The sequence below is a fragment of the Tursiops truncatus genome, chromosome 20 (genome assembly GCF_011762595.2).
Source record: "Tursiops truncatus isolate mTurTru1 chromosome 20, mTurTru1.mat.Y, whole genome shotgun sequence".
Lineage (NCBI taxonomy): Eukaryota > Metazoa > Chordata > Mammalia > Artiodactyla > Delphinidae > Tursiops > Tursiops truncatus.
The window spans coordinates 38,355,295-38,636,971 of NC_047053.1; the positions used below are offsets into that span (position 1 = coordinate 38,355,295).

General features: G+C 49.7%; 11 protein-coding genes, 6 long non-coding RNA genes, 1 other non-coding gene and 5 pseudogenes across 20 annotated transcripts; 3 read left to right on the top strand and 20 right to left on the bottom strand.

Annotated features, from left to right (window-relative positions):
* Positions 1-12,314: 12,314 nt before the first annotated feature.
* On the bottom strand, positions 12,315-21,861 carry LOC141277370 (uncharacterized). Of its 2 annotated transcripts, none has more exons than XR_012328674.1 (3): positions 18,157-21,861; positions 17,559-17,803; positions 12,315-13,387 (listed from the first exon to the last, which is right to left on the bottom strand). It is a non-coding gene; the product is annotated as an uncharacterized lncRNA (long non-coding RNA). The 2 variants fall into 2 exon arrangements; XR_012328673.1 differs by lacking the exon at positions 12,315-13,387 and adding an exon at positions 16,682-17,003.
* A 7,541-nt stretch (positions 21,862-29,402) lies between these two features.
* Positions 29,403-34,920, bottom strand: LOC101324642 (keratin, type I cytoskeletal 12). The gene is made up of 8 exons (XM_019939382.2): positions 34,369-34,920; positions 33,897-33,979; positions 32,780-32,936; positions 31,670-31,831; positions 31,443-31,568; positions 31,082-31,302; positions 30,355-30,425; positions 29,403-29,879 (listed from the first exon to the last, which is right to left on the bottom strand). Exons 1-8 carry the CDS (start codon positions 34,903-34,905, stop codon positions 29,782-29,784), a joined length of 1,455 nt encoding a protein of 484 aa, XP_019794941.1. The 5' UTR covers positions 34,906-34,920; the 3' UTR covers positions 29,403-29,781.
* On the top strand, positions 31,220-70,386 carry LOC109550600 (uncharacterized). The gene is made up of 10 exons (XR_012328672.1): positions 31,220-31,496; positions 33,097-33,222; positions 63,338-63,419; positions 65,267-65,679; positions 66,360-66,449; positions 66,934-67,089; positions 68,304-68,405; positions 68,536-68,675; positions 69,166-69,307; positions 70,209-70,386. It is a non-coding gene; the product is annotated as an uncharacterized lncRNA (long non-coding RNA).
* LOC101325224 (ribonuclease P protein subunit p30 pseudogene) lies at positions 40,828-41,481 on the bottom strand (annotated as a pseudogene).
* A 1,103-nt stretch (positions 70,387-71,489) lies between the features above and the next one.
* Positions 71,490-72,797, bottom strand: LOC141277369 (keratin, type I cuticular Ha3-I pseudogene; annotated as a pseudogene).
* An 11,641-nt stretch (positions 72,798-84,438) lies between these two features.
* LOC101337846 (keratin, type I microfibrillar 48 kDa, component 8C-1-like) lies at positions 84,439-88,204 on the bottom strand. The gene is made up of 7 exons (XM_033847694.2): positions 87,831-88,204; positions 87,544-87,626; positions 87,051-87,207; positions 85,859-86,020; positions 85,639-85,764; positions 85,247-85,467; positions 84,439-84,592 (listed from the first exon to the last, which is right to left on the bottom strand). The coding sequence occupies exons 1-7, from the start codon at positions 88,170-88,172 to the stop codon at positions 84,439-84,441; spliced, it is 1,245 nt and encodes a 414-aa protein (XP_033703585.1). The 5' UTR covers positions 88,173-88,204.
* A 5,343-nt stretch (positions 88,205-93,547) lies between these two features.
* On the bottom strand, positions 93,548-99,501 carry LOC109550599 (keratin, type I cuticular Ha6-like; annotated as a pseudogene).
* Positions 99,497-102,839, bottom strand: LOC117309804 (keratin, type I cuticular Ha8 pseudogene; annotated as a pseudogene).
* Positions 102,840-102,927: 88 nt separating this feature from the next.
* On the bottom strand, positions 102,928-109,379 carry LOC101329462 (keratin, type I cuticular Ha2). The gene is made up of 3 exons (XM_073798316.1): positions 108,443-109,379; positions 108,123-108,279; positions 102,928-106,813 (listed from the first exon to the last, which is right to left on the bottom strand). The coding sequence occupies exons 1-3, from the start codon at positions 108,613-108,615 to the stop codon at positions 106,796-106,798; spliced, it is 348 nt and encodes a 115-aa protein (XP_073654417.1). The 5' UTR covers positions 108,616-109,379; the 3' UTR covers positions 102,928-106,795.
* Positions 109,380-114,087: 4,708 nt separating this feature from the next.
* Positions 114,088-117,667, bottom strand: KRT35 (keratin 35). The gene is given in 6 exon segments (XM_033848636.2): positions 114,088-114,719; positions 115,347-115,812; positions 115,913-116,067; positions 116,251-116,336; positions 117,115-117,351; positions 117,354-117,667. Coding segments are annotated over 6 exon segments (1,236 nt in total). The 5' UTR covers positions 117,498-117,667; the 3' UTR covers positions 114,088-114,571.
* A 3,969-nt stretch (positions 117,668-121,636) lies between these two features.
* Positions 121,637-125,451, bottom strand: KRT36 (keratin 36). Its single transcript, XM_004323092.4, has 7 exons — positions 124,961-125,451; positions 124,184-124,266; positions 123,767-123,923; positions 123,045-123,206; positions 122,818-122,943; positions 122,429-122,650; positions 121,637-122,041 (listed from the first exon to the last, which is right to left on the bottom strand). The coding sequence occupies exons 1-7, from the start codon at positions 125,417-125,419 to the stop codon at positions 121,871-121,873; spliced, it is 1,380 nt and encodes a 459-aa protein (XP_004323140.1). The 5' UTR covers positions 125,420-125,451; the 3' UTR covers positions 121,637-121,870.
* Positions 125,452-135,516: 10,065 nt separating this feature from the next.
* LOC101329169 (keratin, type I cytoskeletal 14) lies at positions 135,517-205,102 on the bottom strand. Of its 2 annotated transcripts, none has more exons than XM_073797283.1 (8): positions 204,519-205,102; positions 203,178-203,260; positions 202,425-202,581; positions 202,109-202,270; positions 201,900-202,025; positions 201,579-201,799; positions 201,440-201,486; positions 135,517-135,800 (listed from the first exon to the last, which is right to left on the bottom strand). In XM_073797283.1, the coding sequence occupies exons 1-8, from the start codon at positions 205,047-205,049 to the stop codon at positions 135,532-135,534; spliced, it is 1,596 nt and encodes a 531-aa protein (XP_073653384.1). In that variant the 5' UTR covers positions 205,050-205,102; the 3' UTR covers positions 135,517-135,531. The 2 variants fall into 2 exon arrangements, with proteins under 2 accessions (XP_073653384.1, XP_033704330.1); XM_033848439.2 differs by lacking the exon at positions 135,517-135,800 and adding an exon at positions 200,642-200,907 and having other exon boundaries at positions 204,519-205,099.
* Positions 137,080-141,694, bottom strand: LOC117309452 (keratin, type I cytoskeletal 13-like). The gene is made up of 8 exons (XM_033847182.2): positions 141,138-141,694; positions 139,960-140,042; positions 139,253-139,409; positions 138,904-139,065; positions 138,689-138,814; positions 138,375-138,595; positions 137,749-137,771; positions 137,080-137,401 (listed from the first exon to the last, which is right to left on the bottom strand). The coding sequence occupies exons 1-8, from the start codon at positions 141,633-141,635 to the stop codon at positions 137,340-137,342; spliced, it is 1,332 nt and encodes a 443-aa protein (XP_033703073.1). The 5' UTR covers positions 141,636-141,694; the 3' UTR covers positions 137,080-137,339.
* LOC117309468 (keratin, type I cytoskeletal 15) lies at positions 148,837-153,725 on the bottom strand. The gene is made up of 8 exons (XM_033847287.2): positions 153,139-153,725; positions 152,236-152,318; positions 151,996-152,152; positions 151,359-151,520; positions 151,148-151,273; positions 150,750-150,970; positions 150,273-150,298; positions 148,837-149,570 (listed from the first exon to the last, which is right to left on the bottom strand). The coding sequence occupies exons 1-8, from the start codon at positions 153,598-153,600 to the stop codon at positions 149,476-149,478; spliced, it is 1,332 nt and encodes a 443-aa protein (XP_033703178.1). The 5' UTR covers positions 153,601-153,725; the 3' UTR covers positions 148,837-149,475.
* Positions 159,133-165,923, bottom strand: LOC117309469 (keratin, type I cytoskeletal 19). The gene is made up of 6 exons (XM_033847288.2): positions 162,318-165,923; positions 160,730-160,812; positions 160,346-160,502; positions 159,878-160,039; positions 159,640-159,765; positions 159,133-159,508 (listed from the first exon to the last, which is right to left on the bottom strand). The coding sequence occupies exons 1-6, from the start codon at positions 162,735-162,737 to the stop codon at positions 159,254-159,256; spliced, it is 1,203 nt and encodes a 400-aa protein (XP_033703179.1). The 5' UTR covers positions 162,738-165,923; the 3' UTR covers positions 159,133-159,253.
* On the top strand, positions 172,209-191,825 carry LOC141277316 (uncharacterized). Its single transcript, XR_012328473.1, has 3 exons — positions 172,209-172,452; positions 185,045-185,145; positions 191,495-191,825. It is a non-coding gene; the product is annotated as an uncharacterized lncRNA (long non-coding RNA).
* Positions 184,019-186,326, bottom strand: LOC117309752 (uncharacterized). Its single transcript, XR_004524056.2, has 3 exons — positions 186,210-186,326; positions 184,492-184,586; positions 184,019-184,355 (listed from the first exon to the last, which is right to left on the bottom strand). It is a non-coding gene; the product is annotated as an uncharacterized lncRNA (long non-coding RNA).
* Positions 205,103-205,252: 150 nt separating the features above from the next.
* Positions 205,253-209,098, top strand: LOC117309751 (uncharacterized). The gene is made up of 2 exons (XR_004524055.2): positions 205,253-206,722; positions 208,729-209,098. It is a non-coding gene; the product is annotated as an uncharacterized lncRNA (long non-coding RNA).
* Positions 209,099-220,896: 11,798 nt separating this feature from the next.
* Positions 220,897-226,502, bottom strand: LOC141277431 (uncharacterized). Its single transcript, XR_012328850.1, has 2 exons — positions 225,543-226,502; positions 220,897-221,450 (listed from the first exon to the last, which is right to left on the bottom strand). It is a non-coding gene; the product is annotated as an uncharacterized lncRNA (long non-coding RNA).
* Positions 226,503-231,108: 4,606 nt separating this feature from the next.
* On the bottom strand, positions 231,109-235,663 carry LOC117309563 (keratin, type I cytoskeletal 16-like; annotated as a pseudogene).
* Positions 235,664-241,942: 6,279 nt separating this feature from the next.
* On the bottom strand, positions 241,943-247,153 carry LOC101322615 (keratin, type I cytoskeletal 17). Its single transcript, XM_033848626.2, has 8 exons — positions 246,613-247,153; positions 245,472-245,554; positions 244,921-245,077; positions 244,142-244,303; positions 243,417-243,542; positions 243,094-243,314; positions 242,978-243,003; positions 241,943-242,155 (listed from the first exon to the last, which is right to left on the bottom strand). Exons 1-8 carry the CDS (start codon positions 247,087-247,089, stop codon positions 242,061-242,063), a joined length of 1,347 nt encoding a protein of 448 aa, XP_033704517.1. The 5' UTR covers positions 247,090-247,153; the 3' UTR covers positions 241,943-242,060.
* Positions 247,154-249,028: 1,875 nt separating this feature from the next.
* On the bottom strand, positions 249,029-259,762 carry LOC117309799 (keratin, type I cytoskeletal 42-like). The gene is given in 10 exon segments (XM_033848627.2): positions 249,029-249,337; positions 249,461-249,495; positions 250,483-250,703; positions 250,909-251,034; positions 251,595-251,753; positions 252,902-253,058; positions 253,180-253,262; positions 256,049-256,360; positions 256,363-257,157; positions 259,656-259,762. Coding segments are annotated over 9 exon segments (1,263 nt in total). The 5' UTR covers positions 256,435-257,157; positions 259,656-259,762; the 3' UTR covers positions 249,029-249,239.
* A 5,828-nt stretch (positions 259,763-265,590) lies between these two features.
* Positions 265,591-265,693, bottom strand: LOC117309834 (U6 spliceosomal RNA). Its single transcript, XR_004524124.1, has one exon. It is a non-coding gene; the product is annotated as a U6 spliceosomal RNA (small nuclear RNA).
* Positions 265,694-281,677: the final 15,984 nt, after the last annotated feature.

Here is a 281,677-nt window from a genome sequence, read left to right on the forward strand (position 1 = left end):
ATGGTAAATTTTTTTTAATTAATTTGTTTTTGGCTGCGCTGGGTCTTCGTTGCTGTGCGCAGGCTTTCTCTAGTTGCGGCGAGTGGGAGCTACTCTTCGTTGCCGTGTGCGATCTTCTCATCGCGGTGGCTTCTGTTGTTGCGGAGCACGGGCTCTAGGTGTGCAGGCTTCAGTAGTTGTGGCACGTGGGCTCAGCAGTTGTGGCTCGCAGGCTCTAGAGCACAGTCTCAGTAGTTGTGGTGCACGGGCTTAGTTGCTCCATGGCATGTGAGATCTTCCTGGTCCAGGGCTTGAACCCATGTCTCCTGCATTGGCAGGCAGATTTTTAACCACTGCACCACCAGGGAAGTCCCAGGATGGTAAATTTTATGTTATGTGCCTTTAACCACAATTTTTAAAAAGTGTTTTTGTTTTGTTTTGTTTTATTTTTAAAGTATAGATACTTCCAAAAATATTTCTTGGCCTTCTGAGCTTTAGCTCAAGTCGCTGACTTTTGTTTATTTACAACTTTCTTGCTTATCTTGGCAGGCTTGTTAAACTATGTGCTTGCTTGAATCTTTATATTCAATCATTTGTTATCCAGTGCTCTGCCTTCTTTTAATTTTCCTTAGACTGCCTTTGATGGGGACACCTTATGAAATAGTGATCATTCCTTTTACTGTGTAACTCTTTAAGTTCTTAGCTTTTAGGTTCTACCACATTGTTTTTGCAGTAGTGGTGTGTGACTGTTCTTACATTTAGCGTGCCACTGCTTCGAGGGGTACAAGGTGTTTCCCAAGCTTGAAATCGTTAAGCTGAGAGTAATTCTCATATCCTTCTAAGGTAGGTTACAAAATGCACCACCCATTACAGTATGTTGGTCATCTTGCCTCACCCCTCCCCAAAGCTATGAAACCAAAGAAGTCTAAACACTAATGGCTAAATTATATGCAAATATTAGAGATGGGAGGAAAAACATCTTTCTTTTCCTCCCTCTTAAAATAATGAAATGTAATCTTTCCACTTTCAAAAAAGTTGGCATTTGGCTAAAAGGTTTAAAGAAAGGAATAACTAAGTGAAAAATTTGATGAAACTTAGAAATTTGAGGTCCTGGGTAGAAAGAGCTTTAGGTGGAAAGAATGAGAAAAGACAAAATTTAGCAGTAGCTTTGGCCTCTGAATTTTGCTTGAGGTTTGTGGAATTTTTCTTGAGTTGTCTTCTGAGTTGTGGCAGTTTCAGTTTGGAAGCTTCATATACCTTATGTTTTGGGATATTTGGACATTTGGGTCACAACTGAGGAAGCTTGTGATGTCAGGTATTCTGTCTTGTTTCCTATTTTTTAGCTTTCTTCTTAATACAATTTTTAATGCTGGTATCTATGTCTTTTTGGTATTTAAAATTCAGCTTAAAAATTAAGTTATTCTGAGATACTTCTCTGACATTATTCTTTTAGTCTATACTTTGGAGATGACCGCTGGGAAGGGTATTTAATGAATAAAATAGCCATTACTGCCTCAAATTCTTTGCCTAATGAGGCAGTGTGTAAATAAATGTAGACATAAATTCATGGGAGTTCCTTCCGTGTGTATTTCCTTAAATGCATTTTTATGCTTTCTGTATCTATGTGCCTTTTCTTTTAAATGGTGAATCAATCCAACAGACTAATCTTGATTCTGTGATTTGCAAACTGTCTAGAATGTTGGCATTTTGTGGATTAAAGAATTTTAATCACATATGTAAATAAAGTCTTCTTCTTGCCTGAAGTGTTAGCAATTCTTGTATAAACATTAGTCTCCATTGTTCCGAGACATCCCCGAATTTAATACGTACTCTATTTGAAATAATGATTTGCCAAAGATCACAAATGAGTTCTCGGCATTTCTTTCATCTGTAAAATGAAAACTTCAGGAATCTGGTGAGGCTCCAGTGAAACAGAATGTTCAGAAATGCTGGCTTCAGTGCCTGGCATCCAGTGGTTGTTGAATACATAATCGTTTAGAAGCAATGGACTGAACCCCAGATGTCCAGGCTCCCAGTTCAATGCTCTGCCTTCAGTTACATGTAGTTTTGAATACTTTGTGATTAGCGGTTTATTTATTCATTTATTTTTACCTGTAAAGAATCATATAAACTACACTTCACTATAGAACATGATTTTTATAAGTGCAGAATGATTTGCAAATAGTAACCAACAGCATTTTTTTTGGTGAGATAGATTTGTATTTTAAAAGATTACAGAGGAATAAACTGCATGTTTTTAGATTAGGAGGAAAACCAAATAATGAAAGGTATGGCGTGTTGCCCCTGATGAGTCTTTCAAGTTAAGAATAGAATGAACTCAGGGCTTCTGCCTTCTGTTCACTCCAGAAAATATTCTGTTATGAGTCTTTCAAATAAAAACACAAGATCAGAATAGCTAAGGGAAGGAGGTGGGCACAGCGTATTTGTGGAGTGTAGGCAGAAATTTTTGTGGCAGACAGTACGGAAAAGGGAAAAGCTCCCAGCTGATGTGTGCACAGCCTCTTTGTCATATGCCACATATTGTAGAGAGAGAATAAATATTCACTGAATGAAAGGATGAAAAACAGCACGGCTTGACTTGCTTCATGAATACTTTGATCACTTTTGTCCTAAAGGACATGTGTTCTGCCTTCTAAGTCTTTATTCTCCACTTTCTGGGTTTGTAATTCAGGGTGTGTGTGTGTGTGTGTGTGTGTGTGTGTGTGTGTGTGTGTGTGTGTGTGTGTGTGTTGGTGGGGGGAGGTGTTGTTTGGGGAAAGGGCAGGGAAGGACCTGCCAGAATGAGCCGGGGCCTCCCCTGTAGGGAATCGTTGTTTAGGTCAGTGTCCTGGTGGTGGCCACTGTGAGCCCCCCCAGGCTCAACTACTTGGAAGAAACAAAAATTGCAACAATAAGTATCCTGAAAGGACACTCCAGCTGGATCTGGCACCATCCCTAAATCGATTTCAACCCAGTGTTCTTGTCAGACACCAAAGAAGTTACAAACACCTACAAAAATAGAGCAGAAATCCGCCCATGCTGTGACTGTTTCTCTTCCTTCACGCCTTCCTCTCCTTTCCTGAATTCGTTCCCTGTCACCTTTTCCAATCTTCCCTTAATAGCTTCCGTTAAGCGTGTCTGTTTGAAGCCTTCCTCTTCCCCACCTGCATCTGTTTGGCACCATTTTGCCAAATTTTGTTCTAAGAGGAAATGACTTAGCTTTGTGCTTGTCGTGCTTGAATGCTCTAGAATCCCTTTATGCAGCTCAGTTTTAAAATTTTCCTGAAGATCATTTAGCCAGTTTATGGAGAGTTAAGAGAACGGGCAAGTGACTTTGTAGGGTTGGAGAGTTAAGACAGATTGAAGTAAGCACAGGGACTTTTTTTTTGTGCTTGAGAGGTCCTTTTGGACCTTTCTTCATACCAGGTAGCCAATAGCTTCTATTCAGAGAACGCACAGACATCTATAACCCAGATGGTAATGTGAGCGGCAAGACCCAGCCTCCCGTGGCTCTTGTCACTGCTAAGTCAATCCTCTGGACATTCTCCCCTCTGTCTCTCTGAGGTTGACCCCTCAGATCTGACCTTCTGATCACAGAGAGGCTACAAACTTTTGGTCAAGGAGTCCCAGTGGTAAAAGAATAATTTTATAGGAAGGAATGGGATGGTATTTTATCTCATAGGCTCAGGGGAAACCTTCACCTGTTCATGTCCTCTGTCCTCAGCCATCAGGACTATGACAATTTATAAATATTGTTCTCAAATTCCAACATCTTGGGTGTCTCTAGATGAGGTCACTGTCTCCTGATCTGGAAAACTATTATATTGGACTCTATAATTTTCAGGTTCCCTTCGAGCTCTAATATGTAGCAATTTGATGACTAAGTGCATCACTTTCTGGTCAGATTTACGAAGTGTTTGATATTACAGTTAGGAGGGATTTCCTTTACTAGCCCGTAAGCTGCAGACTTACGGCAGCACTTGCACTTAAGAACGGGGTAGAGTGATGCTTATTTGGTAGAAATCGTGCCAAATTAGAGGTTAGAAGTTACAGGTCCTCCTTAACTGGCCTGTACATGTCCATTCCGAGAGGAAACCTGATAAAGATAGCTGACTGAGGAAGGGGGGCTTGCTTAGGAATTCTTCCAAGGCAACCTTCCAATCGGAGTTACAATTGACTAAGCACTCACAGTAGCCCGTTTCTTACTCTCTGCTTTGTCTTGACCTTGTTTGGTCCGGCTTCTCTCTTTTGCGCAGGCCCTTGATCTGCTTGCCCTCAGGCTTGAGCGAGTACACACAAAAGGTGGGACATGCCCCCCTTATCAACTTCTCCTGGGAATCATCTGACCACAGAGAGACCCTCTTCCTGTCAGACCTCAGTGGTAATTCCTCCTAGCTTGCCCTGCTTCCTCTCCAAAGATTCTGCTTATCTCTGCCTGCCTCCTCTTTTACTCTATAAAAGAAAACCCCTTGGGCTTCCCTGGTGGTGCAGTGGTTGAGAGTCCGCCTGCCGATGCAGGGGACACGGGTTCGTGCCCCGGTCCGGGAAGATCCCACATGCCGCGGAGCGGCTGGGCCCGTGAGCCATGGCCGCTGAGCCTGCGCGTCCGGAGCCTGTGCTCCGCAACGGGAGAGGCCACAACAGTGAGAGGCACGCGTACCGCACACACACACACACAAAAAAAACCCTTTTTCTGTATGATTTTGACACACTTGCAGATTTCTGAGATCACCAATCTCCCTATTGCAAGATTCTTTCTAACGAAAGTCCTCCTTATTTGTTTTTATTTGACACAATAAGAATTCAATAATAAAAAGACAACCGGAACAACCTTATTTTGTAAATGCAGATACATTCTCCTAAATAACTCTTGGACCAAAGGAAATCAAAGCTGATATTACAAACCAACTTGAAAGTAATGAAAAGAAGAAAACTTCGTACCTGGACTTTCGGGTTATAGCTGAAATTATAGAGGAAAATTTATAGCCTCACATGGCTGCATTATTAAAGAGAGATTAATAATGAAGAAACTTACTACAAATTTTTTAAAGAACAACAAGATCAAATGGATGAAAAATAAATTAATGAAAATAAGCGCTGACATCATTGAGATAGAAAGTAACAAATACATACAGACGCTCAAAAACCGGTTCTTTAAAGAGACCATTAAAATAGATGACCTCTTTGTGACCCTGTTTAAGGAAAAGAGAGAGAGATTCAAAATGTATAAGATTAGAAAAAAAATTAGAAAGATTAGAAATGGGAAAGGAGACATAACTATGCATACAGGAAAGGTTAAAATAATTGTAAAAGAATGCCATGTACAAGTTAATGGAACACACTTTGGAGATCTTTCTAGTACTTAGCCAAACTGTTATTTGCCCATGAGTGATCTCCGTGCTCATCAGACCCGTCCCACCAAGGCTCATCCCAGGCACAGAGACTGGGTAAGGCTCAGGTAGACAGTCTACCTGCACTGGCCCCAGGGCACAAGGCAGACCCCCTGAGAACAGAGCTGTTGAGAAACCGTTGCAGATCTGTGGCCTCGGATGGGAAGGGCTCACAGGACAAGTCTGAATAGAGAGGCTGTAGATCTGGGCCAGGCTTGGGAGGGTTGGCTGTGGGCTTAGGACCCAGGGGGCCAGCCTGTATGGTTACTGTTTTGTGGAGGGAACCCATGGGAATGCTGGCTCAGAAGCCAGAGCTTTTCAGGAAGGGAGAAAAGGGACAAGATTCAGCTTTGATGACTAGATGAGTGAGAAACAGTTCCCAGCAAGCAGTTGTTCTTCTTCGATGCCTGTGCCCTGGAGGGAGACAGAGAAACCAGGTGTCCGGGAATCCTTGGTTGAAGGGTACCTGGTAAGCCTAGCATCCTTCCCCAGTGGCGTCAACAGCAAGTCCAGGGCCTACCATTGCCCTTCTGGGTGCAGAGTGGACACAAGTATTTCTAAAAAGGGCAAATGGACGATGTTCATGTACTAACCCGTCACCTCTTCATGGTAGGTGACTGGGTATTTCTAGATGCCCTTTGACGTGATTAGTCCTGGAGCCAAGGACCCAAACCATGCCCTGTTCTCTTCTTTCCATGTATCCACATTTTACCACAGTTCAAACCCTGCTTCTTCTAGAATGCTTTTCTTGCCCCACCCACAAATTCCTAATTTACCAGCTTCTCTTACCCACGCACTTCTTCGTTCTTAATTGTTCTTAAAAGTTTCTACCACATTTCTTACCGCTTGGCTACTCTTTTAGTTTTTTTCTTAAAAATGAAAAAAAGGAACATGGAAAAAACATTTAAATATACAGATGGTTTTTCGTTGAAGATTTAAAAATTTTACCAGTAGTACATATTTATTTCAGAAAAATTAGAAAATGTATATAAACCTGTAGCTGGAATAAACATCACTCATATTTCCACTACCCATGAATAGTCACTGTTAACATTTATATGTATATTGTTTCAAATTTTAATAAGCATGTATATAATTTGCATACAATTATTTTTCTTGTACAAGTAGATGACACTGTATTTATTGTCTTGAAACTCTACTTTTCATTTCTCAATTGATGACTGACATCTTTTCAGGTCAATACATGAACCTGAACATTCTTAATGGCTGCATGAGACTCCTCTGATGGACTTTGATGGGTGTTTTCTAACAGTCTGTTGATTCTTCGTTGTTGGATATTTTATTATGTTTAATTTTTCACTATGATAAACACTGCTAGGAGGAATGGACATATAATAAATAACTGATTATTTAAGAATAAATTCCTAGAAATGGAGTTGCTGGTATATTCTTTTCTTAAAGGCTTTTGATACCTGTTGCTGAGTTGTTCTCATGAAGTTTTTGTTAATTTATTGATACATTCCATCCAGCAATGTCTTAGTGCCTTTTGTCTACACCCTTGCTAAAATGAATATTATCATTAAACAAACTGGACCCGTTTTGATGCCTTTCTTTGATTACTAGAGATGTTGGGCATTGGGCACTTTTTAATGTTTGTTGGCCATTCATACTTCATGAAGTACTTATGTGTATCATGTACCCATAGATCTGTTCATGAATTTATATACTGGGGACATCAGTCCTTGAACAGCCATATATAAGTACCGTGGAAACCCCTGGTACCATGTGGCATTGCTGAAAAAATTAGACATAAAGTGATTGGGTGTTGGCGCTCATTCTGCATCCAGCCCCCAAGAAGGTGGGCTAAAGCTTGTAATTTTCTGGGGTGAGGAGGGGCTATATGGCTGGTGGACAGGCAGGGCTAGGGGGTGGTGGTTAGGGAAGGGGAGTTTCAGGAATGGGGAAGTTGAGGATGAGTTAGGCCAGCTAAACAGGCTGCGGATTCCTGGAACTGCTGCTTTCTTGGAAGTCAGCTGGTCCCTGAATTCTCTCCTGGTTTTAGACATAGAAGACAGCCGCCAGCAGGTGGCGCCAAACTGCAGATGGTAGAGGATTTAAATTGCACAGCCCAAATCTGTAGTTGCCTGACTGGCTAGATGCTTGGATGCCCCTTTGCGTTGGGATGGATTTTTACCATATTCTATTAAGGTTTAAAAGGTTTTTAAACTAAGTTAAAACAGAGAAAAAACTGTACTTCTATTTTCTCTGATTCTTTTTGTTAAAATGAACCTAGAAGAAAATGATTGTTTTGAAAGTGAGGTAGAAAGGCATTGAGGCATGATGCTATTTTGTGATGTCTTTTTCTTCAATTTGGTTTTCATATTCATTTATAGATCAGCACTCGTCAAAGTTTTCAAAACATCAACCGGGCAATTGACCTCCATTCTGTTCTGTAGATAAAGCTTATTTTCATACCAATGCTTTGGGAAAGTGGTTAAAAATTGGTTCAAATAAGAATATTTCTAAAGTGTTTTCTATTAAATTATATGCACTTTCTGCTCTCTAGTCTAAAGACTTTAGGCAAGTTTTGAATAATTCTCTAGCACTTAGAAAGGGATGAAGAATGCATAATAATTTAGACCAATTTATTTCTTTTAAAATTAAAAAATTAAGACCCAGAGTGATGATTTAAGATTTAAAAGTAGTGAGTGGTATTGCTTAAATAAAGCTCCAAGGCATCTGCATTTTAATTTGCTTATTTATTCATAAGATAAAGAATATTCCCCATCACATTGCTTTGTAGATTTTGATGTTGTGTTCCAAAAGGAAGTGGGAGCAAAATGTCTGTCTGAATAAACTGGAGTCATGTCTTCCTGCTGCACCATAAGATTTTCAAAATTAGATTTGGGAATTTTGATAGCTTCAGAATAAGTTATTTTGGGGAAAGGATAAGTTTAATAACTGCTTTCTTAATTGCTCACATTATATATTGTATAACAAGGTAATATGATTATTTCAAATTCATTGCATTGTTTCTGATTAATATAATCAGAATATATATAGAATATATATATTCTGAATATATATATTCAGAATATAATATAATAGTTGGTGTTATTGCTTCATTCATTTACCATTCACCTATTACTCTATCCACTAATTAGTCTATTATTTATTATTCAATTTGTTATATTTATTTATCAATTATTCTGTTTGTTTATTCTATTACCTGATTTCTATTTATAATTCTATAATTTATCATTCTATTATTTATCTTATTATTTTATTTTATCATTTATCATTCTATGATTATATTATTAGCTTATATTTTATATACCAGTAATAAGTCAATTTTTATCAATTATTAATTAAACGTCTTGCAAAAAATACACTGCTAGATCTTGGGAATAAAACTGACAAGTCACAGTCCCTAATCTCAAAGAATTTGTGAATAATTTTTGTTGTGTTTTATATGATCACAGCAAGTCTTCTCTTATGTAACTTTCCCAATGTTGAGAAAGTGTCAGAAAAATAATTCACTTTTTTTTTCTTTTTTTTCCTAAGAAACAATAGAGATTATTTACTGTCTCCATAGTTGACCTAGTTGTAGACTCTAGGTTGCTGATGGCTTATTTATCATCTTCCCTTGCTTACAAACAGCTGCCCTAGTTAGAGACCCAGTTTCCGTGTAGCATGGTCCTTTCAGCTCACCTTGCCATCCCACTACGTACCTCACACCACCTTCTGTCACAGACTTCTATTATATCCTGCTACCCGGCAGAAACCAGATTCTCTCTCTAGTGTTGCTGCTGAAGTTTTGAGCTGCTGCCCTGCTGCTAAAACCAAGACCCCATCTGTCACCTGCTGCCAAAGACTTGGCCACCTCCATAAGGCCCATTAGTCCAAATTCCTTTCCACCATAAAGCTGTCGGGGCCAACGTGGGCAATGCTGGAGAGGAGAACACCTATGTTCCTGCTATTGGGCGCTCCAAGTCATTCTAGAGTGCCAATGTCATTAGTGGTATGTCCTTTCTAATCGAGCACTTACTCTGATTGATACTGTGCTGGGAACCAGGGATAGTACATCAACAGATCTGCAGAATTTCAGGTCAGCTACGTGTGGTTAAAATAAGCTAGTGTGGAACTTTATAGCTATTTATAACATTGTTTCTAAGAAAATATATTCAAGTTCCCAAAGGTCAGCATGGCATGGAGCCTAAAGAATCCTGGAGCCACATTTTTGCACTTCCACCTCCCCAGTTATTATCTGGCTACTTATCAGCTGCGTGATGTTGAGAAAATTACTTAACATCTATGTACCTTGGTGTTTCTTCATCTGTAAAATGAAGACATTAGTTCCTACTTCATAGAGTTGTCATAAGGATTAAACAAATTATATTCGTAAAGGACCAGGAATCATACGTGACATATGGTAAGTGTGAAATGTGTTTGTTACGTAGAAAAGTTTATAAACGACTCTTGGAATACAACCCCCTTTTGAACAGAAGACTGCTTTTGTTTTTAATGACAAGTTGAGGTAATCAATAACCACTATGTCATTGACCATTTAAAAATAGCTCCCAAATTTTGATCACTAGCAGCAGTTACCTAAAAAATAGAAGGCAAGATTATGTATATGTTGCGATGCATTAGGTTTTATTTTAAAAATCCCACAAAACTATTACCTTTAGGAAAGAGGTTGAGGAGTATAGGTTTCTTGCTTGACTCATGAATTCTTCAATTACTGAATATTCGCTGTAATCTCTGGCTGGACCAAATCTCTATGGATTTTGATTTTCGAATCAGCAGCTTGTTTATCCTGTATTCTGGTAACTGAGGTTCCAGATGGTATGTTTTTCACCTGAGAAAAGCCTGCTGTTGTAGATCCCAGTCATTACATCATGCCACTGCCTTAACTGTAGGAGTGTTTATCACCATGGAAACCTATTCTTACACCTACACCACTATCCCTAATTGGCATCGTGTCATTTTTCAAGTTTGTTCTAATGACTCATCAGATTCAAGACTTTTTGCCTCTTTAAAGAAGAAATCATTTTCTTGTCTAATCTCTTCTGCTATACATGCTTGCATTTCTACAACACTTCTGTGCTTTTCAAGCCTTCAGCCTACGTATTAGAGTGGAAGTAAATGCTTATGAGCGACGTGAGAGGCGGTCAGGAAATTTTTATTTATTTATTTATTTATTTATTTATTTATTTTTGGCCGTCTTGGGTTTTCGTTTCTGTGCGAGGGCTTTCTCTAGTTGCAGAGAGCGGGGGCCACTCTTCATCGCGGTGCGCGGGCCTCTCACTATCGCGGCCTCTCTTGTTGCGGAGCACAGGCTCCAGAGGCGCAGGCTCAGTAGTTGTGGCTCATGGGCCTAGTTGCTCCGCGGCATGTGGGATCCTCCCAGACCAGGGCTCGAACCCGTGTCCCCTGCATTAGCAGGCAGAGTCTCAACCACTGCGCCACCAGGGAAGCCCTCAAGGTAGACTTTTGATTGAGATCCACACAGTGGACTTGAGGAAGGAAATCAGATACCATAGGGAGGCACTCTGCAGGGCTCCTTACCTCCTCGTGACTTTTTTGGGAGTATGTCAATTCCTCATTGAGCGCTTCGCCCTGCATCTGCAGGTTGCTCGTACAAAGGGTCAGCTCATCCGTAACTCTGTGAAGACCGTTGATGTCAGTCTCAATGCTCTGGCGCAGAGTAAGCTCATTTTCATACCTGTGAGGTTGTTAAAGTGCTTGAGAATTACAATAGTTGGCAGGTCGAAAGCACAACTTTTTCAGACATTTCATATACTGGAAGATATCGATGTTCACTACACACTCCTGAAGCTTATGGGTGACAGCAAAGTGATGAAACACTTTGGAATACCTACTGATTTATGAATATTATTTTGGAGGAGTTGTTTCTTCAGAGCTGATTTTTGGCATCCAGTGTGCTTAACCGTTGAAGAAAAATACTGTTTAAAATGTATGATAGCTTTTTTATCAAGGCATATTTAATTTAATTTAATGTAGTGATCTAGTCTGACTTTATAAAAACATGTTGGTTTTTAAAGCAAAAGTTATGTTCTTTACTCCATAGTATTTTTACATTTATTATAATTAATTACTTTATGTCTACCTACTTCAGCCTGAAGTCATCAGTAGTCAGTTTGGCACTGTCATTTTGTAGAACAATGCTGGCATTACAGGTGGTCACAGGAATAATCTAAACAGCGTAGATGGTGTGAAATGTTAAGTCCCCAAAGTCAAGGGAGACTCCAGATTCCAGTGTGATTCTTATCTTCTTAACCCATCAAGCATCTATTTTAGTATCATTTTTTCCTACATTAAAGAAATCTGGATTTTCTGCAGAGCTTAAGAGCCAAAGTGTAAGATTTTCCAATCACAGACACTTTTATTACTCTTGATCAAAAAGTATGAGCTAAATATAAGATCAACGAAGCAATTATATCTATTTGGAAACAATTTCTTTTTCATTAATTAATTCTACAAATTTTTATTGCCAGGCAGTGCGCTAAGCACTGGGAATGTAGAGTGAGCAAATTCTACGCCACATAAATTTGCTAAGCACGTTTTCTATTATGTCATTTTTTAGGTTATGCACACCCAAAGTCTGTAGTAAAAGTATCCATCTTTCTTACCCGCCTTTTAAGATCTTCAATGACTGAGAAATATCTACTATAGTCATGAGCAAGTCCCTGGCCAGAACCAGGCCCATGTATCTCATACCAGCCCTCGATCTTCTGCTTGAGGTCGGCGTTGGCCTCCTCCAGGGCACACACATGGCGCAGGTAGGATGCCAGGCGGTCATTGAGGTTCTGCATGGTCACCTTTTCATTCCCAGAGAGGAGGCCAGGCTCATTTTCAAGAAAACCAGCACAGATGCCACTTTCCAACCCTCCACCACCATGAGAGAAACCTCCTCCAGAAGAAATGCTCCCAAGAGGACAAGAATGGCTGCTTCCTGCTCCTGGCCCACTGCACACATTTCCAGCCCCAAAGCCTGTTCTTCCACCAGACAGCTGACCAGCGCCAGCTTGCGAGCCGAGCCTCCTGGATCCACTAGAAAGTCGAAAAGACATGGTGACAGCACAGCCAAACGACCCTTTCTCAGAGAGGAGCAAAGCCAAAATACAACATCCATGGGAAGTTAACTCCATTGGCCTTTTATAGGATTCAATAGGTTATTTCAGCCTTAACTATGCCAATCTGTCATAAAATATTACCCGCATGCTAACTGTTGTTTTTCATAATTGGGTGATTTTTAATAGTGTCCAGTCTGTAGGTGGAAATCTGCCCCAAGGATATCTTTCTATATGAAAAAGGTGCCTGGTGGAGTAATACCAAATCATAGTTTCAAACGTCAAAATTATTTATGAGTAAATGTACATCTTTTTTGACCTCTGGAAAAGATTTTAGGTTTTTTTTTCCCTCTTATATAGCAAAGCATTCATAATTCTAATGGACAATTTCTACTGCTTTTGTCCTGAAAATACTTATGGAGTATCTTTATTCCATCTTCATGCATTATTGAGTGTTTTCTTTCTTATTAAAATCAGACACTCTCAATATATAGTGATCCTTTGGTAGTGGGAGTTCCCTAACTGATTTTTAAAATAGAAAACAAATAATAAAAGTCCTGCAGAATTTTGCTAATCAATTTAACTAAAATTAATGAGTATGTGGCAGTGACAGAAAATTACTTGTATTGAGGTTCCTTGGTTTCATTCAGGAACAGAATGTCGATTCAACTAACTTCTGAGTCTCTAAATTGTTCATTTTTCTACCTCAAAGATATTGTTTAATGTTTTTTAGTTTAAATGTATGTATTTAAAACATTATGAATTATTTTGAGAAGTGAGCTTCATATTGGTGAGGAGGGAGTAAAATATATGAAAAAGAGGGGTATATTCATCACTACCTAGAAAACCAATAATTATCGAACTCTAGAATGAAGATTAGTTGTCATTGGTAAGCAGACTCTTCCTTCTTTTGCTTTGATGCCCATGGGAAGTTATCCCATCTGGTTGTGCTTCTTCTTCCTGTTGGGCAAATGAAAATAACGTTGAATAGTCTCAAATAAATGTTGAGCAGTTCCAATAATTAATGACTATAACACAGTCTGAAGGGCATAAACATTTTGTAAATGTTAACTATTTAAATTATTATAATAAAGTGGACATGTCAGACCCGGTCAGTTCTCCATCACTTACAATGGTACAAGTTGATTGGTTAACAGATTATGGGTTCAGATAATTTTGAAGCAGTAGTTTTCCTTTATTAAATTAATTAATTAATTAATTAATTTTTGGCTGCGTTGGGTCTTCGTTGCTGTAGGCGGTCTTTCTCTAGTTGCAGCGAGTGGGGGGGCTACTCTTTGTTGTGGTGTGCGGGCTTCTCATTGCAGTGGCTTCTCCTGTGGCAGAGCACAGGCCCGCAGGCTTCAGTAGTTGTAGCACGCGGGCTTAGTTGCTCCGTGGCATGTGGAATCTTCCTGGACCAGGGCTCGAACCCGTGTCCCCTGCATTGGCAGGTGGATTCTTAACCACCGCGCTACCAGCGAATCCCTGAAACAGTAGTTTTTCTGAATAAGATTTCTCAGTGTAGTAGATAGTAAATACTTTGAAAAACATCCAACATTATTGTCTCTAAATGATATGGAATATTTGGTGTACCGGAACCCATAAAAATCCATATTTTTTGATCAAAAATATTTAAAGATAATTAACGTAAAATTGTAATTCAGACCATTGGTACATGTTTAGAACAATATGTGATAAGCGATTCAGGTTATATTCAGAGACTTGCTACTGAGTTTTGTAGTGACTTGGTCAAAATTTTAATCTTTTTGCCCATGTTTCCCACTAATAAAACAAGAAAAACAGAGTATGTTGTCAGTGTAATAGTTGGTAAGTCTTGAGTTTCTTGGATAAGAGGTATCATGAGACTGCAAAGTGTTATTGACATAATCTACTTATCTCTAGATCTTTTATAAATACTAATTAACTGATAATCTTTTGTGTAATAAGGTAAGCATATATTATTAAAACCATTTTGAAGATAAGTTGGCTGTGAAGTTAAGAGGCAACACAGATTACAAAGCATTTCTATATCAAAGCAGGACTGGAATGTATGATGCTAATATCAATGAAACATTGTTATTTATTTACTCATAAGGGTAAATCTCTTGAATTTTTTTCATCATAGATTTCCTCCAAACAATTACTACAAAAATTTGGCGTGCTTTGGTCCTTTTTGGAAGTGGGGATACAGTTAACAAATTCTCTAGCCATTTCTGTCTGTATATTTCTTCCCTGACAGTGATTATTTTATTCATGGTAAGAAACACGTAGTCAGCTGCATACCGTTATCATGTCTTGAGAATCTGTTGGGTATTAGAACATTCATTATATAACATGCACATTGTAGGTACTCAGAAATAATTGACTTGCAAACTTTGTTATGCAGTGTTGATGTCTGGTTATCTTAGGATGAAGTTTTTCCTTACATTATCTTATTCTAATGATTGGATGCTAATTTTTCCCCTGATAAATTTATTAATGTTTAGTTTCCAATGAGCTTTGATGTCTTTTGCTGTTGTTTAAAATTCACATTCTACATTTCTGTTAGCCAAGTTTAGAAAAGTGTATTTCTTGAACATGAATGAGGTTTGTTTTGTCACTAGATTCTTAGTTTTTTCTGAGAATCAGGTTCTGGTGTGCTAATACCTCTCACAAACTGGCTTCCCTGGTTTGTTTGGGAAGGAGACTCTGATGACTGCTTAATTTCAGACTGATTGGAGTTAGAATGCATTTAATAGTTTTTTTAAAAATTCCTTTTTTTGGGCTTCCCTGGTGGCGCAGTGGTTGAGAATCTGCCTGCTAATGCAGGGGACACGGGTTCGAGCCCTGGTCTGGGAAGATCCCACATGCCGCGGAGCAACTAGGCCCGTGAGCCACAACTACTGAGCCTGCGCGTCTGGAGCCTGTGCTCCGCAACAAGAGAGGCTGCAATAGTGAGAGGACCGCGCACCGCGATGAAGAGTGGCCCCCGCTTGCCACAACTACAGAAAGCCCTCGCACAGAAACAAAGACCCAACACAGCCAAAAATAAAATAAATAAATAAATAATATTTAAAAAAAAAAAAAAAAAAAAAATTCCTTTTTTTTTTTTTGCTGGAAGGTGGAAGCATGAGGTTCTCACCAGCATAGTATTATGTTGTGGTTAAGCGCACAGAATCTGAGCCAGACTGCCTGGATTCGGATTCCAGCAACTCCAGTTAGTAGCTGTGTGACCTTGGGCATATTACTCAACCACTCTCTGCCTCAGTGTTCTTATCTGTAAAAAGATGATAATAGTACCCACCTCACAGCATTGTTGTGAGAATTAAAAGATGCTTAGAACAGAGCCTAGCATGTAGTAAGTGCTCATTTTTCATTATTTTGATTTTTTTCCTGGAAGTTATGTTAAAAAGTCCTGGATATATGTTTAGCTTCATTGCCTGCTGCTTTTGGTGCCAAATCTGAGAAACCATTGCCAAGACCAATGTCAAGAAGTTTCCCCTGTTTTCTTTGAGGAGTTTTATAGTTTCAGGTCTTAATGTTGAGGTCTTTAATCCATGTTGAGTTGATTTTTGTGTATAGTGTATGATAGGGGTCCGACCACCTGGTCCTGGGCTTTTCTTTGCTGAGATTATAATTACCGATTCAATCTCCTTATTCATTATTGGTCTATTCAGATTTTCTATTTTTTCATGATTCAGTCTAGGTTAGTTGTATGTTTCTAGGAATTTATTTGTTTCTTCTAGATTATCCAGTTTGTTGGCATATTAAATGTTCTAGTATTTTCTTATGATCCTTTGTATTTCAGGCATCCATTGTAATGTCTCCTTTTTCATTTATAGCTTTATTTATTTGAGTCCTCTCTCTTTTTTCTTGGTTAGTCTAGTTAAAGTTTTGTCAATTTTATCTTTTCAAAAAACCAACTCTTAGTTTTGTTGACCTTTTCTATTGTCATTCTAGTCTCTATTTCATTTATTTCTGATTCTTCAATTCCTTATTTCCACTTCTATGAGTATGTTGCACTCAGTGATTGGATTTTATTAACTCTTTTATTGTTGGTGTGCAGTGTATGCTCAACAAGTATTTATTGAAGGAAGGAAGGAAGGAAGGTTTAAAATTTGACAAAGATGTGAAAAAGACACCAACTAGTTTTGCCTGTCAAACTTACTCCTAATTTGTGAAGAGCATTGCATTAAAGAGAAGAAATTAAAAACAAATTCAGCTTCTGTTGGGGGGTATATTTAAAATGCAAAGATTGACCAGAACCAGTGAGGATGACCTGCAACAGGAAGAACTTTTATTGAAATACCACCATAGAGAAAGCCAAAGAGATGTTACTATTCTAAAAATAACTTGTTTTAGTTCATTGGAAGAAAAGCAGAAAAATAAGAAGGCTCTTATTTAGGAACCTAGTTTCAATTTGATATTTTGATTTGGGGGCATCCTTTTTGGGCTCAGGAAGGCACCCTTTGTTCACTCTTCACATTGTTGACTTTGGTGGACTTCTTTCCCATAGCATGAACTCTAGATGAGAGAACTTTGCCACGAGGATCTATTTCTTCAACAATTGTTTTAACCATGGTGGCTTTAGATGAATCTAAAATGACATGCATACTGCAGCAATATGGATGCAACTAGAGTTTATCATACTAAGTGAAGTAAGTCAGAAAGAGAAAGACAAATACTATATGATATCACTTATATGTGGAATCTAAAAGATGATACAAATGAATCTACCTATGAAACAGAAACAGACTCATGGACTTGGAGAACAGACTCGTGGTCGCCAAGGGGGAGGGGGTTGGGGGAGGGATGGACTGGGAGGTTGGGGTTAGCAGATGTCAGCTGTTATATACAGAATGGATAAACAACAAGGTCCTATTGTATAGCACAGAGAACTATATTCAATATCCTATGATAAACCATAATGGAAAAGAATATAAAAAAAGAATGTATATATGTGTATAACTGAATCACTGCTGTACAGCAGAAATTAACACATTGGAAATCAACTATACTTCAATTAAAAAAAGAAAAAAGTAAAATGACACATATGAATTGTTAGAATTTATCAAATTCATAAAGAGGAAATAACTCATCACTTGAAACATATAGAAATAAACATTGAATGCTCAACACAGCTTTTGTTTACCTGATTTCCTGGTCCTCCATAGCCTTTTTTTTTTTTGTGTGGTACGCGTGCCTCTCACTGTTGTGGCCTCTCCCGTTGCGGAGCACAGGCTTCGGACGCGCAGGCTCAGCGGCCATGGCTCACAGGCCCAGCCGCTCCGCGGCATGTGGGATCTTCCCGGACCGGGGCACGAACCCGTGTCCCCTGCATTGGCAGGCGGACTCTCAACCACTGTGCCACCAGGGAAGCCCAACAGTTTTAAAATGCTGTATGGATTGTAAAATTATCTTTTAATCAAGTTATTGAATTATTAAAATTGAAATATCAAAGAATTAGGATATTAAAATACATTTAAAAACCTGACTCTCTTCAATGCTTGATCATTAACCGTAAATAACAATAATTAGACAGGTAATTGGTGTAACAGGTCTACATTCTGCATATGTAAAGAAAATATTTCCAAAGGAACACTGTGTGACAAAAAAGGAAAGAAGGTTTTTTTTTTTAAATGCGTAAGTTTAAGTGGTTTCTCCTTTCCAGGAGGCGTCACCCCGGGCGATCCCACGTGGTTAACCGCACCTGCCCCGCCTTTCTATTTCCACCAGGGGGCAGCGCTCACCTGCAAATGGGTGTTTCTTGGGGGTGACTTCGGTCTCCATCGCACAGGCCCTCAGCTGGAAATTATTACACCCCTGTTAAGAAGAAACCTTCCACATGCCGCGGAGCGGCTGGGCCCGTGGGCCATGACCGCGGAGCCTGCGCGTCCGGAGCCTGTGCTTCGCAATGGGAGAGGCCACAACAGTGAGAGGCCCGCGTACCGCAAAAAAAAAAAAGAAGAAGAAACCTCAACATTTATCTCTTCAAAGTCCAGAGCACAATGAATATAAAGACAAAATTTCCTTACATTTATATCAAGATTTACAACTTCCAAAGGGGTTTCTTGTATATTATCTTATTTGAACCTTACAATGAATCTGGGAATTAGGAAGAGAGGTTTCCTTCCTCTTATTTAAAGATGAGGAAACTGAAGAAAAGGACTGTTCAAGGATACACAGCATCGAACTGGTGAGTCAGGCCAGAATGAGCCTTGAGATTCAGTGTGGGTCCTTTCATTGTATATAGTTATCTTAAGGTCAGGTAGAAAAGTAAAACTCAAACAATGCAAAAATCCTTCTTTAATGAAAAGCACAAATGTATTTCTTACAGGAGTGTGGAGGTAAGGCCCTGGGTGAGGGGGTGTGGGTGGGGTTTAGGCCCAGTGTGGTTGGAGGGGGTCTCCGAGGGGGTCCCCGAGTGTAGGGGTGGGGCCCTGGGTAGGGGTGTAGGGGCGGGGCTTGGGCTCTGCACGGTAGGAGGGAGGCTCTGAGGATAGAGGATTAGGCCCGGGGGCCCAACAGTGCCTAAGTGGACAGGGAAAGCACTGGCTGTGTTCCTTTCCTTTCCTCTGTGCCCCCCCAAGGGTCTCCCCCAGGGTCTCCCCTGTCCCCGCAGGACCCCTAACCGTGGGTGGGTCCCGCTGAGTGTAGGAACTCCCCGCCTCCCCCAGCCACCCCTCAGGAGTGCCAGTCCCGTAGGTCCGGCCTTTACTTTTGCTCCCCCTTCCCTCCCTCCCACTCCCTCAGGACCTGCGCGGCTGGAGGAGGCCTAGGTGAGCACAGGATCAGGCCTGGGGTCTCAGCAGGCTTCTGCGCACCCACGTGGGTGGGGGAAACCTGGTCAAGCTCCCTTTTGATCCACTGCCCTCCCAATGGTCCCCCAATTTCCCCCTTTGGGAGTGGGATTCCTTCCCCTCCCCGAGCCGGCCTCAGGGGCACCGATCCCATCCCACCTCCACTTCTCCTCCCCCCTCACGGCCCCCCCACACGCCCCACGTCCTACTGGTCACTGGGGGTTCCCCCTGTCCCCTTAGGTGTTCGTGGTCCCCCACTGGTGCCTCGTGGGTGCCCTAGTTGTGCAGAGACGCGAATTCCGCATCCTCCTAGCCCCCCATCTTGACTCCGCCTGCCCCACCTCTCCCACCTCCCTTAGTAACCCTGTGCTCTGAAGTTGCTCCCCAGTACCCTAGAGCTGCATCCCAGTTGAGTTTGTCCTCCCCTGATAGGTTCCATTTCCCTAACTTCTCCTTCCCTTCTGAAACTTTTCAGCTTGTGTGGGAACAGGTGTTAAGAAGATAACTATCTGGTTAGTCTAATTCAGTCTAAGGTGTTACTTACCAACAAAGGTGGGTAGGGGTGGAGAAGTAGTCACCAAAACTATTTACATTAAAAATGTACCTTTTATCTAAGTGAAATTTCAGGCAGTGTGATGATGAAAGTTTTCGAGAAAAGACTTTTCTGTATTCTTTCAATAAATACAATTTGACTATTAGATCAGCTGAATCAGGAAAGAGGGTAACAAGGTTTTTTGTTTGTTTTTGTCTGTAGTCTTTTTTCCTCACCTGGAAGGAAGGGGAAGTGCCCTGGCTCCGATTTCCCCACTTTTGTGCATTGACCATGTTTTATATGCCAGAAATTTTACATGGGTCCTGAAGATGCAAAGATAGGTAAGATGTGGTCTTTGCTCTAAAGGAAGCCATATCTTGGGGGCAGAGGGTAGGGGGTAATACAAAAATAATTGCAAAATAGGATGAAAAGTTTAATAATACAGATTTATATAAAACATATGAAGCACCCCAAAAAGAGAAACCAGCCTCTGGAGGACTTAGGGAAATTCATTTGAATGGTGTCTTAAAAAAATGAGTGGGGAAAAAATTTTTCTAGGCAGAGGGACCAGCATATATAAAGGAGGTGTAAACATGCATGACATATTTGAACAACTGTGAAAAGTTTGGTTTGGCTAGGGCATAAAATTTGTATGAGTGAGTGCCAAGAGATAGCCTGGAAAAATAGGTTGGGGGCAGATGGGGAAGGATCTTTAATGTCATTCTAAGGAATTTGGACTTGGTCCCATAGTCAGGGGGTGGACCATTGAAGATTGCTAAGCAGCGGATGAACATACTCTTAATTTTTAGAAAGATAACATTATTGGCAGTGTACTGTATGGACTGGAGGGAAACTGGAGGCAGGGAGATGAGAAAGGAGAATTTGCAAGGGTCTGTGGGGAGTGTAAGAAACAATGACAACTTCAAGAAGGTTGCAGTGGGGTGGTAAGAAGGGGAAGTTAGAAGATAGAAATGGTGGCATTTGACTATTGACTAGTTACAGGTTGATGAAGGAGAGGGAGGAAACCTTAAATGACAAGAGGTTTCCAGTTTTGGACTGTGGGGAGTGCCATTAATTAATATGGGAAAGCCAAGGAGGAGCAGGTTTTGTAGGAAAGATAATGAGTCCAGGATAACAAAGATTAGGGATGAAACACCTGTCAACACCCAGGTATAGATACTCCATAGGCATGTGCAATGTGAGTTCTGGGATTCAGAAACTGTGGCTAGATTTGGAAGTTTTAGTGGCAAAGAGCAACTGTGGAATGGGATGAGATTTCCCAGGGAGAATGGGTAGAGATGAGGACCAAGAATAAAACCTTGAGGAACTATAACACTTAGGAGAAACAAAAGAGATTGAAAGGTAACAAAGAAAAAAAGAGAAAACCAAGAGACAGAAGTTTCAAGAAAGCCAAGGAGAGGAAGAGGAGAATTTCAAGAAGATGGAGTGGTCAACAACATCAAAGATATCGATGGTTCAGAGATGTCAACTAGGACGAGGGCTTTCAATATGGCTGTTATGGCTTCTGGAAAGACCGTATAAGTATTGGGGAGTGAGTTCTTTCAAAGCTACTAACTAAAATACATACAGATTCTCATTCTTTATAGTTTGTGAATTATATAACATGCCATGAATTTGCACAGATTAAAGGAAAATTTTAATTTCCTTTAAAGGAAATTGATATAAGAACTTAGGAGAGAGCTTAAGGCTTAGGGATCATCAATATTGAGGTGATAGTCAAAGTCTTGAGAACAACTGCATTTTTAATGTAGAGAAGAGCAGAAGGTTAAGACTGGAAGTTGAGGAAACCCTCAGAATTAGGCTTAGCACAGAGGAAAAGCAAGTACTTGGTAAAGGAAGTGAATAGGAGTCATCTGGAAGGCTGGAAAAGCCTTAGGGAATCACAGCACGGATTGAAGCAAGGGTGACTCACCTGGTGGAGTCTACAGAACCTCCTAGAAGTTCTTCCAGGTCTTGAGTTTCAACTTCTGCAGAGAGATCAAGGAAAATGAGGTCTAGAAAAATGTCTATGATATTGGCCACAAGATCCTTGAAGATCTGAAAGCAAGAATTTTCTGGACAGTTTAGGCCCAGAAGCCAAACCATCTGTCACTAGGGAAGGAGAGGATGGTGATGGAATGACGCCATCTGTGTCTTGTATTGCTACAGCATCCCGCATGGGCGTAAAAGACAAAAGGATGATGAAGAGGGAAGCAAGGGTGGAGTGAATGCAAGATTGTTGGATGTAGAATGCACTTGGAAACAGAAGCAAGTAGAATTTTGGAGCTCCTTAGAGCTTCTGGGAAACAAACAAACAAACAAAAAGGAGAAAATTTAGGGAGCCAAGAAGTGAGATAGCTGTTAGATACCTGGAAAGAAAGAGTAATCAGAAATAATAGTGATCCAAGAGACAGTGAAGCCTCAGTGATGTAGGAAACCACCTGTTGGATGACTAATTTAACCTTTATCATAGGGAACTTTTCATAAGGAACAGATATGTGGTATCATTAAAAAAATGACTGAAAAAAATTCTGTATTTTTTAGAAGAGTCATTGTGGTGAATGGGCATTGAGTTGGAAGGTGTGTATCATTCTCCCTTGTACTTTTAGAATAATAGACTTCATTTCCTTGTACCATGAACTCAGGGGCTGCCCTGTGATACTTGAAAGAGGTGGCTACAGCTATAAATGTGGATGTGACATTGAGGTATCCCCATGAACTTGGGAGAAAAGGAAAATATGGTTGCCTTCCTAACTGAACTAATAAAACCCAAATATAATCTATCCCCTGGAGTCAACACCTGGGTAAGGAGTGTGGTCATCAGGGAATATCAAAAGGGGAATTCAGAGAAGGTGCCTTTGGCTTCATCTTAGGCAGAGACATGCTAAATTTGGGCACATGGACAATGCAGCCACTAGAGAGGAATTGCCTAGTGTGGGGCAAGGATGTTTCACCTGGCCTCAGTAAGATCTGGGGGAAGTGTTCCTCAAACCTCTGCTTGAATCTGTGCTTATGCAGCAACTTTACGATCCCTAATTCATCCTACAAAGTAAGCCTTTAGCAGGAAAGTGAGTGATCAGGAAAGAACATCTTTCTGATGTTTATCTTGAACATCTGGAAAGAAATGTCCCTTAGTGTTAACTAATAAACTGGAATTCTAATCTATACATTAGTATTGTATGAATACAATCATTGTCAGTCTGTCGTCAAGTGCCAGGTCACCTTTGGGTATACTGGTAAAGTCAAGTTTCTGGACATGCAAGGCTGAGAGGGACCGATTCTAGGCTGTAGAAAGTTTTTCAAAGTCATTCTAATCTATATTTTTAAAAAACCCTCTTGATAATCAGTCTTGTGGGCAGCCTTCTGTCTGCCTCATGTATTCCCGTATCCTCCATTAGGAATACTGTCAGTAAGCATTACTTTCAACAGTTAGTTGGTAAAGAAGATAGAGCTTGTACAGGCTCAAGAACTGATGATGAAGAATAGTTTTAGGAAATGTGTAGATTAGAGATGACAAGCACAAAGCATGCTTGCTACCACTCTTCTGTAGTGGTAGTGACACTCTGTGCTGCTGAGCCTAGACTGACTCGAGGACTTTTCTTAATGACGTTAATGCAGGAAGTCACAACCCGTGGCCTAGACTGGATCCTTGTGAGGTAAAACGCTGCCCTATCTAGTTTAGATGGGTTGTTAGGGATTCTGGCCATCAAAATTACAGAAGTCAGCTGGAAAGGACCTAAAGGATGGTTTATCTTTTGAGCTTTTGAGCTGCTCTAATTACTAAAAAGTTTGTCTTTATATTGAACTGAAATCTGCCACACAATATAGCTTGCATTACGCCACATGGAACTTAGCTTTGGAGTCTTTTAGATATTTGAAGAGGGATACTTTGTCCTTCTAAATCTTTTATTTTCTAAGCAAAAGGGTCACCAGTTTATTCAGTTGTTCCTTAGATGACACTTCTGTTATGACCTAGGTTGCCATAACTTGGATCACTTCCAAATTTGCAGGATTTATCTGGCCTCTTTTTTTTCTGTCTCTAGTATTAGTTCAAGGAATATATATATATATATATATATATGTATTTACTCATTTAAGCAATGCATGCTAACTGTGTTTTATTCCAATGCATCACCCTCCAGCATAATATTACTTCTGGAGATATGATGCAGTGCAGAATTTCTTGTTTTCCTATTAATTCGATAGAAATTATTTAAACTTAATAACTAATCATTAGTAACAAAATTCTCCTCTTCTCTTGGTTTCAGGGCTTGCTTTCAGAATGGCTCAGGTGCCTTGAACATATTTTAATAGAAACTTGTTTTAGTCACTTTTTGGGTTCACCCTCTTGTCTTGGGTGTGGGACCAAAGGCTTGTCCCTCAGATAGTTGTGATTGTGGTGGTGATTAACGAGTTGGCTCCTAAGCTGTAATTATCTTCCTCCTTCAATTAAAATTACATTTTTATATTACAACATGAGCTATTGCAAAATCGAATAATACGCGTTGGATCTTTATTTCCCTCTAAGCAGCTTCCCCTGACAATAGATGCTTTTTTCTTCCGGATTGTTAGGTACTGAGGAGGACATTCTTCCTGATAAAGATCGATCAGTGGGCACTTTGCAGTATTGCTTTTTTCTGTTTTCCTGTGTCCTCACTTGCTGTTATATAGTGATTAAAATACACTCTATTATTATTTCCAGCTTAGAGAATTTCGAGAGACTCATGAACTAGGACCATACTGATATGACAGCATAACTGGTGCCAATGAAATATTCAATCAACATATGCTTTTATTTTAAACTGTGCCAAATGATGGGCTTGATTAATTGTTGTGGGGTTTTTTTGCGGTACGCGGGCCTCTCGCTGTTGTGGCCTCTCCCATTGCGGAGCACAGGCTCCGGACGCGCAGGCTCAGCGGCCATGGCTCACGGGCCCAGCCACTCCACGGCACGTGGGATCTTCCCGGACCAGGGCACGAACCCGTGTCCCCTGCATCGGCAGGCGGACTCTCAACCACTGCGCCACCAGGGAAGCCCTGATTAATAGTTTTAACTGGATTTTATCTAATACTTTCCCACGAATTTTTCAATCATTTTGACAATGTGTAAACTGAGTGTGATGTTTCCAAGCAGCACTTCAACCAACATGTATTTGGCATACCTACATTCTGCCAGACGCTGCATTAGTCCTGGGAATTTATTTCTGGTTGGCCAAAGATACATGGTCCAGCCTTTGAAGAGGAATCAGGCACATGAACTCATCCAAAAATAAAGTTCAGACCACCATGGCCAAAGAACATAGGGTTCTCAGAAGAAGGCCTCTTAGTCTTGTGGGGAAGCATCACAGGGGAGTTGCTCTTTGCTCCTGTTTCTGCCTACCCACTCCCACTTAACACCACACGTGGAGATGTTATGTACTCATCTAGGCTCTGCTCAAATGCTTCTTCCGCCAAAAGAGTGGCCCTGGTCCTCATGCCCCAGCCCTGTGTATTCTCTCCCTTTTCCAACCTTCTCTGGTCCCTCATCTGCACTTTCTCTCATAGGTACGTCTCTTTATACCTCAAGGTAAGTTTATTTGCATATATGTGTATGTTTGCTCACTGTTGTTTCCGTAATGCCCAATAAATATTAGTTCGATTGAAAGAAAAGACTATTTTAGATAGAACACCTTGGTTAAATAAGGGGGAACAAGTTCTATTTTGGTCTAGATTGCCAGGAGTATTAAGATTTTAGACTTAATTTTTTTTTTTCATGGAAAGCCAGTCTTCTATCAGTTGGTTCAAGAGAACTGCTTTGTATCCATAGTTAGTTGATTGCCTGCGCACAAACCACCCTCTAATGATGAATACGAGGATTCTGAGGTTGCTTCTACAAATAAACATTAACGGACTCATTTTTTTCCTTATAAAGACTGCACAGAAATCAAGTTACTCTATTTTGTGAAAACAACTCCTAGTACTCTTTAGATAGATGGGAAAAAGTCCTCAGGTTAATTTGCTTAAGAAAAAGTCATGTATTAAATGACTGCTTATTGAAACTGAAGATCACTTTTGACTGAGTCATCAGCAACAGTGTACTGAGCAATACGATTTGTATCAGTATGTCTTGCGAAATTGTCAAGTCAGGAGTTGCATATATATTTTTTAAACTTTAATAACTTTATTGAGATATAATTCACATACCATAAAACTCACCCATTTAATGTGTACAATTCAGTAGTTTTTAGTATATTCACAGAGTTGTGTGGGCTGGTTTATTTTATTTTAAAAAAGGAGATATATTTTAGATAAAAAATCCTTTTATAAATATGTTGCTGAATGTTGCAGCCACAGCTTTTATTAAAAAGTTGTAGTGATGGAGAGGATACATTTAATTAGGAAACTGATGGTTTTTAGTTTGATACTGAGTTTATGATACTAATATTAAACAATGACATTTTAATCTTAGATCCAGTACCAAGATTTAAGAAACATTTACTACCCCATTAAAAAGCCATTTACTTAGGTATATGAATACATTTTTTTCATTTGATGTTTGAGTATATTTTTAAAAGGCTAGGTAGTTCAGACTGTCTGTCTGGTTCTCTACACTGTAAATAACTACTAGCTTTCTTTTTTACTTTATGCCTTATAGAACTTGCCTCTTTACTGGTGGACTTTCTGGAAACTAATACCACTTATTTAAATAAGAAAGTGTTAATTTATTAAGTTGATACTTTTAAACAGGTTTGCTTTTTTCTTCTCTTTTCTTTCTCTCTTTCTTAAAACAAACAAACAAACAAACAAATCCCGAACCCATTTTGTAGTATCCAGCATATCTCAAGTGGCTTAAAAAGCAGGGTTAATTTTTTTTAAGGTTCGTATCCTGAGATTCCAGTAGGTGGCACTCTTACAAAGCCTGAAGATTTGACTGCTTTGGCAATGCGTGATCGTTTTCTAGATGGTTCCCTTTTTACTGTGACCTACTTGCAAACCCATTTGTTCTGGATAACTAAAGTTCATTTTCCCTCTAATTGTCAGAGTTGCATATAGTGTTTGTTAAGCATTTTAAAAATGTACAAAAGAAAAAATATTCTTCAAACACCTTGATTAATTTCCAAGAGATAACCACTCTAACAATTTAGTATATACAATATTTTCCAGAACTTTCTCTAGCCTACCCGCACAGTAAATGCAGATAAATGTTAAAATTTAAATTAATAAAATTTTAGATTTTAAAATAATCATAATGATATGCTTGTCTTTGTTTTCTGATCCTGTACCTGGGTTTTTTCTTATGAGTTATTTTCCTTCAAGACAGACCTCTCATTTCTGCAATTCATTAATTGCTGAGTCTGAAAGGACCTTTTACATCTGTGTTGAATTACGGCTTGTGGTGTAGTGAATGAGGCCTAGACTTTCATGACAAGGATTCTATGCTAACTGCATTTCCTGGCAGTGAGAGTAGGGTAAAGAGAACTTAAATAATAAGAAATCTAATGCTTCCTTTGCCAACTGAAGACTGTAGAATATTCTAAGATTTTATCAGAATAGGACTGTGATTTTTAACTTGCTGGCTATTCCAGGAGATGCTAGCTATTGGTTCTTCAGTGGGAAATTTTGTGAAATCACTGATTTTTTTAAAATACGTTTTTCTCCCACAGTATAACTTAAGGGCAGCCAATTTCCCCCAGAATGAGCAATCCAAGAGACCAAGCCAGACAGAAATGCTTTTGTGACCTAACCTTGGAATTCACACGCTGTCACTCCTTCAGTAGGTCTGCTTTACTCCTTGTGGAAGGGAACCATGCTCAGGGGCATGAGTACCAGGAGGTGAGGCTCATTGGACCATCTTGGAGGTTACCACAAGGAGTGGTTACTTTATCTATTTATTTCATTGAGGTATAATTGACATATACCATTATATTAGTAGTGTTGGGTATACAACGTAATGATTTAATATTTGTATGCATTGGGAAATGGTCACCACAATGAGTCTAGGTAACAGCCATCCATAGATGGTTACTTTAAAGCCATGGGATTAGATGAGGCCGCCTAGGGAGCGAGTGTAGAGAGAGAAGACAATAGGATTAAGTCAACATTTAGAAGTCACAAAGAAGAGTCTGAGAAAAAGCTTCCAGTGAGGTGATGCCTTTGGGAGACCAGTAGAGAAAATATTCCCAAAAGAAGGGAAGGCTGAGAAACTAGGATAATAGCTAAGAAATGACCACCGACTTTACACATGTGCAAAATTCCTTTCTCCTTGGAGTTTCACACAATTCAGATGTAAGGAAAACAGAGGCAGTTTAAAGCAGTAACTATTTGCAGCCACTTTTGAGTACCAGGAAGTGGCATCATTTATTACTTGGGGGCTGTGGAGCTTGTGCGGGAAAAGACCTTGATAATCTCTTTAGGTCTGAAAGGTAAGGTTCTCCTAGCATCAGTTCTGGAAGGTGAGGTCTAGACAGAGAGCTGAATTGCCGTGCATAATAAAGTAAGATGAATGGAGCATCTGAGATCACTAGCAAATTTAAAAAGAAGTGTGACTTCAGAAAGCTGCATACGGAAGCAAGTCAGCTGAAAATGACATAATAATCTTCTGTGGGCTTTTGCACCCAGTGCTGGAATGCCTCCAGGTTTGCCTGACTCTCTCCTCTCCATTCTGCTCCTTTGACGCTCCTTGCTCATCAGTTCCCCTGGTTTCTCCAAAACATTTTGGTTACACACAGTAAATAATAATAGGACACAAATATTGAGTACTTCTAAGTGCCAGGGACCGTTCCTACTGTTTTACGTATGTTACCTCACTTAAGCTTCACAAACTCACCCCACTTTAAAGATCAGGAAACAGAAGCAGGCAAGAGGTTGAGTTACTTGCTATTAAGTATTAGGGTCAGAATTTGAACCCAGTCTGGCTTCAGAGATCAGGCTCTTAATTGTTAAATCTTGCTTTCGTTTTCCTTTTAGGGTTTTGAATTTGGCAACCCAGATTGAACCACAGTCTACTCAGGCTTAGACTTTGGCCACCTTCTGCCCCAACCCAGAACATGACATCTGTTATCGACTTGTGGGTCTACCCCACCCCAATAGAAACCCCACCCTGGGCCTTGCTGGTGCCCAATAGGAGGAAGGCCGTCAAAGCAGTGTTTGTTTACGCCCCTGTGTCCTTTCTTATGTGCTTCCTCTGTTCCCTTTCTCCCTTCTCTGCCTGGTTGGTTTCTGTATGAAGCATTTGGTTGCCTCCTCACAAATTTTTCTTCCTCCAAGCGTCCTTTGAACTTCCATCCGCCCTATCTCACTGTATCACTGTTCCCAGTAGATGTCTATCTCTGCCCTCAATTGGGAACTCCTCCAGGCAAGGACCATATCTTTATTCACCTTCGAGGCTTGAGTTGGGCACACTATGGGAGTTCATTAGTGTTTCTTGATTGAATGAAAGAAAGTGCTAGAAAAAGAACAGGACAAATGTTATCCCGTGTAGTGCACAGTACAATTTTTTTTTGTAACCTTGATGGGCTGGTGTAAAAAGGAAAGAACTTCTAAAAGAATCTTCTTAACTTTATCTCCCACTTCAACATCTTTATCTCAGTGTTTATCTAATACTAATAATTAGTATTTCACAAACCTCTCTCTATGCCCTTGACACTATTGTTGGAGTCAAGGAGGTACACACTTCACATTATTACCATTCATCTTTTATTAAGATTAACTTTTTAAAAACATGCTACTTGATCAAAGTCCGGTGATTAAAAATATGTTCCAGGTCACTAGAAGAAAGTTTATTAAAAGACTACTCTAGGTCCAGGAAGAGGTAAGGCAATTTTGATTTGTTATAAAGACCAACATTTCCACAACTATTTGTAATTAAATTTTGTTTCAGAAGGCCAAAAAAGGCTCAAAGTGAATAGGGAATCCAAAGAAAATCAAACAAACAGAAATCGAGATTGAATGCTTTTGTGACCAGTATCATCTAGAGCAGTATCATCTTGCTCTAAAAGGAATAATTTCTACTTGTAAATTTCTTGTTCCTAAGGAAACAATCATGGGGCAGATCTTGTGAAATTTTATATTATTTCTTCAATTTCCTGAACTTGGGAGGAGACCACCTCACCATTCACCACTTCCTGCACGATTGTCTTGATTTTTCGGGCTCTGGTAGGGTCTAAAGATAAAAATGGAACAAAGAGGGCAAAAGTTAGTGTTTCAAATACTCATCTACAATTGGTTGTTTAACTTAAGCTTCTAAATTAGGTATTGACTGATACAGTCCATCAAATTTCAACTTTCAAAAGTGACTTTTGCATTCTAAACGAAATGCATTTTATTTAATAAAATGTATTCAGTGTTGTGCACAAATGAAAATATTTTTCTACTTAAAATTTAAAAAGTGTTTATGATTCTCATAATACTTTGTAGATTTTTTTTTCCTTCCTGAGCTTGCCAAAAGTTTTACCACAGAACAGACTACTCATTTTTCTGCAGGAATGCATAAATATTTTTTCTTTGCTCTGAATACAAATATACTTTAAGTTTAAATTAGTTAATAACACTGCAATATTCAATGAGATCTTACAGTTTTAGTCATTAACAGATGTGATTCTGACTTATTCCAAGTGCTTCTTAGGGAATCTGCCTACCTTTGGAGGAATCAGTTGACGGTGCTTGAGAGTTGGAGGCTGTCACAGAGGAACTTTCATCCAAACAGTCACTGTAAAGAAAACAAGGGAGTTGATATCACATGATGCTTTCTGGAACGAGAGGGAATAAGGAATTTGCTATTTGAGCTTAAAAAATGACCAACTGGAGAAAGTATTATACATTTCTTGATTAAGAATGATGGAACGATGCACCCTGAGAGTAATCAGCTGGTGCAGTGCACCTTTGCTTTCCAACCCTGCCTAAAATGGGCTCTTAAAGTGAAGCAAACTGGCCACTAATGGAAGATCTGGTTTCCTGATTTACAGTCCTGAATTCTTCCCACTAGTCCGGGCTGTTATTACTTTTGGAAAGTTCGCTACAGTAGGTCTGAGGTGATTGCGTGGCTGTGATTTGATGTCATTCTCAGCATCGGGGCATTAACATCAGAACTCAGACGGTTGATTTTTCTAATACTCATCTGCAGTATGCCTCTGTCTGCGATGCCATTGTCCATCCCAGCATTTTATTAACTTTTATCAGGGAAGATAACGGGTGACAACACTTTGCACAATGTAGAGCATTTAACAAATCTAAGGCATGTCTTTACTAGATGTGTTATTTTCTGTCAACTAAAGAACCCTTCCCACTTCTATTGCCCCCAGACTGCATCAGGGTCCACGGGCCGTCAGCCATTGAGGTTATTCTCAGCCTCAGTTATCTATTCACCTTTGGGCTTCTCCGTCCAGCAGGCGGCGGTAGGTCTCGATCTCCAGCTCCAGATGGGCCTTGATGTTCAGCAACAGCTGGTAGTCGGCGCTCTGGCGCTCGGCGTCACCGCGCACTTGCAGCAGCTGCTCCTCCACGTTGCCGATGAGCTGCCGCACCTGGGACAGCTGGCTGTAGTAGTCGCCCTCGGTTTCGGCCAGCGAGTCGTCCAGGGATTTCTTCTGCACGGGGGAGGGAAATGACACAGACGTAACAATGGAGGGGACCGAAATGCGGAAGGCAGCCAATGGCCTTACTAATTTGGATGCAACATTTCCTTTGCAAGGCGAAAGGAAGCCGCGTCTTTTGGCGCGCGCCGTACCGTGGCGAGCTGGGACTGGAGCTCGATCTCCAGGGTTTGAAGCACGCGCCGCAGGTCGGTGACCACGCTCTTGCTGGACTGAAGCTCCTCGGTGTTGCTGCTGATCTCCTTCCTGAGCTCGGCGCTCTGCCACAGCAAAGAGGGGGGAGGGGACGTGAGCCAGCCCTGCGCCTCTCCCCGGTCTTTAATGCAAGTGTATCAACGCCTTTTGTCTTTGTTAGTGGTACCTTTTCAATGAACCAGGCTTCCGCATCCTCCCGATTCTGCTGGGCTACGGCTTCATACTGCCCCCGCATGTCGTTAAGGAGGCTCGTGAGGTCCACTCCGGGGGCAGCGTCCATTTCTACGCTGACCTCGCCTGGGCCGCCGGCCCGGAAGCTTTGGAGCTCCTGGGGACAGCGAGTGAGAGAGAGGGGCACAGGGGCCCATTGTCACTTTCGTGGGCCTCTTCCTCCACAAAACATAGTTGGTATAAAGACAAACCTATCAATATAATATATTCAAACATTTTTAACCTAAAATTCGTATTTTTATTCTGATTTTGAAAGAACTTAAGACACTTTCACGGGCCCCTAAACTCACCATGGGTCCTGGGTGCCGTGCCTACCATGCCTGATGGATGAGTTGGCCCCGCTTCTTGGGGCTCCACAACCTTTACAAGAAGGGAAGGCCTGGTGGAAAGGTACCCGGGGTTTTCAACTACAGCTCCAAACCGAGGGCTGCAGACGGTCCCTGGGCTTGCCCACTGTTTGTACCATAGTCATTGCTTTACAGTGGAAAACTTTTTAGGAGCCTAGTGCCAGGGTCATGCATGATTACTTATATACATTGCGATATATCAGAGTTCCATGTGTGTATTACACTGGGTATAATTCATTTCTCTAACATATATAACAGTCTGTATTATTGGTAGACTTTTATTTTTGAACTTTAAAAATACTATATCTTTTTCTTGATAAGTATCTCCTTTTATTTTCTATGACTAAAAGATTAATTCTTCAATCCTTCCAGAGCGTTTTTCACTAGATAGCGCAAAGTCAGCCTTTTAACATTTTTTCCCCAGCTAATGAATAAAAATACTATATTTTAAGAAATCACTAAATCAGGACAATTAAAATTCTGATTGTCCTTACCAAATGATGAAAATGACAAAAAGTGCCTCTCACGTGTTAAACTTTAACAGAAACCACCACCACAACTTCAAAACAAATGGTCATCTTAACAGGGGGATAGTGTATCATGCATATCTCTTCTAACTCCAGGTTTATAAATTTGAAATTGTAATTTTTGAGTCTGGTAGAAAAAAGCAGCTTAGAGAACTGTGCTTTCTGGCTCACCTCTTCGTGATTCTTCTTCCGGTAGGCCAGCTCCTCATTCAGGGTCTCGATCTGCATCTCCAGGTCGGCTCTGGCCAGGGTCATCTCGTCCAGCACCTTGCGCAGACCGTTGATGTCAGCCTCCACGTTCTGGCACAGGGCCAGCTCATTTTCGTATCTGAAAACCAAGTGCAAAACAGTCCAGGGAATCAACACACCCATTTGAATAAGCCCCCTGCGATCTTCAGGGCTGTTTTGCATATAAATTTAGCAGCATTGTAATGCATGAGACTGTTTTTGCTTTTCTAACTTTTTCTTTTCCTTTTTTTAAATGACAGGTTGCTACTCAGTGGGAGAGAAGTGAAAAAATTAGGAAGTGATACTTTTCTACCAGCGATGAACCGCAGTAGCACCGCATCCCAGGCTACCTCTTCCCGTCTGGCTGGCTGCCTTGGCTATGAACAGTAAGTAGCAGCCCCTCTCTAGGTGGAGTTTCTGATGGAATCCTAAAAGCGGTTGAAAATTAGATAATAATTAGTCATCTTGCTTAACCTTTATTCATGGTTTAATTTAAAAACAGTGATACTTCTTTAGTGACTCGTACTAAGGTTCAGGATCATCACCACTGCAACATCCTGTGAGGAAATTTTGCAGAGCAAAAAGGACGTTAGTATTCTCTCCTTATGTCTGACGGTGGTGTATGGGAAAGGAGGAGGCAATATAAAAATAAATGCCTGGTTAATGCTTTAGTTGTATGTGTCATCGGGAAAAAGGTCACTTCATTTAGCGCCCAGGCAAAAACATTATTCATTCATTTGGATGCATGGAAGACTGAGGTTTAGGACTCTGGTGGAATTATCATGTCGCAACATGAGTCAATAACAAATGTCGAATATGAAAATCCGTAGCCTTGGGTTTAAGTACTTTACAACTAAGGACGTGTGATGTGAGTTGTGTTTGAATCTCGTTACTTTCTGATAGAATGCCCAATGTGACTTTACCAAAACATTAAATGCATGGAGCATGTGAACTGCAGAAGGTTGGAAATATTTGCCGTCAATGAAGGCAGGAAAATAGAGAAAAAGAAGAGATCCTGGGGCCTGTCAACCATCATCAGTCTTTCTTTTAGTCTACTCACTTCATTCTGAAGTCTTCGGCAGCCAGTCTCGCATTGTCGATCTGCAAGAGCAGCTGGGCGTTTGCAGTGCTCTCAGAAATGATCTGGCCAAACAGGGGAAGACACACAAAGTGAGGTCGTACAAGACAGTGTTCTGCAAATATATCTTTGACAGGAAAATTTTAGGTGATGTTATAATGCTATTTTATTAAGGGTTTAAGGCAGTTAACTTTTAAAAGAAAATATGTATAGAGAATATTATTTAAAAATTAAGAAACATACATTTCCCCCAGAAAAGGTAGTGTAAAAAACAATCACTTTATGGTAAATGATAAAATGAAACTAAATATCTTAAGATGAGAAATTATTCCAAATACAGTTGAATGGAAAGATATCTAAGTTTTAGGTGATTTATGACTGTAAAATATTGAAATAGCAAAAAAGAAAAGTAAAAAATAATTCCCAAAGCCCCTCTAAAAAGCCATTTTGTTACCTTATTCCTGAGGTCTTCAATCAACAGTTGATATTTACTATAATCATTCGGTGGGTCTCCAGATCCTCGTATTTCGTACCATTCTCGAATTTTGTTTTCAAGGTCAGCGTTAGCCTCTTCTAGAGCTCGAACCTTATCCAGGTAGGAAGCCAATCTGTCATTAAGATTTTGCATAGTTTCCTTTTCTGATCCAGAAAGAAGGCCTCCATCGTTGCCAGAGAGAATCCCTAGAGAGCCCCCTCCTGGGCTTCCCCCAAATCCAATCCCCAGGCTCCCAAAGCCACCTCCCCTGGCTCCTCCATAACCAGCGCCCAGTCCTCCTGCAAAGGAACTTCCAGAGCCACCACCAAAGCCGGAACTAGAAGCAAACATGGAAGCAGCTGTAAAGCCTCCCCCATAGCTGCCTCCAAAGCCAAAGGCACTTCCCCCGTAGCTGCTTCCAATGCTTGAGGCAGAAATGCCCCTGGCTCTGCCCAGTGTCACACTTTGGGAGGACAGCCACTGGGGCATCCCAGAGGTGTGCGCGGAGAGTGACATGGTGCTTCTCGAGAGACCCACAGCCAGGGATGGTGCAGTGTCAGCAAGACAGGAAGGCTAACCTTTTATAGGTCACCGAATGGGTGTTGCCGTTGAAAAGTTCACTCTCTCCATTCAAAATATGTCTCCCCTCCCCCCAACCTTTTTTGGCCAGCTCAACAAGAAAATGGTTTACGCACATTGACAATTCATTGGTATAGAACTAATTGAATAATTGTTCCCATTACATATTTGTGATAGAAAGAAGAAATCTGGGTGGAGTACAGATAGGTTGTCATAAGGAATTTTTCGTCTCCAAATTATTCCATTGCTTGTATTCTCAGCACTGCCCAGTGTCTTATGCACAGTAGGAAAGCAAAGAGTGACTGCTGAATGGATAAAGTAATGAATATTTCTTTCTAAGTCTTAAGCTTCTTAAAGTTCACTCATATTTCCTACCTGTTTCCTTTCGAAAACTCAATATAAACCATCTGATCATGATGTAGTGTATCTTCTGGCAGAATATCGTTTCAGAAACTGTTGTGAAACGCACTGGTGGGAGGTGGGGAACAAACACATTTTCCAGATTGATACCAGAATTTAAATTTTCAAAGATTTGAAAGTCTTGTCATTAGGTTGTTGCATGGTTTCTCTTTTTCTTTTTTTTTTCTGCGGTACGCGGGTCTCACTGTTGTGGCCTCTCCCGTTGCGGAGCGCAGGCTCCGGACGCGCAGGGTCCGGACGCGCAGGGTCCGGACGCGCAGGCTCAGCGGCCATGGCTCACGGGCCCAGCCGCTCCGGGCACGCGGCATCCTCCCGGACCGGGGCACGAACCCGTGTCCCCTGCATCGGCAGGCGGACTCTCAACCACTGCGCCACCAGGGAAGCCCGGTTTCTCTTTTTCTGATTCAGAAAGAAGACCTCTTAAACATTGAAAAATGCTATTTTTGAGTAGACTATGATGGTATTTCCAGCAGGTCTTCCTTTACATGAAGTTTGACCTTCCTAGTAAACTCCATGAAATCAGGAGCCTTGTCTGGTAGTTCATTACTCTACCGCCAACTTTGCTAGTGTATCAAAAAACAATTGATCTTTTTGTTTATGGAAATTGTATCAGTGCTCGTATCCTCAACCCCTTAACCCCCAAATATCCAGATATTATCTGCTCTGACTCCAGCCTCGCTGAAGGTGAGGTTCTTCAATTCTGTGGATAGTCCTATGAACAGCTAGAGCCAGCTGTGCCCACTGGTGATTTGGGGGCAAATGCAGAGAGGTTGCACTTGAAGCCCATGTCAGACCTCTAGAGTATCAGTTCTGGCAAATGGGATGATCTTGTGACCCCCTTTTTTTTTTTTTATCACTTTCCTAGGAACAGGAATGATGAACTCAGAGTGAAATCCAACTACAACTTCCTTTTACCTTTTCATAGAAGGGAGATAGGCCAAGGGACATATTTTCTCCTAACTTATACACTTCACAAAGAGCAAGCAAGTGGGATGTCTAAATAAAGGGGTTTTTAAGCAAGAAATTTGCAGAATTTACATATTCTCATTCACAAGAGATATAGAGAGGAAGCAGCCATCCCATGCAGGCTCAGCTTGAAGAGAGGGGCCATGATCCATCCATTTGTTCCATTCCTTGAGAGAATGGAAACTTGTTAAGTGGAAATGCCAGGGGCCCCAGCATTATACGGATTCCTTTAAACTATCACCGGCGTTACAAGCGTTTTTTTCTGATCTTGTCCTTGTTTGAATCATTAGTAGTTATTGTGTACTTAATATGTTCTAGACATTGGGCAGTTGAACTACAGACATTATTTTTAACCTTTGTGGCAACTTCTTAAAGTGAATATTTTTATCCCGTTTTACAGAAGAGCAATCGGAGGGTGAGGATGTTAAGTGACTTATTCAAGGCTACACAGCCAGGAGATGGCCAAGATAGGATCTGGGTCTGCAGTGCCTTCTATACACAACACAACCCTGCTGCTTACAGTGAAAACAAAAAGGACAGAGGGTCGCTCTGACCCCCAAATCATGAGACTGGGTTTCTGCCCTGCACATCAACCAGGAGTTTTAGCTCTTTCCTTTCCAAAAAAGCTTTCTCTTTGAATTTCATTTCTCAGTGTACAGCCTGAGACCCGGTGATCTACTCTTCATGGTTTATCAGAAATGGCATCACAAATGAAATCTTGGGAACCTATAGGCAAATGTGTTTTTAGTTATACTTTTTGACATGTAACCGCATCTCCAGAGATCTTATGAAGTACTAGTTAAACTTGCACTTCCCACCCAGCAACTTGACATTATGGGTGTAAATTATTAGTCACTCACAAGTAGCAACCCCCTGAGACAGGGTGAACCCATTTTATTGCCCTAGAAATGAAAACAGACTATTACTTGCTTACAGAGTCAGAAGGAATGTGCCAAATTCAGAATTGTAACTTCGTGATATCACATAATACGGGAATATGATTAACTTGAATTTTTGAACTTGGAATCAATTTAGTGCTGAAATGTATACTTTCCAACTCTAATGCTTCTATGTAAATTTTAAATAATCTTGTTCAATATCTATACATTATGTTTACACATTATACCTTCGTGTTTCTATACATATATATTATCGTAGACTGTAGGCTTCTCAGGCAAGGGCTATGTCTACTTCATTTTTTATCCTGAGTCTTAGCCTAGTATTTGGCTAAACTTCATTCTTGCACGCTTAGAGTTACTTCACTTGAAAGGACTTAATCCTTAATGTATTTGAATGTGTCATTTAAAATTCATTTCATTTGAAAATGACTTTGCTCTAATTTACTGGTATGCTTTGACCAAGATTTATTCTGAATCCAATTATGAATGGGGAGCAACTTCAGAAGTTGAAAAGAGAAATATTCCTTCTTCAGTGGCTTCTTTTTGTGGGGGGAGGGAAGGCTAAGCTAAATAATTAAGCCTCTATTTTAGAGTTTTTAGAAGTGAAAGTAAATTCCTTTGACAGCTGTAAAAATACAGGAAGGTGGGAATGTATAAAATGGGCTTGTTGGCAAAATGATTACGTAAGTTGAGGCACAGAGGAATACGACTACAACTTGGGTGACTGTTCAAAAGAATTACATCTTCCATTTCTGTAGAGTTTAGAGAATATTCAAAATGAGGATTATTATTTATATGGCATTTGTAAATCTTTAGATTTTTATTAAGTAAAACATGTGCTCATTTTCTCATGTCAGATTGGTTAGTTTCTTGGTCTTTGTTTGCAGGATTTTCCTCCAGAGTTCTGTCTCTTAAAGACAGACCTTTCACTGGAATTCCCTGGCGGTCCAGTGATTAGGACTAGGTGCTTTCACTGCTGGGGCCGGGTTCAATCCCTGGTTGGGGAACTAAGATCCTGCAAGCTGCCAGGTGCGGCAAAAAAACCTTCCACTCTGTGCAATTTACTGATTGCTTGGTAGATGATATCTTTCTTTTTTGCTTTGAATAACATTTTAAGATCCTGTGACTGAATGAAAGAATATTGAGTTACTGACTTTTATGCTGTGCTTTTTTTTTTTTTTTGGTGTACGCGGGCATCTCACTGTTGTGGCCTCTCCCGTTGCGGAGCACAGGCTCCGGACGCGCAGGCTCAGCGGCCATGGCTCACGGGCCCAACCACTCCGCAGCATGTGGGATCTTCCCGGAACGGGGCACGAACCCGTGTCCTCTGCATCAGCAGGCGGACTCTCAACCACTGCGCCACCAGGGAAGCCCTGAAGTGGGTCTCTTTTAGACTGCATATATATGGGTCTTGTTTTTGTATCCATTCAGTGAGCCTGTGTCTTTTGGTTGGAGCATTTAATCCATTCCCATTTAAGGTAATTATCGATACGTATGTTCCTATTACCATTTTCCTAATTGTTATGGGGGTTTTTTTGTACGTCCTTTTCTTCTCTTGTGTTTCCCACTTAGAGAAGTTCCTTTAGCATTTGTTGTAGAGCTGGTTTTGTTGGTGTTGAATTCTCTTAGCTTTTGCTTGTCTACAAAGCTTTTGATTTCTCCGTCGAAACTGAATGAGATCCTTCCCGGGTAGAGTAACCTTGGCTGTAGGTTCTTCCCTTTCATCTCTTTAAGTATACTGTGCCACCCCCTTCTGGCTCATAGAGTTTCTGCTGAGAAATCAGCTGTTAACCTTATGGGAGTTCCCTTGTATATTATTTGTCATTTTCCCCTCATTGCTTTCTATAATTTTTGTCTATAATTTTTGCCAATTTGATTACTTTGTGTCTCGGCGTGTTTCTCCTTGGGTTTATCCCGTATGGGACTCTCTGTGCTTCCTGGACTTTCCCATGATAGGGGTGTTTTCGACTATAATCTCTTCAAATATTTTCTCAGGTCCTTTCTCTCTCTCTTCTCCTTCTGGGACCCCTATAAATGCAAATGTTGTTGTGTTTCATGTTGTCCCAGAGGTCTCTTAGGCTGTCTTCATTTCTTTTCATTCTTTTTTCTTTATTCTGTTCCACAGCAGTGAATTCCACCATTCTGTCTTCCAGGTCACTTATCCGTTCTTCTGCCTCAGTTATTCTGCTATTGATTCCTTCTAGTGTATTTTTCATTTCAGTTATTGTATTGTTCATGTCTGTTTGTTTGTTATTTAATTCTTCTAGGTCTTCGTTAAACATTTCTTGCATCTTCTCTATCTTTGCCTCCATTCTTTTTCCAAGGTCCTGGATCATCTTCACTATCATTATTCTGAATTCTTTTTCTGGAAGGTTACCTATCTCCACTTTAGTTGTTTTTCTGGGGTTTTATCTTGTTCCTTCATCTGGTACATAGCCCTCTGCCTTTTCATCTTGTCTATCTTTCTGTCAATGTGGTTTTTGTTCCACAGGCTGCAGGATTGTAGTTCTTCTTGCTTCTGCTGTCTGCCCTCTGGTGGATGTGACTATCTAAGAGGCTTGTGCAAGTTTCCTGATGGGAGGGACTGGTGGTGGGTAGAGCTGGCTTTTACTCTGGTTAGCAGAGCTCAGTAAAGCTTTAACCCCCTTGTCTGCTGATGGTTGGGGCTGGGTTCCCTCCCTGTTGGTTGTTTGACCTGAGGCGACTCAACACTGGAGCCTACCCGGGCTCTTTGGTGGGGATAATGGCAGACTCTGGGAGGGCTCACGCCAAGGAGTACTTCCCAGAACTTCTGCTGCCTGTGTCCTTGTCCTCTTGGTGAGACACAGCCACCCCCCACCTCTGCGGGAGACCCTCCAACACCAGCAGGTAGGCCTGGTTCAGTCCTATGGGGTCACTGCTCCTTCCGCTGGGTCCCGACGCACACACTACTTTGTGTGTGCCCTCCAAGAGTGGAGTCTCTGTTTCCCCCAGTCCTGTCGAAGTCCTGCAGTTAAATCCCGCTAGCCTTCAAAGTCTAATTCTCTAGGAATTCCTCCTCCCATTGCTGTACCCCTGGGTTGGGAAGCCTGACGTGGGGCTCAGAGCCTTCACTCCAGTGGGTGGACTTCTGTGGTATAAGCGTTCTCCAGTTTGTGAGTCACCCACCCGGCAGTTATGAGATTTGATTCTATTGTGATTACGCTCCTCCTACCATCTCATTGTGGCTTCTCCTCTGTCTCTGGATGTGGGGTATCCTCCTTGGTGAGTTCCAGTGTCTTCCTGTCGATGACTACTCGGCAGTTAGTTGTGATTCCGGTGCTCTCGCAAGAGGGAGTGAGAGCACGTCCTTCTACTTCGCCATCTTAATCTCTCAGGTTTTGTTATTTTAATGGCTTAAATATAAGACTGCTTTTACAGACCACTGATATCTAAGTGAAAATAGTGAATCATAAGGAGGTTCCTATTCTGTTGTGGCTGATGGGTTCTCAGATGGCAGAAGGGAGTGCTGACAGAGAAGGGGGACTCGTTTCAGTCCTCACACTTGGCTTTCTTGCAGGCTGGAAGAGAATCATCATCTACTTCTTTTATTTATTTATTTATTATTATTATTTTTTTCATCATCTACTTCTGATGTCCGAGATTTCTTCACCGTGAAAATAATTCCAAAAGCAGTTTTTCTAGCTTCTCCCTCCATGCAGAAGCACCGCTTGGCAGTTGGTGGACACTGCAGCCTTGGTGTCACTTTCCAACAGCCCAAACAACAACTGTACGTTTGCCACATCGTATGGGCCTCTTATTTCTAAAGGCCTTTCAGCAGCACTAGATATAATTACATTCTTTCCTTTGCAGACCTGCATCAAATTGAGGGCGTTGGAAACTGTGTACCTTCTCATTGTGGAGTCTTTGACAGGGGGGCTATAGACAAGTTCAAAGCCCACACCTCACTCAATTGCCACTTTAATAGGGGGTCTTTTGAAGTAAAATGGTAGCTTCTGTGTTACAGTTATGCAGACTAAATCCACATCTAAATGTGTACAAGCAATATGAAAAAGGTTTTCTGTCTTCAAAAAACTGCAACGGTATCGTACAGCCGGACTCTTGAAGAAGTTGCTCTCAAAACATTGCAGTGGGGCTTCCCTGGTGGCGCAGTGGTTGAGAGTCCGCCTGCCGATGCTAGGGGACATGGGTTCGTGCCCCGGTCCGGGAAGATCCCACATGCCGTGGAGTGGCTGGGCCCGTGAGCCATGGCCGCTGAGCCTGCGTGTCCAGAGCCTGTGCTCCGCAACGGGAGAGGCCACAACAGTGAGAGGCCCACGTACCACCAAAAAAAACAAAACAAAAGCAAAAACAAAAACATTGCAGTGAGATGGATCTGAAATGATAATTGTCAGTCTAGTTAAAATCTTAATCGGTTTTGATTTTCCCTGTACAATTAGCAAAGTTGTAAAGAGTTCAGAAACAGCTACTGGTTTTTCAATTTCCTGTTTCGTTTCCTTAAATTCAACAACATGATTGATGGCAACAACTGAATAGCCCAGGTGAGCGGCATTCTCCACGAGCCCAGCGCCTTCAGGTTGGAACCCTCCCACAGGTCCAAATCCGCAAACGCCGCCATGCCTACAGAGCTTAATGTTGAATCAGACATTTCAGAAAGACAACATTTCTAACTTTGAAAGAAGCCATGGTACTCTGACTGATTTAACTCTTAGTTGAAATTTATGTTTATTTTTTAACTTTTATTTATTTATTTATTTATGGCTGCATTGGGTCCTTGTTGCTGCGTGTGGGCTTTCTCTAGTTGTGGCGAGCAGGGCCTACCCTTTGTTGCAGTGTGCCAGCTTTTCATTGTGGTGGTTTCTCTTGTTGTGGAGCATGGGCTCTAGGCATGCGGGGTTCAGTAGTTGTGGCTCGCGGGTTCTAGAGTGCAGGCTCAGTAGCTGCGGCGCACGGACTTAGTTGCTCCGTGGCATGTGGGATCTTGCCGGAGCAGGGCTTGATCCTGTGTCCCCTGCATTGGCAGGTGGATTCTTAACCACTGCACCACCAGGGAAACCCACGTTTTATTTTTATTTTTGATGGAGACTTGAGCAAGAAAAAGGAATAGAAAGAAGCGAAATGGTTGAAAAATGAAGTGAATGAAATGACCTGGCATTAGTTAGCCCTGGGAAGTGTATAGTGAGAGGAAAATCAGTTGATCATCACTTTATTTCTGTAAATAGTGAGAGTGTCTTGTCATAAGGGCTCCCCTGGGACAGGAAGTTGTTTCTCTCTTGCTTCAAAGTGGCAAGCAGGGCTGTGTGTCCTTCATTCAGAACTTCTTGAGAATCTATTACGATAGGTCTGATGCTGTGAAAGACAATGGGGCTCAGAGATGACCAAGACACTCCATGATGCCAAGGAGGCTGTAGCCTAGTTGGAGAAGCTGATTAATGTCAGTAATTATAAATCAGTCAGTGTAAGTGTTAATGAAAAGTTCAGGATATAGAGGAGAGATTCCCAAGTACAACTGGATGAAAGGGAGTTATTAGATGTTATCCGGTGGTGGCCACATGCCAGTGCAGTGCCCAACCAGCCAGGCAACCCAAAGGGACGTGGGGGACAGCCAGTGCATCCTGAGAATGCAGTAATGAGTGACTTGTGGGCAAGTCACATACTGTAAAGCTGAGAAATAATTCACTTATTCCACAAATATTTATTCAGTACCTACTACGAGTGTGACATTGTTCTAGGTCATAAGGATACTTCAGCGAGCAAAACAGACACAAATTTCTGTTTATGGAGCCTCATTCTAGCTAGAATTGTATCTAGAGGGATTGTATTGTATCAATCAATTGTATTGATACATCCAATTGTATCATTGCATCTAGAGGGATATAGACAAGAGCCATATAAGTAAATTATAAGATAATGTGATATAATTCTACTAGGAAGGTGAAGAAGTGGGGACTGGGGGTCTCGGGTTGTATAAGAATCCTGTATCATCTTACACAATAGGAATTTGGGTCTTTAATATCTTAAGTTGCATAATCAAGAAATAGCAGTACAAGCATGTTCTTTAGAAATGTACAAGTTAATACCAGAAATAGTTAAATGATTTTGGAGAGGAAGATTCAGGAGTGGGGAGACCAGGGACTGCTATTGTTTAGTATGAGTCTTGTAGGATATTTGATGTTCTACACATTCATTCATTCATTCACTCACTCATTCATTCATTTATTCACAATATTTATGAATACTTTAAGTGTGTGCCAGACCTTGTTGTAGGCACTGGGGATACAGCAGTAAGCACCCCCCCCAAAAAAACAGAAAAAAACCCCCTAAGTTTCTACCCTCATGGAAATTAAATTCAGAGGAGGGGGCCAGAGGTGAAGAGAGCATGTCAGAGGATGGTCCATGCTATGGAGACAAATGAAGGGGCCTGGATTTAGGGTTGGTGTTGGGGACGGTGCATTTGTGTATAGAGTAATTAGGACTGGCTTCACTGGAAGTGATAGTTGAATGGGGTGAGGGACCTTCCAAGGGCAAAGGTCCAGAGGTGTGAGAGTGGGTGGAGCAGCGGGTGACCCAGAGCTGGTGCTGAAGGATGGAAGGGAGAGTGGTAGGAAAGGAGGTCAGAGGTAAATGGCGATGCAGTGTAGACGGCTTTGTCTTGCAAAGACTCTGGCTTTTACTCTGTGTAATATGGGAAGCCATTGAACTTTGCAGAGTGATCCCCTATATAGTTAAAAAGAGATTTATAGACTACACATTATAAATACTGATTTTATTTTTTCCCAATTCTTTTCTTTATTGAATTATATTTGATTTACAACGTTGTGTTAATTTCTGCTGTACAGCAAAGTGATTCAGTTATACATTCTTTTTTTAAATATTCTTTTCCATTATGGTTTATCATAGGATATTGAATATAGTTCCCTGTGCTATACAGTAGGACCTTGTTGTTTATCCATTCTGTATATAATAGCTTACATCTGCTAACCCCAACCTCCCACTCCATCCCTCCCCCAACCATCTCCCCCTTGATAAATACTGACTTTAAATTAACAGAATAGATAATATACTACCTTTTCAAATGTATATTTTTCTTTATAATCATTATTTGAGAGGAGGAAAGTAGTATCAGTGGTAACAGACACACCCAGTTTTGAATGCAAAGAAATTAAATAAAAGCTAAAGAACAAATTAGTAATGATTCAGAGTGAGACCCTTAACATCTCCCAAATGGGGTCAGGAGCTTAGATTCTGGAAACCCAGGCAGAGCCTGAGCAACTGGAATTTCTTTTCATTCATGCATCCACCCAGTCCATCTATCCTTCCATCTGCCCCTCTGGTCACTAGAAATTACGAGACTTAGTGTCATCCAGGTACAAATATGAGTAAGCCTCTTCTCCCCTCGGGGATTCACAACCTAGGCAGAGAGGCTAGCTTAGGGCTCACAGGTGGATGTACATGGAAGCACCTGGCGAAAGTGGAAAATAGGTGGGGCATGGAACACACAACAGTATATTGTGCAACAGATGCCATCTGGCAGAGATGGTATTCTCATCACAACAGAGTGGTACTTGGTACTGGAGCAACTTTCACACTCCCTAGAAAAATGCCTTTCGAGGCTATTCACAGCCTTTGCCTTTATTCCATGATCACCAAACAATTTTCTGATATCTAGTTTAGTTTGTTGGCACACTGATCATGAGACAAAGGTGCAACGGATAATGGGAAAGCACCAACACCAACACCACTTCCACTGAAAATGAATAAGTTCAGATTTGATGGAGAAATCAAAAGCTTTGTAGACAAGCAAAAGCTAAGAGAATTCAGCACCACCAAACCAGCTCTACAACAAATGCTAAAGGAACTTCTCTCAGTGGGAAACACAAGAGAAGAAAAGGATGTACAAAAACAAACCCATAACAATTAAGAAAATGGTAATAGGAACATACATATCAATAATTACCTTAAACGTGAATGGATTAAATGCTCCAACCAAAAGACACAGCCTCGCTGAATGGATACAAAAACAAGACCCATGTATATGCTGTCTAAAAGAGACCCACTTCAGACCTAGGGACACATACAGACTGAAAGTGAGGGAATGGAAAAAGATTTTCCATGCAAATGGAAATCAAAAGAAAGCTGGAGTAGCAATACTCATATCAGATAAAATAAACTTTAAAATAAAGAATGTTACAAGAGACAAGGAAGGACACTACATAATGGTCAAGGGATCAATCCAAGAAGAAGATATAACAATTATAAATATATATGCACCCAACATAGGAGCACCTCAATATATAAGGCAACAGCTAACAGCTATAAAAGAGGAAATAGACAGTAACACGATAATAGTGGGGGACTTTATAACACCTCACTTACACCAATGGACAGATCATCCAAACAGAAAATTAATAAGGAAACACAAGCTTTAAATGACACAACAGAGCAGATAGATTTAATTGATATTTATAGGACATGCCATCCAAAAACAGCAGATTACACCATCTTCTCAAGTGTGCACAGAACGTTCTCCAGGATAGATCACATCTTGGGTCACAAATCAAACCTCAGTAAATTTAAGAAAATTGAAATCGTATCAAGCATCTTTTCTGACCACAGTGTTATGAGACTAGATATCAATTACAGGGGAAAAAACGTAAAAAACACAAACACATGGGGCTAAAGAATATGTTACTAAATAACAAAGAGATCACTGAAGAAATCAAAGAGGAAATCAAAAAATACCTAGAGACAAATGACAACAAAAACACGATGATCCAAAACCTATGGGATACAGCAAAAGCAGTTTTAGGAGGGAAATTTATAGCAATACAAGCCTACCTCAAGAAACAAGAAAAATCTCAAATAAATAGTCTAACCTTACACCTATAGGAACTAGAGAAAGAAGAACAAACAAAACCAAAGTTAGTAGAAGGAAAGAAATCATGAAGATCAGAGCAGAAATAAATGAAATAGAAACAAAGAAAACAATAGCAAAGATCAATAAAACTAAAAGCTGGTTCTTTGAGAAGATAAACAAAATTGATAAACCATTAGCCAGACTCATCAAGAAAAAGAGGGAGAGGACTCAAATCAATAAAATTAGAAGTGAAAAAGGAGAAGTTACAACAGACACCTCAGAAATACAAAGCATCATAAGAGACTACTACAAGCAACTCTATGACAATAAAATGGACAACCGGGAAGACATGGACAAATTCTTAGAAAGGTATAACTCTCCAACTTCCTGAACCAGGAAGAAATAGAAAATATGAACAGACCAATCACAAGTAATGAAATTGAAACTGTGATTTAAAATCTTCCAAAACTCAAAAGTCCAGGACCAGATGGCTTCACAGGTGAATTTTATCAAACATTTAGAGAAGAGCTAACACCGATCCTTCTCAAACTCTTCCCAAAAACTGCAGAGGAAGGACCACTCCCAAGCTCATTCTATGAGGCCACCATCACCCTGATACCAAAACCAGACAAATGTACTATAAAAAAAGAAAATTACAGACCAATATCACTGATGAATATAGATGCAAAAATCCTCAACAAAATATTAGCAACAGAATCTAACAACACATTAAAAGGATCATGCATCATGATCAAGTGGGATTTATCCCAGGAATGAAAGGATTCTTCAATATATGCAAATCAATCAATGTGATACACCATATTAACAAATTGAAGAATAAAAACAATATGATCGTCTCAATAGATGTAGAAAAAGCTTTTGACAAAGTTCAACACCCATTTATGATAAAAAGTCTCCAGAAAGTGGGCATAGAGGGAACCTACCTCAACGTAATAAAGGCCATATATGACAAACCCACAGCAAACATCATTCTCAATGATGAAAAACTGAAAGCATTTCCTCTAAGATCAGGAAAAAGACAAGGATGTCCACTCTCGCCACTATTATTCAACATAGTTTTGGAAGTCCTAGCCATGGCAATCAGAGAAGAAAAAGAAATAAAAGGAATACAAATTGGGAAAGAAGAAGTAAAACTGTCACTGTTTGCAGATGACATGATACTATACATAAAGAATCCTAAATATCCACCAGGAAACTACTAGAACTAATCAATGAATCTGGTAAAGTTGCAGGATACAAAATTAATGCACAGAAATCTCTTGTATTCCTATACACTAATGGTGAAAAATCAGAAAGAGAAATTAAGGTAACACTCTCATTTACCACTGCAATAAAAAGAATAAAATATCTAGGAATAAACCTACCTAAGGAGGCAGAAGACCTGTATGCAGAAACTATAAGACACTGATGAAAGAAATTAAAGATGATACAAACAGATGGAGAGATATACCATGTTCTTGGATTGGAAGAATCAACATTGTGAAAATGACTATACTACCCAAAGCAGTCTACAAATTCAATGCAATCCCTATCAAATTACCAATGGCATTTTTTACAGAACTAGAACAGAAAATCTTAAAATTTGCATGGAGACACAAAAGAACCCGAATAGCCAAAGCGGTCTTGAGGGAATAAAACAGAGCTGGAGGAATCAGACGCTCTGAATTCAGACTATACTACAAAGCTACAGTAATCAAGACAATATGGTACTGGCAGAAAAACAGAAATATACATGAATGGAACAGGATAGAAAGCCCAGAGATAAACCCATGTACCTGTGGTTAACTAATCTATGACAAAGGAGGAAAGGATATACAATGGAGAAAAGACAGCCTCTTCAATAAGTGGTGCTGGGAAAACTGGACAGCTACATGTAAAAGAATGAAATTAGAACACTCCCTAACACCATACACAATAAGTGGTTCTGGGAAAACTGGACAGCTACATGTAAAAGAATGAAATTAGAACACTCCCTAACACCATACACAAAGATAAACTCAAAATGGATTTAAGACCGGACACTATAAAACCCTTAGAGGAAAACATAGGAAGAACACTCTTTGACATAAATCACAGCAAGATCTTTTTTGACCCACCTCCTAGAGTAATGGAAATAAAAACAAAAATAAACAAATGGGACCGAATGAAACTTAAAAGCTTTTGCACCTCAAAGGAAACCATAAACAAGATGAAAAGACAACCCTCAGAATGGCAGAAAATATTTGCAAACGAATCAATGGACAAAGGATTAATCTCCAAAATATATAATCAGCCTCATGCAGCTCCATATTAAAAATCCAAACAACCCAATCTAAAAATGGGCAGAAGACCTAAATAGACATTTCTCCAAAGAAGACATACAGGTGACCAAGAAGCACATGAAAAGCTGCTCTACATCACTAATTGTTAGAGAAATGCAAATCAAAACTACAATGAGGTATCACCTCACACCAGTTAGAATGGGCATCATCAGAAAATGTACAAACAACAAATGCTGGAGAGGGTGTGGAGAAAAGGGAACCCTCTTGCACTGTTGGTGGAAATGTAAATGGATACAGCCACTATGGAGAACAGTATGGAGGTTCCTTAAAAAACCAAAAATACAATTACCATATGACCCAGCAATCCCACTACTGGGCATATACCCTGAGAAAACCATAATTCAAAAAGAGACATGTACCACAATGTTCATTGCAGCACTATTTACAATAGCCAGGTCATGGAAGCAACCTAAATGCCCACCGACAGACGAATGGATAAAGAAGATATGGTACATATATACAGTGGAATATTGCTCAGCCATAAAAAGGAACAAAATTGGGTCATGTGTAGAGACGTGGATGTATCTAGAGACTGTCATACAGAGTGAAGTAAGTCAGAAAGAGGACAACAAATATCATATATTAACACATATATGTGGAACCTAGAAAAATGGTACAGATGAACCGGTTTGCAGGGCAGAAATAGAGACACAGATGTAGAGAGCAAACATATAGACACCAAGGGGGGAACATGGCTGGGTGGGGGGGGGATGGTGTGATGAATTTGGAGATTGGGATTGCTATATATACACTAATAGTATAAATGAATAAGTAAAAAGAACCTGCTGTATAAAAAAAATAAATAAAATTCTTAAAAAAAAAGAAAAAATAGAAAATGCATAGGAATTGTTACTGAACTAAACTTGGGTCCGTTTGCCCATGGGCAGTAAAGCCAATCTTTTGACACTGGGTTGTGGTGAAGGAAAGTGCAGGCGCCAAGCAAGGAGTCAGGCAGCTAGAGCTCAAAAGACCCGGATTCCCTGATGGCTTTCAGGGAAAGCTTTTTAAAGACAGCGTGAGGGAGAGGGTTGTGGGGTGAGCGATCAGCTCATGGCCATTCTTCTGACTGGTTGGTGGTGAGGTACACAGGAATCAACATCATCAACCTTCTGGTTCCAACCGGTCTGGGATCTGTTTTTTGTGGTCAACATGGAGTTAACTTCTTCCACCCAGTGAGGGTTTCAGTGTCTGTAAAACAGATCAAGGATATGGCTCAGAATATTATCTGTCGCCCCTGAGGAGGAACTAAAGGTCCTTGACTTTAATGGCTAATGTATTATTTTGTCTTGCTTGCCTTCCTTTGTTTCTGTTTTTTCTCACTCTCTGGTTAAGTTTATTCTCTGGAATTTGGGAAAGGCCTAGGAGGCTAACGTTTTTCTACAAACAAGAGGTAGGTGGAAGACATGGGGGAATCTGTCCCAGGAAGGCCCCGTAGGGTCCTGCTTGGTTACAGGATCTCTTGTTAATGCGGTTTATATGACTCCATTCCCTTAACTCCTATCAACCAGACTATAAAGTCAAATTTCTGAACCTTGAAGTTTGAGGACTTTGCCAACAAATGTGTGGAATGAATAAGCCTATAAAGTGCAGTGACTCTGGAAAGCCCATCTGGAAATATTATCTCCTTCATATCTGCTGTAAATACAAGGGTACACCTACAGCCACAAGTGTGGAACACTGACAGCCACATAAGGAAACACAGCACAATAATACCCAGTATTGGATCCCACGAAATGGACTATCTTAAGAAGGGGCTAAAATATCCCAAACTTCAGTACAGGGCTATGGAGGGATCTTAGGTGAGGTCTGGATACAGTGTCTGACACAGCAAGTACACGGTTGATGGTTAATAAGTGCATGAATGAGTATGAGGGGTCCAATTTATCTGTTTTAAAGAGGAAGAAATTTCTTTGTATTTTTCTTAAAAATCCTTCCTGTTTGTATGGTGTCTACCGACAATTAAAATGTATTTTACTATGTTCCTTTCGCTACCCAAGGAATTTGATGGCATGTTTCTGTAGGTAAATGAGCATGAAAGAATCATTTCACGTCAGCTTCGTCCCGGGAAAGAACACAGGACGAGGAGTCAAGATTCGCAGGGTTTTATTCTCCGTGTTACTGTGACCAAGTTTCTTTATCTTTCAGGAAATAAGATCACTGCAGATAAAATGCATCATTTGGGCTCTTAAGTCTTAAGATCCCATTTTATGGCTTTGAAAGGTGTACCACATTTATTTACCTCTCGCTCACTCTGCTGGATGATTGGCTTTCTGCTTTGCTCTTACAATGATTTTTTCTCTTTTTGTAGTTAAAAACTTTTTTTCTCTTTTTGTAGTTAAAAATCCCCAAGCTTATATTGAATTATAATTAGACTCAAGAGAAACCCTTTGACCCAGTGGTTCCCTTCCTTCAGAGGCACCTTGGAATCCCCTGGGGGCTTGATGTTATAGGCTAAGGATATATTCAGGCTTTTACTGTGTTCAGTGTTCCTGTCCTGGAGGATGGCATTTGGCCAGTTTCTTCAAATCCAAGTACTCAGAAGCCATGGTTCTTTGTGTTTTTAACCTGGGGACCATTGCCTTAAGCCATCATGGACACGTTAAGGAATGTATCAAAGCATTGGACCGGCTCAGGATATGGGCACCCCTACTTTCTCCTGACTTGATCGTTCAAATAAGTCTACTTGGAATTTGCCTTCAAGGTCCTGCTAAGTTCTAAGACTGTTGTGTGACAGAGTTGCTGTCCTACCCTTCTACGTTCATTGTTAGTTTACTTCAAAGTCTTCCTATAACTCTTGCGGTTTTTGTGACTCTTCTAACTGACACTCCTGAAAAAGGAGCCCACAGGAGTACTTATTATCTAGGACATTGTGGTCATGAAATCCATATTCACATTGATTTTATTGCAAAACTCAGATGGCTTAACAAGTCTACGTGTTAATTTGCTTAGTATTCAGACTTTTAAAATGTTTTAGCTTCCCAGATTCTCCCACTTCAAATCAGAAGTCCCTGCCCTCGTAATACTTGGTCTGTGGCACTTGTCTGCATCTCTGCAAACCTCAACCACCCCTGGTCTCCATAGCATGGCCCCCCCTGCAGTCAGTGACAGTCGATAGGGGTTTTACTTCACCTCTTAGCAAACAAAGAATGAGGCAATGTGAGATCATGATGTCAAAACTCTCCTTTTCCCTGAAGCTCCTTTATTAGGATGTTTGCGTTAAAAAGAAAAAAAAAAACCTAATTAAAAAATGTTTATGTATCACGTGGAGCAGAGTTGCCTAAATGAGCAAAAATACTTAAAAATTCTAGCCTCTACTTTCATTGGTCAGAGGAATTCAGAGGCTGCCCTGGGGAAAAGTGTGAGGCCAGAAGGTTTATGTCCTGCATCCCCAGCCTCCCGTCAAGAAGGGAAGCCTGCCAGCTCTATACCGTCAGGCTGTCCTGTGTATCTTTGTCAATTGTCAATGAAGTCATTATATTCAGGCTGTTTGTGGGTCAAACAGCTGGAATATCGGCAATTTCATAGGGTTTGACCTATTTTGCTTGTTGTTTAATTAATTAATTAGGCTGCGACCGGTCTTTGCAGCACGCGGGATGTTTAGTTGCGGGCATGTGGTATCTTTTAATTGCCGCACGTGGGATCTAGTTCCCTGACCAAGGATGGAACCCGGGCCCCCTGCATTGGGAGCGCGGAGTCTTAACCACTGGACCACCAGGGAAGTCCTTGGTTCGACCTATTTTGAACAAAACCCTTGGTCAGTATTCTATTTCAAATGAGGATATAAGTTCTTTTGCTCATTGTTAAGGTAATTTGTGTCAATGAGCTGTTGTAGAAGGCTGCAGCTTAATTTTTATTTTTAGTGGGAAGAGAGTCTTACGGGAGAGAAGTGAAAACCTGGTGATTCCATTTTGGTGGTCCTTCTTTGCTACCGTACCAGTCATACAAATTACTGAGATTTCAAGTTGCTACCGCGCCTTGGGCGTGAACTGTGAAGGTTTGGTATTCTTTTACTCCCTCAAGAGGCCGTGTGAATATTGATTTCAGTTCAACCGGAGAGCCCTGATCAGGAAAAAGAATATTGAGTTCAGGCCTAAATCGACTCTCTGGGCAGCAGGGGGAGCACTTGCCCTTCCTATCTCATCACGGCTAAAGCAAGCACTCCAGCGCATCTAGGGAAACCCGTTTGTGAGTCACCATTACCACCCTTCCTACTCGGTTCAATTGGCACTTTGCAAACAGCAGCATTACTTCTCGGTGAGCAACAGTTGGCCAGTCATCTCGAAAAGCATTTGGCAAGCTAGACAATTTTAAAAGTAAAAAGCAAAATATATCCTTTATCTTATTTTTATTTTTTTGCCATAAGCGTGGATGACCCACAGGAAAAGCAGATTCTTTTCCGTCTTTTAGATTATTACACCAGCCTAAACAATCCAGGTGTTCTTTAAATTAGCCGCTTTTGTGTTTGGTTGTGTGCCAAAGAGTCAAAGGCCCTCTCAGCTGTAGGAAAGTTTTAATAGTCTGTCCCTTTCCCTGGCAGAGATGTTGGCATAGATGGGCCAGACCTTTCCTGCTGTAATTTCAACTCATTTTCCCCTGCTGTAATACCTATAGATGGGGTTCGCACTTTTTGTTTTGCAAAGGCTAAATGGTAATTATTTTAGGATTTGTGGGCCAGAGAGACTCTGCTGTAACTACTCAGTTCTCTTGTAGCTGTTGCCCAAAGCTGCAGACAGCATGTAAGTGAGTGGGCGTGGCTGTATTCTAATGAAACTTTATTTATAATTTGACCAACCTGTAGACATCTAAAATATTAAAAAGCCAATTAATATCTTACTTACATATCTGTTATTTTATGTTTCTTATAAACTCAAACTCTTTTATAGTTAATCAGAAAATAGTCAAATCGGAATGTCTATCTTGTTCCATTCCTATTTGGAATCGAAGCCTGGTCCCCCTTATGACATTCCTGACAAGCGTCATTGCCCTCTGCTTGCAAAGCTCAGGCTTTCTGTTTTCCCTGTAAGCAAAGTAGTGGCCCCAAAGAGCTGAGAGGATGATAGAAGTCCATGGAAGTTTTTAAGTAGATAACACAGCAGTTTAGAAACCAGTGCTGCTGGAATTGTGACCTTTTAATCTTTTCATTCATCACATTTAATCCATATGTTAAAAGAAAGATGCCACAGTATAAAGCAACAGGCACTGACTGGCCTGAAATATCCCAGGAAAATCTGGTTTAAGATTTTTCTGGGTGTTGATCCAAGAACATTTTTCTTTCTGCCTTTTGATCTGTTAAAAGATTCACAAGCTACTTGGATGCCTTGAAGACATAGATGCCAGTATGGAAATACTTTCTGACAAGTTGTCTTGCAAAGGGAACCAGCACTTAGAGCATGGATAATTGTAGAGGCGGGAACTGGAACTTTTTTTCCTGCTGCCTGGCCTCAAACTCATTTTTGTACTTGTTCTGTAAATGGATTTTGTCTCTTACAAGCCTGAGTGGGTTTAGGGGAGATCGAGGTAACACAATTGCTGCCTGCAGCTTTAATTCCTCTCTGCTTCCTCCTAACTTCCCCTCCCCGACTCCGCTTCTGATAAACAGAAAGTTACATGCTCCTGTCCCTGCCCTCAAAGAAACATTTAGCTGGAGCTGACCACAGAGGACAGGAAATGAGAAGTGACCAAGAGAAGGAGAACCTCTGGAGGTGCTTTTATATGGAGATGACTTTATGTAAATATGTAAATGTCAGAGGTTACTTGGAGGCACCGAAACAAAGCTGGTGCTGGGGAGAGCAGGGAGCAAATGTCTGCGAGCCCCAGGCCTCCCCTGCTCTGGGACTCAAACAAGCACGGGGATGCCTTCCAGACATCATTTGGATCCTTTAAGCGTAGCAGAGACGGCATAGAAAGTTTTATTTCTAAAGGGTTATGGGAGAAGGCTCTGAATTCTCCCCCTTACACATTCCTGGTTGGGGGGAAGTGAGGCAGATCTGATTCCAAGCACTACCAGGAAGATCCTGGAAGAGTGTATTTCTGTATCAAAGCCTTGAACTCCCAGCCCCAGACTCCACTGTTCCCCCACTTCAGGTGTCTGTGTGTCCCTCTCACCAGCTTCCCAGCGTCTGGGCCCCTAGAAGGGGCTCAGGCTGTGGTTTTAACCCTATGCCTGCTGTACAAATAGTTAGTGGACCTGAACTTGTCACAGCTGGGCTTTTTTCTTCCTTCTGCTTCCTGTGATGGGGGAGGGAACCGACTCTGGACACCTGCTATTTGAAGGCAGCACTAGGGTGGTCTGACACAGAGCCTGGTCCTGGTCACTCTGACCTCTGGTTGGTCCAGGGACGGTGTGGCTGGAGTGGAAGAGAGGAGACTTGAGTGCTTGGGCACTCAAGTCTCCTTGGGCCATATTGGCCTCAGGGGCATCCACACGGGAGGTGGGGGCAGAGGAGGAAGATAGATGATGCCTTGTCTCCTGTAGAGAGGCCTCTTCCAGAACCTTCCAACCACCTAGCATTGTCGAGGGAAGAAGAAAGGACAGGGTGAGAAATGGAATCACTCATGTCCCTACAAAAAGGTCTCTTACCAGTGGTCCAGCCCCTTGTATATGCAGGAAAGATGAAAGATGCTGTCTCCTTCCCCAGAGCTACCCATCCATAGGTGCGTTACCTCTCCCAACTCTTAGCACTGTAGCAAATGTTGTTCATAAACTTTTAAGTGACTATTGTCTTTGTGTGTATGTTAGACCTTCCTTTGAGAACCAAAAGTTAAATAAATTTAGATTTTCCATGGCTTCCCCAAACACTTGGATTAATGTTTTCTTGGAAAGCCCTTATTTGGCCTGCCAGCTGATTATAATTTTTGGAGGACACTAATGACAACCCAGGCGTGACGTCTACAAAGCCCCACATTAAGGCAGCTTGCATCGCAAACCTGCCATTAAGGTCATGACTGCCACCCTCTGGAAAAACAGGCTGGGGCTTCATGGGGGAAGTCCATGTGGTAATGCCCGGATGCTTGGGAAGGGTGTGAGGCCAGCTGTAGGACTTGACTTGGTGGAACTGGGCAGAAGGGTCAGGGATGGCTTTATAAAGTTTTTGTTGAGTGTAGGAGAAAATTTCAAGAGGGTGGAAAGACCTTTACTGAAGAGACATGCCTTCTTTTTTGTCTCTCAGCTCAAATTAATTTCCTTATCATGACACCAGCAAAGGTAATAATTATCATGACTACCTACCATGATTATGGGTGCCAGGAATTGCAGTGGGGCAGAGACTGTTTCGTATTTTGTTTGTTTGTGGTACGCGGGCCTCTCACTGTTGTGGCCTCTCTCGTTGCGGAGCACAGGCTCCGGACGCACAGGCTCAGCGGCCATGGCTCACGGGCCCAGCCGCTCCGCGGCACGTGGGATCTTCCTGGACCGGGGCACGAACCCGTGTCCCCTGCATCGGCAGGCGGACTCTCAACCACTGCGCTACCAGGGAAGCCCTGTTTTGTATATTTTAATTTCCTTCTCTGAAGTTCTGACTTCGTGAACTTCCTTGTTTTGTCTTCCTCATAGTGACTGACTCCATAGTAGACATATACTAGGAACATCATCAATACTTCTTGATTGGTCCTTAATGCCAACTCATATGTGAATTTCTTGAAAACAGAGATAATATCAGTAACAATAATAAAAGCAACCAGGCCAAGCTGGGTTAGTGTAGTGTGGAATAGGGCATAACTTCACAGAGCTATTGTTGTTTTCCTTAAAACTTCAGACATTGTTTAGTTCTCTGAATAAAGAAATGGCCCTTGAAGATAATTTAGGAAGAATTGTTTAAGTGGATACTCATATGTAAGTAGTGGCATACTTTTCGTGCTGTGTTCACTAATGCAGTAGTCAATGTTGGACGGGGCATTTTGCATCCTCTCCAATGAGTCTGGTTAGTGGTGAACTTTTCAGGTCTTGTGCTAATGCAATGAGGCCAGGAATAATTCGGGACAAAGTGATTGATCTCCTTAGTTTCCAGACTTTATTCTGTTTTCCGCTCTTAACCAGAAGCAAGAAACACCTCCTTTCAAGGCCCCACTTAGTCAGTGCTCCCGCAAGCTTCGCCCGCTTTGTGAAAGACAGCGCTAATGGGGTTTAATGGTGTCATTTTTCCTGCTGTATTTTTCACCCAGTTCAATCTAAGTTAAATCTATTGAGACGGCTTATAGGTAAGACTTTCAGTCTAGGGGCTATATCGAATGGATTGTATACGTCTGTAATCTTGCATCTTAAGGTGTGGTCCATAAGTCAGCAACCTCAGCATCATCTGGGAGCTTGTTAAACATGCAGAATCTTGGGCTTTCAACCCAGGCCCACTGGAAACCCAGAATCTGCATTTGTAACAAGATCCCCGTGTTGATGTATGAACATTAAGGTTTGAGAAGCACTGATATATATATATTATATACATCATTGTTATATATGTATGTTTTATATATAGATATGTTATATATGTATGTGTGTATATATATAACTTTGGATTAGATGTTGACCCCCAAACTACTGCTTCCTAGAGTGCTGAAAATGATAAATGGAAATCTTCACAATATGTTCTTGCAATGAGACTCTGGATAAAATATTTCCAACTGATGACTCTTGAACATATTCTGTGTAACTATGGCCCATCTTCTCTTCATCCTTCTTTTCTTGTTTTCAGAAAGTATGGGGAGAGATACTTTTGATCGAAGGTAGGAGGTGAATATAAGGTCAGACTAAGGGGTGAGGTCCTCTGGTTTTGGAACTTGCTAAGCTCCTCTCTGGTGTTGAGTGGTAGAGTTTTAGGCGAGTTAAGAGAACACCTCTGTGCACAGAGGATTGGATGCTTCAAGGTGTGGGTAATGGTCATAAAACTTTGTCCCTCCCTAGTCCTGGGTGTATATTGCTGACTCCTGTCTATTACTTTAGTACCATGCCCATTCAGATTTCTCATCCCTGGACTCTCACCTTAGACAAAAACCATCAGCAGGAGTTCATCAAAACATGTTGCCTGTGTTTCGGTTTTACATAACTCTTTAGCAAGCATTTTTGACTTTGTGTGACACCGTAGAAAGAACACTGGGTATGAATGATGGTTCCATCATTTTTAGCTATATGACCAATTAATTCACTCCATTTGAGCCCCAGTTTCCTCAACTCTAAAATAAAGATAATAATACCTTGCTGGGTTGTGATAAGTGTAAAATGAGATTATGGGTGCAAAGCTCAGTCAAGAAGAGTTGTTATTGTTAAAACTTCTTTGAGTATATGTGTGTGTGTAGGTTACATACGTGAGTGTTGTGTATGCATACTTTACCAATTAGTTGTTTTCATTAGATGACTCAGTTTTTTAGATGACTCCTAATTTAAATTTCAAAGAGAAGTTTTGGTGAGTAGGACAGTCCGTGTACTGGTATGACTAACACATACATACACACACACACAAATACAAACACACAAAGTTCTTTAGGAAAACTCCTAAGTATGGTTAGGTCATCAGATCATGAAGTATGTCAGAGGCATTTTCTTCTTTTCCTTTATGCCTGACCTCACTGCAAATATATTTTAGAAACCCTCTAATCCTCTTCAGAAATATGGTGACATGTAGCTGTTGTAATAGAATAAATGAGATGGGGAATGAGTCACACACGGGAATGATCTCAGGCATCTAGTAAGTCGGAGAACCAATGTTGTTACGGTACACAAATAACCAACAAAACACTTCAAGGTATATATGTGTCCATCTATATCTATCTATCTGTCTATCTATTATCTATGAATCTATCTACCAAAAACCTTACAAGTATTTATTGATTAAAGACCATATGAGAGTATCGTATTTAATGTACAGTATTGTGAAAAAACATGCCTAGAGTGAATGGACAATATTCAAGGGTCTTGATGACTTAAAGACTTAAACATTATAACTGCCTGATAATCATGATCATCTTAATCTGTATAGGCCTTATAGTTTCTTGGTGAAGGAGAACTTTGCTAACCTACACTGAAAACAGATCACCTTTCAGGGAAACTCTTGATCTGTTCGATACTTATTGTAAGCATAAGTATTTATAGAGAAGTTGTTAATGTCCCTGGAATGAGGAATGTAAACAGAGAGTCAAAAGGAATAGAAACCCTAAAGGTAAGAAGGAGAAGAATTTACTTGGGCATCCCAACATGCTCTAGTGAAGAGCAGGGGATACCCTCTTCTCTGGGTTGGACTTATACTGCTTGGTCCCCATTTGTGAAGAGACACAGAGGGGAGCTGTGAACATACATGAGCAATGGCTTTACTCTCTGCCATCTCTGAGGAGGGAAGACCTTGGCTTTTTTCCTTGGAAGCTTTGGTGCTTCACCTATGGTTATTGGACCAGCACTTTTGCAGAGATCCATTTCAATGTTAAAATGACTAAAAATCTTGGTGGAAAGTTGAGTGGAATGCTAATGGACTAGCTTTAAATCAGCTATTGTCACTGAGCAAATAATAGACTCTTCTATTTTAAATATCAATACTTTGTTTTGCTTATCCACCACTGCATGAAAAACTATCCCAACACTTACTGGGGTAAGTGGCAACAGCCATTTTATCTGTTCATAATTCCGTGGGTCAGAATTTCAGACTTAGAATAATGGAATGGCTTATCTCTGCTCCATGATATCTGGGCCCTCAGCTGGGTTGGCTTGAATGGCTGGGAACTAGCCGGAAAGGCTTGATCTGAGTTATACGTCTGGAGCTTCAGTTATGGCTGTTCGTTTGGTTCCTCAGTTTTCCTTCATTTGTCCTCTCAGGAGGCTAGCTTAGACCTATTCACAGCTTGGTAGTCTCAGGGTAAATGGACTTCTTCCGTGGTAGCTGGCTTCCTAGAGGGAGCAGTCCAGTAGGGTAAGCTTGATGTGTAATCATTAGCAAACCTCTGCTTTGTCATGCTTGCTGACGTTCCATTGACCAAATCAAGTCACATGACCCAGGACAAAGTAAATATGGGAGAAACTACAGAAAGGCATGAGTCCTAGAGGGTATAGATTCATTGGGGCCACCAATATCTACTGCATACTCAGAAAATAATACCATTATTTAGTATCCATTTTCTAGGGTGAAAGACTAGATAGGTGTATATGTAACTATAGTACAAGATTGCTTATTGTCCATAAAAGGTAATTTTGGAATTCTGTTATTTTTTTCCCAGAGAAGTGGTATGGTATATCATATAACACAATATAAGCTTAAAAAAACTCCATGCTACAAGTAGTTTCTGTTAAATAATTTATTTAAGACTATCTGTAAAGAAATCAAAAAAATTCAAACTCTAATACCTATCTTGGGCTTACTTTTTTCTTGCAGTTATTGGCATTTTGACAGATAGTTTCCAGCATAAGAGCTAATACCTTAAATTATATTGGCTTTTCAATAATTTGTGCATTTGCTATGAATTTTAAAAATTATGTGATGTTTTCTTCAGTTCTGATGTTTCCATATGTCAGAGGTGCTATATTGTAGGAAGGAATGAGATTTGAGTCCTAGGAGGGTTTGGCTAACCTTTCTAGACTTTACCTCCTTCATCTCTTAAACAAGTGCATTCAATCAGTTGCTTGCTATGTTTTCTTCTAATGCTACTATTTTTTGATTTGAACTTATGCATGATGCCTAATTAACTATTAGAGAAATATAAAATGTGCATTTGGGAAATACTAAAACAATCTGATATGTCATTAAGGAAAAATTTACTTAGGTGTTTCTGATATTAAATATTTTAGTCACTTGGCTTAGAGATGTTTTCTCTAAGGAGCCTCTTATTTGCATATGTTAATATTTTACTTTGCTGTGAAAAAATTCTAAGAGGTAAAAGAAATGAAGAGGCTAAAGTAACATGACAATTTTTTTGTCATAGAAACTCATTATAGGAGCTTAACACTTTGGGAAAATATTTGACTAGGCACCTGAAAGATATCTCACTAAACTTAGGTGGAAGTAAGTTTGCAACATTTCGTGAAATGTTTTTTAGTATTTATCTTTTTTTGTGTGTGTGTGGTACGCGGGCCTCTCACTGTTGTGGCCTCTCCCGTTGCGGAGCACAGGCTCCGGACGCGCAGGCTCCGGACGCGCAGGCTCAGTGTCCATGGCTCACGGGCCCAGCTGCTCCGCGGCACGTGGGATCTTCCCGGACCGGGGCACGAACCCGTGTCCCCTGCATCGGCAGGCAGACTCTCAACCACTGCGCCACCAGGGAAGCCCCTATCTTTCTTTTAAGTTTTTATTCAGCTGTCCTTCCTGGATGCAGCTCTCTACAATTCTGTAAAATGAAACTCTGTTCACAAGCAGTTGGGAGTGACATGAAGGAGGTCTTATTTTTCCATTAGTTAATTCTTATGGGATTAATAAGAATTAATTAATTCTTATGGGAGTATTAAAAAATTAATAATATGGGGAACATGCAAACAAATACAAAAGCGCTCACCTGAAGCTGCTAAAGCAGTAAGTTCCCAACGTTAGTTGTACGTTGTAATTACCTGGGAATCTTTAAAACATATGGATCCCTAGGTTCTAACCTTCAAAAACCTTGATTTAATTGATCTATAATGTAGCCTAGGCATCAGAGTTTTTTAATCTCCCCAGATGATCCTGAGGTGCGGCCAAGTTTGAGAACCCCTGTGCTAAAGTAACTTTCTCGGATCCCTTTCGCTTACCTACCTTTTCCCACTGTAACTTGTAATTCAAGTCCTTGCTCTCCTCTCAGCTTTATGACCTTTCCACCTATATACAATTGCTACATTCCTTAATAATGAATTTTTATGAAGTTTAGTTTCCAACTTCACACATCATTAACAGGGTAGGTGTATAAGAGTATTCATGGAAAAATGAACTTTTAGTAAAGGCATGCATTTGACTGGATTGAAAAATATTAAATGGATCTATCCATTCAACCATGTTATTATGGTACTATTGGAAAATATGTTGACATAGATATTCCAAAATAATACTTGATACCTCTCTGCATTAGCGAAGTATTTCTTTAATTGGATTTTGGGTAATGGAATAGCTATTATTTACTTAAAGTGTTTCTGTAATGGAAACAATAGAATTTGTTACCAACTCCTTTATGTGGGTCGGGTGTGTGGGGGTCAAAACCAAATACAAATGAAAACTTCTTTAGTTGGCAACTCGCCTGAACCTACAGGCACTAATCAGGTTGTAATGGGTATTTTGAAATATTTTTGGACTTATTTAGATGTGGGAGAGAGGTTATTCTATATAGCCTAGAGCCTAAACTCATGCAGTTGTCTCTTTATTCAGGAAAATGGTTTAATTTCTCTCTACTTGTCTGAAAAATGTATATGTTGAAATCTTAACCCCTAAAGGTGATGGTTGTAGGAGGTGAGGTCTTTGGGAGGGGCTTAGGTCACGGGGGTGGAGCCTTTATGAATGGGATTAATGCTCTTACAAAAGAGACCCCACAAAGTTCCCAAGCCCCTTCCATCATGCAAAGATACAGGCTATGTACCAGGAAGCAGGTCTTCACCAGAATGCAACTGTACTGGTGCCTTGGTCTTGGACATCCCAGCCTTCAGAACTGTGAGGAATAAATTTCTGTTGTTTTTATAAACCACTCAGTCTGTGGTATTCTATTGTAGCAGCCTGAACGGACTAAGACAAGAGCAATTCTTTATCAATAGGGTGACCAACCACTCCAGTTTGCCTGGGACTGAGGGGTTTCCTGTGCAAGCTGGGATGAGTTGATCACCTTAATTGGTACAGAGAAAATTAATACTTTAAGAATATTTTATTATAATTTTTTAACATCTTTATTGGTGTATAATTGCTTTACAATGGTGTGTTAGATTCTGCTTAGCTCCTTGAATGAAAAATTATTATGTTTTGATTTATGATTACCAATCCTATATAAATTATGATAGTAAATGGAAGGTTAGTGATTATTTTCTGGGTCTAGTATTATAACTTTCCCTTCAACTTGTTGTTTTTTGAATATTCTTCAAAAGATTTTGCTAGTAGTGCTCAAATTTCACCTTGAGAAAATATGTATATTTTATGTCTAATTTCTAGATTTTAAGAAAGAGATAATAATGTCTAAAATAGCAGAGTGAATTGATGCTAAAGTTGGGAAAAATATTAATTTAAAATCTGCTTTGAGACTGAAGTACCCTGTTAACATAAAGATGTTCTCCTAGTAGAATGAAATAGAAAAAGAGAACTAATAACGTTCTAATATGTATCTCTTCTTGCCCCTCAAATCATCAAAAGTTTGCACAGAGAAGTACTGCACAAAGAAAACTCATTGAAGATGTTATAAATTGGTTATTTTTGAAATTCTTGGAAGTGATCACACAGTAAAGATAAATATATAATTTTACCCCAGAGAATTAATGTATTTCACTTAAACCAGTAATACATTTTTGCAATGATGTGATTAACATGGGTTCCTCTTGCCTAATTTCAGATTGTTAGGGGTTGGTTTTCTATTCTTTATGCACTGAGAATCAGAAACACTAATTATTCCCTTAAAGGGAAGACTGATCCAGTTTTAACACATGGCCAGTTCAGAAAATATCAAAAGCAATCCTTTCCAAGAGAGTATTCAAACATAGAGGGAAAAAATATCTGAGGCATTGCCAATGTGTTAGATGACCATGGAACTAAATGACACCACTTTTAGGTTAACAACTGGAAATAGAGTCAAGAGTCCCATATCTAGACCCAGATGTGATAATCCAGTGACTGTTTGGGTCAATGCCTTTATTGTTCTGGGCCTCAGTTTATTAGTAAAGTGGGAGAGTTTGACTAGCCTGTGCCTATGGGCCATTAACTTGTTAATATCCTGTCATTCCATGTACAACATTCTGATGATGTCTTAGTGAATATGTGGATTTCTGTCTTCCTTTCCTCCAGCATTACTTCTCTGTACCAGCCTTGGAAAAACGGCTTGCATGGCTACAATCTGAGAAAAAGACATCTTCTTCAGAGGACAGAGGTGCATAGTCTCTGTGTTTTAGTCCCTACTATACCTCAACATAATACGATGGATCCTAACGTTTGCAGTTCAGATCTTAGATGAGTTGCTCCCCCTCTTAGGGTCTTAGTATCTATCTGTAAGGAGGATCTTTCTTTTCCTGAATTTCGTTTTCTAGCTTTAACTTTCTTTTAGGCCCTGAAGGTTATTTATTTATTTATCTATCTATCTATCTGTGAGATAGAATAGCTTTTGGTCATCTCGCATTCTCAGTGAGGCCTTTCTGGGTGTCCCTTTCTCTATCTCCACCCCGCCTTTCCTGCAGGCAGAAGTCTGGAGATCTGGAGAACTTTACGAACCACATCTTGTCCCTAGGTTGCATGGCTGCAGGTGACAATTCCGCCCAGTGTTTGGTTGCTGCAAACACATTCAAAGCATTAACTTCCCTCTGGCTCTTTTGTGGACCATGAATGCTCTGAGAATCCGTCAAGATGAGACCTTGAGGTCTTGTCTTGCCTTACGATATAAAATAAAAGACATGATTCAGCTCATGTGGAGTTTTACTGGCTACAAAACAGATGCAAAATAATGGGAATCTGACGATTGTATTCGGAAGGTAGAGCTTTAAGCTCATGAACTCATGCTCTGATTGAAAAAGTGCAGCCGTATATTAAGATCATTTTGGAACGTCTGGTGAGATTGTTACAGAGAAAAAAAAAGATTCTAAGTTTGATAACTCCAAGGGTACCTCTTAGAATTCACCCATTTGTGTCTGGGCAAGGACTTTCCATTGGGGGAGAATAGTTTTTACAATAGGCAGGAACTTTTATTGGCCTCACGCGTACTTTTAGATCTCATTCACTTGAGAAAGAATTATTCTTCCATTGATGCTCTCCTGTATGATGACCTTGATCTTTGGAGCTGTAGATGAAAAAAAAAAGAGGAACAAACAGGTCACTACCACGCTCTCCCCACCATCTGAACTGTACTCCTTTTCAGTTCCCTGTTCTCAGTACCCAGAGGCTCTCTGTGCCTTCCAACATGATCACTAAGCCATATGGTGGGCTCTGCTGGAGTGAAAAGGGATCTTACCAGGAAGATTTTTCCTCCTACCCTCCAGGAAATGACGGTGTCTGAACAGTGTTACCTTCTAGCAGTCAAGGCCTTCATCCTAGGTGTTCCTGATACAGAATCTAGTCTCTGATCACAAGTGCTGGAGGGGGCCTTTCTGCTTATATGGGCTTTGAACACTTGCACCACAGATCCTATGAGCTTATAGAGCACTAAATGCCGTTCTGGAGACCTCACTTTAAGATCTAGAAAGCATGCCTCGTGAGGGATGGGTGAGAAGCCAGGAATGTTTATCATGGTCTCAGTTTTCAAAGATATGATTTATTTGAATAAGTGCTTTGTTGATACATCAATAAACCGATTCTAGACCAAAGGGAAGACTTGAAACCATTAATAGAGATCCAGGGAGAACTTTGTTAAAGTCAAACCTCTCCAATAGTAGATTGGACCACCCCCTCCAGTAATGGGTTCCCCATCCCTGGACATGGCCAGAGAGAGGCTGAAGGACCATCTGTTGGGATCTTGCAGAGGAATGGCAATGAGACCAGCTGTTCTGTGATGGCTGCTTGGACGCCGAGTCCCTGAACCTCTAATGCCTTAGAACATTTTTATCATAAACAAATCAGAAAGTACCACCTGTCCCAAAATGTGGTTTCTTAGAACTTTTCTGTGAGATGTTCAAGGTAATCTGAGAAAATAGGGTTCCCAGGTCAAAGGTATTTGGGAACACTGGGTTAAACAAAGTAAAATTTTTGCTGTGGTTTCTTTCTTTTTCTTTTTCCTTTTCTTCCCTGCAGCAGTATTTGTTCCATCTTTAATACTGAAATACAGCCTGATTTTTCACAAAGAGGATAATAGTACACAGTATTCCCAGCCGTATCGGGCCGTAGAACAGTGGCGCAGTGGTTGAGAGTCCGCCTGCCGATGCAGGGGACACGGGTTCGTGCCCCGGTCCGGGAAGATCCCACATGCCGCGGAGCGGCTGGGCCCGTGAGCCATGGCTGCCGAGTCTGCGCGTCCGGAGCCTGTGCTCCGCAACGGGAGAGGACACAACAGTGAGAGGCCCGCGTACCGCAAAAAAAAAAAAAAAAAAAAAAAAAAAAAAGCTGCCTCCGAATGCTTCCGTGCATTTGCCAAGACTCTGGAACTATTATCCTGAGGTGAGAGAAGAGACTGAGCCCAAGAAGGAAGATGAGAAAGTGAAATTTTTGTAAGAATTGGACCAATTTCTCTCTCTCTTACCTGGGCTTTTGACTGCTCTGACCTCTTGTTGCTGTCCTCTTCTGGGTACCTAATTATCTTAACTTCATCGTCTTGACCTAGAGGCTTCTGGGCTTCTCATGGTGCACAGTGTCCAGTGAGGGCATAGAAGAGTTGGCTGAAATCAGAAGGAGTGGAAGCTACCTAGAAGAACATAGGACCAACCCATCCAGGATGGATGGGAGGGCGTGGCTCCATCCATGACTCTGCCCCCTCCAATTGCTAGCTGACATATTTATCTTCTCCACTGAATTGGAAGTTTTTTGTGGGCAGGATCTAGTGCTTACTCATTTTTGTATCTTTCGCTCCTGCTACCATGCCAGACATACAGTAGGTTTTTAAAGAGAAATGTTAGTTATTATTATTATCAGCTTCTCAGTATTGCTTACTAGGAAAGAAAAGGAAAAATTGTGTATCTATTGACACTTTTCTTGCATATGTCAGTGTTCTTTTTTTCCCCCAAGTTTGATTTCTTAAATATTTATTGAGCAACTATTGCACATGGACAGCATTTAATAATCTTATATAAGATCCACTGTGATTTCTCATTCTGTTCCCTCCAAGTAAGTGAATTAGTAGGGATTGGCTAAAAATAACCAAGCTTATTCTAGAATGTTTTGGGTCTTCTAGATCCTGTGCAGCGGTCTGACAACGCCAGGCTGGTGGTGCAGACTGACAACGCCAAGCTGGCCTCAGATGACTTTAGGACCAAGTGAATGGGTAAGGGGGCTGTTGTCTTCTCTCTTTCCTCTCCTTCCCCTTAGCCTGTCCTCTGTACCAACAAACATTGACAAAGTTTTCCCTAGACGGTTTCCCTAAGATCGACAGAGCCATTGCTAACCAGAGCTCAGAGAACCCTTCTCCAGAGTCAGACTCTGCCTGCTTTTCCTTTCCAGAGGACATCTCCGAATCCCATCCAGTGTAGAAGTCATGTTCCCCTGATGCTCCGCTAGGCACAGAGTCCAATCAGGAGAATGGAGGAAGTGTTTTAATTTTGGAAATCTCACGGTTTATGTGCTTTTATCCCATTAAATCCACTGGCTCTTCATTTATTAAAAAATAATTACCAGTGCCTTTTCCTCCAGGAGCTTCGGTAGCACGTTGAAAACCTATATGAACGAGATGGCTGTAAAAACCACAAGCCCCAACTCCCAGTTGTCTGACAAACTAAACCAGGCCTGCCTCTGATGCTCCTGTATCACAGGTATGAGACAGAGGTGTCCTTGAGGCAGCTGGTGGAGGCAGATCTGAAGAGTCTGAGCAGGATCCTGGATGAGCCGACCCTGTGCAAGTCTGACCTGGAGGCCCAGGTGGAGTCCCTGAAGGAGGAGCTGATCTGCTCAAGTAGAACCATGAGCAGGTGAAGTTCTCCAACAGGATCGAACTCGCCAAAGCCTGTTTCCAGGTGCCAAGGGGTGTGGGAGAGGCTCAACCAGCTGAGGAATCTGTTCTCCAAACAAAAAGGGATTTGTAGAGAATGAGTAATCTGTGATAGGAGACGAGGATTTTTCTGCCAGTGGCAGGAATGAGGGTGAAGGAGGTTGGCAAGCCCAGTAATGAGGAAAGGTCAACAGCCAGGCGGTGCCCACAGCCGCTTCCTCTCCCAGGCTGGAGCACACGGGCCTGCACAGATCTTTTATTCCAATTCTCCGTTTAGTAACAGGAGAAGCCAGCAGGACCACCCTGCAGAGAGGGCTGAGCTGGAAACACAACCCAACTCTCCCTTTTCTGGTCTGGAGCTCTTTCTGCTGTTCAGTGTTGCCTGGAGGAAACACTGTAAAGTGCTCACATCATTGCTAGATTAGTTGCACAATAAAGAAGACAGATATTTTGTGCAAACCTTAATGCCAGAACAATGTAAATGGTGATAGTTAATATTAATTGAGTGCTTACTGTGTGCCAAATGCTGTGCTAAGTGCTTTAGAACTTCATCTTACAGATGAAGCACTTGAGGCTTCTAGAAGCTTCTAGAAGCTTTCTAGTAAGTGGTAGACAAGAGACCCAATTCAAATCTGTCTGACATCCACCTAAGCCCAAGCACCTAAGCTATGTTGGGTGTGTGACGAGATTAGCTGATAGTTACCTCCTTTATCAATAGCTAAACTAGTGAAATCAACAAATCACCAGTTAACTCTATTCTATCCCAGGATGGCAGATTTTGAAGTAAACATTCTTTGTTTCCTCTCTAGCTGCGCTCTATCCTTCTTATTACGCATGGCTAAGAATCAAACCATAGTCTATATGGTATACTAACAAGAACACTGGATTGGGTGTTTGGGCTCCAGAGTTTAAATCAAGGTCTATTGCATCTCGGCTCTGAGTCCAAATCCCTGCACCTCTTTAAGTGAGGAGAGGTATACTGAGTACAAAGGCGGAAGGAGGTCATGGACTTGAAAGCACTCTGTAAAGTGGAATGTTCAGGTTAGTCATTGCATACAGAAGCCAGTTAATGAGAGGATCAGAGAGAATCGAACTTTCGAAAGCTTAAGAATAAGCACAAGTTGAATTGCACTCTCTCAGAGGAGAGCATTAGGATCCTTTGTGATACTTTGAATTGTTCCCTTCCTCCATCAGGAAGCCAACTCCCTGCGGAGACAGCTTGGAGACCGCCTCAACGAGGAGGGCTGACATGAGAGGAGGAACCATAGGGACTGGAATGTGATGGAGAGTCTTGGGGTGAGCGATGAAAGGATTATTGTCTATGGGGAAATGTGGGGAGACATGAGGGGAAGGGATGTGGGCCCACCTAGGTGGTCTGCCCCCTTTCTCCTCCTGGATGCACGTTTTAACCTCTTGTCTCTTATAGGCACCTGCATGAGCTCCCTCTTGAGGTTAGTTTTATGTGGGTGGCTCTGAGAAGGAGTCACTCACAGGATGGATTATCAAGAGGCTCAAGGGAGGGCCTTGAGCAGAAGCAAGTTGGAAACACCCAGGACCTACGCTCGGGTAAGAAGATGCAGGACATCCGCCCTGTGGGAAGTGCTGTTCACTCTGGGAAGTCCTATAGCTGCTAAAACCCAGAAGTCTGGCTCCCTTGTCCTGGAGGGGGTGTTACCAGAATTCCTCTCAGGAGACTTCTTTTTTCATCCAGGTCCTTCACTATTTCTAGAAGCCCATATTGTGTGGTTTTGTGTATCAAGGTGGGATCCACTCTGAGGTCCTTGAATGCAAAACACTCTTGATGTTGAAAGAGACTCAACCCCGACCTCTTCCTCAGGCCACCATTCATTCCTCGTCTGTCCGTTTCGAGGGCTGACCCCATGGCCATGCCTGGTGGGCGAGAGGGCCTTGATTACCCAACTCATGGAAGAGGAGACTGCCCACAGACCGGGTGGTCTGGCTCCAGAGCGCCCATTGCCAGCTGCACCTCCAGCCCGTGGGTCTCGTGTCTCTGAGGGCCCAGCTGCTGATGTGGGTATTTGTACTTCCTTCTCAGATGTCCTCATCCGTGACCACATCTGGGCTTGTTCAATGTGCCAGACAGGGATACATAAGCATCACTATTTCCATGAAAATAAAGCTTCATTGACGGATAATCGACATACAATAACCTGCACATATTTAAAGCACGCAGTTTGGTAAGTGTTGACTAATGTGTACCCTGCAGAATTATCACCACACATATCCACCAGCCCCCCAGATTTCCTCGTGCTGCTTTATAATCCTCCCCCTGCCACACTGGCCCCTTCTCCAGTTTACAGAAGGGCAAACTGAGTTTTCTGGGCGTCTGGAGCAAGAATACACACCGCCTGGCTCTTGCCTTTTTCCTACACATTGTGGCGCATAAGGCCAGCGAGGTGGCCAATGGCAGTAGTGTGGGGCTTCCAATGCTTGATAAGAGAGGAGCCGACATCTAGTTACTACTTGTGGGAGGCAGTCAGCCTTGGGAGCAGGCTGTGGACATGCCAGGCATGCCGCCACCGCTGCTCGAAGGGACCGTCCCTACTTGTTCCCCTCCTTGTTCCGTTCCATGGGAGATAAACCACCAGGGCCCAGGGATCAGAAAGAATGGAAACTGAGACGAGACGCTGTCTCCCCCCTGCACACGCAGGTTATTCTGCGTGATTCTGGGCTTATGGGTTTCCTCCCAGGGAAGTTAACCTTGAGCCGAGACAGTCTCTAGATGATGTAAACCACCATCTGGCAACCTTCCCTTTTCTAGTCTATATAATCTGTAACTGTAGCACAATAAAATTTGCCCTGCCAACCATCAGCTGTCTTGGTCCTTCTGACTCCATTCGTCGGTGCTACTTCTGACCCTGGGCGGTGAGATCCTCTTTCTCCAGCTGGTCCGTGGCAACTACTTACTGTGTTCTTTAAACCAAGGAGGGCAGTTTAAATTATGGCCATTCCGTAGATGGGGACCCGAGAGTAGATGCTTTAAGGAAACTTGGTCAAAACCTGCAGGTCAGTGGTGGAAGCAGGTTCTCCCCGTCCCCACCCCCCACCCCCAAATCTAGCTCTTCTCCCCTGTCCCAGCTTGGATTCGGTGTGGATGGCTTCACCTCCATCCATCCAACGGCGCTTTGACATTCTCTCTCCATTCATGCGGGAGCTGATACCATGGCTTTTCCTAGACGGACACTCACCTGTTCCACTGTACCAGGCCTCCCAGGTATGTGCATTTAAAGTCCCCCTGGAACCTGAGTCTTCCTTTCCTTGCAACAGAATGCCAGCTAACACCTTGGAGATGGTGGAGAGATTCTGGAGTTTGGAGATGGATAAAGTGGGGAAGAAGCTTCTTCCAGGCCAGGTATGTGCCTGTGGTCAGCCCAGAAGGTCTTTTTCCTCTAGAATCCTTGGTGTAGCTGGAGGAGAGGCAGCAGGGTCGCTTCTTCTCCCTGTCCTGCCTTCTATTCCCTTTATCTTAAAACACACCAAAGGGGATGCTATGGGACAGGCAACTTTTAAAAGAGCAACAGGATTCCTTTTCCAAATAAAAACGTAAACGGAACAGAGTATATAAAAGGGCAATGGTTTACTAGTGTATCTTTAATTTTAAGACATATTTACATTACTTAGAAATTCAACCAATGAGAGCAATAAGATCGTTTGGATTCATTTGTTTGCTCAATGAATCTTTATTAAGCACTTACTCTGGGCCTGTTCTTGTTCTCAGCACCAGGGGTGCCTCAATGGAGAAGACAGGCAAGATCGGGCTCACCCAGAGTTCACAGAGCAGTGGAAGAGACAGGCAGTAAATAGGAGGGATTGAGTAAACCAATACAGCAGGAAGAGGATTTTAAACAGTGGTAAGCACTGAGAAGAAAGGAAAGTATGGTGGTTGATAGGGGTCTGGGCAATAGTCTTTACCATGGTCAGGTCTGGTCTTTCCAGGAGGTGGCATTTGATCTGAGACTGGAAAATGAGAAGAAACAGACCAGAGGGAAGGAGCATTCCAGACAGAGGGAACAGCGCATCAAGGGAGGGAACGAGCTTGGTGTCTTTGAAGGAGGAAGGAAGGCCAGTGATGGAGTGACAAGCCAGGGAGGAGCCATAGGACCCGGGGCTGGCAGTGGTCTCCCTGCTCTGGGGAGCATCTGATTGTATTTTTTTTTTTTTTTTCAGTACGCAGGCCTCTCACTGTTGTGGCCTCTCCCATTGCGGAGCACAGGCTCCGGACGCGCAAGCTTAGGGTCCATGGCTCACGGGCCCAGCCTCTCCGTGGCATGTGGGATCCTCCCGGACCGGGGCACGAACCCGCATCCCCTGCATCGGCAGGTGGACTCTCAACCACTGCGCCACCAGGGAAGCCTGAGAAGTTTTTATGATTGTTGCTAATACTAAAACAAGCCTTTATCACCTTTATAGGACAATGGAAGAATCTAAGTCGAGTGTGAAAGGTAAAAAAAATTCTTGCATTGTTTGAATCTACTTTTTTAAAAAGAAATCAGCACATTTATCCATTCTGCAGTACTCATAACCCCTCGTGTACTCCTGAATGTTCTGTGTTCAATTTTCATTTTCTTCCCAAATTGCCAGGAATATTGAATTAACAAATTACATAAGACAGAACAAAGTGAGCTCTCAACATTGTCCTAAAGGATATATATAAAAGCTCTTTGCAAGCAGTAGAGTAGATAAAAATGATCATTAATATTATTATATCTCTATCAAGTTATGGGATCTGTTGACCAAACCCCTAGAAAAGTAAGAGGAAATGATTTCACGTAATTCCCCAAACTATATTCTGTTGAACACTAGAGTCCCATGAGATTTTAATTGTGTATTATAGAAGATGTGTATTATAGAAGATGTGTTCTACCAGGGAAGCCCCGGAGGCGGCTTTTAATTACAGTTTATTTATGCAAAGTGCTGCTACCTCCACACAGACTAACACTATGCAAATACTCAGATCTAACAGTCCTGGAACCAGAATAAGACCAGCCCTCAAGAAAACAGAATGGAAAAGCAAGACTTTAACCCATGTGTTTCAATCACACCGAGAGCTTATATTGTTTCTTAATCATATCTCGAATTCCCTCCCTACAACTTCCTGCTGGAGGTAGTGGGGTGCCCACCCCCTCACCTTCTGCTGGAGATCCTCGATGGTCCGGAAGCGGGACTGGTAGTCGGGGCACACAAGGGGATATTGTTGCTGGCTCTGCTCCCAGATGCGGCTCTCCAGCTCTGCGTTGTCCCGCTCCAGCTGGCGCACCTTCTCCTGGTAGTTGGCCAGCCGGCTGTTCAGGAACTGCATGGTCTCCTTCTCGTTGCCGTTGAAGGAGCCCTCACAGAAGCAGCCGCTGTTGCCCACGTTGGCAGGGATGTTGCAGGACCCGGGCAGGGTGGAGCCGTGGCAGCTGCGGGGCACGCAGGGCCGGGAGAAGCAACTGGAGCTGCAGCTCAGGCTGGGCAGGGAGCAGCTGTAAGGCATGGTGATGGAGGGAGTGAGGTGACCGGCGGAAGACAGAGTCCAAGTTGTCCAAGCCACAGAGCTGTGGGTCTCCTTCCTCTTGGGAGCGTTTATAGCCCCTCTGCAGAGGGTGTGGATGTGGAAGACAGCCCTTTTTTCTTACTCATTGGGTTGTCAAAAGCCTTTCCCCTTGGCGTGTTATGTTTCCTCAGAAGAGTCCCTCATCTCATAAAAGACTTTAGTTGGGCTTCTTGCTAAGTCAGAACTCCTCTTCCATGCTGTGCATCAGTGAAGTAAGAGCTTTATGGTGTGGTTTCAAAGGGCTGGACTCGTGAAAGCCCTGGCCTTCATTTGTGGGGTGTGGTAGGTCCAGGAACGCTATGGCTTCTTCGCTTCCTGGCTTGACAGCCCTGATTCTTCTTGCTGATATGGAAAAGTATAGCCCTTGCCCATGTATCACTCCCTTGGTCAAATTCCAAATTCATGGTTCTCAGAAAGAAGAATAGATCCCCTCTAGGATCATTAAAATAGCCTGGTTCCCAGTGGCCCTGTTACCTGATATGACAGGCGTCATCATATCCATAATAATGTCAATCAACGAAACAGCAGATAGTCACCAGGATCATGGTTTGTATAGGGCACCGTGAGGAATATGGAAGGTAGGATCAGGGCTGTGGTCAGAAGGAGCTCACACTTGTTGAGCACCTGTACAAGCCCAAGTTGGTACTAGACACTCTTCACAAACACGATCTTATTCACATCTCACCATGACCTTTCGAGGTACATGATAATATTCCCATTTTACAGACAGGCAAACAGAGGCATAGAGAGTAGGGGTTAATGTGTTGTGAATCCAGGATTTCAACACAGATCTCTGTTCTTTCCATCATACCATGCTGCTTCAATCAATGAACTAACTCCTTCCCTAACTTCTTCTGACAAGTCATCTCTCCCTCCTGTCTTAGCTTTCATTTCACTTTGAGCATAACATTGCATGACTTATATGCATATCTCTCTGTGTATTTGAGTTCCCAGAAGCAAAGACATGGTCTAGTTCATCTTTGAATCCTCTGCTCTAGGCACATGGTACACAGTAGGGACCCAATGGACATTTGTTGGGTGGATGAAGGAATGAGCATTGTATAATAATATGAGGCAAGAGATGATAAGGGAGAAGTTGAAAAAATGGGGAGAGAGAGCACAGCCAGAACTGGAAGTTCACAGGGATAGATTTGTGCCGGGACGGGGAGGCTTCTAAGAAGCAGAGAGGAGAAAAGCAGATACTGCAGGTGGAAGAATCCTGTGCACACAGAACGGTGCAGGAAAGCCCAAGGCATGGTCGAGTACGACTAGGTAACTGGGAGGGGAGAGAGTGAAGGGAAGTGGTGGAAAATAGAGCTGGATGGGGAGGTTGTGACCATATGGCAGAGGTCTTCAATGACAAAGCTAAGGAGCTTAGACTTCCCTGGAGGCAACATTTTAGCAAACATTTATCTGTTTTAGCAAAATGAAGATAAGGCTGGAAGCAGAGGAGCGGCAAGGTTATTGTAATAGTCTGGGTCCGCAGTAATAAAGAATTGAGTTTAGGTATCTGTAGGGGAAGTGTAAAAGAAGAAACTGGTGTAAGAACCATTTTCAAAGAAACATTTTTTTTTAATCAGCAATCTGAGAGAGGGTCAAGAATGAAACCAAAATTTGGCAAGCATAAGAATTCAGGAGAAAACTTTACCATTCACAGAAACACAGAGAGCAGGAGAAAGCACTGTTTTGCACATCAAGGATGAGTTAGCTCACTTCCTTTAACAAACATTTACTGAGTCCGTCCTATATGCCAGACACAGAGCTAGGCACTGGGGATGCAACAATGAGCAAGAGAGGCAAACCTACAACCTAGTGGAGAATGCACACCAGCCAGGTGGATGATACATCTGTCATGGGGGGAAGCCCCAGCTGCTGGAAGAACGTGCAGCCGGAGATCTAACCAGACTTAGCAGAGGTCAAGGAAGGCTTTCTTGAGGAATTGATGATATTGCTGAGAGCTGAAACTAAGTGAAGAGGAAGGAGATTGTTCTGGGTAGAGTTGGGGCAAACATGAGGGCCAGAAGTGAGCGAGCACATTGCATTTGGCCATATTTCCCATTTTTCACAAACAGCTTAAACAGAAAATGATATTTTTGTGGCTCACTGGGGAAAAGTGACTGGACTGCCTTGGCCAACTATTCTGAGGACTCAGAGCATCAGTACCATGACTCCCTCTAGCCCATTCACCTCAATAAGTTGGGAAGTTCTGCATTAGAGGAATTGGAAAAAGCTTAGTAAGGATGGTATGAGCCAGGGAGTAACAGATGATCATAGAGGAGAAGCAGACAACCTCAGCCAGCACCAGCATCCCTCCAAAGTGGTTCTTGCCCAGGGCCCAGCCCCACACATCAGACTGCCTGCAACTATTGCAGCTGGGTCTTACAGCCAGCTGCACTGGTGACAAGCCCCCACACTAGTGTGCCTACAGCAATAGTGACCCAGCCACAGACACACACAGATTACACAGCCCTGGAGCACCTGCCTCTGGTAACCAACTGGGACCCCACTGCTGGGCCCCACAAAACACCTTCTACACAAAGCCACTCCTTCAAGACAGGGAGACATAGATGGTCTACCTCATGTGTAGAAACAAACACAGAGAGTTAAGTAAAGTGAGGAGATAAAGAATATGTTCCAAGTGAAAGAAAGGAATATGTCCCTTAGAAAAATAAATAAATGAAATGGCAATAATCAATCTTCCAGATAAGGAGTTCAAAGTAATGGCCATAAAGACATTCAGCAAACTCAGAAGAATGGAGGAACACGGTGATAACATCAACAAAGGGATGAAAAATATGAAAAAGAACCAATCAGAGCTGGAGAATACAATAACAGAAATGAAAAATACACTAGAGGGAACCCTAACCCTGTCAGTCCAGTTGTAAAGACTCCATGCTCCCACTGCAGGGGACAAGGGTTTACTCTCTGGTCAGGGAACTAAGATCCCACATGCCATGCAGTGCAACCAAAAAAAATAAATAAATAAAAAGAAAGAAAGAAAAGAAAAGAAAAAGAAAAAATCAATAAGGAAATATTGGCATTAAATGATACATAAGATCAGATAGACTTAATAGCTATATACAGGACTTTCCACCCCAAAACAGCAGATTCATATTCTTTTCAAGTGCACATGGAGCATTTTCCAGGATAGATTACATGTTAGGCAACAAAACCAGTCTCAGTAAATTTAAGGAGATTGAAATCATATCAAGCACCTTTTCTGACCGTAATGATATGAGACTACAAATCAACTACAAGAGCAACACTGGAAAAAAACACAAATACATGGAGTCTAAACACCATGCTACTAAACAACCAATGTGTTATTGAAGAAATCATAAAGTACCTTGAGAAAAATGAAAATGGAAACACAACAATCCAAACTCTATGGGACACAGCAAATGCAGTTCTAAGAGGGAAGTGTATAGCAATACAGACCTGCCACAGGAAATAGGAAAAATCTCAAATAAACAACCTAACTTTATGCTTAAAGGAACTAGAAAAAGAACAAAGTCCAGAGGTAGTAGAAGGAAGAGAATAATAAAGATCAGAGTGAAAATAAGTGAAATAGAGGCTAAAGAAACAATAGAAAATATCAGTGAAACTAAAAGCTGGTTCTTTGAAAAGATAAACAATTCTATAAACCTTTAACCAAACAAATAAAGAAAAAGGAGAGGGCCCAAAAAAATCAGAAATGAAAGAGGAAAAGTTACAACCAACACCAAACACCAAATTATCATAAGAGTTTACAATGAAAAATTATACACCAACAAATTGGACAACCTAGAAGAAATGGATAAATTCCTACAAATGTAAAGTCTCCTAAGACTGACTCAGGAAGAAAAAGAAAATCTGAATAGACCAATTACTAGTCATGAAATCAAATCAGAAAAAAAAAAACACCCAACAAACAGAAGTCCAAGACCAAAAGTCTTCACAGGTCAATTCTACCAAGCATTTAAAGAAACTTAGTACCTGCTTCTGAAACTATTCCAAAATATTGAAGAGGAAGGAATGCTTCTAAACTCATTCTACTAGGCCAGAATTACCCTGATACCAAAACCAGACAAAGGCACTACAAAAAAATTTAATCACAGGCCAATAACCTTGATGATCATAGATGCAAAAATCCTCAACAAAAATCCTCAAAAAAAAAAAAAATCCTCAACAAAATATTAGCAGACCTAATTTAACAATACATTAAAATGACCATGCACCATAATTAAGTGGGATTTATCCCAGGGATGCAGGGATGTTTCAATATCCACAAATCAACCGATGTGTTACACCACATTAACAAAAGGGAGAATAAAAATCATATATCATCTCCATAGATGCAGAAATAACTTTTGACAAAATTCAACATCTATTTATGATACAAACTCTCAACAAAGCGGGCATAGAGGGAAAATATCTCAACAGAATAAAGTCCATATATGACAAACCCACAGTTAACCTCGTACTCAATGGTGAAAAGCTGAAAACATTTCCCCTAAGATCAGAAACAAGACAAGGATGCCTACTCTTGCCACTTTTATTCAACATATTATTGGAAGTCTTAGTCACAGCAATCAGACAAGACAAAAAGAAAAGAAAACAAATTCAACTTGGAAAGAAAGAAAGAAAACTGTCATGGTTTGCATTAGACATGATACTATATATAGAAAACCCTATAGATGACACCAAAAAAATTTAGAATAAATGAATTCAGTAAAGTTGCAGAATACAAAATTAATACACAGAGATCAGCTCGGTGCTTTGTGACTGCCTGGAGGGGTGGGATGGGGAAGGTGGGAGGGAGGGAGATGCAAGAGGGAGGAGATATGGGCACGTATGTGTATGTATAGCTGATTCACTTTGTTATAAAGCAGAAACTAACACACCATTGTAAAGCAATTATACTTCAATAAAGATGTTTTTAAAAAATCTATAATGTTTCTATACACTACTAATGATCAATTGGAAAGAGAAATTAAGAAAACAATCCCATTTACAGTTACATCAAAAAGAATAAAATATGTAGCAATAAATCTAATCAAAGTGGTGAAAGACCTGCACTCTGAAAACTATAAGACATTGATGAAAGAAACTGAAGATGACACAAATAAATGGAAAGATATACTGTGTTCATAGACTAGAAGAATTAATATTATTAAAATGTCCATACTGAAAGTGAGGAGATGAAAAAAGATATTCCATGCAAACGGAAATCAAAAGGAAGCTGGAGTAGCAATTCTCATATCAGACAAAACAGACTTCACTCTTCACTTTGACTTCACTCAAAATAGACAAATCAACAGAATTAAAAATGAAAAAGAAGTAACAACTGACACTGCAGAAATACAAAGGATCATGAGAGATTACTACAAGCAACTATATGCCAATAAAATGGACAACCTGAAGGAAATGGACAAATTCAAGGAAAGCACAACCTTCCAAAACTGAACCAGGAAGAAATAGAAAATATAAACAGACCAATCACAAACACTGAAATTGAAACTGTGATTAAAAATCTTCCAAAAAACAAAAGCCCAGAACCAGATGGATTCACAGGCAAATTCTATCAAACATTTAGAGAAGAGCTAACACCTATCCTTCTCAAACTCTTCCAAAATATAGCAGAGAGAGGAACACTCCCAAACTCATTCAATGAGGCCACCATCACCCTGATACCAAAACCAAAGATGTCAGAAAAAAAGGAAACTACAGGCCAATATCACTGATGAACATAGATGCAAAATTCCTCAACAAAATACTAGCAAACAGAATCCAACAGCACATTAAAAGGATCATACAGCATGATCAAGTGGGGTTTATCACAGGACTGAAAGGATTCTTCAATATATGCAAATCAATCAATATGATAAACCATATTAACAAATTGAAGGACAAAAAACATATGATAATCTCAATAAATGCAGAAAAAGCTTTGGACAAAATTAAACACCATTTATGATTAAAAAACTCTCCAGAAAGTAGACATAGAGGGAGCTTACCTCAACATAATAAAGGCCATATATGACAAACCCACAGCCAACATCATTCTCAATGGTGAAAAACTGAAGCCATTTCCTCTAAGATCAGGAACAAGACAAGGTTGTCCACTCTCGCCACTATTATTCAACATAGTTTTGGACGTTTTAGCCACAGCAATCAGAGAAGAAAAAGAAATAAAAGGAATCCAAATCAGAAAAGAAGAAGTAAAGCTGTCACTGTTTGCAGATGACATGATACTATACATAAAGAATCCTAAAGATGCTACCAGAAAACTACTAGAGCTAATCAATCAATTTGGTAGAGTAGCAGGATCCAAAATTAATGCACAGAAATCTCTTGCAATCCTATACACTAATGATGAAAAATCTGAAAGAGAAATTAAGGAAACACTCCCATTTACCACTGCACCAAAAAGAATAAAATACCTAGGAATAAACCTACCGAAGGAGACAAAGGACCTGTATGCAGAAAAACTATAAGACACTGATGAAAGAAATTAAAGATGATATAAACTGACGGAGAGATATACCATGTTCTTGGATTGGAGGAATCAACATTGTGAAAATGACCATACTACTCAAAGCAATCAACAGATTCAATGCAATCCTTATAAAACTACCAATGGAATTTTTCACAGAACTAGAACAAAAAAAAATGCACAATTTGTATGGAAACACAAAAGACCCTAAATAGCCAAAGCAATCTTGAGAAAGAAAAACGGAGCTAGAGGAATCAGGCTCCTGGACTTCAGACTATACTACAAAGCTACAATAATCAAGACAGTATGGTACTGGCACAAAAACAGATATATAGATCAATGGAACAAGATGGAAAGCCCAGAGATAAACCCATGCACCTATGGTCACCATATTTTTGATAAAAGAGGTAAGAATATACACTGGAGAAAAGACAGTCTCTTCAATAAGTGGTGCTGGGAAAACTGGACAGCTACATGTAAAAGAATGGAATTAGAACACTCCCTAACACCATACACAAAAATAAACTCAAAATGGATTAAAGACCTAAATGTAAGGCCAGACACTATCAAACTCTTAGAGGAAAACATAGGCAGAACACTCTATGACATAAATCACAGCAAGATCCTTTTTGATCCACCTCCTGGAGAAATGGAAATAAAAACAAAAATAAACAAATGGAACCTAATGAAACTTAAAAGCTTTTGCACAGCAAAGGAAACCATAAACAAGACGAAAAGACAACTCTCAGATTGGGAGAAAATATTTGCAAACAAAGCAACTGACAAAGTATTAATCTCCAAAATTTACAAGCAGCTCATGCAGCTCAATACCAAAACAACTCACAACCCAATCTAAAAATGGACAGAAGACCTAAATAGACATTTCTCCAAAGAAGATATACAGATTGTCAACAAATACATGAAAGGATGCTTAACATCACTAATTATTAGAGAAATGCAAATCAAAACTACAATGAGGTATCACCTCACACCAGTCAGAATGGCCATCCTCAAAAAGTTTACAAACAATAAATGCTGGAGAGGGTGTGGAGAAAAGGGAACCCTCTTGCACTGTTGGTGAGAATGTAAGTTGATATAGCCACTATGGAGAACAGTACGGAGGTTCCTCAAAAAACTAAAAATATAACTACCATATGACCCAGCAATCCCACTACTGGGTATATACCCTGAGAAAACCATAATTCAAAAAGAGTCATGTACCACAATGTTCATTGCAGTACTATTTACAATAGCCAGGACATGGAAGCAAATTAAGTGTCCATCGACAGATGAATGGATAAAGAAGATGTGGCACATATATACAATGGAATATTACTCAGCCATAAAAAGAGATGAAATTGAGTTATTTGTAGTGAGGTGGATGGACCTAGAGTCTGTCATACAGAGTGAAGTAAGTCAGAAAGAGAAAAACAAATACCATATGCTAACACATATATATGGAATCTGAAAAAAAAAAATGTTCTGAAGAACCTAAGGGCAGGACAGGAATAAAGACGCAGACGTAGAAAATGGACTTGAGGACACAGGGAGGGGGAAGGGTAAGCTGGGACGAAGTGAGGGAGTGGCATGGACTTATATATACTACCAAATGTAAAATAGATAGCTAGTGGGAAGCAGCCGCATAGCACAGGGAGACCAGCTTGGTGCTTTGTGACCACCGAGAGGGGTAGGATAGAGAGGGTTGGAGGGAGACACAAGAGGGAGGAGATATAGGGATATATGTATTTGTATAGCTGATTCACTTTGGTATAAAGTAGAAACTAACACACTTTGTAAAGCAATTATACTCTAATAAAGATGTTAAAGAAACAAACAAAAAAAACACACTTCTATATGACTGCAACTCATAATTGACCGGAAAACCAAGTCCTAAAGAGATTTCCCAAAAATTAGCTGGAATCTGTGTGTAGAAGGCAACTTTGAAGCATGTCATTGTATCATCCTGCTCCAATTTTTTAAATATTCTCCATACTTTATAGTGATATCTTATGTATAACTATAGAGAGAACATGGTTCAAATCCCATAATTGCTAATAACCAACTATGATTTCAAGCATGTTTCTAAGGCTCAGTTTACTCATCTGTAAAATGGATTTAATTTGCAGCATTGTTAGTAAGATTAATTAAGATAAGCTCCTAGTATTTTGCTTAACCCATAGTTGAGTTCAGTAGATGTGAGCTATATTAGTTTCCCATTCCTGCTGTCACAAATGACCTCAAATTTAGTGGCGTAAAACAAAACTGTATTATTGTAAATTTCTATAAGTCAGAAGTCTGACACAGGTCTAAAATCAAGGGTTTACTCTCTCTGGGTTAAAATCAAGGTATGGAGTTGCATTTCTATGCACTAGGAATGAACAATCTGAAAAAGAAATTAGAAGGAAAATTATATTTACAACAGCATCAAAAGGAATAAAAAACTTAGGAATAAACATAACCAAGGAGGCAAAAGACTTGTACACTGAAAAACTGCAAAACATTGCCAAAAGAAACTAAGGAAGACGTATGTAAATGGAAAGACATCCCATGTTTACGGATTGGAAGATTTAATGTTGTTATGGTAACAATATTGCTCAAAGCAATCTACAGATTCAATGCAATCTCTATAAAAATCTCAGTGATGTTTTTCTGCAAAATGACTCATAGACCTAAACATCAGAGCTAAAATGATAAAACTCTTAGAAGAAAACATAGGAGAAAATCTTCGTGACGTTGGATTTGGCACTGATTTCTTGGTGATGACACCAAAAGCACAGATAACAAAAGGAAAAGAGTGAAAAGGCAACCCACAGAATGGGAGAATATTGTCAAATCATATACCTAATAAGGGATTCATATCCAGAATTTATAAAGAACTCCTACAACTTAAAGAATAAAAACCAGAAAATGAGTATTGGGGAGAGATTGCAATCCTTGAACATTGCTTGTGGGAATGTTAAGTGGTTCAGCCACAGTGGAAAACAGTATGGAGGTTACTCAAAAAATTAAACATAGAATTACCATATGATTCAGTAACTCCACATCTAGGTACATAAACACACACGCACACACACAAATTGAAAGCAGGGATTTGAACAGAAGATGTATGTACACCCATGTTGATAGCAGCATGTCACAATAACCAAAAGGTGGAGACGCCCCGAAATACCCATCAATGATGAATGAACAAGCAAAATGCATTACATACATACAATGGAATATTATTAAATCTTTAAAAGAACTAAATTCTGATACATGCTCCAACATGGATCAACCTGGAAAATGTTATACAATGAAAAAAGCCAGACCCTAAAGGACAAATAATACACAATTCCATTTCTTTTTTTTTTTTTTTTTTGGCTGGGTTGGGTCTTTGTTGCTGCACACAGACTTTCTCTAGTTGCGGCGAGCGTGGGCTACTCTTCGTTGTGGAGCGTGGGCTTCTCGTTGCGGTGGCTTCTCTTGTTGTGGAGCACGGGCTCTAGGCGCACGGGCTGCAGTAGTTGTGACTCGTGGGCTTAGTTGCTCCACGGCATGTGGGATCTTCCCGGACCAGGGCTTGAACCCGTGTCCCCTGCATTGGCAGGCGGATTCTTAACCACTGTGCCACCAGGGAAGTCCTACATTTCTTTATAGACAGAAAATAGACAGAAAATAGAATAGAGGTCATATAGACAGAAAATAGAATAGAGGTCACCAGGGGCTCAGGGCAGCGGGGGTTGGGGAGTTATTGTTTAATGAGTCCAGAGTTTCCGTTTGAGATGATGAAAAAGTTCTAGAGATGGGTAGAGGCGATAGTTGCACCACAATATGAATATACTTCATGCTACTGAATTGTACACTAAAAATGGATAAAATGGTCAATTTATGTTATATATATTTTACTCAAATTTTTAAAAATCAGGGTGTTGGCAAGACTGTGCTCCTTTCTGGAAACTCTTCATTAGAGTTAAAGAAAGATACCCATTCTTTTTTTTTTTTTTTTTTTTTTTTGCGGTACGCGGGCCTCTCACTGTTGTGTCCTCTCCTGCCACAGAGCACAGGCTCTGGACGCACAGGCCCAGCGGCCATGGCTCACAGGCCCAGCCGCTCCGCGGCATGTGGGATCTTCCCGGACCGGGGCACGAACTCGCGTCCCCTGCGTCGGCAGGCGGACTCCCAACCACTGCGCCACCAGGGAAGCCCAAGAGCCCCATTCTTGATGAACACTGATATCACTTTCAGCGCTCTGAGATTTCCTGCAGCACCAGCCTGAGTGTTCACAGTGCCAGGGACTAGGCTTATAATAGCCCTGCTTGGGGACTAGTTTCATCCCTTTTAAGAAATTATAAATAACTTGCAGCCAGGACCGTGTCTTTCATTATGTGCCTCTCCCCTCCCCACCATCCAGGGTCTGCACAGAGCAGGTAGCCAACAGACACTGGTTGGATTGAATAGAGGAAGGCGGAAGTATCAAAGGAAAAGTTGGTGGGTTCTCTGAGCCCCAGATGCGGGAAGGGGAAGTGAGCAGCTGTAGCCCAGGCTGCTAACGATCCCCAGGAAGGATATCAGAAGGAAGGAGGAAGTCCTGGACACAGTACGCAAGCCAGATGGGCCCTTTGCTGCACGGTCCTGAGGCTGCCTGAACGAGCAGTAACCCAGATAATACAGTGCTGGACCTAAAACTTCCTGCTGGGAAAAGATGAGCTTTCCAGAGCCTCTTTCCAGCCCCCAGCTCATGCCTCCTCACTTTAGATTTGGATAAAATCAGCTCTAGGAGATGTCCTGGTCAAGAGGGGTGAGGAAGAAGATCCAGGAATGGCCAAAGGGAGATGGAGCAACCCAGCAGCTGCCCTACCCTCTCTCCTACCTCCCTGCCTCACCTGTGGGGTCAGGATGCCAGGCCAGCCATCTGCCTGCCAGGCTCTCATATCCAAGAGTGAGGCTGTTATAGGGCTCTGCTTTCAAGTGGCCCTTTCATAAAGTGCTCAAGTGATGGTCATGGTGAGACAAATGAATACCAGTGAGAAGGGCATCTACTTTGCCAAGGAAATCAAGTTTATTAGGAGGTTACAAGGGAAGACTGCTGGCACGTGGGAGGGTTCTCTGGGCTAGCTAAGAAGAAACGGTCTCCGACGAAGGAAAGGGTAGGCAGGGAATTATCTGGGTGAGTTGGGTGAGTTTCTTGACCACCTCCCTGGGGCAGCTCCAGCCATGCAATTGTGTTTTCTGGCCCATTTGGTGGAATGGACCAGGGCCAGGTCAAAGCTCTGGAACACTGGGCCCTGCCTCCTTGCTCCTCCGGCAACCACTGGACTCTAGCACGTGTAGGAGTTGCAGGGCCCACAGTGGGGGCGGGGGACACAGGGCGAGAAGCGGGCAGTAGGAGCACAGGGGGTGCAGGCACTGGAGTCGCAGGGCATGATGGTCTTACCACATGCATTGGTCGTGGCGCAGGGGTTGCAGGGCAGCCTGGAGAAAAAGAATGATATGGAAAGCGAACTGAGGGCGGCTTGTAATATACACCAGAGAGACCCCAAGTGTGGACTGCTCTCTGGGACTTGGCCTGACCTGTAACAGAGAAGGTCACAGGCTCACGTGCTGCAAAGCTCACTCTCAATGCTAACGGTCTCCCTGTCATATCATGTCCGAAGTGCTGGACAGAGGCTCAGAAACTCCAGTCTCAGCTCCCAGCAACGTCCATTCCTAGCTGGTGACCTTAGATAAGTCACTTACCTTCTCCAGGCCCCAGTCCCTTCACCTATAGAATGAGGAGAATACTGATCCTGCCTGCCTGATGGTAACAGGGCAGATAAGGTAGCATGTGGAAATGTAACTTCTACACATTACGGTATTGTTAAGGTGTAAGAAATATCACTGATCACATATCAGTATCATCAGAGTAGAATGCAAAGAGTTGACTGTGCCATTTCAGTTTGTACATCACACAGTTCCTGCCACTTTATGTTTTAATAATAGCCACATTGTTTTCTGAGTTCCGTTTGAGCATGTCTGGTGTGAAGGCAGAATTTCCTCTCCAGGGTATGCAATCTTTGCCTGGAGTCCAACTGAGAAGTACGCCTATATGTGCATAGCTTCGCCAAACACCAGCAGCTGAGTACTCACTTGCAGTCCTCGCTCTCCAGCAGCCCCCGGTACGTGTTGATCTCACACTCCAGCCGGGCCCGGACATCCAGCAGCACCCGGTACTCCTGGTTCTGCCGCTCCAGGTCCCTCCTGATCTCCGCCAGCTGGGACTCCACGTTGCTGATCAGGCACTGCACCTGGGCCAGCTGGGCGCTGTAGCGGGCCTCCATCTCCGTCAGGGTGTTCTCCAGAGAGTCTCTCTGTCGTGCGGAAGGTAAGGAAGGTCACAGAGCTGCTCCTGAAAGGGCTTCTCCACAGGATGCAAAGAAGTCACAAGCTCCAAGAGTTAAGGAGAGGACGGCCCAAAGGCCAGCCTGGTGCCTCTGACTCCCCGACCTCCCCTTCTCACCAGGAGTCTGAACGATACCCACCAGGTTGTGCTGGGTCTGCAACTCCACCTCCAGGGCATGGACCGTGCGTCTCTGCTCAGTGATCTCCGCCTGGTAGGACTGCAGCTGCTCCAAGCTGGACACCACCTGCCCGTTCAGCTCCTCGGTCTGAAACACCAAAGGGGAGAAGGCAGGATCAGACCCTGTCTGAAGGGCCCTGAGGGGCCGAGGGGCCTGAGAGGCCACGTGCTGAGAGGCCCACCTGCCTGGTGAACCATTCCTGCACGTCCCTGTGGTTGCTCTCCACCAGGGCCTCGTAGTGAGACCTGGTCTCGTTGAGCACATTGTTCAGGTCCACGGTGGGGACGGCGTCCACCTCCACATTAAGGCGGTCTCCAAGCTGTCTCCGCAGGGAGTTGGCTTCCTGTGGATGTAGAAAATGCAAGAGTGACTATCCTCAATAAAAAGTGGACCCAAAGGAATGGCACTGCTTGTCAAAGTCCTGTTTGTCTATTTCCTCGGAAGAGCCTTTTAGTGGAGCGGCTATGACAACAGAAGGCAAAGTGGTCTGCGTTCCATGTGTTCAGCTCCTTCCCACCATGACTGTGTCATGGCACTTGGATTCAAAAAAAATTCCCGGGCTTCCCTGGTGGCGCAGTGGTTGAGAGTCCGCCTGACGATGCAGGGGACGCGGGTTCGTGCCCCGGTCCGGGAAGATCCCACATGCCGCGGAGCGGCTGCGCCCGTGAGCCATGGCTGATGAGCCTGCGCGTCCGGAGCCTGTGCTCTGCAACCGGAGAGGCCACAACAGTGAGAGGCCCGCGTACCGCAAAAAAAAAAAAATTCTCAAGGATTTGCTTGGGGGCCACTCAAGGATGGATGAATGCCCAACTTTCCCAGTTTGCAGACTGTCTGCAGATGACCTCATAAGAAAAAGAATTGGCTGTATAATTTCAGATTGTATGTCACAGCATTTTTGCCATCAAGTAAGATCTTGGCATGGCCCCTCCCAGGAGAGAGAAGGAACCCCAGATCATTCGTCATCAAGACTTTGAAAAAGTGGAGACTCCAGTTCACCAGGATTGATATTTTGGCTTTGAGGGGAAAGAGAAATGGCTTTGCATGGCATGATCAGAGCAATGCTGGGACTCCTCCCACAACTCAGTAACCAATCACAAGCAATGCTGGGACTCCTCCCACAACTCAGTAACCAATCACAAGCCCATGGAGGTGCCCTAGGAAACTCAAGCAAGGTACCAGTTCTGAGTGAAAGACAGCTTATCTGGGAACATGGATAGGTTTCATCTCTCAATGTTTTCCTTTATCCTGAAGTTTTGGTGTTTTTGAAGGAAATTTAAAAGAGTCTTATTCCTGATTCTGCCACCCCAAATCACTAAAGCCACCCTCAGCCTGAAGCTGAGTCAGGTTTCTTCATTTCTCATTTCTGGTCTCACCTCCTCGTGGTTGCTCTTGAGGCAGAGCAGCTCCTCCTTCAAGGACTCCACCTGGACCTCCAGGTCGGACTTGCACAGGGTCAGCTCATCCAGGATCCTACGCAGGTCATTTATGTCCGACTCCACCAGCTGCCGCAAGCCCAGCTCCATCTCATACCTGCACAAGGACAGGGTCAGAGCAGTACCTGGTAGACCTTGAAGACTGACAAGAATGATCTTGGATAAACCCATTCACCTCTTCTTCCCTCTTTCGGCAATGAGTGACCCAAGAGGCAGAGGGTTCTTGAGGTTCAGTCAAGACCCAATATTGATTCAAAAATTGATTTGAGTCCTCATCCACTTTTGTGGCTTCTTTCTTGGTTCCCCCCAATCCTCTGCAGAATCCTTCGCAACTGATGGATTGAACTGCTGTTCGGTAAGCTATGGAAACCCCTTTTCTTTCACTACAGATTGAACAAAAGAAGTGGACCCGTGTAAATTCTGAACAACTCACTTGGTCCTGAAGCCATCTGCGGCCAGCTTGGCATTGTCAATCTGCACTACCAGCCTAGTGTTCTCTGCCTTGGTGCAAAGGATCTGGGGAATGAGAGGTTGCTAAGTGAGGATTGAAAATAAATATGAAACCATCGACTTCTTTAAAAATGCTTAAAAAGCCCTTTTGAAGATAAAAGGAGGAAGAAAGAATCACGATGGCATAGATGCAAGAAACACAGTTCTCTCCCACAGATTGAGAATACTAGCAAACTTGCCCTGCTTAGAGATGACAACAAGGCCCCTCACCTTCTGCTGGAGCTCCTCGATGGTCCTTAAGTGGGACTGGTAGTCGGGGCACACAAGGGGATCTTGTTGCTGGCTCCGCTCCCGGATGCGGCTCTCCAGCTCTGCGTTGTCCCGCTCCAGCTGGCGCACCTTCTCCAGGTAGCTGGCCAGCCGGCTGTTCAGGAACTGCATGGTCTCCTTCTCGTTGCCGTTGAAGGAGCCCTCACAGAGGCAGCCGCTGTTGCCCACATTGACGGGGATGTTGCAGGACCAGGGCAGGGTGGAGCCGTGGCAGCTGCGGGGCACACAGGGCCAGGAGAAGCAGCTGCAGCTCAGGCTGGGCAGGGAGCAGCTGTAAGGCATGGTGATGGAGGGAGTGAGGTGACCGGCGGAAGACAGAGTCCAAGTTCTCCAAGGAGCTTTGGAGTTTCCTGCGTCTGGGGAGCATTTATACCCCATCCCCAGAGGGTGTGGACACAGTATGTAATGTCTTTTTTCTTTTTACTTCTTCACTGCTTTTCAAATGGGCTTCCCTTCAATCTGTTATTGGTCTTCCTCAGAAGAGTCCCTTGTCCCATAAATGTTTTTACTTGGCTTCTTGTTAAGTCAGGACTCCTCTTCAGGCTAGGAACCCCTGAAATCAGAGTCCTGCGGTAGACCTTCAAAGAGACCACACGGTCTAGCCCAAGTATCTGCCCTTGTTAATTGGGAGTTAGTCCATCTAATGACATTCTTTTGTGTCACGTGATCTGGTAAAACCATAATCAGACTCATCTCCTGACACACGTGGCATTTCCAGGGAGGGACCAAGATTGAATCAAGGAACAAGTTGCATTAAGGGGCAGCAGTAGACTCCCTTTCCGTCCGCTTTGAGAGAAGAATCCTTCAATGATTTAGCACCCGAAGCCTTGAAGACTTGAGCTGGATAAGGATTGACTTGGGCCATGGCCAAGAAGGATGGACAGCTGTTTGTATAATGTTACCTGCCTATCACTTAAAAGGACTGTAATGGGAAAAGAATGTAGAAAAAGAGTGGATATATATGTACGTATAACATACATGTGTATGTAGACGTATGAGAGTCACTTTGCTGTAGAGCAGAAACTAACACAACACTGTATATCAACTATACTCCAATAAAAACTAATTTTTTTAATAAATAAAAAGTTTTTAAAAGGACTGGAGAGGAATTTTAAAGATAGAGGCTTTGATAATTAGTTTGAGAACAAGGAAGATTCTGAAAGAAGAGATCATTTTAGAAAGAAGGCTGAAAAAAATGCAGGCTGAGAGATCCGGACAAATGCATTGAAACTATCTAAGGAAAGTATTCAGGAGGCAGGTGTGAGAAAGGAACAAGGCCGTGCTTGCCAAGCTTTTCCAATGAGGTAGCCATAGCATTAGAACAAAGTGAGCGGTAACTGGAAAAGTCAGGAGATAGCCCAAAGGAGCCTCCTCGAGCATGAAAACATCGTGTTGGCTTTAACATAAAATGTTTTAAAATTCCCGGTTAGACTTGCTAACGTTTTGCCCAATCCTCCAAGTATAATCGACACACCAGGAAGATGCCCCGTATCCTCTCCTAGGCTCCCACCATCAGCCTTACTGTGTTACATGCAATCTGGTTTAAGAACCAAAGGTTGAAAAATACCAAGGGGTGGGGCGGGGTGGTGGTCATATCATTGAATCCAAGGACCTGGGTGCCCTGGAGAGAAAATGAGGAGACACGGCTTAGGCAGGGGATTTTGCAAGGCAAGCTTGGAGTCGTTTAGGGTTGATTTGGGAGGTGAAGGAAGGCACCAGAAGGTCTGAGGAAGGGGTGACCAAAGTTCTGAACATACAGAAGTTGCATAATTATAGGCACCACCAGGTACCACCTGCACCCTGGGGAGCCGCACCCCAAACGCCACTGCGGCTTTGGCTGCCTGCCATAGACAGTTTTATTGACAACTTATTGGAGTCCTTCTCCCCATTAAGCTTTCATGATAGTATTCACGTGGTGCTCTGTTTAAGTCTTCGATGAAAGGTCCTTCATCCACCCTCTCCAACACCATTATCGCTGCTTATTATAACGCCATTCAGACCAAAAGCTCCAGGCTTAAAATAAAATCAAAGTCTCTTTGTTTTCCTCCAAGGCAGTTAAAGGGGGAGAAATAGGTGGGCAGGCATCACTGAGACGTCCCGGAGAAAGGACGCGAGGCTAGGAGCTCCTGTCTCACTCATCCGGGCTTGGGACAAATGGAAAAGACCCTGGGAATCAGACTGATGGGCATTCGCTCCTAGGGAACAGCACAGGCCTCCTGCTTCCCAGCTCTTGTCGGCCTGCTCCAAAGCACTGGCTTTCCAGCAAGTCGCGGTTTCCGCAGTCCTTCCTCCCCGCCCAGGGAGCACAGACTAAATACCAGCAGCGTCCTCCAAGCTCTTCGGTCTTATCTACTGATTGGCCAGTGTAGCAACATGGAGACTTTAAGCAAAGGAGAATGTTTAGGTTCTAAGTATGAGAAGATTCAAGGATTGGGTCGACAAAAAAGCAAAAAGAGACTTTGCGTACAATGCAGAGAGAGCAGAGAAATGGGGAGAGATGGAAACAGGGAGAGGTGTGTTTAATAAGAGAGATAATACGAAGAAGAGGCAAGGAAGAAGCCTGGACGGGATCCTCAGGAGCTCGCCAGGCCGTGCTGATCAGACGAAGCTGGCCCACCTTCAAGTGAGGGAAGCTGCAGGTGGAAAGCTGAGACGTAGCCAGGACACCCTGAATAGATGCACAGAAGAGCGGTTCCCCCTGCGGAGTGTTCTGCAGGATGCAAATGAAGACTCAGAAAAGATCTACAGACGTGGGACCACAGCTTCTGAGGCCTCAGACAGAAATGGCATTGTTCCAAGATGTCCAGACCAGAGCATTACCTCCACAATCCAGTCTGAGATTTGTTCGTGGCTGAGAAATGCACTGCTGTCTACATCCAGGATGCAAAACGTTACAAAGAGGCACTGCTACCTGTTCCTGAATGATAAGAGTGTGGGGAGGAGAGAGGAAGAAAGGAACAGGGGTAGTCTGGCCAGCACGGCTTCAGGTCACGGCCAATCGGCAACCACACAGAAGACGCAGCAAAGAACAGGTTACACTTGTCACCTGCCGGCTTCTCTGGAGATGCCTTTTTTCCCTGCAGAAGGTGAATGGCCCAAGAATTCAGGGGCAAGACAGCAGATGAAATGGCTTGTAAGTAAACATAATGCTACCATCCCTTGTAAATCTAGCTGCTTTCTTGCAATGTTTTCAGACGATCAATAGGCTTGAGTCAATTTGCTTCTTGAATTAGTGGGGAAGATGGGACCATGGGGTTATAAGGTCTCCATGTCCCCGCACATATTAGGAGTAGACTTCATGCACTCTCTTATTTCTTAATTGAAATACTTGCAAATTTGATTCATTCAGAGAGAAACTGAGCAAACAAGGGACTATCAAATCCACTTTTTTATTTAGTTCAGTTTTTTCAGAATACATCTAATGGGCAACTTCTCCATGCTGGGCATGGGACAAAATTGAAACAGAAGAATCACAGTTCCCTTAGTAGATTATATGTTTATGAATAACTCAGGCTAAAATGGGTCTCCAAAATATATGAGAAATACCAAGAAGATAAGGAAGTGAGATATTTAAAAGGTGTGAGATGGTTGTTTGGAAATACGTTTGTATTTAATGTAATTAGAAAACTGTATATATGACATTAAGGACAGCAATCATTTGTTGAATTTCTACCAAGCGCCTGGCATAGTTCCAGGACAGCAGGACGGGGCGGGGGGGGGGGGATGGGGGCGGGGGGGGATGCTGGTGGGGGAGAGGAAGATGACATGCTCTCAGTCTTGCTGAGCAGACAGCCTTGTGGACCAACTCTAACGCAAAGTAATATAATTGAGCCCTTCACCTCCCCTCTGAAGAAAAATAATTCCTTCCTTCCCCCCCTCCCATTTTTCCCACACCCATCCCTGCCCCAAACTCCAGTCAGGCCATTTCAACCCAGTTCATGATTCTCAGCCAGGAGGTGAGGAATGAGGCCATTTCAGATTATCTCCCTGTCCCCCAAAGGAGATTTATTCGTGATTCCACTCTCTAGGTGACTCAGAGGTAGGATTCAAACAACTGATCTCATTAGAGTCCTAATCCCTCTAAGAATCTTTTCTTCAACCAAACCTGGTAATGAGCTACTTTGATACTGGTTCTTGCTGCTTTGGAGTCCACAGGGTGGTGGCCCTGCAGGATCCCCGTAGGATCTGTGGTCGTTAAGGTGAGTTTCAAAGCAGGTGAAAGAGGCTTCCAGGGTTGGGGTGTGGGGCGGCAGAAAGAAAAGAGGCAATGCTAAGTCAAGCAAGTGAAAGAGTTTCCTCTTTCTAGAAAAGGGAATGAGACTAGTGGAGAGAAACGGAGGTGACATGTGACCCTGCTGGTGAGTAGACACAGTCCTCCACCCTCAGGATCAGAGAGAGCTAATGGGGGTAGAGGGATCTTGGTGGAGGGCCTTGGAGCCAATGTGAATGACCAAGACACATGTTTAGGATGTCCGAAAACCAGGGGTGGGAGAAGGGGTCAGGGAGATAAGGGAGATTTGGGTACAAAAACTAGGCTAAAGGGGGTGCCTCTGCTGAGGAAGGCCAAGAGATAACCAAAGGCCAGAAGCTCAGCCTGCTATGTGGTTGGATGGGGAGGACATTGCAGGGTGGGAGGAAACACCAGAAAGATTATCCTCGAGGAGATTCCCGGGCCCTGCAAAATCCGTCTCAATTACCTCACGCCAGCCTTGGAGAGCGGGTCTGAACAGGAAGTTTTATCCAGCAAAGTCCTTAGCAATTTGGTGCAGGTAAAGGGCAACGGGCCGGGAATGAGAAGACTTGGGCTTGAGTGAGACCAGCTGTAAGACTGGGGGGGCGGAGTTCATTTCACCTCCCTAACCTTGAACTTTTTCCGCTGCAAAATGGGGATTGTGAAGTCTGTTCTGTCTCTCTCAGGGTTTGGGGGTGAGGGGCTCAAATTGGATAACACATATGAAAGGGCTTTGTAAATGGTGAAATGATGAACACACGTAAGGGGTTCTGACTGTTTCTCTTCTTCTCTTCCTCAATGGACAAAGTGGTCATAGTAATGACAGAGGGTGGACTGGCCTTCTTTGATGATTCCCCACCATTAAAATTGCCAGGGTCCATTGACATATATACATTACCAAACGTAAAATAGCTAGCTAGTGGGAAGCAGCCGCATAGCACAGGAAGATCAGCTCGGTGCTCTGTGACCACCTAGAGGGGTGGGATAGGGAGGGTGGGAGGGAGGCTTAAGAGGGAGGGGATATGGGGATATACGTGCGCATATAGCTGATTCACTTTGTTATACAGCAGAAACTAAGACAACATTGTAAAGCAATTATACTCCAATAAAGATGTTAAAAAATATATATATATAATATTATTGAGATTTTTTTTTTTAATTGCCAGGGTCCTCATGCTATTTTCAGATACCATAGAACGTTCATTCTTTGCACCAGCCTTTATGGCGTAAATTCTCAGACATGAAAGAATTCTCTGGCATAAACACTCTCTTATTTCATGCAAGGAAAAAGAATCAAAACGTTGGGGTGATGATGGTTCTGTCATCCTACTGACACAGTCTGAGACTTGGCCTCTGTAAAGCACAGTGGTTGAAAGAACAGCTGCTAGAGGCAGACTACCTGGATCTGAACCCTGGCTTCCCCATCTAGTAGCTGTGTGAACTGGGCACGTTGCTTAACTTTTCTGAGCCTTGATTCCTCATCTGCAAAATGGAGATAACAATAACCTTGGCTTCATCAGATTGCTGTAAAGGTGAAATGACTATATGTATATAAACTTATCCCTAACTTAGATCAACGCCTGGCTCATAGTAAGAGCCCGGTGAATGGGAGCGTCCATGGCAATGATGATGAAGCTGTGTGGTGCTGATGGTGGTGATGATGACGATGATGGTGATGGTGATGATGATGAACAGGATAGTTGTGGTGGCGGTGACGGTAGTGATGATGGTCATGATGGTACCTCCCCAAGCATAATCATCCCCTTTACTCAGCATTTCTTCCCAGGAACCCAAACCACTTCACACATACACGCACACACACGCAAGCAATGTCTCATCAAAGCTAATGTTTTAATTATAGATGACGGTCAGGGCATTGGCTATGAACTTAAGAAGCATCGTCTTGGGGCCCCACTGACTCATTTCATGTCACGAGAAGAATCCCTGCATCACCGAATGACTCACCTTCTCTCCCTCTCCTTACATGGGAAGAACATGGTGGTGCAAGAATAAATGGCTTTATTTTGTTAGACAGCTTTGAACTTGTTGGATGAAAGGAGCTGTTTAAGTACAAAGGAAGAGGTGACGGTGTTTGGGCCAGGTGCTAAATTAGGACTGATCAAGATTGCTCTTTCTTATTGGGACCTACTCTTGGGTAGGTACCTTAGGGATGCATCACCTGTACCCAGACACCTTTACGCTTGGGAAAAAGAGCAGAGGCACAGTGGAAGGGAAGGGAGGAAAGGGTAGACAGCCTCTGACCTTCCAGAGCTTCCTATGATGGAAGAGCTTCCTCTTAAGCAAATCAGTCCTGTCTACACAGACGGTGGCCAACAGGTAGGATTCTGGGCTTGAGAGCAGCTGGAGGTACAGCAACCGAGGCCTGGCTTAAGCTCTCTCCACCCCTGGGACTTGGGACTGTTGTCACTCCCGCATCAGGACGGGCTGGACTCAACAACCATCAGCTGGACTTTGTAAATTTCTCAGCAAGCTACTCTGATTCAGAGAGTTCACGGAGTAGAGAAGGAAGACAAGAACGAGCTGCTGGAGTCAGTGTGTTAGCTCCACTTATAGTTTCACTGATTAATAAGACCTAGAAAGAAGGGAGTCATCGAATTTGGAGGCTAGAAGACCCCTACAACCATCTTATCCAGCTCCATCAGCTGCCTGAGCGACCTTCTCAACGTCCCCACCAGGTGGTTATAAAGGCCCTCCTTGAATGCCTCCAGTGATGGGGAACTCACTGCTTGGTCAGCTCTAATGCTGGGTTCTGAAGACCTGCTCTTCTCATCCGTGGCTGCCTAAACATGGAGCTTCTGGTTCACGTGGCTGTTGGCTGCAAGTTCCAAGCTGGGCGGCTGCTGAAGGACTTGCCAGAGGAGCCTGTGGGGGAGCTTGGGGTGGATGAGTTTGATTGACCTTTTCTAGACTGATGGTGTCACCGGCTCAGCAATTTAACACGTTCAGCACTATCTCAATGGGATAAAGAGTTCCTCACCCGTGAGATCAGGAGAGTGAGGCCCATCCCTTCTGCAGTGGGTCTGGCCAGTCGGGATCTTACTTCACAAATAAACCCCCCTTACACGGTGATTCTTCAACTTGAGCGTGCATGGAATCACCTGGAAGCCTCGATGAAACAGACTGCTTATTCAGAAAGTCTGGGGTGGGGCCCAAGAATCTGCATTTCCAGCATGTTCCCAGGGGATGTTGGTACTACTGGATGGAGGACCACACTTTTAGAACAACCACCCTAAACCTTCTCGTGTTTAATTTTTTGCCCCTTCAAAGCTTTCAAAGTATGGGCTTCGGATCTACTTCAGAGAAACTGGGGTTCGAGCCTTGATTCAGCCACCAGCTGAAAATAGTAACAGCCGCTCCCTCTCTGCAGGGCTTTTGTGGGACCCTGTGTCACCGTGTCTATAAAGCCCCGACACGGGGCCTTGCGATGGCTTCATCCAGATTAAAGGGGGACTTTATTTAGTCTGAACGAGTCTGTATTTTAAAAGCTCTGTGAATCTGGCTTAAACAGGCTTGGCCAGGTCCAGAGCTGGGTATCCCTCATCTGTGCCATCTTGCTGCAGTTCCACTTTTAACCACGGTCCTCACTGGCTTTGCCATCTTCCAGAACCACTCTGGTGAGTGAGCCACAGCCCCTGCTACTACAGGAACGGTTGCATCACGGTCTGGATGGAGAAACAGACCAGCAGGCACTGGACTCCTTATGCTGCAGAAGTAAAGTTTATTAGCGAAATAAAAGCGAGGTTACCCTCCCCATCTCAGAGAGATCAGGAGGCAGCAGAAGAGAGAAAATGGAGCAGTCAGGACATCCTGAAGAGAGGAAGCACAAATCCAGGGGCCAGGGCTGAGCTACCGGGCTGGAAAGCCCGTCAACAGAGAAGCACTGCCTGGCTTCAGTCTCCCCCAGGCTGGCTGGGGAAGAAAGGCCTCCGATGGCAGGACTGGGGGTTGGAGCCAAGGGACTACAGACATCTCCCATTTTCTGGCATCTCTGGCTGAGGAGTAATTCAGCATCGAGGCTCTGAGCAAGGCCCACAGGAGGCCCGAGAAGGCCCGAAAAGGCAGGGAGAGCAGTGGGTACAGGCTGCAGGGGCCGCACAGGTGCTGGAGGCTAGGGTCGCGCACATGTTGCAGGGGAGCCTGCAGAAGAAAAAAAGGTGCTTAAATATTGGCATGAGAAGTGTATGAAAATCCAAAATAAATAGGCACTTTAGAATTGGAAGAGAAAAGGGGGCTTAGACGGTACAGGTCCCTCTAGGCCTAGAGAGGGGAGTGACTTGCCCGGAATTTACAGTGAGGCTGCGGCCAGAGCTCAGAGCGCCTGTGTGCAAAGCCGGTGGCCGGCCACTCTCTTCATTTAAACACAGCCCCTGGTCCTCTTCCTTATTTCTCACAGGGGTGTACTATCTGTCCTACCTTTGTCACAGCGTTACTGAGGAACTAAAATGAGAGAATAGATACCACCACCCCATGCAATATTTTTAAAAGCTCCTGGAATATTCCAGAGAGAATTTAGCAAAACCTAAACGCACAGAGCCCTCAGTATTTTAGCCCCTGTGGGAGTGACTAGCACCTGGGAGCATAACATGGGCCACACAATGGACGGCATGAGCTGCAGAGGCCCTGCACACCCTCCTCCACGTCCAGGCAGCCCACCAGGCTTGCTGGGTAGCAAGTTTGTCCCCAGAGGTGGGGTCTGCAATGCCACGCCTCCTTTTGAGTCATTCCTAATAAGACGTCTCTGCTTTTACACATGATATTGACACAAACAACATCAGGCTACATACGTACAGTCCTCAGTCTCCAGAAAGTTCCAACATGTGGCGATCTCACCCTCCAGCCAGGCCTTGACGTCCAGTAGCACCTGGTACTCCTGGCTCTGCCGCTCCAGGTCAGCCCGGATCTCCGACAGCTGAGCCTCCACATCGCCGATGAGGCACTGCCTCTGGGCCAGCTCAGTGCCGAAGCGGGCCCCGGATTCACACAGCCAGTTCTGCAGACCAAAGAAAGAGGGAAAGAGGTTAACAGTCATCGACCCTGTCCTCAGTCTCTTCAGAAAGGCTATGACACCCCAAGCCATTGCCAGGCCCCAAGAAAAATCCAGTCCTCAGCTGTGACAACTAGCAACGCGCTGTGACTCTTCCTCGTAGACCTCAGGAGACGTTTGCAGAACCTCCCTCACCACATGAATGTTCTTGCGTCCCCATCTACGAGAGTGTTCTTGCAAAGGTGAGGAATCAGGTTAAAGCTGGGTCCCTGGTCTGTATCTAAGTGACGCATGTACCGAACCTGGGAATTGCCCATGGGAAGCGGGAGCCCAGCTGAGTCTTCCATGCCCACAAAGGAACACACCAGCGTGAGCTGAGCCTGCAGCTCTACCTCCAGGGCCTCGTACGGGCACCACATCTCCTCCAGCACCCCGCCCAGATCCACAGCGGGCACCACGTCCAGCTCAGTCCGGAGCTGGTCCCCCAGCTGACACTTCAGAGCGTGGACTCCCTGTGGACATAGGAGGATGTCCCATACATGGGGCCCCCACTGCCCTCTACTCAAAGCCTCACCTCCCACTTCCCATCCCCTCCAGCGATTTCCCTGCCCTCCTCTGAGGATGAGGTGCTGCCTGCGTCAGCATAGCAGCTTCCAGAGCCTTTCAGTGGGCAAGGTCCCACGGAAAGCCAGAGCTCCCCTTCAAGGCTTAACAGCGAGGCACGAGCTTCCACCCAAGCAGGAGGAAGAGCCTCACTGCTTCCTCCAAAGGAGCCTGAGTTCACCCCCAGGACGTCTCCACATGTCACACAAAGGGCCCCGCACCTGCTCGTGGTTCTTCTTGAGGCAGAGCAGCTCCTCCTTCAGGGACTCCAGCTGGGCCCCCAGGTCGGCCTTGGCGAGTGTGAGGTCGTCCAGCGCCCTGTGCAGACCACAGACGTCGGCCCCCTCCCCAGCTGGCAGAGCAAGTGCTCCGTCTGGTACCTTCACCAGGGCAGGCACAGGAGTTGGGGTTAGAGAGCAGAGGGGCCCCAGGACACAACCTACAGCATGCCTTGCTGGCCTTCCCTCTGCCCTCCAGTTGTGAGTTGGCGTTTCCTGTGTCGTGCACTCACAGAAACAGCAGGGTGATCCCCACTCATTCAATACTAAGCACCTAAGACAACCAGGCAGAGTGGCCGGTACTGAGGATACCAGGATGGACTGTGGTCAACGCTGCCCTCGTGGGCAGATGGCCAAAGGGGAGGCTACAGAGCAGCCAGGTAAACCGTCCTCTTCCACCCCCCCAGCTGAGATGGACCCTGGATTCTGTCCCAGATTAGAAGCCAAACTGGCAGAATGAGAGAAAGGAAACGGCTTCCTTAACTCTGGAGGAGTGAGGCGTCCACAGTGCCCAGAAAAGAGACAATAAAATATAATGTCCTGGGCTTCCCTGGTGGCGCAGTGGTTGAGAGTCCACCTGCCGATGCAGGGGACACGGGTTCGTGCCCCGGTCCGGGAAGATCCCACATGCTGCAGAGCGGCTGGGCCCGTGAGCCATGGCCGCTGAGCCTGCGCATCCGGGGTCTGTGCTCCACAACGGGAGAGGCCACAACAGTGAGAGGCCCGCGTACCGCAAAAAACAACAACAAGAACAACAAATATATATATATATAATGTCCTTCCCTGCTCCTACATTGGACCCTCTAGGGAGTATAAACCCTTTGACCTTCACATGCCTCCACTGTAGGCTGCGGACCATGATTTCTGTCATGAATAATTAGCGCTCACAAATTGGTCGAGCTGCAGTGTGGAAACACATCCTTTACCAAGGCAGCGGAGTTTCGCATGAAATGACCTCGGGGTAGGAAACGCGGGGCCAAGTTCTGGTTCTACCGCTCGACGCCGTGCAACTTCTGGCAAGTGCCATTAGGGCTCTGAGCCTCTGCGTCCTCACGAAGGAGATGCCATCACTGCCCTGCCCACTTCACCCGGTTCTTCTTACATAGAATCAAGTGGAGGATGCGTTCCAAATCAGATTGTAAATTATAAAAGTTAAACAACTGCAGGTCGCCAGGGGTGTTTTCTCAAGACCTTGGGCTTAATGCCCTCTGTTTACTCCTGCTGTAACTGTGGGTTTGGGATCTTGGTCGATTACATCTCCTATACCAAGTGCCTCACGAGAGAGAAGTCCAGGTAGACATCTGGCCCCTCCCCCAAGTGTGGTACCCCAACCCACTTGGTCCTATTGTCATCAGCAGTCAGCTTGGCATTGTCTATTTGCACGACCAGCTGCTTGTTCTCAGATTTGACGCACAGGATCTGGGAAAAGAAAGTACACTCAGGGATTTTCTCGTTCCCAGAGCCATCTATGGCCTCAGTCAAAGGAAGCACCATTGGCTGGGTTCAAACTACAACATCCTCTTGGACAACACGAACTCCCAAACATGTGAGCTATGCTGGTGTGGTACAGGAGGGGCACATGCAAGAGGATGCGTGGCAAAAGGTGAAGGTATAGAGCCAAAAGAAGCAAGAGATGGAAGGTAGTTGCAAACTGAACATATAGCAAAGACTTAATTTTATTTTGCTAGATATGATGCTTAACCTGGTATAAACAAGATGTGGAATCTAGGCCACAGAACAATGGGCTGGTTATTACGCTTTCAGGTAAGGTGGGATCCATTCTTAATAAGTCCCTTTCACTGGTTGGTCAACCTCCTCAAAGGTCTTCCCTGAATCTAGCCATAGCTCCATGGCCCTTAGTCTTTTTTTTTTTTTTTTTTTTTTTTTTTTTGCGGTACGCGGGCCTCTCACTGTTGTGATCTCTCCCGTTGCGGAGCACAGGCTCCGGATGCGCAGGCTCAGCGGCCATGGCTCACACGCCCAGCTCCTTCACGGCATGTGGGATCCTCCCGGACCGGGGCACGAACCTGCGTCCCTTGCATCAGCAGGTGGACTCTCAACAACTGCGCCACCAGGGAAGCCCAATTTAATTTTGTTTTTTGCCTTAGTCTTTTTTTTTTAAACATCTTTTTTGGAGTCATGGCCCTTATTCTGATATTCTTTGTCTTTCTGTCTCCAAAACTAAGATGAAGTCTCTTAAGAAGTATTGCATTATAACCAAAGGGGACAGCAGAGACCAATATTACTGAATAGATATATACTGGCTCATAAAGGACATTAGAACATACTCCCCTGACCCCTTTTGCTGCACCAGAACTTAGGTTGCCCTGTTTTTTGCAACTACAATTTAGGAATTGTAAGCACTGAAACTCAGAAAGCGTAAACTCAGAATCCTGGGGAATCAAATCCTACGTCTCATCCCTCTCACATTCACATTCACCTTCACTCAAGAGATTCTCTTCCCACAAGTTTGGGGTTAGCAGATACAAACTACTCTATATAGACTGGATAAACAAAACATGGTCCTACCGTATAGCACAGGAAACTGTATTCAATATCCTGGGATAAACCATAATGGAAAAGAATATAAAAAAGAATTTGCATACATATGTATAACTGAATCACTTTGCTGTTCCGCAGAAATTAACGCAACACTGTAAGTCAACTATACTTCAATTAAAAATAATTTTATCTGTGGCTGATTCCACTGCCAATCCAGGCCCTGAACATTTAGTGCAGGGTCAGTCAACTTTTTCTGTACAGGGCCGGATAGTAAATCTTTCAGGCTTTGCAGACCATGAATCTCTGTCATGACTACTCGACTCTGCCATTGTAGCACAAAAGCGGTCACAGACAATACGTCAGTGAGTGAGCGTGGCTGCGTACCAATACAACTTTAGTTACAAAGTCAGGCAGGAGGCTGAATTTGGCCTAGGGACTGTTGCTTGCCAACCTCTGATCGAGAGCATCGCAAACCTCACTTTCTGCTGCAGCTCCTCGATAGTGCAGAAGTGGCTCTGATAGTCCAGACACGCGGTGGCCTCATGGCATTCGCTCGACTCTTGGATCTGGGTCTCCAGCTCCATGTTGTCCCGCTCCAGGTGGCGCACTTTCTCCAGGTAGCTGGCCGGCTGGTCATTCGGGAACTGCATGGTCTCCTTCTCATGGCTGTTAAGGGAGCCTTCACCATAGGTCCTGCAGATTCCGATGTTGCCAGGAATGTGGCAGGTCCCCAGCAAGGGGCAGGCGGCATTGCAGCTGTGGGCAGACAGAGGCTGGGTCAGCCCAGAGGGGTTGTTCCCACTGGGATTCGGTTGGCGTGTGCCAGAGTGGCTGAGAGACATAGGGGGGCATTGTTGACCTCTGCCCCAGGCTAGTCTCTAATGTCAGTGGAGGAGACACAGATGTTTCTTGCTCCAGGAGTGTTGGTGCAGCCCAGGCAGTGGGATGAGCTGATGTAGGAGGAAGTTATGGTGGGCTGAGGATGCACAGGAGGTTCAGAGCCGCCGGGAAGGCTAAGCCACTGAATCTGACAACCCTCTTCCCTCCCGGCCCTTTTAAACCCCATCCCAGGTGGGTGTGGTCTCCATGCTTTGACCTCCCTGCTTGATTCTCTACCTCCTGTTGCACCATCATCCTGCTACTCAGCTGTTGAGTTTACCATTAGGAGTTCCTTATCTCATTAAAGGAATGTTGAAGAATCTGAGGTGCCTCTTGGCTCTCTGATATCAGGTTGGCTGTGGGTGGGAAGTCAGAAGCTTTTTATTATTTTAAAAGAACAGAAGTCCTTTCAGCCATCAGATGTTTGTGCTTTGACTGGGGTTGGCCTCCTTGTTGATGTGTCCACACAGAAGGCATGACTATTCCTGTTGGTCTTTGGAGCAGCAAGAGAGACAAACTTCTATGACTACAGTGGCATTGACCTGGGTGAAAACTCAACCAGCCTTCCCGACCCAGGGAAGAAATTGATTCTTAGTAGATGTTATAGGCTTCTTGATTAACAAGAAGTCCTGTATTTCTTCTTTCTTCAGTTGTTTGCCTTTTGGTCTCATTTTAAGGGGCAAAAAGACTATGAAGTCCATTCATTCAGCACATCTCCTGGCACATCCTATATGCCAGGCTCATACCTGACACACAGTTGGTTACGTTCCTGTCCATCAGGAAGCACAATAACTTGGGTAGCCATGGGTGTCTTAAATAGTGTCTAAGAAACTCATCAGTATGAGGGTGACTCTGAAGACCATGCCTGATCCAGACCAAAAACAGAGAGCTCAAGAAGCCAATAACAAACAACACTGAACAATAATCTTTTGGAATATCATCTAAGAACTTGACCAGGAAACTCAAAAGATTTGTGTTATCAGAGTCACTGCAACCCCTCTTCCTGCCTTACTTCCTTGATTCTAAAGTCTGTTATGATAGGAGCACCTATCATGTGTGTTAGGAGCACCTATCATGTGTATTAGGGGACTTATCAACCATATTGTCTATATCCTTCCTACGCCGTATAAAGTGGGTATTCTTATCTTAATTTTACAAAAATAAATAAATAAGGTTTTGAGGACCAGAGATGTGAAGTCATTTTTCTTGGCTCAAGCCAATTATAAAGTGTCAAAGCCGTTCTCAGTACCTGTTTCCTTCCACTCAAAAGCCTATTCTTATTCAACTTGACTTCCACCAAATCCCCTACCCTAGCCCCCAACAGAACAACTGTGTCATTGCCAGAATTAAGAAGAATTAAAAGGCTCAGAAACTGGGCAAGAAGTTGAAATTAAGAGATAAACAAGGGGCTTCCCTGGTGGCGCAGTGGTTGAAAGTCCACCTGCCAAAGCAGGGGACACGGGTTCGTGCCCAGGTCCGGGAAGATCCCACGTGCCGCGGAGCGGCTGGGCCCGTGAGCCATGGCCGCTGAGCCTGCGCGTCCGGAGCCTGTGTTCCGCAACGAGAGAGGCCACAACAGTGAGAGGCCCGCGTACCACAAAAAAAAAAAAAAAAAAAAATACAGTACTGGCCAGATGAAACACATTTCAGGCTGGATGTTGTCCTCAGGCTGCCTGTCCTGTCTCTGGGCTATTTGGCCTCCATCCAATGTTCAGTGTGTTGTTGCTGGGTTTTTTGGGTTTTTTTGCGGTACGCGGGCCTCTCACTGTTGTGGCCTCTCCCGTTGCGGAGCACAGGGCCCGGACGCGCAGGCTCAGCGGCCATGGCTCACGGGCCCAGCCGTTCCGCGGCATGTGGGATCTTCCCGGACCGGGGCACGAACCCGTGTCCCCTGCACCGGCAGGCAGACTCTCAACCACTGCGCCACCAGGGAAGCCCCTGTATTTTTTAAAATTTGTTGAAAAGGTTTAAAAATCAGGAGAACTTAAAACATTTGTTTTAACTTTTTTTTTTTTTTTTTTTTTTTTTTTTTTTTTTTTGCGGTACGCAGGCCTCTCACTGTTGTGGCCTCTCCCGTTGCGGAGCACAGGCTCCGGACGCGCAGGCTCAGCGGCCATGGCTCACGGGCCCAGCTGCTCCACGGCATGCGGGATCTTCCCGGACCGGGGCATGAACCCGTGTCCCCTGCATCGGCAGGCAGACTCTCAACCACTGCGCCACCAGGGAAGCCCCAAAACATTTGTTTTAAAAGAACCTAAACATTTAAAAGAAATGCAGCTTCCCAGCTTCCCTTGAATAATGAGAAGATCCAGCAGTACTGAATCTTCATCATATGTGGTAGAAATGGCCCTGAGGAGGCAGCACCACCTTCATTGGACAAGCCATAGCTCCCTGGTTATCCACTGTCCCACAGCAACACCCATGTCACTCACGTATGTTCATGGCCTAGTTCTTGAAAAATATTTGACTTTGCAACCCTTGCCCTGGAGGGCAAGATTCTAAATGGCAGAGAAGCAAGGCTGAATGTCTACCTACAATCATCAGCCCACCAGGTATCCAAGGCCCAGAGGTATCCTGCATCCAGGCAGCCACCAAGCCCTGCCAATTCTGCCTGTACCATGGCTGGGGGCGGATACTTCCACTGCCCAAATTCAGACCCTCTCCATTGTTTATTACCTAGACCACATCCAAGGCCTCCTGGATGGCTCCCGTGCCCAGCCCTTCCTCCCTCTCTCTACTCAGCCCTTCCTGTTGCCATCTGTGCCATCTTCCTGAAGAGCAGCTTTGAGCTCTCATTGACTTGGTCAAGAAACTTTTACTGAGCATCTACTATGCACCAGATGGAGGGGATAAAAATATTTTTTCTCTGAGTTCCAGTTGTTTACCATCTAGCAAGGAGCTAGGCAGTTAAGCAAATTCTATCATTTCCTCCTCAAAAAGAAGTTAAGGCCTCCCAACTGCCTATAAAATAAAGCCCTCCCTCCCCAGCATGGCCTTTGTGGTTCACCGTTGAATGGGGCCCAGCTGATCTTTCCTGTCCTCCTTTCCACCACAGCTCAACACATGAAGCTACATAATCCTTCCAAGTGCCCCAAACATCCACCCTTCCCCAGTATGATCTCCAGTGGCATGTCTGTCTCCCTGGAGATGGAAAAGGCTTGAGAACAGATGCTTTGTCATCTTCCGTCTCAGTATCCCCTGGCACACGCTGGCACACGCTGAGCACTTAGAAGGAGTCTGCCAACTTGGAATGGAGCAGAATGGTCCCAATGGGCCAGGTGTGGGATGGCAGCATGAAGACCTGCCTGACGTCTTTGGATCATCCCGGCTTCCTAATCCCTTATTAATCATGACAGGGCTGTACCTTATGGGTAGATCCAGTTGCTTCCTATAACCTCCTCCAAACCTCTCACACCCCAGGTACTTGCAGTCCTCGCTCTCCAGCAGCCCCCGGTACGTGTTGATCTCAAACTCCAGCCGGGCCTGGACATCCAGCAGCACCCGGTACTCCTGGCTCTGCCGCTCCAGGTCACAGTGGATGTCGGCCCGCTGGACCTCCAAGTTGGTGATCAGGCATTGCATCTGGGCCAGCTGGGAGCTGTAGCGGGCCTCCGTCTCTGCCAGGGTAGATTCCAGAGAGTCTCTCTAAGGCAAAAGGAAAGACAAAATAGCTGTGAGGAGAGGACCTATTTTCCATGACCTTAGAAAGAACCGAGAAACGGCCACTGTGGAAGACGGTATGGAGGTTTCTTAAAAAACTAAAACTAGAAATACCATATGACTCAGCAATTCCACTCCTGAGTATATATATGAAGAAAACAAAAACATTCAGAAGGATATATGCACCCCAGCGTTTATAGCAGCATTATTTACAATAGCCAAGACATGGAAGCTACCTAAGCGTCCATCAACAGATGAGTGTATAAAAAAGACGTGGAGTTTATGTACACAATGGAATATTACTCAGCTATAAAAGAGAATGAAAAAAAAAAGAGAATGAAATAATGCCATTTGCAGCAACATGGATGGACTTGGAGGGCATTATGCTAAGTGATATAAGTCAGAGAAAGACAAATACTGTATGATATCACTTATATGCGGATTCTAAAAATACAACAAACTAGTGAATAAAACAAAAAAGAAGCAGACTCACAGATATAGAGAGCAAACTAGTGGTTACCAGTGGGGAGAAGGAAAAGGTGAGGGGCAATATAAGGGTAGGGGAAAAAAGGGTTATTAGAGAATTATGTGAAATCACGCATGTGAAACTTCTGAAAATTGTAAAGCGCTATAGAATTTAAAGAATCTTCCATTCAATTTTTTAAAAAAAGAAAGAAAGAAAGAGCCGAGAAGAGACAAGTCTCTCCTTGGGTTTGGGAATGACCCCTCCCTACCTGAGTCACTGAGGAAACTGAAGCCCAGAAAGGTCAAGTGACTTGTTCAAGGTTAAACAGCTGGGAAGTGACAGGCCAGCATCTGAACCTCCGTTCACGTGACGCTGAATCCCTTATTCCTTCTTCAACCTTACTCAGGCTTCAGGCCTTGGACCTGCGGTTCTCCAGGCTCCCCCGCTACAAGCATCACTGAGATCAGTGGTCTTCAACCCTGGCTGCACTTTAGAGCCATGTGGGAGACGCTAAAAAAACGCCCATGCCCAGGCCCCACCTCCAGAGACTCTGCTATAATTCATCCGGGGAAGAACCTGGGCATGGAGACTTTTTAAATCTGCACAGGCGGGGTTGAGAAGCATGGGTCTGGAAGGGCAGGCTAAGCAGAGGACAAGCCTTCTTGGGAAGTGTTTGACAGGAGCCACCTAACCCACATCAGATTTGAAACATGGCCCTTTTATCTCTGAGCTGGGTCTTGGGAGAAACCTCCCTGCAGGAGAGGTCAGCCGGGCAAGCAATGGTGGTGGTTAAATCTGGACCTCCTCCCCCTCGCCGTCCCCCTCCTCCCGCCTCTTCCTCTTCCCCCTCCTCCTTCCTGGACGCCTGCCCCTACATTGGGTGCTGCCTGAGCTCCAGAGCTGGGAGACAGGCACCCACAGGCGCATTCACCAGGCTGTGTCGGGCCTGCAGCTCGATCTCCAGCGTGTTGACCGTTCGTCTCAGATCATTGATGTCTGACTGGTAGCTCTGAAGCTGCTCAGAGCTTGTGGCTACCTGCTGGTTAAGTGCTTCCATCTGCAGTGGGGGAGACAGGAGAAGGCTGGGGGTGCCTCTCAGGGATCCTGGGGAGGCCAGCCCCCTGCGAGAGGCCCGCCTGCCTGGTGAACCATTCCTCCATGTCCCTGTGATTAGTTCTCCACCAGGGCCCCGTACTGACACCACATCTCTTCCAGAACCCTGTTCAGGTCCACGGGGGTTGCGGCGTCCACGTCAACGTTAAGGCGGTCCCCAAGCTGGCATCAGAGGGCATCGACTTCCTGAAAAGACACAAGAACACCAGGCAAGTGTGAAGTCGTGAGATCCTAGATCACCTCCCCAAGGAGATGTGAGAAGATGGAGCAAAGGATGCTAAAGACCTCTGCCTTAGAGGGGCCCTGTGAGGACTGCAGCCACTCTGCAGCACCCCGAGGGTCTTTCAGCTCCACCTGGACACCCCGTGATGGGAGAGGCTTCCTACAGCTTTGGCAGAAGCCAGGAGCAACATCAGGGTTTGTTTGGTCCATTTGGACTAAAATGGGACAACTGTGCCCTGTCTCCCCGGCCCCCCTCCCAGCCTGCGTTCATCCGGGAAGGAGCACTACAGGAGCCTGGCTTTCCTTGGTTCAAGGCCCAAGTGAGAGCAGGCGCCTCCCAGGCTCCTGCCAAGAAGAGAAAGTTGCTGCTGAGGCTGCCGATACCAGCGATAACTCCTCATTAGTGGCCTCCTGGGGCAGTTCCCAGTTCTCTGATCCAGATGGGGTGAGTCAGGTGCTTTCGGGCGCTCATTGAGTATGTGGTAACATTGTTACTTTACACTTCAGCCTGAGGAAACCCAGCCAGGATTCAGAGGCACTTGTGCTTTCAAATCCCAAGTTGAGAGGTTGAGTGTCAACCCAGGGAAAGAGGTAAAAAACACCAGCGCTCGGGTGGGCTTTACAGCATACAGGTGCCCAGGGTGGAGGGGTTCCCCTCCAAGGACCTGCAGGAGATGAGGAAAAATCAGAAAGCAGGGGGTCGACCTGTGGCTTTTGGATTAAGTGTATTATATGCAAACAGAAGAGAGGAAGGGGAACAAGGATGGGGAGAGAAGAAAAGAAGAAAACCACTGCAGTTCACCTCTCCCTTAGACGAGATGGGGGCCACCCCCCGCAGTCCAGCCTAGCAGAGACGGACGGGCCATTCCGTGTTGGTTCTAGAAAACAGCCCCCTCCAGCCCTAGTGGGCCACTCTACCCCTGTTATGCAGCTCTCATGAGAAAAACAAGTCACCACAAGCCCTTGGCAGTCACGCCAGTCCAGGAAATGCAGAAGGGAAGGTCGTTAGCATTTCCAAGCACCAACCAAAGGACAGGTGTTTAAGACCTGTGACTTCATTGAATTCTCACAGCAGCCTTGTCGATAGAGTTAGCCCCATTTTACAGATGAGAACATAAAGGAAATGTTACAGAAGGGTTAAATAAATTGGGCAAAGTCACATATACAATCTGTGGCCGGCCTGGGAATTTCAGCCCATGACTACCCAACCCCAAATCCCACGTTCTTCTCACTGGGCCCCCCAGGACCACCTCAGCTGGACTTCAGGCCTCACCTCCTCGTGGTTCTTCTTGAGACACATCAGCTCCTCCTTCAGGGACTCCACCTGCATCTCCAGGTCGGCCTTGCACAGGGTCAGCTCATCCAGCACCCTGCACAGGCTACTGGTGTCGGCCTCCACCAGCTGCCACATGGCCAGCCCCATCTCATACCTATGTCAGGACAGGGTCAGCGACTGAGGGGTGAAACTGAGTGCCAACCCCAGGGAAGACCTTGAGCCACTGGCGCTTTTCCTACTGTCTATGAAACTGACAGAAAGCTGCCCCCAGGCATGTGCCGGGAGACAGGGTGCCTCCGTCCCCTGGCCGCACTCACTTGGTCCTGAAGACATCGGCAGCCACCCTGGCATTGTCGACGTGCACGATCATCCTGGCATTCTCTGCCTCGGTGTACAGAACCCGGGGGCCACAGCACACAGAGGGGGTCGGCCCAGGACAAGAAGAAGGAAAAAGAACCCAAGTGAGGAGAACCAGTAGCCCTGCAGCCATCCCTGCCGAAGCCTCTGGAACTCTGAGGGATATTCAGTGAACTGCAAGTCCTCAGAAAACGTGAGGTTTATTTTTCAAGCACCTGGGTCTTCATAAATCTGAATGCCCCATTTTGAATGCAATGAGCAACGTGGGAGGAAAAACTCTGTTAGACATGACAGTGAGAAGGGTCCTTAACGAGCACTCAGGTTTACTGAAAACTCACCACGTACCAAGGGCTGGGCTAAGCACTTTACCTGTATTAACCCATGGAAACGCTTTGACATAAGGACCCTTATTATCCCCATTTTCCCGATGAGGAAACTGAGGCCCAGGGAAGGGACCTCCTAGAGTCACGCAATGAATCCATGACAGAACTGAGACTAGATCCCAGGCCTCTTTCCACGTGAAGGGCTCCGGCTGAGCACTCGAATTAGGAAATAATCCTGCGCCCTAGGGAAGTTTCTTTTCCCTGAACGTAGCTTAAGAAACGAGTGAGATTCAGATCTGGAAGGCCAGCTCTTTGGGTCTCCTTCCCAGGGAGTCTGTTCACCGCTTGCCCTCACCTTCCGCTGGAGCTCCTCGATGGTCTTGAAATAAGACTGCTAGTCAGGACCCAAGGCAGGCGCTCGAGACCGGGAGGCGTCTCGAGTGCAGCTCTCCAGCTGCGCGTTGTCTCGTTCCAGCTGGCGCACCCTCTCCAGGTAGCTGGCCAGGTGGTTGTTCAGGAACTGCATGGTCTCCTTCTCATCGCCATTGAAGGAACCCTCGAAGTATCGGCTGTAGGAACCCGTGGAGCCGGAGCTTCTGCTGGTCGGGCGGCAGCTGCCGGGCTGGCAGGAGCTGGCTAGTGCGCCTTTGAGAGGCACGTGGCTGGCCGGTAGGGGGTGGGCGCACAGACAGAGGGCATGCACATCCCGGGCTGGCAGACGTAACCCAGGCACAGCTCCAGTCGGCAGCTCGTGCTGCTGGAGCAGACAGAGGGTGACGGGGGGCAGCTCTTGATGGAGGCTGGGGAGCAGTTAGACGTCATGTCGGAGAGGCTGCAGCTGCGTGAAGTGTCCGTGTCTGCCAACCCCATTCCGCTCGGGCCTTTTTATGTACCCTTGGAGTCAGGGGGCTTATGCTAGACCACCAGTCCCAGAGGAAGCTGCTCATTCATTTGTAATTTGGTTTCCAAGAAGGAGTTCCTTTCCTCATGAAAGAGGCCAAGCTTGTCATTTGGCTAAGGCAGGACTCTGGGCTCCCGTCATTGATGACCGGGCGAGAGCCTCAGGATACATCTTCAAAGGACCAGCTCCAGGCCCGGGCCCTCATCTCTAGGGGGGGGCTGCCAGGCCTGGCTCTGTGCTGCCAGTGGCATTGCCCCCTGCGGCCCCACCTGCTCTGTCCCTGAGAGAGGCCACAGTTCTGTGGGGCAGCGACCCCTCCTTTTAATGAGATCATTCCCTGCAGGAAGAGGAGGCCCGGCCCCTTACAGAGGAAATGTGTGGGTGACGGAAGCTGCACCGATGCTGGCAGTGGTGTGAATCCAGGGAGGAAAGAAAAAGAGCCTCTGAACCTCATGAATGTGCATCATCTTCCTCCCAGGGGAAGGAAATAATATTAGGGAGGAGAGAACAAACTCAGCACAGCCTAAGAATCAGGGGCCTCCTTTCAACTGGATGCTACTGAGAAAGAGAGAGGTAAGGACCCCAGTCTTGGGAAAGGAAGTCAATGCCATGAATATCTCTGTGAGCAGATGCTCTATCTCGACCATCTCTGGATCCTCCCCTTCGTTTCTCACTGCTCCACGTACAGAGAGTTCGATTATTGTTGTTGAACAAGCTGGAACTGGCTCTGACCTCGCTTTCTGCAATGGGGGGGCTCACTCTGGGACCCCAGAGACAGGAGCAGAGTGAATCAGCTCCCTTGAGAAGTGACACTGCAGCCCTGGGACGAGCAAAGCCAGGAGACCAGGAGCAAGTGTCTCTGATTCTAGAAGCCACTGGGCACTTCTTAAGAAAGCAGCAGGTGAGACCAGTGGTTTTTAGTCCTGCCTGTAATACTTGTGGGCTCACACACTTCGTGTTTACTATGGGTGTGTTATATAGCCACTTTTTATTTACGCATCTTCTCAATATAATATTGAAGTATAAGTACTTTTCTTCTTTTTCATATATTTCTAGAAGAGTTGGTGAAGGGGCATGGAAGGAAAAGTGCCGCCCAGCCCTATTCCCTGAAATGTGTTGCTTAAGAAAAGTCAAAATAGAGATGCTACCTTCTAACTAGCTGTGTGACCTTGGGAAAGTCACTCTACCTCTCTGGGCTTCAGTTCCCTCCTGCAAATTGAAAGCGTTAGATTAAATCATCTCTCAGTTTAATTTCCTGTAATAACCATAAATTCCAGTTCTTTTGTCTGTATTAACTGTTTAGAGAGGACAGAAGGACAGGTGATGCAAACACCAACCACATGGAGTGAGACCCATCAGACCAGCCTTCAGAATCATCACCAGCACTTTTTGAACGTGTACAAGTGCCAGGTGCTGTGCTGGATGCTTGGCATTAAATTGCCCATTTAATCCTTACCCTAAAAATATAAGATATAATTACACCTTGGAGATATTGCAGGTTCAGTTCCAGACCGTGGCAATCAAGCAAATATTGCACTAAAGCGAGTCACACAAATTTTTAGGTTTCCCAGTGCATATAAAAGTTATGTCTACACTGTGCTGTAGTCTATTAAGTATTCAGTAGCATTATGTCTTTTTAAAATGTACAGAATTTAAAATGTTCATTGCAGCTCTATTTACAATAGCCAGGACATGGAAGCAACCTAAGTGTCCATCAACAGATGAATGGATAAAGAAGATGTGGCACATATATACAATGGAATATTACTCAGCCATAAAAAGGAATGAAACTGAGTTATTTGTAGTGAGGTGGATGGACCTAGAGACTGTCATACAGAGTCAGAAAGAAAAAACAAATACCATATGCTAACACATATATATGGAATCTAAAAAAAAAAAGAAAAAAAGTGGTCAGAAGAACCTAGGGGCAAGACGGGAATAAAGATGCAGACCTACTAGAGAATGGACTTGAGGATACGGGGAGGGGGAAGGGTAAGCTGGGGCAAAGTGAGAGAGTGGCATGGACATATATACACTACCAAATGTAAAATAGATGGCTAGTGGGAAGCAGCCGCATAGCACAGGGAGATCAACTCGGTGCTTTGTGACCACCTAGAGGGGTGGGATGGGGAGGGTGGGAAGGAGGGAGACGCAAGAGGGAAGAGATATGGGGACATATGTATATGTATAACTGATTTACTTTGTTGTAAAGCAGAAACTAACACACCATTGTAAAGCAATTATACTCCAATAAAGATGTTAAAAAAATAAATAAGTAAATAAAATTTTTTTAAACATGTACAGAATTTAATTAAAAAATAATTTCTTGCTAAAAAATGCTAATCATCATCTGAGACTTCAGAAAGTCGTAGCAGTAACATCAAAGATCGCTGATCACAGATCACCGTCACGAATATAATAATCATGAGAACGTTTGTGAGAATTACCAGAATGTGACACAGAGATACGCAGTGAGCAAATGCTATTGGAAAAATGGCGTCAATAGACTTGTTCAATGCAGGGTTGCCACAAACCTTCAATTTGTAAAACACGCGGTGTCTGTGAAGCACAATAAAGAAAAGCACGAGAAAATGAGGTCTGCCTACACTCATTATTGTAATAACGTATAGTGGTGGTTCTCACAACGTGGCCTCCTGACCAACACTGTCAACATCACTCAGGAACACGTTAGAAAAGCGGTTTCTCAGGTCCATCCCAGACCAGCTGAATCAGGGACTCTGAGGGTGGGACCTAGCCATCCGTGTTTAACAAATCCTCCAGGTGGGTTTGAGAACCACTGGGTGATAGGAGCATATATATCTTTTTTCTAAGTGTAATTTCCAGATCATTGTTTTTTCAGAGGACAGGATCTCTTCAGTCTTTAAGGAATTAGCTCTGCGGGTCTAAATCAGAAGGAAGCCAGAAATGAAAGTGGGGCAAGGAAAAGGTGGACGCCCATCCTCAGAGCAATCCTGGCGTCCTGCTGGAATGGAGCTAATGATAGTTACCAGTTTTCAGATGCTGAGCATGTGCTCGGCAAAGCACCAGGGACCTTACAGCACGGCAAGTGTCCTGTTCTCTATTTCACTGATGAGGAAACTGAGACTCCCCAAGGGACTACCGCCTGTTAAAGCTCCCATAAGCAGTAAACGCTGGGGCTAGGATTTGAACCCAGGTCAGGCTGCCCACATGCGGAGCCCATGTTCGTCACACTAAGGCCAGACCCCCTTTAGCTGGCCTCCTTCCACCACTGAGGTAGGACAGGAGAGAGGCAGTGAGTGGACATCCTTCCTGTCCCATCCCAAGGCTTCCCTCAGACAAGGGTCAATCCCACCCCTGGCACCTGACACACTGCCTGGCCCAGGGAGGCACTTAGTAAAAGTTTGCTGAGTGAACTGAATGATCCTGAGACCCTCATCTTCTTTAGGACCAAGGGGTTCCAAGAAGATGGGAGCTGAGGTGGTGCCGGGCACCAGGAGTGAGGGTGCTGGGAGAAACCAAAACCCCAGGCCTTCCTTTACGGGGGGTGGGAAAGGGGAGGATTCTAAAATTGAATCAAGGTGAACTCTACTGGGTGCTCTTAAGGGTTGGGGGTCTCAGGACTACCTTGGTCAGCATCTTCCACCAATCTGTTCTCCACCTGGAGCCCTGTCACACTCTCTTGATGTCGCTGAAGCACCTTAGCTGTGCTCTTGGCATCTCATGAAGAGCGTATGGCCATCTAGGGACAACCTGTCTTCCTTTCTATCTCAGAGTTTTCCCTTCATCCTTCTCCATTTCCCATTGGGATTGGTGGGGCTTTTGTCATTTGCCTGGTCTGTCGAGGAGGGACATTCTGGGCACAAGTGAGTCTTTGGTCCGAGATGCTGGGAGCTCCCACTTCCATGCGGAAATGCCTTGGGACCCAAAGGCACCATGCACCTCATCAGAGGTCAAGAGCACAGGAGAACATGATGAGTCTCTTAAGAACAAGACTGTCTGGACTGTGGGTGGAAGTCACAGCGGCGGGCTCACTCTCCCATCTCCTGCTTTGGATGGGCTGTGGGTTTTAAGGGGGTTTGCTGAACTGGAAGGGCTGTGTGAAGGTTGAAGATATCACGCTTCTAAAAGCGTGGGACTTTTATGGAGTCCCCTGGGTGTGGGATTCCGTACTGTTTCTCGTACAAGGACCACAGGCATGAGGCTAATGAAGTGGCCTAAAATTCTTCACATTATACCGATCTCAGCGTTCATCATCCTCTCCTGGGGCCCCAGAGCGACCATATATACTAAGAGGGTAGTAGTAGGGGTCTGGTCACCTGTCACCTGTCACAACACTGGAATCTTGGAGAAGGGTCTTAATCAGGAAAGCTGAGCTAAATGCTACACTGTAGACCTCTAACCACCCCAACTAGGGGCACAGGGACCCTGTCATCCTCAGGGTCATACATGGTCCAACCTCCCCCATTCATCTGCCCAAGAGTCACCCCTCCTCACCCAGCAGAGACACAAACCAACAATATCAGAACAGAGCTGGTTAGGCATGGAGAACCAGAGCAAACGCTCTTTATTGTTCCTCCAACAGGAGCCTTCTGCTGCATTTCAGACCCCACCAAAACAGCACCCAGAAGGAAAACCTGGCCCGGGAGGCAGCCTGAGAACAGAGACCCTGACCTCCGTTGAAATGATGAGCAGCTGAGGGCTTCAGGGTTGGCCAGCCTTAGTGACAGGCTTTGAGAAAGGTGAAGGTGTGGAAGCCTTCTCAGGGCCAGGCCTAGGCCTGGGCTCTGCACAAAGACAGGGGATTGGGCTTTAGGATTACGGTTGATTTGAGGCCAAGTCCGAGCCCTGGAGATAATGGCCTTGGCTTACTGGACTAGCCACTCTCAGAACCGGCCCCGCAGGCAGGGCACACAAATGGGGCGGGGGCTACAGGTGGTGCGGGCTGCACCAGGCCCGCAGGAAGCCACAGGAAGACAGGGGACGCATGACTTGGAGGGCGAGTGCTCAGGGGCACACGGGTTACAGGGGAGCCTAGGAGAAAAAAAAGGCCAGAAGACTATAATTTTCCAGTTGCTGTTTTCAATAACCCGGAGCACCTTAAAAATCCCCCTCGTCCTGGAGTTCGGGGTTTGGGGGCATGGGCCACCCGTTCTCCTTGCTGGGCCCTGCAATAAGCCTTTCTCTGCTCCAGACGCCAATGTGTTGGTTTGTTTCGCCTCCCTGTGCGTCGGGCACACGCACTTGAGTTCAGTGACGGTTGTCAAAGAAAGAAGTAATTATGATAGATCATGTCGTTCGGCTGTGAAAAATACAATGAGGTCATAATGATGAAAACTCTAAATATTGATTTAACTAAACGTGAAATACATATGAATAATCAACTACATTCAAGAATTAATTTAATAAATTTTTTTTGTTAATGAATGAAGAAGAAAAGAAAAAATACCCTAGTCCTGCCCCCTCATTTTACCAACGGGGAAACACAGGCCCAGAGGGAAAAGGGACTTGCCAGGGTTGCACGATGAATGTACAACAAGACCTGAACTAAAACCCAAGGCTCCTGATTCCAAATGCTGGGCTCTTCCCAGGCACCATGCTGTATCCCCAGAACTTTGTAGATCGTATTCAGAAGATGAGAGAGCATGCAGGGATCCTCACTCGGAGTCCTCGCTCTCCAGCAGCCCCCGGTGTGTGTTGATCTCACACTCCAGCCAGGCCCGCACATCCAGAAGGACCCGGTACTCCTGGCTCTCCCGCTCCAGGTCACAGCGGATCTCCACCAGCTGGGCCTCCACGTTGGTGATCAGGCGCTGCATCTGGGCCAGCTGGGCGCTGTAGCGGGCCTCCATCTCTGCCAGGGTGGGTTCTAAAGCATCTCTCTGGGAGGGCAAGGACTGTATAGGGAGGAAAAAGGTTAGATGTCAGAGGAGGAGCGAGGAGGTCACGCCTGATCCATCTGAGTCTCAGTGAGGCCTCAGAATCCAGGAACGGGAGCTCAGAGAGTCACTCTGAGCCTGGATGAACCTCATCTCATCCAGAACACAGTTCAGGTCAACAGGTGGGGCAGCGTCCACCTCGACATTGAGTCTATCACCAAGCTGGCACCACAGCGAATTCAATTCCTGTGCCACAGACCAGGGTCAGCACTAACTTTCCCAGAGGACTGACTCACTCATCCCCCTCCCCCATGCTCACGTGATCCCATGTTTACCTGCCCCCCCCCCCCCCATGGTTCTTCTTGAGGCTAAGCAGCTCCTCCTTTAGGGACTCCATCTGGGCCTCCAGGTCAGCCTTGCACAGGGTCAGATCATCCAGGATCCTACACAGGCCATTCATGTCTGACTCCACCAGCTGCCGTATGGACACCTCCATCTCGTACCTGGCAGGCACATAACAGGGCGCCTAAAGCTGCTTTTCCTTTTTATATCTAAGTCAGATCCCACCCCAGACTGGCCTGGTGCTGTGTGTCCTGCCTTGTGCCTCAGGGACTCGATAACCAAAAGTCTGAGCACCACCCATGTCCAGCTCTACCAGCCCCCAACCAATGAGCGAGTGGGACAACTCACTTGGTCCTAAGTCATCTGCAGCCAGCTTGGCGTTGTCCATCTGCACCACCAGCCTGGCATTCTCTGCCTTGGTGCACAGGGTCTGGGGAAATAAAGAAGTGACTTCAGTGAGAGAAAGGGCATTCTTCTGGCAGGAGCTCCCCAAAGCTGGTGCAGGCTGCCTCTGAAGGAAGAGGGTCACCCATCCCTGGGCTCTTGGCACTGAGACTCCGTGGAGCCTTACGGGCATGCTGTAGGGATCAGAGCAGGTGACCCCTAAGGGCCCTACCAAGCAGAGCATCTCTCACCTGGGTTAGAGAGAGAGAAATGCTGCAGGAAAGGCCTGGCACGGCGGTTTCCTCCTGTCCTCCTATCTCCCAGGACTACAGGGGGTTCACGGCAGGTTATTACCAAGAGCATACTCTGTCATTCCCTGGACACAAATGGTCCCTCTCAGGAGTCAGCTAGGACTTTCTGGGCAAGAAGGAAACTGAGCAAGAAGGAAACTTCTGACAGGCTCTCCCTTCCCTGAGTTAGTTATAGGAGACCTGGTCTGCACCAAACACATCAACCCTGAGCCCCTCCCCTTAAAAAAAAAAAAAAAGAAAAAATTAAAACTCAGAGAGGTGGCTTGTGGTACTAAAGTTCTCACGACCGGTTGATTCATAGAGCCTGTATTCAAGCTCTGGCTCCACTAACGGCCCCCTGGGTCACCTTGAATAACCAGCCTGAGCCTCAGTGTTCTCATCTGTAAAATGGCCTCATGATACCTCCCTCATAAGATTATTGAGAGGAGCAAATGAGGCCACCCATGTGACCAGGCTTTGTGACCTCTGAAGTGTCCCGTGGGAGCAGGGTTGCCAGGCCAGTGCTGCTGGCACCAGGCTCCTACATCTGAGCTGGAGCTCCTCGATGGTCCGGAAGCGGGACTGGTAGTCGGGGCACACAAGGGGGTCTTGTTGCTGGCTCCGCTCCCGGATGCGGCTCTCCAGCTCCGTGCTGTCCCGCTTTGGCTGCCGCACCTTCTGCAGGTAGCTGGACAGCCGGTCGTTCGGGAACTGCATGGTCTCCTTCTCGTTGCCGGCAAGTATGCCCTCCCTGACCCAGCCCCCTCCCCCTCCATGCTGTAGCTGCTGGCAAAGCCTCCGGAGGGGAGACAGCTGGCAGCCCTGCAGCCGCTCCTGCCCAGCCCAGCTGAGCGGGCAGAGAGACTCCAGGCCCCCCGGGACGGGCCGGGGAGCTTGCAGGAGCTGCTGGAGTACATCGTGGACACGCGAACCGAGTCCCCACCGGCCCCTCCCGGGACCTTGAGAGGCCCCGACAAGAAGCTGGCCTTGAGGCATTTGGAAGCCACGGCTTCGGCGGCACAAGGGATCAATCTCCGAGACCAGATGCCCCCAGTGCAGAGAGGCAGCTCCTCACCCCGAGTTTATATCTCTGCCCCGGTGGGTGTTGGCCTTTACAAAGTGTTTTCTCCTCATCAAAGTTAATACCACTTTCTATCAGAGCCCCTCATTAACCTGTTACTTAGCTTCCCGTGAACATCTCCCGGCCTCGTAAAAACGGAACCCCGTTGGACCGGTGGCTACGTCGAGACTCATCTGCGCCCCTCTGTGTCTCCGGGAGGACCAAGTCCCCATCTGTGCTTCAAAGGGGCCTGTGGTCAGCACCCAGCCCTCAGCCGCCTGGCTAAGAAGTGTGGGAGTCCAGCCACCATCTTTTTTTTTTTTTTTAAATCAAGGGTGATATTATTATTATTATTATTATTTATGGCTGTGTTGGGTCTTCGTTTCTGTGCGAAGGCTTTCTCTAGTTGTGGCAAGCGGGGGCCACTCTTCATCGCGGTGCACGGGCTTCTCACTATCGCAGCCTCTCTTGTTGCGGAGCACAGGCTCCAGACGCGCAGGCTCAGTAGCTGTGGCTCACGGGCCCAGTTGCTCCGCGGCATGTGGGATCCTCCCAGACCAGGGCGCGAACCCGTGTCCCCTGCATTGGCAGGCAGACTCCCAACCACTGTGCCACCAGGGAAGCCCCCAGCCACCGTCTTGACTTTCTCCAGCATAGTCTCCTTTGATGAGCCCAAGGGAGTAGAGGAGGCCTCGGGCTGGCTCCTGGGAGATCGACGAGCAAGCCTGGTTGTTGCAGGAAGCTGGGGGCCTCCCACCTAGGGAGACACAGAAGACTCTAGAATGGCCAGGGAAATAGGGCCATGGTGACCAACTATCCCGGTTTCCCCATATTCTGGTTTCAGTGATAAAGCCCCATATACTGGGGAACCCCTCAGTCCTGGGCAAAATGGGACAGCTGGTCACCCCAGATACAGCAGAGCCTCGAGGGACACATCCCCGCTCCCTTTCTTGCCAGGAAATCTCCTCTAATGAAACTTCAAAGCTTTTGCACAGCAAAAGAAACCATAAAGAAGATGCAAAGACAACCCTCAGAATAGGAGAAAATATTTGCCAACGAAGCAACTGACAAAGGATTAATCTCCAAAATATACAGGCAGCTTGTGCAGCTCAATATCAAAAAAACTAACAACCCAAACCAAAATGGGCAGAAGACCTAAAGAGACATTTCTCCAAAGAAGATATACAGATGGCCAACAAACACATGAAAGGATGCTCAACATCACTATTCATTAGAGAAATGCAAATCAAAACTACAAGAGGTACCACCCCACACCGGTCAGAATGGCCATTATCAAAATATCTAGAAACAATAAATGTTGGAGAGGGTGTGGAGAAAAGGGAACCCTCTTGCACTGTTGGTGGGAATGTAAGTTGATACAGCCACTGTGGAGAACAGTATGGAGGTTCCTTTAAAAACTAAAAATAGAGCTACCATATGACCCAGCAATCCCACTACTGGGCATATACCCTGAGAAAACCATAATTCAAAAAGAGTCATGTACCACAATGCTCATTGCCGCTCTATTTACAATAGCCAGGACATGGAAGCAAACTAAGTGTCCATCGACAGATGAATGGATAAAGAAGATGTGGCACATATATACAATGGAATATTACTCAGCCACAAAAAGAAACGAAATTGAGTTATTTGTAGTGAGGTGGATGGACCTAGAGTCTGTCATACAGAGTAAAGTAAATCAGAAAGAGAAAAACAAATACCATATGCTGACATATATATATGGAATCTAAGAAAATAAAAATGGTTCTGATGAACCTACGGGCAGGACAGGAATAAAGACACAGACGTAGAGAATGGACTTGAGGACACAGGGGGGGAAGGGTAAGCTGGGTCGAAGAGAGAGAGTGACATTGACATATATACAATACCAAATGTGAAATGGTTAGCTAGTGGGAAGCAGCTGTATAGCACAGGGAGATCAGCTCAGTGCTTTGCAACCACCTAGAGGGGTGGGATAGGGATGGTGGGAGGGAGATGCAAAAGGGAGGGGATACGGGGATATACGTGTGCATATAGCTGATTCACTTTGTTATACAACAGAAACTAACACAAGATTGTAAAGCAATTATACTCCAATAAAGATGTTAAAAAAAAAAAAAGAGCAGGGGTTCCTTAGCCAACACAGATGCTCTGAACAACTGGATAAAAAGGTAGAGAAAGCTGCATAAATAAAGCACCTACCACACACAGGCTGTTTGAATGCATGTGCTGAGGCTGTGAGTGCACTCGGCAAGCTGTAGAACGCACATAAACAGGGAACACACCGCGTGGTTCGAGGAGCTGACAGCGTGATTGTCAGGTCACAAGCCCGCACCACCTGTCTGCTGTTTCCACGCAGGAGCCAGGCAGCTGGAACAGTGGCCAGAACAGAGGCTCAGCCCACTGCCCAGCCCCTAGCTATTTCTATGGAGAAGCACCCTGGGGTGTGGTGCGCTCTGCGCATGCCCGGCCTCCCACCTCTCGTCTGAACCTCTGCCAGAGCCGGAGCTGCAGACCTCAGACCCCAGAGCAGGAGTGCGGAGCACAGAGAGCGGCAGGGCAGGGCTGAGACCACGTGGGCTGGCCCTGCTGCCCGGCCTCTTGCCCCAAAGCCAAGCAGGTCTGAGGTTGAGCCCTTTGGGCTCAGCTCTGAGGGTGCTGCTGGAGGGCAGTATTGGCCCCGCCAGCGTCCTGCTGTGTAACCAAGCAAAGAGCTTGGGCCCGCCTGCTGGGCTTTCCCATTCCCCACTCTCCGCCCTGGGACTCTTCATTTAATACCAGCGCTCATAGCTACCACTTCCGGGCACTGTGCACGCATTGGAGCCTCCCCCACCCCCATTTTACAGATGCACCAGCTGGACCAGAGAGGTCACGTGATGTGGTTAGGGTGCACAGCCAGGCTCAGCACCAGCTGCTCCAGCCCGCCCGAGCGCTTCTTCCCCTGAGGTCCAAGATGTGTTTGCTGCACCTCTGGCTTGTCAAGCAGGTTGAAGATTCATGTTTAGCACCAACTACCTGGTGACATAGACAGAACCAGGTCTTTCCCATGGGTCTTGGACTCAAGTAAGAGCCCAGAGGTAGAGAAAAGAGGGAAGGGGGTTGGGGAGAGACAGAGACAGAGAATCTGTGCGCTGGGAAGAGTGCCCGAGTTAGAGTCAGAAGAGCTGAGCAATGGCCTCATCCCCACCACTCACCGCTGTGTGGCCTGGGGCAAGTCACTGCCCTCTCTGGGCCTATATTCTCAACTGAAGAATGAGGTAGGGGGACAAAGGAGGCATGGGGCCCTCAGACATCTCACAGGCCATGCTTCTGTGATCAGAGGGGCGTCCAGGCTGAGCCATGCCCAGATGAGCATGGCTCAGCCAGTGGAATCTGAGGCACTCTGAACTTTGCTCCACAGTGAGGTCTGGCTGTCCCCTCCCCCTTCCCCACTTCACTGTCCCTGCCGCCCTTCACTTCAGCCCTGTGTCCAGTGTTAGGGACGTGGGTTCACCCAACCTTCCCACCTGCATCTCCCAGCTCACACAACTCCCCTCCCTGGAGTGGTTGGCCCAGGCTGGCTGCTTGGAGTTTGCCTCTCTGGGTGGCATCCCCTCTCCTAAACTGTCCCCAGTGTCAGGCCTGGAGGTGGCCAGCGAGGTGACAGGAGCTAGACAAGGGAGGAGACACTGAAGGGAAGAGAGAACCACCAGACCAGGCAGGGCTACCGAGGAGGACGGCTTGGGAGCCTTTGCCTCTCCTGGGGCCGCCCCAGGTGGTCCCCATGGGCAGAGTCAAGCCTGTAGGCTATTGGCCAGCAGCCATCGGATTAGGTCAGCGTCTGTTCTCATGGTCCAGGCCCTAGGGTATCCCTGTTATGAAATAGTTTGAATCATTCTGTCACATCTTACCACTCAGAGCCAGAGGAGACAGACCTGAAACCAAAATCCACACCTTCACAGCAAGCCCAGATCAAACACCCCCAGTAACTAACCACAGAAGATCGACAGAGGCAAGTTTGCTTTACCAAGAGAACACACTTTATTGGGTAAATTTCCAGGGAAACCTAGTTTTACAAAGCATAGAAGCAGTAAAGGTCAGAAATACAGTCCAAGAAGTATTTTAGGTAGAAAAATCTGTTGAGCAGGGAGTGCCTCTAGGGAAGGGAGGGGGGGATCTTTTAGAGCCGGGACCCAGAGGGGTGTCCTCCTTCCTGTGGGCCAGGGCCTGCCCCTTGGGCTGGGCAGCTGGTTACAGCGGCTGCACGTGCTTCCTGCTGGAAATGACTTTCCCATCTCTGATCTCCTCCGTGATGGTGCAGATCTGCGTGCTGCTCTGGGGAGCCGGGGCGCAGGGCACACTTGGGATGTAAGGAACTATAACGGCAGGCTTGCATTCCGTGGCACAAGGGCGGGCAGGCAGCTTGAGGAAATGAGATCATACAAGGGTGTTTGGCATTGGCCATTGGACTGACATTTGCGTTAAACGTAAACAGGGGTCAAGTGAGACAGGTGGGTGACAATGACAAAGGGCTCAGACAGTGCCTCTGAAATCCCCAAGGGCTGCAGGGATGAAGACCAGAAACTCCCAGCCAAAAACAATGGTTGGAGAAGTACCATGAATGGGGCTGACTTGTCCCCCTGCAAAAGCCCAAAGCCCAGGGCTGGAAGGAATCTCTCTGAAGATGCTTTGATTAATCCCCCTTCATCTGTGCAATAACCACCCTAGGACTGATGCCCTCACCGCGGCACTGAGGGTTGGGTCCAAGCGAGCCCTTTCCACAAGCCGGGACCTCCGGAACCCACTCACCTGCACTCTTTCTCCCTCCAGCAGGCAGCGGTAGGTGGCGATCTCCGACTCCAGGCGGGCCTTGACGTCCAGGAGGACCTTGTACTCCTGACTCTGCCGCCCCAGGTCACAGCGGATCTCAGACAACTGAGCCTCCACGTTGCCGATCAGGCACTGCATCTGAGCCAGCTGGGAGCTGTAGCAGCCCTCGGTCTCCACCCGCGTGGATTCCAGGGAATTCCGCTGCAGTGGGAAAGAGGAAGCACTCCCAATGTGAGGGAATCCCACCCAGAGACCCACAGCCCTGCGCATCTGGGTACCACTTGCGATCACACCCCGTGATAACCGAGGCTGGTGGATCAGGGTACCTGCCACGAGCTTGGCCAGCCACTCAGGCAGGGGCCACTCACCATGTTGTACTGGGCCTGCAGCTCGATTTCCAGGGCATTGACGGTGCGTCCCAGCTCAATGATCTCTTTCTGGCAGCACTGCAGCTGCTCCGAGCCGGACACCACTTGCTGGTTCAGCTTGTCAGTCTGAAAAGCATGAGAGGACCCAGAGCATGGTCAGAGCAAGTGAAGCTACTGTCAAGGGTGACCCCTCCCCAGGAGCTTGTCCTGGGCTGGCCCAAACCCACCTGGGTGTTGAACCAGGCCTCCAAGTCTCTGCGGTTATTTTCCACCAGGGTCTCATACTGGCATCTTATCTCATCCAGGATCTTGTTGAGATCCACTGGCGGGGCAGCATCCACCTCCACATTCAGCCTGTCCCCAAGTTGGCATCGAAGTTTGTTGATTTCCTGCAGAAAGGAGGCAAGATGGCATAAGGCTGTGAAAAGGATGCTGGATGAGGGTTCGACTGACCTGGGTAAAAACCCTCCTCCTTCAGTTGCCAGCTGTGTGACATTAAGCAGGATACTTAACCTCTCTGAGCTTCAGCCTCCGCGTGCACCTCTACCTGCCTCCTCAGAGGATTTGGGAGAGTAAAGTGAGACAATGCAAACACCAGGCAAATAGAATCATTATCAGGCACTACCTTCCAAACGGAGATTTAGTGTCATGGGCAGGAGTCTGGGATCTGTGTGACATTAGGCAAGTGACTTAACCTCTCTGTGCCTCAGTTTTCTCATCTGCAAAATGGAGCTTGTAATAGTATATGACTCCTGGGATTATCGTGAGAATGACATGAAGTGAGAATGAAATGCAAAGTGCTTCGTATAGTTCCTGGCACACAGTGGGCCATCAGTAAATGTCAGCTGGGGTTACTGTGGAGGTGGTTGTCATAGTTTTACACCCAAGGGTCAGCAGTGGCTCCCTGCTGGATGGAAAACATCGAGGGGGTGCGTGGCATCAACCTCACCTCCTCATGGTTCTTCTTGAGACACATCAGCTCCTCCTTCAGGGACTCCACCTGCATCTCCAGGTCGGCCTTGCACAGAGCCAGTTCGTCCAGCGTACAGCACAGTCCCTTGGTGTCAGCCTCCACCAGCTGCCGCATGCCCAGCTCCGTCTCGTACCTGCACGCAGAGAGCCCTGCTGAGTCTACAGCAAAGCAGCCATGCACAGGCAGGGCCCACTGCCCTGCTGACCAGCTGCAGTGGCTGATTTGGGGTCAGCATCACTGCAGTCCTTTCCCTTGACCCGAAAGCGATCCAGGAGCGATGCCACATTTCCCACGTACGGCTCCATCTGGCCTCACTCCCACTCACCGGCTCTCAGAGGCGGGGGACAGAGGCAAGGGAGCAGCACAGAAACATTCCTAGATCAGGTCACTCACTTGGTTCGGAAGTCGTCAGCAGCCAGCTTGGCATTGTCAATTTGCAGGAACATCCTGGCATTGTCAGTCTTGCTCAGCAGGATCTGGGGAACAGGGGGTGTCCCATGAGCTGAGGAAGGCCCAGCAGTGTGGGGACAGGTGGGGAGGGGACAGCCCAACTTTCGGATGCCATGCTTCTAAGTACCACCGGCACCTTTGGCATTTCCAGCCCTGAACATCCTGAGCCCAGGTGTAGAAGGAGCATCATTCCTGGGAGGGGCATCAAAGGGATGTCAGTGGCCCTCAGTCCTGACATCCACAGCCCCAAAGTGGCCCAGTGGGTGAGTGGAGAGAACCAGGCCGACCTGGATTCAGGTTCTGCATCCAACAGCAACAGGCTATGGGATCTCGGGCAAGTTGCTGCACCTCCCTAAAATTCAACTTCCGCATCTGTTAGATGGGTCCAGTAATATCCATCTCTTTAAGATGAGGGATAAACAAGCGAAAGGATAGGAAGCTGTCAGGCACAGCGCTTGTGTCCAGTAGGGGCTCAGTGCATGTGACTGCCCTATCTATAGCTGAGACAGCGGAGGGAGGGGAGGAATGGCTGGATTGGAGGGGAGGTTACAAGCAGCAGAGAGGTCTGGGTCCCCCAAGAAACCAAGACCCTAGAGAGAAAAGCTGGCCCTGATAGGAGAGAGAATCCCCTAAGAGCTACAGTCCCATCTGTAGTGGGACGAGACAGACCCCTCCCAGGGTTTGGGCTGCTGGGCTGGAGAAGGGCCAGGTCCCAGTTACCTTCTGCTGGAGCTCCTCAATGGTCTTGAAGAAGCACTGGTAGTCTGGTCTGATGTACGGCATCTGAGACTTGTACCACTCCCGGATGCGGCACTCCAGCTCTGCGTTGTCCTGCTCCAGCTGGCGCACCTTCTCCAGGTAGCTGGCCAGCCGGCCGTTCAGGAGATGCATGGTCTCCTTCTCGTTGCCATTGAGGGAGCCCTCGCAGAACCAACCCCCGCTCCCAGTAAAGTCGGAGCAGGGGAACCCAGAGGACGGGCAGGAACGAGGCAAGCAACTCCCAAGGCCGGAGAGGCCCAGCCTGACGGAGGAGGCTGACCCCCCAACACCAGGAAGGCAAGAGACTCTGCAGGATCCCACAGGGCGGACACAGGACACCTGAGAGACACCACCTGTGGTGCCACAGAGGCCTTTGATGGATCCAGAGGAGAAGATCGGAGAGCAGAGCTGGGTGGCCATGGCGCTAGCAGAGGAGGTTGCAGCTTAGCAAGGAGCTCAGGTTCTGACTCTCATGGCCTCTCTGGGGCATTTATATACACTTTCCGTGGGGTGTTGCCATGTTACTCTTGGGAAAGCCTGTTCCCATTCCAGGAAGTTAGTCTCATTAAAATGTGATTTTTTGCTACCCATCCAAATTCCTTGCCTTATAAAAAAAAAAAAAAATTAGTTTGCTAAGTCAGGACTCTAAGCTGTTGTCATTTCCTAGCAGAATACGAATTTTATTGCCTCCTCAAAGTTCTTGCACCAGATCCCATGAATCAGAAGTGGCCTCACAAATGACATGTGGTACCTGCCCTGCCTGCACGCTTTTCCCGAGGAGCCAGGTATTTGTCACCTCTGTCCACTACCCCAACCCCCCTCGTAGCTGCTCACCTCTGCCTGGGCCCCTGGGATGGTGAGGAGGGAGCAAAGGGAACTAAAATTCATGGAGCAGTCATCATGTGCCAGGCTTGTAGTTATTTCATTCACACCTCACAACAGTCCTGCTGAGAATGGTAGAAAGAGAAAGAAAGAAAGAAAGAAAGAAAGAAAGAAAGAAAGAAAGAAAGAAAGAAAGAAAGAAAGAGGGAGGGGGGAGGGAGGGAGGGAGGAAGGAAGGAAGGAGGACGAGAGAGAGAAAGAAAGAAGGGAGGGAGGGGCAGGTAGAAAAAGAAAGAAAGAGGGAGGGAAAGCTTGCTTGAGATGAACAGGCAGTGAGTACAGATCTTGGATCTGAAACCAGGACTCTCGGACCCCAAATCCCATGCCCTTGTCCCACTGCTTCTGCCATACAACCAAGGTCAAGTGCAGGCACCCAGAATTTCGAGACAGGAGACCTAGGTTCAAACCCTGGCTCTGTGATGAGGTACCCTGTGATGCTGAGCACATCACTCCCTCCCAGGCATCCTCAGGGTCCTCACTGGGACAGTACAGATCATCAGCCTGCCCCGCCTGCTCCACACAGATGCGAGGAGAGTCAAACCAGGCCAGAAGTAAAAGTGTTTTAAAACCCATCGGGTGCCGTAGAAAAGTTGGTTGGGCTAAGAGGACTTAGCCTTTGATGATGGTTTACGGCTGTGGCTGGCAAAGGGTCGTGGCTGCTTTGGAGGGAAGTTTCCTTTGTGACCCCCAATTTCCTGAACCTAAGGGGGTAAAACCAGGACCCTGGACACCCCACGGGTGCCTAAACAGGTTACAGAAACAGTCAATGCAGCAGACCCTTTGGACAGGGAAGGGAGGAACAGATGACACACTGCCAGAGAGTTAAGCAAGCCAGGAGGAGAGCCTGAGAATTAAGGACCAAAGGTAAATTCTGTCTTCCACCCTCAAAGTGGGATTTCCCAAGGCTTGAGCAACCTGCTCACTCTTCGCCCACACAGACACACACAGCAAGGCTGGCATTTACAGAAGCATTTATGTGCTTCTGAAGTTGTAATTTACCAACCTCTTAAAACGCATTATAGGGCTTCCCCGCTGGCGCAGTGGTTGAGAATCCGCCTGCCAGTGCAGCGGACACGGGTTTGAGCCCTGGTCCGGGAAGATCCCACATGCTGCAGAGCAACTAAGCTCGTGTGCCACAACTACTGAGCCTGCGCTCTAGAGCCCATGAGCCACAACTACTGAGCCCACGTGCCGCAACTACTGAAGCCCGCGTGCCTAGAGCCCGTGCTCCACAATGAGAGAAGCCACTGCAATGAGAAGCCGGCGCACCGCAATGAAGAGCAGCCCCGGCTCGCCGCAACTAGAGAAAAGCCCGTGCGCAGCAGCAAAGACCCAACACAGCCAAAAATAAATAAATAAATAAAATTTAAAAAAACACACACACACACATTATAAGCTTCTCTCTGAAATTACTCAGGAGGGTTGGCTGTGGTGCACACACCTTGCCCAGTTCAGTGGACACCTCAACAGGAGGCCCGAGAGCCACCTGATGGGCTCCCCGGGGTGCACAAGCCGTGCGGCCCCTCTTAGGAGGGACAGCCGGGGCATCAGGCCTCCAGAGCTCCACTACTTCAGCAATGGTTCCTTATGGCTGCCCATCCTCCCTGCTCTCCCTGCAGGGCCTAGGATGGGGCTGTCTTGAGGCTTCTCAACCTCGGCCCTGTGGACATCGCAGACTATGTCATTCCCTGCGCGGCGGCTCCCTGTGCATCGTGAAGTGTCAGCAGCATCTCTGAACTTTACCGCCAGATGCCAGTAGCAACCTCCTCCCACAGGCGTGACAACCAAAAATGTCTCCAGAAGCTGCCACGTGTCCCCTGGGTGGCAAAGCTGCCCCCAGTTGAGACCCACTGGGCCATCAGGACAGGGAGATCTCCTGTAAGCGCCTCCTTTGTTTTCTAGGACAACTAGTGCAGAGTCTGGCTGTCACTGTAGGGCCCGTTCAGGCAAGTCCTTAATGCACCCATGATCCAACTCACTTCCTTTGTGACACAGCGTGCTCGCCCTGAGGGTACCACCTCCTAGGCCCCTGACACGGCTCTTCTCTCTTTGGGGTCTCTGGCTGCTGGAATCTGAAGTTAACGTTCTCATTTTCTTTTTTTCTTTTTTTTTTAATCCCTCCGCTGTGCAGTCTGAAGCTGATTCTAAGTTTCTCTCAGGGCAACTGAGTGAGCAGCTCTCTGCTGCTTCGGCTGTGTCCTGTCACTCAGTACGTACCTCCAGAGGGCCACTGTGGGCCAGAGTCCAGACAGGTGTCTCCAAGTCTGTGAAGAGAGGCACGTACCTCTTCTGGAGCGAGTGACAAGCTGGCCAGAGAAGGTCTTTCGGTCGCCCTTGGTCCCCTGCCTTTCTCCGTGGTGTAGACTTCAAGGCCACCTGGAGGGAAGTGTGGTAGGGGGGCCTCATGGAAGGAATTCCTCTGCTCTCTTTCACCTCAGAAGCCTGGACCACCACGGGATGAACTGAGGCCCGAGAGGAACAAACGCTCTTCCTGTATCAGAGGAGAGAACCCAGGTTTCATAGGGCTGCTCACCTCCCGAGGCAGCTCAGCCCACCCCCACCCATGGTGGCCCTGGAGAAAATCCACCTGCTCAGCGTTAAGTACGTCAGGGGTACCCAGGCATCAGGTTTTATTTCAAAATAGGGTCCTATTCTGAGACCATCCTTTCTAACATGAATCAAAAATACACTGGGCTAAGAGTCAGGGGACCTGGACTCCAGGCCGACCTCTGCCTCACTCTGTTTGAGCCTCAACTACTCTGGGCCCCAGAGCCCCATTCTGAACAGGAAGGGCCTGGACAGGGTGAGCTCAAGGCCCTTGCATCTCAGACATAGGATTTAAGGCCCAAATGTTTCCCATGGAGCCGGCCAGGAGTCACCTGGACGTGTCTGTGACTCACCCACCATCAGCCACTGTCCCTTCTCTGTCACTGACCACAGGACCAAGTGGAGTTATGGAGGTTCAGCCTGTGACACGGTTGGGTTTTCTCCTCTTTGCGGTCCCCATGGAACTCAGCCTCCCTTTGCCTCTAGGTCACTGTATGGCTGTTAGCATAACGTCATCTTGGGCCCTTCCCGTTCCTCCTGTCCTCCTGCTGACCCTACCCAGGACTGTACTGGGCAGTAAATCACTTCTCTATCATCAAGGACTTTGTAGTTAATAGCTATTGTCTAATAATCATTAGGACCGGGTGGCCTCTGTGATCTGTTAGTCCCCAAACAATGATGAAAACCTTCCATGACATATTCCCAGCATGTCCAGGCTGAAATGATATCTCTGGCCAACTGAGCCAACTAAGACTTGGCTTTGCAGAAGAAGGGCTTAGAAAGTATCGGGCAGGACAGCAGGGGCCCTGGGCCTGGACTCAGCCAGACCTTGCTTGGTTCGAGCTCCTTAATTCCTTCAAGTCTCCATTTTCCCAAAAGTTGAGTGGAGCCTATGATGCCATATTCACAGGATTGTGACAACTGAGTTGAAACGTGCTTGATAAACAGGAACCCACTTCACAGATTTAAGAGATCAAAACTCTTCTTAATGGAGTTCCCTGGTGGTTAGGATGCCCGGTTTTCACTGCTGTGGCCCGGGTTCAATCCCTGGTTGGGAAACAGAGATCCCATGAGTCGCATGGCGCAGCCAGAAAAAGAGTCTCCTTACAGCCCATGTAGTCTGAGCCCCAGCTGAATGCTATCTCCAGGGCACAGACTGCTCACCCAGGTTTCATGGGGTGCTGACTTGGAGGCCTAACCCAGCCGTGCAAGGAAAGACAGCTGCTCAAAGAGGTTGTAGCTGGGACTGTGTCCAGAACTGCAGGGGCCCTAGACTGTATCCAGGACTCTCTGGCCTCTGACCTTTACTGTAGAACCTTCTAAAAGCTCCCTGACCCCACCTATTGCAGACACAGGTGCCAGCTTGGGGGCTACAGAGCTGACAGGATGCTCTCTGACCACCATGACCTCAGCTTGGGGGGCAGGGGGAAGAGGGAGGATGCTGCTGCAGGAACAGAAAACACTCTTGCTTTCCCCAAGGCCACCTTGGAAAGCCACCAAGTTCAAAGTCAACGGCTGAGTTCGTGACTCCTTCTTTGGTAAAAATAGGTCTCCACCCTCAAATGAGCTTCCATTTGAAAGCCAAGGTTCTCCGTGGGCAAAGACCCAAGAAGTCAAGCCTGAGTCTTCTCTACCCAGCTCTGAGCTGTCTCCCTTCGATGTCGAAGGCTTCAGGCACTGCCTGTCACAGTGTGCCCAGGGAGCCCTGCTCTTCTGATCTGTGGTCAGAGTGTACCAGCACCCACAGTGCCCCAGTGGCACTGGCAGAAGCAGACAGTGGACCATGCGGCAGCCAGATCACCTACGACTGGACAGCAAGGGTAACAAGACCATTCAAAAAGCCCAATAGGGGATTTCCCTGGTGGCGCAGTGGTTGGGAGTCTGCCTGCCGATGCAGGGGACACGGGTTTGTGCCCCGGTCCGGGAAGATCCCACATGCCACGGAGCGACTGGGCCCATGAGATCTAAGAAGTGCTGACCCCATCTGTGTCTTAAACTTTTTAGACTCCTACCTACAACCCACCCAGAACAAGGGAGACACACTGATCTCATTCCCCTCAACACTCGTGCTTTTTCCTTGTAACAAAGAATTTGTTCAAGCAACAAATCACTCAGGGTTCCCGGCCCCTCCCTGAACAGCAGGGTTACTACATACTCCGTGTCAAACAACCACATCAAAACTCCTACCAGATCTCCTGCCAGCTGATGCTAGATTTTAGTACAGACAGGCAGGAACAGGTCCACAAAGTTGAAGGAAGCATTATGGCAGGGGAAAAAAAATCTTCAATTATGACATTTCGAGCCACCGATTTAACGTGTCCCAAGAATCAGAGAAAGGTCTTGCTTATTTGGTTTTGAGGGTGGAAAACTCAGGGCGGTCTGCAAACCTGCTGAGGGTAGGGTTGCCAGGTTTAGCAAATAAACATACACGCGACATTTGGGACATGTGTATACTAAAAGCTTATTCATGTGTATTTGCAACTCCAATTTAACTAGGCGTCCTGCATTTTCTCTGGTAATCCTCACTAAGGAGCATCACTGTTTGAGAACTTTGGCCAAACAAGACACAGCTGTTCCTTCCCTCCTTCCCCTGTGACTTGTCACCATGACTGGCTGGTCTCAGGAACAGGTATAATGGGCTTCCCTTGGGAAATCGCGACTTTCCATCCTTCGTCCCCTGATCTCAGTGGCTGCCGTTTTTTGCCCACACAGGCCCGGTGAGCAGTATTCAGAATAGTGCTAAGGTGTCCTTTCTGTCTCCTGGACACCTCAGTGACGTTCCACCCCGACGGTAGCTGCCTTCAGCGGGGTGACTCAGTCCTTCCTCGGCAAGATTTGGCAAGTCCCTCTCGCCTCCGTTTCCTGGTCCCCCGGCCTGTGCCCCCAGATTGCGCCTGCCCCCTGCTGTCGCCAGGCCTCACCAGCCTCAAGGCAGTCTGAGTGCACACACTAATTGACCGTGGAGGTCTTCCCCACGCCCTGGCTGCCCCCCTCCAGGGCCCAGAGCCAGTGCTAGGGGCCTCAGGAGAGCAGCAAGGTGACCACGGCCCTTGGCTTCTCCCAAGACCCTAGGGCTCTGCCAGGTTCCTAAGCACCCAGTTTCTCAATGTGCTGCTCCGTCGATGGTCCCGAATCCCCACTGGGCCAGGACCTGACTCGAATTAGGTCTCGAAACTCCCCCTTTACCAGGCCCAGAATCACCCTGGAACCCTCATCTCCCCCCAGATATAAAGGTACTTTCTCTCGCCCTGGGGTATGGTTTTGGCAATTGTCCAGGGCTGCAGGATTCTGCCCCAAACTGTTCTTGCCATTGGGGTGGCCCAGAGAGCTGCCCTGAGCCCAGTCTTAAGCCGTACCTCTCCAGTTCTCTCACACCAGGCTCCACCTTCTGCGTCCTAGGGCCACTTCTGTCTCGCCTACAGGCCAGCTCTTCCTGCACAGCTGCACTGGCTGACCGCTCCTGTCTGTCTGGAAGAGTCCAGGACCTCCTGCTCTGGTCCACTCGGTTGCTAACTTCCCCCCCACCCAGCTTTTATGGAGAATTCCAGAGCTGTCGCTGCTCTCCCTGATGTCCTTAGAGAACCTTTGGTTTGTGGGAGACGCACAGACCCGCTGGGAGAAGAAGCTGGTGCCTCAGTCTCCCGGGTCCCCTTGATTCAGGTACCACTTAACTGGACCACAGAACAAGTTCCCCAAACACCCTGTTTGATTGGATTCCATCGTCTGCATTTACAGGGGCTGGTGTTGCAGTCGACCTCACTCTCTTCCTGCTAACGACATTGTGTCTGCAAAACAGACTATGGGCTCCAGGCAGTAATTAACCAGGATTTATACTGGGGGTTCTACTTTCAAACTCATCTGAGTTGAGTTGGATGAAAGAAGCCACAGAGTTATTATGGCTGTTCATCAAAATGGGCCAGAAAGAGTGAATACCAGCTCCTTGCCAACTCGCCCAAATCCCCACCCCCTCCAACAGGTGCCCGCCCACCTGCTCCCTCCCAAGCGCTGCAGGAGAGTGGAGAGGCTGATGTGCCCAGCCCTTTGAGAGCCCCCCAGGACAAGCTGCTCAGAAGGATGTGGCCTGCATACCCTGCTCCTCTCCAGCCCCCAAGAGCTCCAGGAACACCATCTAACAGGGGGCAGGTCCCAGTCACCCCGAGATACACTGTCCCAGGCCAGGAGGGAAGAAGGGCACAGCCACTGACGTGGGGAAGCTGGGACAGTGTGTGGACCACAGCCCTCCTGTGACATCTCTTCCTCTCTTCCCTCAAGCGAAATTCCCCTTACTAGGAAGCCCCAGGCACCCTCATCATACTCAGGGTCTTCTGTGGACCCTCGAGGCTGCTCCCCAAAACAGAGGGACAACAGGCACCCGAGGGGTCTCGGGGCTGCAGCCCCGCCCTTAGCCATGGCCTGCTGCCCAGCCGCCCCACTCAAGGCTGGGGACTGGACAGGGTCTCATATCGGGACCAGGTTTAGTACCCTGTCCCTCCACTCCATGTCACAGCAAGTAGCTAAAGTGCCACTGACATGATTTCCGGAGTGAGCCCGCCCCCTACAGGGCCCAGGCAGGACACACAGCCCCATTAGGGAAAGCAGAGGTGCACTGGTCCATCCACCCAGGGCGGAGCCTTTGGGAGAGGGAAGCACCTCGTGCCGGGTGTGAGGAAGAGGCTGACTGTGCAGCCAGGAGTCACACAGCAATCAGCCACCTTCGTGCAGCACTGCCGGGAGGAGGCACATCCCTCCCAAGCCCTGAGGCACTGGGGTGCTATGGGCACATTCCACGGTGACGACATTGTCCCCTAAGCGTTGGGGCTTAAGTGAGAGCCCGCTTTTGCCACAGATTCCAGAGCTGAAACTTTGGCTTTGACCGAGGGCCAGCCACAGTCTTGGAAAGCGCGTTGGAATGTGGGTCCCGGCTCTCCTGCCAGGCAGATCTCTCAACCAGTCTGAGCCTCAATCTTCAGATGTGTAAAATGGGTGCAACAGTGCCAACTCGGGGTTGTTGTAAAGATGAAATGAAACAAAGAATAAAAAAGAGCCCTAGGGCTTCCCTGGTGGCGCAGTGGTTGAGAGTCCGCAGGGAACGTGGGTTCGTGCCCCAGTCCGGAAGGATCCCACATGCCACGGAGCGGCTGGGCCCGTGAGCCATGGCCGCTGAGCCTGCGCGTCCGGAGCCTGTGCTCCGCAACAGGAGAGGCCACAACAGTGACAGGCCCGCGTCCAGGAAAAAAAAAAGAAAAAAAAAAAAAGAGCCCTAGACAAATGCTGAACACGTTACTTTCCCCTTTATTAGCAAACCCTCTATTTTGGCATTTTTGCATTAACTGGCAACCATTGACATAGAGGTTAGTCAGCCTCCATGGACAGGGCTGTTTCTCTCAGCCCTGGGAAGCAGGGGTGTTGAGCCTGGGGGAGGGGTGGGGCACGTGGGCACCTGGCCAACCCCAGGGAGGGGCAGTATTGACCAAGCAGGACTGATAAAGCCGCCCTCCCTTGAATGGTCGCCCCATGCCGATGACTGAGGGGCTGAAAAGAGTCCTGGATAGAAAAAGCAGATTGCCCTCCCCTCCCCCAAGCCTCTCCCACATCTCAGACCAGAGCCCTGAGGTCACCACCCCTGTCCAGCTCAGGAAGTCTCCCGGATTAGCTTTGAGAGAAACACCCACCCCCACCCCCCACCCCAGGGTCCCCTCCAGGCCTCCTCGGGATTCCTGATAGGGCCACAGAGATCCTCGGGTGGAGCGCAGCTTCTCGGGTATCCTCCCCGGGGTCTGGGTGGAAGGGTCCCAGGCCAGAGCCCCTACCAGGCCCGGGGTGCAGCTCATTTCACTGCTCCACATGGGCAACTCACCCCACCCACCACCAAGCCCCCCGGCACTGGCTCAGAAAAGGAGGGGCCTGCTCCCTACACAGCCTTGGCCTGAGTCTCGGGAAGAGGGGCTCCAAGCCCAGAAAGGCCCGGGAGGGCCGTGCACCAGCCCCGGGGCTCAGCTCTCAGGACCTCCTCCAGCCCAGTCCCCTCCCTCGCGTCTGCAGGACAGTGTGCTTGTCCACCTCTTTCATTACTGAGTTTGTCTTCCTTGTCAGCTCTCATTGCTCCATCCAACACTTGTCCTGAGCTCCTTTAACAGCCTAGTTAGGAGGATGGTGAGGAGGACAAAACGATCCCTGCCCTGAAGGAAAAAGGACAACAAAGCTTAATTTACTGAGCACTTAATACGAGCCTGGACTGTTCTAAGCATTTGACTTTCATAACTTCCGAGGGCGGTGGTACTTAGCAGGTAGGAAAGTGAGCCCACAGGGTTCAGTGGTTTGGCCAGTGTTACAGATGGAATCAGTGGCAGAGATGGGACACACGCCAGGATAGCGCGGCTCCAGAGCCTGTGGCCATCGCGCCCTGCCCTCCGATAATGGCCATGACGGCCATCAGTACAGGGGGCCTTGAGGACAGACCGGGGAGGGTGGGAGTGGTAGGGAAAGAGCAGAGATCTGTAGCAGAATGTGAACCCTGAACTGAGCTTTGAAGATGGCAGTAAGTTATGGTTGCGGATGCCACCTCCTGCCGCCCGCCAGTCCGTGAACTCCCTAAAGAGAGAGGCTGAGTTTTGGCACATTTCTTTCTCTCCAGGATCCAATATAGTGTCTGATACACGGTGCGCTCAACTAACAGCTGCTGATGAAATAGATTAACAAAAAGGAAGCGGGTTTGGGAGTGGAGGTCATGTCCTCTTTGTCTTTGACCTCTGAGCTCCCAGCACAGCTCTGGGCATGTGGAGGACAACTGAGCCGCACCTCGTTCCTCAGTGGGGGTGGGATCTGGGATGAGTGGACGGTGACACCTTTCCCCTGGCTAAGCACGCTGGGCGGGTCACTTCTGAGCGACCACTGTGGACTAAACCAACTGCCCAGTGCCCAGGCAGGCTTGGGGTGGAGAAGGATGAAGGAGGGCAGCGACGATGCGGACAGGGGGGCGGGAGGGGGAGGGGAAATGAGGAAGGGGCAGGGAATGGGCAAGAGTGGCAGAACCCCCCTACCCTCTGGCCTACCACCCCGTGACAAAACTCAGATGGCATCCGAGGGGCACTCCCCCAGTTCATTCACTGGTGTCTCCTCTCAATAAGCACTGGCCGAGCCCCAGCAGTCGGCTGGACACAGCCCGGCTCCCTCGGCGCACGCGGTCTACGGTCAATACCCGGGCAGGAGGGCGCAGATGTGCCAACACCTGAGTGCACCCCATTCTCTCCGGGTGCCGCAGAGGAGGGGGTGTCCATCTCAGTCGGAGCGTTGAATAAAAATCTGGTGGTCTCCAATAAAACAAAGAGAACAGGAGAGGAAGCTAGAGGAAGCTCAGATAGAACGGAGGTCACTCATTGAACAAGGGCCGGAGGGGTCCAGCCATGTGGCTGGCTCACTGAGAACGGTTTGGAGTGGCAGGACCTCTGGGTGGGCGGGGAGAAGCCAGTGTAGAATTAGGGCCAGAGAGAGGCCGGAAGTAGCCGGACCCGGTGGCCTCTTGTCTGGCAAGGAGGCTGGACTTTCCTCAGTGGCCTGTGGGGAGCTTCTGCAGCATCTCTAAGCCGGGAGGGCTTTCCGTTTCCAGCAATGGCCCTGGCTGGCGTGTGAAGCACGGATAAAGGGGAAGCTCAAACTGGAGGCAGGGAGGCCAGGGAGGCCACGGAGGCCGTGGCAACCTGCCCAGCAAGTTAAGACATTGAGGACATGGGCATCCACGGATGGACTTGTGAGGAGGGTGAAGGAGAGACAGAACCAAGAGGAACCAAGGCTCCTGGCGTGGATTCCTGGGTCCTCTGGGATGGAGGACCAGGAAGGCCCAGATCTGGGAGAAGGAGGGATGCTCCTTCAGATGAGTGGATCTGAGGAGGCGATGGCCGGCTCATTTGGGCATGTGAGACTGGAACAGAGGAGAGCGACCTCGACGGAGAGTCATCAGGACATACTGGTAATTGTGACCATGGATATGTCCCAGATGGCCCAAGGAGGGGCGGGGGGAAGAAGCAAAAGAGAAGACTGCCTACGTCAGAATCCAGGGGACCCGTCCCCGTGAGGAGTAAGCAGAGCCAGAGGAGGCTGCACGTGTAAGCTGGGATGTCCAGAGAAGCAGGGGGAACAGGGGTCCAGAGGGGAGGCGGGGAGGAGGGTCACCGTCAGCCCAGGCTGAGGTCACTCCTTGAGTCATGCCTCTGGTCACTGAGTGGCTTGGAATGGCAGGACCTTGGGGCAAGCAGAGGGGTGGGGGGACTGAAGGTGAGGGTGCCCAAAGGAAGCTGTCTCCGCAGAAAGCAGAAAGGCAGTAGCTGGGGCTGGAGTAATTGTCCTAGGCCTCTTTCTCCCCACAGCAGCCCTGCACGAGCCCTTTGCATTCTGCCGCAAGCCCTCTGTACCTCTTTCCCGCATGTCCATGTTTGCAGGGCGCCATCACCCGTGAGCCACCTGTGGCCCTGTGTTTGTCATTATCGACCCCGTGGCTGACGGTCGGCCCGGGTGCCTTGTGTCCCTCCCATCTGGGAGCTCTCTGGGCCGGGCCTCGTCAGGGTGGGCCGTTCAGCCCGACCTCACCCACCCACCTCCCCCCACCGCCCCCAGTCAGGGGGTACCACCCTCAAAAACCAAGCCAGAATCAAAAATACATTTGCAAGAAAGTGGGAAACTTTATTGAATTGGCTTTTCTTTTTAGTAGAGAAGCTGAGGAATCAGAGGAGGCAGGTCAGGGGGAAGAGGAAGCAGACCCAGAGAGAAGGGCGGGGAGTGGCTGCCCTTGGGAGGGTGCGGGCCGAGAGCGGAGTGGCCGAGCCTCGGGTCCTGCAGCCCCTCCTTTGCTCCTGCAGGGAACCGTCAGCTCTCTCCTCTGGGCACTGAAGACAGAGCGAGGGGCTGCCCGGCAGATTTAAGGCCTAGTTTTTTCTGAAATGCGGCGAGTGGAGGTGGTGCTGCTAGTAGAGATGGTTCCTGGGCAGTGGAAGAGGCAAAAGAACTTCAGGCTGGAGAAGACCCAGCTCAGGCCAGCTCAGGCCCCCCAGGAGGGCCCCAAACCCCTAGTCAGTCTGGTGGCGTGGTGGGTAGTTGATGGGGACTCTGTGTTATTGTCTGGGGGACCCCCTCCGTGACAGCCCCGTCTGTGGGGCTGTGGGGACAGAGCCACCTATTTTGAAAGGAAAACAGAGGAGCAGGTGACCGCTTCTGCTCCAGTACCATTCCCCGCTCCCTACACTGGGGAACCCAGCACTGCCGCCCAGCCCGCCCACAGGGCCAGAAGCAGGAGCCGCATCACCTCTCCCACTAGGTTATTTCCTTACCTCCTGCGGGGAAGCCGGGAAGCCTGGGAGAAGGCAGAAAGGAGAGAGGCAGCCATGAGCGGAAGGCAACTGAGGACAGCCGCCTACCTGTCCCCAGATGGAGTCTCTCAGATCATCACTTTGAGCCCCTGAGTTGGGCTCTTTTCCCAGCTGTGTCACCAGCCCACAGAGCAGCAGCGTCAGGTGACTCCCAGGCCTGTGCTGTCTGTCTGGGAAGCCTCAGGAGGAGATATTGTTAGGCACTTGCTGGGTGTTTTGTCCTCCCTGTGCTGCACTCGACCCCTTACCCCTCCCTTGATCCCACAAGGATGGCCTGATCCCTGCAGGTAGTCTGAAGGCAGTTAAATCTCTATTTTAACAGCTCTGCTGGGCTGCCCTGAATCCAAGCTAATACTTTTCCAGTATGAGATATCTTCTCCGTAGTCCCTAGTCCTGCCAGTCTAACCTGGAGGCCCGAATTAAAAAGTTAACGGAAATGCCCCTACAGTCTGATGCCAGGAGACAAGAAGGAAGCGCTGGTCCTGGATCCTGGTCCAGGCTGTTGAAGCTCAGACAGGTGTCCTTTCCTCCCAGACACAAGGGCCTGACAGCCCAGGGTCCTGCAGTCAATTTCCCACATGACCTACTTGGCGTCCTGGCCCTCCAGCAGGCTGCGGTAGGTGGCGATCTCCTGCTCCAGCCGCGCCTTGATGTCCAGCAGCATCTTGTACTCCTGGCTCTGGCACTCCATCTCACTGCGCAGCTCGCTCAGCTGGGCCTCGATGCTGCTGATGAAGCCCTGGATCTGCTGCAGCTGCAGGGCGTAGCGGCACTCGGTCTCCGACACCGTGCTCTCCAGCCCGGCTTTCTGGTGGGGCAGCAGAGGAGAAGGTCAGAGGGGAGCCGGGCCAGGGGGAGGGGCCTAGAGGGGGCAGCCGCTGGGCAGGGGCAGCAGGTGTACCATGCTGAGCTGGGACTGCAGTTCAATCTCCAGACCCTGGAGCGTACGCCTGAGCTCCGTGATCTCCGTCTTACTGGTCTGGATACTGGCAGTGCTGGAAGACACCTCCTTGGCCAGCTCTTCACTCTGGAATTCAAGCAGGACCAAGGTGATGGAAGAGCCCAGCTGGAGGGCCCGAGCACCCCCTGGCTCAGCGAGGTTAGAGGGCCAGGTACCTTGCTGTTGAACCATTCCTCGGCATCCCGGCGGTTCTTCTCCGCCATGGCCTCGTACTGCTCCCTCATCTCTGCCAGCACGCGGCTTAGGTCAATGCCTGGGGTGGCGTCCATCTCCACATTGACCTGGCCGATCACCTGGTTTCTGAGCTCCTTCATCTCCTGTAGGGATGGAAAAGGAAGATGCATGAAGTTCCTCAGCCTGGCCCTCCTCGGCTCTGAAGGCTACTGGAATGTTCTGGAAAGTGCTTCCAGGTCCCACAGTGGAGGGCTGAGCCTGGCTGCAGCAGAGGGCTCCCCGTCATCCCTGAAGGTGACTCAGCCATGGCAAGCACAGCCCACCTCTCACCTCCTCGTGGTTCTTCTTCAGGTAGGCCAGCTCCTCGTTCAGGCTCTCGATCTGCATCTCCAGGTCAGTCTTCATCAGGGTCAGTTCGTCCAGCACCCTGCGGAGGCCGTTGATGTCGGCCTCCACGCTCTGGCGCAGGGCCAGTTCGTTCTCATACCTAAAGGATTTTTAAATTGAAAAAACAACATAGAGGGCTTCCCTGGTGGCGCAGTGGTTGAGAGTCTGCCTGCCGATGCAGGGGACACGGGTTCATGCCCCTGTCCGGGAAGATCCCACATGCCACGGAGCGGCTGGGCCCGTGAGCCATAGCCGCTGAGCCTGCACATCCGGAGCCTGTGCTCCGCAACGGGAGACGCCACAGCAGTGAGAGGCCCATGTACCGCGAAAAAACAAAAAACAAAAAACAAAAAACATAGAAATGGTAATAGGAGTTTGGGTTTTTGAGCACAAGTCACTCATTCTCCTTACTTAGCCCTGCAATAAACCTTTCTCTGCTCCAATAAAAAAAGGAAGGAAGGAAGGCAGGGAGGGAGGGAGGAAGGAAGGAAGGAAGGAAGAAATGGTATTAGACACTCCACTACCCCTGCACTGGACTCTGCTACTTCCGCAAGACCTTCACTCCTGGGATACTCTGGTTACATTGTTCAGAGGAGCATTTGTCTAAAACTATAACTGCTGGGAAAGGGGAATGAGGGAAATAAACTCACTTGAGCCTGAAGTCGTCGGCAGCCAGCCTGGAGTTGTCGATCTCCAGAATGATCCGGTTGTTGTCGATGGTGGCCGCCAAGATCTGCAAAACACAGAAGATAACCAACCGCTGGAGGGTCCACAAGCTTGGGGAGCAGGACTGAGAAAACACGGGCAGGACGGGTGGCCATCAGACCCTGCCTCTTCTCTGCCCCTGCGAGCTGGGACAGGACACTTCTCCCTGGGCCTCAGTTCCTCTTCTGTAAAGTGAGAGACAGGACGACAGGTCCCATTGGTTTGTTCTGTCACTCCATCATTCTATGTCTGGTCATGGTGGGAAAGATCGGGATGTACATTCCAGGGGAACGACCCCACCAAGAACATCTGTGGTTAGTCACGTCTCTGCAGCGTCAGACTGGCAACCTCTCGTGGCCGCTGTCTTGAGGGCCTTTCTTCTCCTTAAGATCAGGACAGAATCAGCCTGGCCCCCCACAGTTCATAATAACATCACCGGAGCTGGCCTCCCCTCTGAGCAGGGTGGAATTCCAACAAGTTTCCCCATCCATTTGAATTTCTCTTCTAAACTTTTGTTAGACATTTAAACAAAAGCATTTAAAATCCACCCCACATAGCTGGGACTGAGCCCAGGCAGATGGATTTCTGTTCCAACAAGCTGGCATCACAACGTGATGGACAGGCCTTAACGGAGAGAATCTCAGCTTAGCACTGCCTAAGCCTCTGCCTGCATCTCCCCTACCTGGTCGCTGCCAATTGAGAATGCCAGTTTAAAGGAGGCCCCTAGAAAATAGTGTTCCCAAACCAATGAATGAACATGCATTCCTTTCTCTGTTGGTTTTAGCCATTCTTAGTGGCTTTGAAAACTTCCAAATAACCCAGCACAGCTTCCAAATGACCCAGTGGGTTAGGATTATAGAGATCAAGTCAGTAATAACATAACTGGAAAGCAGTAAAAAATGTTGGCATGAGTAAGAACAATAAAAATGAATAATGGGAGAGAACGCATAGCCTGAGAAAACGCATCAGGAAGAGAGATGCAGTAAAAGACTAGATTTTCCCCCAAAGAAAGGGTAAGAATTCTGCCCATGCTGCATCTTCTGGTCCCTGGGGACCCTGCTTTTCCTGGCCAGTGCGTCTCTGCCCTGCTCAGAGGAAGCCTCCTCGACCTGCAAGGACTCACCTTGTCCCGGAGGTCCTCGATGGTCTTGAAGTAGGAGCTGTAGTCCCGCTCCGGGCTGGTTGGGCTCTTCTTCAGATGCCAGTCACGGATCTTCACCTCCAGGTCAGCGTTGGCCTCCTCCAGGGTGCGCACCTTCTCCAGGTAGGAGGCCAGGCGGCTGTTGAGGTTCTGCATGGTGATCTTCTCGTTGCCAGAGAGGAGGCCGCCATCGCCACCACCGAGGCTGCCGCCAAGGCCACCACCATATCCTCCACCGAAGTCACCAAAGCCACCACCAAAACACCCACCAAAGCTGCCACCTCCAAGGCCACCTCCAAAGCCTCCACCCAAACCACTACCAGCCCCTCCACCAAAGCCGCAGCTTATGCCACCCCCAAAGCCCCCAGCTGATCCCCCAGAGCAAAACCGGGTTGAGCTGCTAGAGATACTGCGACCTCCTCCCAGCTTGCAGGAACCACCCCCATAGCTAGCGGAGGAATTCTGCAGGAAACAGCTCATGGTGAGATCGAGATGGGCAGAGAGCGCTGGTGCGGTAGGATCTTGGCTTGGCCTGGCCGAGGACTGTGGCTCTTCCCCAGAGTGGATGCCTTTTATACACCTTCCAGGGGGTTGGACGGTTGCCCCATCTTCTCTCCTCCCTTCCCCACCCTCTGACTGGTGCCAACTGCACGTCTGTTTCCCACAAGCTCATTACCTCTGTTCTCCAGGGTGGGTTGTGCGATGGGGGGAGGGGGCATTTTTTTTTTCTTAATCCTTAACAAAAGTGATGATTCAGAGGGAACAGTGTTCTGCTTGAGACTACCCTTTGAAAACTGAATTCTGTCTCACCTCTCCACTTAGGGAACTCACTCCCATCGGCCCCACCCAATGTTAGAACCGGGACTGAGCTGCACCGGTCTGCCAGGGAGCTTCTGCAGAGGAAGGGTGGCTGCAAAGTTGTCACTTCAGCCCTCTGCCTCCCTTCTTCCTGTTTCTAAAAGGTCTGACTGGAATGTTCTGCGTCTTTCTCAGCATTTCATCTACTCCAGTGCTCCCAGCAACAAGGACGAACTTTGCTTGGTCCTATAGAATCAGCAACCTTGAAGGCTTTTAGGCTAAGAAAAAAATGGCTCCAAGACCATCAGGTAAAGTCATGGCGGCGAGAGACCTTAGGGACCATCCAACACAGTTCCCTCAGCTGGGGAAACTGAGGCATAGAAAGAGCAAGTGACCCTGCACATCATAATAGCTAACACCCTGAGATCCCTCACCATATGCAGGCACTGGGCTAAGAAATCTATATTGACTGCCTCATTTAATCTTTGCAACAGCCCAGTAAGGTGAGTACTCCTATTATCCCCATTTTACACAGGAGGAAACTGAGCCTCAAGGGCAGAGTCAGGACTGAAACCCAAGTCCGGTCCTGTCTACACTAGGCTCAATATTTTAGGCATTTTTTCCGACAGTAAAATGGACAAACCATTAGCATCCAGCTTAATGCATTTTTACCCACGTGTGAAAATTTAAGCACGTGTTTACTTGTGTAACCGCCACCCAGAACATTTCTAGCACCCCATAAAGCCCATTGCACCTTTTCCCAGTCAATCGCCCCCCATACACCCCATGCCCCTAACATACCCATAATTCCAACTCTGTCACCATAGATCAATTCGGATGTTCTCAGCCACGGGCTATTTTGCTCCCCAAGGGACGTTTGATAGTGTCTGGAGACATTCTGGTTGTCACAACTGGGGGATGCTACCGGGATCTGGAGGATAGACACCAGAGATGCGGCTAAATAGCCTACTGTGCACGGGACAGCCCCTGCCCCAGAGAATTCTCCAGCCCAGAAGGTAAGTAGTGTCGAGGTCAAAAAGCCCTAGGTCAGCCTGGCCCATGGGTTTAATTACTCCATTATTGCAGCCACAGAGCCATAGCCACGTCCAGAAAGGAAGCCTTGTAATACTGAGCAGGGCTCTTTCTAGCCCCCCAACCACATGGCACCTGCCTCAGCTTGTGCGTGTTTGAACAAGAGGCCACATAGAGGATGTGACCCAGAGCCTGGGGCCAGGGTCTCTGCCGAGGAGCCTGGGATGTGACTGAAACTCAGGGTCTGCTTAGGAAGCCAGCGGAGGAGGCCTCACCACTCAGGCTGAAAGAAGAAAGAAACGGGCCTTGAGCTGGCCTCTCAGAAGCCCGGGAGAGAAGGAGAGGTTCCAGGGCTGAGACTGCAGGACACTGGACTCGGGCTCAAAGCCTCCACTCACCAAGGGGGCCAAGGTTGCCGTGAATGGCCTCCTGGGAGCTGCCCGCCCACAGCAGCCTGAGGGGCTGGGTGGGACAGGCCAGGAGCTGGAGTGAGATGACACAGGCTTGAGGTTGTCCTGGAAGCCCCCTCGCTGATTCAGCAAGACCAGAAACGAGGGCTCGGAGTCAGGGCTTTCTTGGCCTCTGTTTTCTATGGGTAGGGAAGTGGGCCTGCGTCTCCCCCAGTGGGTGTCAGTGCCAAGGAGAGAGCCAGGCCGGGCTGCGGTGCTCTAAGACCACGGGGAGGCCAGGGACTCAGGCTGACCCCTGACCATGCCCTGCCCTCCTGCCCAAACTGATGGCTCAGCTCTCTCTCTCTGAAAACGTGTGATTCAGCCCAAAGCAGGAGCCCTCCAAGAAGGTAATTAATGGAACCTGCCAGACCTGGAATGACAATCCTCCTGGGGCTGAAGAGCAAGTTCAGCCAACGCCTCTTAGAGGAACAATAACCACAGATCCTCCAAAGCCCCGCGGTGGCCAGGACGTGCCGGCCCCTCTGCACCCGTCCCGAGCAGGGTATGTGAAGCCTTGGCACGGGAATGCCTTCCTCTGACCCAAAGTGAACCCCAGGGCCCATGGGGCGGAGGGACACATGCCAGTGCTACTGAAGGGAGCTAGGTAGAGACCCATCCTGGGGACCCCATTTCTCCTCTCCCAGCCCTTGTCCAAATGGGGCAGGACAGAGTGCTGGGGCTGAGGCACTGCCCACACGTCTAAAGCTTCCTTCTTTGCGTTCTGGCAAAATCACCTCTGCTATAACGTTTCCAGGGAAGGGGAGGGAAAGCCCCGGTATGAGTGGCCCCTGCAGAGGAAGCTGAGCTTAACAGGTTGTCACACAACAATAGGAGAGGGGTTTTATTCGCCCCATCTTATAGATGAGGCAGCTGAGGTTCAGGGAAGATAAGTCACTCATCCAAGGTCCCCATAAACTGGCATCTAGCTCTCTCTACCCCACCAGTTGGTGTCTTGGAGGCTTGCTGCAAACTCGGTGTCTGACCTCTGAGGGTTCCATTCTGTATGTGTTAAAAGATAATAAAATACCACTAGCTAACATTTGTGAATACTGTGTGAGACACTGTACATGCATGTAGAGCGGTCCTTGAAACGACTCTGCTATTGTTATTGTATCCTTTTTCCAGAATAGGAAACGAAGGCCCAGAGAGGTTAACTACATCGCCCAAACTTGAGTATGTCAGGGCCAAGATTCAAACCTCTGGCTCTAGGGTCTGCGCCCTTGACTACTGCCGGGTCAATCCCTTTCAGGCCAGTGTTGGCGCTGTCCCATCCAGAGGGCCTTCTCTCTTGCCCTCTCCATTCTCAGGCCTCCTGTCACCCAAGACCCAGCTGGTGGCTGGGCCTGCATCCCACAGTGGTTAGGCCTGTGCAGCTGTTGGTCTGATGGTCAGCCTGTCTGGCCTGATGTGAGCTCCAAAGCTCGGGGGCTTGTAAGGGTACTTACTCAACGCAAAATGTCAAAGCCTAAATTGTCCTAGGAAATTCCCCATCCAACTCCTTCATTTCTGAGACCCAGAATGCCAAGGCCCGGGGCAGCGGGAAGGGCAGAGTTTCGCATGGATCTCTAGCTCTACCACTGATTCACTGTACATGTGGTGTACATATGGGGGTACATATGGGGTACATGTGGGGGTACCTATGGTGATTCATCGTGGGCCTTACGTTGAAATGGCTTCTAAGTTTCCTTCAGCAATGCCCTCTGAGGCTCTAGTTCTCAAAAATTTATCCAGAGTCACCAGATTGTTCACCTGCAAAGTTGAGGCCTCGACCTCATCCCCCAGCTCCTAACCCAGCATTCCTTGCTTGAATCTTGGATCAGGCTCCTCCCTCCTTCCCTCTCTCCCTGGACAACGGGGGGCCTGGAGCCCAGGCTGGCTGACCACCTCCCAAAGGGTCCTAAGGCTCCCTCACAGGGGAGGGGTCTCGTGTGAAAGGCAGACCCACTCCAGACGGTGGACCCGGGCCCTCTGTCAGCCCTCCACCCTCAGAGACACCTGCTTGACACAGCAATCCCCAGAAGCCTTCTCCAGCCTAGCCTCAAGGCCTCAGGGCTTCACGTTTCTACGTAATCAGCTTTCTAAAATCCCTTTTATACCACCAGGGTTCCCCAGAAACGCCAGCAAAGGCTTTGAATTAGGTGGACCTGTTTCAACCCTACTTCTGCCACAGACTGGCTGTGTGACCTTGGGAAAGTTACTCAACCTTTCAGTGCCTCGGTGACTGCAACTGAAAAATAAGCATTAGAGGCGTTAATATTTGAGAAGCACCTGACCCACAGGAGCTCCCGGCAGGCGGAAGGTTACTCTTCCCTCCCTGTTACAAGTGAGGAAATGTGAGCTTCTCGTTGTTAGATGACCCGGCAGAGAATTCTTCTGGGTCTCCTCCATCCAGTGCCAGCCCATTGCTTTGCCTCCCTCTCTGGTTTCTGCAGCCAGCACGGCACCCACAGCAACCAGACAGGTGAAAGTTGGTGGCATTCCTGTCTTATTTCCCCCACTCAGTCTTACATTTCCTGAAGATAAGGGTTTTGTCCTCCAAATACTGCTCCTGGCACAGGGGAGCTCTGGCTAACCGTCCAAGAAGCTGTTTCAGAGACACGCTGTCTGCTGGCTTTAGGTGAGAAGGAATATCTAGCAGGAATGGTATCAAGTGGGGTCACCCCAGCTGCAAATCTCATGGGAAAAGCTGCCACCTCCTTATTTCCCCTCGTGTCACCAGCTGCCCACGGAGGGACAGGTGACCCCCAGGTGGGCACGTACCCAAGACATGAGCGAATGTCCAGAGCCATGTCTAAGGCAAGAAAGAGCAGAAGAGAAGAAAGTTCATGCATTCGTGCAACAGCTGTTTATTGAGCTACAAACTTGAGTATGACAGGGCCAAGATTCTACGCCTCTGAGGACTCAGCAGTGCAGGGAGAAGACACAGCCCCTGCTGTCACAGGCCAGGCTCTCAGGACACAGAGCAGCCCATAGACAACCTCGAGATCAGCTCGTCCAGTCAGACACCTCCATTTAAAGATGTGGAAACTGAGACCCGGAGGAGAACAGGGACCAAAGTCCTCAGGGAGAGAGGGGTGGGCATGCCCCACGCCTGCTCTGGGAAAGCCAGCCTGAACACAGCACACACCCCGGGGCCCTAATCCCTAGTCCCAAAGCTGCCCTCTCTGTGGGGAGGAGAGAGGCCTGCTGCCTGCTTCCCGGATTGGCTGGAAACCCAGCCCCACCTCCATCCAGGGGCAGGAAGTGGGCTGTCTCTGCCCCCCGAAGATGATTTAAGGGCTCAGCCAGGCATGAGCCATCCCTAGGTGTGGGCTTCTCACTCCACGGTCAGACAGGGGACGGGACTTGGCAAGTTCCAAGGGCTTCTCTGCTAGCCTGTCCCTGAATCCCAGCAGAGCAGGAATGGGAACTCAGGGGAGATAGAAGCAGCCTCCCCTTCCCACCCCCACAGCTCAGGGTCTGGCCCGGAGAGAAGGCTCACTGGATGAGGGCTGAGCCCCCATGCCACCCTGCACCTTTGCAGACGCGGTTATTTTTGCAAGCAAAGAAGGCTCTTCGGTGGCCGTTTAGGAGGCCTGAGACCTCCCAACAGAGGCCCGGAAGCCAGCGAGGCACGAGCAGCAGCCTGGCCACAGTGGGGTCGGAGAGTTCCCAGAAGGAGCCTGGCTGAGCCCAGCATGTTGGGGACGTGGAACCTGGTGCTCTGGGCTTGAACCACAGCGTGAGAGACCAAGGTGGCACGTGACGACAATCTTTCTGACTGTAATGGCTGTGTGACACTTGAACAGGCTGCCCCTAGAGGTTAAGAAATGGGGTTCAGACCATCACACCCTCTAAGGAAGAGGTTGTCAGCTTCTGTCACCCTTATGGCATCCAGGGAAAAAGCAAAGGTCTGGAATCAGAGAGACCGTCCCAAACCCAGTTTCACTGTTTCCTAGTTTATGGCTTCATTCAAGTGACTGAGCTTCCCTGGCCCTCGGTTTCCTCTTCTGACAACTGCCTCTGAAGTCTGACCCCACAGCTTCAAAAGCTGTCTGGAGAATAAATGAGATGCCATCCATTGAATGCCCTGCCCAGAGCCTGGCAGTGTGCAGACACTTAATAAATTCCGTTTCCTTCCTCCGGCCCCAGGGAAATCGGGCCTCAAAGTGTGTACTCAGGAGACACATTCTAGATTAAATCTCCCCCAGAAAGAACAGATGCCACCTTCTCTCCAGCCACGGCTGCTGGGTGAGGAGTTGTACCCAGCGAGACCTACGGGCTCCCTCTCAGAGGGCCTGGCCCTCCTCCCAAATGATCTGATTCTAAGGAGAACAGCGGCACGTCCTACCTGCTCTTCCCAGCAGAACAAAGAAACCGGTTCTCCCTCTCCCCACAATCCTCACCCGAGCCCAGCCCAGCCATGGCACCCAGAGTTCTCCACTTCCTCATTCCCTGCCCTCTATCAGGAGCTACGAATCCTAAAGGAAACAGCCCCAAACCAGAAGCGACAAATCAGGTGTGCGTGGATACCGCTGCTCTAATGAGCCCTCAGGTGGAGGCTGGTGACTGGAGAGCAGGAGCAGGATTTAGACAGAGAAGGGCAAATAGGGGTTGGTACTGCTTTGGACTTAAGCTTGGAGAAATCAGGGAGGACTTCCTGGAGCTGGTGTTTTTCCCTCTGGGCACTTTCAGTGCTTTGGGGGGGATGACAGCTTCGGGGGGGATGGGGGCCAGCTTTGCAGGGGGACAGAGAGGGGAACTGGCTCAGCCGCTCTGGAGGTCAGGTGTGCCTGGCTGGAAAAGAGGGGAGGTTCAGGGGTACATATGGTGAAGGCCAGAAGCAAGGAGGAAGGTCCTGTCAATGAGCTGTGAAGAACCAGGGCCTGGGGTCCCAGAACAAGCCCTGGTCTTGGAGTCATACAGGTGTGGGACCCAGCCCCAGCCCTGCTGCTTACTACCCATCCACGAGGCCTCTGGGCAAGTCATCAGCCTGACCTCCTCATCTGTAAGCTTCTCTAAGTTCCTTCATCTCTAAGATGGAATAATAAATCCTGACCACCGGCAGTTGGTTAAATGAGACCCATAGGCGGGTGTGCCTAGCACAGTGCCAACCACAGAGTGGTGAACCAGAGCCATCGATTCAGTCAACCATCCAGTAAGTGATCAGTCCGTGTGTCCAGCCCTGTGCTAAGTACAACACACTGCTCTAAGGAACCCCGCCTCCTGCTTCTGTGATCACTAAAGAGGGTAAGCAAGACAGCAAGTCGTCTGAGCCACCTGATTTGTCCCAGGCACCCCAGGGAACCCAAAGAGCGACCACGCAGGGACGAGTTCAAAGCCGGGGGGGATGGCAGCGTGTGGGCCCTGGGCTTCCTCAGAAGCCACCAACAAGAAAAACTGGACATACTCCCAGGAGATATTTGCAAAAGGAAAAGCAATTCTTTATTGCATGGACATGGTGCAAACCATGAGCTTGTTACACAAGACGGCTGCTTCCCGCACCTCCCTGCTGTAAGGGGTGGGAAAGCTGAAGCAGGGTCTGGGAAAGCATGTGAAGCACCCAACTAGGAGATGAGGGGCCCCTTGAGCTGGACCCTCTGAAGGCAGTGCCTGGAGTTTGCTTTTCGTTTATTTTTTTCTTTATTATTATTATTATTATTATTTTTTTGGCTGTGTTGGGTCTTCATTGTTGCACGAGGGCTTTCTCTAGTTGCGGCGAGTGGGGGGCTGCTCTTGGTTGCAGTGCGAGGGCTTCTGATTGCGGTGGCTTCTCTTGTCGCGGAGCACAGGTTCTAGGCACGCGGGCTTCGGTAGTTGTGGCTCGTGGGCTCTAGAGCACAGGCTCAGTAGTTGTGGCTCGCGGGCTTAGTTGCTTCACGGCATGTGGGATCTTCCTGGACCAGGGCTCGAACCCGTGTCCCCTGCACTGGCAGGTGGATTGTTAACCACTGTGCCACCAGGGAAGCCCGAGTTTGCTTTTCTGGTCCCTCCAGCCAGCTGTCCACTCAGCCTGGGGAGGGTGGGGATGACGGGGGTGTCTCTCCTGCGCTGGGCACTTAGATGTCTCTCTTTCGAGAAGAAACCACCTTCCCATCCGCTGACTCCTCAACATTGATGAGGACTTTGCCGCTGCCACCACCTCCCAAGGAGGCTGTAGGAAGAAGAGGCAAGCTTTGGAGTGGGAGACTCTCCCTGTCCTCCCTCCCAAGGCGCCAGGACCTTGGCTGAGCTCTGGAAGAACTGCACAGCACCCCTGATCATGGCCATTGGCCAATCCTCCCAGAGCTGCCAGGAGGACTGGTGCTAAATCACTCATCAAAGAGATTGGCGGCGGCAGCGGCAGGTGTGCTGTGCAGTGAGCAAGAATGTCGGGGCTTTTAAGCTGTACATAAACAGAAATTAATCACGGGCATCTCACCATAAGTGCATGAAGGTGGGGTGGGTGGGGGGGGAGGCGGGGAAGGGGGAGCCGGGGTCGGGGGCTATACCCTGGACAAAGCTTACTCGTCCTGGAAGGTTCTCAGTAAATCTTCAATCCCAACCCTACCTGGGGCTGATAGAGGGGTCCCACTGGGGAAGAGGTACCTACTGGAATGGGCATGTCCCCACCCTACTGGGATGCTTGGCCTCTTTCACCTTCCTCCCCATTCCAAGAAGAACTGTGGCTTCAATAGCTTCCCTCTCCCCTCAACTCAGGAAGAGTTAAGTCTCTTGGACTTCTCTGGCGGTTCAGTGGTTAAGTCTCCACACTTCCACTGCAGGGGGCACGGGTTCAATCCCTGGTCGGGGAACTAAGATCCCGCATGCCGCCCAGTGTGGCCAGAAAAAAGAAAAGAAGAGTGAAGCCTCTTACCTTCTCTGGTACCAATGCCAGCCATCCTGAAAGAGAGGGGGCAGCAGATGTAAGCAACAGACAAAAACTCAAGTCTGCCTACAGGAGGCGCCGGGAGACAGCTAAGCCGTCCTCTCCAGCCCCCACACCACCCTCACTCCCACATCTGACTTCTCTAAAGCCTGGGACATCCTGAGAGCCACCCCCAAGCACACAGATTCTGATCTGTGATAACACTCCATCTATTTCATGCTGGAAATGGAACCAGCATTAAATCCAAGACCACGAGCCCAACTGCTATCATTTACAGAAGGTACACAGGTCCAGAGAGGTGACAGGACCTGCCCAAGGTAGCGGCCAAAGACTAGAGCGCAGAGTCCAGAACCTCTTACTCCTTGTTCTGTTCTCTTTTCACTGTAGACGCTGCACTTAAGATGACTCTCCCCACTCAACCACAACCGGCCCCTCCCTCGCTGCCCCCTGCACCCGAGCCCCTGCCTGGCGTCCTGGCCCTCCAGCAGGCTGCGGTAGGTGGCGATCTCCTGCTCCAGCCGCGCCTTGGTGTCCAGCAGCATCTTGTACTCCTGGCTCTGGCACTCCATCTCACTGCGGAGCTCGCTCAGCCGGGCCTCGATGCTGCCGATGAAGCCCTGGATCTGCTGCAGCTGCAGGGCGTAGCGGCACTCGGTCTCCGCCAGCGTGCTCTCCAGCCCGGCTTTCTGGTGGGGCAGCAGACCGACAGACATCACATCAGGCTAGACAGGAAGCCGCCGAGGGCCTGGGGAGAGAGGCTGAATGGATGGCAAGGAACAGCCCCAAAGGGAGCTCGGGAACGCCAAGGCTTACACAGCCACGGAGGGTGGGAGAGGCTGGGGTGGGTGGGGTGGGAGCCAGACCTTGCTGAGCTGGGACTGCAGCTCCATCTCCAGCCCCTGCACCGTGCGTCTCAGGTCTACGATCTCCGTCTTGCTGGTCTGGATCATCTCTGTGTTGGAGGCCACCTCCTTATTCAGCTCCTCTGTCTGTAGGTCACGCAGAAGACAAGTGAGCTCCACGGGCCTCCCAGGAGCTCAGGGAGCTGGAGCGGGGCTGGCAGGTCAGGCCCACCTTGCTGAAGAACCAGGCCTCGGCATCCCGGCGGTTCTTCTCCGCCATGGCCTCGTACTGCTCCCTCATCTCCGCCAGCACGCGGGTCAGGTCCACGCCCGGCGCTGCGTCCATCTCCACGTTGACCTGGCCGGCCAGCTGGTTGCTGAACTCCTTCATCTCCTGCAGGGTGGGTGGGGTCCATTCAGAGACAGAGGGCGGAAGCCAGAGCTGAGTCTGGGGTCCCACGTGCCAATCCTGGCTCCATCCCTAACTCACCACGTGATGTTGGCTCTGCCCCATACCCATCCCGGGCCCCTGTTTCCCACTGCACGTGAAGACTTTTGATCGCACGAGCCCCTCAGCACTAAGGGTCCCTCCTCCTCCCTAGGTTCTGCCGAGGGAGGACCTCAAGACAGTAGGGCCTTTGTGTCAGTTCATGAAGCAGATCAGGACAGCAGTGCCCACTGGCCACCTGGCCTGGCTGTGGATCAGAGGAGAAAAGGGGTCTGGGTCGACAGTGCCCCTTCCTCTCCATGGAGACCCCTGTGTTGGGGGGTGTGCATATCTGAACCGCGAAGCCCTTCCCCCAACTATGAGGAGGCCCCAGAGGCCCCACTCTGCCTCCCATCGGCCCCAGCCACTGCCTGGCTCTCACTTCCTCGTGGTTCTTCCGGAGGTAGGCCAGCTCCTCGTTCAGGCTCTCAGTCTGCAGCTCCAGGTCGGCTCTGGCCAGGGTCAGCTCATCCAGCACCCTGCGGAGGCCGTTGATGTCGGCCTCCATGCTCTGGCGCAGGGCCAGCTCGTTCTCATACCTGGAAAGGAAGAGGGAACCCAAGTAAGGAAGGGTGAGGGGTCTGGGCCACTGGAGTTGGGAGAGGGGGCAGAGGGAACATACTTGAGTCTGAAGTCATCCGCAGCCAGCCTGGAGTTGTCGATCTCCAGGCTAACCCGGGAGTTGTCGATGGTGGCCGCCAGGATCTGCAAGATACAGGGAGCTGGTGTCTAGAGGACCCCTCCCTCTTCCCTGCTGCTCGCCCTGCCCTGCACCCCAGGCGGGACCCCTCACTAAACATCTCCCCTCTGACACCAGCAACGGAAGCCTGTAGGGCCCCGGGGCAGAGTCCAGGCCACCACTTGGTCTGTCCCAAGCCACCCTCCTCGTCTCCAGAACATGAAAGACCAAGGAACCAGGGTTGAGGAGAACCCCCTGTGGAAAGTGCCTGGCCTGGAGAGGGTGCCCTCTTGGCAGTACTCCACCAGCCTCCCCTGTAGACAGCTCACGGTCGCCGGCCTCCTGCACACCTTAACACAGCCATGCATCTACAGAACATTCCAGTCAGGGGGAAACTGGAGGGCAGCTGCGGAAACTGGTGCAGAAGGGTGAGTGAGTGGCTGGGAGAGCCCATACCCAGTTCCAGGTCTCCGAAGGTCCAACAGTGCTTTTGCCACCCAAGACATTCGAAGGGTGAGGCAGGCAGTCCTGGTGTTCTGGACTCCTAGAACCAGAGGTTCATCTCTACACCTCCGTTCTTGCAAAAAACCCAAAGGAATGCTCTAGGCAGAGCCCTGCAGGGTGTGAACACTGCTCTCACCTCGGCCCCTACTGGTCGAGACCCGCGTGCCAGGATCCCCAGCAATGCCAGGTTGAGCAGATGTTTGCGGGCATCCACACCTGGAACGCATTCCCTACGCTCCAAGTTTGCCGAGGTTACACATCATTACCTGGGAAGGCAAGGATTTCCCCCAGGCGGCTGGCACCAGCCACCTGCTCCCCTCTCCCTGACGCCCGAGGACTCACCTTGTCTCGGAGTTCTTCGATGGTCTTGAAGTAGGGGCTGTAGTCCCGCTCCGGGCTGGTTGGGCTCTGCTTCTGGTACCAGTCGCGGATCTTCACCTCCAGGTCAGCGTTGGCCTCCTCCAGGGCGCGCACCTTCTCCAGGTAGGAGGCCAGGCGGTCGTTGAGGTTCTGCATGGTGAGCTTCTCGTTGCCAGAGAGGAGACCGCCACCGCCGAAGTCACCAAAGCCACCACCAAAGCCTCCACCCAAACCACTACCAGCCCCTCCACTGAAGCCGCCCCCATAGCCCCCTGCTGACCCCGAGGAGAAAAACCTGGCAGAAGAAGCTGAGATACTGCGGCTCCCACCTCCCCCATAGAGACTCCCCCCACCAAAGCCTCCTCCCCCAGCCATGAGGGAACCCCCCCAGGTCGAGCCACCCCCAAAGGTGGAGGAAGAAGTCTGCAGAAATGTGGTGCTCATGGCCAGGCAGCAGCCCTGAGCTCTCAGCAGCACAAGCAAAGCTGGCAGGAGGCGTGAGCTGGGCTGAAACCCGAGGTCTGCACCTGTCACCCCCAGCCCCAGGCTCCTTATATACCCCTCCCAGGGTGTTGTGGGGCCATGTCTCCTCCCCCAAAGGGAAGCCAACTCCTTCTGCCTTCCTGACAAACACAGCCACCTGCACACCTCCACGTGGCTGGTTTGGGGTTTTTCTTTTCTTTCTATTTTTTTTTTTTTTTAATGCAACAAAAGAGATGATTCAGAATGAATGGTGTTTTGCCCCGGGCCATGGTTTTAACACTTGGATTACAGGTTCATCTCTACTCTCCAGGAGAAAACCGAAAGGAGCAAACTCGCATCACGTCTGCCAGGCCTCCGCCTGCACTCTTAGAGGCTCAGGCCAACTCCACTCTCCGCTGGACTTCTCTGCTGCCCGCAGGTGGCCGGCTCCCCGCTCTCAGTTCGAGAATCCACTTTTCATCGCTGCCCTGTGCGGTCCCTCTCACAGACCCCATGTGCGAGCCTGCGGGCTCTGGGGATTGGCGGGCAGAGGTACACAGAGGAATGCAGGGCCCACAGGGATAGGCTGAGGACAGGAGAGGGATCCTGAGTCAAGTTCCAGCTGAGGTGACCAGAGGGGCCAGCATCTGTCACTTCCCTGATGCTCCAACCCTCCACCCCTCTCCTCCTCTCCTCCCTCCCTCTCCTCCTCTCCTCCCCCCCTCTCCTCCTCTCCTCCCCCCCTCTCCTCCTCTCCTCCCCCCCTCTCCTCATCTCCTCCCCCCTCTCCTCCTCTCCTCCCCCCTCTCCTCCTCTCCCCCCCCCCTCTCCTCCTCTCCTCCACCCCTCTCCTCCCCCCTCTCCTCCTCTCCTCCACCCCTCTCCTCCTCTCCTCCCCCCCTCTCCTCCTCTCCTCCCCCCCTCCTCCTCTCCTCCACCCCTCTCCTCCTCTCCTCCCCCCCTCTCCTCCTCTCCTCCCCCACCCCCAGTCCCCCTCCTTCTTCTCCAGCTCCCCCACACCGGCCCTCAGCCCCATGGCACTGGCATTCTCACAAAAGCCAGCGGGCTCAGGGCTGACAAGGGGCTGATTGATAATCCCACCGCCTGCCAACTACATGTCACTGAACCTTTGCTTGCTCCTGGGACAAGTTGGGGCAAACCTCTGCAGATAAGACGGGAGCAAGTTCCAAAAAGCCCCTGCTTTCTTCAGGGAGAGGCAAGTCGCTGCACAGCGGCGCTAGATTAACCCTGTTTGTCCCGTCAAGCACCACGAAGCTGAGGAGGGATCCGATCCAGAAAGCTGTATGTGCCTGAGCACCGTGAGGAGGTGGGGGGATAGAGAGGCCCGCAGGGCGGGCTGGAAGACACCTCGGAGATCTTGAAGGTCGAGGCACCGCTTCAGAGAGCAGGATGCTGAGGCCGGAGAGGGGAGTCCAACACTCGGGAGAGCCCTTTTCTCCGCCGCCAGCTCAGGGGCCCGTGTTCCGGGGATACCTGATACCTGTGGGCAGTGCCACCGGAGGCGTGGCCTGGCCCTCTGGCTTTGGCTGCGGGGTTTAGAGAGAGCCAGGGGTGGGGAAGTGAGCAAGACCAGGCTGGAGGGTCAGGAGGAGGATTCCTGGACCACAGCTGCAGCACCATGAAGCTGACGGAGCTCTGGATTCCCTGGGACCTGGCTTCAAGCCTGGCTCTACCCATCACTGCTTGGAAAACCTTGGACACGGTACCATTCAAGTCTCAGTTTCCTTGTTGCAACGGGCACTCTCAGCTCCCACTTACGGGGAAGCCCTGAGGCCCAAGAGCCCCCATCCTGCCTCTTCCTTGCTCCCCGTCTTCTGAGGCACCGGATAGAGGGGTGCATGTCCAATACTTAGGACTCCCAAGTACCATCACCTGCGGGGACATTTTTTTTGTCCTCGGGCATCAGATCTGCCCTGTGAGTGACCGTCACACCCTGCCATATTCTTCCATAACCAGCACCTACTGGGCAATGCAGGTCATTGTTTTTATTGCTTTAATAACAGTAAATTCTTACTTCCACCGCATCCTTCACAGTTTACAGTGCACTTCTGCATCCACGCCGCCTCTATTCCTCACAGCTAAGAAGATGATCCCTGCCCCTATTTCAGAAGGAATGAAATTGCAGCTCAGAGAGGGAAGTGATTTGTATAAGGTGGCACAGCTAGTAAGAGGGCATCGCCGGGACTCACTGGGTCCTCTGACCGCCCCCCCCCACACTCAAACAGGAGACAGGAAAAGAAGGTGTTCCGCTCCCCAGACTCCAGATTCCTGCACCTGAGCTGGGGTAGTGGAGTATTCCTGGTACGTGGGGGTGGGCTTCTCCTCGCCCAGTATCACAGTGAGCCCGCCTCTGAGTGCTGGGCCCAGACAGTGAGGTATTGTCTCGTGGATGGGAGGATACTGTCTTTTCCTCTGAAAGAAAAATAATCAAACTCAGATCAGCCATAGCTCCTCAAAGCCTCTGCAGACATTACGGCCCCAGCAATTACCCCGGGAAAAATTATGTGGCATCACCCCAGGGTGAGGGAGGGCTGGACCCCAGCCAGCCTCTCTCTGCACCCTGACTCCCCTCCAGCAGCCCCTCAAGGGGGCTTTCCCTACGCTCTCAGGCCCAGGCCAGGCAGCAGCTGCCCCAGTCACAAACCCCTGGTTTCGGTCCAAAAAGTTCCTATGAGCTCAAGGTCTGGGTGGCCGGAGCCTACTCACTAGCACCAGAAGGTGATGGCTGGGCAAGGGTGGAGGTCAAGCTCCATTTCGCTCCAGCCCAGACTGCAGACCTGGGCCCTGCCCCAGGCAGCCCACCCGGGATGCTGTGCCAGTTTCTGTCCTTTGCCCACTGCAGGCCGACAGGCTGTCCCAGAGCCAGCCTTCCCTCCTAGGGATGGGACGATGCAGCCCAGTGGAAAGAGCCTGAGCTGGACTCCACCTCCGGGTGCGACTCAACATCTCCGAGCCAGGTTCCTGACTTAAAACTGCGCCATTTTCCCACCTACATGAGACACTAAGAAGAGTCAAAATCATAGAGACAGAAAGTGTAATGGTGGTTGCCGGGGGTGGGGAGAGAGAATGAGGAGTTATGGTTTAATGGGGATAAAGTTTCCGTTTTACAGGATAGAAAGAGTTGTGAGGATGGAGGGTGACGCTTGCACGACACGCTTGCACAACAAGGTGAGTGCACAGAACTGCCACAGAGCTGCGCACCGAGAAATGTGTGAGATGGTCATGTTTATGTTATATGTATTTTACCACAATAAAATATTAAAAAAAAAAACACGGACCCCATTAACACTGGCCCCAGCTACAGGGCCACAGTGAGCATTCAGTGTCACAGGGGGAGTGGGGACCTCCATAGATGTTAGAATCTCCTCTGCTCCCCAGGGAGATGCCAGGGTCAGAGAGAGGGCATGCCCTGGGGCCTGGAGAATTCCTCATTTCTCATTTATTAGTTACATGGCGTTGAGTCATCAAGCCTCCTCTCTCCGAGCCTCAGTCTACCAATTGGAAAAATGGAAATAACTCTGACCCAGTCTGACTCACGGGGATGGAGCAAGATGACGGACCGGAAATGCTTGCAAACTGAAGTGGTCAAGATGACCAGCAGGGCTGCCCCCCCAAATCCCCTCCCCCTTCCTCTCGCTCCCTTTCCTCTATCCCAGCTGCTTCTGTCAACACAGTACCCCTAGTTTCAGCTCCCAGACGGAGACAGAAAAGTGTCCACACACACACACACACACACACACACACACACACACACGCCTGCACGCACGCACGCGCACGCGCGCGCACCTGCACACAAAGGAAAGCTTTATTCCTGACACCCAGACCTGAGACCCAGTCACCAGCCCCACCTGTATGGGGCCCAGACCCCGCCTCACAGCCACATTCCAGGAGCCTCTGGGGCACAGGGGAGGGTTTCAGCTGTGACAACAGAGGCTTTCACGAACAGGGGACAAATATCTGGGCACTCCCAGCCTGGGACTGGGGGTGCAGCCAGGCCTCTGGCCTCTAGCTCCAAGGCCTCCTAAGTCAAGTGGGAGAGTGAGTCTGTAGGTGCTGACGGCCAGAGCGGAATAACTGGGGACGTGGCAGAAGGGGCTCCTGGCCCAGGGCTGCGGCAGGGGAAGCGGGAAGAGCTGGGCTCGGGGGTCACCAGCCTGTGATTTGGAGTAAACTAATGAGCCTACCAAGCTTCATGGAAAATGGCGGAAAAAGCCCCCCCTTCAGGATGAACACCAGGTACGGCGGGGTCCTGAGCCTCCTTCGCGCAGTGCTGAGCACAGGTGGCAGAGCGTCCGTCTGTCCCCCTAGAGACCTTCCGCCTCACTCAGCCCCTCCCTCACAGGGTCGGCCGCTGTCACAGATCCACGAACAGACCCACTCAGCCTGAACCTCTCTGCTGGGGGAAGTGGGACATGTTTACCTTTAATTGGCCTCCGTTCTTGGCTGCTAAGCTGTAAACCACAGGGACAGGACCATACCAACCCCAGGGCAGAGTTGTACCAGGAAGCTGGGACTTGCATTCCTTTGGGGGCCTGGGACGGGCCCCAGGCAAGCCAGTTTGGGGGTCTCTGTGGGAGGTCTGGGTCACAGCTGGGTCCTATTCCAGGCTCTGAGCCCAGGTATGGGCTGGTGGGCGTAAGGGGCTTACGCAGGGCTGCCAGGGGATGGATGGAGGTGTCAGTGCGTGCGCACACACACCCCAACGAGGGCGCCCTCTCCAGCCCTGTTCTGAACCGGTTCCCGCCCCCTGACCCCAAAGCCCCAGTTTCTCCTTAAGTTGGGTGGAAAAACCTGTCAGGAGGAACTGCCTCAGGGGATCCCAGTCCTAGGCCTTCACACAGAGCGAGACTGGAATGTACTGAGGAAACGGCACAAGCAGTGTCATCCTAGGAGATGGGGTGCAGGGGTGGCACTGTGGGTTAAGAATCAGGAAATGTAATTCTGGTCCTAGCTCTGCCATGTAGTTGCTGTGTGGCCTTGGTCAAGTTACTTAACCTCTCTGAGCCTGCTTCCTACTCTATAGGATACAACTCATACTACCTTTCAGGGTTGTTTGATTAAATAGCACTTAGTAGGTGCTCAGTAAACATTAATTACAGATACACAAACACACACCAACCCTTGGGGTGAGTTCAGTGGAAAGAAAACTAAATCTGGAAGCAAAAACCAGTTTCAAATCCCACCTCTGCCATGTGTTAGAACAGTTATATATACAACAACCCACCTCGCCTCTCTGAGCCTTAGTTTATCCCTCTGTAAAATGGGAGCAATGCTTATTAAACATCCTTGTTTTAGGGAACAGGTGAGATACATGAAGACCTCTGCAAAGGAATTACTGTAACAGCTGGAGTTTGTGAGCGCCCTCCCTCCCCTTTCCTGGGAAAGCGTGGACTCTGGTCCAAATGAAACCTAAACAATAAAACCTAAACAGTGCCAAGGCCTGGCCCCCCCACCATGGGCTGAAATAACAAACTCAACGTCCTTCCTCCCTTGGGCCATAAAGTTTTATTGGAAGATCAGGGGGAGAGCCAGGGATAAGGGTCCCTCCCCTCCCATGCCCCTACCCAGGGGAATCCCTCTGCAGCAGAGTAGGAAGGCCAGGAGGTTGCTAGACTCAGAGGACATTCGGGGTGGACAGGTCGTTGTAGTAGGCGTCCTGGCCCTCCAGCAGGTTTCGGTAGGTGGCGATCTCCTGCTCCAGCCGGGACTTGATGTCCATTAGGTGCTGGTACTCCTGGTTCTGCCGCTCGGTGTCGGCACGCACATCGCTCAGCTGGGCTTCGACACCACTGATCAGCGCCTGGATCTGCGCCAGCTGGGCTCCGAAGCGAGCCTCCGTTTCGGCCAGCGTGCCGTCCAGGGCAGCTTTCTGAGGGCAGGGAGAGGGAAGGAGACTCAGCAGAGCCTGGTGCCCAGCGATGGCATGGGCCCAGCCACCATCCAGGCTGCCCGAGGCCGCAAGGACACGAGTGCGCATCCCACAGGGCAGAGGGCACATACCATGCTGATCTGAGACTGCAGCTCGATCTCCAGACCCTGGAGGGTACGCCGCAGGTCGGTGACCTCCGTCTTGCTGCTCTGCAGCTGCTCCGTGTGGCCAGCGACCTCCCTGTTCAGCTCCTCGGTCTGCAGTGAGAGGAGGCAGAGGGAGTAAGCGCTGAGGCAGACCCTTGCCTGGGAGCATTAAGCCCGCTCTCCTTGCCACCTCCCCAAGGGGCACCTGCCTCCCCGTCCATACCTGGCTGGTGAACCAGGCCTCAGCATCCTTCCGGTTCTTCTCAGCCATGACCTCATATTGGCTTCTCATGTCGCTCAGGATCTTGGCTAGGTCGATGCCCGGAGCGGAGTCCACCTCCACACTGACGTGACCACCCACCTGGCCCTTCAGGACACTGATTTCCTAGAAAGATACAGCAGAGATGGGCATGTCAGGGCCCAGAGCCTGCTGGGCCTGAGCCAGGTCACGCCCCCATCCCCCAGGCCATAGGGGTCTGGTTTTCAGGTGCAGACCTAGGAGTCAGCACTGGGGTACAGATGGGGTCACCACCGTTCCCTGCTGGAACGCTTGGGAGCCACATGACACACTCAGGGCCAGGTCAAGGGTGCAGCAGATGTGGCCACGGTCAGAGGATACAGGATAAAGAAAAGTGTCCGCAGCTCTGGGAAGCTGGGCGGGGGTGGATGGGAAGCCCAGCTTGAAACCCACCTCCTCGTGATTCTTCTTCAGGTAGGCCAGCTCCTCCTTGAGGTTCTCGATCTGCATCTCCAGGTCGGTCCTGGCCAGGGTCAGCTCGTCCAGCAACCTGCGGAGGCCGTTGATGTCGGCCTCCACGCTCACGCGCAGGGCGTGCTCCGTCTCGAACCTTTCGGAGGAAATAGTTGCAGTCAGGCCAGCATTTCCTCTGCACCTCTGAAGACTTCCCCACCTCCCCTGGGTTCAGGGGCCCATGGGGCATGGGGTGTGCTTCAGACCAGCCTGGGTGGGTGAGAGCAGAGTCCATTCCCCCCACGGCACTGAGCCCCATAAGGGCCTGAGATTGCCCCCCTCCCCTGCCCTGGCTTCTGCAGCCCCCAAGGCACAGACACTCACTTGGTTCGAAAGTCATCTGCAGCCAGACGAGCGTTGTCGATCTGCAGGACCATCCTGGAATTCTCAACGGTGGCACCAAGAATCTGGAAGGCGGAAGGCAGGAGGTTAGCACCAGTTCGTACGTGGGCACCGTCCACCCACTTCCTTCCCAGAGGAGAGAGGAGAGCAAAGGAGTGTGCGTGCCTGTGCGCCTCCACCGCCTGGAGACCAAAGCCTCAGCCACCCCAGGCTGCCCATCAGCCTGCTCTCTGGGAGGCCTTGGAATGTGTCCAGGCCCAGGAGCTGGAGCGGGAGAAACTACCGCCAAGGAGGCTGAGCCAGGGGGGAAACGGGAAGGGCAGGGAGGTAAGCCTGGGGGGAAAAGTCTCCACGACCTGCACCCAGGGAAACTCTAAATGCTCGTAGGGAGGCAACTTCTAGTGATCCGCAAACCAGATGCAGGGAGCACAGGGGTGGGCTGTGGTCTGAGCTGTGGTCTGACCCCCACTCAAAGCACCTCTGCCTTCGGGGAAGGGAAAGCGCTCTGTGGAGCATCTATTATGTGCCGACACTTTGTGCCTCCTCTTTGAGGCAAAGTGTATTCCCTTGTGTGGGTCACAGTTTATAAAGTCTGAAAGCACTACGCTCGTTGTTTACATCTCTAGCTCTCCCTCATCTACGGGTCTGGTCCAGGCCCCTGGCACCCAGCAGCACTCCAGGCACAGGGTGGGCCCTGGCCTACGCTGCGGGGACTGTGCGTTTGGAGACCCAACGTGTGAGGCTGTTTAATGTCCCACTGGCTTCTGAAACATTTCTTCGGGACCGAGATCCCAGCTCTGAGCCGTTCCCTGTGGGCAGAGACCAAGCCCCACCCCGAAGGACCCTGAGGGCCTCCCAGCAAGAGGCTGTAGCTGGGACTTGGGGTCTCCACCCACACAGCACGGGGCCTCTCCACAGAGGTCTTCACAAGCTCAGCATTCGTCTCTCCTTTCCCAGTCTGGGGGCCACAGCCTATGTCCCTCCTTGCCCAGGGGCCAGAGTTAGCCTCTCCCATTCTTCCTAGAGCTCCTCTAAGTCCCCAGTGGCCCCCTGGGCGGGGGAGGGGCTTCAGCCTCTGCGTGATGGAAACCAGACCCGCCCGGCGGGAGACAAGGAATGCAGAGGGCCTCACACCGGGGGCAGCAGAAGGCAGGTCTGGCCCGGCGAGAACCAGATTCCTCCCTGGCCAAACTCTTGCATTTCCCTGTTGCACAGCGACTCAGGTCCAGACCTCAGGGCAGCCCACAGCGCGCCCCATCTCTTCCCCCTCCTTCCTCCCCGCTTTCCCAGGCCTAGCCGACCGGCGCGCCTTCTTCCTCCCGCCCTCCAGTCCCCCACATTAACCCACTCCCCCCCACCAGGCCTCCACTTCCTGCCCCGTGGTCCTGCCCCTCCTCACCGGCCGGCTTCCCTCCGCCCCACCCTGCGGGCCCTCCCCCATCCTAACCCTCGCTCCCGCCCCGGCCGGGAGGTGGCTCTGGCGCCCGCCGCCCCCGCCTCGGGCCTCACCCGGCCCGCGGGGCTGGGTATACGCGACAGGTGCACTTCCCGCGGCCGGGCCGCCTCCCACCTGGTCCCGCAGGGCCCCGATGGTCTTGAAGTAGTGGCTGTAGTCGCGGGCGGGCCCGGGCCCCTGCTTCTGGTACCAGTCGCGGATCTTCACCTCCAAGTCGCCGTTGGCCTCCTCCAGGGCGCGCACCTTCTCCAGGTAGGAGGCCAGGCGGTCGTTGAGGTTCTGCATGGTGAGCTTCTCGTTGCCCGCCAGCAGCCCGTCGGAGCCGGCCAGGGCGCCCGCATAGCCGCCGCCGTAGCCCCCGGAGGAGGACGAGGACACGAAGCGGGCGGAGGACACCGACACGCCGCGGCCACCCGAGCCCCCGTGGATGCTGGGCGCGCGGAAGGCGCCTCCCACCCCGAAGCGCATGGAGCCGCTGCCCAGACCCCCGAAGGAAGAGGTGGCCGACGACTGGCGATAGCTGTAGGAAGTCATGGCGAAGGAGGACGCGGGCGACACCGGTCGGAGTGGCTGCAGTCGGCAAGAGGAGTGGCGAGGCCCTCACCTGGCGCCTTTTATGCCCGGGGTTGGGCGGGGGAGGGGGGACGGCGTCGGGCGGATTTCTGAGGGCCCAGGAATTTGCAGGCTCCTGAGTGCAAATACGGGCGCTCTCCCCATTGGTCAGTTCCTGGCGGCTCTGCTTCCGACTCTCCCCTCCCTGCGACCAGAGGCTCCTGCCCTCCGGAGAGCTGCCCCACACCAGCCCACTCCGATGCCCAGCCACTCACCCCGCTGGCACACTCGTTCGGATCTTCACCCCCATCACACGTACACTTAGACATCCCCGCAATTCACATGCTGGCCCTCCCCCATTAAGATCACCCAGAGTTTGACACCCCCCAGGAATTACAGTTTTTCTGAGAGTACACGCCGAGACGTCAGCCCCCCACCCCGTGATCCCTCACTCAGAGTCCCCCCATCACATTCTGAGCCCCTTCCTTGTGATCAAAATTAAGCCCCGCAAAGTACATTCACCTGATTCCTACGCCCCACTGGGAATTACAGTCTCTCAGAACCTGCCCCTTGGGGATCACCCACACCCTGACCCCCCCCTCAGTCCCCCACATGAGGTGCTCTGAGCTGCAACTTCCCAGGCCTCCTGAGACAAAGCCGCCCCACCCTGCTGTGGCCATACAAAGCCCCAAGGTGACAATAGGCTCCTGGGAACAGCTGCTGGGAGGGGTTCTGCAGCGGGACTGTAAAAGGCACCTTCAGAATCCCGAGCTCAAGCCGGAGATCCACCTGGGAGCCGAACCCCCGACTCAGTACTCTCACCAACCATCCACCCATGCCCACCCCCAGCCAGGACAACCCTCTACCCTCCAACCCCAAAAGCATGCATTCGACGCAGACTTACTGAAGTGATGCTGTAGTGAGGCATCTGAGCCTAAGGGAGGTGAGTAACTCGCCCATTTTGCGGTACGCGGGCCTCTCACTGTTGTGGCCTCTCCCGTTGCGGAGCACAGGCTCCGGACGCGCAGGCTCAGCGGCCATGGCTCACGGACCCAGCCGCTCCGCGGCATGTGGGATCCTCCCGGACCGGGGCACGAACCCACGTCCCCTGCATCGGCAGGTGGACTCTCAACCACTGCGCCACCAGGGAAGCCCGCCCATGAGACTTTTAGCACCTGCTGCCCAGAGACAGGATGGAATCCCTACGCCCTTGTGAGCATCTCCAAGGAGGGTGTAGGCTGAATCCTCCTGTGCCTAACAGTCCTGTCCTAGTACATGGATGAATGACTGGATTGCTAGGGAGGGCGCCCACACGCAAGGTGGAGAGTTTCGATAACAGAGGAAGGGGTCCCTCCGCTCCATACACAGCCCCCAGCCCTGTTCTTCATCCAGCTCAGTAACTCCATCCACCTTTATGATCTCCTTGGAGGCCCCCCTGCCAGACACTGCAGGGCCCTGAAGCAGCCTCGCCCCAGTTCCTGTCCGCAGGGACCTCACACCTCCTCAGAACTGTCCCCGCAGTTCCTTTGCACCCTTATGTCAGAGCAGCCACCCAATCTCAGGACAGAGGCCCGGTGCCCTTTTGACAGGGTGGTAGGGAGATGGGTCAGTTACTCTCAGTTTCCTGTGAAATCTTAGGCCTCCTCTCTGCATATTATCACCTGGGTCACCTGTGGCTAAATGAAGACTTGTCCCCAGCCTCTGAAACCTGTCCCCAATAAACTGTCTTCTGGCCACCAATTGATCCAGGAACAGGGGCACCAAACCCCCCCTACACACACACACACACACACACACACACACACACACACGCACGCACGCACGCACGCACGCACGCACGCACCCATAACCCACCAGGAGCAGCCCCAAGCCACTAGGAAAGCCAGCCTGAGGCTGTTCAAACTAGTGAATCAGACCTGCAAGTGGGTCCCGGGGCTCCGAGGGGGAAGGAGATTCAAGGCTGGCCCTGAAATCAGGGTGTGGCTGGGCTTTCACAAAGGTTGTAGCCAGGGCTGATCTGACGTGAGTCACTATTTGGCCTGAAGGAGGAGGCCTGCTCCTGGTAGGGGAAGGGGGAGACGGGCCAGATGGTTGCTGGCACACCAAGCCCCAGCGGGAACCTCTGCTTCTGTGGCCTGATAGGAGAGTTTGGGAAGGGACTTTGCATTAGGAAACAAAGAATAGGACCAGCAGTTCTCCTCCAGATTAACGGGTTGTGAGTTCACTAAACTTCAGAAGAGCTTAGAGTCCCAGCCCCCTACCCCAAAGCCATAAGAACAACCGACTGCAGGGAAGTACCATTTACAGAGCCTTTTCAGATCTCATTGGATCCCCAAAGCAGCCCAGTGGAAAAGGTATTCTTATGCCCATTTTACAGATGAGGAAACAGAAGCTTCGAGAGGGACAGCCAGGAGTGTCAGATTCTGGCTTCCAGCCTCTTAACCCTCAGCCCCATGGCCTGGGGTCCTGAGTGCAACAGAGGCTGCACTCCCCCTTCCAAGGAAGTCCCAGCTCCAAAATGACTCCTTTGAGTCTCTTCCCCCCAAATCCTAGGCTAACCCCAAAGACAGTCCCCTGCTCCCACTCTCTGGCCAGAACAATGCCTAGCACCTTCCACCGTGAGTTGTGTGGCTTTTAAACACTTCTCTGGCACATCTGCCCCCCACCGCCCCACCCCCAGAGACGGAACTGAGGAATCAAGCTGCGGTAAACAGGTAAACAGACCGCCCACGAGCAGAGTCCTTGAACTGCCCCTGGCTGAGTGAGGGCAAGAACCTGTAGAACCTGATCGGAGTAGCTCCTTTCCCAAGTCCTGATCTCCAGCCTGGGGACCCACAGTCTGCAGAGGAGGGGCACACAGGGTCAAGAGTGATGAAAAGGGAATGTTTGAGCATGAAAGGATCCCAGAGAGGAAAGTGCCCAGCCTTCCCCTGACTTGTTGCTGCAGAGCCGCAGCCCCACGACATCCTTGTGGGAAAGGGGGGCCGCTGTCAGATAGGATCAGAAACACTGCTGTCCCCACTGCCTTTTGGAAATTCACAATGCATGGTACTAAAGGCTGTGAGAACCTCAGTCCTTCATCTGTAAAAGAGGGATAATAATCATAATAACAATCTAGTTCCTGGAGTTGTTTCAGTGGTTAGATAGGTGCTAATTAGATAGATAGTAATGTACTATTTAATAACAATGTAACACAATACATACTTATCATTTGATTGTATATAATGTATTATATACATGTAAGTATTATATTAAGTATTATTATTTAACTTCATTTAATCAGCAGTTCCAAAATATACGGGACCATGGCGTCTTTTGTCAGGTAATGCCTAGGAATAATCCATATATCACAAGAAAAGTTGATCCAGTCCAAGGAAGCTCAGAGAGGTAAAGTGACTCTCCTGAGGTCACATGGCTAACTTGTGCCCAAGTCCTGAGGCCAATGGTTCTCTCTGCATCTCCACCTGGACCCACCCTAGAAGCTTCTTACACTAGAGCAAATGCAGATTGCAGTTCCCAGAGGGGAGGGATTCAAGGTAGGGGAGTTTTCATCATCCCTGAGGAAATGAAATAGTGGTTGGGGACCACTGGAAAGAAGTGAGAGTCCTAGTCCCTGGGTAGAACGAAATGGTGTGACTATGACAATAAGGGCGACGATGATAATGATGACAAAGGTGAAAATGATGACAGCCAGCATCTACTGGGCCAGCCTCTAGGTTAAACACTTTGTATACATTATCTCAACTAATCCTGTGACTTAAAGTATTATCATCCCCATTTTATAGACCAAAAAGCTGAGGCTCAAAATGGTTACTAACTTGACCAAAGTCACACAAGTAAATAGTGGACCCAGGATTCAAGCCCAGATCTTTAACTCCCGAAAGCTGTAGTCCCAACCACTAACGCTGTCCCTCCTCTCATGAGTTGGGGGTTAAGGTGATTTCTTCCACTGGTCTGGAGAAAGGGTCATCAAGTCGGGAAAGGCATAGCGTCACCTGCCAAGGTCCCAACTTGTCCTCCCTGCTTGGATACACAAGTATCTGTTTGGTCAGTCAGTGGGTCATACAAACAAGATTCAAAGTTCAGCCTTGAAGAGGAGATGGGCTCATGTATGTAAACAGAAGTGATAAGCTGGAGGACAGAAAGGAAAAGGATGCAAGACTTCATGGACTTGCCTGTCATGTAAACTGGTAACCCTTCCCTAAGCAACATCCCCTTCCTAAGGACCATCAGCACAAGATGCTCAGCTATCAATACTTTCTCACTCGCTCCTCCATTCAGCAAAAGTGTATCAAGTCCTGTCCCCTATTTGCCAGGCAAGATGCTAGATGCTGGGATACAGAAGTAAATACAAGCCTGTCCTGCCTCTAAGAAGCTGACAGTCTGGCAGGGGATTATAGAGACATTTCGTTTTGATTAAATGTGGTAGATTGAATACCCACATTCATTTTTGCACCTTCCTAAAACCCTGTTAAGCTGACAGTAAAGGACTATTTTAAAAGAATAAAAGAAGAGACAACAGAAGATGATAAATGGCCACAAAAAATTTTAAAGCTCGAAAATGGTAACTAAAAGCAGACGAGGAAGCTGAGACCTAGGGCTCGGGAGCATAGGGAAGGGACAGAGGAGGGGAGGGCAGGAAATTCACAGAAGCACGAAGATTCTCAACACAAAACCCAGAAGCTTGGGAATTGGGGCACCAGGGACCCTGAAAGGAGAAGTAGAAGATGGGACTGTGAACAGGGCTAGCTAGAAGTTTCTATAAACAGCACCAAGTTAACTGGAAAGAACAGATGTACACGGATATGTATAACTGAATCACTCTGCTGTACACCTGAAACTAACACAACATTGTTAATCAACTATACTCCAATATAAAATTAAAAATAAAAACTAAAGTAGGAGTTGGGAAATTATGACCCATGGGCAAAAAAAAACCCCCAAAACCCAGCACCAATTTCCCCTCCCAGCCCAACCAAGGGCAACAAGGAGAAGATGGGAGATTCGCTCTTCCCCATTAGACTGGAAAATTACAAAGTTTGATAACGTCAAGTGCTGGGGAAGATGTGGGCAAATGAACTCCCACAGGCACATTAGCGGGAGGCAAGTTGCAGTCGCCACTTTGCAGGGCGATTTGTCTGTGTCTTTCTTTAAAAAATTCCATACACCCTGCAAGCCCCAGTTCCACTCTTCTGCATTTACCCCAAAGAACCCTTGTTCATATATTCAGGGAGGCATATAAAAAGATACTCTCTGAAGCATCATTTGTAATAAAGGAAAGACGGAAACAACAACAGGTAGGGAGACAGTTGAGTGAACTATGTAACATTCACATGGCGGGAGAAGAATTGAACAGAATGAGTCGTGTCGATATTTAGTCACGTGAAGAATCTTAAAGAACCAGCTGCTGGGTAAAATAAAAGCAGCGGGAGAGCAATACATATAATTAATGCTGACATACACTTAAAAGATGATATTTCTACAAGTGCATATGGATATGCACGTAAGCACATAAATAAGGAAGGAAACACACCAGACTGACAACAGAGATTTCCTTGGAGAGAAGCTGATTGAAGGATAGTAGTCAGGGGAACCCAGGCTTGTCTCTGCTATTCTCATTTTTTTTTTTTTTTTTTTTTTTTTTTTTGCGGTACGCGGGCCTCTCACTGTTGTGGCCGCTCCCGCTGCGGAGCACAGGCTCCGGACGCGCAGGCTCAGCGGCCATGGCTCACGGACCCAGCCGCTCCGCGGCATGTGGGATCTTCCCGGACCGGGGCACGAACCCGTGTCCCCTGCATCGGCAGGCGGACTCTCAACCACTGCGCCACCAGGGAAGCCCTGCTATTCTAATTTTTACAACAAGAATGTATTTACGTATTACTAGTTAATTAAAAATGATTAATTGCTAATTAAAAATAATTTCTTAGGAAACACTATATGACGGACATTTAGAACTGGCCATATTTAATCCAGTAAATCCCTCTTCCCCTCCCCGTACCCACAACACAGACCTCTGTGTCCCCACTCATACACTCTGACATTCTAGTCTTGGGTTAGGAAAGGAGAGAGGAAGTTTTGGAAAGAGGAGCAGTAGATATGGGGAGAAAAGAGCCCCCCGCAAAAGGTTTCTATGCTCCTGCCCCTACCCCTGGGTCCTTTGCTCTGATTTCCCTCTTTATGAAGCAAGAAGGTGAGAAGGGAAAAGAAGAGAAGGCGACAGAACTTTTCTTTTTTCTTTTTTTTTTGGCCACACCACGTGGCATGAAGTATCTTAGTTTCCCGACCAGGGATCGAACCCATGCCCCCTGTAGTGGAAGCACGGGAAGTCCCATGACAGAACATTTCAAGAGGGACGTGGAAAGAGTCTGGGTGCAGGAGGGCTCCTTCAGCTCGGATAACTTGGACCCGGGGGTGGGGGGGGGGCAAGGTCCCTTCTGTTCTGGTTCCCCAAGGATCGGAAGCCTTAGGAATATCTGGTGTCATCCTCTGGCAGGGACCTGGGGGTTCTCACGACGGGCAGCCAGCCTCCCCAGGTAGTGCACGTGGACAGGTGGGCTGGAGCTGGAGTGACCCCGGCCTGAGCCTGCAACCAGCAGCCACCTTGAGAGCACATGGGAGACATTTGTGAGGGAGTTTCTAGGGGTGCTGGAGGGAGTAACCACTCTATGGGCCACCATTCTGAAGCTGTTGAGTCAGGCTTCCCTGGTGGCACAGTGGTTAAGAATCGGCCTGCTAATGCAGGGGACACGGGTTCGAGCCCTGGTCTGGAGTGATCCCACATGCCGCGGAGCAACTAAGCCCGTGCGCCACAACTGCTGAGCCTGCACTCTAGAGCCCGCGAGCCACAACTACTGAGCCCACGTGCCGCATCTACTGAAGCCCATGTGCTCTAGAGCCCATGCTCTGCAACGAAAGAAGCCACTGCCATGAGAAGCCCACGCACTGCAACAAAGAGTAGCCCTTGCTCGCCGCAACTAGAGAAAGCCCGCGCTCAGCAACGAAGACCCAACACAGCCAAAAAAAATCATAAACGAAAAATAAATTTATTTTAAAATATATATATATATATAACTATTGAACCAGTAGGCATATGGACCTCATACAAATCAGTATAATCGGGTGTGTGGGTGCTGGGAATTCCCACGCAGCAGCGGGCAGGCGGGGAGGGGGGCAAAGGGAGGGAGCCCTCATTTCTGCCTGGGAGCAAGATGGTTCACAGAGGCACCACCCTTGAGCAAGAGGCTGAAAGACCTGTTGGTGTTTATCAGGCAGAAGGTCCTGGGAGAGTGGGATCGCTGGGGCCAGCTCGGGAGCCATTGGACATTCAGTTCAGTTGGGGGCATGTGGGGGAGGGGCAAAGCCAGGGGAGAAATCACAGGGGCTGTAACTCTCGGCCAAAGGGTTGATTTATCCTGAAGACAGTGGAAAGTCATTGCAACCAGGGATGTGATGTGGTCAATTTCATAGTTTAGAAATTGCCGTGGGTTCCACGTGTTGAATGGTTGGTAGGATGAGCGAGGCATGGCCAGGGGTGGGGAGACCAGGTTAGGTCTGTTGAGATAGAACCCGTTGGGGCTAAAGAGGGCCTGGACTTAGTCCCAGGATTGATGGTATAGAGTGAAGGATGGAGACAAGAAATGGCTGGCGGTGCTGTGGACCAGTTTGCTCAGGCCAGGTGGGTGGTGTCACGGGGACCGAGGCTCTGCGGCAGCTCAAGTGACCCAGTGCGGCTGTCACTTCCCACGAGTGGGAACCCAGGGAAGGTGGGACACAGCAGGCTGACCCAGGATGACCCCAGGTGTTCCTCTTAGAGTCCCCCGGGGAGGAAAAACCAGCCTGACAGGAAAGGGACCAAGCATGGGGGAGGGGAGGGAGCGCTGAGTCCTGGGGAACTGCCCCAGGTCCAGACCAGTGGGGGAGGGAGAGGGTCAGCCTCCCCCAAAGTGCCACATTCCACGCCCCAGGGAGACAGGACTGGCCTCTCCCTGTCCCGCCCCTCCCACAGAGCTGAGTGTACGTGACCAGGTTCAGCTCCTCTCCATACAGGCAGGGCCCTGGCCGGCCACTTAGCCAGGGGTACCTCTCTCTGCCTCTGCCCTGATTCTGGGCTACTTGGGCCCCATTCAGAGTCTGGCGCCAAACCTTGGCCCGTACCACATGAGCTGGGGCATGGGGAGGGCCAGACACAGGACAGAGAGAAAGAAAAATGTCCCGCGTCTGCCCTGATTTCCTAGAGCCCACCGTGGTCCCCTGAGTGGACTTCTGCTAACTTCCCTCCCACCAGCATCCTCAAGGCAACCGGCGCTTCCTCCCTCAGGGGCAGAGGCTCTAGCATGTGGGATCCTTTCCATTTCAAAACTGATCTGATCCTGTGAACCCTACAGAGCCCTTGCTGACCTCCCCACAGCAGGGTTCCTGTCCGGGAACTGAAACTGTCTTCCTCAAAATCAGGTGTGGCTCCTGGACTCAAGCTACCTCAGCATTTTCACCAAACACCTGTTGTGCACCAGAGGCTGACCCTAGGCCGTGAGGGCCACATCCCTGCCCTCCCGGAGGGAAGCAGGCCCTTCCGCTGGCCTGGAGCATCCTCCCTTCTCACCTGCCTCCTTTACCTGGATGCCAGTAACTCAAGTCCCTCTTTCAGCGCTCAGCTTGGGCATCACCTCCTCTGGGACGTCTGCCTGATCCACTCAGGCTGGGCCAGTTTTTCCCAGCCTCCCCGGCCCCAGCCCCCGGATTCGCCCCATCAAATGCCCTGGCTCTGTCTCCCCAGCTAGACAGAGCTTCCCCTCTGCATCTAGCCCCAGGCCAACACCTGCACTAGTAAATGCTTAATAATTATTTGCTGGAAAAGATGAAAAAAAAGGGAGAAGACCTTTTTCGTTTTCATTCGACCAATAATTACGGATCACCCTCTATGTGCCAGTCACCTTCTAGACTCTGGGCTTCTAGAACAAAACAGTCAAAATCTCCCTGCCCTCCTGAGCTTTCACGCTGGGCTTCTGCCAGCTTTCACACTGGCAGACAGTGTGATTCTAGGAGTGAGGGGCACCTGGGGAGAAGCAAAGAAGGGAAGGAGTGAAGGGCGTTGGGGGGCATGGAAGAGAGGCCCCTGAGGAGGTGGCACGTGGACAGAGACCTGAGAGAGGCAAAGGAGCCTCCAGACCCCTGGGGACCGGGCTGAGGGCACAGCAGAGGCAGACTCCCTGAGGAAGAATGCCCGGAGCTGAGAGGCGTGTGCCAGGGGCGGTGTGCAGGAGGGGAGTCCTGGGGGAGGCCAGGCACACAGGTCAGCAGTCTTCCTAGGGAGCTGGGCTTTATTCTGAGAGTAAAGGGACCTTGATCCGAGGAGCCCTGGCATCCCTGTGGCCGCTTTCCAGATCACAGACCAGGAGCTAAGGGAGGAAGCTGGAGATCTGATAAGAGACTCTGACAAAAGTCCAGGCAGGAGAAGCTGGGGGCTGGATTCAAGGAGATGTGAGAGGTTGGTGAGAAGTGGCCTGACGCAGGGTGTATCCTGACGCAGAGGCTAGACGCAGAGGCTATGGGTGGAGCTGATGGAGTCACGAGGAGCACGAGGGAAGGACAGGAATCTAGGATGGCTCCTAGCTTGGCGCCGGAGCCTGGCATCTGCACTGCAGTCAGAGGACTGGTCTGGACCCGTGATTTATCCGATTCCGCCCCCCACCCCGAGAAGGTCAGTGGTTCCCCCCCGCCAGGGTCATCCCTGGATCCGCTTTGGATGAAGTCCAGAACTAGGTTCTAATTGGGTTCTACTCACTAAGCACTCCCTGTGCCCACGTCTGCCAGCGCTGATGCCCACTGAGGGAGGGGGAAAGACAAAGGCTGTGTCCACACAGGCCCTGCCCACACGGAGCCCACAGTCAGGGCCAGGAGTTGGGAGGTGACTTCTGACCAGAACCTGCGTTTTTCAAAATCTCAACAGAGCAACAGTGAACATGTATCACCTCTATAATCTGGGACGGAAGGTGTTCACATGTTTTCAAGTCTGACTTGCCCTAGGCGTCAGTGGCCTCAGTAGGGCAAGTGCAGCCCAGCAGACTGGGGGAGGGGTGATCAGGTTGGCCAAGCTCCGGGAAAAAGAGCTACTTCCCCAGGGAGGAGGGCAGATGGAAGGGTGTGTGTTGGGGGGCGGGTACATTCTTGAGGGCAGCTGGAATTCAGAGCCCTCTGGAGACAGAATGCTGAGCCTTGACCCTCCTGGCCCTTCTTGGCTCCTCTCAGCTCTTCCTGGCCTCTCCTGGCTCCAGCCGGCTGCAGGATAAACATTCATTAAGTAGAAACCGCAAAGAATCCCAGAACAAGGCGGGCTGCCGGAAGCGGGGAACAAAGGAGGGCTCCAGGTCTGGGGTGTGCTGGGGGAGAAGCCCTTTGCCCAGAGAAGGAACGACTGAGGCCCCGTCCTCTGCCAGGGGCCTTGTATCCAACGGGCATTTTGGTCAGCCAACAGTCGATTGGGAAGGAAAATGCGCCCCGCCCCAGACAAACACACACACACACCATTAATGGAGGACAAAACCTCATTGGCTCCCTTGGGTACTTCACTGCTATTCCAGACAGGACCTATGCGATGCCAGCCCCAGCCCTCACCGGCGCCTGGGGCACCCAAGCACCAGGCCTGAGGCCTTCCAGGCGCCACCAGGGAAGCTCGGGGAATCAGCTCTGGAGCCAGAGGGCCAGGAAGCCCTCCAGCCACCCCGGCCTGAGCCCCAGCCCTGTCCAGTGGAATGTGCTGGGGTTGGGGGGGGGGGGGGGCGCGGGGACTTCCTTTGCAGGCCTGGTCTGGGATTAGGGCAGGGGCCTGAGGAGACCAGAACATGCAGCAAAGACATCAATCCTAGCTCAGTAAACACACAGAGAGGTCCCCGGCAGGCGGAAACCCACCCAGCACCTTCAGGCAGAGATCCGTATCCGGGCTTTCAGAAGGAAGGGTTTCAGCCGGGGAGGGGGCGGGGAGGCTCCGGGAACCCGGAATTTGCCATTCCTGCCAGGCCCACTTTACCTTGTCCTCACCGGCATCTTGACAACTAAGAAATACGGTAAACCCCAACTACCATATGACCCAGCAATCCCACTACTGGGCATATACCCTGAGAAAACCATAATTCAAAACGAGTCATGAACCAAAATGTTCATTGCAGCTCTATTTACAATAGCCAGGACATGGAAGTAACCTAAGTGTCCATCATCGGATGAATGGATAAAGAAGATGTGGCACATATATACAATGGAATATTACTCAGCCATAAAAAGAAACGAAATTGAGCTATTTGTAGTGAGGTGGATGGACCCAGAGTCTGTCATACAGAGTGAAGTAAGTCAGAAAGAGAAAGACAAATACCGTATGCTAACATATATATATATATATATGGAATTTAAGGAAAAAAATGTCATGAAGAACCTAGGGGTAAGACAGGAATAAAGAGACAGACTTACTAGAGAATGGACTTGAGGATATGGGGAGCGGGAAGGGTGAGCTGTGACAAAGCGAGAGAGAGGCATGGACATATATACACTACCAAACGTAAGGTAGATAGCTAGTGGGAAGCAGCTGCATAGCACAGGGAGATCAGCTCGGTGCTTTGTGACTGCCTGGAGGGGTGGGATAAATAGGGTGGGAGGGAGACGCAAGAGGGAGGAGATATGGAGTTTTATGTATTTGAATAGCTGATTCACTTTGTTATACAGCAGAAACTAACACACCATTGTAAAGCAATTATACTCCAATAAAGATGTAAAAAAAAAAAAAGAAAAGAAATACGGTAAACCTCCGCTGCACGCCAAGCAAGAGGATTCAGATGAAACTCCTACACCTGTAGGACAGGAGGGCAGAGACCTCCTCACCCTGAGGTTTTCAAGTCTGGCCTGACCACACACACTCACACACACACACTCACACTCATACATACTCTCACACAGGTGTGCTCACACTCACACACCTGTACATATGCACGTGCACACGCTCTCCACACTCAATTGTGTGCTCACAAATACACTCACACACACTCACACACTTACACTCACATGCTCACTGTCACATGCATACACGCTCATTCACTCACACACGTGCACACACTCTCCACACTCATATAGTCACGCACTCACATGCTCACACACACACACACACACACACTTACACACTCACACTCCTCCATCCAAAGCAGCTCTGCTCTCACTGGTTTCGCACAGCCAGCTTCCTGTAAGGTAGTGCTTGAGCAGAGGATTGTTCCTCTTCTAAAGCTCAACGACTGGCGCTTTCAACCAACTCCATCAGTTTGTAGGTCAGGAGACAGAGACAGGAGAGAGACTTGGCCTCCCTGAGGTCACACAGCTGGTTTCCCGCAGCCGAACTGAGACCAGCAGGCAGGCGCCCTGGAACCAAGCTGTCTGCCCCCAGGGGAAGAGCTGAGCTCACAGACGAGAAAGGGGTAAACACTGCAGGCTCCTGACAAGAGCAGGTGACAGGCCAGGGGCAGAGGAGGGACACCTACAGAGGACTGCGGGAGCTCAGGGAAGCAAAGCTGCCCTGTGAGGCCTGGGGTGAGCAGGGAGGCACCCCTGGAGGAGGCAGAGTGAGCAGAGCCCAGGGTGAGCAGAGTGAGGACACCAAGGTGGCAGATGGGTGGAAAGTTCCAGAAAGGGTGCTGTAAAAACAGCCCAAATGACACGGGTTCAAGCCCTAGTCTGGGAGGATCCCACATGCCGCGGAGCAACTAGGCCCGTGAGCCACAACTACTGAGCCTGTGCGTCTGGAGCCTGTGCTCCGCAACAGGAGAGGCCACGATAGTGAGAGGCCCGCGCACCTCAATGAAGAGTGGCCCCCGCTTGCCATAACTAGAGAAAGCCCTTGCACAGAAACGAAGACCCAACACAGCAAAAATAAATAAATAAATAAACTCCTACCCCCAACATCTTAAAAAAAAACCAGCCCAAATGTATTGAGTCCTTACTACACGCCTGGCTCTGTTCAAGTATGTAGCAAACACTGACTTGTTTACATCATAAAAGCTCCCCTGTGCTGTAGATACTGTTGCAAACAGCAATATCCCCATTTTACCAACTAGGAAACTGAGGGCCCACGCAGGGATGGTGGACATGTCACATCCTATCCTCCTATTGGTGTCACAAGCTCTCGGCTGTTGAAGGCTCTCCCTGTGCCGGGCACTGTTCGTTACATATGATGTTTACTTATCTCGCACAAACCCTCTCAGGTTGGTGCTGTTAGCCCCATTTCAGAGATGAGGAAACTGAGGTTCTGAGACGTTAAGTAACTGGCCTTGGATGACATGGCCTTAAAATAAATAGTGGATCCATGAATCAAACCCAGGCCACATTTTATAGGGGAGGAAACGGAAGCTCAGGGCGGTGAAGCAATTGGACCAGGCTAATGAGTAGCCTTTCACTACAGAATTTGTGGGAACAACCCAGGGGAAATATTGGCAAGCTATATCATGAACCCACGGCCAATAGCCTTAAGACATTTAGAGTTCCTACAAATAACCAAGTAAGAGATCAACAACCCGGGAGGAAAAAAGAGCCAAGCATGTGAGCAAAGAGTTTCCAGATGCATATATATATATAATATACCTCAGGATATGCAGACTGCATTTAGATATATGAAAATGTTCAACCTCCCTCACAATAAGATAAGTGCAAATTTAGACTATCATAATTTCTCATTTTTTACATGTCAGATTGGTAAAGATGAAAAGGTAACTTACTATTTGTTGGGCATATGGGGAACTGAAAAAGCCACTCATTGTTGATAGCAGGAAAATCAGTATAAAATCTATGAACAGTGATTTCCAACTTCCATCAAAATTTTAAATATTGATTTAAAATTTTGACCCATCAACTTCTCTTACAGGTATTTATCTTTTGGGTGTATTTTTGCAAGCATGCAAAATGACATGAGGTACTAGGATGTTCATTGCAGTGTTATTTATAATAGCAAAAGGTGGAAACATCTACATATCCATTATATGGTACCTCTATACAATACAATACTGTGCAACCATCAAAAAGAATGAGGCAGCTCTATATGGGACTGATAGGAAAGATTTTCCAAATACTTAGATGAAAAATAAGGTTGCAGAGCAAAGAATATCATTTGCTACCCTTTGTATGTGTGCTCCAGGGAAGAACTTGAACACACGTATATTTGTATATGCACAGGATAGCTCTAGAAAAACACACAAGAAAGTGATGGCAAGGAATGCTTTCTGGGAGGGGAGCTAGGAGATTGGATTCAAAGGATGCAGGAAGACTAACATTTTGTTGTCTATCCTTCCTACTTTTTTTTTTTTTTTTGCGGTACACTGGCCTCTCACTGTTGTGGCCTCTCCCGTTGCGGAGCACAGGCTCCGGACGCGCAGGCTCAGCGGCCATGCCTCACGGGCCCAGCCGCTCCGCGGCATGTGGGATCCTCCCGGACCGGGACACGAACTCGTGTTCCCTGCATCGGCAGGCGGACTCTCAACCACTGCGCCACCAGGGAAGCCCTATCCTTCCTACTTTTAAATTTTGTACTATATTGTGCATGTAGTACCTCTTCCAAAAACTACATATAAAATACATTTGTGAAAAAAAACCAAACTTGGGCTTTCAGACCTGCCAAGAAATTTGGATGGCCTGGGACCCCAAGCCTGGGCCCAGTAGGGCCTCAAGACTTCAGCCCCTCTGGATCTCGGTGGCTGCAGGTGGCCTCCCTGACCTGCGTCCAGAGCCATGCCCAGAAAGCATCATTCACTGCCTCACTCGTTTGTCTGCCACGCATGTGCTCTGAGCCAGGCCCTGCACCAGGTGCAGAATACAGTGAGAGATGAAAGAGACCCAGGCCCAGCCCCTGGCCAGCTCCCTGTATAGCGGGCAAGGTGGAGGCGGAGCAAAGGAAGATACGTACAAATAACTACGGGACAGAGCTAAGCAGTTTAGTGCAGCAGTTAAGATTAATGAGTGACTGTGTAGTAGGCCAGTAGGCCAGACAAGCTGGCCTTTGAAACGAGCCACACCTCAGTTTATGAACTACTCATTAGCCTGGTCCAGTTGTTTCACTGCCCCGAACTTCCGTTTCCTCTCCTATAAAATGTGGCCTGGGTTTGATTCATGGATCCACTATTTATTTTAAGGCCATGTCATCCAAGGCCAGTTACTTAACGTCTCAGAACCTCAGTTTCCTCATCTCTGAAATGGGGTTAACAGCACCAACCTGAGAGGGTTTGTGCGAGATAAATAAAAATCATATGTAACGAACAGTGCCCGGCACAGGGAGAGCCTTCAACAGCCGATAGCTTGTAACACCAATAGGAGGATAGGATGTGACATGTCCACCATCCCTGCGTGGACGGCCGCTCGGCAGGTGCTGTTTTTTGTCAGTGAATGCAGGGCATTCGGCAGCTGGGAGCAGTTCAGTGTGGCTGCGGAGTAAAGTTGGAGGCGTGGAGGCTGGGGAAGGCCATGGAGGGGAGCAAAGTCCAGACCCACACTTCCGCGGGGGAGAGAGTGGTACTGATTCTAAAGCCGTCAGCTGCGGGGGTCACATGGGTGGGAGGGGAGCAGGCTACATGGAGAACAGTCACTGAGGGACAATCACAAAGGCCAAACTGGCCGTGACTGGTACCTCAATAAAGCAGGGGAATGAAAGCTAAACAGCGGCGCTGACCGGCACCCACAGGGCCCGCCCCAGCCCCACCGTCCCTCTGGGGCAATGTTTGCCTCCTCTTCTCAGAGGCCACCTATTTGGATTTGGAAATGGAGCAGGCACTGGCCTTTCAGCTTTTCCAGGCCTATCCCCCAAAACCACACCTTCCTGCAACCAGACATCAGGTGCCGGCAGGAGCTGCTTATGTCCTCACGCTCCTGCCTCTGCTCCACCATCCCCTCCACCTGCAGTGTCCTTGCCCTCAGCCATCAGAGCTCGAACCCTACCCCTTCTCCAGTGCCCGATGTGATAGGCAGATAGTGACCCTCCAGAGATGTACAAGTCCTAATCTCCGGGACCCGTGACTGTGTATCTCACATGGCAAAAAGGGAGTCTACGAATGTGATTAAGTTAAAGACCTTGAGATGGAGACGTTATCCTGGATCATCTAAATGGGCTCAGTGCAATCACAAGGGTCCTTATAAGAGGGAAGCAAGATGGTTAAAATCAGAGACAGGAGATGTGACCACAGAAACAGAGTTTGGAGCAACGCACATTGAAGAAGGAAGGGGCCACAAGCCGAGGAACGCAGGTGGCCTCTAAAAGCTGGAAAAGGCAAGGAAACAGATTCTCCCCTAAAACCTCCAGAAGGAACACGGTTCTGCTGACACCTTGATTTTAGCCCATAAGCCCATTTCAGACTTCGGACCGTTAGAACTATAAGATACTAAGATCTTGTGTTGTTTTAAGACACTAAGTTTGAGGTAACTTTTTTGAGCAGAAATAGGAAACCAATACACCACTTCCTCCTTCAAGCCTCTGCGATCCTGGCACCCTGTCCACCCCAACTCCTTCCCTCCTCTAGCCCATCTGGTGCTTTATCTGACCCTCTCCTTCGGCTATCCTCTCCCCACCTGGTGAGAGTTAGTTGGCTCTTATCTCCTCTACTAGACGGTGAGCTCCTTGAGGGCAAGGTCTGGCTATTTGGGTTTGTGTCCCCACCACCCTGATAATTCTTCTGCATCCTTCCAGATGTATTCTCCACCCTTCTTGGCCCTACTCCGTGCCCCGACAGCTAATCTCTGGCTGCCCCCGTTGGATCAGCCAATGGGGGACAGCTGCAGGAGATGGACAGGAGGGAAGAAAGACGCTGGGCCTATACTTCCCCCCCCCAGGGCAGCTGCTTCTGCAGAGCAGCCCTCCTGGCCTCAGCCCCCACCAGCTCCCATCACACTGCTCCCTCCTCCACTGTCCCTTCAGCTCCCATGCTCCCCGCCCCACCCCACCCCCACCCCGTTGCTACCCCATCCCTGCTCCTGTCCAGACCTCCAAAAATAGTTCTTTCTCTAAAGTCCTTTCAGCTGACCCCGAGAGTCATTGTATCCTGCGGGCACCCTGACACATGCAGGTGTGGCAGTCAGCTGCAGTGGGCCTGCTGCCCATGTAGACACCGCCTCTGTCTGTTCTGTCTTAGATGGTGACTCCACCAGGGCTGGGAGAGGCCCACGGAGCATTCTTCTCCACCCCCAGCCATGCAGGCAGGGAGAAAAGCCTTAGCAAGGGGGGAGAGCAGGAGGGAGTGGGCAGCAGGTGGGGCAAAGCAGCCTGGCCCTCACCCCCATCAGGTTCTCTGGACCCCACTGCCCACACCTTGACAGATCCCAGCCACATCCCTGCTCCTGGGGCACGTGGGCAGGGCAGGAGCTGGTGGGGTGGGGCTGGCGCGGTGCCTGGTGCCACCAGGCCTGGCCAGCTGCCGTACTCCTTCCCCTTCACTCCCCAGGGTCTGGGCTGCTAAGTGACTCACCCCACATCCCTCACACCCTGCCCTGTCCCTGACCCCCCCAGCCCTGGCCCCTGTCAGCCCCATCTCCACACTGGTTCCAACAGCCTGAGCAATGCTGCCCCACACTCTGCACCCCCAGAATCCAGGGAAGCTCGCCCCTGCCTCACGGAGAAACAGCAGGCCTCGGACGTCCCAGCCCAGACCTGGCGCCCCCCCCATTTCCAACACTAGCTACCCTAGACCAGGCGCCCGGACGTAACGCGTTACATCCATTCTGTACAACTTTCCAAGGGAGATCACCACCACCCATTTTACAGATGACACTGAGGCACAGAGTCCAAAGCCCTCTGCCTCCAGCCACGGCAGCTTTCCCGTTTACCCTGAGCCAAACTCAGGGAAGTCAACAGTAAGGAGGAAAGGGCGCTGGTGTCGAGTCCAAAGCACTGGATGGAGTCTGGCCTCTGAGAGAAGAGGGAATTGCAAGGCGGATCAGAGGCTGGCATCTGGGCCACGGAAGGAGGCGGTGGTGTCTGCCCCCGAGCCAGCCACGGCTTCAGAAACAGCAAGACGCGGGCCACCGGGCTGACTTTACGAGCTCCCCGGCCGCGTGCAGCTCCCTTTTGTCCTCAGCGTGCTGAGCTCATTACGCCTGTGCAGCAGACGCCCAGGACCAGGCCAACTCGGTGCCACAGCGTCCCCTGGAGGTCTCATGGGGACTCGCCGCCCTGCCACGGGAGGCGGCCCTCCCCTTTCTGCATCTCTGACTGTGCTCAATTCTGAGAAGAGAGAAAGGGTCAGAGAGGTCTGTCTGGGCAAGGGCAGGCCCTACACTCTAGTCTACTCCTTGGCCTCCCTATGGAGAGCAAACGGGCCCTGAGCTGAGAGTGGTACAAAAGAGCGAGCCCCAGAAGGGCTGGAAGTCCAAAGGCCCAGATTCTAGCTGTGGGACCCTGGGCATGTGTCTTTCCCTCTCTGGGCAACAGAGGAGTGGAGGAGGCCATCTAAGGAAACGTACCTCCCCTCCCAATTCTAAATTTGTAGTTTGTCTGACATTTAGTTGCCTCCAGCGCAAAATGGCCACAAGGGGCCGCTGCAGCCACAGCTGTGAAAGAAGCTGGCGCTCATAGAAACTGGCCACACACCTTCCCAGCTGACCTACCTGGCCGCACCACGCCCCGCCACGACCTCGAGGGCAGTCAGCCCAGCCTCCCTCCTCCCAGTACCATCCCTGCTGGAATAATAATGTAACCCAAATGTTTACAACCTTCCCAGAATAGGACAGTCCCCTCAATTCATAGTTCTGTTGGGGGTGGAGCTTAGTGGGACCGTTAGGAGATGCAGCTACAGAAAGCTGGGCAAGCTAGGAGCATATATCCAGTGAGACCTAGAAACACCCCTAAATCCCTTGCAAGGGGCTAAGACAAGATGCCAAAAGGAAATCCAGTCATCCATGGAATCCCGTGTACGTGGGCTCAAATCCAGGAGGGTAGGGAGTCCCCAACTAGCTGGTGGTGCTTAGACAAGTCAATGACCCTCTCTGAACTTTGATTTCTTCCCAAAACCACCTGGTAGGAGGAAACCCTCTGGAGGTGGGGTCAGTATTTGAACTGGGGGACCCACCCCCAAGTTCCCCCCATCCCCAGCAGTTGCCCTGCACAGATAGGAAATGTGGGCATGGGCAAGGGGCTCATAGCAGCCTCAGAGCAACCCTTGAGATCACTCTAGAGATGTGACGTTAGAAGATTCCTCAGCCTAACCCTCCTACACTGCTGTAGGGAATGTAAATTGGTGCAGCCACTAGGTAGAACTGTATGGAGGTTCCTCAAAAAACTAAAACTAGAGTTGCCATATGAGCCAGCAATTCCACTCCTGGGCATATATCCAGACAAAACTCTAATTTGAAAAGATACACACATCCCTATGTTCATAACAGCACTGTTACGCTGCCGCTGTTCTTTCATCGGTTACACTTCAACATGTGTTCAACAAGCATAGACCTCAGCCCCTCCACAGAGGAGAAGGGGTTGGTTTAGAAGTCAGCACAGCTTGGGTTCTCACCTACCTGAACCCCTGTCATCGGAGAATTGATGGGAAGTCTTCTCTGCCACTTTGGAGCCATGCCAAACCTGGTCACTTACATGTTAAGTGACCTAGGGCGAGTTGGTGAACCTCTGAGACTCAGGATCTAGAGACAGCAAGACCTTCCTCAAATCGTGGTTGTGAGAATTCATGAAACAGCATATCTAACCTGCCTGGGACCGTGCTGGGACCTAGCTGAAACTCGACCAATGGGCGTCATTTGCTTTGTTTTCTTTTTATTAGTAGTGGTAGTTGTCATATGGTTCTTGCAGCACACGTTGCAAGAGAGAAGGTCCCCAGCTCAGGGGCTTAATGTACGTGATGGCGAAAACAACGCGTGATGAACTGACACAGACATCCGTCGGGACAAGGACAAGGTTGTGCCTTGATAGTTGCTGGGAGGAGAGATATGCTGGGAGGTGGTGGTGGAGGCAAGGAATCCTTCTACCATTCCCCACGCTCCACTTCTACACACTGAGGTAGGGCCACCACTCTGTTTTCCCTTGTCCCATGTGCCCTGGGGCTGGAGTTTCTCAGAAACTCTGAGATGACCTGTGTCCATCTTCAGTGGGGGCCCCTTCTAGAAGTTCTCTGACCAGCTGAGGAAGGTGGGTTGGGGGACCCCACTCACCCCATCAGCATCCTTCAGAGAGCACCAGCTCTTCAGCAAATTGTTGAGGGAATTCTGGGTACTGTTACTTCCTCTTGGAAACACACAAAGCACTTTAAGAAAACAAAGGCTTTAAAAAGTCCTGCAAATACAGAAAACTGTTCGACTTGTTTACTTCCATGTTTCCCACTGGATTTGATCTCAAGAGTTTTGGTTGGGGGGTTGTGTTTTATATTTATTGGCACCCCCGGGAAAATACATTGGAAAATTGAGAGCCTCAAAGAATCTAGGAAGGGGCTTCTGTTAGGAACTATTATAGAGAGGATGCTTTGAGCAAGCCCACCCCAACACACATACATACTTTTTGCACCTCAAACAATACTATTTGCAGTGGATTTTGAATTTTGTTTCCTTTGTATTTATCTGAGGTATCTGCCAGGGCTGACAGAAGTTCCCTTGGAAAATCCCAGCAGGTCATGTTGAAGAGAACAGAGAGAAGGGACTTGGTTTGGTTCATGTTTGGCCTGAGAGAAAGAAGATGGTGTGGCCCTGAGGTTGAGGGGGGAGCAACAAGACAGATGGATATAAGACCCCAGGGGCAGAGAAAATCCAGAGGGATTATGAGTGATGGATTTCCCTGGCTCAGGAAGTCCGTGGAGACCACCCACCCCAGTGCCCTCATCCCTTCAGTGTCAATCCATTTGTTCCACACACTGAAGATCTCTAGTGGGGAAACTGAGGTCCAGAGACAAGAAATAGCTGAGACAGGGACTCATTGTTCCTTTGTGGCCACTTGCTTCCTAAGAAGAGAATTTCCAAAGCTTTTCTGCTCGTGAGGGGTGTTCATCTCTGTACCCAGTAGGTGCCCAGGGATTATTTTAGACGGCATGAGATGATGAGGGTGGGCTTGAGAGCCAGACCAACCCAGATCCTTACTCAGCTGCGTTATGTCCTCTGTCTGAGCCTCAGTTTCCCATCTGTGAAGTTGGGTGGTTGTGGGCAATCAAGCAGATGACTTACGTAAAGGCCTGCCACAGGACCAGCATAAAAGGGGTGCAACTGTAATCATGATGAGGACATGCAGATGGGGTGGAGGCGGAGGACAAAAACGACAAGGAGACTTATAGTTACCAATGGAGCATAACTTTGGAGAGAGGAAGGGACCCAACTCAAGCACAGTTGTAAGCTGGGGGGCAGGGTCCTCACCAGTGATAAGTGTCATAGGCGCACACACACAGGGAGCTATTGAAGTCAAAGCTGTGGATACAACTCAGCCATGGTGTTTACGCAGAGAAAGCAGGTGCTGGGAGTTTGATAAATGATGCTTCCCAACTCTAGTGCAGCTTCCGACCAGATTGGAGACCATGTGTCTTCTTGCCAGACTCATTCTCTACTAGGAGGATTGCATCCGGACCAAAGATGGTCGCACTTCTTGGCCAATAGGGCTTTGTCCCCCACACAGGGCTGGGAAAAGGTGAGTGTAGAGAGGGCACGGGCTTACCTGGGGCCCTCGGGATCCAGTTCAGTCTCCTCCCCTTCACCGAACAAGCCCTCTCCTTGTCCCACCCCCGGCCCCCACCAATGCACCCTGCCCTCTCACCAGCCCCAGGAAGCGGGTTCCAGTTCCTCCATTAGGCCACACTCAGTGTCACCTCCAGGCCTTGACAGTTGCCCCTGCCCAGAACACTGGCCTTCCTGCAATACACACATGCACATAAACACCACACCTCCATCAATTTTCACCAGGATGTATCCAACCGGTCCTTCAGGTCTCGGCCCAGCCCTGGCTCCATGGAATGTTCCCTGATTCCCAAGACTGGGTTAGGACTCCTGCTGTGTGCCCCAGAGCCCCCGGGCTTCCCAGAGTGGAGCTCAGCACCCTAGGTTATGCCACTGTTACTCGTTGGTCTCCCCCCGTAAGACTCCGGGGCAGAGCCCGTGTCTGCCTGGGTCTCTGTCGTAGCCCCGGTAACCAGCAGCGTGCACAGAGCAGGCCCTGGATAAGTGCGTGTTGTGAATGAAGGTGTCAATGACTTGGTAAAGGTAGACCGGGGCTCCACTGGGGACGCCCCAAAAGCAGGAGGCTCGGAGAAGCCAGCTTCCTCCCCACCCCTACCCCACCTTTGGATCTCAAACTTGACTCTTTCTTACAGGTTTGGTGTTTTCTTGATTCACTTTCCTGAGGTTTCCCTCTCCCTTGACGAAAGTACTTCTGATAACGGCCCACGTGTCTCAGTCATGCTGAGGGGAGCAGGTGAGAGGGATCACAGTTGGCTGGGTCGGGCCTGAGTTAAGGTGAGAATGCCAAGTCCCGGGGACTGAGGGTGCTGGTGGCAGCAAAGATGGATCGAGAGTCTCCAGGACTAAAGTTCAGGAAGATCAAAGCCATCTGAAGATGTATGAGTGTCAGAACCAGACAGTGTGGGGGCAGAGGAGTTCTTAGGGACCATCTGGTCCAAAACCCTCATCCTTCCTCAGCGTCATTCATTCATTCATTCCTTCAACAAGCTCAGACAAAATGCCTTCATGGGGGAAACTGAGGCCAGACATCGCAGAGCTTGCCTAATTATTTGCACAATTGTCTCAAAACAGCTCTTCTCTGCTCTTCAGAAGCCCATCTCTGACCTTAGAAAGTGCTAGAATAAACCATAATGGAAAAGAATATGAAAAAGAATATATATATGTATCACTGCATCACTTTGCTCTACAGCAGAAATTAACATTATATGTCAACTATACTTCAATAAAATAAGTTTTTTTTAAAAAGTGCTAGAAATTGTTAGAGGCCACATAGGCAGTACTAGGATGGCAGTATCTGGAGCCAGGACAACCTTGGTGTGTGTGACTTGGGCAACTTCCTTCCTTCTCTGAGCCCTGGTTTCCTCATCTATAAATGGAAACAACAATAGCTAACTCTCACAGGCGTTGTGAGAAATAATGACATGTTACAGAACATCCCTGTCCCACACCTGTCATAGGGAGCGTCCCCTGCCGCCATGGTCAGGTCAGGGGCCCTGTGCGCTTTCCCAGCCCCTGTTCCCTCCCCTCACCGACTGCACACACAGCACATCGTCCGTCCGGCAACGACCAGGCTGCTTATCTGCCTCCAGCACTAGACCGCCAGCCCCATGGGGAAACAGACCTCATCTGTTCTGTTCACAGTTTTATTGATTTCCACCCCCTGACCCAGAAAAGGCACCAATAAATATTCGTCGAATGAATCAACAGATGAATGAATGATCTGAAGAAGCAATTAAAATAGAGACTCCAGCTAGAGATGTTCATAGAAGCACAGTCCCCACACCCACCTTTCCTCACCATCTTTTAACCTCACACCGTACTGTCGCTGCTGGGTTTTATTTGTTGCTGATGCTGGTGGCTTGTCCCCTTGAACTTTATTTTCGGTTTCACAGGAACCCGCTCCCACAGTCCCAGTGGTTCTCAGTCTAGTAAGAGTTACAGAGAAGGGAGCTGATTATCTTCCTGTTTGGGCCTGAGACAGAGAGAGAGCCTCAGGGCCCCGAGGCCAAGAGGGCCAGCAGCAGCCTCGACATGTAGCAGAGACTCGAAGGGGAGGGAAACGCAGGGAGATCAAGGCACTCGGGGCTTATGAGCGTTGGAGTAACAGATGCTGGAGCCAAGAGGATTCTTGGAGACCATCCAGCTGTTACCCTCATTCCTGCACTATTGGCTCAGTTACCCACACCTCCCATTGGCCAGCACTGAGCCAGGGCCTTAGGCGGGGAATCTGAGGTCCTGGGAAAGAATCCGCGTGTGGGAAGTCACCATCTTCTTTTTTTTTTTTTTTAATAAATTTATTTATTTAATTTTGGCTGAGATGGGTCTTTGTTGCTGTGTGTGGACGTTCTCTAGTTGCAGAGAGCGGGGGACTTCTCCAAGCTGCCAAACCACAGCATCAGTTGAAATCATAGTCTTGCCAATTCTCTCATGTAAAATTTAGACCATCGACCAGGCAAGGGGGGCAGCCACAGAACTGGAAGAGAAATATATGAGTCAATTTAATCGACTTATAGTACCCCCAAGCTCCAAATTATCCTCACACTCCCCCCTACCATCCTTTGTCGTCTCCAGAATTATAAATCAGACCCCCAAGGGAAGAGGTCCATTATAAAGCGAAAGCTGAGAGAAAAAGGCTTACTCGCCAAGAGAATGTCAAGATGTTACTAATCTGTATCAGCAGAAATGTGAATACTGGGTTTGGGAATGGACCCTAATTTTTGATCAGGCTAAATTCATCCATATAGAGGCATTAACCAGAGATTCACAATTCAGCTGCTAGTTGGACTGTCCAGGAGTGGGTCTAAAATATTCGTTCAGTTGGGTGGCAGAAACTGAACTCGGTAGTGGCTTATACAAAATAAACTTGAGTTTCCATAAAATCCTTGCAAAGAAGGAAGGAATAATAATAAGGGAAGAGGAATAAAGAAGAAGAAATGCAACCAGCCAGGGAAACAGAAATGTCGGGGTGGGGTTATCATGTAGAACCCATTCAATTAATTCCCAACTATGAGAGCCCAGAAGACACTGTCTAGACTCTGGCAATTAAGAAATACCTAGACAAGAGGGAACACAGTGTAGCAGTTGTTTGGGAAGTGATCAGAGTCATCAACCCTGAATTTTTTCTGCTACCAGGAAAACATGGTAGCAGTTGTTCTTTGGGGTTGTGGATGGGAGATGCTACATTCGAATTATCCTCCCCGATTTCTATAGAAATGGGGTCCCAGGTGGCAGAGGACAAGTAGGGACCCTTCAGTTCTGGAGGGCTGGAATAGTAAGCAGAATGACAAGACCTGTAGGTATCTATATGATGATTAGTTCATCATGGATCTCTATGACCAAAAGATGAGGGCAGACCACCAAAATCTTGCTTCAGTGAGCATTCAGTTTAAAGTAACAGAAACAAATCTCACTTTCTTAACAGAAAGGAATTTAATACAGAGCATTGGCTGCTTACAAAATCATTAGAAGCCTGGAGGAGCAGACTCTAGATTGAGCCTCTAGGAAGGGCTCCCAGATTAACACCACAGAACCACCCCCCAAAGGAAATCCTGGTCTGCCACAATAAGTGGCCCTAGGACCATACAGTAACTGGTAGATCTATTCCAACAAGAAACACTTCCTTCCTCCAGATCTCTTTCCGCTCAACTCACGTCCCACAGAAGTGCATCTAATTGGAAAAACCCAAATTACACCTAGATGTAACTGTAAGGGAGTTTAGGAAAAGTAGGGTTAAAGATTATCTGCCTCTAGAGAATAGGAAAGTTCACTAGAAGGATGTGGGAGCTGATATGAGCAAGTCGGTCTGTCATATCTGCCATAGTTTCCTACCCCACCCCCCAAAAAGAAAACTTTAGGCCAGGAAGAGGCCTGTCTTAAGCCTTGTGATAGAGAAGGACAGACTCTTATCCAGTTCCAAGACCAGAATCAGCTCCTAGACCCGGAGGACTTTGAATAAAGGGAAGTCCAGGTACCCCTGAGGAAGGGCTCTGCAATAACATCACAAGCAAGTACTGTACATCTACCTCCTAACCTTCCACATAGGAGCCTGTGGGCATTTACAAGAGTAGCTGTGTGCTGGGGGAAGGAAAATATCCAGACCTTTGGGGACTATTGGACTCTGGTTCCAAACTAACTCTAATCTCTGAACATGCAGAACAACACTGTGGTTCACCAGTTAGACCGAAACCTTATGTGGGGGTAGGTTATATCTGTCATTCCAATCACTATTCTTTCCCAGGTAAATCCAAAAACTACATTTCCCAGCTTCCTTTGTCACTAAGATAAGCCAGGTGATTTAGGTTCTACCAATCAGGTGCACCATGTGAGACTTAGAAGGGAGGTATGTGAAGTATGGGCTCCACTTGGGGCATCTAGTTTGCTGGCATGGATGGCAGAGATGGTGTTGTCCTGAAGCCCAAGCTGGGGAGGCTGTTGATTCAGAAGGCTGCATCCTGACCTGAAAACTTCCTAGTCTCGGCAGCGGCAACAGCTCCCTTGGCAGACCCATTCTGCTGTGTCATTTGGGGAGATGTTAGAAATTCAGCCTAGGTCCTGTTTCTCTAACCCTCCTAATGATTCTTTGATTTATCTAGAGCAGCTATAAATCCCTTACTTGTTAACGTAGCCAGAGTAGCTTCTGTTGGTTGCAGCTGAGAATCTGACCACTACAGAGGATCATACGGCAAATGGAGTTTTGACCTAAGTCTGCCTCTCCTGAGCCCAATAGCACCCTGGACCCAGCCTGTGTTTTTTTTTTCCCAGTCTCTGAAATGGAATAGAAGAAGACAGTAAATGGCTCCCTGATCCATGGAGTAAGGATTATTGTGGTGAGAAGCATCAACAACACTACATCTCTAAGGGAATGAGAGAGATTAGTGCCATATGAAAGGTCTGATAAATTCAGGGTTGATGACTCTGATCACTTCCCAATGAACTTGTCGTTTTCTCTGTGCAGAATATGGGCAGATGTTAGGGAAGGATTACTTTACAACTTATTACATGTCTATTCTAATAGCAATCATTGATCCACATTGGACCACAATAATCCTAGGCACCTGACGTGGAAACCTCTTTTTTCTCTATCCCAATAAGCAAAGAATACCAGAATGTGTTTGCTTTTACCTACAGAGAAAGCAGTACATCTTTTCCAGCATTTGCAGAGAATCAGACTTGGGGTTTATGCAAACAGAAGCCATTGTCCAAATCACACTAATTAATTGCTCCAGGAAGACACCACTGCTGTCACTGCTGGCCACAGACATTGCAGCTCGAACCACTGATGTTGGGCACTGCATATCCCTGCAGAACCACCGCTACTGCAGCCTTAATAAACTCCCTGTCTCTGCCCCAGCCCTGTTCCTGCCATATTAGATGCCACTCAATGCTTCCTTCCCATACAAATCGAAGTCTTTTGTAGGAGCATCTGATTGACAGAGCTATGCCACATGGCCATACCCTAGCACCAAGGGAAGTTGGGAAAACCAGTTCTTGGGGAGTCTCAGACTCAAGATGGAGCATTCCCCAAATAGAGATAGAGAGAAGATAGGCGAGGAAGAGAGCTGGTAGCAGGAAGAGAACCAGAGAAGATTGTCACCAGTTGCACACTAAGGGCAAAGCACTAGAGAAAGGATCACAAACTCTCGCTGCTCAGGCATCTTGCTAGAGCCATCTTGGACCCAGAGACACCATACAGCTTCCATCTCCATAAATCCCAGGATCTTGGGTTTTCCTGAGCTTCCGTGTTTGCTTAATGTCCTAAGTTTACCCTTACATAATCCCTCCCCCAATGATTCAGAGAGTCTGTGGCAAATTATATTTTCCAAAGATCAATATATCTCATTCCACATGCTGTCCTTCAATGTGACATTGCCACTCCTCCATCTTGAGATGGGGTCTCTGTTTTCTATTTCTGCCAAGCAAATTACTGCAAATGTAGCAGCTTCAAAGAGGACCCATTTCTTAGCTTGCAGTTCTGCAAGTGTGACCGGATTCTCTTTGCAGGGTATTACAAGGCTGAAACCAAGGTGTTGGCCAGGTCGAGTTCTCACCTGGAGACTCTGGGAGAAAATCTACTTCCAAACTCTTTCTCGTCCTTGGAAAAACTCAGTTCTTTGCAGCTGAAGGGCTGAGGTCCCCGTTTCCTTGGTGGCTCTCAGCCCTTAGAGGCCAGCCACATTCCTTGCCTTATGCCCCCTTCCATCTTCAAGCCGGCAATGGAATATTGAAATCTTTTCATGCTTCAAATCTCTGACTTCCTCTTCTGTAACCAACCAGAGAAAGCTATCTGCTTTTAAAGAGCTTACGTGATTACGTCAGGCCCACCGGATAACCTCCCTATCTTAAGGTCAACACAGTAGAGACCTTAATGAATTCTCCAAAATCCCTTCACAGCAACACCTAAGTTGTCTTTGATTGAATAACTGGGATTATCTTAGAATTCTGCCTACTGCAAGGTCTATGCTTCCTCCCCTTGAACCTAGGCAAGCCTGTGAGTACAGCAGAAGTGACACTGCCTGACTTCCAAATCTAGGCAATGAAGAAAAACAGCTTCTTCCTGGTTCTTTCTTGCTTAGAACATATGTCTTGGGAGCCCTGAGCCAGCATCTAAGAAGTCTGGCCACCCTGAGGCTGCCCTGCTGGAGGGATCACACTGAGAGTCTTCATACAGAGATGCCAGGGAGCCCCTGCAGGGCCAGCCCCCCGGTTTGAGTGTTTCCAGCCCAGGGACCAAACATGTGAGCAAACAAGGCTTCGGGTGACTCCAGCCCCCAGCCTGTGAGCCTCGGTGACACCAAGTACAGCAGAAGTGGGCTGTTCCCACCAAGCCCCCAAATCGACATTGTTCTTTTAAGCCTCTAAGCTTTGGGGAGGTTTGATACACAGCTGTAGCATCTGGAACGCAGGCTGAGGGCTCTGTCTGAATCTGTCTCTAGTCAGAATCCTTGGAGAACATTGTCAGGTGCTGTCTTGTGAGAATGTTCCTCGCTTTGCCTTGGAGCACTTTATTTGTGCCTATATGTTTCACCATCTGTGAAATCTTCCAAAGAAAACCCACATCATTTTTGTCTTGTTTCCCTCTGTAGGTAAGAGACCTTACACACTTCTGTTCATTATCCAGACTTGCTTGAGCCAGCTGGCTGGAGGATGAGAGTCATGTGGTCCTTTCAGCCCTAACCAGTATGCAGCCAGCCCCTGATGCAGAGCTACGCAGCTGACTTGGAACTGACCACAGATGCTTATAGGAAAACAGAACTGCCCAGTCCAAACTGTCAACTGCAAAAGCACAAGGTAAATAAATGGTTGTGATTTTAAGCCACTAAATTGTGGGTTGCTTTGTTACAGGCAAAAGTTAACTGATAGAAAAGCTAACCAACACTCTTAGAGTGGACTCACTTGATTTTCCCTTCACGTCCTTTCTGCCCCACCTCAATCCCAAAGAACAAATGGGTCAAAGTCCAAGTTTGATTTCCAGTAAGAAAGCTTTATTGGGAAGTCGAGATAAGACAGGGAGTGGGTCACCCCCAGACCAGACAGAGGGAGGGAGGTCTCCCCAACCCTCTCAGAGGAGGGAGCCAATGGGCATCCAGAGGAAAGACATGCCCAGTCAGCCCAGTTCCAAATGGGCCTGGAGGCTTGTTACTAGCTATTCCCAATGTCAGGCTGCATCCAGGTCTGCCTGCCTGGGGTATGCTCAGCTGAGGCGGGGCTGGGAAAGTTTACAGGGGCTCTAGTGTCACAGCGGGTAGCCTGTGGAGAGACAGAAGGGAGGTGAGAGTGAAAAGAGAGGACTTAGAGCAAGAGACAGAAAGACTTGGAGGACGATGGGCAACTGGCAGGAAGATGGGCACCTGGGAGCAAGGAGGCTAGAGCTCAAAGAGCTGGAGAATCCTGAGATGGAAGGACCCTTGAGTCCTAGTGGCCCCCATCCAATTCCTGAAGATCTCCTGCAGCAGCTGGCAGGTGCTCTCCCATATCTGAGGATGGAGGCTCATGAGGCAGCCCCCTCCTCCATGAAACAGTCTTTGTTAGTAAATCCCGTGCATGTTGAGGCAAAGATGGCCTCAGCCTCTGCCCATGGATGCACATCCATGACCCTGCAGTGCCACCCGACACACAAAACCACACCAGACTCTCTAGAGAAGAGCAGCTCCCAGGCACCTCAAGGCTTCTCTGAGCCAAACATTCCCAATCATGTTACCCAGCCTTTCGCTACAACTTCATAGTAAATTTTTATTTTGCAAGATTCAACATGCACAAGGGAAACTTTCTCTGACCTAGAGACCACTTCACCTGTGGGACTCTTTCCTGCATTTAGACTTTATTTTTAATATGTGCTCCTTTGGGCAGTTTTATCGTATAACTGGCTTGTCCAAGCCAACCACTGACTACAACCCCTGAGCCTCTTTTCTACCTGAACCGTGGCTGACCCAGGTGCCCCCATCCTCATGATGATTAAAAGCACTGGCTATGGGGCCCCACAGAGCTGATCTCTCATTTATGAGTTGTATGACCTCAAGTAAGTTACTTATCTTCTCTGAACCTCTTTTTCCTTATCTCTAAAATGGGGATAATAACAATACCCACCTCGTAGGGTGTGGGGAGAAATAGACTAGATAATACACCATTTCCAACTCATCTCCTATGCTTTTGAGACTTAAGTCATGTGTGTCCTAGCCTTACCTAAGGCTCTGTCAAAAATAATAATCAGGCTTCCCTGGTGGCGCAGTGGTTGAGAGTCCGCCTGCCGATGCAGGGGACATGGGTTCGTGCCCCGGTCCGGGAAGATCCCACATGCCGCAGAGCGGCTGGGCCCGTGAGCCATGGCCGCTGAGCCTGCGTGTCCGGAGCCTGTGCTCCGCAATGGGAGAGGCCACAACAGTGAGAGGCCCGTGTACCGCAAAAAAAAAAAAAAAAAAAAAGGATAGGAGAATAGGCCCAGACATGGCATCGGGCTTCCCAACATCACATAGTGAATTGGTGTCAGACTCAGGACCGGGTTGCCCCATTGCTATGCTCCCTCCACGCTGCCTCTGCATTCCCCACCTAGGCCAGGCCAAGAGTTGTTTCTGATAAAAGTTAAAGTTTCCATGGAATCTAAAATATAACACAAATGAACCTATCTATGAAACAGAAACAGACTCACAGACATGGAAAACAGACTCGTGGTCGCCAAGGGGGAGGGGGGTGGGGGAGGGATGGGCTGGGAGGTTGGGGTGAGCAGATGTCAGCTGTTATATAGAGAATGGATAAACAACAGGTCCTATTGTATAACACAGAGAACTATATATCCTATGATAAACCATAATGGAAAAGAATATTTTTAAAAAGAATGTACTGGGCTTCCCTGGTGGCGCAGTGGTTGAGAGTCCGCCTGCCGATGCAGGAGACACGGGTTCGTGCCCCGGTCCGGGAAGATCCCACATGCCGCGGAGTGGCTGGGCCCGTGAGCCATGGCCGCTGAGCCTGCGCGTCCGGAGCCTGTGCTCCACAACGGGAGAGGCCACAGCAGTGAGAGGCCTGCGTACCGCAAAAAATTAAATAAATAAATAAATAAAAAGAATGTACATATGTATGTATAACTAAATCACTTTGCTTTACAGCAGTAATTAACACAACACTGTGAAGAAGTATACTTCAATTTAAAAAAATAAAATTTTTAAGTTAAAGTTTCCAAGGAATGGATTCTCCAGCTACTGTCTAAGCTTAGAGTCCAGCATCTTGCCTTCTGGGGGGAGATAAAGCATGTGAGTGCGTGTGTGAGCGTGTGTGTACACGTGTGAGAGAGAGAGAGATGGGGAGACAGAGATCCGAGTTTCCCGGGCTTACCTGGTTCTTGAGATCCCGGATGGGGTCATAATAACAAGCGTAATCCTTTTGGACGGGCCCCTGCCTGTTGTACCAGTCCCAGATCTTACTCTAAAGGTCGGCATTGGCCTCCTCTAGTGTCTGCACCTTAGGCAAGTAGGGGGACAGCCGGCTATTAGGTTCCTGCATGGCGGTCTTCTCATCAGCAAGAAAGAGGCCCCCATCTCCGCCTTCAGCACCACCGCCAAAGCCACTCCCCACAGCCCCTGGAACCTCCACCAAAGCCTCCACCAAAACTCCCAACACTGAAACCACGCCCAGATCCTCTGCCATAAATGGAGCCAGAACTGCCGTCACCTCCCCTCCCACAGGCCCCAGAGTTCCCCACACCATAGCTACTGGTAGAGCTGAATCGGCCCCCTCCTCCACCAGCCCCAGAGGAGCTGAAGCGACTAAAGGAGGACCTCGTGCCTCCCCGACCCGGCTCCAGCAGGACGATGAGAACTGTCTGCAACTCACGGCACTGCCCGCAGCTTGTGGATGAAAGCAGTTGTAGGAGTGCCGCCAGCTCTGGAGCCAGGATGCAGAGCAGTCCCCGAAGCTGCCTACTTATACCCTCCGTGATGGTGGTACGCCTGGCTGTGCCCGCTATCTGCTCCATTCTCCCCCAGACAGACTCCCAAGGAGGTCTGAGATCCAGGAGGTGGCCGGACTGCCCCAAGCCGCCCCAGGCTCAGCATCCTTTGCTGACTGCCCGGAGGCGGCCCAGCCTCTCTCCATCGTGTGGGGTAACGTGACGATATTAGGCTGTCATGGGCACCATAGATCAGCTCCGCCACCAGGGGGTGACCTAGATCCTAGAGTTTGGTCTCCGCTGGCCCCTCTGGGATAGAAACTCCCAGGAACAGAGTCACCTCCCCCACTGAGGATCAATACGGTCCGCACCCCTCCCCGCTCCCACCTGGTGCCCATTGTGAGTGAGCTGGGACCAGGCCACCAAGGAGCTGTTACAGAGGATGAGGGAGCTGCCTGTGTGGGTAGAAAGCCCGGCCCCCGGCCTCATGGAGCCCCAACCTGATGGGGAGCCCAGTCTTTGCTCTCAGAGTCTCCAGTCTGATGGAAGAGACAAGTGGCATGGCAGAAAGGCTGAGACAGTTACAAAGCAGCGTGCCCCCCAATACTTGAAAACAGCAAGCAGAGTTCACACGAAGGAATTGGGAGAGAGTAGACTGAATAAAAGCACTGCTAACGCTAGCTGACCTTGCAGCAGGAAAGGCAAGTGGCTCAGCAGGGCCCAGCAATGGGTATGGAATTGACCTTTCCCATACTGAGCCCTGGGAAAGGTACTGAGATGTGTGACTTATCCTGCCCTCCTGGAATTTACAAGCCACTGTCCCTGGCAGAAAGTCAGAGCATATTCTGGTGGACAAGGCAAGAAGAGAGCGGGCTCTGATGCCAGGCTACCTGAGCTCAATCCCAGCTCAAAGCTCACTAGCTGTTTGACTTTGGTAAGTTACTTGACTACTCTATGCCTTTGCTCCCTCTTTTATAAAATGATGATATTAGTAGTCAGCCCATCTCCTAGTAAGAGATGCATGAGAAGCACCCGAGAAATGTTAGACTGGCCTCTGCTCGTTCAGCCCCCTGAGTCCCTCTCCACTCTGCCCTCACCCAGACCTTTGCCACCAGCTCCTGGCTGTTCTCCCTGCTTCTTTCAGGCTTTCTAACTCCTTCTCCACGCACAAAGCGGAGTAGACTTTCCTATCTGACCGTCGCTGACTTCCTTTCACCCCCAAGACAGGGTCCACATTCCTGGCATCCAAGGCCCATCCCAATCTTTCATTCCGGCCCCATCTCCCACAATTCCCCAGACCCCCTAACTAAACCATACAGTGCTCCCACACACCCTGTGTACCTCAGAGAATGTGCACACTTGCAGCTCCCTCCAGTTCCTCTCAGGACTTCCCTGGTGGCGCAGTGGTTGGGAACCCGCCTGCCGATGCAGGGGACACGGGTTCGACCCCTGGTCCGGGAAGATCCCGCATGCCGCGGAGCAAGCCCACGCGCCACAGCTACTGCGCCTGCGCTCTAGAGCCCATGAGCCACAACTACTGAAGCCCGCGTGCCTAGAGCCCGTACTCCGCAACAAGGGCAGTGCTGTCCATAGGCGAATGGGATACACATAATGAGGGTGTGGCCCGGTCAGGAAGATCAGCGAGTGTCGCCATGAGAAAGAGACCCTTGAGTGAAGGGTGAGTACGAGTGAGCCAGTAGAAGAGCATCCTGGGCCATGCAGTGGGTTGGGGGGGGGGGGGGGTGAGACAGAGCATGTGCAAATGTCCTGAGGTGAGGAGAAGCAATACGGCCACAGAACAGAGGCCAGTATGGCCAAAGGGCAGTGAGTTGTCAAGCAAAGGATTTTGGTGGTGAAAAACAGTTCTGACCTCACCGGGTTGCTGTGAGGCTCAAAAGAGCTAGTATTGTATATCTGTGGGTGGGGGTTTGGCACACAGCAAGACGTTTTCCCGACTGTCAATGGCAGTGTCTGCCCCCAACTTCCCCTTGGACTATGTGGACAACTTCAGCTCTCAGCCCTCTCGTTAATAAGTCCATCCTCCTAGTCTGTTGAGCTCCCATCCACCTGTGCTAAGCGGCGCTGAGGAGAAGGGCACACAAAGGTTGGAGGATCATGGTTTCTTCCGTCAAAGACCCTCCAGGCCTCCAGGTAAGACTCCAGTGAAGCCCAGGGCCTTCACTCTTGTCTTTCTCTGATTCTGTTTCTGTCTCTTTTTCTCTGACTCCTCTCTCTCTCTTTCTCTCTCTCTGTCTATATGCATGTCTATTTCTCTCCATCTCTCTGTGTCTCTTTTCACCCTCTCTCCCATGCCGTCACCCCAAAGTTCATCAGAAAAAGGAAGAAAACTTTCTTTCCCAGGCATTCCCGACAGCGGCTAGTACTGCACTGGGAACCCCATCAGGAAAGTGCTGGCCTGGCAAAGGGCAGCCCTCGGAGCTGGTGCCTGTCTTGTGTCTGCCTGAGTCCAGGCATTGCCCTGGAAGTCCCTAGCGCCCCCTTGTCCCCTTTATGGCAGCATCCGATCTCAGTGAGGATCCCGTCAGGACGTCGGGACCGCCATCTTCCTGGGCTTCAGGCCTCCCTGGGGCTGCCTCGTCCAACACCAGCCCATGGGACTAGCTGGCTACATTACCCAAACCAGGTCACCTGCTGCCGTGAGGACGTGCCCTTCACCTGATCAGACAACCATATAGGGAGGTAGACCACCTGTTGCCTGTACCGGCCCCTGGACATGTTTGAGGTCTTTTCACAATAAAAAGGAGCACCCCCCAAACTAAAGGAGACCCAGAATATCAAAATGGGCACTGTCCCATGAAACAAAAACCTTGGAGTCAGCTAGGAGAAATTCATCTTGGTCCTGTTGGGCTCTCAGCTTCATCCCGAGAGACTACAGAACAGGAATGAGCACAAGCCTGACCAGGAAGCGGGGCTGAGCTTAGCCACTTTCCATCTGTGTGACCTGGAGCCGGCTCCGAAGAGGAGGAGGTTGGAGGAGCGATCTCTGCAGCCTTTCAGCACTGCCCTTCTGTGCTGTGTTCTGAGGGCGGAGAGAGGGTCATCCTTCCTAATTGCTTTGGGGGAAGTGGAGCCAGAGGGGCCCCGCGACCGGCCCCAGGACTCTGAGAGACAGCTCCTGCTGCGTGCACTAGACTGTGCTATGAAGTCACTCTCCTAGTTTCCTATCATCTAGATCTGGGGTGACAAGGGGGTAGGCGGCCTTGCCTTCGTCAGAGGGAATGGCCCAGGTCTTTAGCTGGGTGGGTAGTTGTGGCACCAGGGCCTGTGGACGAGAGCGCTGGTCAGCAGCTGGACATAAAGTGTTGGCCTCACTCTCCCTAGTGGGGTATGGTGGTGAGCCAGTGGGCTCTGTGTGGGACTCTGAGACACTTGCCTGTCTGTTCCTTCCCTCTAGGGCCCAGCATACAGGGTGGGACCACCTCAAAGCCCACTGCTTGACTTCCTTCCCTCCCACCTCTGAGCCTGCCTCCTGGCAGGCGGCCCCCAGCTACACCTTCCCCATCTAGCAGCTACCCACAAGGACAGGAAGCCCAGCCCCGCACAGTCAGGTCTAAGAAATCTCACATTTCCATATTCCTCTAAAGCAGCTCTCCTCTGGGGGTGGAAACTTTAATCTGGTACCACCTCCAAGGCAGAGTGATGTCTGGGGATTCTTAATGCAGTCCTCATCGGTGACTAAGGGTATGTTTTGCTCTCTGCCCAGGCCCACGTGGCCTCCCAAATGTGGACCACTCCCCAGACTCCATGCCACTTGAGCTCATTGCCCAGCTGAGAACGCTGGTCCCCAGGGTCCAGCATCCCTAGGAACATCACGCAGCCCCTCCCCACCAGGGTCCTATCACGTTTAGGGCCATAAAACCATCCCTTCCCAGTCTCCGAGGAAGGTCATTCAAACCTCCCGCCTCCCAGAACTGTCCCCTCATTCCTCCAAAACTCTGTCACTCACCTCCAGAATGGCTCACCCTCACCCAGAGATCACCCCAGATAAACCCTTTTTAGAGCCAAAACTCAGGTAAAGAGACATCCCAGAGTTTCAGGCCTCCTTTCCTGAGGTGAAAATGAGGTCAAAGAAACCAATATGACTTCATTCCTTTTCCTAATAACTCACACTCTTACACTTCCATTTATGGAGCACAAGCTGCATGCCAACTACAACGCTAAACCCATTCCTACATGAGATCATTTAATCCTCCACGGCCTCGTGCAGGGAGGGTTGTCGTTGCCTGTTTTGCAAACGGGGATCTTGCGCAGATCCTTCCCGGCTAGTCAGGGTAGGAGCCGTGACTCCAACTCAGGATGTCTGATTCCAGCCCAGGCTTTTGGTCCCCTTGCCTTCAAAGACTAAGTCTTTTCTTTAACCCTAGTCCCACCCTTGACTCCCCCTCAAAGCTTCATTCACGTGGCTAAATGAATGAGCTGTAGAAAGTGACACAGTTCCTAGTCAACTCTTCCCTAGCTTGGGGCGGTGAGCCCTCCCCACCTCGCTCAGGTGGATGTCCTCCCCTTCCTTCTCTTTTTCCAACCCCCCAAAGAGAGGAAAAGACACTCCCCACGGGAGGAGCCTCCTACCGCCCTGGCTCTAGATGTGCACTCACTCCCTGGATTCCCATATAACTCCGAGAAGCAGAGTTCACCATGCTTCCTGAATAAATGGGGAAACAGAGACTCTCCAAGGTCATGGAGCTGATTCAGAACAGAGCCAGGCAGGGCAGGAATAAAGACACAGTCAGCTCGATGTTTTGTGATGACCTAGAGGGGTGGGATAGGAAGTGTGGGAGGGAGGCTCAAGAGGGAGTGGATATGGGGATATATGTATACGTATAGCTGATTCACTTTGTTGTACAGCAGAAACTAACACAACATCGTAAAGCAATTATACTCCAATAAAGATATTTTTAAAATGTAAAAGAAGAACAAAGCCAGGGTTAGAAACCAGTCAGCCTGTTCCCAAGCCTCTAAGAAAAGCTCTCATTATGGACGAGAGCCACCATGGACAAGAGGTAACTCACACAGTGTCACTCACACAGCCGTGCCCTGAGCCTGCACTGTCCCAGGCACTGTGGTAGAGGCCTGACATGTGGTAGAGGCCTACCACAGTGTCTGACATGTCCCAGACACTGTGGTAGAGGCCTGACACTGTCCCAGGCACATGTGGTAGAGATGGGACTGCAGCTCGATCCTCACAAAAAGCTCCCGGGGTAGGTACTGTCATTGTGCCCACCTTACAGATGTGGAAACTGAGGCTTGGCGATGCTAATCAACTTACTCTATGTCAACTAAGAGCAGGCAGGATTCAGACCCAGCTGTGAAGGCAAGGGCAGGTGGAATGGAGGGAGACAAGACTCTCAGTAAAACATGAGTTCTGACTGGGTTCATGGACCTCAACTGATGAGCTCTAGGGAGCCCGTGAATCTCATGAATTATATGCAAATGTGTGTATGCTTATTGGGCATGGGAAGAGATCTACAGTTTTCAATATATACTCAAAGGAATCCCTAAAGACCAAAGTGTTAAGAAATCCCTCACCTAGCACAGTGCCTGGCTTACAAAAGTCACTCAATAATACCTGTTGAACGAATAAGTAAATGGATCAGTGAGTAAATGAATGCATGTTCCTCCATGCCCCAGGAGACACCACAAATGACCTGGTACACACATCTATCTTCTGCGATGGCGAAAGCCATCTTGGGACCTGGGCCTGATCTGCCCCCAGGTCCTTTCTCCCAGCCCCGGATGACATAGCCAGGTGCTATGAGAGCTCCAAAGAGATGCTTCCTCCGCTTTCTCCCCACCACCCCTCCTGACAATGACCAGGCAGAGGCGATAGCTGTGCAATTCAGATAATGAAGCTTTATTGATTGCTGGGAGGGGCAAGGGTGAAACAAGGCTCAGGTGTGAAGTGCTTGCGGTGGGGGGTGGGGGACAGGACAGGGGATTCACCCAGGGAAATCTGTGTCCACATGGGGAGCTTTCTAGGCCTGAACAGCGCAGAGCAGCTTTAGTTCTTGGTGCGAACGATCTGCTCGTGGGAGGACACCAACTTGCCGTCCTGCACATCCAAGACTTTGGTGCGAATCTGACGACTGGAGGAGGTCACTGGGGAAGAGGGGAGAGAGGGTGTTTTCAGCGGCGGATAGGCAATGGAGAAATCAGGAGTGCGAGGGCACTTAAACAAACTGTCTCCCTGCTGCCCTCTCCCCTGATTACCACTTCACCCGCTGCTCTCGCCCCGGCACGGATATCATCAGCACATTTCTTTCAGACTAGAGCTCCCGAAGGTCAGGGGCAGAGTCTGTGTCTTCAGACTGGAGCTTCCTAATAACTCAGCCCAAAATGGTTCCATCCAGATCTGCCCAAATGGACTGGTCTTCGTGGGAAGACCCATGTGGGGCTCTGTCCCTGATGCTGACCGCCAGAACTATGGGATCTGCCACACATAGGGGGCCACCAACTCCTCGCCATAAGGAGGGTTTAGGAAATGGCTTCTTCTACCCACAGAGGTGCATAAGGGATACTGGGTGAGAAAACCCTAGCTCAACCCCTCCAGAAGCTCCCATCTAACATCCTAGACATGCTGGGAGACAGGGGGTGGTCTTGAGTCCAGGCTTGATGAGGAGGAAATTCTTACCATCTCTGGATGACTGAGAGCCAGAGGAGAACTGGGAGGTGGGGAAGCTGTGAAGACAGAAAAGGGGCAAAATGATCAGACACACAGGGGGCAGTGAGTGAACAGGGCGGAGCGGGACTGAGAGGGGGCCCCTACTCACCGGGCATCCTCGCCCTCCAGCAGGCGGCGGTAGGTGGCGATCTCCTGCTCCAGCCGCGTCTTCACGTCCAGCAGGATCTTGTACTCCTGGCTCTGCTGCTCCATCTCGCAGCGCAGCTGGGCCAGCTGCTCCTCCACGTTGCAGATGAGCCCCTGGATCTGGGACAGCTGCAGGCAGTAGCGGTTTTTGGTTTCCTCCAGGCTGTTCTCCAGGGATGATTTCTGTGAGGGAAGGAAAGAAGATCAGGAATCCATGAGGGTGGTCATTCTCTCCCTCCAGGACCCTGGGCACGCCGCCCCCCAAGCCTGGCAGCGCCCCTACCATGCTGAGATGGGACTGCAGCTCGATCTCCAGGTTCTGCATGGTGCGCCGGAGCTCTGAGATCTCGCTCTTGCTGCTCTGCACCATCTCGCTGCTGCTGGCCACCTCGCGGTTCAGTTCCTCTGTCTGCAGAAAAGAAAACATCGTTGGCACTGGAAGTTCCACGGAGGCAGGCGTCCTGGGTCCCTTCCACTCCGAATGCCACCCACCTTGCTGAAGAACCAGTCCTCGGCGTCCTTGCGGTTCTTCTCCGCCATCTTCTCGTACTGTTCGCGCATCTCGTTCAGGACGCGGCTCAGGTCCACGCCGGGGACGGCATCCATCTCCACGTTGATATCCCCGCCCACCTGGCCTCGCAGGTTAGCCATTTCCTGCACAACCAAAGAACGGTCCACAGTCAGGGGCCTCACTATGGCAACCGATTAGGGCTCCCTAGTCAGAGGTGTTCCAGGTCTGAACATTCCTCTCCACCATCTCCTCCCTCCCAGCTAACCCTCTAAGCTGGCTTTTCCATTTGGTTCTCACCTCCTCGTGGTTCTTCCGGAGGTAGGCCAGCTCCTCCTTCAGGCTCTCGATCTGCATCTCCAGGTCAGCTCTGGCCAGGGTCAGCTCATCCAGCACCCTGCGGAGGCCGTTGATGTCGGCCTCCACACTCAAGCGCAAGTTCAGCTCCGTCTCGTACCTGGAATGACCCAGGGAAAAAGGAATGAGACACCCTCCCTGGCCACACTGAAGGCTCTGTTCTCTTCCCCCTGCAGCTTCTGCCCATAGTTGGCATCCTGTGGGCAGTTTAGTGAGCCAGTCTTGAAGATGGCACGGATGGACACAGAGCCCATTATTCCTCAGATCTGAAATTCTGGGGAGGGGGACAGTGCCAAGAATAAGACAGTTGATCGTGCTATAGAATTCACGGAGGGGCGATGCTTCTGGCTTCAGCCAGCCAGTAACACACAAGGCCTCCAGATAGGACTACCTCCTGCACTTCAGGGGCAGGCGGGGAAGTGGGGACTGCCCCTCCCTAAAGCAGTGGCCCCCTAATCTGGCTGTGGGTCAGGATCACCCAGGTAGCCTATTAAAAATAACTGAATGAAAAAATAATAATAATAACTGAATCCAAACCCCAAAGGTGGGGCCCAAGAGTCTCGTATTTTTACAAACACCCCAAGGGGTTTTCAACACAGCCATTGTGGCACATTCCAGCTCTGTTCAGGGAACACTTCTCCAAAAATGCCCAACCCAGGGGAGACGGGATGCTCTGAAACACCACTGCAAACTCACTTGGTGCGGAAGTCATCAGCGGCCAGGCGGGCATTGTCAATCTGCAACACGATGTTAGCATTGTCCACAGTGGCCGCAAGGATCTGCAGGCGGAAAGGGCACAGGTCGTTGGTCCAGTGGACAGCACTAGCCAGACCTGACTGCAGCCTGCATCAGGACTTTGCTTTCATGCTTCTGCCTGAGTCCCTGCTACTCCCCACAAGCCTTTGCCACGGCAGCCTAAAGGGTAACTCACAGTGGTCCAGATTTGACCCAGGACTTGGCTACTCGTGGTCAGCAGAATGGGTAGAAAGAGCCCTGACCTTAGATAAAAAGCCCTTGAGTTCTGATCCTGTATCTACCACTGAGTTGCTGCAAAGCCTGAGATGAGTCTCAGGCCCTCGAGTGCCCGACCCACAGAGGAGGGGAGTGACTGGACTCTCCAGACCCCCTTCCGGATCTGAGTTCTGCTCTCACTGCACAAGTCAGCCCTGCCAGTCCTCTGTAGGCACGTATACTCCTTTTCAAGTCTTCAGAGCACAGGATCTCAAAGTGGGGCTTTCCCAAAAGTTGAGATCCAGCTGGCACAGGGGATTCGACAAGAAGAAGCAAAAGGAAAGCAAACAAAGGTAGAACCCTGGACTGGCTAGAGTTCCCTCCCTCATCATCTGATTTCCCTAATCCACTCAAAGCATCAGAGCCAGATACCAAGGGAAGCAGGGTCAGCAGATCCCTGGGGTGACATGGGAGCAAGGAACGGGGGCTGGAGTCAGATAACACAAGCCCCCCAGGCCCTCTCCTACGCAGGGCACGTAAAGTGGGCCACCAGTGACTGTCTCTGTGGGTTTTCCATGCCCTCCTGGCTGTGGGGAGGGGCCACCCGTGCCAGGGCGCACGGGCAGCAGCCGCCACAGCCCAGACTAATGAGCTAATGAGTGACTTGGATGTTTAGCCTGGAGCAGTTAGAGCCTCGCTCCTCCCCTGTGCTGGAGAACGGGTTGCTGCCTCCTGTACTGGCAGGTGGGGCACTAGGGCTTTAGGCTTGGCTCGGCCATTAATTTGCTGTGTGACCTTGGGCAGACAGCCCAAAGCTTCAGCTTCTTCCTCTGTAAAATGTAAGGGTAGGAATCCCTGGTCTCTTGTGGTCTGAGAATCTGGAGCTCAGAGAGGCATGAACAAGATAGGGGAAGGGAGACCATCTTCTCATAGACCAGCTCTGTTGGAGGCATCTAGAGCCAAAAGAAGGGATCTGGAGCTGGAAGCTCTTCTGCCTAAGAATCCCAAGTAACCAGTGGCCTGAAGCAGCCATTGCTCCTAAATGAGCTGGCCAGAGCGGCACCTCCCGCTGCCTGGTCCACGCACCTTGTTCCTCAGGTCCTCGATGGTCCTGAAGTAGGCGCTGTAGTCCCTGATCTCAGTGGGCCGTTGCTTCTGGTACCAGTCGCGGATCTTCACCTCCAGGTCAGTGTTGGCCTCCTCCAGGGCGCGTACCTTGTCCAGGTAGGAGGCCAGGCGGTCGTTGAGGTTCTGCATGGTCACCTTCTCACTGGCCACCAGGAGCCCATCACCACCGCCAAAGCCGCCACACACGCCACCACCTGAGCCACCACCGAAGCCACCACCGTAGCCGCCACCAGCCCCACCGCCGTATCCTCCACCGAAGCCGCTACCCATGGCCCCACCGAAGCTGCTGCTGCTGCTGTAGTTGCCACCATAGCCGCCCCCCACCCCGCAGACACCCCCGGAGGAGTAGCGGGAGGAGGACAGGCCCCCGTAGGCGCTGGGGGCCCGGAAGGAGCCTCCGGCCCTGGCGGAAGACCCGCAGCTGGAGCCGCCGCTGATGACATAGGAGCCCTTCATAGAGCTGGAAGATGTGCCCTGGCGGCTGGTCATGGTGTCAAGGAGGGAAGTGAGCGAGCGAGTGAGTCGGCAGAGAGAAGAGAAAGGTGCTTGGGTGAGTTAGGAAGGGATGCAAGGCTTTATACTCCTGGGTGAGGGCGGGCCTGGCATTTTCCATTCCCCTTGGCTTTCATCACCCAGGGGACAGTGCCAACTCCCAGTCAGATCCCTCCTCTCCTCCGCCCCATCATGTCTGTCATATTTTACTGGAAACTCATTGTTCGGGGTGTTTCGGGTTTCTTGTCCCACCAGGTGTGAGTCACAGGAGGAGGTATGGGCCCACAGGCTACACTTTCCCTTTGGGCCCTGGGAGCACAGCCCTCTGCATGCCGGGCTCAGCCAGGTGGTGGGAGAGGGTCTCTGCACCGTAAACCTAGTGACTTGTTAGCCCCCATTAACTAGGTGGGTCTCTGACCTCCACCTAGAGGAAGCCCAGCACTCCATGTTCCAGGAGGAACACCAGCATGGCAAGGTCACACGGGGCACAGAGACGCCCCCTCAGCGTTACCACCCATAAAAAGAAACAAGGTTTTGGGGCCCTCCCAACTCTGACCTGCTGGACTGTGCCACGGGGCCTGTCACATCCCCGAAACATGCCCAGCCAGTAGTCAGGTGGCTCAGGCTTCTCTCCCGACACCCCCGGTAAAGGGAAATCCAGGCGGCTCTCCCCAGCCCTAGGCACAGACCCTAAGATCCTCCACACATCTGTGGTTGGGCCCATGGCATTGGCTGCTCAGTCTGGCCAAAGGCAGGTGGTGTCACAGGAGACACTGGGAAAGTGCGTGGAGTCAGACTGAGTCCTGACTCTGCTATTTACTCCTGTGTGACCCAGGCCCTGACCCTCCTTGGAGTCTCAGTTTGCTCATCTGTAAAGTGGGAGTACTGCAGAGTCAGCACTGAGAATTCAACGTGGCAATGGATGTGAAAGCGTTTTGTATGCTGAGTGTGGCACAAAGTCTGGGTAGCACTGTTGTAGCCCAGTCTGGGCCCCAGAGGGGGGTGAAGCAACACTACTGGAACAGGACTGGAGGGGGCCCTTTTGCTTCCAGCCCCAGGTGTTTTCTCAGGCCCCCAGGGCAGCCCCTCGTGGGAGGGTCTGGCTCGGGTACACTTGTTTGAGCCCCTTGTGGAGCCGACTCAAGGAATGTTTGGGGTTGGTTTGTTTGTTTTCGGTGACGGGAGGAGTGCAGGCACCTGAAAGTGAACTCAAGGGTCCCGGACTACTGAGGGCCCGAGGGTCAGGGGACACGTCCAGGGGTCCATCAAGTTCTGCCTCGGAGGTTTGTATATGGGGCCCTCAGCTATGCCAGGTCTCCCAGACAACCTCTAAAGGCACCCCCTTCAGCCTCACCCCGCCCTCCTGCCGCCCCTCAGCCCCACGGACCCCGGCAGGCATGTTGGGAGGAATGTGGTCGTGTCTGGGGCTGCCTGACACGTCCCATCTCCCCAGACAGGTCCTAACAGCTCCTGCTGGAGGTTCCAACACTCCTCCTAGGATCAATGGCTCCCTGCAGGGAAGCGATGCCTCCCTCTCCCCCCACCCTAACCCAAAGCAGAGGTCAGGGAGCTGCCCTCCCTGCCCCCTGCCACTGGGGCTCAGAAGACAATGCTGAGACAGACACTCGAGGCTGTGGGCTCCACAAAACTGCCATGCTGAGGACGCTCAAGTACGTGAGTATGTGAGTAAGCGAGTGACCACGCCTGACAGGGACCCGTAATCTCCTTCCAGAGGAGATTCCCGCAGCCCCGGCCCAGCCCTACATCTTCCTCAGTGAGAGGCAGCAGGGATTTGGGCTGAAGGAGAAAGCCTTTGTTAGGAGATGTTGCAGTCAGCTGTGGGGTGGAGCACGGATGGGGTGCTCTCCAGAGAAGAATGCAGCGTCCAGAGGGAGCCGGGGGGACACCAGTGGGTGCAGAGCCCAACACCCACTTCCTCTGTGCCACCTACCACCCTCTCTCCACCACAGGGAACCACGGATAGAATCCCTGGAGCACGGGACACAGGAAAAGCTCTTCTTCCCTCTCACTTGATTCAGTGGAACCCAAAAGATCCTCCCTCCTTGCCCCTCTCCAAGGGGAATCCAAAAGACAAGCAGGGTAGGGAACCCATGACATATAAATTCACGCACACCATCTAGGAAGAGACCTTTGCCAGCCTCCTCCCTACCTCCATGGACCCTGGAATCCCAGCATGGGAATCAAGTCTGATCTCCTCCCTCACCCAGGACTAGACCCTGGCTCAGATCCTAAGGCCAGTCCCCTTCCCCCTGCACACAGGGATCTAGATGCAAATAGCCCAGCCCGGTGTTCCTGACATTTTGAAGAGAGGCAGCTTTCGGGGGCAGCTGTGGCTAATGTGATGGGAGGTTGTCTGTTGGAGCTGGAGTACCCCCCCCCAACCTCTGGGGTCCCAGGCAGGCTTTGTGTGGCATGTCAGGAGCCTGGGGCAGTGCGTCTTGTGGTTGGTGAGTCTCCCGGCACCAGCCTGTGGTAGGGCGGACCAGTGCCAATCTAAACTGGTGAAGGGGCAGGGCGAGGCAGCCCCCACAGAGCTCACACTGTGTGCTGAGGACCACACAGGGGATGGGATCCTAAGGAAGGAGGGGACCTAGGGACAGCCCAGTCTGAGGAGGGAGGCACAGGCCCTACTCTCAGAGCCCGATCTAATGGAAGAGACTGTCTCTTTGGAAGCCCCCAGCCTGAAAGGAAAGAGAGGCTACCCATCAGAATTACTGAAGATATGAACAAACATAAGAAAAGTGCAATTCATGTGTATTCATTTCCTGAGGCTGCAGAAGTAAATTATTACAAACCTGGTGGTTAAAAACAACTGAAAATCTTCTCTCACCGTTCTGGAGGCATGAAGTCTAAAATTAAGGTGCCACACTCCCTACGGATGTGCTGGGAGAGAATCCTTCCTTGCCTCTGCCAACTTCTGGCGGCTCCATGCATTCCTTGGTTTGTGGCAACAAAACCCCAATCTCTGCCTCTGTCTTCACGTGGACAGCACGTGTGTCTCTGTGTCTCCATGTGTCCTTTTCTATCTAAGGACACTCATTGGATTTAGCGCCCACCCTAATCCAGTATGATCTTCTCTCAATTCTTACATCTGCAAAGACCCTATTTCCAAATCAGTTCACATTCTGAGGTTCCGGGTGCACATGAATTTGAGCGGGACACTCTTCAACCCACTACACCATGTAACAGACCTGGAATTATCCGTGTTGCAGAGGCAGTGGTGAAAATTTGTTGGAGGGATGGTTGTGATAAGATGTTGGCAGGGCCAGTCCGGAAGGCTTCTGGGAGCAGCTCTAACTCAACATGTAAAGGTGCCAGGGAGGGAGCAGCAGGGAAGCACGGAATTCTCAGGTCTCTGATCCACACTCCCTGTCACCCAGTTTCTCTGACTCCTTCACAAATAGACAACGGCTCGGGGAGAGAGCTCTTTTTTTTTTAACTTTTTATTTTGAAATAATTTTAAACTTTCAGAAAAAGTTGCAAAATTTGTACAGAGTCTGTGTGTACCCTTCACCCAGCTTCCCCTAATATGAACAGATCACATAAACATTATACAACAATCAAAACCAACACATTAACATTGACCCAATACTGTTAATTAACGACAGACTTGAATTTCACCAGTTTTTCCACCAATGATCCTTTTTTGTTGCAGGATCCAATCCAGGATTCCACTCACTTGTTGTCATGTCTCCTGCAGTCTGTGACAGTCCCTCGTCGTCGTTCCTTTTCTTTGAAGACCTTGACGCTTTTGAAGCGTACTGGTCGGTTATTTTGAAAATATCCCTCGGTTTGGGTTTTTCTGATATTTTCTCAACATCAGATTGAGGTGATGCATTTTGGCAAGAAAAGCACAGAAGTGTCGTTGTGGTCTTCTCAGTCCATCATCTCAAGCGTCCGTGTGTTGACGTGTCTTAGGGCTGGTGACATTAACCTTGTTCATTGGCTAAGGTGGGGTTTACTAGGTTTCTCCACTGTGATATTATTTTTCTTGCTGAAACTAATAAATACTTTGAGGAAGATACTTTGAGACTATGCAACTTATCCTGTTTCTCTTTAAACTTGCACCCACTGGTTTTTGCATCCATCAGTGGAGGGAAGGAGCTCTTGATGCCCACTGGCTCTAGAGCCTCATTTATCCATACTTGAGGGACTGTGGCTTTTAGGAGAGATTGGGGGAGTGGTCCAGGCCCAAGAAGGAACTCTTTCTTCCTCTCTTGTCCAGCCCCAAAGCCGGTCTGGGCCCCCTCAAACCATCTCTGTGCCCTAAGGTATGCCCAGGCCTCTTCCCTTAAGAGACACCAAGTGTTTCTCTAACCACTGATGTCTAGAGTCTTTTCTTAGCCCCCCACCAGCCATGGGGGAAAGGAAGGGACAGTCAAGTCCTCCCCATGTCACAGGTAGGAAGTCTGAGGTCCAGAAAGGTTCACAGTCAAGTAACCAGTGGAGCCCTCCTTGCGATTCTCAGACCACCTTCCCCTCCAGGGTCTGCCCAGGGCTGGGCTTCTCATCTCCTCCTGACAGAGTTCTGTGTTCCCTGCCCTTCCTTCCTCATCTCTCCACACTCTCCCCTGCCCAGGCCCCTTCACTTTTTCCATCCCTCTCCCCAGGTCCCAGCCACCTCTGTACAGCAAGGGTTAAGTCTCCTAGAGCTGAGGGCTGTCACTTCTAAGAATGACAATCTGGGACCTGAACTGACCTGGACCTGAATGTCTGTCGCCAGAAATGCAGGGCTAGCACGGGGGCCAGGAGCAGGCTGGCAGGTAGGATTGCAGGCCCAGGAGGCAATCAGGAGCCTGGAACACCCAGGTGCCCTGTCCCATAGAAAGCTCTACCACCCGCTGGTTTCCCAGGTCAGACTTCCCATCTGGGCCAAGCATCCTGTGAGAACCAGCGCTGACCCAACGGATAGGCTGATTCAAGTGTTTCCAGATAGACTGATTCAAGTGTTTCCGTGTCCATGGGCCCGTCTGAGCCTGCCAGCTGCTAGAGCTGACTGAACAGAGACTGACCATCCCACGTTTTAGATGCAGACGTTTCAGAGGTTGAGGAAATTCTCAAGTGTCCACAGCAAGGAAGCTTCTCAGCCAGGATTCAATCCCAGCTCGCCTGGGCTGTAAGCCTCACTTTTCAACGACAGGTCCCCTCCTGCCAGAGGGTCCCCAAAAGTCTGAGCCAGAAAGGGCTTCAAGGGTCATCGAGACAAGTCTCTTAACTTTACAGATGGGGAAACCGAGGTCCAGAGAGGGGAAAGGTCATGTTCAAAGTCACACAACAGAACCTGCTTTGAAAGTGCCAAGTGTTTAACGATTGTTAGCCAGCAATCTGAGCTAGGCAGGGTGAGAATGTGTAGGGTGAAAAGAGCTGTGCCTGAACCCCAGAATCACGTTCGGGTTGTTAAGAACATTAACGGTTAGGTAACCAAAGGCCAGCAACAGATGGCTTCACTAACCCTCTATTAGCTCCCTGTTCAAGAAAAATAAGACTTAAGTTCTCCAGCCAATAACCCGTGATGCCCAGTGCAAAACTGAGCTCCACCGCAGCAGCCCAGTTCTCTCACTACCCCTACATCCCCACTCATCTCCCAGCCTCTGCCCGAATTTCCTCTTCTGTCTTCTCTTTCTGCCCAACTCTCACACTCTTTGAGGCCAAGCCTCAGTTCAACAGACAGATTTAAGATATGATTTCTGTAGACTGTGTGGCATAAAGTAGATGCTCAGTGAAAGACAGACAGAAGAGAAAGAGAGAGGGGCAAGGAAGGGAGGAAGGGAGGAAAGGGAAGATGGTAAGGAAATGTGGAAGGATGGATGGATGGATGGATGGATGGACGGATGGATTGGCAGGTGAGTGGGCAGATGGATGGATGGATGGAAGGATAATGGATGGATAAATAGAAAAATGGAAGGTGGATGGGTGGTGGGTGGGTTGATGGGTGGGCTGGGGGGTGAAGGATGGATGGAACACAGAGAAAGGGAAGTCATCCCACCCATCCCAAGGTGGGCAAGCATCCTAGAGGAGTTCTTAACTTAGCTGAACCTTGACGATGAATAGATGCTAAGCAAGCTAAGGAAGTGAGGAAGGACATCCCATTTGCTCGAGGAAGCACCTGAGCAAAGACACATAGGCGTGAGACATGGGTCTGCTGGAGAATGCAAGCACTTAAGCATTGCTGGAGCACACTGCTGAAGGCTGGATCTGACTGATGGAACTGAGAGCAGAGGCTGGGGGACAAATGCTGTGCTAAGGAGCTCAGACTTTATCCTGACAACTCTGGGGGCACTGAAGGGTCCTAAGAAGGGCAATGACACTGTCAGGTGTGTTTACAAGGGCTACTCTGGCGTCCGTGTGGAACACACTTTGGGAGAGGGGGGAGCAAAGGGAAAAGGGGGAAGGAAGATGCCGCTTGCCCTTATCCAGATGAGGGACGGGTTTGGCGGACTTCTCTCCCAGGGAGTCCCACCCCCTCACCTCAGATCACCTGGATTTCCCCTTTTTCAGCGCTCCCAGTACTTCTATGATCTGTGCACCCCCCATTATAGTTTAGTACAGTGCCTTCGGGGGCCAGCCACAAAGTGTCTCTCTCATGTAGCAGGTGTTCAGTGTGTTAATTTACTGGAATTACTCTGGTCTGACACGGGAGACACAGCCCTTATGCTTGGGGACATCCAGTCTAAAGCGAGAGGGCAAATGAGCCTAGAGCCTTCTCTGCTCCGTAGGCTGAGGGGAGCCCAGAACTGAGGAGCCGCCGGGGAGTTGGATAGCACATGGAAGCCTTCTTGGAAAGGTTTGACTCAGGTTTGAAAGAAGGAAGATCCCTGCATGGGTGGAGTGGGAGGCAGCATTCCCAGACAGGGGCGTGGCTGTGAGAACACCAGCGCCAGCAACTTCAGCACCCGGGAATCACAAGAGCTGTGTCAGGAGCCTTGAGCAACAGGCCCTGGGAGAGAGTACGGGAGACCCCGCAAGAATGGCAAGGCTTTCCAGCCTGAAGGGTAGAAAGAAAGGAGCGGTTTCCACCAGTCAGAGGTGGGGGACCAGGTTCAAGGCCGTGCAGCTCACCCCTTCCCCCAGGCTGAGACACGGAGGAGTCACACTTGGGGTTCCAGCCTGGGATCCCCCACTGACCGGCTGTGTGATTTTGGACAAGTCACTGCAGCCCTCTGAGCCTGTTTCCTATCAAATGGGCAAAATAATAATTCCTCCCTCGCAGGATTATTGAGAGGAGTAGATAATTCATGGCTAGTAGCCAGCATGGGCTTGGCACAGAAGAAATTTTTAGCTAAAAACTTACTTTAAATGAAGCCCTAGAGGTCAAGGGCGGGCAGGGGGTGAGCACAAATGGAAAACAGGTATCAAAATTCAGGCAAAGACCAAAGAGGAGTCCAGGAGAGCGCTGGGGCATCAGAGTGACAGGAGGAGGGAGGCCTCCAGAGAGCTGCTGAGGCCAGCAGGCCACGGTGATGATGAGTATGCGAGGGCCTGGCCAGGGCGGAGTCTCTGGGAGCTGGTAGATGCGGAAGCCCTGCCAGGGAAGAGTCAGCAGGACGGCTTGGGTGTGAGGGGAAAAGGCAGGGACCCACATTCTGAGGTTGGAGGTCCAGCACCGTCCCCCCGCACCACTACCCCCCGGGAGTGAGGGAGGCAGGGAAGCAGCAGCTCGGGGATTCCAGTGAGGCCCCGAGACCAGGGAAGTCGCACCAGTCACTCGGCGTTACCTGGTTCTCCAAGCAGCCCTGGCAACATCTGTCCTCAGACACATACACATGCCCATTTCTGTGTCACTCACTTCCGAAAGAGGGGACTGCGCAGCTTACGAGAAAAGACACATGTACAGCACAGCAAAAGAAACCATAAACAAAACAGGAAGACACAGGCTGGGAGAAAACATTTGCAAACGATGCAGCTGACAAGGAGTTAATTCCCCAAATATACAGATAGTTCATACAACTCAATATCAAAAACCAACAACCCCATCAAAAAATGGGCATCACCAAAAAGGCTACAAATAATTAATGCTAGAGAGGGTGTGGAAGGGAACCCTCCTACAATGTTGGTGGGAATGAAAATTGGTGCAGCCACTATGGAAAACAGTATGGAGGTTCCTTAAAAAACTAAAAATAGAACTACCATACGACCCAGCAATCCCACTCCCGGGCATATATCTGGAAAAAATGAAAGCTCTATTTTGAAAGGATACATGCACCCCAATGTTCATAGCAGCAGTATTTACAATAGCCAAGACATAGCAACCATCAGCAGATGAATGGATAAAGAAGACGTGGTATACATACAATGGAATATTACTCAGCCATGAAAAGAATGAAGTAATGCCACTTGCAGCAACATAGATGGACCTAGAGATTATCATACTAAGTGAAGTAAGTCAGGCGGAGAAAGACAAATATTATATGATATCATTTATATGTGGGAATCTAAAATATGATACAAATGAACTTATGTACAAAACAGAAACAGACTCACAGACATAGAAAACAAACTTATGGTTACCAAAGGGAAAAGAGGAGGGGGAGGGATAAATTAGGAGTATGAGATTAACAGATATACACTACTATATATAAAATAGATAAGCAACAAGGATCTACTGTACAGCACAGGGAACTATATTCAATATCTTGTAATATCCTATAATGGAAAAGAAGCTGAAAAAGAATATATGTGTATATATATATATATATATATATATATATATATGTATAACTGAATTTACTTTGCTGTATACCTAAATATTGTAAATCAACTCTAGTTCAATTTTAAAAAAGAAAAAAATTTATAACATAAAACTTACCTCATGTATAATAAAACTAAAAGTATCCATTAAAGTAAAATAAATCAAGAATTAGATAATAGAGTATATTGATGAACATGTTTTGGTTGCAAAAGACAGAAACCCAAATTGAATTAGTTTCAAAAAGAGGCAATTCATTGATTCATCATTCTCTCTCTCTCTCTCTCTCTCTCTGTAATGTGCACGCGCGCACACACACACACACACACACACACACACACACACACAAGGCTGGAACCATGGCTGAAGGCAGTCCTAAACTCATCCTTCAGCCTCTTGGCTAGAGAGGATCAACTCGAATTTGAAAAAAACCCAGGGAAGGCCACCTGCATGGCCTGATGTGGCCAGTAGCCAGAATCCTATATGACCAACCCAGCAGGCATACTTGCCCCACAGCCCCAAGGCCCAACCAAGGAGTAAAGGTCTAGTATCAGAAAAAGTGGGGGGCACAGATTTGGCCCCAACCTCTATGATCTAAGCAGCCACCCCAATTTGTGTCTACTGCAAAAGGGAGGTGGGGGCTTCCCTGGTAACGCAGTGGTTGAGAGTCCGCCTGCCGATGCGGGGGACGCGGGTTCGTGCCCCGGTCCAGGAAGATCCCACATGCCGCGGAGCGGCTGAGCCCGTGAGCCATGGCCGCTGAGCCTGCGCGTCCGGAGCCTGTGCTCCACAACGGGAGAGGCCCACAGCAGTGAGAGGCCCGCGTACCGCAAAAAAAAAAAAAAAAAAAAGGGAGGAGGCTGGTAGACCTGACCTCTAGCTCTGGGTTTCCCGGCAGCCAAGACAAAAAAGGAAACATGATGAAATATAAAACTCTCACTAACTAAAAAGGAGGCACATCTGACTGTCAAGAGAGATAAATATCTTCTAAGGTCTGCGGTCTGAGAAGAATCTGTCTTCATAGACTCTGAAGGACACTTAGAGCTTTCATTTCCTGAGCCCTGGGCTAGGCACTACCACCGATATTATCACTTAATCCTAAGCCTCTTGGGGAAGGTTAGAGTATCCATGTTATAGACTTAGAGAGGTAAAGGCAAGGAAGCTCCCTGGGCCTCAGTCCCCAAGTGCTGAGCCCCTTCTAGCTGCCACTGAATGTGCAGCTGTCCCAAAGCTGCCAGGATGCTCCATAAAGCCAACCCCTGGCAGCATCACAGCCTCCTGTTACCACCAAGTTCTGGTCACTTCTCCTAGGCACTTACTGGCCAGATTTGTCAGCAGCAGAGACTTTTGCCTGAGGACCTTCTCTGGCCACAAGAGCCCATTCTGCCAATGTACAGGACAGGCCAGAGTGCTGGGGGCGGTTAATGCCACTCCCCCTGCCTGAGACTGATGGAATGGGAGGATAAATACCCCAGCTCCCTCGTCCTTTGGAAAGAACACTGAAGTGGGAGTTCCCTGGTGGGATTAAGCTCCAGTTGTCCACAGTGTTCACTTGCTTGATAACACAGCCCTTATTAGCTTCCTTTCCCTCCCTGTCTCACTTCCCACTTCCTAATGGTGTTTCATGAGACATCACCCAAAACACTTCTTGCACTTGAAATTTTGGTCTAAGGATCTGCTTCTAAAACCCAAACTGAGGCACCTGAGCTTTTGGGTTTTAACTATATATGCCAGTGGTATGCTGGTAAATGTTCACCCACCGGATATCCAGGGAGAGGGGAAGTATATACATTACACACAAATAATATATAATTATTATATAATTTTATAATATATTGTACACATATTACATAGGCTAATATATAATTTTACAATATATTGTATATGTATTATATAATAATACAGAATATGTTACAAATTATAATAAATATGTAATTTTATAATGTATAACTATATATTACATATAATATATTATATAGTTATATATCATATATTCTAATGTATCATTATTTATTATTATATTAATTGCATATTATATTAATATATTCATTATATAATTTTATATTATAAATATGTAATAGTCATAAATAATATATAATATAAATTTATAATTAGTATATGTATAAATGATATATTTATATTTACAATTATATTGATAAATTTTATAAATATAAATATATAATCTATAAATTTTATTAATATAAGGGATGTCTAGCAGCAATTTACAAATAATAAGGCGTACTCTTTAATTGTAGGTCCATAGAGTCAAATGATTCCCATAGGATGCTTTCATTCACTGATTTTGCCAAACTCTTGCAATCTCTGGTTGCCGCTGACTATAAAGTGTTGTTCTGACATGAATGCTCGTTAAAGTTTGTGTCTACGTCAAGGGATAAGATAAAACTGAAACAACAAAGGCCTAGGCCCTAACTTCAGTCATTTACCAATGATGTGAGTAACTCTTTTGTAATTTTTGCTATTCAGAGGGCAATGGCTACAGACATGACACACTTTTCAGATTAATCTGCATTTTTTTAACATTTTTCTTCTTGAAATGTTAAAGCCTAGACTTTCTTAAGTCTGGACAATCACTAAAACACAACAAATCAAGCCCCAGTTTGTAGCATGGGCCATTTCCATGGTGTTAATGCCCCACTGCCTTACCTAGAGGAAGAGGAGGGGGAGGGGAGGCAGCAGCCAAGACCGGGCTGCCCAGGGGTGCTTGGCCTGGGGGCGGGGGGCGGGGCTGGTTGCGGAACCATGCTGCACACACCAGCGGCACCTCTAGGAGAAAGACAAAGAGTGCCCTTCCCCGCGTAGTAGCTGTAAATCAGCACCTCCTTTAAGGCCAGGGCTGCTCCTGATTGATCACCGTAGCCCCCACCCTGAGCCCAGCACACCTGGCCCAGAACAGCCTCTAAGTGGACATGGGCTGAGTCACTGGACTCCTGCGGGAACTTGCCTTCTCTGGAAACCTGAACAAGTCAAACGAGACCAGTGGTCTGCTCATCTGGAAGATCTACCCTGAAGTGGGATGGGTGGGGGGACACCGTTCTAACACCTCACCTACCAGTCACGTGCCCTTCAGCAAGCGGCTCACCCTCCTTGAGCCTCTATTTCCCCACCTGTAAAATGGGACGAGTGTGGTACGGGGAGATAGCAAGGAGTCCTGGCAGACAGCGGGCAGGGAGGAGGCGTTCACTTCATCTCAGCCTTAACACGCAGGACACAGAGCCTGCCCCCAGCCTTGCTGCAAGAATCAAAGGAGGCAACAACAGGTCGGGCTGCTTTGAAAACTGTCCGAGAGAGAGGGAAGAAGCAAGCAAACATTTATTGGGGGCCTACTGTGTGCTTTGTCCACATTTTACTTCCTTTCATTCTTTCATGAACCCCTTCAGGTAGATGCCAACACCCTAAATTTACAGAAGAGGAAACTGAGACTTGGAGAGATGAAGAGATCGGCTCAAGGTCACGCTCCAAGTTCAACCCATGTGGTCCTCTTATGGAAGGAGGACCTTCTTCCTCTCCTTAGTGGTCCTCTCCTTCCACTATACCACACTACCTTCTGCAAGGGACTACGATCTTACTTTAAGCTTGTTTTATTTTTTTCTTTTTGGTTGTCACTTTTGATTTGTATAGCCATATTATTATCTAAACACAAAGTGAATTTAAAAATCTATTATATGGTGTCACATGCCACAACATGGATGAACCTGGAGGACATCACACTAAGCAAAATAAGCCAGTATCTATTATTTTTCAAGTTCTTTTCCCATTTAGGTTATTAGAATATTTAGAATATTGAGCAGAGTTCCCTGCGCTATACAGTAGGTTCTTGCTGGTTATCTATATTAAATATAGTAGTGTGTGTATGTCGATCCCAAACTCCCAATTTATCCCTCCCACACCTTTCCCCTTTGGTAACCATAAGTTTGTTTCCTAAGTCTGTGAGTCTGTTTCTGTTTTGTAAATAAATTCATTTGTATCATTTTTTTTAGATTCCACATACAAGCAGAATATCCTATGATATTTGTCTTTCTCTGTCTGACTTACTCTACCTAGTATGATAATCTCCAGGTCTATCCGTGTTGCTACAAATTGCTTCCATGTCTTGGCTATTGTAAATAGTGTGCAATGAACATTGGGGTACGTGTATCCTTTCAAACCATGGTTTTCTCTGGATATATGTCCAGGAGTGGGATTGCTGGATTATATGGTAGCTCTATTTTTAGTTTTTCAAAGAACCTCCATACTGTTCTCCATAGTGGCTGCACCAATTTACTTTCCCACCGAAAGTGTAGGAGGGTTCCCTTTTCTCCACACCCTCTCCAACATTTATGGTTTGTAGACTTTTTGATGATGGCCATCAAAAAGACTACAAACAATAAATGTTGGCTATCATCAGCCAGGTGAGGGAAGGGAGTCCCAGGTTATATGATCAGCTCATGCACAATTCTCTGATTGGTTGATGGTGAGGTAACAGAGTGGTATTACTCTGTTAAAATTCTTCAGTCCTTAAGCTCCAGTAGGTCTGGGGGCTACATGCTCATGGTCATCAAGTAGTTAATTTATTCCATTTAGTGGGGGTTTTAGCATCTGTAAAACAACTCAGGAAATGTGCATCAGATACTATTATCTAGGTACTTCAGACAGGAGCTAAAGCAGAGGATATGGGGGAAGGGTTTGTCCCAGGAAGGCCCCATAGGGTCCTGCTTGGTTATGGCACTGTCCCCTTTACTATACACTACCAACGGTTGTCACTTGGTTTTCCATTTTCAGCCACTATAAATAACGCAGCAATAAATATCTTTGTACATTTGCCCTTTTATACTGGTCTTTTCTTTCTTTTTTTTTTTTTTGTTTTTGGTGGTACTCGGGCCTCTCACTGTTGTGACCTCTCCCGTTGCGCAGCACAGGCTCCGGACGCTCAGGCTCAGCGGCCATGGCTCACGGGCCCAGCCACGCCGCAGTACGTGGGATCTTCCCAGACCGGGGCACGAACCCGTGTCCCCTGCATCGGCAGGCGGACTCTCAACCACTGCACCACCAGGGAAGCCCTGGTCTTTTATTTCTATTAACTTATTCATTTAATAATGAAGCCCCTTAAATATTTGAAAGTCACCTTTGCCATGTACTCACATATAAGGAAGCCAGAAAAGAGCCTAGGAGAATAAAAATCTTGGGGACAGAACAATGGATGAATGTTTTGTTTTTTTATATTTCCATTTATGTTGTCACACTATTCATACGGCAGATAAAAACTGTGTTACTGGATGCAAGTTCATGTGCCCTATGCACAGCGGGGCCAAACAAACCAAGACATCGGATTTTGGAGCAGAGAAATATTTTTGCAGCGTCATGCAAGGAGAACGGGTGGCTCGTGCCCAAAAAAATCCCCGAACTCTCTGAAGGGTTTCAGCAAAGCATTTTTCAAGAAAAACTCAGGAAGTATGCATGAGATACTATTATCTGGGTACTTCAGAGAGGAGCTACATTACCACAGAGGATATGGAGGAGGGGTCTGTCCCGGGAAGACTCCACAGGGTCCTGCTTGGTTACAATTGGAAGGAGCAAAACATATCTGTTTTAGGTGTAATGATCTTATAATTGTAGGAAAGAAAGAAACATTTGGACCCCATCAGTGGGTTAACAGGGAACCGAGTCAGAAATGGACTCTCCTTCCAAATAGCCTTTTATGCTCTAACACCCCTTGATCTGCTCAAAGCCCTTCTGGCGTCCTGGACAGATGGGGAAGCAGGGACACAGAGCTATGTCTGCCCATGGCAGTGACCACACAGCACATCAGAGGAAGGGGCAGCACATCCGAGGGAGGCCAGATAAAGAGCTGCACTTGCTCAGTGCCTCAGCTCTCACAGCCCCGACTCCACCCCTCCATAGCTCAAAAAGATACTTGCTTTCTCTTCTGCGGCAGCCTTGGAGCAATGTGATGAAAGGCACATGGAATCTAGAGAAGCCCGTCCCCAAGAATCTTCCTTCTGAGAACGTTCCATGGAGACCAGAGCGAGCAGAGTCTTCTACACCAAACCCATGGCTCTAATCCACAAATCTTGAGTGTCCCTTACATGCCGGGTGCTGTCTAAGTTTGTTGGGGACAGGCAAAACCAAAAGCTTCATGTGTGTTATGTTTCAGGAAGCCATCAGAAGATTTTAAACTACAAGCTACAGCAATGGGAAGGCAAACAGAAGAAATCACTTATCTCAGATATCAGAAACAATGGGCCCAAAGAACGCAAAACCTTTAGGAGCTTACCACTAAGTCACTGACTTCAGCAGATACACTTTATGGGCTATCATCAATTCTCACTTCAGCCATTGTTTAGCACTTTATGCAATTATCTAAAACAATATTTTACCAACTTTGACACATAACTCGAGCATGAAGAATCTGAGGGTGTGTTCAAAATAGACACGTTACAAGGAACATTCAAGAGCACTCAACCTCCTCATCTCAGGTGCCAGGATCTTAGGAAGCAGGAAAGACCAGCCAAGAGCAGAATGCAGTCTGATCTGACATAGAGAATAGACCTGTGGTTGCCAAGGGGGAGGGGACATGGGGGAGGGATGGATTGGGAGTTTGGGATTAGCGGAAGCAAACTAGTATATATAGGATGGATAAACAATAAGGACTATATAGCACAGGGAACTATGTTCAATATCCTGTGATAAACCATAATGGAAAAGCATATGAAAAAGAATATATATATGCATAACTGAATTTCTTTGCTGTACAGCAGAAATTAACACAACATTGTAAATCAACTATACTTCAATAAAATTTTAAAAAATTAAAAATGCAGTCTGATTTGGACTTGAATCTTAGCTTGAGAAATCCAAGCATTTCCAGATGGAAAACCTGCTTCCTTTACTGAAGGCGAAATTTACATTTCTGCTTCGATAATGTCTTTCTGTAAAGGGGGCTCATGATGAATATAACAAAACAGAAATAGACTCAGAGATATAGGGCACAAACTTGTGGTTACCAGCGTGGAGAGGGAAGGGAGGAGGGGCAAGATAGGGATAGAGGATTAATAGGTATGAACTACTATGTATAAAATAAAATAGGCTACAAGGACATATTGTACAGCACAAGGAATATAGCCAATATTTTATAATAACTTTATTTTTATTTATTTATTTATTTTTTTTTTTTGCGGTACGTGGGCCTTTCACTGTTGTGGCCTCTCCCGTTGCGGAGCACAGGCCCTGGACGTGCAGGTTCAGCGGCCATGGCTCATGGGCCCAGCCGCTCTGCGGCATGTGGGAGCTTTCCAGACCAGGGCATGAACCCATGTCCCCTGCATCGGCAGGTGGACTCTCAACCACTGCACCACCAGGGAAGCCCTATAATAACTTTAAATGGAGTATAAGCTATAAAAATATTTAGCCACCATGTTGTACACCTGAAACTAATATAATGTTGAAAATCCACTATATCTCAATAAAATAATAATATTAATAAAAAATAAAAGGGGCTCAGGTTTTGTTTACACTGGACACAGCAATGAACAGGAGACACATGGTTCCTGCTCTTAGGCAATTTTTCTAACTAGCTGAGAGACCCAAAGAAATTTTTTTTTCCTTGATTATTTGAAATCTCAGTTTCCCCATCTGTCAAATGGAGGACTTTCTCATGGAGCTTTCCGAGGGTCCACCGTTGGCTGGTATTCATTCTGAAGACACAAGCACAAACAGTTTTGTTAAAATCGCTCCCCACACCCAGGTAAAGTGTGTTCTGCACACTCTGTTCTGACATCTCATTACTCAACAACTCATGAGCATGTGCTCACGAGTTTTTAACAACCCAGGCCAGGACTATATGTCTGTGTCAGAGTTCTTCCATAACATCAGCTTTAAAAGTGATGAATCAATTCACAAAAGATATTTTTTAAAGATAATACTCAAAGTTGCTGAGCATGTTTTGAAATAGGCACTCCCATTCCCTGATGGAAAAATATGTAAATTGGTACAACTTCTCTTTAAATCAATTTGGCAATACAAATTAAGACCATTAAAATATTCATTATCTTCTCACCTAGTAATTATACTTCTGGGAATCTAGCCTAAAGAAATACTGCAAAAAATATATGAAAATAAAGTGTTATGCAGAAAGATGTTCCATTGTTGCATTACTTTAAATGGTAATCAAAAAAAGTGGAAACAGCATTAAATTGTATTTGGTGTGATTGTAGTTATGTTTGTATATATATATGAAAGAAACTCACCAAAATGTTATCAGTGAAGAACATGAGTTCCTACATTGAAAGATTCTGCTAAGTGCCTAATCCAACAGATGAAGACACAGCCACAACAAGGCAGAATATGTGATATTTCAGCCACTGGAGAGAAAGAGAAGAACCTAAATCCTGCTGGGGGAAGAGTGGGAATGGGATAGTATGAAGGATCTAGAATCAAAATAGAATTAGACTTCTCAAGTGTAATACCGGAAGCCAGGAAACAGTGAAGAAACAATACCTTCAAAATGCTGAGGAAAAATTATTTCCAACCTAGAATTCCATACCCAGCCAAACTATCAGTCAAGAGACTAACAATATTTTCAGAAATAAAAGTTCAAAAACTTTAACCTCTATAAAACTTTCCATAAGAGTATGTGTTTCACTCAAATAAAGGGAGGGAGAGGGAGGAAAAAGAAGACATGGGATCCAGAAAACAAGGGGTGCAATAGAGAAAGAAGAGATGCCCAAGACAATGGTGAAGGGAGATGTCCGGGTAATAGCAGGCCCAGAGAGCACCCAGAACAGACTGGAGCAGGAGGACAGAGGGCTCCAGGAAGGACATCTTCAAGAACATGAAATTGATGGAATAGGCAGTGTTTAACACATTAAGAGGAGATGTATACTTCTGGCAATGAATTAGTGATAGGTACAAAGAAAACTTATACAAACTGAAAAACAGATATTTATTCTGAGGAAATTTAATATAGTGTAAAACATGATTTGATTGTGAATAATATTTAAATAGTCATAAAAATGTAAACATTAAACATTTACTAATGAAAAGTTATTGAGAGGGTAGGAAAGAGTGGATAGGGAAAATGCACATAGAGAGCTAAATTCTCTTCCTATACAGCAGCGATTAAAAACTAAACCTGAAAAATGGCTATACTACCCAAAGCAATCTACAGATTTAATGTGACCCCTATCAAATTACCAAAGAGAAAAATAACCAAAGTTATTTTTCACATAACTGGAGGAAATAATCCTAAAATTTATGTGGAGGCATAAGGGACCCAGAATTTCCAAAGCAATCCTGAGGAAAAAGAACAAAACTGGAGGCATAACCCTCCCAGACTTCAGACAATACTACAAAGCTACAGTAATCAAAACAGCATGGTACTGACACAAAAACAGACATATGGATCAATGGAACAGAATAGAGAGTCCAGAAATAAATCTGCACACCTACAGTCAATTAATCTTCAGCAAAGGAGGGAAGAATATACAATTGGAAAAAGACAGTCTCTTCAGCAACTGGTGTTAGGAAAGTTGGACAGCTGCATTTTAAATCAATGACGTTAGAACACTCCCTCACACCATACACAAAAATAAACTCAAAAAGACTTAAAGACAGGACTTCCCTGGTTGTCCAGTGGTTAAGAATCCACCTTCCAATGCAGGGGACGTGGGCTCAATCCCTGGTCAAGAAACTAAGATCCCACATGCCGCAGGGCAACTAAGCCTGTGCATTGCAACTACTGAGTCCACAGGCCACAACTAGAGAGCCCACATGCTGCAAGTACAGAGTCCACATGCTCTAGAGCCTGCGTGCCACAACTACAGAGCCCATGCACGCTGGAGCCCCCACACCACAACTAGAGAGAAGCCCGAGAAGCCCGTGTGCCACAACAAAGAGCCCGCACATCAAGTGAAAGATCCCGCATGCCGCAACTAACACAGGATGTGGCCAAAAATAAATAAATAAACAAATAATTTTTTAAAAAAGATTTAAATATAAGACGTGACACCATAAAACCCCTAGAAGAGAACATAGGCAAAACATTCTCTGACATAAATCGTAGCAATGTTTTCTTAGGTCACTCTCCCAAGGCAATAGAAATAAAAGCAAAAATAAACAAATGGGACCTAATCAAACTTATAAGCTTTTGCACATCAAAGGAAACTATAAACAGAACGAAAAGACAACCTAAGGAATGGAGAAAATATTTGCAAATGATGTGACATACAAGGGTTTAATTTCCAAAATATACATACAGCTCATACAACTCAATAATAAAAAAAAAAAAAAATCAAAAAATGGGCAGAAAACCTACACAGACGTTTCTCCAAAGAAGACATACAGATGGCCAATAGGCACATGAAAAGATGCTCAACATCACTAATTACTAGAGAAATGCAAATCAAAACTGCAGTGAAGTATCACCTCACACAGTCAGAATGGCCATCATCAAAAAGTCTACAAATAATAAATGCTGGAGAAGGTGTGGAAAAAAGGGAATCCTGCTACAACGTTGGTGGGAATGTAAATTGGTGCAGCCACTATGGACAACAGTATGGAGGTTCCTTAACAAACTAAAAACAGAGTTACCACATGATCCAACAATCCCACTCCTGGGCATATAGCTAGAAATGATGAAAACTCTAATTCGAAAAGATACATGCACTTCAATGTTCATAGCAGCACTACTTATAATAGTCAAGACATGGAAACAACCCAAGTGTCCATCAACAGATGAATGGATAAAGAACGTGTGATATATATATGATGGAATACTACTCAGCCATTAAAAAAGAATGAAATAATGTCATTTGCAGCAAGACGAATGGACCTCAAGATTATGATACTAAGTGAAGTAGTCAGACAGAGAAAGACAAATATCATATGATACCACTTATATGTGGAATCTAAAATATGATACAAATGAACTTATTTACAAAACAGAAACAGGCTCACAGACATAGAAAACAAACTTATGGTTACCAAAGGGGAAAGGTGGGGAGGAATAAATTAGTAGTCTGGGATTAGCAGATACAAACTACTATATATAAACTACATAAAAAACCAGGTCCTACTGTATAGCACAGGGAACTATATTAAATATACTGTAATAAACCATAATGGAAAAGAATATGAAAAAGAGTATATAGATATAGATATAGATATATCTGAATCACTTTGCTGTACACCAGAAACTAACACAACACTGTAAATCAACTATACTTCAATTAAAAAAAAAACTAAAACTGAAAAAATATCTAAAAATTATAGCATAGCCAGTTATTTAGAAATAAGGAGATCGATTGTTTCAAGATGGCAGAGTAGAAGGATGTGCTCTCACTCCCTCTCGCAAGAGCACCAGAATCACAAATAACTGCTGAACAATCATCGACAGGAAGACACTGGAACTCACCAAAAAAGATACCCCACATCCAAAGACAAAGGAGAAGCCACAGTGAGACGGTAGGAGGGGCGCAATCACAATAAAATCAAATCCCATAACTGCTGGGTACGTGACTCACAAACTGGAGAACACTTATACCACAGAAGTCCACCCACTGGAGTGAAGGTTCTGAGCCCCACATCAGGCTTCCCAACCTGGGGGTCAGGCAACAGGAGGAGGAATTCCTAGAGAATCACACTTTAAAGTCTAGTGGGATTTGATTGCAGGACATCGACAGGACTGGGGAAAACAGAGACTCCACTCCTGGAGGAACACACAAAGTAGTGTGCACATCGGGACCCAGCAGAAGGAGCAGTGACCCCATAGGATGCTGAACCAGATCTACCTGCTAGTATTGGAGGGTCTCCTGCAGAGGTGAGGGCTGGCTGTGTCTCACCATGAGGACAAGGACACAGGCAGCAGAAGTTCTGGGAAGTACTCCTTGGCATGAGCCCTCCCAGAGCCCGCCATTAGCCCCACCAAAGAGCCCTGGTAGGTTCCAGTGTTGGGTTGCCTCAGGTCAAACAACCAACAGGGAGGGAACCCAGCCCCACCCATCAGCAGACAAGCGGATTAAAGCCCCACCAGAGCAACAGCCAGCTCTACCCACCACCAGTCCCTCCCAACAGGAAACTTGCACAAACCTCTTAGACAGCTTCATCCACCAGAGGGCACACAGCAGAAGCAAGAAGAACTACAATCCTGCACTCTGGAACAAACACCACATTCACAGAAAGATAGACAAGATGAAAAGGCAGAGGGCTATGTACCAGATGAAGGAACAAGATAAAACCCCAGAAAAACAACTAAATGAAGTGGAGATAGGCAACCTTCCAGAAAAAGAATTCAGAATAATGATAGTGAAGATGATCCAGGACCTCGGGAAAAGAATGGAGGCAAAGATTGAGAAGATGCAAGAAATGTTTAACAAAGACCTAGAAGAATTAAAGAACAAACAAACAGAGATGAACAATACAATAACTGAAAAGAAAAATATGCTAGAAGAATCAATAGCAGAATGACTGAGGCAGAAGAACGGATAAGTGACCTGGAAGACAGAATGGTGGAATTCACTGCTGCGGAACAGAATAAAGAAAAAAGAATGAAAAGAAATGAAGACAGCCTAAGAGACCTCTCGGACATCAAATGCACCAACATTTGCATTAAAGGGGTTCCAGAGGGAGAAGAGAGAGAGAAAGGACCCAAGAAAATATTTGAAGAGATTATAGTCGAAAACTTCCCTAACATGGGAAAGAAAATAGCCACCCAAGTCCAGGAAGCACAGAGAGTCCCAGGCAGGATAAACCCAAGGAGAAACATGCCAAGACACATAGTAATCAAACTGACAAAAATTAAAGACAAAGAAAAATTATTGAAAGCAAAAAGGGAAAAATGACAAATAACATACAAGTGAACTCCCATAAGGTTAACAGCTGATTTCTCAGCAGAAACTCTAAGAGCCAGAAGCGGGTGGCATGACATATTTAAAGTGATGAAAGGGAAGAAATTACAACCAAGATTACTCTACCTGGCGAGGATCTCATTCAGGTTTGATGGAGAAATCAAAAGCTTTACAGACAAGCAAAAGCTAAGAGAATTCAGCACCACCAAACCAGCTCTACAACAAATGCTAAAGGAACTTCTCTAAGCGGGAAACACAAGAGAAGAAAATGATGTACAAAAAAACCCCCATAACAATTAAGAAAATGGTAATAGGAACATACATATCGATAATTACCTTAAATGGGAATGGATTAAATGCTCCAACCAAAAGACACAGGCTTACTGAATTGGATACAAAAACAAGACCCATATATATGCTGTCTACGAGAGACCTACTTCAGACGTAGGGACACATACAGACTGAAAGTAAGGGGATGGAAAAAGGTATTCCGTGCAAATGGAAATCAAAAGAAAGCTAGAGTAGCAATACTCATATCAGATAAAACAGACTTTAAAATAAAGAATGATACAAGAGACAAGGAAGGACACTACATAATGATGAAGGGATCAATCCTAGAAGAACATATAACAATTATAAATATATATGCACCCAACATAGGAACACCTCAATACATAAGGCAACTGCTAACATCTATAAAAGAGGAAATCCACAGTAACACAATAACAGTGGGGGACTTTAACATCTCACTTACACCAATGGACAGATCATCCAAACAGAAAATTAGTAAGGAAACACAAGCTTTAAATGACACAATAGACCAGATAAATTTAATTGATATTTATAGGACATTCCACCCCAAAACAGCAGATTACACCTTCTTCTCAAGTGTGCACAGAACATTCTCCAGGATAGATCACATCTTGGGTCACAAATCAAGCCTCATAAATTTAAGAAAATTGAAATCATATCAAGCATTTTTTCTGACCACAATGCTATAAGACTAGAAATCAATTACAGTAGAAGAAACGTAAAAAACACAAACACATGGAGGCTAAACAATACATTACTAAATAACCAAGAGATCACTGAAGAAATCAAAGAAGAAGTCAAAAAATACCTAGAGACAAATGACAATGAAAACATGATGATCCAAAACCTATGAGATGCAGCAAAAGCAGTTTTAAGAGGGAAGTTTATAGCAATACAAGCCTACCTCAAGAAACAAGAAAAATCTCAAATAAACAATCTAACCTTACACCTAAAGGAACTAGAGAAAGAAGAACAAACAAAATGCAAGTTAGTGGAAGGAAAGAAATCATAAAGATCAGAGCAGAAATAAATGAAATAGAAACAAAAGAAACAATAGCAAAGATCAATAAAACTAAAAGCTGGTTCTTTGAGAAGATAAACAAAATTGATAAACCATTAGCCAGACTCATCAAGAAAAAGAGGGAGAGGACTTGCATCAATAGATTAGAAATGAAAAAGGAGAAGTTACAACAGACACTGCAGAAATACAAAGCATCCTAAGAGACTACTACAAGCAACTCTATGCCAATAAAATGGACAACCTGGAAGATATGGACAAATTCTTGGAAAGGTATAACCTTCCAAGACTGAACCAGGAAGAAATAGAAAATATGAACAGACCAATCAGAAGTAATGGAACTGAAACTGTGATTAAAAATCTTCCAACAAACAAAAGTCCAGGACCAGATGGCTTCACAGGTGAATTCTATCAAACATTTAGAGAAGAGCTAACACCCATCCTTCTCAAACTTTTCCAAAAAATTGCAGAGGAAGGAACTCTCCCAAACTCATTCTATGAGGCCACCGTCACCCTGATAACAAAACCAGACAAATGTACTACAAAAAAAAAAAATTACAGACCAATATCACTGATGAATATAGATGCAAAAATCCTCAACAAAATACTAGCAAACAGAATCCAACAACACATTAAAAGGGTCATATAAAATGATCATGTGGGATTTATCCCAGGGATGCAAGGATTCTTCAATATACACAAATCAATCAATGTGATTAACCATATTAACAAATTGAAGAATAAAAACCATATGATCATCTCAATAGATGCAGAAAAAGCTTTTGACAAAATTCAACACCCATTTATGATAAAAACTCTCCAGGGAGTGGGCATAGAGGGAACCTACCTCAACATAATAAAGGCCACACAGGACAAACCCACAGCAAACATCATTCTCAATGGTGAAAAGCTGAAAGCATTTCCTCTAAGATCAGGAACAAGACAAGGATGTCCATTCTCACCATTATTATTCAACATAGTTTTGGAAGTCCTAGCCACGGCAATCAGAGAAGAAAAAGAAATAAAAGGAATACAAATTGGAAAAGAAGAAGTAAAACTGTCACTGTTTGCAGATGACATGATACTATACATAGAGAATCCTAAAGATGTTACCAGAAAACTACTAGAGTCAATCAATGAATTTGGTAAAGTAGCAGGATACAAAATTAATGCACAGAAATCTCTTGCATTCCTATACACTAATGATGAAAAATCTGAAAGAGAAATTAAGGAAACACTCCCATTTACCACTGCAACAAAAAGAATAAAATACCTAGGAATAAACCTACCTAGGGAGACAAAAGACCTGTATGCAGAAAACTATAAGACACTAATGAAAGAAATTAAGGATGATAAAAACAGATGGAGAGATATACCATGTTCTTGGATTAGAAGAATCAATATTGTGAAAATGACTATACTACCCAAAGCAATCTACAGATTCAATGCAATCCCTATCAAATTACCAATGGCATTTTTTACAGAACTGGAACAAAAAATCTTAAAATTTGTATGGAGACACAAAGACCCTGAGTAGCCAAAGCGGTCTTGAGGGAAAAAAACGGAGCTGAAGGAATCAGACTCCCTGACTTCAGACTATACTAGAAAGCTACAGTAATCAAGACAATATGGTACTGGCACAAAAACAGAAATATAGATCAATGGAACAGGATAGAAAGCCCAGAGATAAACCCACACACCTATGGTCAACTAATCTATGACAAAGGAGGCAAGGATATACAATGGAGAAAAGACAGTCTCTTCAATAAGTGGTGCTGGGAAAACTGGACAGCTACATGTAAAAGAATGAAATTAGAACACTCCCTAACACCATACACAAAAATAAACTCAAATGGATTAGAGACCTAAATGTAAGACTGGACACTATAAAAGTCTTAGAGGAAAACACAGGAAGAACACTCTTTGACATAAATCACAGCAAGATCTTTTTTGATCCACCTGCTAGAGTAATGGAAATAAAAACAAAAATAAACAAATGGGACCTAATGAAACTTAAAAGCTTTTGCACAGCAAAGGAAACTATAAACAAGACAAAAAGACAACCCTCAGAATGGGAGAAAATATTTGCAAATGGATCAACGAACAAAGGATTAATCTCCAAAATATATAAACAGCTCATGCAGCTCAATATTAAAAAAACAAACAACCCAATCCAAAAACGGGCAGAAGACCTAAGCAGACATTTCTCCAAAGAAGACATACAGATGGCCAAGAAGCACATGAAAAGCTGCCCCATATCACTAATCATTAGAGAAATGCAAATCAAAACTACAGTGAGGTATCACCTCAAACCGGTTAGAATGGACATCATCAGAAAATCTACAAACAACAAATGCTGGAGAGGGTGTGGAGAAAAGGGAACCCTCTTGCACTGTTGGTGGGAATGTAAACTGATACAGCCACTATGGAGAACAGTATGGAGGTTCCTTAAAAAACTAAAAATAGAATTACCATATGACCCAGCAATCCCACTACTGGGCATATACCCAGAGAAAACCATAATTGAAAAAGACACATGCACCCCAATGTTCATTGCTGCACTATTTACAATAGCCAGCTCATGGAAGCAACCTAAATGCCCACTGACAGACAAATGGGTAAAGAAGATGTGGTACATATATACAATGGAATATTACTCAGCCATAAAAAGGAATGAAATTGGGTCATTTGTAGAGACGTGGATGAATCTAGAGACTGTCATACAGAGTGAAGTAATCAGAAAGAGAAAAACAAATATCGTATATTAACGCATGTATGTGGAACCTAGAAAAATGGTACTGATGAACTAGTTTGCAGGGCAGAAATTGAGACACAGATGTAAAGAACAAACGTATGGACACCAAGGGGGGAAAGCGGTGGGGGTGAGGGATGATGAATTGGGACATTGAGATTCACATACACACACTAATATGTATAAAATGGATAACTAACAAGAACCTGCTATATAAAAAAATAAAATAATATTCAAGAAAAAGAAAAAGGAAAGAAGGAGACAAATGATAAAAGTAAGAACTAAGACTTGAAAGTGGGAGGTAAGTATGGAGGTGTGTGACACCTGGGGATGTCAACCTGGGAATGGCTCTTTTTCATAAAAATCTAATTATGTTCTACAGACATAACTTTGATTTTTTTTGTTTTGTTTTCTTATGTTTTGTTTTGTTTGGACCACGCTGCATGGCTTACGGGATCTTAGTTCCCCAACCAGGGATTGAACCCGGGCCCCGGCAGTGAAAGCGCCGAGTCCTAACCACTGGACTGCCAGGAAATTCCCATAACTTTGATTTTTTAATCAAAATTTTAAAATATAGAAGGCATCCACCGCAAGTGAGAAGTGCGGTACACCTCAATAGCCAAGTAGGGTGGATTCATGCGGTGCAGGGCAGGGGGTGGGGAGAAGCACCACAGTGGGTTGAGACGGGAAGGCCAAGCATCCCAGGAGAGAGGGAACAGCACAGGTGGTTGAACAGAGGGGTCCTGACGGCCTCCTTATTCTTGATCTGTACCACATTCTCGTTAGAAAGGTCATTAGGTAGAAGTGAGGGTGGGGGAGATGGACAGCAAGGGACTCCAATTAGTAGGTTGGGCCCAGTTCTAGGGAGTGAGGGAGTCTGATGGCGGCGGTGGTCGTGGGGATGAAGAGGAAGCAGGGGTGACAGATATTTCTAGGGGACTCGCTGGCACATGATTCACTGGCTGAGGGGAACGAGGAAGAGGAGGGAGTTGATGGGAGTGACGAGGGGGAGCAGGTTGGAAGAAGAAAGATTCAGTCCTAACCGTGGATACCACCCCCAAGGCAGCAGGCTCTCCCTCCACCATCCAACACTAAAATCATTGTGTGCAAAGGTGAGGCTCCGAGGGGTAGAGTGAGGAGCTCAAGCTTGGGAGTCTTGGGTTAAAATACCTAAAAAGATAGAGCCGTAAAAAAGAAAGGCATGGACTTTGCAGCTGGACAGACCTGAGCCACCGTTGCGCCACTTCGTGTCTGTGTGACATTAAGCACCAAGATGAGCCTGACCTCAGCCCCCTCACAGAGTCGCCAGGTGAGTCGGAGGAAAGAGGTGCTGTAAAACGCCTCACGCAGCATCTGTCAACACGAGCGAGCTCCCTCCCATCCTATGTCCCAACTCCCACTCCCCCGAGAGCATGCAGGTCTTCAGGGAAGACCCTACAAGCTCTTCTGAGCCTGGCTTTTTCCTGTATCCCTCAGGCTGTGAGGTCCCAGAAGATTCCTGGGAGGCACCTCCAATTCCTGTCCCATCAGCTCAGGAATAGAGACCACACAGGATTGTTGCATCGACCAGAAAGTCAGCTTTATGAACCCACCACCAGCAGAGAGGGAGGGGAGACAGCTGGGGCGAGCAGGGGCTGGACCCAGGCCTTCAGGTGGTGAGGCCGGCGGGTGGGCAAAGGCGGCTCCGGGACTCTCAGGAGCCTTACCTTCGCAGGAAACATAGTTCTGGCCGGATGGGTGCTGGGAGGAGAGGCTGTAGGGGAGAAAAGGTAGAGCGGTTAGGTGTGTTGGGAGCAGCAGGGGTGGGGCTGAAGGGTCTGTGGGGCAGGACAGGGGGGGGGTCCCCACTCACTGGGTGTCCTCACCCTCCAGCAGGGGTCGGTAGGTGGCGATCTCCTGCTCCAGCCGCGTCTTCACGTCCAGAAGGATCTGGTACTCCTGCTTCTGCTGTCCCATCTCGCAGCGCAGCTGGGCCAGCTGCTCCTCCACGCTGCAGATGAGCCCCTGGATCTGGGACAGCTGCAGGCAGTAGCGGTTTTTGGTCTCCTCCAGGCTCTTCTCCAGGGATGCTTTCTGTGAATGGGAGAGAGCAAAAGAGAGAGTCAACGGAGGGGGGTCACTGCTGTCCCCCCAGGTCTCTGGGCATGTTTCCTGACAGGTGCATGGATTTTTGACCCCAGCTGGGCTACTTATTGGCTAGACAACATGGAGAAAACTTATTCCACCGTTTGTTCTGGGCCTTCATTTCTCCATCTATATAATGGGTACAGTGATCCCTCCAACCCACTCCTGGGAAAAGAGAGATGGAACCGTACTGCGGCGATGCTCCACTACAGGGGGCGGTGCCATTACTGGCGACTTGGAGTCTGGGCTGGGCCCGATCCTTCTTACCCTGCAGAGCTGGGACTGCAGTTTGACTTCCAGGCCCTGGAGCACCTTCGGAGCTCATTCAACTCATTGCGGCTGTCCTGCATCAGCTCGCTATTAGAGGCCACTTCTTTGTTCAGCTCCTCTTTCTTTTTTTTTTTTTTTTTGTTTTTTTGCGGTACGCGGGGCCTCTCACCACTGTGGCCTCTCCCGCTGCGGAGCACGGGCTCCGGACGCGCAGGCTCAGCGGCCATGGCTCACGGGCCTAGCCTAGTGCTCCGCGGCATGTGGGGTCTTCCCAGACCGGGGCATGAACCCGTGTCCGCCGCATCGGCAGGCGGACTCTCAACCACTGCGCCACCAGGGAAGCCCCTCAGCTCCTCTTTCTGAGATAGGAAAGAACAGAAGGTGTGGGGCACTCCAGAGGCACCCAGGCTGGGAAGTCCTGCAGCAGGACTGAGGACCCATAACACCTTGCTCAGGAACCAGGCCTCGGCATCTCTGCGGTTCTTGTCTGCTATCTGTTCATACTGGTCGCACATCTCATTCAGGATGTGGCTCAGGTCCACACCGGGGGCAGCATCCACCTCCACACTGACGTCCCCGCTGGTCTGACTCCGCAGGGTAAACATCTCCTAGGAAGAGATGGGGGGAGGTGGTCAGCTCAGCTGCCCCCTTCCCTGGCCCCAGGTGCATCTGCAACCCCACTGGATCAGCCTCCCACTGCCAGCAGCAGCCTTACCTCCTGGTGGTTCTTCTTCAGGTAGGCCAGCTCCTCCTTCAGGCCTTGATCTGCATCTCCAGGTCAGTCCTTACCAGGGTCAGCTCGTCCAGCACCCTGCGTGGGCCATTGATGTCAGCCTCCATGCCCTGGCACAGGGCCAGCTCATGCTCATACCTGGCAAGACAAAGGTCAGGGCCTCAGGGTCCATCATGAAGCTTCTGAGGCTCAAGGCCTGCTGGTCCTCCTGTCTGGACAACCCCACTGCTCACCCCCTGCCCTCTACTCTCTGTCCTCAGCCCACCACAGTGCCACTCACTTGGTCCTAAAGTCATCGGTTGCTAGCCTGGCATCGTCAATCTGCAGAAGGGGCTGTGTATTCTCTATTGTGGCCTCGAATATCTGCAGAGGGGGTGAAGGACACGTCTGGCTAGCCAAGGCCCTGCTGCTCAGGGGTGAATAGCAAAGAGGGGGGAAAGGAGCCTCACCATACTTGGGGTTATCTGGCGCGCAGGTCAGTCTTTACTCTCCCCCAGACAGCCTAGGGTGCCTTCTCCACCCAGCTTAGCATGTGCAGGGGATGCATCCACGTATCCGCCACCCCATCCTGGGCCCCATCTTACTTCGGAGAGAAGCTGATCCAAAGAATGCTTGCGGGGAGTAAGAGATTCAGGGTACCAGGTCCAGTTCAGATACCCTGATGCTAAAAAGGGACCCTCTGCCACCACTTCTGAGTAGTCCCTGGCCACTCCTCAAAAGCGGGCCTCAGTCTCCCTGTTTGTAAAATGAAGATGCTAGCAAGCGTTTTTCTAGGGTCCACTGCAGCCATGACCTCTATCAACACTCCACCACCAGAGTCGCACACCTGGCCACACCACCTCGTTCCGCAGGTCCTCGATGGTCTTGAAGTAGGGGCTGTAGTCGCAGGCGGGTCTGGGCCTCTGATTCTGGTACCGGTCTCAGATCTTCACCTCCAGCTCTGTGTCGGCCTCCTCCAGGGTGCACACCTTCTCCAGGTAGGAGGCCAGGCGGTCATTGAGGTTCTGCATAGTGAGCTTCTCGTTGCCAGAGAGGAGGCCACCATTGCCACCACTGAGGCAGACGCCAAGACCACCGCCATATCCTCCAACGAAGATGCTACCCAGGGCCCCACCGAAGCTCCTGCTGCTGCTGAAGCTGCCTCCATAGCCGCCCCCCAGCCCACAGACACCCCCGGAGGAGTAGCGGGAGGAGGACAGGCCCCCGTAGGCGCTGGGGGTCCGGCAGGAGCCTCCCGCCAAGACGGAAGACCCACAGCTGGAGCCGCCGCTGATACCACAGGAGCCCTGATGGAGCTGGAGGAGGTGAACTGGTGCCTGCAGGTGGTCGTGGTGAGAAGAGAGAAGAGAAAGGTGCTCGGGGAGGCTGGGAGGATGCTGAGGGGTCCTCAAACTCCAGGAACGTTTATATGCACGTGAGGAAGGAGGGCCCCTCCCAGCTGCTGACTCCGGGCACTGCTCCGGATTTCATCACTCCAGATCCCATCCAACTCCCCACTCCAGATTATTCAGCCCGGGGTCAACTCACTTCACTGTGTGCCTCTCTGAGTTCCCACCCAGTTTTGGGGGGTGTGGAGCTGAGAGAAAACATACCAACTCAAGTTGGTGGTGACTCACGCTAGGCAACGGGAATCTAGCTGGAGTTAGTTCCTGGAGGCTGAGGGGCCAGCCGTGCCCTGACACAGGCGAATTTGTGGTGACTGCATCCCTGGGCAGTGAGTCAGCCCATGGAAGGACTCCCTGCCCGACGGTGACAGCCTTGGATGAATGGCCTCAGCGATGCTGTCCAGGGGCCGTCTCGGGATGCAGCTGTGGGGACCCTACATGGCTGGCTGTGGACGGGAGACCTGGGTTCATGGTCCTGCTCTGCTCTGCTCCCTGTGTGACCTGTGCCCCCCACCCGCCACCTACCTTCTCTGGGCCTCTGTTTGCCCTCAGTAAAGTGACAAGCCTGAACTGGGCAATCTCAGAGTCCTTTCCAGTTCTAAAAATTCTCTGAGTCTTATCCCAGTTTCAGAGGTTGCCTTTGAGCCCCCAGGACCTCCAGAAGTGGTGTGTACCATGAAACGAGCAGATAGAAGCTTGAATCCCTGCTCTGCCCTGTACAAGCTGCATGGCATAGGTAGTCCTTTAGTCTATGAGCCTCTGGACCTCAGTTTTCTCATCTGTAAAAGGGGAGGGCACACCACCAGCCACAAAGGAACATGCATGATGGACCCTGCTGGCCCCTTCCCAATGGCCAGCCCTGACCCCCAGCCTCCCCTTCCTTCCCTTCCAGCCCAGCTACCCCTCACCCACCCCTCCTCGCCCACCTCTATGCTCTGGCACCCCCCTCCCACATGCCTGCCCTCTCCTCTGCTCTCCCACACTCCCACCCTTTGAGCAGCTCCCCCGCCCAGCGCATTGCTTCACCTAATCACAGGCACCCACCGTAAACTGTGGTGGGAGGGAATCTCCATCCTGCTGCTGGTACTACCTGTGACCCCGAACCCCGCCACAAGACTCCGAGACCCCACACTGTATCCAGGGCTCAGATCCCAACAGTTTTCTCTGGAGAGTCCACAGCTTCCAGGCTTTATTCGTTCAGTCGAGGAGACAGGGGAAGGTGGCTCTCTGGTCACCTGCCACGCTCAGGTATTTACACATGCCACACAGTTCTGTGAGGGGCCTTATTCCTGCCACCAGTTCACAGATGAGGAGGCTGGAAGGGTAAGTGGGCTTACCAAGACCCCAGTCAGTGAGGAGCTGGGGCTTGAACCCCCATCTGTCTGCTCACCCAGCCCAAGTCCTTTCCACCATCCTGAACCACTCTCTTTTTGCCCCTCCAACATACATCACTGTCTTGAGTCAACCCTGTGAGGTGAGGAGGAGAGAGGGAGAACCAGAGAGAGGGTGATTTGCCCAAAGGCACTGCGTTTAAGCTGCAGAGCCGGGACTTGACCCCAGAGATGGGCTGTCTTCAACTCTCCCGCAATGCCTGGCAAGCATGTCCATCGTCCTCTGCCTCCCCGAGGTGCCTGGAATGAGCTCTGCCCGTGGTGGGCATGATATCGGCCTGAGGGCTGAAGGCAGGACTGGGGGGGTCTGGACCCCAACAAAGAGGCCTCCTTGGGGTGCCCTGGGGGGTGACCGACAGAGCTGGCCACTGTCCCTGCTCTGCAGTGCCTCTGTGGAGGTGAGAGGAGGCGGAAGAGGGCTTGCCTCAGCCTGAGTCCCGCTGGACAATACCACCTTGAACCTTGGGGCAGGAAATTCTGTCTCAGCATAACCAGGGCTTTGTTTCTGCCACATCACGTCCCTCATCTGGAGGCACAGGGCCCCGAGGGATGAGCAGAGCTGGTACCCAGCCTATGGCTTCAGGGCCAGGCCTGGGAGAGAGAACATGCTATTCCCTCCCCTAACCCCCAAAATAGGCAAAAGGGACCCTGGAATCTTACACAAAACTCCCACCATCCCAGGCTTCAGGATGGGCCTGAAGTTCAGGTCCAATCACAGATTCAGGGGAATTTCGGAACTGGAAATGGCCTTCAAGGTCAGCAAAGACCACCAAGTCCCAACCAGAGAGCACAAAAGACTTGTTCCATGTTAAACAGGACAGAAGCAGAGGAGCAGATGGACTTCCCTGGAGGTCCAGTGGTTAAGACTCCGTGCTTCCAATGCAGGGGGTGCAGGTTCAATCCCTGGTTGGGGAATTAAGATTTCACATGTTGCATGGCGCAGCCCAAAAGATTTAAAAAAAAAAAAAAGAAGAAGCAGCAGCAGAGGAGCAGAGACTAGACCCAGGTCCAGCACCCTGACCGAAGTCCATACTGACTCTCCTAGTAGTCTCTGGGAGCTCCTTCTTCTCTGCACCACCCCCCAACCTTCCACCTCCCTTCTCACCAGATCACCGCCCCTGCCCCCATTCCTGGAGGAGTCGGGGGTGGGATTACACACAGGCCCAGCCCTGGAGGTCGGGGATCTGCATGGACTGAGAAGCTGCCGGAAGTTGCCAACCAACCCATCAGATCACTCAATCAACACCGCAGACCAAGCACCCACCATGTGTCCAGCATCTGGGGTGTGGCAGGGAGGAGAGAGATGCTGACGTGGTCTCTGACCTTGGAACTTATCATGTGACCCTGGAGAGAAAACTAAGGCCGGAAAGACAGCACAGTGCAGCAGGAAACCTGGGATGCTCGGCCCGCAGGATGCAGCTGGCATTTCCTCCGTGCCCGTGAGGCACACCTGCTCCGAGGTTGCCAAGATCCAGAATCACCAGACCTGGTCAGCACCGAGCACACACTCCCACCAACCCTCCAGGCAGTGGGTTCCTTCCTCCACCCAGGCCTCCTTCCTCTCTCCTCGGCCCAGCTCCATCCCAGGTATCATCATCACATACCTGAACTGGCCAGGAAATATTATTGGCCAATGCCACACCTCAACTTGCAGCGATTCCCAAATCTGACTGAACACGAGAATCCCCATACAGATTCCCGGGCCCTGCTCTGAACCACTTCGTCAGCCTTGTCCAGGACAAGCCTGATGGTGGGGAGGTTTTACAAGCTCCCAGGGGATTCTGGTGTCCAGCCAGGCTGGGGACCAAGAGGCAGCTGTGGGAGGGAAGGGAGGGGAAGGAGACTCCAGGGAGCCTGAGGGGAGAGGGGAGGTCGCTGCAAAGTCCCCAGCCACTGATGGCAGCCACAGTTACAGGCTTCAGGGCGGGATGAAGAAAGAAAGGAGCCAGATGAGCCAGGACAGAGCAGGCTGGAGTCGGGCCAGCAGGGGCCAGATACTAGGCAAGTCGTTCCTCCCCTCTGAGCCTCAGTTTCCTTCTCTGGGAAATGGGAATGGCAGCACCACTTCGCAGGCACCGAGAGGTGGAATAAATAAAGCAGCTGTCACAGACTGGTGGCTGTCACTGCATTTATCTTCAGGTATTTATAAAGCACCTACTATGTGCCACTGGACACTCAGATGCAAAGAACGAGACAGAGAGGCCCTCAGGGCAGAATGTCTGGAGGAGGTAGAGACGTCCCCAACACTGAGTGTTCAGGCCATAATGGGGGGTAGGGGGCCTGCAGGGAGGGGACAGGCTCTCTGGGAGTGAACAAATGGCCCCCAGGCAGGCTCCGGCCCCGTGCCTGGTCCCAGGATCGAGGTGAGCCTGTGAGTGCCTTACCCACCTTGGGCGGTCCTCCGCCACAGTGTTGGCTCTCCCCCTTCCAAGGCAGGGCCTCTCGCAGCCCCTCACCATGGTCTGCACAACCAGGGGCCCTCAGGGGAGCCTGTGGCTGGGTTCAGCTGGGTGACAGTCTGGACTCTGCCTGGGGGCTGAACCGTCCTGGCTCTGGTCCCTCTGTTCCCCTCAGCCCCCCGAAGCCTGGGTGGCACAGGAGAACACACTACATAAGGGCTGAGGGAGGATGGGCAGGCATCGTCATTGTGCCCGGCTTACCACTCCTGGACTGGGGTACCTCAGGGTCCCTCCGAACCAGGGCCTGGGTCTCTTGCTTCCCCCGGGCCCAGTGCAGACCCAGGCACAGAGCGGCGCAGTGCCGTGGACAGTGTTACTGCCGTGTCATTTCTCTGCAGAAAGCACCGTCAGGTCACCCTTCCAGAGTGTGGGCGAGGCGGAGGAAGAGTCACGGGGGCTGACTACCCGTGGCCGGCCCGAGCCTGGGCATCAGGTGTGCGTGTCCATCGTACGAGTGTGGGTGAGACGGCACCCAGGGGAGGCACAGACCAGCTCACTGAAACATCTTGTGCAGCAGGTGGGTGGGTGTGGATGAATGTGAGTCCCTTGGAGAGTCCCACAGCTGGGTCCCCCAGTCCAGCCGCAGGCACATGCCCCAGCAGCCTGGGTCAGCGTCGTGTGTCTGGACAAAGCCGTACCATCCCCAAGGGGACCACAGGCCTCCACCCCCAGGCACTCCTCCCTGCGGCCCCCACCTGCCCAGGCCTGGGCTGAGCACTCCTGGAAAGGGCGGGGCTTTCCCAATCTGGGCCCAGCACTCTGCCCTGTGGACCTCCAGCCCCGGCACCGCAGCCACTGCTCTCCTGGTGCAGCTCCCAGGACATCCGGCTGCTCCCCCTTTGTGGCCTCCTGACCACCCACCCACTTGCTTTGTGGGCAGGGGCCTCTTCCTCCGCAGAAGGGTGAAGTCTGGGGCTGCCTCTCCCAGCCCCACACTCTGACCCCTCCTCACTCACCCCATCAGTAAAAGTGCACCCCCAGAGTCTGCGGGGAGAGAGGGCCCTGCCTAAGAGCCTGGGGTTGGGCAGGGGGTGGGGCTGTGGCCGCCTTCCCAGCGTAGCTGCCTCCCCTCCCACGCCCTACTCCACCCCTGACATGCCAGGCTCCATACAGGGGCTGAGTCACTGCTCCTCAGAGCCTCAGGGTCCCCATCCACATAATGGGCACCTCTTCCTGGACCCTCCCCTCTTCCTGGGACTGTCGTTCAGGGAAATGAGATCACCCCCAGGCGGGCCATCCTCAGCCCAGGGCTGGTTCTCCGGGTTGTGGCTGGATGTACGGTGGGGGCCTGGTGGGTACGGTGCCTCCCTCCCTCCTGCCCTCCATCCCCACCCTGATTGCTTCCCAGGGAGCTGAGAGATGCCAGCTGCTGCAGGAGCGGAGCCCACGCTCCCAGCCTCCTTTGATTCCGGCATTTGCCTCTGCAGACACGGGCCCTGGACTGCTGCCTGTTGTCCCTGCCATGGAAAGGAATTCACTGTCTTCCCTTTCCCTGGGATCGGGGCCGGAAGGGCCGTTAGCTGCGGCTCGTCTCACCCCTCCTTTACTGTGGCTTCTGAGATCCAGAGAGGGCCTGTGACCTGCCCAAATTCCTCACACCCCGCTGCCCACGTCATAGACAGTGCTCATGCCACTGCCCCACCTGCTTCTCCCGGGCCTCCGCTGGTCCCAAGCCTCCACCACGCTGGGCCTCTGGGGGCTCTGGCTGCTTCTGTCCCCTCCCTGCCCCGGCCGCGCCCTCAGTCTCCAGGCACCGGGCGAGAGCACGTGTTTGGAGGGGGCCTGTCAGTGAACCCGGGTGAGGGCATCCCTCCTCCCGTTAACACCTTCCACCCACCCCCACTTCTTGAAGAAAACCAGGAAATCAGACCCGCCTGGCCCAGTGGTTTCCAGATTTACTCAAAGAAAGACTTCCGGGGCTCCTCTCCTGCTGGCTCAGCGCCTGGCCGTGGAGTGAGGGGGGCCAGGCTGGAGGGTGTTGGAGCGGCTGGGGCAGGACGGCCCCTCCCCCTTCCCCAGGAGGCAGCTTCCCACCTCCCTGACCTCCAAGCTGCTGGAACCAAGAGGGGACGAACTGCCAGGGAGGGCAGTGCTGCCCCCCGGCACGACCTCCCCTGAACGCCCCATTCTGAGCTCACCATTTGAAGACATATCCCTGGGAGAGGCCCCACCCTCTCTCCCCCACACCTGGGAGAGGCCCCACCCTCTCTCCCACACCTGCCTTCTCTGGAAGCACAGGTCTCAGCTCACATTCCTGGGGTTGAGGCCATGGGAGCATCCGGACCCACAAACCCCTCCTAGGGGTTTCCCGAGACTCACACAGGAGCCTGGGCCCTAATCACCCAGCCTGCCTCCCCGCCTTCCGTCCTCCATCCCCCCCTTCAGGAGGATCCTGATTTCTGCCCTGGCCTGCCTCCCTGCCCCCTCCCCACCTTGTCCCCTCTTAGAGGAGGACACAGCCCACAGGACTGTGCGGGGCAACCGAGCGGATGCTTTAGCCCTGCGTCTCTGGTTCCTGAGACCTTCTTGTCCATTTATGGATGAGAAAATGAGGCTCAGTGAGGGGAAGGCACTGCCCAAGGTCATGGACCCAATTACAGGCCAAGAAGAGGACACCTAAGACACCCGCCCCTGACACGCTGACCTCAACCTGGGTCTGGCACTGCCTGGACCACCCTCCCAGGGATCACCAGCCCTTGGGAGATAAAAAGCAACCCCCACCCCTCGAGTTCTGCCCAGACCTAGTCTTCACCCTGCTCTAAGATGACCCCTGACCTCCAAGTCAACAACAGTGGGTGTCCACGGACTCCTCCCCCTGACCCCATTCGCCCCCCCCCCCACCGGTTCCCCCCTTCCGCGCTAGGGCCACGTTAGTGGCCACAACCAGAGAGCATTCCATGTCTCAGTCAAGGAGATTTATTGGTCAGGGAGGGGGGATGGGAAAGGGACTGAAGCTGGGTGCTGGGGCTGCGGAGCCAATGGGAGGCCCCAGAGGGGCTGGCAGGGGGAGCAGAGTCCTCAGATGTTGGACTGTTGGACCTGCTCGCGGGAGGAGATGACCCTGCCATCCTGGACTTCTTCCACAATGGTGCGCACCTGGCGGGTGGTCACAGCTGCAGGAGACAGACACTCAGGGTGGGCGGGGCTCAAGAGGTCCTGGCCTAGCCCCCAGCCCCCTGAGTGGAGCCGGCTTTCTCCCCCATGGCCACTTGGTGTCCACGCCTCTGCTGGCCCCTCAACATCACATCCGCACAGGTGTCCCCCCGACCTTGCCACTCCCTCCCTCTCACCCTGTTCCTTGCTGGTGCCCCTGGGTGAATCCTGCCTCCCAAATAGATAGTTTGATTCTGACCCACATGTCCTTCTGCAAGAGGAAGACTGCACAGACTGGATGCTACACAGACTGGGGTCTGTCTCCATTTCTCTGCAGTCTCAAGGGCCTGGATTACCCTCCCTTCAGAAGCGGATCTCCAAGACAAGACCCTGGTCCACACCCTTAGACTAGATGCCCCAGGGCTGGGATTTTTTCTTCCCCATCAGACTGGGATCTGGAGGACAAGGACCAAGTCCCTTTCTGCTATCAGACAAGAGACTCCAGAACAAGACTGCTTTTGCTCATCTGTAGGGTCCCAAGAGCAAACATCGTGAGACCATGTCCCTACCTCCCCATCAGATGAGAGTCCCCAGAGCTGGGACCATGTCTCCCACCTCAGACTAGGATCTCCAAGGTAAGGGCCATTTCCCTGCTTCTCCCCCATTGGATCAGATAGTGTCCCGCTCACTTGATTAGGACCCTGAGCGCTACCGGGTCCCTTCCCCCACCCCTGCCAAGGGTCAGCCATCACTTCCTGGAGCTCCTGGACACCCTCCCCCAGCAACGTACAGGTGGGTCGCCTGCCCCGTGCAGCCCCACCCTCAGCTACCAAGATGCTTACGTTCTCTGGACTTGTGCAGAGTCAGCCTGCAAAAAAAAAGAGAGAGAAGATTAGATGTGGGTCTCAGCCTCACCTCTGCCCCAGGCCCCCAGCCCTGGCCCCAGGTCCCCTCTCACTGGGCATCCTCGCCCTCCAGCAGGCGGCGGTAGGTGGCGATCTCCTGCTCCAGCCGTGTCTTCACGTCCAGAAGGATCTGGTACTCCTGGCTCTGCTGTCCCATCTCGCAGCGCAGCTGGGCCAGTTGCTCCTCCACACTGCCGACCAGTCCCTGGATCTGGGACAGCTGGAGGCAGTAGCGGTTCTCTGTCTCCGCCAGGCTGTTCTCCAGAGATGCTTTCTGCAGGAGAGCGGGAGGGGCAGGGGTCAGAAGGGTTCTCAGTGCCCCCTCCAGGGACCTGGGCACCTCCCCCACACCCCCCAGGCCTGGCAGCGCCCCTACCATGCTGAGATGGGACTGCAGCTCGATCTCCAGGTTCTGCATGGTGCGCCGGAGCTCTGAGATCTCGCTCTTGCTGCTCTGCACCATCTCGCTGTTGCTGGCCACCTCGCGGTTCAGTTCCTCTGTCTGCAAACAGGACACAGGACAGGGCAGCATGAGCCCAGCTTCCCTTCTCCAAGTCAGGTGACCCCCGTGGCCTCCCTATGCTCAGCCCAGGGCCCACTCTGTGCCCAGACAGGCACCTGGGCTCTCCCCCACTGCCCCAAATACCCCCTCACCATGGCCACCTTCCTGACCTCCCCTGGGCCTCTCAGGCCTCCTCCCAAACCTGACTGTGGGAGCAGTGCCTTCTCACCAGCTTCCCACTTCCCCAAAACCAGAAGCCTTTGAAAGGATGTTAAGTTTTATCTTTAATTCCTGCAAATGTAAAGCACAGGAATAGGAAACTTGAGAACCAGTCAGGACAGTAGCCAGGCCCCTGGTGCTAGTTCCTGACTTCTTGAGGGACAGATGCAAGCTCCTGAGGGGGGCTCCCTACCCACCACCAGATCCCAGCTTCAGCCAAGCTCCAGGCCTGTGGATGCAACAGGCGACCCTGACCCCCGGTGTCCATGTGGCTCACCGGGGATAAGGTACCCAAGATGCCAGGCGCTGGGTTTACTGTGGGGACTCAAGCCTTGCACCCCATCCCCTGGGGAAGGCCTCTGGCCTGCGGCAGCCCCCACCTTGCTGAAGAACCAGTCCTCGGCATCCTTGCGGTTCTTCTCCGCCATCTTCTCGTACTGTTCGCGCATCTCATTCAGGATGCGGCTCAGGTCCACGCCGGGGGCGGCATCCATCTCCACGTTGATCTCGCCACCCACCTGGCCTCGCAGGACTTTCATCTCCTGTGGAGGAGGGGATGGTGGGTGTGGGCATGCATCCTGATCCCTCACTCTCAACCCTTCCCACGCAAGTTCTCCAGACCCCTCCCAAGGACACCTCCTTTGTTCTGCCTGCCCTCTACTCTCTGACCCTCTGAATGATTTTTATTCACCTGCTCTATGTGGGCTTTGCCTCCACCATCAGGCTAGGGGTTCCCTGAGGACAGATTCTGTGTTTCCCCCGTGAGACTGAGGGCTCTCTGAAGATAAAATCTAATTCTTAAGCCTGAGCCCCCAAAACATCCCGTCTAATTTCCAAACTTCTACCTAGGGGCCAGATTCGAGGGTTTGAGCTGGGACAAGGGGGCAACCTCCTCGATTATCTCCTGTCCTGCTGAGGGAAGGCAGGAGGGGCAGAAGAGGCCTCTGCGGGCCCCTGGGAGGCTCCCCAGATGCGGGGAAGCAAGGTAGTACGTGGAGGAGGCTGCCCTGCATGGGGATCAGGGCTCTGCAGACAGAGCAGCGCTGTAAGGCGACCAGCCTGGACACCTGTGCTCTTCCCACAGTCTCAACCTGGCACAGCCCCAGAGCCCTGCCCCCCACTCAGCATCCTCTTTGACCTACTGCCCCAGCTGCCTCACCTCCTCGTGGTTCTTCCGGAGGTAGACCAGCTCCTCCTTGAGGTTCTCAATCTGCATCTCCAGGTCGGCTCTGGCCAGGGTCAGCTCGTCCAGCACCCTGCGGAGGCCGTTGATGTCGGACTCCACGCTCACGCGCAGGGCCTGCTCCGTCTCGAACCTGCGAAGGGAACCAGAGACTTCGTCAAGATGCTTGGACTGGCAGGTGCAGGTTCTGGCCAGCACCCTGCCTCCGAACGATGAGGGGGTGGAGTAGAAGCCCATCGCAGCCCTGGGAGCCTGGGACCATGCAGGACAAGGCCCCACCCCCACCCTGCTTCCTGGCTTCTCTCCCCTCTTCCTCCCGCCTCCCTTCTCGCTCTTCCATCACCTGACTAGGCCCAGCAACCTTCAGCATCTGCTGCGTTTGCTGCATCCTGGGCTAAGAGGTGCAGGACTCTTAGCAGGGACCTCCCCTCCCCCAGCTCCTGGACCTTGCCACCAGCAACTGAGGAGTCCTGGGGTAGGGAGGGGTGCCCCCAGTTCCTCCCCAGCACCCTCTGGCCAGAGCTCACTTGGTACGGAAGTCATCAGCAGCCAGACGGCTGTTGTCGATCTGCAGCAGGACGTTGGCATTGTCTGTGGTGGCCATGAGGATCTGGGAAGATGGGAGAGTAATCAGGTCACTGGGTGGGAGTAGCTCAGCACAGACCAGGGTTCTGAGGCGGGTCTCTCTGTCTGGGGGCCAGGATGCAGCTGCCTCCTCCAGGCAGGCTCCCTTCCCACCCAGCCATTCCCCTTTACTGCATTACAGTTGGTAAGAGAGGCGGGGCCAGCCTCAGTCTGATGGCTGAAACCTTGCCCCCCTCCCCCATGCCAGGCTCTGCCTTAAACCAGAGTGGACAGCCATCCGGGAGTGCCAGGCTGGAAATGCAGGAGAGCAAGAAAAGAATGGGAGGGTGCCCCGGGGCAGAAGCTGTTCCCAAGTCCTGGAAAGAGGACAGATATGGGAAACCTCATTTTACAGCTGGGGATATAGTGTCCCTGAGGGGCTCCCCCAAAAAGGAAGACTAAAGGAACCCTCACCGAAGAGTAGTTCCAAATCAGAAGTCATGACCCCTGCTAAGTCCTGACCCCGGGCTCCAGCAGGCAGCCCCGGCCCCGCCCCAGGTTTGCTGAGCCCCAGTCTTGAGGGCGCAGCAGGAGAGATGGGGAAGCCAGAAAAGTCCCCAAATAAGGCACACAAGTGGCCTCCTGAGGTCCCGCCCCCTCTCTCTCACCTCCTCCTCCTAGCAGGTGTTAGCAGGAGCTCGCCCAGACCCCTGACCCCACCGTAGCCCTAAATCCCCCTCTTGCTCCGAGGAAAGAGGTGCCTGAGTACCCAGCGACCCCAGGGACCCAGCCCTCCACACGCATCCATTCGTCTCATCCTACAATCACACAAGGTGGCAAAACGCTCCATCCTGGGAAACGGAGGCTCCAAGGAGCTCCACAAGGCCTGCTTGTCCCTAGCCCAGGCCGCTGCCCCCCAAGAAGAGACCATAGGCCACAAGGTGGCCCCAAATGGGCTCCCAGAAGCCAAGCCGGATCCCAGCTGTCCTTAGCTCCCCAAGACCCTGGGGCAGCCCCAGGCTGGACTCCAGGCCTTGCTCAAGGGCAGGAGGTAGGGGAGGAAAAGCTGTGCCCCGCCAGGTCCCCTCCCACCGTAACCCCTACCTTGTTCCTCAGGTCCTCGATGGTCTTGAAGTAGGCGCTGTAGTCGGAAGTCGGCCCTGGGGTCTGCTTCTGGTACCAGTCACGGATCTTCACCTCCAGGTCAGTGTTGGCCTCCTCCAGGGCACGCACCTTCTCCAGGTAGGAGGCCAGGCGGTCGTTGAGGTTCTGCATGGTGGCCTTCTCGCTGGCCCCCAGCAGCGCATCACCACCTCCAAAGCCACTGCCACCAGTGCCAACGCTGCCGATGCCGTAGCCGCCACTGCCGTAGCCGCCGCTGCCGTAGCCGCCGCTGCCGTAGTCGCCGCTGCCGTAGCCGCCTCCAGAGCCGAAGCTGTAGCAGCCAGAGTAGCTGCCGCCCCCAAGGGCATTGCCCAGGCTGCCAGACAGCTGGCGGGAGGTGAGGGACGAGCTGCCCCCCAGGCCAGAGGAGCCCCTGATGGAGTTGGAGGAGGAGAACTGGCGGTTGCTGGTTGTCATGGTGGCGGCAGCGGGTGGCAGACAGACACGGAGAGAGGGCTCGAGAGGAGAGAGGCCCAAGGCGTGTGTTGCTGCCGGGGCTCGCCCGCCTCCTTTATAGGCCCCAACGAATGGGCGTAACGATTACAGCAAGTTCGCTCCTCTGTTCCCATTCCCCTGGGCTTTCATCACCGCTGGCTGCCCGCCAGCTCCCAGGTGGCTGTGGGTCCCCTTCCCTCCCACCGTCGGGCCTTTGCATCATTTCTCCAAACCCCCGTGCTGGGCGTCTGCTTGTGTGTATGTACGTGTCCCTGGTCTCAGGCCTGTCACCTGTAATTCAGGCAGGCCCTTCAGCTACGCTTTCCCATGACCTAATACGGACAAGAGGAATAAGCAGGACGTGACCGTCACTGAGCCCTCCCAGGCAGCTGCCCCCGGCCACACACCACACCACACACCACGCCACACACGATGCTGGCCCTGGGCGAGGTGCAGGGGAGACAGCGAGGACCGGTACCCCATCCTGCCTTGGAAACTAGACCCAAACCCACCAGCCTCACCACACAGTAGCTCGGTCAGGTCTCAGATTACCACCCCATTCACAGATAAGGAAACTGGGGCTTGTAGAGGCAAAGTGTCCCACCGCCCCACCCAACTCAGAACGGGGCTGTCAGGGCTTCTTCCTTCATCGCACCCTGCCACAGCAGCTATATGCCTCCCCAGGGGCCTGCGACACACTGGCCCCCTTCTGCAGAGCCCTGACACCAGGGAAGCACCGCAGGGGCCGTGGTTCCCTCTGTCCAGTTTTCTGACCCTGTCCCCATCCCTGGAACCCCCTGGAGACCCAGCGTCCTTTTCTGACCTTTCCCCATCTCTCTCTCTCACAAGTGGGAAGTCCTGGGCTGGAGTGGGCAAAGGGGAGCTTAGCTGCAGGCTGGGGAAGTGGCAGGCTGAGAGGGGGCATCGTGGTAAAGGCAAGAGGAAGAAGGGTGAGGGGCACGCCCCTTCCACCCTCCTCACCCCTCCTATTCCCCAAGAGGCCTCAGGCAGGGGGCATATACCTTTGGGTCCCAGCCAGCTGGAAAACTAAAGGACACTGCCCAAGAAGAGGGGCTTCCTGAGACCCCGGCCCTGGCCAGTCCCCTCCCCTCCTCCCCCCTCCCCTCCCCCTCCTCCCTCCTCCCCCTCCCCTCCCCTCCCCTGCAGTCTCCCCCAGGGGCCCCACCCAATCCCCTGACCTGGCCCCTCAGGATGGGCCAGGTGCCCGCCCCACAGCCCCACCCTGCCCTGCCCACCACCCTCAGTTCCAGGGTCCCAGCAGGCCCAGTGGGCGGAATGTGCTCATGTCTCAGACTGCCAATGGCTTCCACTTCCCAGACAGGCCCAGACAGCCCCTGCCAGCAGCCGAGAGAGATTCCCCGAGAGCCCAGCAGCTGCTAAGCCACCAAAGCAAGGAGGACGCCCCCCCACCCATGCTCACATGCAGAGGGGCCACCCCGCCCCACACACCCACAAGCCCAACAGAGCCGGTCTGGCTTCCTGGACTGGCCATGCCACTGCCATCCCTTGCACGCTTCAGCACCTGGACCACCTCTGCAGAAAGCCCCCTGCCCAGCCCCTCTCCCTCCGATCTTGACCTTGTACCGCCCCAGGCTGAGACAGGGAGCTGGCCATAACAGGTGTGGCTCCCCGGAAAGTCTATGGGGCCCTCCCAGGGACCAGCCACAGGCAATGGGGACCCAGGGGCTGATTCTCAGGAACTTTCCCAACCTGATGGGCTGTCCCACCCCTCAGCCCTCAAGCCTCCCGTCTCCCTCCTTTGAGCCCCAGGCCCGGATGGGGTGGGCAGAACAGGTTGGAAGGGGTCAAGCAGCCCCAAACCCTCAGCAGACTCTCCTTGTCCCCCCATCCCTCAGCCCACACTGCCCAAGCCAAAGACCAGACCGAACCACAGGAGGCATTGAACTTCAAGCAAAGCTTTAATTGCAGTCACTGGGGCAAACTCAGGAGGTCCCCTTGGTGAGGGGCTGTGGGAAGCAGATAAAGAAAGGCAACCGCTCTTGGGCGGTGGCCCAGACGGGCACTTGGGGCACGGCAGTAGTGTGCTGGGAGCTGCAGGCAATGGCTGCCCCTTGACCCTGGAGGCTGGGCTGTCGCAGGTAGACGGGGCCTCAGTGGGGGGAGCGATGGATCTGCTCGCGGGAGGGGACCACCTTGCCGTCCTGGACTTCCTCTATAATGGTACGCACCTGGCGGATGGTCACCACCGCTACGGGCAGAGGAGGAGGGAGGCACAGGGAACCTCAGGCTGGAGGCCCTCCCCAAGCCTCCCACAAAGAAGGGTCCTCAGCCTCTCCCCACCCGCCCTGGGCAGGACAGGGCAGGCCCTTACCTTCCCGGGTGGGCGAGGAGTACTGGGTGGCCAGGCTGCAGGGAAAGGGGGACCTGTCAGCCCAGTGGTGTTGGTTGGGAGCCCAGCCCCCAGGGAGGAGGAGCAGCTGGGGAGGCCCCGGCCGAGGGGAGACAGGTCCCAGCAAATCGGACAGAAATCACAGCAGGGAGTATACGGCAAACAATGGCAACCACAGGGTCAAAGGGCACAGGCCCGGTGGGCAGAAGTGAGGAAAGGGGAAGGCCCAGAGGCACTTTGCGGCCACCCAGGGATTTACAAGGAGAAGCTGAGCAAGTGGTTTCTCCATATCCTGAAGGGCCCAACAAATAAACTTAATTAAAGCAGGAGAGACTGTGGCTAGACTATAGATAGACTTAGCCATCGTCATAGAGCAAAACGCTGGAATGTGTGACTAAGCATGGAGACTTCAGAACATCCTCGGCCCCTTTACACCAGGGCCTCATCACCCACCCAACTCCAAACCAGATCGCCACCCATCCCAGACAATGGGATCACCAACCACGCAATCACTGGAACCAGAAAGCCAGGATCATTATTAACCACTTCATGTGCTAACGCAAACGTTCGTTGACTCCCGCCTGCGAGCCACGCTCGCCCCCGCGTTCAGGCATCCAGTCCTGCTGTTTTTAGCTATAACACATCCTCTTGGCGCAACACCTCCCCTTCCCTGCCCTTCGCCCGCCTTATGGCAGGTCTTCTCTAGCCTGACGACCTTGCTCCAGCCTCCTGACTGGTCTCCCTGACCCCACCCTCGCCCCTAGGATGCATTTCTCCCTCTGCAGCCAGAGTGAATGTTCTAAGATGTCTTGATGACCATACTTCTCTCTGCGCAAAAGCCCCCGTGGCTCCCCACTGCCTACTCCATCAAGTGGGACCCCAGCCAGTGTTCTCAGCTTCACCTCCTGCGAACCTCCACACCTCCTCCTGCCTCGGCGGGTGCTGGCCCTCCCTGGGTGAAGCCACCCAGACCACCGAGCAGGTGCAGGGCGCCCTCCACTCACTGGGCGTCCTGGCCCTCCAGCAGGCGGCGGTAGGTGGCGATCTCCTGCTCCAGCCGTGTCTTCACGTCCAGCAGCATCTTGTACTCCTTGTTCTGCCGCTCCATCTCGCAGCGGAGCTCGCTCAGCTGGGCCTCGATGCTGCTGCTAAGCCCCTGCAGCTGGGCCAGCTGGGCCCCGTAGCGCGCCTCGGTCTCTGCCAGGCTGCCCTCCAGCGATGCTTTCTGTGGGTCAAGGTGGAGGTGGCTGGGGAGACCGAGCCCCCAGAAGGGGGCCCCACGTGTGTGGGTTTGTGGGTGGGGCAGTAAGTGGGGCAGAGTGTGCAGTGGCAGGCGGGGCAGGCAGTCTCTGGTTCTCCGAGTGGGGGTCCAGGAGGCGGGGCCCGCTCGGAGTGACGGGTACAGGACAAGGAGGGGACAGAGGCCCTACCACGCCGAGCTGGGACTGCAGCTCGATCTCCAGGTTCTGCACGGTGCGGCGTGGCTCCGTGATCTCTGCCCAGCTGCTCGGCAGGACCTCGGTGTTGGTGGCCACCTCGCGGTTCAGCTCCTCCATCTGGAAGGCAGGACGGGCCCTAGGGGCTTGCGGAGGCTTGCAGAGGTGGGGCAGGGGCCTGACCTCCTAGACCTGCCGCTCCCCAGCCTCTGCAGGGCCCCAAGCCCACCTGCACATCCTGGAACTTGTAGCATTCACCTTGCTCTGGGGTCGTTTGTCTCCTTACTGGACTGCAGGTACCACTCTAGGGCAGGCCCTGGGTTTTACTCTTTTTGTGCCTGTCACTGTCCGGGCACTGCAGCTGCTCCGTGCATGCTTCCTGGGGGCACGAGAGTCTGCATCCAAACACACACCTACCTACGAATGCCCGGGCTGGGAGAACCCTAGTGGGATCAGGAGACCTGGATCTGCTCCCCAGGCCACGGTGAGGGGTTGTGTGAGCGTAAGGCCTCTCTGAGCCTCACGATGTCCCCCTGAACGTGAGGGGTTGGTCCCCTGGTTTCCAAAGGTGCTTCCAGCTGGGAATCCACAGCCTGTGGATCTGTAAGTTTTCCGACATGTGCTCAGCACACGGCGTGTGCACGCACACGTGTGCACACCTGCTCACGCAGGCCACCCACCTTGCTGAAGAGCCAGTCCTCGGCGTCCGTGCGGTTCTTCGTGATCTTCTCGTATTGGTCGCGCATCTCATTCAGGATGCGGCCCAGGTCCACAGCGGGGGCGGCGTCCATCTCCACGTTGATCTCACCACCCACCTGGCCTCGCAGGGCATTCACTTCCTGGGCAGACAGCTAAGCAGGAGCTCACTCAGGGCCATCCTGGGAAGAGTCCCTGGGGCTGCCTTCTCTGTCTGGGGGAGATGGGTGCAGAGGACAGACAGACACAGACAGGCCAACAGCTCCTCACCCTGAAGGTGGAGGTGGATGTCATCACGTCTCAAACATGCAGGGCTGTGGATATCAACAATCTCCCCCAACACACACTCGCGGGGTGGGCTTTGCCCAGTCCCGGTGTGTGCTGGGCCAGGAGAGATGGCAACTCCCAGTCATGGTGGGGGATGAGCCAGGACAACCTCACTCCAGCCCTGACCACCCACCTCACCCCCCGTCACCAACCACGCAGCACGGGCATGGGGAAAGCAGCACCCTGTCGGTATTGGGGGAGTCAGACCTCACTAGGAAAGGTGAATCTGCTGGGGGATGCAATCCCTATAGCCAGCCTCAAAGCCAAGTAGAGACATTTTCTGGACTCCTGCTACTCGGGCATTAGGCTCCCCCAGCTCAGGCCAGCCCAGAAGTCGGATGGGAAGGAAGCCACAAGGTTCACTAGTCCCCCTGCAGGGTCTTGGATCCCTATCCTTGGGTTGAGCCTTGGGGTCCCTGGGAGATGGGAGAAGTGGCAGAGTGCTGTAGTCAGGCTTGGGTGTGGATACGGCTCAGGCAGACCTGAGGGAAGCCCCACCCCTGTACAGCCTTGGACAAATTCCTTAACCTCTCTGAGCCTCTGTTTCTTCACTCGTAAAGAGAAGAACTTGCTCCTTTCTCCCAGTGAGGCTGTCGGTATCAGCTGAGATATTTGCTGTGAAACACTCATAATGGGCTGGGCAGGTGTTTGTGGTTGTTATGACTATCACTATTACAATCAACTATAATAATTAGGCTGTGTGTTCTTAGACTGATTCACCCATTAGATACTTAACTGCCACCACACGGTAGGCAGTGCCTCGAGGGACAGAGAAGTATCTCTGGGGGGAAAGGGCCCTCCAGACCTCAACCAGGGCCCAATGAGAGTCTCCCAGGGTCAGAGCCAGGAACCCACCAGAGATGGGAACTGGATGGAGAGCGTGGCCCCGGCCCAGGAAGATGTGGGGGCCCCGGCCTTGCTTGTTCTCAGGCAAGTTTCTCCTGCATTCCCAAGCTGGCCTCACCTCCTCATGGTTCTTCCGGAGGTAGGCCAGCTCCTGCTTGAGGTTCTCAATCTGCATCTCCAGGTCGGCTCTGGCCAGGGTCAGCTCGTCCAGCACCCTGCGGAGGCCGTTGATGTTGGCCTCCACGCTCATGCGCAGGTTCAGCTCCGTCTCATACCTTAGCGGGGGAGCGGGGGAGGCAGGGAAGCCTGAGCCATGGAGTGCCATTAGGACGCCCTCGTACACAGAGAGCCAGACCCCCGCCAGCCCCCTGAGCTGCCCCCAAGGCCCAGACTCACTTGGTACGGAAGTCATCGGCTGCCAGGCGGGCATTACCCATCTGCAGCACCAAGTTGGCATTGTAGATGGTGGCCGCCAGGACCTGAGGGACACAGTGGGCTTGGTGAGCAAGCGCCCTGGGCAGCCACAGGAAGACCTTGCAACACCCCTCCTGCAGCCCTCTGGAGAGCGGGCCAGAGTGAGGGAGATGAGGGTCCCTGTGGTCTCCTCCTCTGAGCACCCTGCTGGGGGGCTCACAAGGGGTGGGGGCATGATACCCAGGCACAGGTAACCATAGTGCCAGGAAAGATACCCATATGCACCCCTCTCCCACCATGAGGGTCATTGCCCAAGCTGCCTGGACCTCACTCCATCTTTCCCCAATTAAATTCACCTCTAGGGCTTCCCTGGTGGCTCAGTGGTTAAGAATCCGCCTGCCAATGCAAGGGACACGGTTTCAAGCCCTGGTCCAGGAAGATCCCACATGCCACAGAGCAGCTAAGCCCGTGAGCCACAACTACTGAGCCTGCACTCTAGAGCCTGCAAGACACAACTACTGAGCCCACGTGCCACAATTACTGAAGCCCACTCGCCTAGAGCCTGTGCTCCGCAACAAGAGAAGCCACCACAATGAGAAGCCCGCGCACCGCAAAAGAGCAGCCCCAGCTCACCGCAACTAGAGAAAGCTGGCACACAGCAACGAAGACCCAACACAGCCAAAAAAATAAATAAATAATAAATTAATTAATTAAATTAAATTAAATAAATTCACCCGTAGGTTCAGTTGCCACCTCCTCCAGGAAGCCCTCTTTGATTCCCCGTCTGGATCTTTCTTCCCCATCATACCTCCCCTCGGCCCATCTCTCTTACACAGTACTTCTCCCAAGTGCAACATTTTTCTGTGACTTTTTTGTGTGTTTTTTTCTGTCCTCCACTGGACTCTGAGCTCCAGAGGAACAAGGCCCTGACTCATGTCTGTCTCCTTCAATTTGGACTCCCCAGCCCTGAGTACAGTGCCTGGCCGAGAGTCAGCCCCCAGGAAACATTAGTTTAATTAAACGATTAATTAAATAATTGATAATATTATGGCTGGCCCCACGTCAAACCTAGGGCAAGGTTTTCTTTTCCCACAGGGTCATCTGGGAGGTTTAAAAGACAACAGGGAAGGGAGAGGCTCTGGAAGGAGCAGAGGGTTGGTTATTATTACTGCTGCTGTCGTTATTGTTGGGAGAAATACCTAAGAGAGGCTCTAGTCAAAGGCCATGGGGCTGGGGGGAGGGGGAGGCCCCTCCACACTGCCCAGAGGAAGCAGAGAGGAGGTCGCGGTGGAGGCGGCAGATGAGCTGAGCAGAATCTGGAGTTTTTTAAGGTTGAGGGCTGAAGTATAAAGCTGTAAGAGGGGGCAGCCCCAGTAAACTCATCCAGGGCCTCAGAGCCCGCTCGTGGCCCTAAGTTCTGAAAAGGCACCCTGAGTCAGGCTCCGTTTCCAGACTGAACCCAAGAGCCAGTCTGACTGAACCCGCCCCAAGGCCTCACTAGGCCCATCGGCAACCTGCAGACTAGGCCCCCATCCGCCTCCCTGCTTAGGAGGCTGATTGGGTCCAGCGAGGGGGCAGTGGTAAAAAACCGCCGAGGGGCAGTGACTCGGAGGCCTGGTGCGCAGTGCACTGGGGGATGGCGGTGAGGAGCTGGCCGACCCCGAAGCTCAGGAACACTGACTCGCCAGGGCTCCCCTGAGTTCCCTGCTGCCCAGATCAAGCCCAGTATCTGGTCTGGCACTCCCAGTAGCTCTGCTTCCAGTGGGCAATTGCAGGAGTTCCCTTCCGGGCCTGGGTCCCGGGCAGGAGCAGGCAAAGCCCCTCGCCGGGCAGCAGGCCTGGTTCTCCACCAGGAAACTGAGTGGGCTGACCCCGGGCCAGCCAGCCCCAAGTCCGGCTCTCCCGAGCCCAGCTTTTGCACCTCTTTGACCTCTCTCCTGCTTCTGGAGGCTGCACCCCTGTAGGTCCCTCCAGGGGCAAGGTTGCGCAGAAGACCCAGGTGCTGTGTTTACAGAATGCCAAGGTCACGTTCACAGAGATCATAGCGTGTGTGTGTGTGTGTGTGTGTGTGTGTGTGTGTGTGTTGCCTCCTCCATCAGACTAAGTTAGAGAAATATCTCCCCTTGGAAGCTTCCAGTCTGAGTGGGAAGACACAGCTCCTTTCCTCAGGGACCACCCCCCAATCTGCATCTGCAAGCAGAGACAGCCTCTGCTCTTGGGGACCCCCAGAGTGACCATCATGGAAGGAGTGAGGAGGACCAACAATGAAAGTAGCTGTGAGAACATGTCAGACTCAGTGAAATCAGCCCAATGAACAGAGCATAGACTGAACCTCAAAGTGCAGAAGGGACCCCCAGATCCAAGGATAAAAGGCAAGTGCCGTGCATCCAGGAAGACTGCCTGGAGGAGGTGAGGCAGGCGGGGGGGTGGGGCAAACTCAAAGGGGAATGGGATAGTGAGATGGAGACATTGAGCCTCATCTCCTAGCAGCCACACCAAACTCGTTCCCACACCTATGCCTTTGTCCACACTGATCTCTATACCTGAATGCCATCTGCTGCCCTCAGTCAAGGTTCTGAAGCCTTGCCTGCCCACTCCTCTATCACTCACCCCAAATACCTTCCCCCAGAAAGGAGGAACTCCAAACAGCCTCCCAACGTGGGATGTCCTCCAGGCCTGGGACCAGTGACTGGTACAGGGCTGGGTTCCAGAGCAAGTGAGAGAGTGAGTGAATGAACGAATGGGTGAGGGATGGAGACCTAGGCTGGAGGAGAAATGTTGGCAAAGGTCCAAAGTTGGGATGGTGTGAGTTAGAAGCAGGTACTAAGGACAGAGGGCAGGGAGCGCCCACCGTGCTCCACAGGTCCTCGATGGTCTTGACGTAGTGGCTGTAGTCGAGGGCGGGCCCGGAGCCCTGCTTCTTGTACCGGTCGTGGATCTTCACCTCCAGGTAGGCATTAGACTCCTCCAGAGCGCACACCTTGCCCAGGTAGGAGGCCAGGCGGTCGCTGAGGTTCTGCATGGTCTCCTTCTCGCTGCCCCCCGTGCCCACAGAGAAGCGGGACAAAGACACAGACATGTTGCCAGAGCTGCTGGCTCCCAGGAGGCTGGCGGGCCGGCAGGCACCCCCAACACGGATGGAAGACATCGAGAGAAACCCCCACCACCGGGCACACACAGGCCCTTGACGGAGCCGGAAGTGGAAAGCCGGTGGATGCTGGTGGTGGGGGCGGCCATGGTGTCCACAAGTCATGCGCAGGGTCTGGTTTGCACAGAGGCCCCAGGTAGCCCTTTATAGCCCTTTATAGCCAGGCTAAAGGGCAGCTGGGCCCCTGGCTCTTTAAGTCAGAGCCAAAAGCCCAGCCTCTGTACCAGGCGCCCAGGGCTCAAGCTGGACGCACCGAGGGCATCCCGAGCCTGGCCTGAGCACAAGGGCTTCTTAGCAGCCCATCGTCTGTTAGAAACAAAGGTGGTACTGGAGCCGCAACCCCGGGGTAGGGGGATTCTCCACCCTCAGCCACAATTAGGTGGCTGAGCTCGTTCTTGGGGAGAGTCCGGAGAACCCAGCCCTGGGAGCCAGAAAGGGCCTGGAACAAGGCTCCACAGGCCCAGAGCCTGGGGCTGGTCTGGCCCCCCACCCAGCATTCTTGGGTCCCAGGGAGAGGGTGGAGAGATGCGGGGGACACCCTCCCCTACCGCGTACAATGTGGCCCTGAGGGAGCCCCCCAGGTCTCTTGGGATTATTCCAAGTCTGTGGGAGGAGACGTAGCTCCTGGCCTGGGGGCTGCCCTATCTGAGGGGAATAGTCACAGCCACTGACCTGAGGGAGCTTTGGATCCAAACCTTTCAGGAAGTCAGTTCAAGAGCCTCAGTTGCCTTATTTGCAAAATGGGGGTGATTCCTGCCTCCCAGGGTCTTTGAGGGAATCTGGAGAGATGGTTGACATCAGTCAAGCTGGGGCTGAGGGGGAGAAGGAAGCAGAGGGTTAGGGTGACCACTCCTCCTCACACACACACACACACACACACACACACACACACACCCCGCAGTCCCTTAGGGAAGACACTCCCAAGGGGCCCTCAGAGGAGATGCTGAGCGCAGGAGAAGCAGGACCTGTGCAGCGGGTACCCCTCCACGGAGACGCGCCCTGGGGAAGTGTGGCCTCTGCGAGGACAAAGCACAATCCCACACCCTGTCGGCTGGCACCCGTCCATGCCCAGCCAGGAGATTACCAGCCTTAATTGCTTCCGTGCTAATGATTTATGTGCTGCCAGTACCCCAGCGTCTGCACCGGGCCTGTCTGAATGGGGAGCTTCCAGGGAACGGGAGGCCTTCGGGCCAGGCAGGGGCGGAGGGAGACTCGTGGGTGGCCTGGGCTCTCGGCCCACACACAGGGGGAAAGAAAGTGAGTGCCCTCACGCGCAAGGGTGTCTCCTTGCTTGGAGAGTGGGGGCTCCACGAGCTACTGTGAGAGAGGGGACAACCTGACTTTGTCCTGCTCCCACCCCGCCTGTAAAGTCTGGGGGTTCTCAGGGTTCCTGGGAGCACGGAGGGGGCTCAAGGTCAAGGCTAGGCAGCGAGGTCAGAACACCGGGGCTCTTCCATGAGGCCAGACACCAGGGAGGACTTCCTCCTACTCCGGGACAGTCTTGGGGAAGGGAACCAAGAGAACCTGGGGTCACCTGAATGGGTCAGAGGCCAGCCTTGCACCACCCACTCACCTTCACAGGGAATGACCTTCCCCCTTCCCACTGGAGCCAGTCTCCCAGGAAGCCCCCTCCCCCAGAAGCTGACTGATCTCCTCCCTCCAGACAGGCCTCACTCAGTCCAGAGAAGTGAATGTGGAGCAGAGCCAGGGGCCTGGGGAGGGGGCCAGGCCACAGGGCACCACTCACCCTCTGCCTCTCTCAGAGCCTGCATCCCAGCCCGCAGCCCACCTCCAAAGCCCTCAGACCTTAGGCTTGAGGCCCAGTTTGAAGGGGCAGAGAGTTTACTAACCTTCCTCTCTCCCTCCAAAATCACCAAGGTCCCACCATCCCCCCGTCACTTCCATCTGCCACCCCCCGATGTCAGGCTGTGTGTCAAGGTCTGGGCCTCGGTAGCTCCACACCATTGATCCCCCAGACCCTTTGCCTCCGGCCTTTGGAGACTCTGCCACCTCTGAAGCCCCTGCAGCACCTCGGCCCAGAGAGGCCTCACCTGCTGCTGAAGGGCAGGCCTGGCTCAACCCCTCTCCCCAGGTGAAAGGACAGGGTCAGGGCCAGGAAGGCCTCCCTGGCCCTCTGGAAAGCGTGGCCACCCTTGGCGGGCCTAAGAAGAGCCCGGACACTCCTCCCGCACCGCTCAGAACAGCGCTGGCCAGGTCCTGCCAACGACGCCACGCGGACACCGAGGCCCAGGGTGCCGCAGCGGCAGGGCAGCCGGGCGCTGGCAGCCGAGCCCGGCCTGACGTGGGGCCCCAGCAGCGCCCACTCCCCCTGCCAGGGGAGGAAGGCCTGGCGGGAGCCGGTCGGAGGGCTATGCCAAGGTCCTCTCGCCTGTGAATTCTCCTGCCCGGGCCTGTCCTCCACCCCCGGCAGCCAGAGGGGCAGCGCCAGGCCCACAGCCCTCACGGGTGTCAGCAGCTCGGCCCACAAGGAGGAGGAGAGGAAAAGGAGGCGATCCAGCCCCACAGCCTGCCGGGGGTCCAGCACGGGGGGCAGGGGACAGGAGGAGGAGGCCCCAGGGAGACGGCTGGGACAACTCCCGGCATCCCCCAGTGAGTGTCCCCAGCCAGCCCCAGCCTTGCCCAGCCCCACAGGCCCTGGATCTCCTCGCTAGAGGCTGCTGGACGGCCGGCGTGCTCTCGGGTTGACTAGGACAGACCCTGTCTCAGATTTGAGCAGGACTATAGGGTGTGGGGGGAGAGTCCCCAGGACCGTACCCACCCTACGAGGTTGATGGAAGGCGCAAGGTGCAGGGTGGCCTGGGGGCCCCCGTATACACTTGATGTTCGATAGATGCGTATCGATGTTGACAAAGGTCTCGCCACATCGGCCCAGTCGACCTTGGCTCCTACACAGGCCCCCCCCCCCCGAGCATTAACTGTCACCTTCCTAGGACAGTGCCCACCCCCACCCAGAACCCAGGGCACGGCAGGTATGCAGCAGGTGCTCTGTAAGTGTTCACTGCGTCCTTAGGAGCAGGGAGCCTGGGCCACGACTGGGGCGGAGACAGGGGCCCAGGAAGGGAGTACATGGCTACCTCTACCCTCCCCCCAAGGGAAAGGGTCCCTATCAGGTGAGGTCAGGAAAGTGAGAGGCCCGGATGTGGGGGTGGGCTCCCAGCTGGGACCTTGGCTTTGCTGGTGAGGAGAGGACCCCAAACCCTTCAGGGGCCCCAGAGACTGGACCCCACCCCCAGACCCTGCCACTAGGGCCTGTCAGCTCCTTTCCTCACAGACACATAGTCCCTCTCACCTGCAGGCACCTTGCCCAGGATAGGTCACCAAGCTCACGGGTGCTCCTCCCTTTACCTCAGCCCTGAAGCCTCCTCACCCCTTGCCAAAGGCACCCTCACCCCGCCACACCTGCCCTCAGGTGGAACCCTCTTCCTCTATTCGGTTTCCTCAGCCTCTGTCCTGAGGCCCCAGGGCCGCCCCGCCCAGATCCACCCACTAATGATTTACGGCTGACTCCACAGAAGGCCCCACCCTCCGCCTCGGGGCGGGGCGGGGCTTGCGGGAGGCGTGGAGCGGTCCTGGCGGCCACCTCCCAGGAGGCACAATTCAGAGTCAGAGGCGGGACGTCCTGCAGTGCCCCCTGAACTCCTGGGGTCCCCAGCTGCTCCCTTCCCAACACAAGCACACGCGGCCACCTCCCAGTAGCTGGCTTCCAGGAAACATGTGCCTGGGGTGGACCCAAGACGGGATTCGGCCCCCGGGGAAAGCCCGCCCCCCTGGACAGAGCCACATCGGATGTCCAGGGCCCCGCCCCAGAAAGGGCCCCCATGGGACCCAGGACAGGAGGAGAGGGCAAGGGAGGGCCTAGAACCGGCAGGAACGTGTGAGGAGGAGGTCTGGGAAGGGGAGCCCAGGCCTTCCAGCGAGGGAGGGAACCCTTGCTTCTTCCCAAGGCTAGAAGACTCCAGCTTAACAGGACCAGCTGCTCCCCTCTGCCCCTCCCTCCCTTCCCCCTTCCTTGGCCTCAGGGAGTTACGGGGGAGGAAGAGAGGGCAGGTGGGCCCCCTTTTGGACCTGGGGCTCACCCCCTCTCCTTTGCCCTGCAGGCTGATGGGGCACTGAGGGCCTGGGGGAACCGAGTCAGAAACCCCATTCTCCCAGGCCCCTGGGCCCTGCCCCGCCTGCCCACTCTGCTGTTCGCCCTCCATGCCCTGCGAGGCTGGTTGCTCTCCATTAATTCACCCTCATTTGTCCCTGTTCTTCGATGCTCTTGAGTGATTTCCTCCAGGGGCATGTGTGGCCCGGGCTCCCGGAGAGAGAGGCTTTGTCTCTCCCCTCAGAGTGGAGGCTTCCTAGGATAGAAGCTGTATCTCCCCACTCAGACTGGGAGCTCGCTGGGGGTGGAGGCCGTGTCTCCCCCGTGTGAGTCTGGGGATGCTCTGAGCATGGCCTGCCTCCTTCCTTCACCTGACAGCGCCGGCAGGAAGGGGCGCTCTTGGCTTTTTGACAGCCCAGCCCACCACAGGATGGGATCATTCTGTGCCCGACCAACAGGGGAGCACGCCTGTGCAAAGGCCTGGGCTCCATGGAATACTCCGCCCCACCCCGGGCCCCCCACCTGCTCCCCCCCATTAAACGCGGCCTCATCCCTGAAGTTGCCCCAACCTGGCAGTTTCACAGCCCCCTTGTCCCTGCCTCTGCCTCAGAACCTGGGCCCTGGGCCTTGTTAACATTTCAGGTGTGATACACTTTCTCCAGCAAGGTTTTGTGGGGGAGGAACCACAGCCCCTGATCTTCACGACCCCCGTCGTGAAGCATGTTATCTGTGATCACGACTCCGCACCTCATGAAAAGAGCTCAGAAGGCCGAGTGCAAGAGCCTGGGTCAATGTGGACCCTGTCGTGGACAAGTCATAGCCCTTCTCTTAGCCACATCTGCAAAATGAGGCTACCCGGCTTCCATGACAAACTCTTTGTGGGGCTTACGTGAGAGAGCTTGTTACAGCAGCTGGCCCCAGTCCTTGTGTACACTAGAGATTCGGGGGAAGGGTCAATGACTCCAATGCTGGCTAGGGGAAGGCCCCCGGGCGTGAGATGGAACCCTTCCCTCCCCGTGCTGGGCAGACTCAGGTCCTTATACCCTTATATGGCAAAAGGGACTTTGCAGGTGTGACTAAGTCGAGGGCTTTGCAATGGGGAGATTATTCTGGATTATCTGGTTGAGCCCAATATGACCACAAGGGTCCTTAAACGAGGGAGGCAACAGGGTCAGAGTCAGAGAAGGAGATGTGGCAACAGAAGCAGAGGTCAGAGGGATGTAGCCATGAGCCAGGGAAGCGGACTCTAGGAACAGGAAAAGACAAGGAACGGTTCTCCCCTAGAGCCTCCAGAAGGGGCTCAGCCCTGCTGACACATTGACTTTAGCCTCCGAAGACGCATTTCAGACCTCGGACCTCCAGAGCTGTAACGTAATAAGCGTGTGTTGCTTTAAGGCCCTAAAGTTGTCATTTGTTCCAAGAGCAACAGGAAATTGATACGCTCCCCCAGCCCGTTCTAGCACCCGTGAGCGCTAGCCACTCTCACTTGTGTTAGAATTATTTGGATCTCCTTCCCTTCTAGAAAGACAATCCTTGACGGCCAAAAGACGGCTTTCTGGTTATCTCTGGACCCACTCTAAGGTCTAACTCGGTGCTTTGTGCACAGGAAGTGCCCGATCAATGCGGGCTGGATAAACGCAGGCAGTAAGAGCCCAATGCCGGGCTTCGCTCAGCACCCATTCATCGCATTCATGGTGTGGCCGTCACGGGGCTGGGTGCCCGAGAACTCAGCACTGAGTCAGCGAGTCCTGCCCTCAATGAGTGCAGGCAGGTGAGCGAGAGACAGACAGATGCACAGTCCGTCCAAGCACCGTGTTACTGTGTGGTGATGAAAGTGTGTGTGTACAAGCACCTGGGAGGAGCGGGAAGGAGCGACTCATTCAGACCAGGCTGCTGAGGGCAGTTTCATAGGGAGGGACCAGAAAGCTGGGTTTCGAAGCCAGGGCAGGGCTTTGCCAGGCAGAGAAGACGAGGTGCGAATTCATCCAGGCAGAAGTGGGGACGTGCCCAGTGTGTTTGGGGGCCATCAGGAGACTTGCAGCTGGATCACAATTTCAGGGGGAACAAGAGGAATGCAGATCTCGAAGGAAACCCCTTTGTTCAGCTACTATTAATTGAGCACCTACTGTGTACTGGGCACTGCCCTAGCCTCTGGGGATATGGTGATGAACACAAAAGAAACCATTTTTGCTTTTATGGAGCAGATATTCTAGGGGGTAAGATGGACAGTAATCAATCCAGAGAATGAGACATTCTTCAGGGAAACATGAAAGGGAATGTGAGTGCTTCTGGGGCGGCGCAGGAAGGCCTCTTCTAAGTGACATTTAAAGGGAAAACTGAATTAAGGAAGGAGCGAGCAGGTGCAGGGAAGGGCATTCCAGGCCAAAGTAGGAACTAGTGCAAAGGCCTTGGAGCTGAACCAAGACACTCCTTTTCAGGGAACTAGAAGAAGGACCAGTATGGCTGGGGTGGGGTGAGCAGAGGAGAAAGTGGGGCTACGTAAGCTCAGAAAGGGGCAGGGCAACGTTACAGAGTAGTGGTTCTAAGCCCTGATGCACAGAGCTGGGCCCGGGTGGTGCTAACGAGAGCCAAGGCTGAGAACCATGCTGCAGAGCCTGGGAGACCAGGGGAAGGCACGTACATCCACGTCAAGAAGTTTTTGTTTGTTGGACTGCAGACTTCCCAGAGCCCTTAACAAGCTAATGTGCATTGTGACTGTACGAGGAGAAGACAGAGCGCTAAGCGTTTCCCAAACTTAATCACCCACGGACCCACTTTCAGGGGGTGCATGTGGAGATACGGTTCCTTGGAACCCATTTTGGGAATCTAATGGCCAATTCATAGTGCATATTAGTGGGAGAAATGGCTAGAATGAAAGTTGGAAAGAGAGACCTCCATGAAAAGTGTGCTGCAGAGTTCGGACTTTATTCTATAGCAATACAGTCATCCAAGCATTGCTGTACTGTTTTGTTTTTAGTTTGTCTGTTTAGAGATTTTAATTATACAAAGAGAGATGACTGATCTCTTCAATGTCTCGGTTTCCCAGTTAATAATATCTCTTGGAGAGCCACCTCACCCTCTTTTTTTTTTTTAATTTATTTAATGTATTTAAATTATTTTTTATTTTTGGCTGCGTTGGGTCTTCGTTGCCGCGCGGGCATTCTCTAGCTGCGGGGAGCCGGGGCTACTCTTCGTTGCGGTGCACGGGCTTCTCATGGCAGTAGCTTCTCTTGTTGCAGAGCACAGACTCTAGGCACGCGGGCTTCAGTAGTTGTGGCACATGGGCTCAGTAGTTGTGGCTCGCGGGCTCTAGAGCGCAGACTCAGTAGTTGTGGCGCACGGGCTTAGTTGCTCCGCGGCATGTGGGATCTTCCCAGATCAGGGCTCAAACCTGTGTCCCCTGCATTGACAAGCGGATTCTTAACCACTGCACCACCAGGAAAGTCCCTCACTCTCTTTAATTTAATCCATCGTGACCGTGAGCTGTAATTCACTCACTCCTGTCCCCCTCAAAACGGTGTCCAGCTTTTTTTGCTTTTTACAAACAATGGTGTAATAAACCTCCCTGAACATAAGCCTGGTGAACTTTTACAAATATATCCTTAGGGGAAATTTTAGCCGTGGGATTCCTGGGTGAAAGGGGAGATCCATTTTCTCTTTTGATAGCTCTTGCCAAATTTTCATTCAGAGTGAATTGAAATTATATCTTTGCTTTAAAATACTCTAATCTCCCCCACAAAAGATGGTGGAGGGGAGAGAAGAAACAAGAATGGCCCCATGTTGACGGGACATAGAGAACAGACTGGTGATTGCCAAGAGGGAGGGGGTTGGGGGAGGGGTGGAGCGGGAGTGTGGGGTTAGCAGATGTCAGCTATTATATACAGAATGGATAAACACCAAGGTCCTACTATAGAGCGCACGGAACTATGTTCAATATCCTGTGATGAACCATAATGGAAAAGAATATTTAAAAAGGAATATATATATGTATAACTGAATCACTTTGCTGCACAGCAGAAATTAACACAACATTGTAAATCAACTATACTTTAATGAAAAAAATATTGAGGGGCTTCCCTGGTGGCGCAGTGGTTGAGAATCTGCCTGCCAATGCAGGGGACACGGGTTCGAGCCCTGGTCTGGGAAGATCCCACATGCCGCGGAGCAACTGAGCCCGTGAGCCACAACTACTGAGCCTGCGCGTCTGGTGCCTGTGCTCCGCAACGGGAGAGGCCGCGACAGTGAGAGGCCCGCGCACCGCGATGAAGAGTGGCCCCCGCTCGCCGCAACTAGAGAAAGCCCTCGCACAGAAACGAAGATTCAACACAGCTAAAAATAAATAAATAAATTTTTTTAAAAAATATATATATATATATTGAAAAGAGAAAAAAAGGAATGTCAGCATGTTGACAATTATTGAAACTGAGTGATGGGCATATGGGAGTTTGCTCTGCCATTCTCTCTACTTTTGTGTATATTTGAAATTGCCACAGTTTTAAAAAAAGGTCACAGGCAGCCCCAGGGCCCTGTGCCAGTCTTGGATCTTCACCTCTAAGTTTTCCTGAAAAGTTCTACAAATTTTCGTTCCCACCCACTATGAATGAGAATAACTCCTCCCTCCACCCACCACACCCGTCAGCACTGGGTCTCACCAAGCTTTGAAGTTTGTTGTTGTTTTCCAATTTCTGTCTTTTTGATCGTTGAAAAAGGCCTCTCTATTGCTTCAGTTTCCATTTCTTTATTCATGAGTAAGACTGACTATCCTTCCCTAAATTTTTAGTCCCTTCTTGTTTGGTTGGTTTTTTTAATTTAATTTTTATTTTATATTGGAGTAGAGTTGATTTACAATGTTGTGTTAGTTTCAGGTGTAAAGTGATTCAGTTATACATAAACATATATCCATTCTTTTTCAGATTCTTCTCCCATATAGGTATTATAGAATATTGAGTAGAGTTCCCTGTGCTTACTACTTACAGTAGTAAGTCCTTGTTGATTATCTACTTTATATATAGAAGTGTGTATCTGTTAACCCCAAACTCTAGATTGTCCCTCCCCCCTACATTTCCCCTTTGGTAACCATAAGTGTGTTTTCAAACTCTGTTTCTGTTTTCTAAATAAGTTCATTTGTATCATTTTTTTTAAGATGGAATGCTTCACGAATTTGGGTGTCATCCTTGCCCAGGGGCCATGCTAATCTTCTATTGTTCCAGTTGTAGTACGAGTTCTGCCAAAGCCAGCACCCTTCTTGTTTTTTATGAACCAGCTGTTCCTCGTCTACACCTTTTTTTTTTTTTTTTTCTGTGGGATCTTGTCCCTCCTGACGTGTGTGAGCTTTTGGTCAACGTGAGAAGGAGGCCTTTCCCACGTGGGTTGCAATGTCTTTTCCCAGCTGACCACTGGTCTTCCAACTTTGTTTACAGTGTTTTTTTCCCCAAACAAAACGATTTCCCTTAGGTCACATTTGCTAATTTTTTCTTTTATGCCTCTGGGCATAAAAGAAGCGCTCACTTTGGTGGCGATGTGAAAGCCGGAAGGGGGCCAAGGGCCAGCCCCGGAGCTAAAGGGATGGTCTGGGAGAGAGATGATGAGGGCAAGGATGGGACACAGTGGCCGACAGGGAGATGGACCTAAGCGGGGGAGGCGTCAGGATGAGTCTGCATTTTCGGGGTTGAGCAGGTGGGCAGGTAATATGCCACTGACTGGGTCCGAGAAGCCAGAGAGAAAAGCAGGGTTCAGAGGAAGAAATCAATTCACTGACCTCAAAGCACGTACCACCCTGTGTGGTCACACCTATTTCCTGTCTCCTCCTCCACTCAGGCAGGGACCCTGCCTCCTTTCTGTCCCCAGGAACAGACATAGCAAATGGTGCTTGATAACTGCAGAAATGTATGAATATGTGAATGACCTGAGTTCGAGGTGCCTCTGCCTGGGTGGAGATGCCAGGGTGTGGAAGGAGGCACTCACAACTGAAGGGACTTTCTCCTCCATAATCCCCCAACACCACCACCAAGGGACTGATGGGGCTGCCACCTCGTCTGAGCCAGCTGGACTTGGCTGGGTCCACCAACCGGCCACGTGGAAGCCTGTCACGCTTTGTGGCAGAAGACAAAGGGCTGCATTCGGTCCTGAAAACTCTAGCATCCACGGGCTTTGTGGTTGTGGCAGCTGGGGAAGCCTCCTGGGCGCCAGGCGAGGAAGTCCTCCACCTAGTGGCCAGCGAGGGAAGCGGGGAGACTCCCGAGGCAGAGCCCTGGGACTAGTTCCCTGGGGAACGTTCTAGAAAAGCTGGCTGGCCTCGAGGAAGGCTTCCAGGGCAGGTTAGGAGAGCCAGTCGCGTTTCTGGGTTGATTTCAAGGTCGCCACCTGGAGACAGGGGGTGCAAACACTGACCGGACAGCATCTGACCAGGGAGCAGAGGAAAGGGAGAAGGAGGACACTGGTGGGGCTCCCACCTCACGTGGTCGTCTCTTCTCACCCTTCTGCTCCGTAGCCCGCAAGGGGGAAGCCAGAATGCTTCCATCAGGACTGCAGGCCCGGGCGCTTTCCAAGAATGATCTAATCCTAGTTAAACCCCGGGCTCAAGACCGCGACAACTGGAGCCTCAAATCTGTAGCGGGAGCGCCCTCTGCTGGCCGCCCTGGGTCGCGCGCCTCTGCCAAGCAGTCCCGGGAGGTGGCACCTGCGACTAGCGTAGGGACCACGGGACTCAAGACATCTTCCACCTGCGCTTCACACCGGCGCCTTCTCCAAGGGCCTGGCTCCTCCTCACCGTCTTCAGCTCCTCTCCCTGTAGTCCCGTGACCCCCGTAGCACCAGGGGCCCCGGCTGGGCCATTGCGTCCATTCCAGGCCAATGGACATGAAATTCCTTGTTGAAGCTGGCCTGTGTATTGCATTATGCCTCTCCTCCCCTTGTTCTCCATCTCCAAAAAACCTTTCCCTGCCTCTGGCACAAAGCCCTCCTCCCGCAACCCCGTGCTTAGACCTTTCTATTAAATGGCTCACCCCAAAGGTACTTCTTACCGAGACTCCCCCAGCCCTGAGTGGGAGGGTCCCCGAGGACCCCCTTCATGTGGACCACCCCCTTCCTGCCTCCAGCTCCCTGGGGCAGCAGCTGCTGTGGGCTGGCTCCTGCTGGAGCGCCCCACGCAGAGTACGGCACCTGCTCCCTTCACAATAGATGGATCACGTCTGCGTGCAAAGCTCTGTGAGTGCCTGGTGTGCGCATGTGTCTGGGCGTGCCTTGCGCGTGCGTGCACAGCGAGTACGTGCACCTCTGTGGGGTCTGCAGAGAGACCTGGGTGGGGCTCCTACCCCGGGCGGCGGCGGCGCGGAGAGGGAGGAAGCCAGCGTCCCGCGCCCCCAGGAGGCAGCACTGAGCCGCCCTGGCCTCGCCGGCAGCCTAACAGGCAGAAAGAGCCCTGTGTCTCACCCACGGGGCCTGGAGAGAAGTGCTTCAGGTCTGCAAAGAGAGCAAGGGAATAACAGCCCAAAATCCCCATTGCGGGTCGTGGTGAGATGGGAGAGGGTGCTGTCAACGTTTCTAAGATCGGGTGGTGGGTTCACAGGTGTTTGTTGTCTTAATTCTTAAATCCTACCCATATTTTGTAGATATTATTTTGAATCCATTTGGTGGTACTTTTTTTCTTTCTAGTAAAGGTTGACCTCAGCTCTCTCTAGAACAGGGAAAGACCCCTTGCCCCTCTGAGTCAACTTCTGGGGCAAACATGAGCCTGGCAGCTCCTAGGGTCTCCCCAGACTCCTGGAGGGTTCCCTGGGGTTGACCTCCACCCTGGGGAAGGGGAGACGGAGCTTCTCCCACGGCCCTGGGTCCCCTGCCACCACCCTCCAGGATTAGCCACACCTTTACACGCAGCTTACACGCACATTCGCACGCCCATGGTCCCACGCTCACAGACTGACATATTCACACACTCACGCATTTACACACTCCCATTCACACTCTCCCACTCATACAACTTCATACCACACACTCACACGCATTCGTAGACTCTTACGCTCTCAGGCACATTCACATACACACACTCAGGCTCCCACCTTCACACACTCGCCCACAGCTTTCACATAGTCACACTCACACTCCTAGACTCACACGTTCATAATCACAGATGCACACGAACTCACACACTCATAGATCCATACACACTCGCACAGAGTATATGCACATTCACAGACACTCACAATCAGCTCTCACACACATTCACGCAGACTCACACACATTCACACTCACAGACTTGCACACCCACACGCCCATGCACACTCACCTGTATCCACACCCTCACACATGCATACAGACGTGCACAGCCTCACACTGATTCACATTCACAGACTCACACTTTTACACATTCATGGGCACTTTCACACTTGTGCACACACACTCACACAGCCTCTCACAGCTCGTCCTTTACCCACCCACTCACACAAAGCAGCCATTGCCATGCACACTGGCCCATTAACCTTGAGTCCTCCCCGTGGGGGGGTGGGGAGCTTCCACCCACCTTGCTCTCAGAGAGATTTCTGGAATCTGCCCAGGAGGCCCCAATCCCAAGGTAGAGGGGTGATTTTCCTCGGACTGGAGGCAGCAGAACCAGGGCCGGGATCACGTGACAGCCCTTTACAAGTCTGCAGGCCTCAGAGGAATTCCCCAAGCTGCCTGCACCCATTCACTAGTTCATTCTCTCACTCCCCGACCTCCATGAGGGAGAGCCCGGAGACGTGGCAGGGGACACACATGACAGTGGGCCCTGGTCTTAGGGGGCTCTGTCCCCGGGGGAGGCACCAGACGTCACAAGCTGGTTGAGCAGGTGGGGCCGTGGGAGCACCTAAGAGGGACCCCCGATGCAGCCCAAGAGGCAGGACAGCTGGGGCAGGTGTCTGAGCAGGGACCTGTATACATAAGGGTCACAGGTAGACACTAGCCTTCCTGGCAGGAGATTGGCGTGTGCAAAAGCCGGGGGGCCCCAGGGTCTGGCACCCTCAGGGAAGTGAGACACCTCGGATGGGGGGCGTTGGCTGGGGAGGCTGAGATGGGAGCTGGGCCTGGAGAGGCGGCCAGGGGCCCGCAGTGGAAGGCCCTGTATGCTCTGCTAAGGAGCACAGCCTCTCTCTTGAAGGCCACAGGGTTCCCTGATCAACCGTGAAGGACAGGCGAGGACAAAGCCTCTCTGCAGAGGCCAACAGTGTGTCCAGAACCTCTGGGAATGGCAGGTACCCTCAGCCCCTATCCCAGGAGGAGAGTTAGCCCAGAAACCCCATCCACTGGTTCAGGGAGCACCCCACAGGTGAGCTGCACGCTTCCCTAACGCATCAGAGCGCGACCCCAGTGAGTGACAGAGTCTGTCTGTGCAGAGGGTCAGAAACAAACGTGCAAACCAAAACCCTGGGAATCTTCAGGAAGAGTGGCCAGCTTCTCCCAAGCAGCCTGGCCCGGCTGAGCCACTGGCTCTAGCCCAGCAAGGAGTGAGGGGGTGTGGGGATGCCCCACGGGAGGGAGCAGGGGCTGGGGAGGCCAGCGGAGCAGAGCTGGGGACAGCATGGGGGAGGCACAGGGTCCTGGCTCCCCAGCCAGCGCCCATTCCTGTATGAGGAAGGGTGGAGCTGCTCCAGCCTACACGTTCCAGCTGCTGCCGCACCCTTCCAGCCTGTTCTCACCTGTTCCCACGGTTTCCCAGCCTGCCCCAGGCCCAGTTCTCAGTGCTAACTCCCAGAATCCTTCAGGGTTCAGAATCCAGCTAGAGAGACCCTGGTCTGAATGTCCAGAAATCCACCTCCACTGGGACAACTGCCTCCCCCCAACACAAACGTGTGCGCACACACACAGACACACATGCACACACACACCGAACCACCCTTAGCCCAAGGACACCGGGACACAGAGCTGGCTTTCAGGGGCCGAGGCACTTCCTTACACTGCAAACAGCACCACTCCCGGGGCCAAGTGCTACTCTAGAGGGTCCGCAGGAACAGGGTCACGCAGAACGCCAGCTCTAGGGCTCAGCCGTCGGAAGCCGGGGAGGGGGTAGCCTGAGGGGTGCTCAGTGATGGGCTAGATGGGGTAGAGGCTGTGCCCACCTGCTCCCCCCTCCCCTGGCCCAGGCCCCCTGGTCGCCTGGCACTCAGCCTGCTGCCTCTCCAAGTGACATGCTGAGTTGACATTTCAGCTTGTCCCCTGCCCCTCCTCCGACAGCCCCGGTGTCACCCTTCCCGACCTTCCGTGCAGGACAGTATTCCCACGCCCACTCTGGGCTCGGGGCCAGGGCCCATTGGTTGCCACCAAGGCCTGGGAAGTGGTTTCTGCAGCCCAAGCAGCCCTGGGCCTGCCCAGGAAACAGCCCGGCCCTGCCTGCTGCGGAGACATGACGGAGGCGACCAGCCCGGGCCCCGCGGGCTGAACTCAGAACTGCTGAGGCCGTAGAACTGGGTGACTCGGGAAGGCAAGTGGCGTCTGGCAGCCATTCGCTGGAGTAAATGAAATGCCAGCTCTCCCAGCAGCCCTCAGAGGAAGTGGGGAACCGTGGACAGGGTCCCCAGAGCCCAGATTTGAGGTTACCTCCCCTACCCCCGGGCAGGGGCCTGGCCTGACCCACAGAGGCTGGTGGGGAAACCGCAGAGCTGGGGTGGAGGGTCCCCCGTGGGGAAGGGGTGGTGGCCCAGCACAGCCCATCTCAGGTCTCAGTCTCAAGGTCACAGTCCGCCCACCAAGAGCCCAGGGGCCTCACATTCCCCCCCGACACCAGCCTGCACCCCACCCAGCAGGTAGGTAGGGGGGTCTGTCCTCCTTTGACAGGAGAGGAAACTGAGGCCCGGAGAAAGGAGGTGGACTGTGGCAACGTTTCACAAAGGAGAGGTGGGGACTGGCCTTGACCAACCCCTGCGTGGATCCCTAGCAGACCCCTGCCCTGCAGAGAGCCCGGCGGGCACGCGGAGGAAGCAGGGAGGGGCAAGCTATAGGCAGCCCCCAGAGCTGGAGCCCCCGTGGACACAGGGCCCCCCTCAGAGCCTCCGCCCCGGCACCGCACCTGGCACCTAGGGTTCCAAGCTGCTGAGGACAAAGGCCTCCCTGAGAGACTGGGCGCTACAAACAGGATGAGCCCCCTGCTGCTCCCTGGCCTTGGAGGGGCCCTCGTCACCCCCCAGCTGTCGGAACACGCTTCGCCCTTCCACCAGCACTGGCTGAGCCATGAGCGGGACCAAGGCCCAAACCGCAGGTGGGCGGCATAAGCCTCAGCGTCCAGGTCTCCAAGCGCAGAGGCAAAAGGGGGGCCTGAGGAGGGGCTGAGCAGTGGGCACCCCAATGCCCGGGCCATGGTGGGGGGCTGGGGCTCCAGCAGGATCCCCCCCCCCCGCAGGTATGTGCAAGGCAAGCACACACCCCGGTCCAGGCGGGGTCCCTACAAGGCCAAGGTCATGGTGCTGAGCTGCCTCTGGGGCAGGCGGGGGCCTGGGCAGGGCCCAGGACTCATAGCTTGGCCAAGCCCAGACGCACCCAGCTTGTAAGGAATGTGGACCCCGCCTGGGCTGGCCCTGGGAAAGCTGCCACCCCCCGTGGCTCCTGCCCAGCCCTGACTCAGCCTGGGTGGGCCGTGGGTGTGGAAGATGCAGCCTCAGCAGGACCCAGTCTCCCCAGCCCCACCCTCCCCTCTGGCCCACCGGGGACTGAAGCAGGGTACAGGGCCTGACAGAGGGGCCGAGAACTGGAACGGCACACACGGGGTCTCAGGACTTGGGAGACAGCCGGGACACAGATCTGACTTGCCCTTCCCTGCACTGCCCAGGGCATGCCTGCATCAGATTCCCCCAAACATCAGAGAGCAAGGCATTCTAAACACAGTGGTCTGGCCCCTAGGACCCGAGCCCTCTAGCACGGGCATCTCACATCCCTGAGTCTCAGTTTCCTCATCCATAAAGGGGGGCCAGTGATGGTTCCTCCCCACAGAGCCAGGCAGAGGTGGTGGGAGAAGTTTCTGCTTAACCTGCAAACATTGGACCAGCAGTTTCAATTGATCACAGCTCTGACCAGGCCTGGTAACTTGGGGAAGGGCCCATCAGCTCTGGGGTGGCACCCCCAACCCAGGGAAGAGAAGCAGAAAGACCCTCGGGTTCCATCACTCCCTAAGTGGCAGAGGCATTCACCAGGGAGGCCCGGTGAGCCCTGTGCCCCACAGCTGGGTGACTCCATCTGTCCTCTGTCTCTGTCGCCCATATGGATGTTCCCGAACTCCCCAGGACAGAGGCTGGGACTCCCCACTGAGACCCGGAGCTCCCAAGGTCTGGGGCCATGTTCCTCCCTGACGGGGGCTCCCCAGGGACAGACACCCCATCTGCCTGTATCGCCCCACAATCCCAAGCCCTGGGCCACAGAAACCAAAGGCCAGTGAAGGTCAGAAAAACTGTCCTTCCCCTCTCCAGCGCCATCCCAGCTTCCCCAGGCCCTGACCCCCTCTGCTCACCCACCCAAGCAGCCCCAAACGTGGGGCTGGACCGGCCTCCCAGTGCCCCTGCCCCAACCTGGGGGCTGGTGAATGTCCCATCCCTCCCCTGCTGCCCCCCAGCCAGAACAGAGGGACCCTCTCATACCCTCCCTCCCTGAGCCCTTCCCACAGCCCAGCTGGCCCAGGAGGACTCTCTTGCTTAGACCCACACTTCCCCCTGTGATGTACCTGGCCCGTCTCTGCCTTCCACACACTACCAAGTCTGAAGGGCTGAGGTTGGGGCCACACCACCCAAGGCTGCTGGGACAACAGCCCTGGCTCCCCTGAGCTTGAGAAGGGAGGGAAGGGTCTCTAGGCCCAGAGACCCTGCTGCCCTCTCCCCCCACCCTGCCTGCCTCCCCCCTCCCCTAGCCAGGCTTCTCCCTGACCAGGCACAAAGGCCCAGGTTCGGGTGTGACCTTGGCAGGGCAACGAGTCTGTATTGTTGGGTGTTGTGCCTCCATTACCAAGGAGAGAGGCTGGGGCTGGCTCCCTGCCATGTTTGGGCCCCAGGCTGAATGCATGGGTGGGGAGGGAAGGCAGAGGATTTGGGGTGTGAGCTCAGTGCCCGCTCCCAGGGCCTGCGGGCAGGGAGGGCTGCCTGGGATTCTAAGCCACCTGGGCTGATTCAGACTTGCTCCCACCCTACCTTTCTGCCAGCTCTGGGAGGCACCAGGCCAGGTGGAACCGGGCGAGGGAAGGGCTGGCTCCCCTGCTGCTCAGATGGGGGCAGGGGGCCCCACACAGCAGGCACTGCCATGTCCCGACCCCCAGGACTGACTTTGCACCGCCCAGGACTCAGGCCACCTGGGAGAGGATCCCAGGACTCCAGGTCAAGTCACCACCCCTCTTCGACCTCAGTTTCCCCATCTGTAAAGTGTCAGGAGCTGGCCTGGGCGGTCCCTGAGAAGCCTCCCTAGTTCTGTTTGCCCACCATGAGCTGGGCCGGCTTGAGCCGGGAGGCGGAGGGGATCGCGGCCGGCTGGATTTCTGCAGGCCTCTGCCCATCCTGGGGCTGGCACACCTGAGTGCCAACGGGTGGCTGAGGGCAGGAGCCCAGGGCTGTGGCCAGAAATGGTGTCAGAGGGGAGGGGGCCTCCCTGTCCCTCGCCCGACGGCTAGGGCTACCCTTTCTCCCTCTCCCAGCAATGACCAGGCAACAGCTGAAAGAACCTCGGCCTGACCTCCAGTGACGCCTCACCAGCTCCCAGCCCCTCAGACAAAAGGCAGCTTCAATTGTTAGAACATGCGTTGAGGCCTGACTGTGTGTCTGACTCTGTGCTCAAGGCTGGGAGGCCGGACCGAGGCCCCATCCCAGCGCCAGGGACACAGCCATGGTGCAGGAGGCCACAGGCACCACGGAGCAGCCCATGGGGACAGAGCAGGGCAGGCCTGGGGGGAGGGGGAGGGGGAGCTGAGGCAGAGGAAGGAGGGGAAGGGGCTTAGGGAGGCAGACAGTCAGCCGCGCCGCAAAGAACACGATGAGCGTGGGCATTTGGGGGTGGGACGGTGGAGGTGAGGCCAAGACATCAGCAGGCAGTCGGAGAGCTGGTCTCCAAGGGCCTTGTGACCAGGCTGAGACACTGAGAATGGGGATCATCGCAGGGGGAGGGGAAGGACCTGGCCCCAGGAGGTGGGGACCCACCTCCCCACAAGCAGACACCATCTCTGGGCCCTGACCGAGGCTCTAGACACCACGCGGAAATCCCGAAACCTAGGTCTTTGCTTTGGATAAACACATGAGCTAAGGCCCATCTAACCCAGACCCGCCCTCCAAAGCCTTAATTTGGCAAAACAGAGAGAAAAGAGGCTCGTTTGTGCAAGTGCGCCAGCTGCTGGACCACTGGGCTGCTGGAGGTGGGGCAACCACGGGGCTGACGTGGCTGGAAGCAGAGGGTCCTGGGCAGGGACGGCCCCAGGCTGGAAGGGGAGCCAGCGACTACACTCAAATGCCCGCGGGGCTGGGCCCCCAGGGGTGGACAGTGCAGGGGGCTGGGCCCCCAGGGGTGGACAGTGCAGGGGGCTGGGCCCTCAGGGGTGGACAGTGCAGGGGGCTGGGCCCCCAGGGGTGGACAGTGCAGGGGGCTGGGCCCCCAGGGGTGGACAGTGCAGGGGGCTGGGCCCCCAGGGAATGGAGACCCCCGGGAGCAGCCGTCCCCGTTTGCTGCTGGCAGAGAGGATCCCAAAGAGGCCAGACCTCTGCCTGCTCAGGAAGCTGGAACACAGGATTTGATCGCGAGGCCTCTGATCTTTTAAACGTAGACACTGATTCCAAAATGACACCGCAGGCAGGTCAAACAGAGCGTGTGCCTGAGAGAGCCTCAGAGTTCTGGGGGCCTGAGGGACTATGGAACAAAATGGCCCCCCGACAAAGGAGTCAACTGAGACCCATAGAAGAAGGACCAGGCCTGCAGACAGTTAGGACCAAGTCAGGCCAAAGCCAAGGCCCCTGACTCTCCCATGCTCCCCCGGCACCTCCACCCACCTCCCAGAGGAACCCTGGGAAAAGCAGCACACACCTCTCCACCCCTCGCCTGCCCCCGCCGTGCAGACCCACCCAGCTGAGGGGCAAGGGCCGTGTGGCCCCTCACTAGCCATCCCCCCTCCCCAGCAGGCCTTTGACCCCACACTTCCGGCTCCCAAGGTCTCCCACACTCCTCAGACCCCACAGCTGCAGAATTGCTCTCCCACTCTACGGAAAAGGGAAACCGAGGCCAGCGAGGCCAGATCATGGCCCAAAGTTCCTCTATGACAAGTTCCAGCCAGTGGGGAGGGGATCTGTGTCTGCTTGTAAGTCCCTGTAACTCAGGCACCGCCGGCAGGCCCCAACTTGCAGGGCAGGGTGAGCAGGGCTGAGTCAGAAGCAGGGCCGGGCAGGTTCAGAGCAGCCTGAGCACAGAGCCAAGTGCAGAGACGCCAGCCTCAGCCTCCCCTGCTGGAGACTGAAGTGGGGGCTGAGCAGGGGCCAGGCACCCTTAGGGTCAGGGGTGAATGCACAGCACCAGAGCAGGCGCCGGCCCCGGCTAGAGAGAGCAGGGTGCTGAGGGCCCAGAGTGTCAGTGGTTCCCACACCGGGGCCCCTCTCTCCTCTGGTGCTTTCTGCCATCCCATCCCTTAGCCCACTTCTAACCCTGGGCCACAGCCAGGGGTTTTAATGCTGGCCTTTGCGGGGCGGTGGGGGGGAGTAAGGAGAACTACCCCCATACACGTGTTGCCTGGTGCCCCAGGGCCTCGTGGGCCAGCCCGGGGGTCTTGAGGAGCCCCATTCACGCTGGGATGTTCAGCGCCTGCTCGGTGCCGGGTCCCAGGCCAGGAGACACAGAGGAACAGGCCTCGGCCTGATGTCAGGGTGTCCCAGCCCCGGGGGAGAAGAGGGCAAGAGAAAACTAAAATCCCACGGAGCAGCTAGGGCCTATCAGCCGTGAAGGGCAGGCAGGGGGAGAGAAGCGCGCCTAGCAGCTCATATGCACAGGATTCATCTCGGCATTCAGTCTGGGCTTTTTGCAACTTTGTGTCTGTACACAGAAAAATGCACGAACGGAGCAGTAGTTCATCAAGTGATCCCTCCATGTGCTACCATTACACATTAAAATTACCTGTTAAGATACGAAAATGCAAATGGATCTTAACAAAAACTTTCCTTTTTTAAGGACGTGAAAAGCAAAGTGGGAGGATTTAGAATGCTACAATTTAGTTCCTAAAATACAGACATATTTTGAATATAAATGATCTGAGGGGCAGACATAGTGTAGGTGCTTGGTCCAGAAAGTGAATTTTTATAATTCATATTATCGCCATACTTCTTACATAGTAAATACAAAATAAATGTTGAATAAATCAGAAGGAAGGAAGGAAGAAAGGAAGGAAGGAAGGAAGGAAGGAAGGAAGGAAGGAAGGAAGGAAGGAAGGGAGAGAGAGAGAAAGAAAGAAAGAAAGAAAGAAAGAAAGAAAGAAAGAAAGAAAGAAAGAAAGAAAGAAAGAAAGAAAGGAAGAAAGAAAGGAAGAAAGAAAGGCAGAAAGAAAGAAAGAAAAAGGAAGGAAAGAAGAAAGGAAGAAAGAAAGAAAAAAAGAAAAATGCATGTGTAATCCCTGTGCAGCTCGGTGAATTTTCACACAGTGAAACCAGCACCCGTATAACCAACACCCAGATCACAGTGACTTGAGTATCTCCCAGAGCTCCCACCCACCCCCACCCCGAGCTCCCTTCCAGGTACTAACCACCCCCCAGGGGAACCATTACATCTAACAGCAGAGACTCATAGGACCTGCTTTCATGCTTTATATAATTGGACTCATAACACAAGCTCCTTTTATGTCTTCTTGCTGAACATTACATCTGCAAGGTTCTCTCACTGCTGGAGAGAATCCTGTTGTGTGAACAGATGTGTAGGATGGTGACAGGGACGTGGGAAAGGACATTCCAGGCAGGGGAACTTGGGGGACGAAGGCAGGGTGGTGAGAAACAGCCCAGGCCCCAACCTTGCTCCCACAGCAAGTATCTGGAGCTTGGAGGACCTCGCCGGTGCCCCTCCTCACCCAAAGAGGGTCACTGCTTACCACCAGACCAGCTCCCAGGATGGGCATCAGCCAGGAGCCAGGCCTGAGTCTGCAGCCCAAGACCTCCCCAAAACTCCCGGCTCTGTTCCCTGTCCACCGCCTCCCAAATCCAGTCTGCTCCCCTCCCCCACCACCATGTAATCTGCAAGAAGAGGAAAGGCACCAGATATGCTCATTGTATGCAAATAATATGCAAATGAACTAGACTCCCTGGGTCAGCTTGGACAGTGAGTGACCAGAGCAAGGGGACAGCAGACCTTCAAACTCCAAGGGGATAGACCACCCCCAGCACTGTCTCAGTCCTCCCACTAGTTCCTAGAATACATAGCCCTCACCCCCAAACCTTCACCCCGAAGCTCCAGTCTCCTGCTCTTCCCTTCACCTACTGGTTCAACTTTGAGTCACAGGGGGGCTGCAGGATGGAGGCCTTGAGGTGGGCTCAGCCCCTGCCTTCCAGGAGCTCACAGTCTATCTGGGAAGTGGACACAGACACAGCCACCACTCCCCAGTAGAGAGCCGGGCTCAGGACAGCGCTTCTCAGCCTTGAAATTACCTGGGGACTTGGGAACTCAGTAGTTCTGGGTGTGGCCCGAGACTCTGCATTTCTGGCCAGCTCCCAGGGGATATTGATGTTCCTGGTCCCAGGCCACTCTGCAAGCACCCAGGAGTATAGAGGTGTGTGCACAGTGCCCCTGGGAACACGAGGGGGCTGGGAGAAAAGCAGGTAGAAGAGCTGTTAGGAACCAGCAGGCCAGGCTCAAATCTCAGCCCTGTCCTGATTTGCAGTGGGCACGTGTCTCCCCAACCCAGAGCTCGGGGTCCTGAGCTGAAAGATGCCCATGGATAACAACTGCCCCCACCTCACCAGGTTCCCGAGGCTTCAGTGAAACAGGACTTGTCAAGGGCCTCCGTGAAGCCTGGCACATTGCAAGTGCTTGATAATTGGGAGACATTAAAAAAAAAAAAAATCCAAGGTTGACTAGGAAAGGGCATGGGGAAGATTTGGGGGTGAAGGAAATGTTCTCTATCTTGATTGGGGTGGTGGTCCTTTGGGTACACGCATTTGTCAAAACTCATGAACTCTGGGACCTCCCTGGTGGTCCGGTGTTTAAGAATCCCTCTTGCAATGCAGGGAACGCCGGTTTGATCCCTGGTCCGGGAACTAAGATCTCACATGCCACAGGGCAACTAAATCCTCGCACCACAACTAGGGAGAAGCCCACACACTGCAAAGAAGATGCCGCGTGCCGCAACTAAGACCCTACACAGCCAATAAATAAATAAATAAATAAACTCATGGACTCTGCACTTAAAATGGGTGAATACTTCAATTAAAGTTGAATTAAATACTTCAATTGAATACTTCAATTGAACTTCAATTGAATACTTCAATTAAAGTTGAATTTTTACAAAGAGAGAAATGAGATTGGGACTTGCAAGGTGAAAAGGACAGGGGTTTCATTAGAAAGAGAGAACTGCCCAGGTGGAGGCATGGAGGTGGGAAAATGCAGCCACAGGAAGAAGGGGAGGAGACAGGTCTCCCTCACTGAGCACTTCTGTGAGGGGTGGAGGAGAGCCAAGACCAAAACTGGGAGGAGAGCGTCCTGACTCCCTCCAAGGGCTGCTGGAGACCAGGGTCCATGGAGCCCCTGCTGAGTGTTTCCGGGTGGCTGACATCAGTGACCCCTCATTGAGCACCTACTGTACGCCAGGCACTGGTTTGGGACTTAACCTAGATCAGGGCTCACCTGATCCCTTCCCAAGAACTAAAAATAGTTATTACATATTTAAGTCATTTTTTTTAAAGTAAAAGAACAACATTCCATGACACGAGAAAATTGTACAAAATTCAAATTTTGACGTCCAATAGTAAAGATGTATTGGAACACGGCCACGCCCATTTGTCCATGGGTTGTTTCACACTCCAAGGACAGAATTGAGTAGTTGTGACAGAGACCAAATGCCAGCAAAACCTAAAATATTTACCATCTGGCCCTTTACAAAACAGTTTGCCTCTTAAGCCTACAAAGTAGAGGTTAAGACCGCACTGTACGAATGAGGAAGAATGAGGGCGCTACGCAGGCTTCCTCCGTTGCTGAGGTTCGGACCTGCCCCCAACTCCAGGCAGGGCTGACCCCGCCTCCCTAGCCCTGCTGGCAAACCCGACCCACCTCCTCCGAGCACCCGGCAGAGCAGCAGCGTCCCCTGCCGGCGGTCGGAGGTTGGACGGCGCGAGCCGAGCCCCGACTCTTGGCGTCTGCCGCCACCTGGTGGCCTTCTTCGGAAGTGCAGCTAGGGGCCCCGGCGGATGGGGTCCGAGGGAAGGCGGGGCCCGTGCAGATAGGTGTAGCAATGACCGAGGCCAACCGGCAAACTATTCAGGCAGAGATTGAAGCCTTCAAGCTAGTGTCCACTGAAAACGTTTCACCTCGTTCCTGCTTATTTGATGGGTGAGAGTACATGTGACAGTGCCTAGCAGGATGCCTAGATGCTTAAAAACGTCAGGTGTTGACTGTGGCTCTCAGTCTCCACTTCCTGCGGGGGTGGGGGGAGCAAGAGCTGCGGCCAGAGGATGATTGGAAGGGACTTGAAAGATCTTGAACTGACCCAAGTCCCCCACCCATGCACTGGGCTTTGCATGCTTCTTTCATTCTTTCTTACCTTCATTCATTATTCATTCATTCTTCCAAGAAAACTTTCTTGAGCACCAAACGAGGCAATGCCCTGATAACAAGACAGTGTCCTTGCCACGTGCATCTGATAGTCCAGTGGGAAAGGCTATTACCCGATAATTTCAGTAAGGCATGAGGAGACATATTGAAGGGAAGCAGAGAAGCCTAAACCAGCAGGGCAGCACACAAGACTTTGGGGAAGGCTTCAAGTGGCCCAAAGATGGGTGAGTGCATGTGCAAAGGCCCAGAGGTGAGTGTGCCCAGCAGGTTGCTGAAAGAAGGCCTGAGAGGCAGGAACACAGAGAGCAGCCGGGCAAGGACACAAGACGAGGCTGGAGGGAGAAGCGGACTGTGCCAGGCAGAGCCTCCACTGCTGGGTGGATGCATCAGGGTCAACGGGCAGCCCCTGCAAGGTCTGGGAAGAGGCAGGGCACTTCTGTTCCTCAGGCTCACCCATTCCATGACTGGGCAGTTCTGATCGCTGGAAAGTTATTCATTCTGGGGTGAAGCAGCCAGCTGTAAGCTCCCCCTGCCCACAGGCTCCTGTCCTGCTCAGGACATGCACAGGTGGAGTGGCCTCCCTGCCCCCAGGACAGCCTCTCACTCCCTCACAGCCTCACTGGCTGTTCCCTGACAAAGGCAGCCTCACAGGGCAGGCGGGAAGGAGCTCTGGAACCAGGCTCCAGGTGCAAATCCCAGCTCATCCCCTTAACGGCTGTGTAACCCTGGGCCTCTTACCTAACCTCTGTGAACCTCGATTCTCTCCTCTGTGAAAGAGGCATAACACTGCTCACCTCAGAGTGGGTGCACTTGCGAGGGATGGAGGTAAGAAGTACTCCCCGCCCTCGGTGTGCCCCCAGGGCCCTGGGCTGACCTGTGACATGGGTCTTAGGTGTCGGTCATCAGTGAGCACTCCTCGTTTGCCACTTCACTCCCAGTACAGTGCTTGCCACCTCATGGGTGCTCAATAATTTTAGCTGGATGAATGAATAAATGAGTAAATGAATGATCACCGTGCTGATTACATGCAAACCCACAATTGCCACTCGGGACACAGGACAGCACAATTACGAACGGTGACACAGCTCCCCAGCTGAACCAGCAGTACCCTCGCCCCTATCACATCCCTGGTGAAGGTGCAGAGGCCCAAAGCTCGGAAGACAAACCCACTCAATTAAGAAGTGGAGAAGGGCTTCCCTGGTGGCACAGTGGTTGAGAGTCCGCCTGCCGATGTAGGGGACACGGGTTCGTGCCCCGGTCCGGGAAGATCCCACATGCCGCGGAGCAGCTAGGCCCGTGAGCCATGGCCGCTGGGTCTGCGCGTCCGGAGCCTGTGCTCCGCAACAGGAGAGGCCACAACAGTGAGAGGCCCGCGTACCACAAAAAAAAAAAAAAAAAAGTAGTGGAGGAAACTCAAGACTGAGCCCTGCGTGCTCGCGGCGCCCTCTGTTGGACAGACCCATCATTGCGCGCCGCGGGAGGGGGTGGGGGACACGCAGTCCTTA

Coding starts and splice junctions, on each gene's coding strand:
- LOC101324642 (XM_019939382.2), bottom strand. CDS start 34,905: ATGTCACTCTCCGCGCACACCTCTGGGATGCCCCAGTGGCTGTCCTCC. Junction 33,980..34,368: donor TTGAAGACCTCAGGAATAAG/GTAACAAAATGG, acceptor CTGTTTGGCCAG/ATCATTTCTGAGAGCACTGC. Junction 30,426..31,081: donor CTGGACGGAGAAGCCCAAAG/GTGAATAGATAA, acceptor TTTTCTTTACAG/TGACTGTTTGGATGAAAGTT.
- LOC101337846 (XM_033847694.2), bottom strand. CDS start 88,172: ATGCCTTACAGCTGCTCCCTGCCCAGCCTGAGCTGCAGCTGCTTCTCC. Junction 87,208..87,543: donor GCAGATGGCTTCAGGACCAA/GTGAGTTGTTCA, acceptor GTCCTTGTGCAG/GTATGAGATGGAGCTGGGCT. Junction 85,765..85,858: donor AGGAATGGTTCACCAGGCAG/GTGGGCCTCTCA, acceptor TTGGTGTTTCAG/ACCGAGGAGCTGAACGGGCA.
- LOC101329462 (XM_073798316.1), bottom strand. CDS start 108,615: ATGGCTGCAGGGCTACTGGTTCTCCTCACTTGGGTTCTTTTTCCTTCT. Junction 108,280..108,442: donor GCCGATGTCTTCAGGACCAA/GTGAGTGCGGCC, acceptor GTCCTGACATAG/GTATGAGATGGGGCTGGCCA.
- KRT36 (XM_004323092.4), bottom strand. CDS start 125,419: ATGGCCACCCAGCTCTGCTCTCCGATCTTCTCCTCTGGATCCATCAAA. Junction 122,651..122,817: donor TGCAGGCCCAGTACAACATG/GTGAGTGGCCCC, acceptor TTCCCACTGCAG/CGGAATTCCCTGGAATCCAC. Junction 122,042..122,428: donor TGGAGGGAGAAAGAGTGCAG/GTGAGTGGGTTC, acceptor CATTTCCTCAAG/CTGCCTGCCCGCCCTTGTGC.
- LOC117309452 (XM_033847182.2), bottom strand. CDS start 141,635: ATGAGCTGTTTCCTGCAGAATTCCTCCGCTAGCTATGGGGGTGGTTCC. Junction 138,815..138,903: donor AGGAATGGTTCAACAGCAAG/GTACCTGGCCCT, acceptor CTTGAATTCCAG/AGTGAAGAGCTGGCCAAGGA. Junction 137,402..137,748: donor TCCCGGCTTCCCCGCAGGAG/GTAAGGAAATAA, acceptor TCCACTGCCCAG/GAACCATCTCTACTAGCAGC.
- LOC117309468 (XM_033847287.2), bottom strand. CDS start 153,600: ATGAGCACCACATTTCTGCAGACTTCTTCCTCCACCTTTGGGGGTGGC. Junction 152,319..153,138: donor TCGAAGAACTCCGAGACAAG/GTGAGTCCTCGG, acceptor TGTATCTTGCAG/ATCCTGGCGGCCACCATCGA. Junction 152,153..152,235: donor GCGGATGACTTCAGACTCAA/GTATGTTCCCTC, acceptor CTTCCTTTCCAG/GTATGAGAACGAGCTGGCCC.
- LOC117309469 (XM_033847288.2), bottom strand. CDS start 162,737: ATGACTTCCTACAGCTATCGCCAGTCGTCGGCCACCTCTTCCTTCGGG. Junction 160,813..162,317: donor TCGGGGCCCTGCGGGACCAG/GTGGGAGGCGGC, acceptor TCCGCCTTCCAG/ATTCTTGGTGCCACCGTTGA. Junction 159,766..159,877: donor AGGCCTGGTTCACCAGCCAG/GTATGGACGGGG, acceptor CTCTCACTGCAG/ACCGAGGAGCTGAACAGGGA.
- LOC101329169 (XM_073797283.1), bottom strand. CDS start 205,049: ATGACCAGCCGCCAGGGCACATCTTCCAGCTCTATGAAGGGCTCCTAT. Junction 202,582..203,177: donor GCTGATGACTTCCGCACCAA/GTGAGTTTGCAG, acceptor GGGTCATTCCAG/GTACGAGACGGAGCTGAACT. Junction 135,801..201,439: donor CTCTCAGTCATCCAGAGATG/GTAAGAATTTCC, acceptor TTGTTCAATGAG/TGACCTCCGTTCTATCTGAG.
- LOC101322615 (XM_033848626.2), bottom strand. CDS start 247,089: ATGACAACCAGCAACCGCCAGTTCTCCTCCTCCAACTCCATCAGGGGC. Junction 245,078..245,471: donor GCTGATGACTTCCGTACCAA/GTGAGCTCTGGC, acceptor TTCCCTTCGCAG/GTTCGAGACGGAGCAGGCCC. Junction 243,004..243,093: donor CTGGAGGGCGAGGATGCCCA/GTGAGAGGGGAC, acceptor TTTTTTTTGCAG/GCTGACTCTGCACAAGTCCA.